Here is a 250,636-nt window from a genome sequence, read left to right on the forward strand (position 1 = left end):
ACACAGCTCTGCTGGAAATTATTGAAAGCCTGAGCTAGGGAGAACTCCTGCCCCTGGGGCATCTCTGAACAGTGCTGACCAAAGGTGTGGATTGACTTTGGTGATATAAATTTCAAAGGGCATAGCCTTTCTGAAAGTGTTAGTATAATACTTGCTCTTTTACTGTTTTCATGGATTAATTAACTCAGTTCCCATCTTTCAATTGGTGGACGGGGTTTAGGGTAACTGGGTTTTGTGGTATATATGTTTTATAAGGATTTCCACAGGAAAAAAATCCTATCTCTTTCATCTTCTAGCACCTCAGTTACCCATGGGGATCAGAGGCCTGTGCAGTCCTGTTCTTTTGGGGGTAATTCATAGTCAGGATTCTTTGTGGGCCTGGGAATTTGCTTTAGGGATGTAGCTGCTTCTATATGCAAACAGGAAGGCTAGAGTTATTGAAATTTGAAATTATTTCAATTTTGTGAACTCCCTACAAGGTAGAACTGTTTTAGGAGCTGGAGGGTAGGGTGAGGTGAGGGCATAACAGGTGCCTGAGACACAGTCCTGATGCTCAGGGTTTGTGTAACCTGGTGAGAGAGACAGATGCATCAACAACTAACCATAACACAAGGCAGAATGAATTAAGAGCCTCACTTGTGATAAAAGCAATGGACTGAGAAAGCCGGAGAAAAAGGAAATCACATCTGACTGATAGGTGGGAAAGACTAAGATCAAGAGGTAGAAAAGTGCAGAAAAGGGCATTGCAGGTGGTCAGAGTAACCTGGAGAAAGGCACACAAGCATTTAAGTGCCTGGATGGACAGGGATTGGCAAGTGGTGTGGGTAACTGGATTGGAGCATGGGCCAAGAGGAGGAAGCAGTGGGAGGAAAGGCTGGTCCAGATCTTGAACTCATCCTTCAGGACTTCATACTCCCCCACCAAAAAGAAAAAAACAAAAAACAAAACCTGTTGTCACCTAGTTCATTCTGACTCATAGTGACCCTATAGGACAGAGTAGAACTGCTGCATAGAGTTTCCAAGGAGTGGATGGAGGATTCGAACTGCTGACCTATTGGTTAGCAGCTATAGCACTTAACCACTGCATCACCAGGGTTCCTCATGACTTTATAGGGCTATTTAAAGACCTTCCTAGGCCTGTGGCATCACTGGAGCCCCTGGCACACTTGATAGCAATCATATTAAAATGCATCTATACCCCTCACTAAGTAAGATTGACATATAACTGTGTAAGAACTGAGTTCAGTTAGTTGAGCTGCAATTGACTAGTGAACTGCACGTCTAGGGTGGTCTTAGGAACAGTGCCAGTCCTGGAAGAATTTGAAACCAGTTTGGGATGAGATAAGTACAGAACTTGAGAGGAAACACTGAAAAACTTTTATAGCAATTTCACATTGCCCTGACAACCAAGCATGTGATTATTTTCATAGCCATTCATTCTTATTTTATTTTCCAAAAGTATTGGTCTACAATAAATTGGAAAAAAAAAAAAGTTGAGAAACACCAGACTAATTGACATAAAATTACATATTGAAGAAAATTCAGACTCATTAATTTTGACTTTGCAGGTTCATAGTTTGGACACAATAATTCTTTTTCAGGTGATAATGTGCCCCATGGCCTCCATTGCTTCCTGCAGAGTATTTAGGAAGAATCTAGCCTTTCAGATAATCTTTATAAAAATGTAGTATAGGAGATCTGTTCTCCTATGGTGGCACACAGCCACTCCAGCCCATCCTTCTTGCTGATTACAATTAAAAACTCTGGTCAAAATACAAAGAAAAATGTATCTGAGGAATCTGAAAAGTAAACAAAAGAAGATAGATTGCGTAGAGGAGTTAAAACTTGGAGAAGTGACCAGCTCAGGAATGAGTTTTCCATTTTTTTTTCTTGTTGCACTGCCCCAAGGGCAGGCCCCAGTAGCAGAGCAGTGCAGTGGCACAGTACAGCAATACAAACAGCTAAAACATGGAGTATTTTTAAACACCTTTTTTGGCCAGAAGAACCAGGCCAGAGAGTATTGGGGGATTCCAAAGAGGAGAGAGCCAGAGAGTTAGGATTCGATGGCAACTAACGATAACAATTTGGAACCTGCTCAGTCTCAACCTAAACTGGGACAGATGCAAACCAGCATGGCAGAGGCTTGGAGAACTGAACTGAACTGAGATTTGAAGGTGACACGGAACTTGCAATCTAACTGGGTTGACTGCCTTTGTAAATAGAGACATCAACATGCTCCAGAGGATATAACATGATACAGAGTCTCCATAATATGACATTCACAATACCCAGTATACAATTGGAAAATACTAGATGTATAAAAAAAGCAGGAAACAGTTACTAAGTCTCAAGGGAAGAGACAACAGATGCCAGCCCCAAGATGCCCCTGATGTTGGAACTGTCAGAGAGAGGCTTTAGAGTACCTATTGTAACTATGCCCCATGAGGTAAAGTAAAACACATTTTAAATGAGTAAAAAGACAGGAATTCTCAGTAGAGAAAATTTTAGAACTGAAATATTCAATGTCTGAATTGAAGAACTCACTGGATGGGCTCAACAGCAGAATGTTAGATTACAGAGGAAAGAGTCTGTGAACTTGAAGACAGATCATTAGAAATTATCCAGTCTGAACTACAGAGAGAAAAAAAAATGAAAATATGAATACCACCATAATATCTCATATCTATGTTATAATAAATTGTGCCTAAGCACTCTGACTTAGTGGAGATAATTTTTTGGTAAGTATAGAAATCCACTCTAAGCTAAAACAAAATGAAATTGTATGTGTGTGTCTGTGTGTGTGTAGCGAGAGTGTTGTTATTAGAAGACTCCAGTGTACCTCAAGGAATTCAAGGGCATGGAGTGCCATTGGATCTAATGAGAAATGGAATGAGACATAGACATTCATTAGGAGTTAAGGCAACTCCTCTCTTTGCTTTCTCCCACCCTCCTTCTCTCACTCTCCCTCTGTGGTGGTTACTGTGCTGCACTTACCAAATCCCCATTCAGGAAAAAAGGACTTATTTTCCCAGTTGTTGGGAGAGCTGCCAGAAGGTGGGTCTCAGCTGTCAGCCCTCTTTGGGGATTGCCTTGGCTAAAGAAACTGCCTCACCTAAAGCCATGCTTCCTTCCAGGGACAGCCTCCATCCAATAACTAATCAACATAGCGCTATAAGGGCCTCATCCTCTTGCTCCAAATTTGGGCAACTCAGAAGGGATATCTGAGCTTTAAAGCTCCCTGTAGGATTGCCTGAGGCTTTTGTTGGAGCTGCATCCAAGCTCAGCTTCTCCCTCTGCCCAGTCATGCTCCTTTCCTCTCCCTCGCTCATGTTGATTCCAAGAGTGAGGGACCCAATCAATTCCAACTCAAAGTGACCCTATAGGATAAGGTAGAACTGACTCATAGGGTTTCCAAGGTTGTAAATCTTTACAGAAGCAGACTGCCACCTCTTTCTCCTGAAGATAGGCTGGTGTTTTCAAACTGTTGGCCTTTCGGTTAGCAGCCAAGTGCTTTAACCACTGCACCACCAGGGCTCCATCCCAAGAGTACTCCCTAATAAATGTTTTGTATGCTAGTTTCTCAAAGGCTTTTTCTTAGGAAACCCAATGTGTACCAATCTTCCTTTCACTGTTCCCCCTTCCTCTCTCCCTTTTCTTTTTGTTCTTCCTCTTTCTTTCTCCTTCCTTTTTTCACCTCTTCTCTCTCTTCTTTCCTTTTTCCCTTTTTTTTTCTCTCTCCCTCAGACTACGTAGTTCCTCACCTCTGCTTCTTTCTGAGCTTCTCCTTCATTCTCTTCTCACTTGGCAGACCAGCTTCTTCTGGTTTCTTGGCACATGTGAGATCATGGCTGCTCCAAAATGGTGCCTTCAGTTCCTCAGTTACCATTACTGTGGCATATGCTGTTAGTATCTCGCCTGATGCCCTTCACTAGACTGATGTACTCATCCTGCAGCTGCTGTGGGTGTCCATTGTTAACAGGGCACATGTGTACGGTTCTCTGGAGCACTGCTCTTATCCATTGGTGCCTCCTCCCCGGAAATTCCTGAGAGGTTAAGCCCCACGCCCTTTGTCCAATAATTGTCAGATGAGAGGGTGTAATAGTCCAGCCTTCTTGTCTCAAGGCAGAATGAACCCTGTGGTAACATTCATGCTCCAGAGCTCCCCATGCAATCAGACTGAGGCTAGATTTCTCGTGAAACCACATTGTGGCATAGCATCTTCCCATGCCTGATACTCCTGTTCTCACTCCATAACAGGTTTATCCTCAGAGCACTCTTCCAAAAAATGCTTTGCACAGCTCTATTCCTAGTCTGGTGCCTATGGCTTATTGACCTAGCCATCGCTGTCCTGATTTCAAATACCCAGAAAACAGAGCTGGATTAACTTACACTGAGCGCAGCCCAGCTTCTAGGTTGAGCACCTGTTTACTCCAGGTACAATCGTCTGTGACCAGGAAGGGAGCAGAGTTATATATTGTAGAATAGATATGGGGTATGGGGAGAGGAGGCAAATTCTTAGAAAAGGCTGATCAGTCCCTGCAAAAGTGGGTCCTACCACCTGCCCTGCTCTTCAATCTTTCTTGAATTGATTCTCTCAGTCTGCCTCTTCACTTCTCACCTCTTACACCACCTACAACCCCAGCTTCATATTGGAGAATAAGGTTTTGACAGGCAGCACCATGTGATGGAGAGAGTGCTGGGTTAAGAGTCAGGAGGGTTGGATTATAGCCCTAACTCACCCAGCTCACTTCATATCTCTGGGTTTTAGGTTTTAAGGTAAATTGGAGAGCCAATTTAGTCAATGATTCTATGAAAACAAACAGCAGAATCTAAGACTTTAATCTCTGTATCCCAGCTCAGTGATCTCAGCACAGTGCCTGGCACAGTGTAAGAACACTGATAATATACTGAAAAAGGACATATCCTTTAAAAATGAAATGACAGTGAATTACATTAAGACAGTAAGATAGAACATGGCCCAAAAGTGTACAATATTCTGGGTATGGCGCCTACTAGCAATAAAAGCTATCACTTGGTGAGTGCTAATTTGTGTCAGTTCTGTGGTAAACACTTAACATGCTACTTCAAATACTGTTGCTGTGTAACAACCCCATAATTCAGTGGTTTAGAACAACCATTTTATTGCGCTCATAGATTCTGTGGGGCAGGAATTTGGACAAGGCACTTAAGAGATAGCTTGTCTCTGCTTCACAATGTCTGGGGCCTTGGATGGGAAGATTTGATGGCTGGCAGTGTCTTGACAAGTGGGGGCTGGAATCACCTGAAGCATCTTCACTCACATGTCTGCTGGTTGATGCTGGCTGTTGGCTGGGATCTCAGCTGGGGCTGTCGACCAAAGCTCCTGCATGTGGTTTCTCCATGTGGCCTGGTCTTCCTCACAGAATGGTGGTCTCAGGCTAGTAGGACTTCTTATATGGCAGCTCAGGGCTCCAAAAGTGAGTGTTCCAGCTTACAAGGCAGACAGTTCATAATTTTTTATGATTTAATCTTGAAAGTGCTACTCCATCATTTCCGCCACATTCCATTGGTTATAAGCAAGTCACAAACCCACCCAGATTTAAGGATAAGGGAATTAGACGCCACCTCTCCATAGGGTGGGAGCAAGGTTTTCATAGAGTAGATGGGATGGGAGATATTATTACGGCCATATTTGGAAAACACAATCCACCGCACAAACATTATCTCATTAAATCCTTCCATTGTCCTTGGAAGGAGATATTGTTGTCCCTCTTTAACAGATGAAGCTGAGCTCACAGAAGTTAGGTAACTTGCTTACGGATAAAGCCAGTCCATGGCAGAGGTGGACTACACAGTCTGTCCAAAGTAGGTGCTCTCCAAGAGTATATGATGATGCTTACTGGAAAAACAAACTAAAAAAAAGGGAAAAGATATTCCTCCTTATTGTGAAGGATGGCGAATGGGTAACTTTTCTTCTCCCCTATAACCCTGATGTCAGAGTTCATATCTTTCCTGTTCAGGTAAGGAACCTAGTTCCTGTGGACACTTCAGCAGCTTCACTGTCCAAGAGGGTTGCTCCCTGAAGACTGTATAAGTACCACAACCATTTTTGATGCTTCAAGTCTGCCAGGCATGTGCTGGGCAAGGGGGTTGCTGTCTGCCCAGCTGCACTCCAGTCATAACGCAAAGGAATCTAGGGAAAAATGAGCAGGAGGAAGCTCTGATCCCTTCTGTGAAGGCAGTACACAGAACCGATTTGTGCCAGGAGTATCTTCTCTGCTACTTGAAATAATATCTTCCTTTTAAGTCCAAATAAGGGCCACTTCTTCCAGGAAGTCATCTTTGCTACGGCCTCGATACTTGAAATCTGCAATGTTCAGATGACGCTTGGTACTCACTGCACGCTCTATAGGTTTTTGTGTTCTAATTCATCTATTAACCCTGTAAAACCCCAGAGGGCAAGGCCCATGCCCTACCCTTCTTCCTCTCCCCCAGGAACAAGGCCGTGTTCTTGATAGGTACTCAATAAATACTAACTGACTAGGTCAAAGAGCCTAATAAAACTTACAATTATAACAGAAGGATGCTTTTGCTTCCTGAAAAGCAGTTTTTGAGAGCCTACTATGTCACAGGCATTGTGCAAGATGGAAAAAACCTGCTGCCATCGAGTTTATTCCTACTCACAGCAACCCTATAGGACAGGGTAGAACTGCCCCGTCGGGTTCCCAAGGAGATGCTGGCGGATATGAACCGCTAACCTTTTGGTTAGCGCTGAGCACTTAACCACTTTGCCACCAGGGCTCCGTGCAAGGTGCTAAGGATACATGTAACCCAGGAGCAAAAAGTTAGAAAATACAGCATGAGGCTTCTGAGGCTCAGAGGTTCAGTCACTCTGCAGCATGTCATTAACAGGCCAAAACTGGCATCTAGAATCGTCTTTCATCGGATTAAGAGGCCCTCATATCAGGTACATTTGAGATGAGTGCTATAAGGTTTCAGTCTCTCCTACCTGTCAGATGATTCTAGAATCAGATATTTAGACAGTCCCTGAAGATGGTTTTTAAAAATGTAAAACTTCATTTTAACTTCTCCTGTAAATTTTCTGAGTAATGACTGTAGCTGGGGCTGTCAGAAGAGAAAAGAATGGCTCTTACTGTCCTTTATTTCACATTTGTCTTCTTGTAAGAGGTAAATCTCTCTATCTTTTTAATTCATTTCACCTCAAAGTGTTCATAAAAACCCTGACCTTTGGGAGCACTTTTTACTGTTCATAATCAGCTGATCCATCTCTACAGAAAAATCTGCCCATAAATTATGGGTAATCGATACAAGCATCTTGTCTTCAGTCATTATTCATACCATAAATTCTTGATCCAGATATAACCCTACTGTATAAAACTATATCCTCAAACATGTCATCAACAAGAATAAAACAACTCCTATAAATAATTACATTTGGGACATGAAAGAAAATGTAAACATTTTATTTGGCAGTTGTTTTTGAACACATGAATAAATAAATGGAAAAGTACATATTAATATTTCTTTTGGAGTAACAGATACCATTAAACACTTATTTACACATCTTCACTGCAAGAACAGTTACACAATTCAATTTTGTCATATAAAAGGTAACTTCCCATACCACTGGACTGAACGGTTAAGGATGGAGATACTGGTAGTGCTTGGTTCTAGCAGTCTCAACGTTTGAAAGGCATTCAGTTGCAAGTGTGATAAGAAAAGTCATCATGCATTGAGTTCATCCGGGTCATGTACTGTAGAAAGTTTCTGATGGCAGCCACAGAATTTGGTGCGTCATGCGCTTAAGTCAACTATGACATGTTTGTAAATCTGTGTATTTCCCTTAAAACTGGAAGCAAAAAGAAAATTACGCTTATTAATTGACACATGGGTGAATGATCTCGGTGCCTGAACATTTAATTCCTGGAATTTCACAAATTTGGCTTTGTCGGCATCCCAGTTATACACTTGAGTAAAGGAGTAGTCACTTCCGAGAATGGCATATTGGTAATTATTAATCTGCAGAGGCTGGAACACCATGGATCCTCGTGATGGCATCCTCTGAATATCCTGAAATGAGGCACCTCCCCATTTCATTACTTTAGAATCACCTATGAATCTTGTCAAGCAAATGTACACGTCACCTTTCACCGAGAAGTGCTTTACTGCGTATACATCCTCCATGTTAGGAATGTCAGTTTGGTTAGTGAATAACTGTGTTGCTTTGTTCCACTGATAAATGACAGGGCGCTGGGAGCTACTGGACAGAATTAAATGAGGCGTTCTGAGTGTTTGAGGTGTTCTGGCTATTTCTAAATATTCCACATCAGTGTCCCTATACCACGCATGTAAGGACTGATGGGAGTAGAATCCATTTCCGTTCCATTTGTAAATGGTAGTAAAGCCAGCTTTTGAACTGTCAGCAACAACAAAGTACCAGTTGTTCTCAATATTGAATGTTTCAATGTCATTGGGTTTTCTAATTTTCAGAATTTCAATATCCTGGATTTTTATGAATTTATTAGCAAAACCGTCTCGTTTATAGATGTGAGAGCCGCCAAACAGTTGGGCCACAATGACGTAGAGCTGAGTTTCAATGACTATAGGCTTGCACACCACAGTGGACGTGCCTGGAAAAAGATAAACGAGAGGTTAATTGTATGGCCATCCTCTTTGGAGCATGTAAACACACAGGCTGAGGCCATACAACTTCTACCCAAATCTGCCTGAAGTAAGAGATTTCTTTGGTTGATTGAGAGATTGGTTGATTAGGTAAGGTCAATCTCCAAGGCCTAATGACTGTGGGATCCTGAAGTTTTTTGTCTTTTTTGCCTCATGGGATGTTTTACCAACAACAGGTCACATCCAACCTGTATGAGTTGTTTAGGACCCTTGGCTACAACCTGGGTTTCCTTCTCTCACTTCTTGGAGAAAGAAAGCATTGCTTTCCCTGATACATCATGAATTAATTGAAGTAATTCTATGAAAAACTACCATTTATTGAGTACTTACTACGTGCTTTGCCAAATCATCTCATTAAATCTTCCCAACCATTCTGTGAAATGTATGTTATCATTCTCCCTTTTACAGTTGGGCAAAGCTCAGAGGGGCTAAGTCCTGCTAGAAAAATGCAGAGTTGGGATTCAAACCCAGGTATACTTGACTCTAGTGCCCCTATGCTTTTAACCCAAGCTAGGCTGAGGTTAGCTGTCTCAGGGTATCCAACTTGGGTTAGAATCTCATAGGCTTCTAAAATCAACCTATGAAGGCTTGAGCTGTGGTCTGAGCAGCCCACATTTTTACCTGGAATTGGTTTCCTCTAAGTGTCAATTGCCTTCTGCTCTAGAACAACCTGAATTTTCCCTGAGGAAAGAAGGGAGCTGCCACTTGTCATTTTTCTGAGGTCTTAGGTCAGTGGTGGCGGGAGAGAAGAGCAGGAAAAAGAATCTTTGAGAAAAGTGAAACGGGTACAGCGAGTAGCTATGGTCCCCAGAAGATATTTTGGGAAATCCCAGAAACCGATATGGGGTCTCTCTGCGACCTGGCTCTGTATCCTTTTGGTAAGGGTTTGACAGTTATCCATAGATTCTGATCTCTTTCCTAGAGGATTCCTGGCTCCATAAATCCAAAGAGAGGCAGGGCAAATCTAGGCCCCCGGCCCTTTCCGACTGTAGTTCTTGGGGCTCTGAGGCAATAAATTCTGCATCGACTCTTACTCATTGGCTCCATGCGTCTCCAAAATTATTTTATTTGTAACTCTTTTCAGTACTAAACTGACCATGTGACCTTAGGTAAATCATTTAACTCCTCTGGGATTCAATTTTCTCTTCTCCACAATGAGGAGTTTGGATTAGATCAGGGATGGCCAACAGACTTCAACACATGTATCACGACTGATTGATAGTGGCTACCTGGAGAAATGGGCTGAGAAGGATTCTGTGGCCTTGTCTGTGCTCCGCAAGAAAGAGCATCATGATAGATTAGCAATGTCTGTCTGGGGTGAGGGAGGGGATAGTGACAGCATGTGCCACATATTTGTCATCCTAGACTAGATGAGCTCTGAGGAGCCCTCTGAAAGTCTGCAAATGTATGATTCATTTCTTTTTCAAGTGCTCATGCAAAGCAATTGATGAACTGTATGCAGGTAAGAAGAACCTGATTTAGACTGCAGGAAACCCGGATAGAGTTCACTGGAAAACTGAGAGAGGCTAAGGGAGGAAGGGAAGCAACAACTTTCTCCTTGAGAAAGAAGGGAAACTCCAGGAGGGTCTCAGTGTGGAGGGAATTCGTTCCTCTGGGCAACCTCAGGATCAAGTAAGTAAGCCCCAGACAAATCTAATTATGACCCTCCAAGCCTTGTCTAAAGGGTGACCTTTTATGGGGAGGTTTGAGTGCTCTTAGGAACAGATGTAAATGTATTAGAAGATAAGGCTGATGTAAACATTTCAGAGTTACAGCCGTGTTGTATTTTATGACTTAAAACCAAATCAAACCAAACCCGTTGCCATGGAGTCAATTCTGACTCATAGCGACCCTACAGGACACAGTAGAACTGCCCCATAGGATTTCCAAGGAGGGGCTCATGGATTGGAACTGCTCACCTTTCAGTTTGCAGCCAAACGCTTGACCGCTGCACCACCAGGGTAGGACAGAAACTTAAGATATCACCTAAGTAAAAGTGTTCATAGAAAAAATTGGGTCCCATGGCCAAATGAAGTGTGAAGAATACTGGCAACAGGTTTCCTCACTGCAGGGCTTCTCAGAGCCTCTAATTCGTATGGGTGGCATAAGTGGTTTGCAATTAGCTGCTAACCGAAAGGTCAGCAGTTCAAACCCACCCAGCTCCTTTGTGGAAGAAAAGACCTGGAAATCTGCTTCCATAAAGATTACAGCCAAGAAAACTCTATGCAGTAGTTCTACTCTGTAACATAAGGTCACCATGAGTTGGGGAGCAGACTCAAAGGCAGCTAACAACAACCATCTCCAAGAGGGAGATATGGTTCACAGTGATTCACAGAGTTCGTGAAACACAAACCCTTTTTGTCACAAGGCAGTGTTAACATTTTTTTAAAAGTAATGTTTGTGCAACAAAATTTGAGACTTCTAATAAGGAAAAGGGGGCCCAGTGAGAGTAAGTGGCTTGCCCAGCTAGTTTGTGGCAGAACATGGATTAGAATCCATGACTCCTGGTCCAATACTTTTTCTCTGAAGAAAAACAATCCACCTTTTATTGAGTATCTCCTATGCCAGGTCCTATGCTAATTTCTTTGAATATATGATTGTATATATTCAAAGCAACTCTGTGAGGTGGATATTATTCCTATTTTACGAATTAGGAAATCAAGGCTTAGAGAACAATCCCAGGCCACTTAGTAAATGGTAGAGCTGAAATTCAAATCACTTTAAGCCTGATCCAAACATTTCCTCACGCCATTCATCTTTCCCTGATCTTGGCCCAAGCCTTTCTGTTCAAAACACAATTAAGCTTATTCTCCTACCTGTAATGTTGTCATAATTCCGGAAGGTCTTCTCTACATGATCCCATTCAAGGAAAATGCATTTTCCAGTAAAAGGCTGAGCAATGACTACATACTCATCGTTCAGATAAGAAAAAGTGTCTATGGACAGTGATTGATAAGGTAGGTCTTGAGACTTCGCAAATTCTGCAAAAATAAAGAAATGATGAGCAACTGTTTTAATGCCCCTTTTCTTGGCTAGATTTCAAATATCCATAAGAAATACATTTAGCTCAGAGAAACACATGAAAATGGCAATTATACTATGCTTTTAAACTCATGGAGTTTTAACAGTTCATAACATTTTTTAAATTAAACTGCTCAGTTGATTTTTAAGATGTAAACAATATCAGTTCCTGTGCACACAAGAAAGGAAGCCCATATTTTAGTTTTATGAGGTGGAATGATTTTGAATACGTTACCTGTAATGATGCAATCAAAATCCTTGGAGGAGAGACTATTGATTTTGCGCTTCTTGTATTCTGGGGGGCCTTCGCAGTAGATGTCCTCGACAGTTGCGTTGGTGTGGTCTAGCCATTCCACCAGCCACTTCAATTTACAGTCACAATTAAATGAATTCCCCCTTAGGTCCCTGAAAGACAAACTTCAGCTGCTTTTGCAGTATGAGGGCCCTACCTACACAGGCATGAATTCTCTTTTAACCTTTGACATGTGCAAAATGGCCGTACTTGGCTTTAGGCCTTGGAGTTTAGATCTTGCCCTATATTCTGCCTTGAACCTGACTGACCATTCACTTTGGGGCTAGAGAGTTACCTGTTACCCGAGTGTATCCTTTTTTTTTTTTTTAAAAATAATACTTTATTGTGTTTTTGGTGAAAATTTACACAACAAATGAGGTTCCCATTATATAATTTCTATACAAATTTTTCAGTGACATTAGTTTTTCACAATGTGTCAATGTTCTTTTAAATTGTCTTCTGGTTGTTCTGTTTCCAGTGCTCTAGTTTCCCAGCCCCCTTGTCTTCTCATCTTTGCTTTAGGGTAATTGTTGACCTTTTGGTCTTATATAGATAGTCTCATATAAAAAAAAATTCTTTTTTATAGATATCCTTTATTTTGTGTGCCAATCTGTTATTTCACTAAAATGTGACCTCAGGGGATAGTTTTGGTTCAAGGTTTAAAGAGTATCTCGGGTGATAGTCTGAGGAAGTCCTCTAGTCTCAACTGGTCCAGTAAGTCTGGATTTTTAAAGAATTTTAGTTCTGTCCTGTGTTTTTCTTCCATTCTATCAGGGTCCATCTATTGTGGCCCTGATCAGAACAGTCAGTAGTGGTAGCCGGCACCGTCTAGTTCTTCTGGTCTCAGTGTAGATAAGGCCATGGCTTGAGTAGGCTATTAGCCCTGTAGACTAGTTCCTTCTATGAGACTATGGTTTCCTTCTTTCTCTTTCGCTCCTGACGAGACCAATAATTGTATCTTAAATAGCTGCTTGCAAGCTTATAAGACCCCAGATGCTATTCACTTCACTAGGATGCAGAACATGAACTTTGTGAATTATATTATGCAGCTGACCGAGTTGTCCCATGAGGCTAAGGTCCTAAGCCTTCAAACTCAGAAAACCAATTTTGTAAGGTATTTGGTTATGTCTGAGAAGTATCTGTTACTGTGTCCTCTATGAATACATACACATCCACATACATATCTGTACATACACATATATATAGATACTTCTATCTATGTACACATATGTACACATTTGTACCTACCTGTACGCATATATACCTATACACATACGTATGTGACCATACACTTGTTTTTTGGTTATTGTTGGTATTGTTGCCAAATTATATATGTCATATTCTTTAGCACAAACATCCTTTTCTCTTGTGTACCCCTTAGCAATACCGTTTACTTTGGTCAAGCTGTGTTCATTACACCCACATTTGGTGCTACTTTTCCCATCACCAAAAATAACAAGTATCTGCAATCTAGAGAGTGATTCTCCTGCTCCATCCCTGGTAAGCACCAATGAACATTGGTCTCTGTATATCTATCTCTTCTTATATTTTTGTAAAAGTGGGATTATACAATATTAGTCCTTATGTGATTGACTTACTTTACTTAGCATTATTACAGTGAAATGAGTTCTTTTGTGTGGCCTTTTGCCTTGGTTCTTTGGAAAAACAGCTTGAAAGATGTTTCCCCTAACCCTTGAGGCATTATCTTTGCCCCATTTTTCTACCCCAGAAGGTTTGTTACTTTTGTCCAGGGTAATTGACATTTCTTGGGTAATTTGCATAAACGACTTTGTTTTGATACTTTTTGTCTGGTCCTGGGCTCCAGCCTGCCCTGTGATTGGTATGGACCTTGCAGGGATTGGTCAATAAAAAAAAATAAGGTCAATAGACTATGGAAATGAGGTGAGTTGTACCTCAGCTGTGCCTACTATGCAAATGAAGTGTCTGTGGCCTACTCAGAGGGTATTGATTTGTTTGTGGCCCTACTGGGAGGGGACATGTCTTGAAATTGACAAGGAGTTGTGTATATATGTATGTAGCCAGTTCCATAGAGGTTGAGCAGACAGAAGCAGGAAGAGAAGTAGCAAGAAGAAACAGAAGGAAGAAAGAAGAGAGAAGAAGCAGAGGGAGGAAGAAGGCAAAAAAATAAAAAGAGCTGTAACACAGGTCAAGGGCTTTAACACTGCAGACAGCAAGAGACCTGGAAAGGGCCCAGAGGCAGAGTTGGCAGTGACAGACAGCAGGACATAGAGGAGCCTGTCCTCAGGAGGCAAGAAGAACCTGTTCTAGGGGACTGAGAGGAGCCTGTCCACAGGCCGAGAGGAGCTAAGAGAGCTGTTCTGCACTGAAGAAGGGAGACTCAGCCTACATGCTTGCTGATCCTGATTCCTGAGTTGTACCCTGTTCCTTAAATAAGCCACTTAACTGTTAAGTATGGTCTGTGAGTTCTGTGTGGCCATTGCAGTGGATTAACAAACCCAGAAAATAAGTAGACAGTGCTGCGAGAGGGATGGCTGGTATCAGAACTGGTAAAAGGTTGGAGAGTGGAGTTATGTCTGACTTTCACCTCACAGGGATCAGCCTTGGGCTGATCTTGATTCTCATTATCCCGCATGAAGTTAGACAGATTCTAACAGTGTTGACATTACTTCTCCCACCATTTTACAATTATGTCCTCCAGATCCATCCATGTTATAATATGTTTCACAGACCCATCATTGTTCTTTATGGTTGCATAATATTCCATTGTATGTATGTACCACATTTTGCTTACCCATTCATCTGTTGTAGGGCACTTAGGCTGTTTCCATTTTATATATTTTTTGCTATTGTGTACAACGTTGCAATGAACATAGGTGTGCATATGTCTGTCCATATCTCTTTTATTAGAGCTTTAGGGAATATACCTAGGAGTGGGATTGCTGGATCATAACCCCAGTGTATCCTTGAGGGCTACTCAGTCAATGGAATCTCACTATCTTATTCCCTTTTGGATTCAAAGGTGGTTCAGTCTAGCACTGCACTGTCCAGGAGAAATATAATGTTAGCCACAAATATAATTTAAAATTTTCTATGTCCACATTTAAAAAGTAAAAAGAAACAAGTGAAATTAATTTTAATAATATGTCTTATTCAACCTAATTCATACAAACAAAATATTATCATTTCAACATGTATTCAATATAAAAATTCAGGTATTTTACATCCTTTTAGAAATACTAAGCCTTTGAAATCCAGTGTGTATTTTACACTTATAGTGTATCGCAATGTGGATGTTAAATTTTCATCAGAAATACTTGGTCTGTAATTAGATTTCATAAAATTTACAGTTAAAAAAAATGTATTCACACACTCGACTTGTTCCAAACGTACTTAAAAGCTTTCCAATAATTGAACTGAGGATCAGTGTTTAAATTTAAACTTTTAAAAACTAAATAAAATGTAAAAGTCAGTTTCTCAATTGCACTAGCCACATTTTAAGTGCTCAGTAACTATATGTGTCTAGGTGGCTTCTGTATTAGACAGAATAGGTCTAGTGGAGAGAATGTATCATATTTAATTAAATCGAGTGAGCTGTTTGCTTTTCTTCTTCCTCACAGACATAATTAATCCTGATCCTATTCTATGGGCTACAAATTCAATTTAACAGGAAATGACTTTGACACAGCAGAGTTAACCCAGACATACAATAACTTATGCCCGTAATAAATTATACAACACAGATAGTTTAAATTTCCATATATGACCCAAACTCACCAGGTTGTCTGTTTATTTGCATTGCTAAATGTCCAGGAATTCTAACTCTCCTTAAAATCTTCCTTGGTCACACAGAATTCCTAAGACAGATACTGCCTACTCTTCACACTGCAAGTAGATAATTTTTTAAATGCCGAAGCTTTTAAAAAACTCTTAGGGGACACATATATTGAAGAAAACAACAACAACAACAAAAGTCCACTAAAAGGCAAGTTGGTTTGGTGCTTATACTTCTAAGATAATTTTTCATCTGGGCATATCAGAATAGGCCCAAGAGGCCAAACCCATTATGGGATTTCCTGGGGAGACTGAGCCAATTTCAAGTGTTTTTTTCCTAGTGTGGAGTACAGGCTGATGCAGGGATGGGCCAGAGGGTCCCCAATGAGCCGCATCCCCAAGTCCGCCATGGAGTAGCATCTAACTTCCAGAACATTCCCAGAACTGACCTCATCTCCCAAGAATAATCTCAACCAGAATTACGAGTGCCAATCTTTCGTGATCTGTCCAGGACTCTCCTGGAAGTGTCCTGATCCAGACACTCACTTAAAAATATGCCATCATTTAGGAATTGGGGTGACAGATGGGGGAGGGGGTGAGGGAAATACTGCAAGGAACAAAGAAAGTTTTTCATTAACTTGGGGATATGAAGTTAAATACTAAGTTTAGAAGAAATTACTTGACAGTTTTTTTTGTTGTTGTTATTAAAGAATAGTTGTTTTGAGTTTATATAATATAGCAAAGTACCAGAATAATAAGAAATCTTTTGCTTTCATGTATATCCTTTCGTTTATTCCTGTATTCTACCTTATGACATTTAAATACCCTTCTGGTTTTCTGGAGGGCACTTAATGAAGGGAAATTGCTTTTCAGCATATATTACTTGCTTTGCTTACAGCAAAATATACAATTCCTTGCAATGATCTTTCATTCTGAAGCTTAAAAGTCAAAGTTTGAAAGCTCTTTTGTTTGAAAAAGGGTCAAAAATAATTAAGTTCATTCCCTTCCTGGGGCTTAAGCCAAATTCCTGGGGATTAAGCCTGAAGTTGTTCATTCTAATGAGAAAAAAAGGCAAACTTTTCTCCCTTCCCCCACTTCCTGCTCCATTTCTCTGTTGACTGACCAACCCATGGGTGTAACCTTTCATCTTTGCTATGTCAGTTTCCCAGACTCCTTTATGTTTTTCCTTTGTAACCCCATTTCCTGGACCTCATGAGAAAAAGAGGGAAAAGGTCTATCTAGGCCTCCCTTTTGCACCTTCGCAAGTCCTTTATTATTACTCTCTCCCACACAAACACAAGGCTTTGTCAAAGAGATGCCTGCATACTCTGTATTCGGAGTTTCCAACAGCAAATACTGTAGAAGACCCAAAAGTCAATCCAATTACCACAAGCCAATTTAAAACTCTAATAGTCAATACCAGGTCCTCTTGTTAGTGATAGCAAATTAAGTAATGAATCAGTGACTTTTTAATTCCTCTTACACATTTGTTAAGGAATCCAGGCCTTTGAAAATATCTTTTGGGAGTGTCTGGAGATTGTTGTTTGCAAGGCTCCTGGAAAAAAAAGAGAAAGAGTGATGTAAACTGTAGTCATAAAGTAAATAAATGCATTTAACGATAAACATTGGCTGTGAGTCTCTTTTGTTCTTTTTCTACACTAAATTACTTGCAGCACTTTTTTTTTTCTTCCTTCTAAGATACTACTGTTACTATTGCTATTGTATTGTATTTTCAATTCCTGGCCTCTTTACTTCAACACCCACTCAGTATTTATGGCACTTTATATACCATGGTAAATTAAAAACAAGCAAACAAAAACGACACCTGGCCATTGATTTTGTTTAGAACAGAATATGAGATTCACACTCATAGATGTCCAGACAAGGCTGACAGCATCCATCTCCAATGCCTCTCTCCTCACTCAAGCTGTACCTTCTAGTCCTTTGCTCCTCCCCTCTTGCTCCAGAGAGCAGCTAAGCTCCAATTATTCCACCTCAGACAACAGCTTTCTCACAAATAACCATCTATTCATTCTCCTGAGACATCTTCTTTCCACTTCCTTCAGTTCTTGCCCTACTGTTACGGATTTTTTTTTTTTTTTTTCTCTTGCTTTCCTGTTTTTCTTCCATGAATTGCTAAAATGATTCTAACCAAGATTAACAAGTACAAAATAGTCCTGATAGTACCCAAGAGAAGGAAATGTTGTGTATATTACAGGAAACGCAGACATAATGAAGTACGGATGCTGTGATGGGACGGCACCAGGGCTGGCACTCTTCTGTTGGAACCTGCACTGCATGTATAAATGCTACATACTTTCCTGTAAGGCTGATTTCACAAACGAAATAAAAAACAAAAGAGCCTATGCCGTTGGCCTCCCAAGCCCTTTAAAATTCTCTCAAATTCCCTTCGAAACACTCTCAAAAGTCTTCTCTCTACTCTACCTCCTTTAACTAAGTATGAGATTTTTCAAGTGCAAATTCAAGATTTTTAAGATCTGTTTTTAAATTTATTATCCTGTTTTTCTGAGTTTTAGAAATTACTACTAGACTGGCAAATTTTTTTCAATAAACCTTGGAAGGGAAGAATGAGAACTGGCTGAGAATGTTCTAGTCCCAATGATGTTCCATCTTGTGCTGAAGAGCAAGGCTTTGGAATCATTCTGAGTTGGATTTGAATCCTGGCTCCACTATTTACTCACTGGGAGACTTTGGTCATGTGTCTTTTCTGAGACTCAGCTTTTCATTCTTAAGTGGGGTGTAATAATACCTATCTTATTAGATTGTTGGAAGGTGATAATTTGGGACAGTGCCTGTCACCTGTACTGCACTCAATAAAAAGTAGCCGTGAGGAGGGGGAGGATGGGAAATGATGAAGGGCTTCTGTGTGTATGCTGTCCAAGAAACAACGTTCAGGAAACTGACCATACGAATGAGCTGTTATGACTATACAGTAGTTTTAATAAAATGCTGCTAAAGAAGAATATTTAAGGGAACGCATCCATAATTCAGCTTACTGACTGGTGTGTGAATGAAGAGATTTCTTGGCATCTTGCTCCAGTCCAGAGTCATTCCCATGATATGTCTCAATTTATCTTCTGGCACAAAGTGTCTTAAAGTTCTCATGCTAACTGCTCCTAGTGAACATCCCTCCTCCAGAAATCAGCAAATGACCCAGCTTTCTACATGAATGTAGAAATCAAATTATTTCAGAGGGCCATGTTGCTTGTCCCCAAGCTGTCTCTTATCTTCCTTCTCTAGAGTGTGATGGCATGAAAGAGTATGACCCTGAACCAGTGTGGGGGGATCTTCTTCCTCTTCAAAAGTCTGATAGCTAAGGTATCCTGGCAAGGATGGGGGTCAAATCTGTGGTGGATTTTAAAATTAAATATGAGTGCTTTCAGGAATAAGAACAGGGAGGATGTGGAGCCAGAAGGAGATGAGAGGGAGAGAGCCAAGGAGCCAGAGGCAGCCACCAGTTGTCAGGAAAAGGACTTTATATGTGGTATGAATTTAGGAAACCAGCCTGTCAGACTTGCTTTAGGGCTTCTTGAACTCAACAGCAGAGTGCAGTGCACATGACGGGCCAGAAATGGATATCTGGGCCTGAGCTTTGGCTGTTTCCTTTTCTATCAAGCGAATGATCACTTGGTCAGAATGATCTCCATGTTCTATTCCTGCTCTTCAATCACCTTTTTAAATTTTTACTGTGAGAGGCTTATGGCTTTGACTTTTTTTTTTTTTAATAATTTTTATTGTGCTTTAAGTGAAAGTTTACAAATCAAGTCAGTCTCTCACATATAAACTTACATACACCTTACTACATACTCCCAATTACTCTCCCCCTAATTTTTTTTTAATGAGACAGCCCGCTCCCTCCTTCCAGCCTCTCTTTTCATGACCATTTTGCCAGCTTCTAACCCGCTCTACCCTCCCATCTCCTCTCCAGACAGAAGATGCCAACATAGTCTTAAGTGTCCACCTGATGCAAGTAGCTCACTCCTTATCAGCATCTCTCTTATGGCTTTGTCTTTAATGAAAATCAAACGATGCTAGGAGAAGCAATACTTTAGGCCATATAGTTATGAGTCAATGAGTTTGAGAACAGGAGAGGACACCAGAATATCTGATTGGGGTGGAGTGGAGCTGATTGGGTGATGAGAAGTTTGAGCAAAACTTTCATCAATGTTAATTTTTTTTTCTGGGATGATACTGCTGTGAATACTAAAAACCAAATCTGTTGCTGTCGAATCAATTCCGTAGTAACTCTATAGGACAGAGTAGAACTGCCCTGTAGAGTTTCCAAGGAGAACCTAGTGGATTTGAACTGCTGACCTTTTGGTTAGCAGCAGTAGCACTTAACCACTACACCACCAGGGTTCCCGCTGTGAGTACTAGAAGGATGTTTTTCTTTCCATTGTATTCCCAGTGCCTAGGGTCGCTTTGAGTCACAATCCACTCAATAGCAACGGGTTTGATGTCTTTTTTTAGCATAGTGTCTGACACATAGCAACCCTCAGTAGATGCTTTTGAATGAATGAATGGAGCAAGCTAAGCAAGAGGGGTTAAGAAGTGCATGAGGAGGAGCGCCAATCTAAACAAAGAAAAAAGCCGAACAAGTACCTCTTAGGCCCCTTGTGCCAAGACACCGAGTTAGGGAGAAATTCAAAGCCCTGTGAATTACTGTGGCCAACCTACCACCACATCATGTGGGCCTCCTGCTCACAAAGGGCCGTCCTTCCCCTCAGCTTCCCAGTGCTCATACTTCCAAAGCAACATGGAGGCTCTTTAAAGTATGCCTTCAGCTAAGCCGCATTCGCTAAGTCCTAACTCAGAGTCTACCTAAGAAATTCTTTAAAACACCCAGCATATTCTTCATGCAACTCAACATTTGGTTGCTCTGCACTGGCTGAGTAGGGTCAAACCTTCTCAATAACAGATGACCATTCCTTTCTAGTAGAAATCATGGCCATTCCTTCCACTTTGGTGTTCTCATGGTTTGCCTGAGAAAACCTCTGATGTGACTATGGAAACCATGGGCAAGTCCTTTCTCTGAAGCAGACCAGATCGGCTCAGACAGCACGTTTGTTTCAGTTCCACTGGGCTCTGCCGCTAAGAAAGCATCGCCCACAGCCATCTGGGGTGCCCCCAGCCTCCCTGCAATGCAGACTCTCAGCTTGGTTTTGCGTCTCATTGAACATGCGGTGCTTTAAGTGCAATTACTTTAATCTCATATGAAATGTTTGAAGGGGATAAATACACTATGGAAATTGGAATCCTGATCCAGGGCCAACAGAGGTCAAGCAGCAGGTTTTAGCTTATTCCTATATAATGCGACTTACTACAAACTAGGCTCTGTTCTAAGCATTTTGCTTTTATTAACTCGATCAACCTCATAATAATCTTGGGAGCTAGGTACTGTTATCATCACCCCAATTTTACAGATGGGAAATCTGAGATACACCGAGGTTAAGTGAACTGCCGAAGGTTCCACAGCTGTTAAGAGGAAAAGCTAAGCTTTGAACCCAGGCAGCCTGGTATCAGAGATTACCTCTTAACCACTACATAACATGACTTCTTTGCATATATGTCATTGTGAGAGCTGAAATGAAGATATCCTGCACGACTGATGGGGGACATATGGGTGTTCTGAATGTGGGAACTCTTACGTACATCTTTTATACTCCCACAGTGTCTGGTACAGTGCTGACAACTCCACAAACACCTATAGATGGATGACAATTTTCCCAAATATTTTTGTACACATATGCAAACAATCCTGTCTCCACTAGGCCTTAGCCATAGTGACATGTATGTGATAATCAAAGAAATACTACTAAAAAGCTCATGGATATTGGCAGAAATCAATACATGATGTTTAGGGATTTTGTCATCATTGGCCATAAACTAATTTAATATCCTTATTTTTGTTCCCATATAAAAGTAATACATGCTCATCAGAAAAATTCACACCTCGATAAAATATATTAACTACTTGCAGGATTCCAAACCTTAAAGATGACCAATATGCATAACATAGGACAGTTTTTTTAAAAATAAAGTAATTGAGCGAGGGTCCCAGGACTTGACAGGCTTTGTAAGGACTTAAATATAAGGAACACTCTCTTTTCTGAGGGGTAATTTAGAAGGAAGGGATCTTCATTTATTTATTTTTTAATAATTTTTATTGAGCTTTAAGTGAACGTTTACAAATTAAGTCAGTCTGTCACATATAAGCTTATATACACCTTACTCCATACTCCCACTTACTCTCCCCCTAATGAGTCAGCCCTTCCAGTCTCTCCTTTCGTGACAATTTTGCCAGTTTCTAACCATCTCTACCCTCCTATCTCCCCTCCAGACAGGAGATGCCAACACAGTCTCGTGTGTCCACCTGATATAAATAGCTCACTCTTCGTCAGCATCTCTCTCCAACCCATTGTCCGGTCCCTTCCATGTCTGCTGAGTTGTCTTCGGGAATGGTTCCTGTCCTGGGCCAACAGAAGGTCTGGGGACCATGACCTCCGGGATTCCTCTAGTCTCAGTCAGACCATTAAGTATGGTCTTTTTATGAGAATTTGGGGTCTGCATCCCACTGACCTCCTGCTCCCTCAGGGGTTCTCTGTTGTGCTCCCTGTCAGGGCAGTCATCAGTTGTGGCCGGGCACCATCTAGTTTTTCTGGTCTCAGGATGATGTAAGTCTCTGGTTCATGTGGCCCTTTTTGTCTCTTGGGCTCTCAGTTGTCATGTGACCTTGGTGTTCTTCATTCTCCTTTGCTCCAGGTGGGTTGAGACCAATTGATGCATCTTAGATGGCCACTTGTTAGCATTTAAGACCCCAGATGCCACATTTCAAAGTGGGATGCAGAATGTTTTCATAATAGAATTATTTTGCCAATTGACTTAGAAGTCCCCTGAAACCATAGTCCCCAAACTCCCACTTTTGCTCTGCTGACCTTCGGAGCATTCAGTTTATCCTGGAAACTTCTTTGCTTTTGGTCCAGTCCAATTGAGCTGACCTTCCATGTATTGAGATTGTCCTTCCCTTCACCTAAAGTAGTCCTTATCTACTAACTAATCAGTAAATAACCCTCTCCCACCCTCCCTCTCTTCCCCCCCTCGTAACCACAAAAGTATGTGTTCTTCTCAGTTTATACTATTTCTCAAGATCTTATAATAGTGGTCTTACACAATATTTGTCCTTTTACCTCTGACTAATTTCGCTCAGCATAATGCCTTCCAGGTTCCTCCATGTTATGAAATGTTTCACAGATTCATCACTGTTCTTTATCAATGCGTAGTATTCCATTGTGTGAATATACCACAATTTATTTAACCATTCATCCGTTGATGGACACCTTGGTTGCTTCCAGCTTTTTGCTATTGTAAACAGAGCTGCAATAAACATGGGTGTGCATATATCTGTTCGTGTGAAGGCTCTTATTTCTCCAGGGTATATTCTGAGGAGTGGGATTTCTGGGTTGTATGGTAGTTCTATTTCTAACTTTTTAAGAAAACGCCAGATAGATTTCCAAAGTGGTTGTACCATTTTACATTCCCACCAGCAGTGTATAAGAGTTCCAATCTCTCCACAGCCTCTCCAACATTTATTATTTTGTGTTTTTTGGATTAATGCCAGCCTTGTTGGAGTGAGATGGAATCTCATCGTAGTTTTAATTTGCATTTCTCTGATGGCTAATGATCGAGAGCATTTTCTCATGTATCTGTTAGCTGCCTGAATATCTTCTTTAGTGAAGTGCGTGTTCATGTCCTTTGCCCACTACTTGATTGAGTTGTTTGTCTTTTTGTGGTTGAGTTTTAACAGAATCATACAGATTTTAGAGATCAGGCGTATAGATTTTAGAGATCAGGTGTATTTATTTTTTACTAAACTCTTTTTAATTGTACTTTAGAAGAAGGTTTACAGATCAAACTAGTTCCCCATTAAACAGTTAATACCCATATTGTTTTATGACATTGGTTAACAACCCCACAACATGTAAACATTCTCCCTTCTGGACCTTGGGTTCCGTATGACCAGCTTTCCTGTCCTCTTCTACTGTCTTGTTCTTGCCTCCGGGCTGGTGTACCCCTTTAGTCTTGTTTTATTTTATGGGCCTGTCTAATCTTTGGCTGAAGGATGAACTTCAGGAGTGACTTCAGTACTGAGTTAAAAGGGTGTCCAGGGACCATATTCTTGGGGTTTCTCCAGTCTCTGTCAGGCCAGTAAGTCAGGTCTTTTTTTGTGAATTAGAGTTTTGTTCTACATTATTCTCCAGCTCTGTCTGGGACCTTCTATTGTGATCTCTGTCAGAGCAGTCAGTGGTGGTAGCTAGGCACCATCTAGTTGTACTGGCCTCAGCCTGGTGGACACCATGGCAGTTGTGGCCAATTAGTCTTTTGGACTAATCTTTCCCTTGTGTCTTTAGCTTTCTTCATTCTCCCTTGTTACCGAAGGGGTGAGACCAGTGGAGTATCCTAGATGGCCGCTCATAAGCTTTTAAGACCCCAGATGTTACTCATCAAAGTAGAACGTAGAACATTCTCTTTATAAACTATGTTATGCCAATTGAGCTAGATGTTCCCTGAGACTATGGTCCCCACAGCCCTTAGCACAGCAATTTCGTCCCTTAGGGAGTTTGGATGTGTCTGTGGAGCTTCCATGACCTCGCTAGGGAAGGGATCTTTAGTAGATAAATCTCCTGAGGTAGATATATAAAAAGATGAGATAAGTTCATTGTTTCTTCAGGCACTAACTAAATTTATATAAGTGCTCAGCTGGCCCCTATAAGCAACTATAATGTTAGACCAATCTAGAAGGTTATGTCTAATCCCAACTATCTGCACTTGTGGACTAAGAGCGAGAGTTAGGCTCCTGTCTACAAGATCTTCCCTTTTTTCCTCTATATATATATATATATATATTTTATATTTGTTTCTCAAATCATGTTCCAACCAGCTCAGTAAAATCTTTCTGGTCTTGCTAGAGCTAATATGGTAGACAGGGCACTAGATTCTCATGAAACACCTGGTGGAAATTTCTGGCTTTACTGCTTACTAATTAAAAAAAATTAGGGAGCCCTTAAATTAAGGGTGCACCTCTGTGTTCCCATTTATTGATGAGGATAGTGCTACTGCCCTATTGTGAGACTATGATGAGGTCAAGAATATGAAAAAGCTTTGTAAACTGTTCCTGCAGTACACACAGGTTAGAGGGTGAGGCAACAATGCCTCACTGCTTGAATGTTTGCCCTTGATTGGGAAGAACTGGCCTGAGGTGGAGAAAAGTACACTTGGAAGGCAAAAATGTTAAAAAGGCAATTCATGACTCAAATAAATGTCAGATTTATTTATATGTGATAAATAATAGAAAATGGATTTGAGGTCCTAAGCTGGTAATCAGAGAAATATATGGGTTTCATAATCTTTCTACTTCACCCCTTCTTAAAAGGTAGAAAGAAAAAAGGAAGAAAGGAAGGAACTACACCTTAAAGAACAGCATAATTAGAAAGCAGAACATAAACTGGGGACAAAGACAGTAAGGAAATATTTGGTTCTCTAATTCCTGTTGGTAGACTGAGCTCCTCTAGTTTGGAACTGGATCTCATTCATCTTGGTAAACCCTACTCCTTGTAAAGTGTGTGGCACATCCTAGAGACTATTTAGGATGAATCATATGGCACTGCTATTTTTCTAGATCAAAAACAGTCTAATATTGGCAATGTCATGCAGTTTAGCTTAATAAGTACTAGATAAAGATGCAAGAGACGGAATACTACCCAACTCATTCTATGAAGCCACCATCTCCCTGATACCAAAACCAGGTAAAGACACCACAAAAAAAGAAAATTACAGACCTATATCCCTCATGAACATAGATGCAAAAATCCTCAACAAAATTCTAGCCAATAGAATACAACAGCGTATCAAAAAAATAATTCACCACGACCAAGTGGGATTTATACCAGTTATGCAAGGCTGGTTTAATATTAGAAAAACCATTAATGTAATCCACCATATAAATAAAACAAAAGACAAAAACCACATGATCTTATCAATTGATGCAGAAAAGGCATTTGACAAAGTCCAACACCCATTTATGATAAAAACTCTCACCAAAATAGGAATTGAAGGAAAATTCCTCAACATAATAAAGGGCATCTATGCAAAGCCAACAGCCAACATCACTCTAAATGGAGAGAGCCTGAAAGCATTTCCCTTGAGAACGGGAACCAGACAAGGATGCCCTTTATCACCGCTTTTATTCAACATTGTGCTAGAAGTCCTAGCCAGAGCAATTAGGCTAGACAAAGAAATAAAGGACATCCGGATTGGCAAAGAGGAAGTAAAATTATCTCTATTTGCAGATGACATGATCTTATACGCAGAAAACCCCAAGGAATCCTCCAGAAAACTACTGAAACTAATAGAAGAGTTTGGCAGAGTCTCAGGTTATAAGACAAACATACAAAAATCACTTGGATTCCTCTACATCAACAAAAAGAACATCAAAGAGGAAATAACCAAATCAATACCATTCACAGTAGCCCCCAAGAAGATAAGATACTTAGGAATAAATCTTACCAAGGATGTAAAAGACCTATACAAAGAAAACTACAAAGCTCTACTACAAGAAATTCAAAAGGACATACTTAAGTGGAAAAACATACCTTGCTCATGGATAGGAAGACTTAACATAGTAAAAATGTCTCTTCTACCAAAAGCCATCTATACATACAATGCACTTCTGATCCAAATTTCAATGTCATTTTTTAAGGTGATAGAGAAAGAAATCACCAACTTCATATGGAAGGGAATGAAGCCTCGGATAAGCAAAGCATTACTGAAAAAGAAGAAGAAAGTGGGAGGCCTCACTCTACCTGATTTCAGAACCTATTATACAGCCACAGTAGTCAAAACAGCCTGGTACTGGTACAACAACAGACACATAGACCAGTGGAACAGAATTGAGAACCCAGATATAAATCCATCCACATATGAGCAGCTGATATTTGACAAAGGCACAGTGTCACTTAATTGGGGAAAAGATAGTCTTTTTAACAAATGGTGCTGGCATAACTGGATATCCATTTGCAAAAGAATGAAGCAGGACCCATACCTCACACCATGCACAAAAACTAACTCCAAGTGGATCAAAGACCTAAACATAAAGACTAAAACGATAAAGATCATGGAAGAAAAAATAGGGACACCCTTAGGAGCCCTAATACAAGGCATAAACAGAATACAAAACATTACCAAAAATGACGAAGAGAAACCCGATAACTGGGAGCTCCTAAAAATCAAACACCTATGCTCATCTAAAGACTTCACCAAAAGAGTAAAAAGACCACCTACAGACTGGGAAAGAATTTTCAGCTATGACATCTCCGACCAGCGCCTGATCTCTAAAATCTATATGATTTTGTCAAAGCTCAACCACAAAAAGACAAACAACCCAATCAAGAAGTGGGCAAAGGATATGAACATGCACTTCACTAAAGAAGATATTTAGGCAGCTAACAGATACATGAGAAAATGCTCTCGATCATTAGCCATCAGAGAAATGCAAATTAAAACTACGATGAGATTCCATCTCACTCCAACAAAGCTGGCATTAATCCATAAAACACAAAATAATGAATGTTACAGAGGCTGCGGAGAGATTGGAACTCTTATACACTGCTGGTGGGAATGTAAAATGGTACAACCACTTTGGAAATCTATCTGGCGTTTTCTTAAAAAGTTAGAAATAGAACTACCATACAACCCAGAAATCCCACTCCTCGGAATATACCCTAGAGAAATAAGAGCCTTCACACAAACAGATATATGCACACCCATGTTTATTGCAGCTCTGTTTACAATAGCAAAAAGCTGGAAGCAACCAAGGTGTCCATCAACGGATGAATGGGTAAATAAATTGTGGTATATTCACACAATGGAATACTACGCATCGATAAAGAACAGTGACGAATCTGTGAAACATTTCATAACATGGAGGAACCTGGAAGGCATTATGCTGAGCAAAATTAGTCAGAGGTAAAAGGACAAATATTGTGTAAGACCACTATTATAAGATCTTGAGAAATAGCATAAACGGAGAAGAACACATACTTTTGTGGTTACAAAGCGGGGAGGGAGGGAGGGTGGGAGAGGGCTTTTTACTGATTAATTAGTAGATAAGAACTGCTTTAGGTGAAGGGAAGGACAATACTCAATACATGGAAGGTCAGCTCAACTGGACTGGACCAAAAGCAAAGAAGTTTCCAGGATAAAATGAATGCTTCAAAGGTCAGCGGAGCAAGGGCGGGGGTTTGGGGACCATGGTTTCAGGGGACTTCTAAGTCAATTGGCAAAATAATTCTATTATGAAAACATTCTGCATCCCACTTTGAAATGTGGCATCTGGGGTCTTAAATGCTAACAAGCGGCCATCTAAGATGCATCAATTGGTCTCAACCCACCTGGAGCAAAGGAGAATGAAGAACACCAAGGTCACATGACAACTGAGAGCCCAAGAGACAGAAAGGGCCACATGAACCAGAGATCTACATCATCCTGAGACCAGAAGAACTAGTTGGTGCCTGGCCACAACCGATGACTGCCCTGAGAGGGAGCACAACAGAGAACCCCTGAGGGAGCAGGAGATCAGTGGGATGCAGACCCCAAATTCTCATAAAAAGACCATACTTAATGGTCTGACTGAGACTAGAGGAATCCCGGCGGCCATGCTCCCCAGACCTTCTGTTGGCACAGGACAGGAACCATTCCCGAAGACAACTCATCAGACATGAAAGGGACCGGTCAGTGGGTGGGAGAGAGATGCTGATGAAGAGTGAGCTAATTATATCAGGTGGACACCTGAGAGTGTGCTGGCATCTCTTGTCTGGAGCGGGGATGGGAGGATAGAGAGAGAGGGAAACTGGCAAAATTGTCACGAAAGGAGAGACTGAAAGGACTGACCCATTAGGGGGAGAGCAAGTGGGAGTACGGAGTAAGATGTATGTAAACTTATACGTGACAGACTGATTGGATTTGTAAACGTTCGCTTGAAGCTTAATGAAAGTTAATTAAAAAAAAAAGTAATAGGAACATTTATACTTACAGGTGAATTAAAGACTTGAGTCCCCGGAAAGTATGTCTTGAAATTGACTTGATGTTGTTGTTTTCTATGAATCTGCAACAGTTTATAATATTTTTATCAGACAGCTGTAGGAACCAGCAAGCACAAGGTCATGAATCATTACGATTAAAAACAAAAAAGTCTTTTTACTTACAAATACTCTAAATGTGGAAGACCAATAAATGCATCATCACTGATCACATCAAAGGAGTTCGATGTGAATAACCTGCCCAGAAAAGTACACAATGAAAATGGTTAAACTGCCAGATTGTCAATCTTTGCTGCTTTTATCTCTCAGAGAAATGAGTGGGTTGTATACAGAAAAGTGTCTGGATGTCTGCCTTATACAGTGTTATTTATGTAGGTAATATTTGCAGCTTTTTTTTTTTTTCTTAAACCTCCAATTATCTCCTCCCCAAACGCTCGTCGAGGAGGTGCTTTGCATCCCACTCCTCACAGTCATGGCTATCACATGCCCTGGGTATCATTCCGAGGGACAGTTGGAGCATCCATGGTAGGGGAAGAGGCCAAGTCAAAATTTTGAATGTTTTCATGACAAAGACACTTCCAGAATCATTTCTACTTGCTGGAGAAACCTCTGGAGCGTTTTGAACCAAAACAATCGTGCTTTGGGGTTCCAAGCCCAGGAAACCTAGAAAATTTTAGCTCCATGTCTGGTTATGCTGTAATATCTTATAGCAGACAAGGCATTGGTACTGGCTAGTGAACACCAACTAACCCCCTTCTTCGAAAATAGAACTGGTTAGAGATGGAAAACAATGAGGCTTAGGAGGAGTCTTAGGCCCGTTTTATTGCTAAATAGTTGGAAAAACACTTGCTTTTGGACAAATTGATTCGCATTTTCAAAATCCACAGGGATTTGGTTTCGAAATTAGCGATGAAAAAGAACATGAACCAGCAGTCTCCACACCCTGTTGGACTCTTAGGAGAACTTGCCAGTTTTCTGAATGTGAGGCTTGAGAGGTGTTATTAAGCCAAATAATACAAAGCATTTTTTAAGAGTATTAATTTATAAAATTCATTTCTATAAATGTGCTGACTCAAGTTGAAAATATGGTTAAAATGGACTGATGACAAATTTACCATGGGTTCAAGTGATGTTCCGTTTACCTTTTAAGGCTCTCGTGGGTGAACATGGTGATTTTATGTGTAGCTATTTTCTAAAATCCTATAGTGGTCTTGGACCAGACTAGACATTTGACATAATTTGACAATTTGCATCTCATACATACTGTACGATTCCATTCCTATAAAGTTCAATATTCTGTTACTCAACCCCGTGAATTTTAATTTTGAAATCAAGGGATTAAATATAACTGCCACTAGTTTTTGTAGTTACCAACTAGCTCAGTGACTTCATCTCTCTGAGCCTGTTAAATTAGGGGATTAAAACTATATCTCACTTTCTGAAAATGAAGAAATTTAAAAAAATGTTTTTATTGAACTTTAGATGCAGGTTTACAGAACTAGTTTCTTATCAGTTAGGACACACATTGCTGTATGACATTGGTTAACAACCCCACAACATGTCAACACTTTCCTTTCTCAATCCTGGTTTCCCTATTACCAGCTTTCCTCTTCCCTCCTACCTTCTAGTCACTGCCCCAGGGCTGGTGCACGCCTTTAGTCTTGTTTTGTTCCATTGGCCTGTTCAATCTTTGCCTGAAGGGTAAACCTCAGGAGTGGCCGTATTACCGAGGTGAAAGGGTGTCCAGGGGCCATACTCTCAGTGTTTCTGCAGTCTCTGTCAGGCCAGCAAGTCTGGTCTTTCTTTTTGAGTTAGAGTTTTTTTTCTATATTTTTCTCCAGCACTGTCCATGACCCCCTACTGTGATCAGTCAGTGGTGGTAGCCGGGCACCATCTAGTTGTACTGGACTCGGTTTGGTAGAGGCCATGGTAGATGTGGTCCATTAGTCCTTTGGGCTAATCTTTCCCTTATGTCTTTAGTTTTCTTCATTCTTCCTTGCTCCTGAAGGGGTGGGAGCAGTGGAGTATACTAGATGGCCACTCAAAGGCTTTTAAGATCCCAGACGCTACTCACCAAAGCAGAATATAGAACATATTCTTTATAAACTCTGCTATGCCAGTTGAGCTAGATGTTCCCTGAGACCATGGTCCCAACAGCCCTCAGCCCGGCACTTCAGTCTCTTGGGGAGTTTGGATGTGTCTATGCAGCTACTATGACCTTGCCTCGTACAGGTTGTGCTGGCTTCCCCAGTATTGTGTACTGTCTTACCCTTTACCAAAGTTAGTGCTTATCTATTGTCCATTATGTGTCTTTCCATCCCTACCCCTCCCCTCCCTCATGACCATCAAATATTGTTTCTTTTTGTATGTAAACCTTTTCATGAGTTTTTACAGTTGTGGTCTCATACAATATTTGTCCTTTGGTGATTGACTTATTTCACTCAGCATAGTGTCCTCCAGATGCATCCATGTTATGAGATGCTTCACAGGTTCATCGTTGTTCTTTAGCATTGCATAATACTCCATTGTGTATATGTACCACAGCTTGTTTACCCATTCATCTATTGATGGGCATCTAGGTTGTTTCCATCTTTTTGCTATTGTGAACAATGCTGCTTTGAACATGGGCGTACATATATCTATTCGTGTGACAGCTTTTATTTCTCTAGGATATACTCCTAGGAGTAGGATTGCTGGATCATATGCTATTTCTAGCTTTCTAAGAAAGTGCCATATCATTTTCCAAAAAGGTTGTATCATTTTGTATTCCCATCAGCAGTGTGTAAGAGTTTCGATCTCCCCATAAAATCTCCAGCATTTGTTATTTTCTGTTTTATAGATTCATGCCAGTAATGCCAGGGTAAGATGGTATCTTATTGTGGTTTTGATTTGCATTTCTCTAATGGCTAGAGATCATGAGCATTTCCTCATGTGTCTGTTGGCTGCTTGAATGTCTTCTTTGGTGAAGTGTCTGTTCATTTCCTTGGCCCATTTTTTAATTGGATTATTTGTCTTTTTGTTGTAGAGGTGCTGGATTTTCTTGTAGATTTTAGAGATTAGATCTTTGTCTGATTTGTAATAGCCAAAAATTTTTTCCTAGTCTGTAGGTTCTCTTTTTACTCTTGTTGAAGTCTTTTGATGAGCATAAGTGTTGAATTTTCACAAGATCCCAGTTATCTAGCTTATCCTCTGGAGCTTGTATGTTGTTGGTTGTGATTTGTATCCTGTTGGGTTAATGCCCTGTATTAGGACCCCTAGAGTTGATCCCATTTTTTCTTCTAAGAACTTCATAGCTTTTGGCTTTATGTTTAGGTCTTTGATCCATTTTGAGTTAGTTTTTGTATATGGTGTGAGGTATGGGTCCTGTTTCATTTTTTTGCAGATGGACATCCAGTTTTGCCAGCACCTTTTGTTAAAAAGATGGTCTTTTCCCCATTTGATGGACTTTGGGCTCTTGTTGAAGATCAGGTGACTATAGGTGGATGGATTTACATCTGGGTTCTCAATTCTGTTCCATTGGTCAATGTAATTGTCATTGTACCAGTACCAGGCTGTTCTGACTACTGTAGCTGTATAGTAGGTTCTGAGGTCAGGTAGCGTGAGTTGTCCTACTTTATTCTTCTTCTTCAATAGTGCTTTACTTATCCTGGGCTTCTTCCCTTTCCATATAAAGTTAATGATAAGTTTTCCCATCTCTTTAAAGAATGTTGTTGTGTTGGAATGTGGATCAGTAGAAAATTTATGAAAATTTATTTGACATCTGAGATTGCTTCAAAATAATCAGGAGTAAGCAGCAGTGGACTAGAGATGAATTAGGCATGAGTTGATAATTTTTGAAGCTGAAAATTGAGTACATAGGAGTGTATTTTTCTATCATTTCTACTTTTATATATGCCTAAAATTTTCCAAAAATATGGGGGGAAAAAAAACCCACCAACAATGAACCAGCCAAACAAAATTAGGTGATCTTTTGCACTTCTTCAAAAGTTATCAATTCTGGGGTAGTGTTGGATTAATTCTCTTTTAAATCCTTTACCTCCATACACAACAGAGCATGGCACTAAAATTGTCTAGGTTTCCCAGGCTTTGAACTGTGAAGCAACCACTGTTTTACTCCAGAATGTTCCAGAGATTTTTCTAGAGCAATGGATTGTCCCTCTAATATCATGGCTTTACACTTAGGTAATTCATTAGGGCCTGAAAAGTTCGTAACTAGTGAATGGTGATGCATATTCAGGCCCCATAGGTATTCAGATTCAAAGGTTTATGATTTCAATCACAACTTTGGCGATTATGTTTTCTCACTTTAGGTTCAGGAGGACAACAAGATTGCTCAGCCTACGCCAGGTAAACTAACCCAAGAACTTTGTTAGGTTGGAGACTTTTGCTTCACTCTGTATAGAAGGTACAAGGGATGAAGAGAGAGACTGGAATAAGGCAGAAATGGGCACAGAGGAATAAAATAACTCCGAGGCTCACTGGTTTGCAACTGTGCCATAATTGGAACAGCAACTTCATAATCACACACTTCAACCCATCAGAAGAAATAGGTTCTCATCACTAGTCCCTCTTTTGTTGAATCAGATGAAAAATAGAGTGGGGAATGGATATTAGTGAGCAGAACTTGCCCATCCAAGACAGAAAAAAAACAGAGGATTTCTGCCAGAATTTTTGTCTGCTTGTTCATTACTTATCCCCTATACTTATAATAGGGTCTGTCCCTTAGTGAGCACTGAATAAATATTTGTTAAACAAAGAAGAATTTCCTTTGCATTAAATTCTGATAATTACTAGATTACTACACTGAATGTTCTTTACAACAGGGACTTACCCCTATTTGTTTTTGAGTCTACAGCATAGTTCATAGTTGAATAATATTTGTTGAACTAGATTTCAGGAATTAAAACCTCTGGCTATAACTGCAACTACATGTAAAAATATGGATGAATCTCTCGAAGCTAATGCTGAGGGAAAAAAAGCCAGAACACAGAAGAGTACATCCTATACGATTCCACTTACATAAAGTACAAAACCCAGCAAATTAACCTATGCTGCTAGAAGGCAGGATAATTATTGCACTCAGAGGTGGCAGTAACTGGAAGGAGACACAAGTAATAATGATAATGTCTGGTTTTGGGGGCATAATGATAATGTTTGGTTTTTTTGACTCAGATGCTGGTTACAAGGGTGTTCAGTTTGTAAAAATCATTGAGACAAGTTGTTATTGGGTGCCGTCGAGTAGATTTTGACTCATAGTGACTCCCATGTGACAGAGTAGAACTGCCCTATTGAGTTTTCTTGGCTGTAATCTGTCAGTTTGTTGTATTGTGGTGGCTTGCATGTTGCTGTGATACTAGAAACTTTGTACCGGTATTTCAAATATCAGCAGGGTCACCCAAGGTGGACAGGTTTCAGCTGAGCTTCCAGACTAAGACAGACTAAGAAGAAGGACCTGGCAGTCTAATTCTGAACAAAATTGGCCAGTGAAAACCTTATGAATAGCTCAGAACCTTGTCTAATAGAGTGCCAGAAAATGAGCTCCTCAGGTTGGAAGGCACTCCAAATACAAAAAGGGAAGAGCTGCCTTCTCAAAGTAGAGTCGACCTTAATGATGTGGACAGAGTCATGACCTTCATTGGCTGTTGTGGCACAACTCAAAATGAGAAGAAACAGCTGCAAACATCCATTAATAATTGGAATGTGGAATGTATAAAGTATGAATCTAGGAAAAATGAATCAAATGGAATGCATAAACATTGAAATCCTAGGTATTAGTGAGCTGAAATGGACTAGCATCAGCCATTTTGAACCAGAAAATCATATGGTTTACTATGCTGGGAATGACAACTTGAAGAGGGATAGCATTGCATTGATTGTCAAAAAGAACATTTCAAGATCTATCCTGAAGTACAACGCTGTCAGTGATAGAATGATATCCATACACCTAGAAGGAAGACCAGTTAATACAACTATTACTCAAATTTGCACACCAACCACTAAGGCCAAAGATGAAGAAATTGAAGATTTTACCAAGTTCTACGTTCTGAAATTGATTAAACATGTATTGATAATTATTGGTGATTGGAATGTGAAAGCTGGAAACAAAGAAGAAGGATTGGTAGTTGGAAAACACGGCCTTGGTGGTAGAAACAATGCTAGAGATCATATAATAGAATTTAGCAAGACCAACAACTTCTTCACTGCAAATACCTTTTTTCAGCAACTATGCACGGGGACCTCCGCAGATGGAATACACAGGATTCAAATCAACTACATCTGTGGAAGAAGATGATGGAAAAGCTCAACACCATGAGTTAGAGCAAGGCCAGGGGCCAACTGTGGGACAGACCATCAATTGTTCATATGCAAGTTCAAGTTGAAGTTGAAGAAAATTAGAACAAGTCCACGAGAGCCAAAGCACAACCTTGAGTATATCCCACCTGAATTTAGAGATCACCTCAAGAATGGTTTGACACAATGACCACTGATGACCGAAGACCAGGTGAGTTGTGAGATGACATCAAGGGCATCACACAGGAAGAAAGGTAGAGGTCATTAAAAAGGTGAGAAAGAAAAGACAAAAATGGATGTGAGAAGAGACTCTGAAAGTTGCTCTTGAAGGTAGAGTAGTTAAAGCAAATGGAGGAAATGATGAAGTAAAACAGCCAAGCAGAAGATTTCAAAGGGTGGCTTGAGAAGACAAAATAAAGTATTATAATGAAATATGCAAAGACCTGGAGATAGAAAACCAAAAGGGGGAACATGCTCAGCATTTCTCAAGCTGAAAGAACTGAAGAAAAAATTCAAGCCCCAAGTTGCAATATTGAAGGACATGGGAAGATGGAAGAAGAAAGAAGATGGAAGGAATACACAAAGTCACTGTACCAAAAAGAACTGGTTGACATTCAACCATTTCAGGAGGTAGCATATGATTAAGAACCAATGGTACTGAAGGAAGAGGTCCAAGCTACACTGAAGGCACTGGCAAAAAAACAAGGCTCCAGGAACTGATGGAATACCAATTGAGATGTTTCAACAAATGGATGCAACAAATGGAAGCATTCACTCATCTATGCCAGGAAATTTGGAAGACAGTTGCCTGGCCAATTGACTGGAACAGATCCATATTTGTACCCATTCCAAAGAAAACTGATGCAACAGAATACAGAAATTATGAAACAATATCATTAATATCACACATAAGTAAAATTTTGTTGAAGATTATTGAAAAGTAGTTGCAGCAGAACATCAACAGGGAACTGCCAGAAATTCAAGCTGGATTCAGAAGAGGCTGTGGAACTAGGGATATCATTGCTGATGTCAGTTGAATCATGGCTGAAAGCAGAGAATACCAGAAAGATGTTTACCTGTGTTTTATTTACTATGCAAAGGCATTGAACTGTGTGGATCATAACAAATTACGGATAACATTGAGAAGAAAAGGAATTCCAGAACACTTAATTGTGCTCATGAGGACCCTGTATTTAGACCAAGAGGCAGTCATTCAAACAGAACAAGGGGATACTGCCTGGTTTAAAGGCAATCCATATGCTGAGCAAATAATCTGAGAAGCTGGACTATATGAAGAAGAATGTGGCATTAGGATTGGAGAAACACTCATTAAAAACCTGTGATATGCACATGACATAACCTTGCTTGCTGAAAGTGAAGAGGGCTTGAAGCACTTAGTGATGAAGATCAAAGACCACAGCCTTCAGTATGGATTACACCTCAACATAAAGGAAACAAAAACCTTCACAACTGGACCAATAAGCAACATAATGATAAATGGAAAAAACATGGAGTTGTCAAGGATTTCATTTTACCTGGATCCACAGTCAATGCCCATGGAAGCAGTAGTCAAAAAATCAAAAGACACATTGCCTTGGGCAATCTGCTGCAAAAGATCTCTTTAAAGTGTTTAAAAGCAAAGATGTCACTTTAAGGACTAAGGTGTGCCTGACCCAAGCCACGGTGTTTTCATTTGCTTTATATGCACGCAAAAGCTAGACAGAGAATAAGGAAGACCAAAGAAGAATTGATGCCTTTGAATTATGGTGTTGGTGAAAAATATTGAACATGCCATGGACTACCAGAAGAACAAACGAATCTGTCTTGGACAAACTACAGCCAGAATGCTCCTTAGAAGCAAGGATAGCAAGACCTCATGTGACATTCTTTGGACATATTATCTGGAGAGACCAATCCCTGGAGAAGGACATTACATTTGGTAAAGTAAAGGGCCAGCAAAAAAGAGGAAGACCCTCAACGAGATGGATTGACACAGTGGCTGCAACAATGGGCTCAACAATAAGAACAATGATTGTGAGGATGGCGCAGGACCAGGTAGCATTTCATTCTGTTGTACATAGGGTCACTATGAGTTGGAACCGACTCGATGGCGCCTAACAGCATAATAACAACAATCTTTATAGAAACAGATCACGAGGTCTTTCTCCCTCAGAGTCACTGGGTGGATTCGAACTGCCAATATTTCAGTTAGCAGTTGAGCACTTAACTGTGTGCCACCAGGGCTCCTTCACTGAGATATACACTTACGATTTGCAGCTCCTTTGCTGAGATGTACACTTAAGATATGTGCACTTTTTCTTATATGTTTATTATACTACAATAATAAGGTTCTTATAAAAGCTTAAAAAATCCCTAAGATAATAATAATACCATAGTGCTTGAATTATAAATTTAATTGTTGTTTTCTATAGACAACTATTCTATCACATGATGCATAAAACTGTACTACGTTCTAAATATAGTTGAGTGGGCCATCCATTTCATTATCCTATGTGTACTTAAAAAATCTCCTAGAGAGCTTCAAAGATGCCAATAATCAAAGTAGCTCAAACAACCAGTCTATTTGAGCATATCGAAACAAAACAAGAAGCTAGGACACAGTAAGCAAACATAAAATAAATAAATATAATAACTTACTGATGGCTTGGAGACAATAGTCAATACCAAATCACATAAAGAGTCAGACCATGACGGCTTCAGCAAGCTATCAACACAAAGAATCAAGAAACCTCCTGGAGGAAGAAAGTCTTGGAATTACTGGAGGTAGAGTTTAAAAGATTGATATGCAGTGCTCTTCAAGAGATCAGGAAGAAGATCAGGAAAAACACAGAACAAGCAAAGGAACACACAGACAAAGCAATAGAGGAAGTTACAAAGGTTATACAAGAGCATAATGACAAATTTAACAGGCTGCAAGAATCCACAGAGAGACAGCAAATAGAAATCCAAAAGATTAAAAATAAAATTTCAGAATTAGACAATTCAATAGAAAATCATAGGAGCAAAATTGAGACAACAGAAGTCAGAATTGGTGGGATTGAAGATAAAGCACTTGATGCCAAATTATTTGAGGAAATATCAGATAAAAGAATTTTTTAAAAATGAAGAAGCCCTAAGCATTATGTGGAACTCAATCAAGAGGAATAACCTATGCGTGACTGGAGTAGCAGAACAGTGGGGGATAACAGAAAATGCAGAGAGAATTGTTGAAGCTTTTTTTGCAGAAAACGTCCCTAATGCAGCTATCTACAAAGGGGAGTCAATAAGACTAAACTCTGACTACTTAGCAGAAACCATGCAGGCAAGAAGGCAATAGGATGACATACATAAAGACTTGAGAGAAAAAATTGCCAGCCAAGATGTATACATCCAGCGAAACTGTCTCTCAAATATAATGGTGAAATTAGATACACAGAAGTTAAAGGAATTTTTTAAAAACTAACTCAAATTACAAGAAATACTACAGGGAGTTCTTCAGTTAGCAAATCAATAACATTAGCTAACAACCCAAGACTAGAACATAGGACAAAACAACCAGATACCAACCTAGATAGGGAAGTCACAAAAATAAATCAAAGCTAAAACGCTGAAAATAGGGAAACAGAGATGTCAACATGTAAATGACAATATTAAAACAAAAAAGAGGGGCTAAATAATGTAGTCATAGAACTTTCATATGGAGAGGAAGTCCAGGCAATATCAAGAAATAAAAGATTGGTTTAAACTTAGAAAAATGGAGGTAAATATTAAGGTAACCACAAAGGAAACTCACGATCCTACACATCAAAATAAAAAAAGAAAAACATAAAGACTCAGCAAATACAAAATCAACAACAATGAAAAAGATGAAAAGAAAATGCATAAAGAAAAATGGCTTAGCACAGAAAATTAAGTGGAACAAAGCAGCTGTCAACAACAACACACACACACACACACAATACATCAAAATGACATACCTATCAATAATTTATCAATAATTACACTGAATGTAAATGGACTATGGACACTGAAGTGTATCTGGCCCAATAACAAGCCATAATATTAAGATCAAACATATTTAGAGGAATCAATAAAAAACATAAGGATTGGAGTTTCATTCTCTTTATTTTAAACGATCTAGGAGACTTTTGTTTTTGTTTTTTGTGATTTAAGTGAAAGTTTATAGCTCAAGTTAATTTCTCATGCAAAATTTTATACACATATTGTTATGTGACCGTAGCTGCAATTCCCATAATGTAACAGCACACCCCCCCTTTCCACCCTGGGTTTCCCATGTCCATTCAGCCAGCTCCTAGCCCTTTCTGGCTTCTTATCTCACCTCCCGACAGGAGCTGCACATTTAGTCTTATGTATCTACTTGAACTAAGAAGCACACGAGTATTTTGTTTTATAGTCCAGTCGAATCTCTGTCTAAAGAGTTGGCTTCTGGAATTGTTGTAGTTCTGGGTTAACAGAGAGTCTGGGGCCATGTCTTCTGGGGTTCCTGTAGCTTCAGTCAGACCACTAAGTCTGATCTTTTGATGTGAATTTTGAGTTCTGCACCACTCTTTTCTCCTGCTCCATCAGGGACTCTCTGTTCCGTTCCCTGTCAGGGCGGTCATTGGTGGTAGCCAGGCACCATCTAGTTCTTCAGGTCTCAGGTTGATGAAGTCTCTGGTTTATGTGGCGCTTTTGTCTCTTGGGCTAATATTTTCCTTGTCTCTTTGGTGTTCTTCATTCTCCTTTGCTTCAGGTGGGTTGGGACCAATTGATGCATCTTAGATGTCTGTGGATTGACACAGTGGCTGTAACAATGAGCTCAAGCATAACAATGATTGTAAGGATGGCTCAGGACCAGGCAGTGTTTCATTCTGTTGTGCACTGAGTCACTATGAGTCAGAACCGACTCAACAGCACCTAACAACAACAACAACAACAACAACAGATGTCTGCTTGCTACCTTTTAAGACTTCAGATGCCACTCACCAAAGTGGGATGCAGAACATTTTCTTAATAAACGTTATGCCAATTGACCTAGATGTCCCCCAAAACCATGGTCCCCAGGCTCCCACCTCTGCTACTCTGTCCCTTGAAGTGTTTGGTTGTGTTCAGGAAACTTCTTAGTTTTCAGTTTAGTCCAGTTGCGCTGACTTCCCCTGTATTGTGTGTTGTCCTTCTCTTCACCTAAGATAATTCTTGTCTACTCTCTAGTTAGTGAATTCCACTCTCCCTCCCTCTCCATCTTGTAACCATCAAAGAATGTTTTCTTCCGTGTTTAGACCTTTTCTTGAGTCCTTATAATAGTGGTCTCATACAATATTTGTCCTTTTGCAACTGACTAATTTCAGTCCGCATAATGCCTGGAATCTGGAAGCAGATTCACCCACGTCATGAGATTTTTCCTGGATTCATCCTTGTTCTTTATTTTTGCGTAGTATTCCACTGTGTGTATGTACCAGAATCTATCCATTTGTCTGTTGATGGGCACCTAGGTAGTTTCTATCTTTTTGCTACCTTTATTCTTTTTTTTTTTTTTAAATACTTACTCAAATTCACCCAAGGTGTTTCGTTGAATAATTAAGTCCTCCCCAGCTTGTAAGCATTACTTCCTTCAATTTCTGATATTTTATTGGATTTTTCCAAGAACAAAATCTTAGATTTATTACTGCCACTGCTACCTAATTTATTATTTTTACTCTTTATAATTTATTTTCTCCCTATTTCCTTAAAGCAGCTTTTGCTCACCTAACTTATTGAGTTTAGTGCTCAATTCACATATTTTTATTCTTTTAGATTTAAAATGAAAGTATTTAGAAATATGAATTTATCTCTGTGTAAAGCATCTAATAAGTTTCTATAAGTAAGTCTTTTAAATTATTTTTTAGTGAATCTATAATTGCATATGTGATTTCAACAGGTATTTAGAATGTTGTCAACTGCCATCAAGTCAGCCCCCCCGACTGATGGTGACCCCATATATTACAGAGGAGAACTGCTCCATAAGATTTTCTTGGGTGTGATCTTTACAGAAGTAGTTTGCCAGGCGTTTCTTCCATGAAGCTGCTACGTAGGTGTGAACTGTCAACCTTTAGGTTAGCAGCCGATCACAAACTGCTTGCACCACCCAAGCTGCTGTATTTAGAATGTATTCTAGAAATTACCAGTTGACAACAGATTTTTTTAAATTTCAGAATTTTATTATTACTATTGCATTGGGATCAGAGGATGTGACCTCTAACATGACTGCTAACCCCATGCTCCAGTGCCTACTTCCAGCTGCCATATCTAACCCCTATATAGGGGTGGGTCACATCTCTTCATAAGCAACAAATCAGCACCAAGGCCATAAGATTGTTAAAGGTTCTCAGTTGGACTGAAAAGCTAAGACCACCAGAATTTAATTCAAAGAGGGCAGAAAAGTTGGAGACAGGATTAGCATAAAACTCAGAGTTCTGGCAGAGCCTGGGGTCAGCAAAGAGACATGAGGAAGAAGCAGAGGATCGAAGAATGAGGATCTGGCCGCACTAGAAGGGAGTCGAGGTGAAGGCTATCCGAAGTCCAGCCAAGAAGCCAGAGACAGGGCAGGCACAGAGTAGAAGGACTGGAAAGGCCCATGTGTTGATGCAAAGGCTGGTGGGCCACTGGAGCAGTTTCCAGCCCCGGCTACTTGGGTGCCAGGGAAGGAGCACACTGAAGAAGAAATCTTAAAAAAAGGAGACTTAATAAACAGCCTGGGTCTTAATTCCTTCATGGCCATAAATCTTCCATGTCTTGAGCATGTCTCTTCTCTCTATGTTGTAAAATGAGGGAGCTAGACTACATAGTAACTGAGGCCCCTTCCAGCTCTAACGTGTACATGAGTCCATACTTGGAGCAGACTTCATTCACGGAAGAGTAGGCATGGGCCCTGGATAAGGGAGGAGAATGGCGGGGAGGCTGGTATGCAGATGGCTGAATGTGGGGGTGGGGGTAGGGGGTGAGCCCCACCTGAGAAGATCTCCCCTTGTCTCAAACCAGACTGCTCATCTCGTCATATGCCAGGGCCCCCTGGCTTTAATGGCACTTGCTTCTTCAGACTCACCTGTGACTTCTTGATTGCCAGAGTTGTCATAGACCCATGAGTGACTTGAATCTTGTCTTGCAGCCCAGAAGCAGGTTCTCTTGATTATAGAGTGGAGATGATTTAGGGAGTCCTCCCATACAACCCCCACTTGGGAAAGACAACTCTGGATGGAGAAGAACGGTTTCTAACAGCAATTCTAATAGTCCTGGCTTTTCAGTCCAATTAGGAACCTCCTAAAAATCTTATGGCCTAGTAGAGAGATCTCTGACAGCAAGCACCTGGTTGTCACTTAGAGTCTGCATTGACTGGACACAGAATAGAGAATCTGGTTTCTAGGCTTGTAGCTGCCACTTATGTATGTGCTGTATTAAGTAGGTGAATCTGTTTCATCATCTGTTAAAATAGGAATTATAAAAACAAAAAGACTTCTTGGATGATCCTAAAAATCATATGAAATAATGTATATGACCATGTCTCCAGTGCTTCCACAAAGGGCATAGACATAAAATGTCACAGCTGGAAAAGCTCTTGGGATGTAGTAAAGGACCTTAATTTTACTGCTAAGGAAATTGAGGTCCAGTGAGGTTGTTACCTGGCCAAGGAAACTTTCATGGGTATTGCCTAGGTTAATTAGCAGCCGTGGGTAGTGTGTGCAAATACAAGTGTGCACATTTCCAGGCATATGTGTGTCTGTGTGTTTCTATATATATATGTAAATGGAAGAGCACAATACATACAAGTTACAGCTGTTGGAAGAATTGGGGCACAGTTGGAGGAGGTCGCCAACTTGATTAGTGCTGGCTTTGCTTAAATGATTCAGACCCTCTGGTTGTTGCTAATATTCTCCTTTATCCAAAAGAATAAGGCCAGTTGAATGATAATTAACAATAGGCTGATGATTCACTTTAGTTAAACGCACACATTCTAAGCATATGTGCCACAGGAATAATTTACATTTGAATATTTAAAAATACGCTCTTAAAATACGAAAGCCTTAAAACAGGCAGCATCACATAGAAGCAGATTATTTGACCGTTGTTTTTGAGTCTCATCACTGAAAAACATTTTCAGTATAATTCAGCTGATCCTTAAGTAAACCACCATCTCTTTGATCTGGATAGACTGAGAATAGCCTTAATTTGGCTCCCTATAAATCTGAGACTGGGGTAGGGGTAATTCAGGGAGATGTGTAGTACAATTCTTTCATTTTACAGTAGAGGAAGCTGGGGCCAGCACAGGTTAAGTGACTTGACCAAGGTCACATCTTTTGTCAGTGGCAGAACCAGGATTAGGATGTAGGTTTTAGGATTTTCAGAGTTTCCTTTGGGAATATTCTCAGCAGTGTGTGCACCAGCAAAGATTTGAGCATGGAACCACCTCTTTGATGCTAGTCCATTACCCCTCATCCCAAGACAGTCAAAACTTTTCCTTCTAGAAGCTGGCACAACTAGTCCACCAACTGACCTCTTTATGTTGTTTATAAATTAGGGTTGGTGTCTCCCTGGCCCTGCATCAACCAGGGAGAAGGGGCTTAATTTTTATCCAAAGCCCACGTTGTACCAGGCCTCATTTTTAGCAGCTTTCCGTCTATTAGCTTATTTTAATAACACTATGATGTGGGTTTTATTTTCTCTACATTAAAGACAAAGGAAACTGAGGTGAGAGAGGTAAAGTCATTTAAAGCTTATAAGTGCCTGGACTGGAAGTCCATGCTCAGGCATGGTCTTTCCACCAGGGCTAGTTCATGGCCACGGGAAAGGCCATGCTTCCTACCTTTAGTCACATCACATCTGCCCAGTCTCTGCTGCAAACCTAGAAGAGCCTCAGCCAGCATTGTCCAGAGTGTATTCCCTGGAACATAAGACCTTCAAGGAGTTGAAAGGTGTTACATGCATAAAGAAGGCAAATAAATTTGGGAAAAGTGGGTAAATGAAGTTAATGAGGTTTTTTAACTACTCAAGTCTTTTCTATCCTTAAACAAATTGAGACTCTTGAAAAGAAGAATTAAATATGCAGTTTCCCAAACTTCTTGGTAATGAAACCCTTTATGATTGAACTTCACATATAAATATTCCATGGCACTTACCCTGAGAAATGCTGATTCAGACATTTGGGAAATAGCTACAAGAGAATCCACTCCAAATAAAAACAATAAGAGTGCAAATTTAAGCTCAGGGGGCTTTTTCATGCTGAATGGGCTGCAAAGGATAATCTAAACCAGTTTCAGCCAGTTGCCATAAAGCCCGTTCCAAGTTCTGGTGACCCCATGTGTGTCAGAGTAGAACTGTGCTCTACAGGGCTTTCGATGGCTGAATTTTGGGAAGTAGATTGCCAGGCCTTTCTTTCAAGGAGCATCTGGGTAGACTTGAACCTCCTGCCTTTTATTTAGCAACAAAGCACGTTAATTATTTGCGTGACCCCGGAACTCCAAGTAATAATCTACTTTCCTCCAAAAGATGGAGCATTCACTGAGATGGAGCGAGCATCCATCCTCAGAGAAGGAGTGTGTTCCAAGCTGCTTGCCCAGTTGGTTGGCTGGTGGTGAAGCTTGACTCTCAGATAATCATTTACTGAACCCACACTAACAAGTCTGTCTCCAGTGGCTGCTTATTTGGGGCTGGATGGTTTAATATCTCCATCAAGATGGGCTGCTTCCTGCCTGCTTGAACTCTCCTACTAAGCCTTTTTAGAACAAGGTAAAGTATCAATAATTAATCTAATAAATAAAAAAAGAATATCAAAGGCACAGATTCCCCGAATATGTTCCACAGAACCAATATTCTATGGGTTATTAAGAAAAGTTAAGCAACATTAAATAATTTCAGATCCTTTTCTATGCCAAGGTGCATCGTGAATAACCAGCGGGGCTAGAACGTGCGGTGTTTCCCAAGTTTATCTGAGCACAGAAGCCTTTTCTTTCAGGTCAACCGTTCCACAGAACACGAGTTTAGAAAACACTGGTCTAAGGTGTAACCTTAAAGTAAATAAGGTTTTTTCTTTTTTTTTTTTAAAGCAAGGAGACCAGAGCTTCCACATACAAATGAGAGTTGGCTCCTAGGGCAACTGGATGCTCTTGCCAGCAATGCTCCCACTCTTTCAAAGGGCTTTTGAAACTCCTTCTCAGTAATTGTCTCAAGGAATCAGGACACATTCTCCTCAATATCCTCATTAATGGCAAAGCTTGACCCTTTGAGAGGGGGTTTGATTTTGGAAACAAAACTGTGCAAAGTCAAGCCTGAAGATTCACGTTCAGGAGGAAGTAGATATAAGTGGTTAAAAGTGAGGACTTGGGTTTAAACCCAGGCTCTGCAACTTATTAGGGATGTGACATTGAGGAGGTTACCTAACTCTTCTAGGACTCAGTGCTTCATCTGTAAAATGGAGATGATCATGCCTGTCTCACCGGGTTACTGTGAAGATGAAATGAAATGAGATATATAAAGTGCTTAGCATCATGGTAGGTAGTAAACAGATCGGTATCAGTCTAGGCAATACAAAGATGATGAATGTCCTTAACAAAACCTCGGCTGGTTTTACTGCATGGCTTGTAAGCTGGCAGTGAAGACGATTCTAAAAAGGAATCCAGAAATGTTTAGCTATAGAAGCACATTTGGGAAGAGTCTACAGCCTTCTACCAATAATTCTCTGCAAGCCAAGAGTTATTTGCACTTATACATTCTGGTCTGTTTATTTGTTTAAAAGGCTCCTTGCTTTCTTTTTTAAAGAAAATAATAATTAGATGCCATTTATTATTGAGTACTTACATATCAGACACTGAATTTTACATTAGCATTTTATTTACATTATTCTAACTAATCCTCACAAAAACAAACATTTTCCCAAGTCATCATAATTTTTTTTAATGCTCCTTGCTTTTTAATCACACTTTTCACAGGAAAACACTGGATGTCTTACCAACTAAATGGGTCCAGCAATTTCTCTCTAATCCTCGTCCCATGGGAGGGATACTGAAACATTGTTTTATCATCAGCTACCAAATAGAGAGGGCCTGGGTAGGGTCCTTTAGACCTGCTGGTTGGGAACTACATTATTATTTTAGTAATAGTTTTATAATAGCCAATTCTGTATTATGAGGCAATTTCAATTAATAATCCAAAATTGCTGATTTGTTAGAATTGATTTAAAAAAATTGCTCATTTATTTAACAAGATCTTTTTCTGTATCATATTAATTTAAAAATTTAATTGGAAAAGCAACCCTGTTTGCAAAATGGGATAGAATTTTTAAGCTAGAAAGAGACTGTTGATACAATTGAGTGTAAAAGTCTAGAAATGTCAGCCCGTGTTTTGTTTGGCCTTTATCTTGTTTTAACAATCTGCTTCCAGATTTCTGCCTTGAAAATTAGAAAATACCATCCATGTACTATATTCCCATCGCAATGATCAGTGGAAGCTGAGACATGGCTGTTAGACATGATTTTTCTGGTTTACTTCAGTCACCACCATTCCCTATTGTTTTATATCCAACTGCTTCTCTAATTTACCTTACCTCCCCACCCTCTATTGGCATTTGAGTTTCAGAACCATAATTTAATCTATCTTTGGTATTTTATGCATATAAAAGTTGAGGTGCAGGGACACTTTGTGACATATTGTCTGGACATTCTCCCCAGGGTTGCACAAACCATTAGTAGCAGAACTAGATCTCAAACCCACGTCACCTGACCTCTCGTTCAGGCCTTTTCCCATTCTAGCACAGAAACACTAATCTGAAGACTGGTCAATGTTAATTATTTAAAATAAAATCTGACATATTTTACAAAATGTGGTGCCAGTTATTTTTTTATGAGGAAGAGGTGAGAGGGTTATGATTTTTCCTTCTTTGTTTTTAGAAGCGTAAATAGTTGATGCTTCCCACGAGAAATATTTGAAGGAAAGATATTTTAGCAGGGGCTGATGGAGAACTATGTGCAGAACCACAGAATTTTAAAGCTGGGGTTGTAGGCAAACCCAACCTATACGCACAGACACTAATCTGATGTTAACGGTGCTTCACGTTAAAGTGCTTTTCAGATACTATAATAATAATAAAAAAAAAAAAGCTAATGTTTATTGAGAAACAGGAACTGTACCAAGCACTTTACATGAATTGTTTCATTTATTCCTCACGATAATCCTGTGCAGTAGGTACCGTGGTTATTCCCCATCTTGTGGATGGGACACCAAGGCTTGACTACACTTGCCCCAAATTACACAACGAAGCAGCAGAGTGAGGATTTGGACTTACGTTTATCTGACCACAAAGCCCAGGTTCTCTGCCACTCAATACACTGCCAACTCAGTGGCTGAGCCATCCTGATATAATAGCTGTCTTTGGATAGCCCCTGCAATCATTTTGTAACCCATGACAGCCACAGTATCAACAACCAGTGAGCACCGCCATCACTACCAATCAACTGAATATCATTTTGAACAAGACAAGAAAGCTTATCAAGATTACCTTACAATACATTCATTTACAGGCAAAATATGATTTACGTTTTTAGGAATCACCACCAGCTTGGAGCTGCCATATTCCCTTCAGGGCAGGGAGCGACAGCATCTCGCTTGTCTTTGGGTCCCTCATGGTGCCTAACACTGTGCCTGCTGCATGGCAGAACCCCAAAATGTATTGGCTGAAAGGGGAGGCTTTTGCTTTCATTTTGTAACTGCTTGCAACTATGCAATAAATAAGCACTTGTTTTAGCTAAACCAAAACCAAACCAAACCCATTGCCATTGAGTCGATTCCAGCTCATAGCAGCCCTATAGCAGATCTAAACAGGCAAAAAAAGAAATGATTATCTTCTAATTAATGAATTTTTTTCTTCTTAATAATGCTTAACTAACACTTCCCTTTGAATGTCCTGTCAGACTGGATAAAGGAGAATTTTACTCTTCATGGGAAAGCAACTAGCCAGCTTCCACAGGAAAACTAAGAACCTAGAAAGCCTAAATGTGATTGTTACATGTCAAAGACCTACATAAAATCAAGACAGGACAAAAGCGATTCAAGCAGGGGTCTAAGGAAAGGCTTTGGATGCTTTGCCTTTTAAGTTCTTTACACTGGAAATCCGTGTTGAAGGAAGTCTGAAGCCATATCTTCATGTGCAAATATATCTTCACACTTTTTGGTTCACACTTGATACTTCCTTCCCATATGTCCACATCCTTAGTCCATGTGAAGTCAGACGGGGATACTGAACACAAGGAAGAGTGTGAACATGAATAGGACTATGTACTGAGAGCCAAACAGGAGTCTTTAGGACAAAATTTCTGAAAATATGGATTGAATTTAAAAATACCTAGTAAACAAGCCTAGGTTTCCAATGCCTAGGCTCTTCTTAATGGTCCTCTATGAGCGATACGAGGCAGATACAGACACAGATAGCTCTAATAAGTGACAGACAACACTAGAGACATCAGTAAAGCCTACAGAGTCTGAGAAAACAGAGATCAGGGAATGAGGTATTTCCATCTGGTATGAATGGAGCTTGAGGGTCAATGTCAAGAGAGAGAACTCTGGACCAACAGGAAACAGTCAAAATCTATTAATATAAGCTGAGGTGTTTGAATTTTCTGTCTATAGGGAGCCATTAATGACTTCCAAGCTCAAGGGTGACATGATGTGTTTCAGGAAGGTAACACCAATGGAGATGGTAAGGATGGGACCTGAGCAGGGAAACCTGAACAGAAGCTCCTGGAGCAGCCTTTGAAAACAACGAACGCCTCAATTAGGGCAGTGGCCTGGGGTGAGGAGAAGGAAGCATACTCTCATACTGGTTGAGTGATGACTTGGCCAGTTGGAAGTGGGCAGTAAGGGAGAGGAGAGAGGTGATGCCTAGGTTTCTTGTTTGAATAATTGGGAGGAAGAAATATGCTTTTCAATGAAAACGTTTGTTGTACAGAGCTAGTTGTACAGTTACAACAATTAATTAATTAGCTAACTGATTAATTAAAATTAAGAATCAGATCTATGGGTCATTAGGCAAATTGTAGATAAAAAAAGCCTAGATGACTGACGTTTTTACTTTGGCCAGTTGTCAGATCGCACAAACCAAAGCATGCTAAACCCTAAAACCAGCTAATAATTCCTCTTAGCCAATAGGTCTGTTTTCAGTTGTCATTGAGGACTGCCAAACATTTCTTATGCTTGTAATATGAAGAAGAATAGAAAAAGGTAACACTCACTAAAAGGTAACATAGGCCATGGATATTTTTCCCTGGATAAGTAGTACAGGCCCAAATGATAAAGCCCTTAGTAAGGGTGGATTTAGTATTTCTCTTGTCCGTGCTATTTGTTTTTCCATTTGTTTTTCGTTTTTGGTTTATTATGGACTGTGCTCTTTTGTGTTGACTGTGGATTAATTAAAGAAAGAATACTACTCTTTTCCTTAGAAGGATCAATTCTGTCCATCCACACAAGGCAAAAATCGAATTGGCATAAACAGAAGTTTTTCTGGTCATATTGAATTCTTCTATATAACTTTTTAAATTTATTTTTAGCATGATGCTAAAACTAACCCTGGAATTCACTCCCTGCAAATAGAACTCTCTTAGGGGTTGGAGGGGTTTCATTCATGAACTGATGGCAATATGGATGCATTTTATCCCCTTAAATTAGAATTTTACTTCAGTTATGAGCCTGTATCACTGGGGATTTCAGTCTGGAGTTGAGAGGGAACAGGGCTGTAATATGTGAAAACACATTTCTCTAAGTTATGTTCACTAAAATACCACTCCCTATCCAATAAAAGCAAACTAGAATGAATAATTGTTTTCATTGGTTATGTTTCCACACTGGCCCTATGAATGAAACTGCATTTGCTTGGGAGAATTTTGTTTTTTGCTTAAAATCACAAGTGGGAATTTTAGTTTTTTTTAAAAATGTACGCTCTGATAAATGTTTATTAGACACATTTATTCTTTCTCTCCGTTCTACAGAGGGTGGGCTTTTGCTTTTCTTGTTCTCCAACACAAACTGCCAGCTGGCGCCCTAGCAGGGTCTTTTCCTCACACACCACATGGAACTTAGGGGGCCCTGTGCCTCTTTTCCTCGGTACCCCAGGCTGACATTTCAAAACATACTTCCCATCATGGCTTCTACACAGAGAATTACCAGAAGGTCTGAAAAACCACTGGAGACTGTAATTAAGAGATCAGATCGTTAGGGTGGATGATGGGAATGGGACAGTTCTTTTCCCTTTCTAATAACAGAGCAAAAATCCAACTGCCTTTGTCAACCAAGCAGAATTCATTCTAAGTTTATCTCGTCACAGGATATGACCGGCCAGTTTTTGGCAATCTATGGTCACAAATGCTGTTAGAATTCATTGCAAACTTCAAGCAATGGCTGGTATGGTCTGGATGACAAAAGTCATCCAAGGCCAAACCCAGGTCTGTTGGGCCTGCATGTTCCAATGGGGCTTGGTGGCCCACGTTTCCCTAGGCTATGAATCATGCGTTTCACCACTGTCATGATTCCAGGAGGAGTCTCTGGGTGGCACAAATGGTTAAACACTCGACTACTAACCAAAAGGTTGATGATGTGAACCCACCCAGAGGTGTCTGGAAAGCAGGGCCTGGCAATGTGCTTCCGAAAGGCGACAGCCTTGAAATCCCTATGAAGTGCAGTTCTACTCTGCACACATGCGGTTGCTATGAATCGGAATCGACTCAACAGCAACTGATTTTGTGAATGATCCTAGAGGACAAATGATTTTGTGAATGGTCCTAGGGGAGTTAACATTTGGAGCCTTATTTCCTCCTCAGTGAAAATGAGCTTAGTAGACCCTCTCCCGAGGACAGGGAGAAGCAGAGAACAATGGGCAGGAAGGATGAGGGCAACATCTTTAGGAAACAAGGTCCCGAAGGTTGAAGACAAACTTTGACCCCTTGACAATCTTGCATAAAGTTAGTTAGCCCTGGCACAAATCTACCATTTTGAGGTGAGCCAATGTGAGTTTATTGAGGGCGTACAGGGCAAGAATTACTTGTCCTTTTGTTATTTCTGAAATCTGAACTGCTTTTAGAAATAAGGGCTGGAATGTTCCATAGGAACTCAGAGCATGGGACACAGGGGCATGGCACACACTCGGTGTGGGCTATTTAAAAACCAGTCCTTTGGCTTCCCTCTGAGATGCTAAATGTGTGTAATCACATTACCCTGCAGCAGCCGGCAACTATTTCTATAACATTGTCTGGCATCTGTGCTTGCTGTGGTTGGGTCCAACCAAGAAAAACAAAGTGGAGATGTGTAACTGATTAACTGGGTCCATCCAGGCTTTCAGTGTCACCACTAATGTCCATCTAGTGTCGACAAAGGAATAGTTTGTGCCGATTGACACTTCTTTTTGAATTTTAAGGCCTGATTTATTTATCTAACCTGGGGGGAGAGTGGTGCTTTAGCACATCAAATGGGTGCTTTTTAAATCAGCCAGTTATTTATCTGACAAATGAACAGTATAAGCACAATTTATCACTTTTTCATACACAGCAAAATCTTATCCTATGGAAGGATCCCAGCATTAGAGGTTTGGCCCCTTTATGTACTAAAAAGTCTATCATTTCTGAATTTGCTTAATGAGCTAACACTTCCCCTAACCACTCCATGAGCCATTAATCAAATAGATAAATCCCTTAGGAATATTCTACTCAATTGTTAATCACTCAAAGACATTAGCCAGTGGAAGGACATCAGCCAACATTATTACATAATGTCAAAAAATACCTGATCAGGTTTGTGAATTCAATGAAATAGTTGAACCAGTTTTCGTATTTCATATAAACCAAACAATAAATTGTGTGATTTTTAGGTTTTTAGAGTTATCTAAATTTTTAAAACCCTACCATTTACGAAATGTGTAGTCATTTGGCATACCCTTGCCCTGACACACCATATGCCAAGTGTTTTATCTACTTAAATCTTATTCAGCTCTGATAACAACCCTCCAAAATATGTATTATTACCTCCATTTTACAGGTGAGAAGACTGAGGCTCAAAGAGATTTAGTCATTTGCACAAGATTACATTTCTGGTTTCTAGGGAGTGAGTAGTGGGGTGAGATTTAAATGTCGATGTCAAATCTATGATGTATGCATATGTATACAGAACCTCAGTCAAAATGGTCAATTAAAATAAGAAAACAAAACAAAAAACAAACAAAAATCTTGGGTCCTGGGCCATACAGTGAAGATACCCAAAATTCAATGGATTAACTAAATTGTCCATTTCCCACCTGGAGCCGTGTAGCTACAACCCAAGTGTGTTGCCTGACCCCAAGTACCCAGAGACCTCTTGGCCCCACGTGGTACTGCCCTAAGACCTAGAAGTCCAATTGCCAAACATTACACACCGGAACAAATTATACACGTTACATTATGCCTGTGGAGAGATCTGATTTCTTAGTCAAATATTATCTTTTTGAATATTTTCAGGCACAGACTTAAATATGTGGTTCCCTGGTGGCCAACTCAAAACATATAGCAAAGACTAATCCTTTGCACTATGCTATATTAATATTTTCTTTCCCTCCTTGTAAGGGGACTAGTTATAAATTAGATGTGATTAGAAAACAGTCTTTTGAGAATTAATATTTTAAGGAATTACCTAGAAAGAACCAGGTTTTTTTCCCCACATGGTAAATCATATAGAGTAGCAGCATGCCCCAGATTCCCAAGAGACAACATCTTGAGCACATATGTTATGCTGGGTTCTGTATTGACTAATTCAAAAACTCTAAGGCAAAAGAACCAAAGTTCCCAAGTCAAAAATGAAACTAAAATAGTAGAATGGAATTGGGATCATTGTTGCCACATTCCAACAACTTCAGAAATAGCCATTAAAGCATATAACATTACAGGTTAGCTCATTTACCGTGGCAAGAATCAACCTGTACCGTTGATTTCGAGTCGCAAACAAACCCATCCACCTTTGACTTTCCTGATATTCTTTTTCTTTTCAAAATACAATCACATTTGACCAAATTCAGATTGAGATCATTTACTAGAGGGCTTATTCAAATATATGCTATATTATAAATAGTCATGATATAAATATTTCTCACAAGAGCTGCAGCGATGGTGTGAATAAAAAACTCCCTTCTGAGATTTCAGTAAAACCAGATCTCACAAAGGATCTGAAAGAAAACAAAACAAAACAAACATACACACAAAGAGACATACACACACACAGAACAAACCTTATGTTAATCTGGTTTAGCGTAACAGTCACGATTTTGACACTATTTTATGAAGTACGATACTGTCGCTTTTAGATGAAGTAAGAGAGATGAATCTGCTACAGGTTTCTCAAAATAATGTTTGGGGGGGCAGAAATCTAAGCATGTGCAGTAGCAGCTAACAAAAATAAAAAATTTTAAATGCAGCAAAAGGTTAGCACTGTCAGATGGCCAAGCATGCAAGAGGAATCTCCATGCCCTTCTACCAATACATACAAAGCCCAAAATACACTGGCTTGAATTGTTAAATCGTAAATTAGATACCAAAATGCTTACGGGCCTTACAATGAGATAACATCAGGAGGAACGGTGCGTGGGATGGATCTGGCATTCTCACATAAAGCATTATCTTTGGTACAAGTACACACGGCAGGGCATTTTGGCTTCGTTGGTTTCTTCCCCTCAGTCAGCAAAAGCGCAGATAAGAGACATAGGAAATAAGCAATTCTTTTCAGGGGGACGCAGGCATTTCCCATCCTTTGGCTTCTCTCTGCTTCCATGCAGTCGACAAAATATCCCCAAACATGAACAGGGCTTCGGGAATTCAGATGGTGATCGTCTTGCTCTAGACCAGCTCACATAGGAGTCCACCCTTTTCCTTGGCCTCTGTATCTCTGCTTTTCAAAACAGGGACCTGCAGCTGATTCGTGAGCTGCTACTCGCTCCAGCAATGCACTGCTCCGGGGAAGAGACCTGTGAGGTGCTGCGATCTGGGAGCGATCCAACTGCTGGAGGAGAGAGCCGACTTGCATCACCAGGAAAACACTGAGCACAGACCAGCCTTCGAAGGCAAAGTGAAGTGATGTAACAGAAAATAAACAGCTTTCTGCTTTCACCGGGAGGCCCTTTAATTGTTACCAAAAATAGGACGGCATTATGTCTTATAAGTGGGTGGGTGGGTGGGTTGAAGCAGTCTTCTTGTATTGGAGCTCGGCAATCTCAGAAACCTCTGGGAATTGGCTTTTCATGTAGCAAACAACCGAGTAAGAAAAACTAGCTTGGGAGCCAGCCCTGGCTGGAAAAATGAAGTTAAATCAAACTGTCTGTAGCATTCGGCTCAAACCTTGCCTTTTCTTGCTGAGTCCACCTGACTGATGCCATTGGTGAAAGACAAATAAGAACATACGGAGAATGTGACTTTCAGGGAATGAATGTAAGTGAATACTTTTCTGACACTCGTCACCTCTGATGAATTATGGATTTTCATAATTCCTCCCCCCAACACACACAGACACACATGTGTAATCCATGCCCCTCTTCCATGATGAGGGAAGGAAACAGAAACCTTGATCGCCTCTGTACATAACCCACTGGCTTGTTTCTCTGCACTTCCACATACATCCCTTCCTCCCTGGTAGAGCTAGCAGCCTGGAAGGAACTCCCTGCCAGCAGGAGGCAGCCAACTTCCTCTGAGCGTGAAACGACCTGACTCAGCCCAGGAGGCTGTGATGGGGTGGGCAAAACACTGCATTAAGAACCCAGAGACCTGGCTTTGAGACCCAGTTCTGCCATAAACTTGCTGAGGATGTCCCTGGATCTATTTCCCGTCTGTAAAATGGGGATGCCACTACAGAAGTTCCATCATTATTATGAAAATTGTAACCAAAACCAGTTACCATTGAGATGATTCCAACTCATGGTGATCCCATGTGCACCAGAGTAGAACTGTGTGTGCTCCATAGGGTTTTCAATGACTGGCTTTTCGGGAGTAGATTGCCAGGCTTTTCTTCCAAGGTGCTCTGGGTGGACTCAAACCTCCAACCTTTCAGTTAGTAGCTAAGCATGTTAATCATTTGTACCACACAGTGACTCAAAGCAATCAGTTGCTATAGAGTTGGCTCGGCCTCGTGGTAGGCTACGTTAATGCCGTACTTGAGAAAGTGGATGCTCCCTGGACAAGGAAGTTCAGCTGAAGAAGAAAAAACAAGAGGCTCTGGCCTGGGGGAGAGGTATGTCCCAGAGGGTGGAAAGAGTCTTAAGATGAGAAAGAGGAGGACAATAGAGCCCTGGGCCTCTTACCATGCTGAAAGCGGCCGTCCTTCAAGCTGGTACCCATTGGTCAGGGGATATCAGTCCACAATCCGTTCTCCTCCAGTGTCTTAGAATGAAAGCATTAAAAGGACTGTTTGAGCAAATGTGTGATTGTTGACATAAATTCATCCTGCATTGGAGCTTGATGCATTTGACACACTCCCCTTTCCCTCTCATAGCCCACCCCCGTGCTTCCTCAATCGCTTGTTTAATTCTCCGTAAGCTCTGTGAGAAAGGGCAATGGCAGTCACGTTCATTCTCCTATTTGATTACCTCAGAAGACCGTAAGCACCATGAGAGCAGAGACCCTGTTTTGAGCCCAGTGCCCTGACAATGTCCCAAGTGAGCAACGACGAGTACAGTCCGTTCATCGGAATCAAATGCTCATGCGAATAAACGTCAGAGTGCAACTCGGAGTTATGGTAAAGCAGTTGGACTAGTCAAGGCGGCCAGGGAACCCTTCTGAAGAAGTAACGACTGAGCTGAGTCCAAGGTGAAAAAACAAACAAGCAAACACCAAACCCGTTGCTGTTGAGTTGATTCGAACTCAGCAATCCTATAGAACCCTACAGGACAGAGTAGAACCGCCTGATAGGGTTTCCAAGGCTGTGAATCTACAGAAGTAGACTGTCACGTCTTTCTCCTGCGGAGCGCCTGGTGGGTTCGAACTGCTGACCTTTCTGTTAGCAGCCGAGCGCTTTAACCACTGGATCACTCAAGGTAAGGAGGCATTAACCGGGCAAAAAGGGAGCTGGTGAGAATGTTCCTGGCAGAGGGAACAGCGTATGCAAAAGCCTGGTCCTGGTCTGGAGAGCAATGTGATGCCTCTTCAGAGGTTTAGGCAAACGAGTGATATAATCTGGGTAGCGTTTCAAAAGGACCATTAAATTCTTATCAGTAAATGATTTTTTAAAACTTTTATTGTGTTTTAGGTGAAGGTTTACAGTGCAAATTAGTTTCTCATTCAAAAATTTATACACAAATTGTCTTGTGACCTTGGTTGCAATCCCTGCATTGTGTCAGCACTCTCCCCCTTTCCCTTTCCACCCCAGGATCCCTGTGTCCATTCGTCCAGTTTTCCTGTCCCTTCGTGCCTTCTCATCTTTGCTTTTGGGCAGATGTTGCCCATTGGTCGCATATGCTTGACTGAACTAAGAAGCACGTTCCTCATGTGTGTTATTGTTTGTTTTATAAAAAAAATTATTGTTTGTTTTATAGGCAGGTCTAATCTTTGGTTGAAAGGCGGACTTCAGGAGTGGCTTCAGTTCTGACTTAGCGGGGTGTCCGGGAGTTGTTGAACAATTTTTTGAGAGTTTGTAAATATTATTATTATTTTTTTTAATGGACAGGAAAAAAGCCCAACTCAGTCTGAGAGGAGTAATGATTTTAAAATGGATTCTACTAATGCTTCATTGTCAAGGACTCCATGGAAGAGGGCCTGGGAAGATAAAATTCAACACCTAGGGGCAAGCCTAACTTTAAATAGTAGAAATGTCCTTTGGAAATTGGCTGCAAGTCATATTTTTTGTAAATTGAATCCTGCTTCAAATGCACAGTGGAAACTTGCTCCATAGAAGTACTCCCTGGTGAAAAATTTTACAGGGGCCCGTGTGTATGCAAATAGCTACCCTCTGAATTATCTGGCAAGTCAATGATGAGATTTCTAACTACAACATTAAAAAATGGGGTCATCAACGACCCTGACAGTCTTCAGGGACCTCAGAGATCTTGGATCCAATCTCCACGTATTAGAGTTGAGGAAACTGAGAAACTGACAGGGCACATGGCTGGCTGGTAGCAGAGCCACTATCCTGCATGCTCACCATGGGGGCGGCACTCTGGTAGTTACTTGGTTAAACTGATCAGTACAGAGAAACAACCAGGATAATTCAGTCCCTACATTTCACTTCCAAATGTATCAAATTATTAAGATTGCTTTATCAGCTCTTGCCTTTGTGGCATATAGACACAGTTAAAGAAAGGGTGGACAGTCTTTCATGCTTGGCTTGGTAAAGCTGGGAGGGCAAATGAATGAGGAAAAGAAATCATATCCATACTGCTCACTTTGCAGCTGTATTTATCTGGCAGTTCAATTTGTCTGTCCCAGTGGAAAAAGGACCACTGGGACAAAAAACTCTAAGGAGAAATTACAATGGGCATTCTGAAAAGACAGTAACTTTTTCTTTTTCTATGGCATTTAAAGCCCGGACTTGAATTCCTTATTCAATTAAAACACCCACTAAGATGGCAAATTTTTAACTGTAAGGCAGGAGGCAGGCAGTGTTTTTTTAGGAGGAGTAACTGCTTCTTGGCTACAGAGCTGGCTCTAAAGAGAGGACTAGGGAGAGAAGGGCAGGTTGCTGATGAAGTGTTGAGGGGTCTGCACAGGGGGGTCTCCTGCTGATGATACTTCCCTCCCCTGCTCTTCCTCTGGGGAGCTCCTGGGGTGCACAGAGTGGATGCAGGAAGGTGGAGGTGGAAGCTTAGGGATTTCCACCAACTTGGAGGTCTTTAGGTAAGGGTTGGCAACCCACCTATGGATTATGGTGGGGCCCCTGGGGAGAAGGGCCTAGAACAGATGAAAGCAGAGCTGGAAGAAGGCCCAGGGAAGCTGGGAGGCCCTGCTGAGGCAGGCTTCAGGTCCAGTCCAAGCTGTAGAGGAGTAGATGAGCAAGGTCCAGGACTGGCTTTGCACTTTGCCAGAGGTATGAGCATTGGCTCATTATTTAACCTTGTTAAACTACAGTTTTCTCTTCTGTAAAATGAGGATAATAATAGTACATATCACACAGAGTTGCTGCAAGAATTAAATCAGATAATGTACCTAAAGTGCTTAGCACAGAGTCCAATACAGGGGAAGGATTTAATACCTGGCCATTTTGTCATCATCGTCGCCATCATCATCATCGTCATCGTTGTCATCATCATCATCGTCATCATGGTTGCAACAGTGTTTAAATTCTGAACATGTCACTCCTGGTACGTGGGGAGCAAAACTCTCAGAAAAAAATGGGTTTAGCTTCCATCTATGCTCACTCTAGGAAGCAGGCACTTCTGGGCACAATGACAGACTGTGGCCTTGCCAAGAGTCTACTTTCATGAAGGAACCAAGGAGCCTCCTGGGAAAGAAAGAACTCACCATTAGGGTGAGAGTAGGGGCACTGAAGCTTGGTCCAAGGACGAGGTCCAAAACCGAAAAAACCAAACCCGTTGCCATGGAGTCAGATCCAATGCATAGTGGCTCCATGTGTTACAGGGTAAAACTGTTCCACAGGGCTTTCTCGACTGTAATCTTTACAGAAGCAGATAACTAGACCTTTCTCCTGTAGCATCACTGGGTGGGTTTGAACTGCCAACCTAGTGGAAAGTGTTTGTGCCACCTAGGGACCTTGGACAAGGTCCAGAACTGGAGAAAAGAAGGGGCTAGTGAATACAGGATGGAGATATTTCTCAGTCCACTGTCCTCGAGCATGTGTAAGTTAAAGGGTGTAAGAAGAGTCAGCTTTGGTACCCCTGTAACAAAGAGGGGTTCTCTCCACTTTGGTGGACACCATTGCATTGTGTGTGGGTGCTACGAGGACCACGCACAGCGGCTGCTGTAGAGATGTGAGGTGGACACTGGCCCCGTCACTGGATTTCTCACCAGGAGCAGTCAGCCTTTTGTGGCCCAGCAGCAGTGACAGCGCCACAGACATCAGAGGAACTGGCAGCCGGCCCCAGCAGGGAGCAGAAGCAGAAGAGAAGGAAAATGAGGGAGCTGGCGTTGTGTTTGGGGGCACGTGTGCTTCACTCCCTGGGCAAGCTCAGAAAAAACGGGAAGGGGGTCTTTGTGGAGGCTGATGGTTGTGGGAGAACCGAGGACAGCAGAGTGAGAGAGGCACAGCCTGTGCCGCGATTATGATCCAGTTTTCCCCTCAGGCTCCTGTGGCCTAGGAAACACACGTCGTGCAAGTAAACAAATCTTTATTAGGAGCCTTGAAAGACCAAACTCAGCCCTGCCTCCTTTACAAACACTCAGACAGGCAAACTGGTGTCACGGTAGGCAGCTTTCTCGCTAGAGCAGGGTTTTTGAAACTGCCAGTCAGATGCATCAGAGGGTCGGGAAATCAATTAAGTGGATTACAGGCAGAATTTTTCAAATGAAATAGTTTAGGAGGCAAAATGCTGAGTACTTTACCTGTAAGGGTAAATACTGCCTTATGATGCCTTTGTTTCTGTTCTCTCTTTCTTCCTGTTTATGTAGGCAGGATTGTGAAGTAAAATGTGTTTTTTACAATCGGTTTGTGATCAAAAAAGAAAAGAGAAAAAAAAAAAACTGCATTAGAGGATGCTAAAGACCCTCACTCACCCCAGGAGTCTGTGCAATGGCAGAAATACATTGATCTCTATTCCAATAAAACTCACCTCCTGATTGAGGGCAGCAATTAGAACTGTTGGAAAATCGGTTCTGTTATTTACTAGCTGTGTGATCTGGACAAGTTGCTTGGCTTCTCTGTGCCTCATTTTCCCTGTTGATAAAGTGGAAATAATCACGTTTGCAGACTTGATATTAGGCTAATGATAATGCATGTCACAAAGAAGGCATTTAACTACTGATAGCTCCTCCGGAATTAATGGACTGGGTGAGAAGGGGGTTATGGGAGAGGGTGGATGACAGTAGAGGGCAGCAATGAGCAGAGGAGCAGACCTTAAAGATTACTTACTGGCATAGTGGTTAAGTGCTATAGCTGCTAACCAAAAGGTCGGCAGTTCAAATCCGCCAGGTGCCATTTAGAACTCTTTGGTAGCAAGCTCATCAACTCTGCCAAGCTAAGCATAATAAAAGGACCTTGTTGCTATGGTGATAGTGACCCCCAGAACCTAAGGAAGAACTGATGAAGCAGCCTTCAGAAAGACCTGCGGGAACTTGGGGATCTAGGTGTCAAGAGCCAGTAGACAATGTCCTCAAGTGAATCCGCCCCAACCAGTTCTTGTCCCTATGTCCCTCTTCAAAGAAAAAAGTTTAATGGCCTGAGCTTGGGTCACATACCCTCCCATTTGTCATGGGCGTGCAGGTACCTTGACTGGCACTTCTGCCAAGAATGCACAATACCTATATGGTTCCCCATAGGAAACTTGGTTGCTTCTACCACAAGCAGAGAGGATGGTGGCTGGGCAAGCAAAGCCAAGGGATGCTCACTGTGGGAAGAATGCCAGGATCTTTAGCTAATATTTTCCCATTACCACAGCCTGTCACCCAAGCCCAACCTCAAAGCTTTTAAGAAAAATTATCACAGCACAATTTGGACAAACAGTTATGCATAATTCCTGGAAAGGCAGCTAAACTCTGGTGTCATGAGTGTGGAATCAGGGTTTTCAATTCTTATGGTCCAAGAATAGAACCTTGGCCAAAAGAGAAGTTGAGAAGGCAATAATAACGAAAGCTGTCGCTTACAGAATGCTTATTACGGGGCAGCTAGAGCCCTGGTGGTGCAATGGTTAAGGGCTTGGCTGCTAACAAAAAGGTCGGCAGTTCAAATCCACCAGGCTCTCCTTGGAAACCCTATTAAGAAAACCCAAACCCATTGCCATCCAGTTGATTCCGACTCATAGTGACCCTATAGGACAGAGTAGAACTCCCTGATAGAGTTTCCAAGGAGCGCCTGGTGGGTTCGAACTGCCGACCTCTTGGTTAACAGCCATAGCACTTAACCACTATGCCACCAGGGTGGAAACCCTATAGGGCAGTTCTACTCTGTCCTGTCGCGTCTCTATGAGTTGGAATTGACTCGACGGCAATTGATGGTTTTTTTTTTTTTGGTTGTTCTAAACACTTTATGTATATTAATTCATTTAATCCTCATAACAATCCAATGTGGTACGTGATGTTATTATTTCCACTATTTTACAGAAAAAGAAATTGAGGCCCAGGAGGTTAAGCAGCTTTCCCAGAGTCCTGCACCTAGTGAGCAGTAGTGCTGGGATCTCGCCCAGATGGTCTGACTCTAATGTCCACAGTGTTAACCACTCCAAGACACTGCCTTTCCAAAGGCTTGTGTGGAATGTGGGATACTGTGCAATGCTTTGGCTCTGCGCTGGGTGGGCATTGCTGTTGTACTACAGTTCCCAGCATGCAACTGGGTTGGCTATCATCTTAACCCCTTCCTCACCAAAAGTTCCTGGCTGTCTTGGATAAAAATTTTTTGAATTGCAAATGAAGCAAAATCTGACCTCTCTAAAGAATAATGATAAAATTGAGGCATGAATGCAGGTGATAAGTAGATCATGGAGAGGGTAAGAGTCTAGGTTAGATACCCCTATTTTTCAGTGTTCAAAGGAACATTGGAAATTATCTTAGGAAAGATTTTTTTTTAAACTTTGGAAAGTGCACTGTGAAAAATGTTAATAAATAAGGGTGCTTAAAACACCAGTTCTCAACCTTGGGTTCAGTTTGGAACCACATGGGGAATTTTAAAAAATACTTAAAATACTAGGGCCACACTCCTAGATACTCTGATTTAATTGGTCTGGGGTGTGACAAGACATCGAGATTTTTAAAGCTCCCCATGAAATTCTCATGTACAGCAAAATTTGAGAACACTTGTTTTAAAGGGTGAAAGAAAGGCCTGGTGATCTGCTTCTGTAAAGATTACGGCCAAGAAAACCCTTCAGAGCAATTCTACTCCATAACACACGGGGTCACCATGAGTTAGAATCAACTCCATGGCAATGGATTTGGGTTTTGGGTTTGTTTAAAGGAGGAAAAGATTAATTATATTCATGTGGGGTCATGAAAGTGAATGGAATTGTGAGTAGCTCAAGAGAGCTTTTAAGGAAAAAGTGGGGCAGGGGAGAGACAAAATAGAAGCTAAAGCTGTGGTTCTCAACCCTGGCTGCACGTGTTTAAAGAATACAGATGACTAGGCTTGACCCCAGACCGATTGAATTAGACTCTCTGGGGACATATTTCTAGCCCTGAAGCACACCGTGATTAAAAAAAAAAACTTACCCCAGAACAGTGGTCTCTAGCTGTGTTCTCAGACCAGCAGCATCAGTATCACCTTGGAACTTGTTAGAAATGCAAATTATTGGGCTCCATCCTAGACCTATTGAATCAGAAACTCTAGGGTGGGGCCCAGCATCTGCGTTTTAACAAGGCTTCCAGGTGACTCTGATGTCAGGTTCAAATTTGAGAACTTCTGCCCTAGCAGGTAGGCTCTATGGAGGCAGGAACCTCATCTGACAAGTTCACTAATATGCCTGGTAAAGTGTTAGGCACACAGTGTTAAGCGCTCGTACAACAGTTTGTTATATTAGTGGCCCCCAATGAAGCACGCTTCCTAGTACTCATGCCCTTGTGTTTCCTTCACTGGGATCTGGGCTGGCCCTGTGACTTTTTTTAACCAATGGAATGCGGTAGACATGATGCTGTGCCAGTTCCAGGCCAGAGCCTTAAGGAGACCCTACAGCTTTGGCTTTTGTATTTTTAAGAGCCCCGCACTACAATGTAAGAAGCAAGGTTACCTCTGAAGAGGCCATAGGAGAGAGAAAAGCCATGAGAGCACAGAGAGAGACCTGGCTATCCCAGCATCCAGGATGACCTGCCAGATGAATGCAGCTACAAGAGGGACCACTGGCAAGACCAGCAGAAGAAACTCCCAGCTGAGCCCAGACCAGATTGAAGAATTATGAGCAAATACAATGGTCGTTGTTTTAAGCCTATAAATTTTGGGACAGCCCATTAATGCAGCAACAGAAAAAAATGAAACAGTGCGTAATAAATACCTGTTGCATTAATGGGTGAATACGGACTTGGAACTGGGACATAGGCCTCTCTCTTTTGTCAAATGATGACAAACAGGAGTTAGAAAGCAGGGACACACTATCCAACTGATAAAGAGGGTGGTTAAGGGACTTTTGATTAGAAGCTGATAGTGCTATACCCAATGCCCAAACAGCAAATGTCCACATCTCCCAGCCAAGAACAGAAGAACTAAAAGTACTAATTCTTGCTATCATATATTGAATACTGATTATGAACCAGGCATATGGACAAGTCTTTTTTCTTATATTAGTGTTCATAATTCTCTTTAGAAATTTATAAAGTAAGTACTATTATTATCCCCATTTTACAGATAAGGAAGTAGAAGATCAAAGAGGTTAAATAACTTGTCCCAAGTCATACTGCTACTAAGTGGAACTCAACCCAATTTTTCCAATTCGCAATTTCAAGCTTTTAAGCATCTGGTTAAGCCAGCTGTTCAGAAAATCTAAATAATGACCCTTGTGGGAAGCTGAGTTTTGAAAGGTAGTGGCAGGGACGAGTTCCTCTATGTCATTGGTTGTAAATAAAATACTTTATTTTAGCACATGCACACATCTCCAATTTTAGAATAGAAGTCAATGGAAAAATAGATTTCTCATTACAGCTAAAGCTGGTGGGTTGCCTGTCTTCAGTGAAACAAAGGGAACTGGTACTTGATCTTAGGTTCAGCCATCTGTGATGAGGAGTAGTTAGAAATTTAGGCGTTCTGAGAAACTTAGACCAAACCTCTCAATCCCAGAAGTGACTTTCCTAAGGAGTCAGAGTTGCTTAAAAAAAAACAAGGCCAGATGCAAGCCACACTGGAACAGATAAAGGATTTTTGAAGTTCATCTCTCCAAAATCATGCAAATATCATTAATATCACACACAAGTAAAATTTTTCTGTAGATAATTTAAAAATGGCTGCAGCATCAACAGGGAACTATCAAAAACTCAAGCTGGGTTCAGAAGAGGATGAGGAACCAGGGATATCATTGCTGATGTCAGATGGATCCTGGCTGAAAGTAAAGAATACCAGAAAAATGTTTACCTGTGTTTTACTGACTATGCAAAGGCATTCAACTTTGTGGATCATAACAAATTATGGATAACATTGCGAAGAATGGTCATTCCAGAACACTTAATTGTGCTCATAAGGGCCCTGGTTGCACAGTGGTTGAGCGTTTGGCTGCTAACTAAGAAGCTGACAGTTCAAATTCACCAGCAGCTCCTTGGAAATACTATAGGACAGTTCTACCCTGTCCTATAGGGTTGGTATGAGTTGGAATTGATTCGACAACAACAGGTTTGTTTTGGGTTTTGATTTTTTAAATTGTGCTCATATGGAACCTGTACGTAGACCAAGAGGCAGTCAGTCATTCAAATAGAATGAGGGGATACTACGTGGTTTAAAATCAGGCAAGGAGTGCATCAGGGTTGTATCCTTTCACCATACTTATTCAATCTGTATGCTGGGAAAATAATCCTAGAAGCTAGACTATATGAAGAAGAACGGGGCATCAGGATTGGAGGAAGACTCATTAACAACCTGAGATATACGGATGACACAACCTTGCTTGCTGAAAATGAAGAGGACTTGACGCACTTACTGATGAAGATCAAAGACTACAGCCTTCAGTATGGATTACACCTTAGAATAAAGAAAACAAAAGTCCTCACAACTTAACCAATAAGCAACACCATGATAAACGGAGAAGAGATTGAAGTTGTCAGGATTTCATTTTACTTGGATCCACAATCAACACCCATGGAAGCAGCAGTCAAGAAATCAAACAACATATTTTACTGGGCAGGCAAATCTGCTGCAAAAGACCTCTTTAAAGTGTTAAAAAGCAAAGGTGTCACTTTGAGGACTAAGGAGTGCCTGCCCTAAGCCATGGTATTTTCAATCACCTCATATGCATGCGAGGGCTGGACAATGAATAAGGAAGACCAAAGAAGAACTGATGGCTTTGAATTATGGTGTTGGTGAAGAATATTGTATATACCATGGACTTCCAGAAGAATGAACAAATCTGCCTTGGAAGAAGTACAACCAGAATTCTCTTTAGAAGCAAGGATGACAAGACTTAGTCTCACATACTTTGGATATGTTATCAGAAGGGACCAGTCCCTGGAGAAGGACATCATGCTTGGTAAAGTAGAGGGTCAGCAAAAAAAAGGAAGACCCTCAACAAGATGGAATGACACAGTGGCTGCAACAATGAACTCAAACATAAAAACAGTTATTAGGATGGTGCAGGACCAGGCAGTGTTTCATTCTGTTGTGTATAGGGTTGCTATGAGTCAGAATTGGCTTGATGGCACCTAGCAACAACGACAAGAGCAACAACAGGCAGCTCCATTCTCCATTCTCATTCTCTCTCTGCTTATTTAGGAGGCACTCATAGAATCATGGAACCCTATAGATCAATGTTCACATTTCAGCATTACCACCTACTGGCCGTGGGACCTTGGTGAATCATTTAATCTTTCTAGGCCTCATTTCCCTGTGTAGAAAATGAGGTTAATAATGCTGACCTCACAGGCTTTTCACAATGACTGAATGAAATTGTGTCATTGAAAACACTTCAGCAACTCTAAAAAAAAAACAAGCAAGCCCACTGCCATTGAGTTGATTCCAACCCATGGTGACCCCATCCATGTGTTACAGAGTAGAACAGCTCCACAGGGTTTTCTTGGATGTAATGTTTATGGAAGCAAATTGCCAGGATTTTCTTTTGTGGCTAGGTTTGAACCTCCAAACTTTAGGTTAGCAGTCAAATGCTTAACCATTGTGCCACCAGAGCTCTTGTTTTCATCACCTCTAGTCTTCTACAAACATGAAGTGTTGTTATCATGTCCTTCTAATCATACTGAATTGAATTCTACCCTTCTACCCCAATTGGCTCTTGTCTCTGCTTCTTCCTTTCTGTTTATTTCCCTCCCACCCAGCACCCTATAGGAAGCCACTGACAGGACTTTAAGAGAACTGGGAACAGTGATAGAAGCCTGGGCACTGCCCCATCAGGAGTGGCGGTGATCCGCAGGAAGGGAATAGGAGGGCCAATGAACCCAGACGGGGTTTCAACCCTGGCCCTGTTTACTGTACTAAGATTCCAAGCCTATCACAGAGTAAAACCCAGGAGAATTTTGGGGTCTTGAAGGCAAGACCCAGACATTGTTTATCTATTTCTTTGATTGAATAAGCATTAACGAGGAAAAACAGCTAAAATGACCTTGTAAAAGAGCAGGGTTAGGTTAGAGCAGTAGACTGGTACTTTTCTTTACTCTCAAAAAAATATATATTTTGTTTTGCTTCATTTTTCTTACTGAAGTAATGCTGAATTGATACAATTTCATACCTATCTTCAAAACTAAGTAGAAACTGAATTAGCTATGGATTGGCAGCCGTTGCTTACGTCCCCAAAGGAAAAGTCCTTTCTGATTTATGCTGGTGGGGAGAATAGAACCTGCTCTGCTTCTTTCCCTGATTCAATTCCCAGAGGAGGAAAAGTGATATACTTAATGATGATAATAGTGATGATGATGACAACTAACACCTAGTGAGTGTTTATTATGTGCCAGGCACTGTTGTAGGTGCTTTAGAACCATTATCTCATTTAATCCTCATAACATACAGGGACTATTATTGACCATCAATTTATAGGTGAGAAAACCGGGACACAGGAGTTCATTAACTTGCCCAAGGTGGCTTAAAATCGAGGCATTCTGATGCCAGAGCCCACTCTCTTAATCACTCCACAGCACTGTTTCCTTGCATCAGAGTGATTTCCTGGAGCAAAAGTGATCTTGCCTCATTCATGCATGAGCAGGCAATAACCCCGTGAGTCTAGTCCCCCTGTGAGGTGATAGGTATTGGGCCCTGGTACTAGTCTGGGAGAGTAACCAGGGCTGACCCTTGAAAAGCTATGAGGTATGGAAAGATTGTCTCTGGGGCATGGAAAGAACAGAATGGGCCTATGTCTGGTTCTGCCATGGATAAGCTGTATGACCTTGGACATGGCTCTGAACCTCTACGCACTTGTTTTCAAAGGAGGGTATTGGGCTAGATCATCTCTAAGGATCCTGTCCATGTAAACTGCCCCTGCCACCAATACTACTGGGGAGTGATTGTTGGAAAAGAAAGGAAAGTGTCGAGCAGGTCCTTGCATATCCAAAAGTAAGTAGCAAATAGTTACTTGGGTGCCCTTAAGAGTACTGAAAACACGGGGCCTACTTGCCTCCTGCTTCATGTTTCTCCATATGCCTGAAGATGACGGATGGATAAACATTACTCGTGGTTATTACTGGATGCTCTAGAAAATATAGAAAGAAGGAAGGAAAAGAATTCGATGAGGAGGGTGTTACAGTAGACCCTGGGAAGGAAAGGGTAGGGAGGAGAGTGAGGACTTATGATTGTTCTGGTCTCAGAATTCCGGATTAGGTGCAGTGGGCATCAACTAAGGGTAGTTCCACCCTCCTAGGAGGTGTTTGGAAATATGAGGGGCATTTCTGTTGTCACCCTAACTGGACAGAGCTACTTGCATTTGTTGAACTGAAGATACTAACAACCTGCCACTCTTGGAACATCCACTCGCAATGAACAATTGTCCTGGCCAAAATGCTCTTAGAGCTCCCACTGAGAGGGAGTAAAAGGGGTTCTCATAGTTGGGGACATAGCAAACTTCTTTGTGCATTTTTCTGAATATTAATCAATAATCCATTAACTCAGAGAAGCTGAAAGCCTTTCATATGCAGTCCAAAATAAATTGACAGATATCCTCTAGCAAGAATTGTGGACAGCTGTGTGGCCTTGGGCAAGGCACTTCATTTCCCTAGACCTCAGTTTCTCCATCTTTACAGCACCAACATTCTGTAACTTCATAATTTATAACCTCAGAAAAGAAAAGAAAAAAATGCCTTGTAAAAATCGGCCTGGAAAGACCTTGTTTTTCTCATTTTGTGTATGGTAGATACATGTAATGCACAGGGTAAAGTTTAAACTGAAAGTATATAGAAGTAAATGCTTCCAAAGTCTTTGTGATAAAGTAGAATTTTGACAATTTAGCATTTTCTCTGAAAAATATATTTAAATTTTATCAGAGCCAAGCATCAAAAATCAAGGCCATGGTAGGCCAGCCTTCTTACTGGGTAGGAAGTAAAAAAAAAAAAAGGGAAGAAGAATGTTGGTGGGGAATAAAAGAAGGATAACTCTCTGTTGAGGAAAAAAAAAGGTGAAAACAATGTAGCCAGAAAGTATATCCACAGGCAGTAGTGAGAAAAGCAGTGGTTCCTGAGGCATTGCCCTGGAGTGGGGCTCAGTTATTGGAACATAAAGTTTGAAAATATGGCCCTTCTCTTCTTCTACTTTATGCCTGAGTCATTCCCAAGATAGTTTTTAGGAATATTTTTGTTTTTTAGAGAGACACTCCATTCTTTCAAGGAAACCATTTACTGCTTTTTTGTTTTTGTTTTGTTTATGTTTATGGAGTTAAAAGGAAAAACATACAAGTAGACTACTCATGCTTTGGAAACTTGAACTTTGTTGAATTTTAGCTTTTTTTCTTGCTTTTGTCTTATCCCTTTAGAAAGGTTCTGTTTTGTTTTATTTGGCTTTATACTCTCATTCTGGAAGAACTATGAGCTTTCCATTGCTGCCTGTGACTTGTGGCCTATATTCCACTCATTAGTTTGAGTAGGAATGATGACCCCCAGGAAGCTTGGAATTTGGCCCTGGGAAATGACAAGGGGATGACAGAAATGGCCATGACCATAGGATCAGTGCCCTGTGGGTCTAGGGCAGGGGTGGGCGTTAATAGTGAGAAAGCACCAGGCTTCTACACCAGCCCCACTGCTGGCCCTGCGTTTGGTACTGCCCTTTCTGCTCCCAGCTGTGGAGGGTATGATGTACTGATATGCCCATTTTTCAGATAAGGAAACTGAGGCTAGAGAGGTTAAATAAATAGGTTAAAAGCCTAGCCAGTGGTATAGCTAGAATTTGCACATTGAGTAAGGCAGTGAGGGAGGGCATGAAGAAGGAAATGAGAGAATGAACAAGTCCCCTCAGATAGTCTCCCCCAAATTGTCAGGACTGGTCCAGGCTGTTTTCCCACCAATTGCCAGTCATAGGCCACCTCCTACACCATCTTCTCTCCCATCTTGCAGGCCCCAGGAATTTCAGGCAGCTTGCTGCCTCATTTTCATCATTCTCTCTGATCCCTGAAATCCTGTTTTTTCCAACACTGGCTATGGCCTGGGACTCAGTCTCCATGTCTTTGCCAAAAGATGTCGCCTTGGAAGACAAGCCAACTGGGCCTCTTCATTTTAAGGGTCAAGAGGTTATGACAAATAGCAGATATAAGGAAGTTATCGAGAGGTTTACCTAAAGGTTGACATTTCAAACCCACCCAGTAGTGCCATGGAAGAAAGGCCTGGCAGTCTGCTTCCATAAAGATTATAGCCAAGAAAACCCTGTAGAGCTGTTCTACTCTGTAACACGAGGGGTCTCCATGAGTCATAATCTAGCCAACAGCAATGGGTTTTTTTTTTGTTTTTTTTTTTATAGAGCTCTTCCACAAAGGACCCTGGCTTTAGCACCTGGCTTCCTAGAGTCATATGACAACCTTGCTTCTTGGATAGTCTTGGGCAGTTATTTAACCTCCCTAACCACACCTATAAAATGCACCTATCTCTTCAAGTTGTGGTGAGCATTCAAGGAGGTGTGTATTCGAAAGCGATCAGCGCAGAGAAAGTGCAAAATGAACGTAAATGCCCTTCCTTTTTCTTCCTTACTGTTTGAATGCAGTGTACCAAGGCAACTCGGAATTTGAATTCCAGTACTTTTTACTTGCCTGAGCCCAACTTGACACTTGGTACCTTTACCAGGTAAAGAGAGAACAGTAGGTCCCTTCAGTGTCATATTTGAGTACCGTTTACAGGCCCAACCATGGGTTAATTAGTTACCCACACTGAGGAATAGAGCTTTGTTTGCCTTTCTGTTTACTATTGATCAAAGGCTCAGACTCTGAAGTTACATCTGAACTTGTAGACTTGTGTCCAGTAGAGACTCAAATGATTTCTGAAAGGTGGAAAATACAATCCTCAAGATTCGTGGTTCTATTCCTTGTAGGACATCAGCCAGTTTTGTATCTAATCCAGTCATCTCATTCCAACATTCTTTCTCCAATGCCTATATGATTCCAATTCCCCCAATTCTCCTTGGAACCAACTTTAGGAGTCCCTTGGTAGTACAAACGGTTAAAGTACTCAGCTTCTAACTGAAAGGTTAGCAGTCCCCGTTAACCCAGAGACACTTTGGAAGAAAGTTTTGGGGATCTACCTCCAAAAAATCAGCCATTGAAAACTCTATAGAGCACAGTTCTACTCTGACACACATGAGGTTACCATGAGTTGGAATCAGCTCGATGGCAACTGGTTAATTCTCCTTAGAACCAGCTTTGTCATCCCTCACTAATGAATAAATCTTGACACATGTTGTATATTTACGTAAGTGTCATGTTTTTGACTTATTGAAAATATACTTTGACAACTACAACCCCCCCAAAAAAACCAAAGCCACTGCCGTCGAGTCGATTCTGACTCATAGCAACCCTATAGGACAGAGTAGAACTGCCCCATAGGGTTTCCCAGGAGCGCCTAGGAGATTTGAACTGCCGACCTTTTGGTTAGCAGCCATAGCTCTTAACCACTGTGACACCAGGGTTTCTTTGACAAGGGCAAGGAACTCAAATATTTCTAGACTATAAAGATCCCACTTCAACGAGATATAGGCCTTCTTAGATAGGGATTTGCTTTTTTTAATTTCTAGAATTTCTCAGTGTCTATATTAGCAGCTTTAAAGCAGCTATGTTCAAGAAATACAATAACTATCAGCTACAGAAAAATGTTATTCCCTCCATAGGCCGAGCAAACCTGAAGCAAAATGTAAAGTTGATCTCTATCTTTTATTCCATTTCTCTCCCCTTTCTGCCTTGTGCCACATGGACAGGGCCCTTTCATCTGGGTCTGTTATTCTGTATCTTTTTAGTTGAGGGGAACTGATCTGATAGGATACAAGATGTCTCAGTTATCTAGTGCTGCTATAACAGAAATACCACACGTGGATGGCTTTAACAAAGAGAGGTTTATTTTCTCACAGTAAAGTAGGCAAAAAGTCCAAATTCAGGGTGTCAGCTTCAGGGGAAGACTTTCTCTCTTTGCCGGCTCTTGAGGAAGGCCTTTCTCATCAATCTTCCCCTAGAGTAGGAGCTTCTCTACAGGAACCTCAGGTCTAAGGACGCACTCTGCCCCCGGGCTTCTTTCTTGGTGGTATGAGGTCCCCAACTCTCTGCTTGCTTCCTTTTCCTTTTTATCTCTTGAGAGGTAAAAGTGGTACAGGCCACACCCCAGGGAAACTCCCTTTACATTTGATCAGGAATGTGACCTGGGTAAGTGTGGTGTTACAATCCCAGCCTAATCCTTTTAACATAAAATTACAACCACAAAATGGAGGACAACCACGCAATATTGGAAATCATGGCCCAGCCAAACAAGGGTATGAATGACTACAAGTGGTTCCTCCAAAGCTATATACATTTAAATAGGGATGATACTTTAACCTATTATTTGTTAGACTGTCTTTCTTGGGCTTTTGCATTTATTTCCCCGGACTCCTCCCCACTCCATCCCGCCTCCTCAATTACCCTCCAGCCAGAACAACTACACGCATATTAAGAGGCAGGTAAGATTTCATCTGAATGATCAATTCCTTAGAAATTATTTAACTCAAAGAAAGGAAGTGTTAATGATGGCAGAGACAATGGTGGTGTCATGGAAAGAACCTTGAAGCCAGGAGACGTGGGGTGAGCCCTTGTTCTGCCATTTACCAGCTCTTTGATCTTGGGCACATCACTTGATTTACAGGAGAATTGTGAGAGTTAAGAGATCATTTAAAGTGAAACATGACTGTGAGCATTGCTATTAACAACTTTTCAGGCATTGCTGGTTGGGGGCCACAGGGAGAGCCCTTGGAACGCCTCAGATGATGCTGATTAAGTGTCTACCTCATCACAGCGTTGTTGACTTTCACCTTAGTGTATGAGTGTTTGCTCCCCCATTACCTTAAATTCCTTTTGTCACCCATCTGCTTTTCTAGTTTCTAATTAAAATTTGGAAGTTTCATGAGAATAAAGCAGGAACTGTTTTTATGAAATGTTTTCTGCTGTTGAGCAGATTGTGCTGTTTATTCAAGTCAGCTCTCAAACTAACTCTCAGCCCTGTAGCCTTCATATGGAAAGGCAGGGAAAGCAAAAATGGAGCTGTGATGAGCAGTGCCAACTGGACAGCCTCATGCTCTGACTCATTGCAGAACCGTTATCATGTCAATAGAAACATCCCTTCCACCCCGCATATTTTCTCAAGGAAGTGCTATTAGAAGTGCATGGTCCAGAGAGAAAAGTCACATTGTTACCATAATTAGGCATAAAGACAAAGCAGAGCTAGACATCCAGAGTTGCCTAGGCACTGGATCAAAGGGGAGAAATAGCATTGGAAAAATGGGAAGGGAAAGATTTGCACACCTAAAGCAGAGCAGGTATCTCATAATAATAAATAGCTACTACTTACTGACCATTTACTATGTGCCTGACACTGTGCTTATAAAGAAATTATCTTGTTTGAGCCTCATAATTGCTGTATTAGTCAGGGTAGGCTATCCACTGCAACAAACAATCCCCAAATCTCAGTGGCTTAATACAGTAAAGACTGATTTTTTACTTATGTCACAGTACCAGCAGGAGGAAGAGGAGGGACTCAGGTTCCTTTCTGAGTAAACCCACACTTCCTAGGGCCTCAGAGCCCTCTAGTTGATCCTCTATAACCCTTTGACAGATGAGGGGAGGAGAGAGTATATATGGGGAGGATCGAATGGGAGGGACTGAACGTGGCACACATCACTACCATCCACATTCCATTGGCTGCAGCTCAGTCACATGGCCCTATCTAACTGCAAAGGAGGCTGGGTAATGTCCACTAGGTATATGACCAGGTGGAAAAAGAAAGAGGTTTTGGTGAACACACAGTCTCTGCCATCACCACTCATTACCACCCCCAGTTTAGAGGTAAAGAAACTGAGTTTTAGACAGGTAAAGTCACTTGTCTAACAGCAAATAACAAGTAAGTGGTAGAACCAGGATTTGAACCCAAATAGCTTGACTGCAGCACAGAAGGGCAGCTAGAGAAGAAACTCCTTCCTCTTGAGCACATTCTTTAAAACTAGGAATTTTTTGCAATTTGCAAGGTAACATGCTAACATTTTGAGCATTAAGGAGCCCTGGTGGCCCAAGGGTTAAGCACTTGGCTGCTAACTGAGAGGCTGGTGTTTTGAACTCACCTAGTGGCCCCGTGGGAAAAAGACCTGGTGATCTGCTCCTGTAAAGATTACAGCCTAAAAAAACCTATTAGGCAGTTCTACTCTGTCACATGGGGTCAGTATGAGTCGAATCGACTCGACAGCTCCTAAAATAATGACAACGTGTTACCTTGCAGTTTCACGACTATAATGGGAAGACAATAGAGGCGACAGAATGAGGACAAGGGAATCCAAGAGTGGCTTGGATTCCCGTATGCTTGCTTCCAGCAAAGATGCAGGTCTGGCCCTCTGGCTTGTTCTCTGGGTGTTAGATGTTAGAATTGAGCACATCTTGTGCAATTGCCAAGTTTATACCCTTAACAACTGCATCCCTTCTCAAAGATTTTATTGAGTTGTTTTTTTTTTAACAACGTCTGTTGTGGTATGCAGGGACACCTACAATATTTTAGACTGGGGGTGGAAAACTAAAACTACTTCTTCTACCTCAATGTCCCACAGAGCAGTGGTGGCCCTAGAATGTCACCTGAGGCCCAAGATGATATATTCATTTCTCCATTCTGTGTTCCGGCCACATAGAACTATGAATATCCCTGTAAACTCACCATGCTCTCTGGCTCTAAACCCACCCACTGCTGTCGAGTCTCTTGGCTCTAGGCCTTTGCAGTCATTGTTTCCTCTGCCCAGATGGTCTAGAATCACTAGTGTGGGCCCAGACATTGGGAATTTTTAATATTTCAGCTCCCTAAGTGGTTCTATTTTATGACCAGGGTAGAGAGCCACTGGTCTAAGCCAATCATGGCTAATCATATTCTCCTTTGCCAGATAAAAAAAATGAACATGCATATTCCTTACCAATGAAGCTAGATAAGGTTTTGGAGAGTCCACTCTCATGACTACTATTCTTTCTCTGATCATCCTGGACTAATTTGAATGTCCTTTCAAGGGCTCCTATAACACCTTTACCCTATTCCTATCATAGTAGTCAGTGTTATGCAATAGACGAGCCTGGGAGATGCTGCCCAAACAATCTGGAAGACTGTCTATTGACAATGTGCTGTTGTAGCTTCCTAGGGCCACCCTGGGACCACCAGGATACTGAGGTGTTGGAAGTAGGTTTGAGTTCCATCTTCAAGTCTAAAATGTGGCAGAAGGGGCACCTTTCCAAGGCATCTTGGTCATATTCTGGGGTAAGAATGACTACTTTAAATCTTAAAATCCCTGCACTCCACCCAGCCCCCTAATATTAGATCCAAAAAATGGCCCAGCCTTCCTACGACATCTTTCCCCCCGCATGAATTCTGTATCCAGCCAAATGAAAGGTTGCTTGTGACCCTGGGTCTTCTGCTGCTCTGTCTTTGGTGTTATTGTTTGCTTTCCTAGAGTGCCAATCTCCTCTTCTCCTTCCCATCCTCGAGGTTCTACTCAGATGTGACCTCCTTCAATTCAGGGTTTCTAGGAGCTCCAGGGAAAAAAGTAGTCAAGAAAATTGTTCTAGACCCTGTGAAGGGCTGAGGCTGGACTTGCTGACCCAACTACCCAGTTAGTATAGACATGCCTTAGGGACAGAGCAGCTCTGTGTATGTTGAGTGTGTATAAACTGTATCACAGGGATGCTGTAGCCAGGGAAGCTCAGGCCTGCTTGGTGCAAAAGTTGCATGGGTGTGCATAGTTCCAGAGTGACAGAGAGACCATCTCCCACCACTCTCTAAGAAACTCTCAGGACTGCCAATGGTGGCCTGCCTTGGTTAGTGAACCAATAACTAAAACCAATAGAGATAACCACACTTCACATTTTTTTTTTGCATCAGTGTAACACCTGTACAAACAGCAGAAATTAGGATCCTTGAGGAGACTGACCAAAATTTCTGGTTTCTTCTTTTGCAAAGCCATATTAAATAACAATAGATAAATGAACCGCTTCAGACTGTCTGCAGCTCTTAGTCTTATCACGGGACAAGAACCTTATTGAGAGTGGGATGGATTCTCCTGATCAACAAAACAAAACTTCAGAGTCATTATGGCTTGAATATTAAAACAAATGTGACATTATTTTGTACCAAAGGCAGATAAAGAAGGATATGCCTGTTACATAAGTGAAATAATAAAATACCTTTAATTTGATATTTCATTTTCTTCCTCATATCTTCGATGTGCTTATTTCATTCAATAAGTGTATTTTGAGGGCTTGCTATGTGCCAGGCACTGTTGTAAGTGCTGGACATGGCAGAGAACAAGGAGAGTGGTCCCTGCCCTCAAGGAGCTTCCTGTTTGGAGCTAGAAAAAGGTCTTGCTCTAGTCTCGGAATCTCTTCTTTGCCGGATATCTGGCTGTGTTAGAAGGAACTCAAAAGCAGCTTCAAACTGTTTCTCTTGGGAGAACAGAGTGGTATGGGAAGAGGGAACTTGGTACTTTGACATGTAAGAATTGAAGAATGAATTCTTTTGTTGCATGTCTGTTTTTTCCATGCAAGAAGCAGTCGGTTTCACTGATTATGTACTGTTGAGGGGGACCTTTCTGTTTTTCTCTCCTGGAAATGTGTAATTTAATGTGAAGCGTCTCTTGGTGGACTGCAAGTATAAAGACTCTCAGGATAATGTGCTCGGTTTTCCCATTGAAACGCAATTCACATTTATTCAGTGTCTTTTATACACGAGGTGGAGCAAGGTGCTTCACATACATTATCTCATTTTTAAGCCTCATGGTCACCTCTGATGTAGACGTCATTAGCCAGCTTTTATAGACAGGATAAAGGATAGTGGAAATTGTAGCTCAGGGCTCTGAAAAGTGCTAATTTATTTCCAAGGGATAAATATGCTTACTTTCTATTAGATGGCTTTTCATAAGCATTTTTAATATGAGTACCTGCCTCACATTTTCATAATTCATTCAGCTTCTCAAAGCATGGTCACCTTCTTCATATCTCATTTGCCTTATATTAGCATCATATCTCATATCTCATGCTAGCCCTGTGCTGATAATGGTCTAGAACTATTTGACGACGCCTCTTTGCGAATCTGAATCTCTGCAGACAAACTTGTTCTTGTTGCATAGCTAAGAACCAGAACTAAGCAAAGACATCTTGCTTCCAGAAATCCAATCTACATCTCCCTTTGCAGGGTCTTCCCAGGATGGTATGATCTGCTGCCTAATACAGGCAGGTTGCGTCACTACTCTCAGACCAGAGCTGATTACTTTGGTTACATCTGCCCCCAACATTTTCTTTAAAACTCTGATTTTAAAAGTGCAGGTGCCTTTACTACCCTTGTCTTGTCTGGATCTTCTGGCCACTCGGTTTGTCTGAGTTAGTAACGGCCAAGATAAAGGAAAGGAAAAAAAAAATGGAGGAAAAAACAGGTTTGTGTGCTTGTACAATGAGGTGCATTTATTCTCAAAAACCCAGAAACCAGCCTAAGTGAGGCAGGGGAAGGGTGACAGCAGATGAAGCAGAAAGCAGGTGCTTACTTAATTGCTGCAGCTGGTGCCAAGTGTTGGGCATAATTTTTCTTGTCATTTCCAATTATTGGCACGGTGTTCACTTAACTTTTCAGCTGAAGCACCTGAGGAGAGTCTAGGAACCTCTCTGCTCCTCTCGCTTTTACAGGAAAGCCAGCAGGCAGTTTTCTTACAAACATTGTAAATAAATGCAACCCTTTGGACTTTTTCTTTCTTTTTCTTTTGCCTCAAAACAACTCACTGACGATCGAAAAGGAATTTGGCTTAAATGCAATTTGGTGCTTCATTTGATTCTGCCAAAGCTGCTGTGGGTCAAATTTTAAAATTTGTTTCAAAAGATTTGATTCAACGCTTCAGACTCACCTGTGTGATTTTGATTTCAGAATTGTCTATCTGAGCCCACAGCTCCCTGAGATATTTTCTTGGAAAAAGTAGGTTGTTGAATTCTCCAATTGATGTGGCATATTCATTTTGCTATTTAACTTTTCTCTTTTGAGTGGCGAAGGTAAAAGTTGTAGAAATACTGGATGTAAATTATTGTATGCCTTTTCATTCTACAAATGTTGATAAAGAGTAAACCTTGTGCCAAAATCTTATGAAGAACAATTTGCCAAAGACGATCCCAAGAACCATAAGAAATGCAGAGATAAATCAGATACAGCTTTTCCTTTGTGCAGGTTTTGGTCCCTAAGGGACAAAGAAACAAGCATGAGGGATAATCTAATGCAGTACTGATGGAAGTAACTGTAATATGCTAAAGAAAAGCAAGTGAGGATCAATTACCTCTGATGGTAGACCCCTACCCAGCGAGGTACTTTTCTCTTCTAACATCAATAAAATAAAAATTCCTCATTTTCCCCCTTCTTACAGTAATCTGGCTTAAAGGATGCTATTCAATTTGACATTTAAGGTGATATTTAAGATTCTGATGAGTTTCCCGTACCTCTTCTTATTGACTTTAATCTGCGTATATATGAATGGGATTAGTACAGTTTTGAACTGAAAACTTTTTTTTTTTTTTTTTTTTTAGAATTTTGTTTCAGGTTGTATTTTGGGGGAGAAGAAGGGGAAGGTTGCATTTCAGTGAAGACATTAGGAGACCTGGGTTTGGGTTCTGGTTCTGGTTGTTTTTAATCTTTAGCCACTTGTGTTCATTGGTCGCTGCGGGCTTAGCCTGGATGACCCCCAAAGTTCCTTTCAATCTTAATAGTTTGAGTGAGATGCCTCGTTGTCCTGAATAAACCCAGTGGCTGTCCCATAAGAAGCAAACGAAACTGAAGACTTGAGCCCCAACTTGAGAGAGTATCAGAATTCCCAGGAGAAGTGGAGAAGAAGGTGTGGTATCTGGCTGAGACTGACGTGACCGCTCCAGCACACTCTTGGCCTCTCTGTGTTCTCAGCTTCCTTATTTAAACACCACATCTTTTGTAGAAAGCCTAAGTTCAGAGCCACTCACAGTTTGTAGTGGGTCTGATTTCCTTTATTTCCTAGTGGATATAGCAGAGCTCTGAAGAATGTAGGAAGCGCAGCCTAGCAAGAAAATTCCTAAAAGGTCTACAGGCAGATTAAAGTTTGTACCGAGTTGTATCTACAAATAAGCCTTGAAGGTAAATGAAGTGCGTCTGAGGAACTGACAGAAGGAAATGGGGAAGAGTGTGCAATGTGAGACCATGCCATTTCTCTCTCATGGGTTTTTTCTTTCTAATTTCACAGCTAGCAATCTGGTCCAGGCCCTAAGTAACCACATGCTTATAGGTTTTTCCACCATCTGTCTATCAGTTTGTCACACTATGGCAGCTTGAATGTTGCTATGATATTGGAACTATATCACCGGAATTTCAAATATCAGCAGTCACCCATGGTGGATATGTTTCAACAGAACTTACAGACTAACATAGACTAGGAAGAAAGGTCAGATGGTCTACTTCCAAAAATTAGCCAATGAAAACTCTATGGATCACAACAGAATATTGTCTGATATAGTGCTGGAAGATGAATCTCTAGGTTGGAAGGCAATCAAAATGCACAGGGGTTACAACAAGGGTCTTGAGCAGGACCAGACAATGTTGTGTTCTGTTGTACATGGTTCACCGCGAGTCAGAACCAACTCAATGGCAGCTAACAACAACATAGTTGTTGCTGGTCACCTAACATACTCCTCCCTTCAGACTCTTCCTGTCCTGTTCACACATCCATGTCCTTCCTTAAATACTCCACTTGCCGTGTTGCTTTCCTAGGCAGTAATTTATCGTGAGATCTCGTTACCTATCACGTCTAATCTCAACTCTTTAGCTCAAGGCTCAAGGTCCTTCATCTGGGAAGCACGGCATTAAAAACAGGAGACCAAGCTTTAGCCTTGGCTTTTGCAGCTTAAAAGCTGTACAACTTCGGACAAGCTGTTTAACTTCCCCTATTTTTGTTTTCCTTTTATCTATACAATGTTTCAAAACTGAGGTCTCCAACTTCAAATGATCTCCTGCAACCGCTTGCTCCACTACGGCCACCTGGTCTCACATTTCCCAGAAGTGCCCAGATTCAAATATGCTGGCCCACGTTCCCAGTAGCAGCTGTAAACTTGGTTTTAAAAATGTAGTCCCCATAGCTTTCCAAGACCACCCCCTGGTATTCTTCATAGAACTCCTCTGCTCCAACAAATCAGTGGCCTCAAGAGCTCTGAACAAACCTAAGTGTTTCCATCCAGTCTGCTCTGGCTCTGAGCCATTTCTAATGCCATTAAGTGGCTCCTTGTCCCCTACTCAACCCACAACCATCAATCCCCCAACTAAATCTCCTCTTTCCCAGAAGCCCTCACTTACTAACTAACTATACCTAACAATGGCCACTCCTTCCATGGCTGCCCTTAGTAGCCATATTCAAGGCCCCTTTGGTCCTCGGCAATTTATCTATTTTAAGAATTCCAGTCTTTCCCCATGAATACTTTTTTTTTTTTACATAGCTGTAATCATATGAATGTATTCTATTATTAAAAAAACCAAAAACCTGCTGCCATCGGGTCAATTCTGACATGTAGCAACCCTATAGGACAGAGTAGAACTGCCCCATATGGTTTCCAAAGAGCAGATGATTCGAACTGCCGACCTTTCGGTTAGCAGTAGAATACTTATCCACTGCTCCGCGAGACCTCCATGCTTTGAATAGTCTGGATTATTTTCCTAGTCAAGACTCAGCACTGTTGTTATTGTAAGACATAAATTTTCTTACTTTATTACTGCATCCTTGAATGTGTCTCTAGCTGACTCTGCCCTCTTAGAGCAGTTGTTCCAGACCTCTTCCTCTGCTCTTTCAGCCTTCACTGGCTCTTCCTGTCATTCTCACACTAGGACGGCCTTGCCTAGGACTCTACCTAGCTTTGTCTCAGTTTATCCCTGCCTCTACAACTATTCTCTAATTCAGGAGTTTTTAAACTTTAGGTTCATTGGAATCACTTGAAGAGCTTTTTAAAACACAGATTGCTGGGCCCCCTTACCGAGATTCTTATGGCTTCTGGAACAGGGACTAGGACTATGCTTGGTGAACTATTGCTCTGATTCTTTCCTTTGGTCTCTCAGGAAGTGGTTTATCTTCTCCTCTAGCTGGTATACCACCCAACCACCTATGCTCCGAGACGCCTTCCCATCTTCTCTGGGAACAAGCTCTTACTCCTAAATGGTTTCCTTTTAATGGCTTTAATATCTGCGCCATTACTCGGCTTACTTCATCTTTCAAGCATCCTCCCGTCGCTGCTATTTTGCTAACAACGCTACTTCTCTTACCAGCGTTACCCAGTTCTGACTACCAACCCAGATGCCTTTCCTCCTGCTGCAGATTGTGCTCCTCACCTTCTGCATCTACTTGTTATTCATGCATTTCATTTTTAATTCCCAGAAATACACAAGCTCTACTGAAACGACCTGGAAAGTTAAAAATTACCCTCTTCTTCTCAAATACAGGGACTTTTATTATTTAATGATTAAAAAAAAAAAAACCTGTTGCTGTTGAGAAGATTCTGACTCACAGCGACCCTATAGGACAGAGTAGAACTGCTCCATAGGGTTTCCAAGGAGCGGCTGGTGGATTTGAACTGCCAACTTTTTGGTTAGCAGCCTGAACCCTTAACCACTGTGCCACCAGGGCTCCATTATTTAATGATAGCAGCTACTATTTACTGACTACAGACTGTGTTCCAGGCATTATGCTAAGCACTTTATAGATAGATATCGTTGTTGTCTTTCAGTGCCGTCAATTCGATTTCAATTCACAGTGACCCCATGTGACAGAGTAGAACTGCCCCGCAGAGTTTTCTAAGTTGTAATTTTTCCAGAGTAGGTCACCAGGTCTTTCTCCCACGGAATTGCAGTGATAGAGATATCCTTATAACTTCACGTGAAGATGGTCCTTTTATCACCCCTTATGATAGTGTTATTTTACAGATGATAAAAACCTAATATCAGAAAGGTTGAATAATTTGCCTAACAGCCCAAGTGAAGGACACAGGATTGGACCCTGCTCTGATTTCAGAGCCCACGTGCTTATAACACTACTCCCGAGTAGGCATCAGAATCCCTGCGTGCCTATTAAAATTCCATTTCCTGGCTCTACTGCCAGAGATTCCAAATCAGGTGTGGCCAGGCTAGGAACATGAATCCTTAGTAATCTCCCTAGTGATCCTGATGTGGGTGATCCAGAACCACCACATTTTGAGAAACAGTCCCTCTGTGTTGACATAATTGGCCACTTCCTCTTTCTTTAAACTCTCCATCAGTTGCTATGATACAACATTTCCTCCCTCTGGTTCTTTGGGCTCTCTGATTTGTTCTTCTCCATCTCCTTCTTCCTCTCCTGCCCATATCAATGCCCCCGCCCTGAGATTTTGCCCCCCACTTTCTCCTCCCTCTGCTTTCTGTCCGTGATGAGCCCATCCAACTAGAGGCAGATGGTCCCACCTTGCCCTTCTGGTGCCAACTTCCTGGTGAGAGCCATGGTGCAGCCTGAAATAATTTTGGAACAGCAATGAGCTACTGCTCAGGCTCTGGACAAAATTGTGGGGCAGGTGACATTGATCCTGGTGCCCCTCTCATTTTACACCTCCTTGAAAGTCTGTCCTTCTGCCCATAAGATCCTGGTTCTCTGCAGCTTTCTAATCAAATCAGTTCAACAAAAGGGCTGATCATTTTACACAGTCATGCTAATGTGTTAATTCCTCCAGTCATTCGCATTTTTAAAGCCTTTTACCTCCTTTTGTGGGTTAAACTGTGGTTCATATGTTGAAGAGATTTCAGGTTTCATGTAGCAGGTGGAGAGATATAGAAGGAAACGGGGATGGAGGAGGAAGAAGGGTGAGCTGGTTTAGGAGGGGACCTTCTCCTTCTCTTGAAATTTCTTGAAGCTTAGACTCAAAAGGTGGTGACATTGCTGGCAGGGCAGGACTTGGCCTTGCCTCTTGTACACCCCAGGGCCCTGAGGAGGCATAAGCAATAACTGCAGCTGCTGCAGACCTGTCTCTAGTATTGCTGAGGGTAAGGACAGACTGTAGAGGCTACTAGCTGACTTTCTGCCACCACCCCCAAAACACACACACACACACAGGCATGCACACACTCATGCATGTGTGCTTACACTGAATGGCTAACACCACTTATCTTTCAAGTCTCAGCTTAAATGTTCAGAGTCAGTTCATCTGCTGCTTAATTACCACGTGGGAGGGCAGCATCCCATAGTGTAATACTTCTTTTAGTGGTATAGATTGTTGTGTGCCAGATCTTTTCTTTTTTCCACTGCAGAGCCACTGGTGAGTTTGAACTGCCGACCTTTCAGTTAGCAGCTGAGCGTTTAACTATTGCCCCACCAGGGCCCCTTGAAGTCTTAAAAAAAAAAAAAAAGAACTATTGCTGTCAAGTCCATTCCGATTCATAGCGACCCTATAGGGCAGAGTAGAACTGCCCCATAGGGTTTCCGAGGCTGTAAGACTGCCACATCTTTCTTTGATGGAGCAGTTGGTGGGTTTGAACCACTGACCTTTCAGTTAGCAGCAGAGCACTTTAACAACTGCCCCATCAGGGCTCCATATGTGTGTGTTTGTGTGTGTGTCCCTCCCTGGCCTGGTTGGCATAAACATTAAGCGTTTGACTGCTAGCCGAAAGGTTGGTGGTTCAAGCTCACCTAGAGGCATGTTAGAAGGCCTGCTTCCAAAAAGTCACAGTCTTGAAGACCCTATGGAGCAGCTCTACTTTGCATACTTAAGTCAAAATCAACTCTATGGCAACTACCAACATATGTGTGTGTGTGTGTAAATATTTTCAACAATATACTTTATTGTTAGAAATTATGTTAAATAATACAGAACACATAAAGATGTTGTGCTCTGGAACACGAATTTTATTCCTCCAGTCTGGATGATACCTGCCCTTCCCGGCAGCACAGATATTCCTGCTCAGGGTTGTCCCTGGCTGTGGCCGAGGCGGTGATCTCTTCCACGCACCCTTTCCTGTGTGTTGAAGGATTCTGATTCCTCCCTTGAAGGAGTCCCCACTGCTGACTTATCCCCAAGAGATGCATCCTAAGACATCCTCTTAACCTCTGCTTCCAAACCACCAGCACTGAAGCACAGGTCTAAGGTAAATGGATCATCCTCTGGCAAATTTGTGTCCTGAATTCACCTCACAGAAATGGTTTGTTCCACATAGTATTTTACTTTGTTCTTAAAACTTGACTTAGATGTCAATATTAAAAATCAGCATACTGAAGCTAATAATCTAGACTTCCAACTTCTCTTGAAAAACTGTTTGCCCTATGAATAGGCAAACCTTAAAACTGGGGCTGCTTGGCATGTTTGACATGGTTAATACCAGACCAAAATTGAAATCCTACTTTAAATTAAGCTGCAATTAAGTTTGAAGTCTGCCTCTGCCTTCTACAAAAGACAAGTTGGCTTCCTGTGAAAGTTTTGATTGCTTGTGACATAAAGAGTGTAGCCATCGGACCCTAGCTTTTGTAAATAATCTTGCTACTTAACTGCTCTCAGTAAATGCCTAGGCCCTAACTCACTCCCTCTTAGTTGAATGGACAATGTTTACATTTCAAGAGGCTTCAAGTTGGAGCTGATCTAAACTCCTTCCTAACCAAATGATCGACTTTTACATTTCAAGGACTCCAACTAGGATTGGCCCCACCTACAATCAATCACTAAACCCCCACATCAGGAATGCTTATGTGGCTGCTTAAAAATATTGCTTTAGGCAATCTGTATTGGGAAATAAAAGATTGACGTTAGGCTAGAAATCGATGTTAGGAAAGTTTGTAGCTTGACAATCCCTTGTAAATTTTCCTTCCTTTCCCTGTACCCTCCTTGGCGTGAAACCATTTGCCTTTGTTTTTGTGCCTGATAAACACCTCACTGCTGTCCCTGCAAGCTAGAGCACACAAAGCAGCCTTTTGTTTGCATGCCCTTGTATCTCTACATTTCATGAAATGATTTTGTCTTTTTCCTTCAGTAAAACTCTTGTTCTAATTTCTAGCAGAGCGTCAGTCTGGTGTTTTCACTAGGACACTTAGCAATTTAGCCTGCATTTCTACCTAGTGTACCTCTTATACTATTTTTAAAAATTCCTGATGGTGGAGTGTGTCACTGAAAAATGTTCTATTCAGGAATACAGCTATTACTTTGGGTACTCATACAGCCAGGGTGAGAAGGAGCGTGAAGTTTCCATCTCTCGTGCACAATTCCCCTGAACCTGTTCATTATTTATTTATTTTATCATGTGTGTAAGTATGTCCATTTCCTACCACCAGTTATCATTCTCAGTTCCAGGACAACTAGTCAAAGAGGTTTTACTTTCAGAGACTTTTAAATCAAGGCATCATTTAGCAAAATTGCTTGCCATTTATGGCTAATTGCCTGACCACATAATAATGATTACATGTATGTTGAAGTATGCCACAGACCTACTTCACTGGACATTTGACTTAACCATACCAGTAGCCTCCTTACATGGTCAACTCACTGTTCATAAATTTTGAAATCATGTAATATGGCTAACTCCTACTTGGCACTTGCTTACATCTTATAAAGAGAGAGGGGCTATTGTGGGTCTTTGGCAAATGTGGGCAGTCTGGAAGATGGTTCCCATCTTTGGATGGAAGGTCACAGCAATTTGGAGCAATTTGGAACTTAAACCTGTGGTTTAAGCATTTTTAACATAAACATTAAGTTTCTGCCTCTGAAGTTTTGGGGCCTCTCTTCTCTCAGGGTTAGAGGCCCCTCCTTGATGTTCCCATATTCCTCTGGGGCCTGTTCCTATCACTACCCACCCCATTGTATTGTAATTACCTGTTTCCATGTCTATGTCTCACCTAGAGTGTTAGCCTTGATGATGGGGATTACGTCTTCTCCATGATCATAGCCCCAGGCTTAACACAGCCCTTGAGGAATGATCCAGAAATACAGCACCCACTGACCTTTTTAATTATTATAGCGGGTCTCTCACTTTGTACAATCCTAAGCAAGGCACGGAATCTTTATACACACAGATATCATGTGACAAAAAAATAAGTGCATCAGCTTTCCGGTGTTCTGATTTCTGCCTCTCATCTCATCTGACCTGGTAAGTGTTCCCTATCTCTTAATCACAAGGCTCCTTAACAACTGCCTCAGAGAGGGGTTTTATAGACATCCTGTCTCTGTTCTCTTCTCCTGGGAGCAGGCCTAAAAATGACAATCAATTCATTTGGCTAATTGACATATTGTTCTCTCTCCACTTTGTTTCCCAATGGCCATTCCAATCCCAGTACGTATTCAGTGCAACCCCTGTGGCGGCCTCTGTCAGGCACTTACACAAGCAAGTAGCAGACCCTTTGGCCAACTTGCAAAAGAAAGCTATCAGGCCTGAGTTTTACTGAGGAGGTTATGGGGCTGCTTTCTGCCAGATCCTAGCTTATAAATGTACAGGAAGTACAGGCTGACCTTGCCAAGGTCCGGGCCCTTTCAGTCCTTTGGATGCTGATTAGTATTTCTCAGCACTTACCACAGAGCCTCTGTCTGCCTCCATCTCAGTGCCTACAGGAAATTTGTCTTTGAGTACGTTAAGTATTTACATGGCATGATTTCTGAGGATCCAGAAAATCCCACCTACCCAGTCCCCAGCCTATTCTTTTTTTTTTTATTATTGTGTTTTAAGTGAAAGTTTACAAATCAAGTCAGTCTCTCATAGAAAAATTTGCACACACTTTGTTATGTACTACTAGTTGCTCTTCCCCTAATAAAATAGCACACTCCTTCTTTCCACCCTGTATTCCCCATATCCATTCAGACAGCTTCTGTCCCCCTCTGACTTCTCATCTCCTCTCCTGACAGGAGCTGCCGACATAGTCTCATGTGTCAACTGGGGCCAAGAAGCTCACTCCTCACCAGTATCATTGTCTATCTTACAGTCTAGTCCAATCCCTGTCTGAAGGGTTGACTTTGGGAATGGCTCCGGTCTTGGGCTAACAGAAGGCCCAGGGACCATGACCTCCAGGGTCCTTCTAGTCTCGGTCAGACCATTAAGTCTGGTCTTTTTACAAGAATTCGAGGTATGCATCCCATTGCTCACCTGCTTCATCAGGGATTCTCTGTTGTGTTCCCTCTCAGGGCAGCCATTGGTTGTAGCTGGGCACCATCTAGTTCTTCTGGTCTCAGGTTGATGTAGTCTCTGATTTATGTGGCCCTTTCTGTCTCTTGGGCTCATAGTAACCTTATGTCTTTGGTATTCTTCATTCTGCCTTGCTCCAGGTGGGTTGAGACCAATTGATTCCTCTTAGATGGCCGCTTGCTAGTGTTGAAGACCCCAGATGCCACTCACCAAAGTGGGATGCAGAATGTTTTCTTAATAGATTTTATCATACCAATTGACCTAGATGTCCCCTGAAACCGTGGTCCCCAGACCACTGCCCCTGGTACTCTGGCCTTCAAAGCGGTAGGTTGTATTCAGGGAACATCTTTGCTCTTGGCTTAGTCCAGTTGTGCTGACCTCTCCTGCACTGTGTGTCGTCTTTCCCTTCACCTAAAATAGTTCTTGTCTACTATCTAATTAGTGAATACCCCTCTACCTCCCTCCCTCCCCACCCTAGTAACCATCAAAGAATATTATCTTCCGTGTTTAAACTATTTCTTGAGTTCTTATAATAGTGGTCTCATACAATATTTGTCCTTCTGCAGTTGACTAGTTTCATTCAGCATAACGCCTTCCAGATTCCTCCATGTTATGAGATGTTTCACAGATTCATCATTGTTCTTTATTGATGTATTCCATTGTGTGAATATACCATGATTTATTTATCCATTCATGCGTTGATGGGCACCTTGGTTGCTTCTATCTTTTTGCTATTGTAAACAGTGCTGCAATGAACATGAGTGTGCATATATCTGTTCGTGTAAAGGCTCTTATTTCTCTAGGATGTATTCCAAGGGGTAGGGATTGCTGGATCATATTCCTCAACCTATTCTGTCATGCCTGAAATTGCTTTAATGGCCAAAGCCTTCCATTTGCCAACTAGAGTCAGAGTCTTGAAAATTTCTAGGAGAAGTTAAATTTTTTAAATGTAAATTTTTATTTGAAGTATAACGTACCTACATAAAAGTACACAAATCATAGTTGTAAATGAACCACTCACGTAATAAGCATCAGGATCAAAAAACAGAACGTTAGCATTTTCTCAAAAGTTCTCCCCTCCCCCTCCTCAATGCTCTCTTCCAATCACTTGGTCTACCCTCACCAGCGAAACCATTGTCCTGACTTATAACAAGATAGATTATTTTTATTTGCTTTTATTATTTATATAAATGGGATCACGTCATATGTAGGAGTCCCTAGGTGGTACAAAGGGTTAATGTGCTCAGCTGCTAAGGAGAAGGCTAGAGGTTCAAGTCCACCCAGAGGCGTCTCAGAAAAAAGGCCTGGTGATCTACTTCCAAAATAGAAAACCCTATGGAATACAGTTCTAATCTGACACACATGGAGTCACTATCAACTAGATAGCAACTGATTATGTTATATGTATTCTTTTGTGTCTGGTTTCTTTTGCTTAGTGTTATGTTTGTGAGAGTCATGTATGCTATCGCATATAGCTGTAGTTTGTTCATTTTCATTGCTGTATAGTATTTCAGGGTGTGAATAACGCATGACTTATTTATCTGTTCTAATGCTGATGGACATTTGGGTTGCTTCCAGTTTTTGATTTGCAAATGGTGCTGTTATGAACATTCTAGTTCAGATCTTTTGGTGAACATATGTACACTTCTCTGTTGGTTATACATCAAGGAGTGAAATATATGAGACACAGGATATGTGTGTTCAGTGTTAGTAAGTACTGTCAAACTTAATAAATATTTGTGGTCTTTATTGTTGTTGAGCTATAATTGCTAAAATTGCTAACTTGAGGTTTCCTGATCAGGTAAATTTTCCATCTTGTATTAATTGTTTCTAGTTTAGATCGTGTGCTCTATCTGTAACATGTATTTTTTATTTATTCCCTTTCTGTTACTGTTGCTTCAAAGGGAAACATGCAAATCATTGGTTGAATGGGCTGGTAGCAACAGATCTGAAATTTTAGTAATTTTGAAGAAAAACAAACATCTAACTCTCTTATGAGTAGAAAAAAGAGTTTTATTGAGGAATAGAGCAATGGCATCAGGGAGCATGAAGTAAAAACACTAACTGTTCTCCAGCTGCTGTTGCTCTATTTCTCAGTATAACTGATTTTTTTCCCTAATCATAACAGAGATAAAAGTTTGTTTCTCCTTGACATTTCTGGTGTCAGAAGTGGGATAACTGCTGTCTTAGTCATCTCGTGCTGCCATGATAGAAATACCACAAGTGGATAGCTTTAACAAACAGAAATTTATTCTTTCACAGTCTAGTAGGCTAAAAGTCTGAATTCAGGGTGCCAGCTCCAGGGAAAAGCTTTCTTTCTCTGTCAGCTCTGGAGGAAGGTCCTTGTCATCAACCTTCCTCTGGTTTAGAAGCTTCTCAGCACAGGAACCTTGGGTCCAAAGGACACGCTCTGCTCCCGGCACTGTTTTCTTGGTGGTATGAGCTCCCCCTGTTTCTCTGCTCGCTTCTCTCTTTTGTATCTCAAAAGAGATTGGCTTAAGACCCAACTGAATCTTATAGATTGAGTTGTGCCTCATTAACATAATAGAGGTAAGATTTAAAACACATAGGAGAATAACATCAGATGACAAAATGGTGGACAATCACACAATATTGGAATCACGGGCTAGCCAGGTTGACACACATATTTGGGGGACATAATTTAATCCTTCACACCACCCTTCCCTGGAAAACTGTTATGCCTTCCACCCCCATTTGTTCAGATTAACCTAGATGTGCCTGAAGAGTCTTTGTCTGAGATGGTGCCTGAGGCATTGCCTGGGGCATCCCCTGGGGCAGATGCCTTACAAGACATTGCTGAATGTTCCCAGGACCTACCCCACCACCCATTTTTGCTTCTAGGCCTATGCTAAGTCCCAGAGAGCCTCAAAAGCTGAAGTACAAAGTGTGGCCCTGGAGGAGGTACTCTACACTCCAAAAGACTATGTGACTTTTCTAATATATACAAACAGAAACCTGAGGAATATGTATGAGAATGGCTACTAAGGATGTGGGATAATTGTGCAAGGAACATAAAGTTGGATCAGTGTGAGTTTATCGATACGGGCACACTAAGCATAGATCCTTCATTCAATGTTTTAGCTCAAGAGGTTAGAAAATGGTCTAATAGTTTATATGGTTGATTCACTGAAGGATAGATTAAGTGGTGGCCTACACTAAGTCGAGTTGCAGTACCAGACCTGTAGAAGAAGGTATCCAAAGGCTTAGGTAAAATGGCATATGAGAGTGGATTTATCAGGTCAGACCCACAGACTCACCCACAGAGTGCCCAGAGAACACACATTTTACTACAATGCTGAGGAACAAACCTGTGAAGGGGGCCACAGCATCTTAAAGATTGCTATTTATGTAAGTTAGATTTGACAGTGGGAACTGCGCTAACTAAATTAAGACGCCTAACTACAATGGGGCTGATTGGACCCCATGGTTGTAGAGGCCAAGTGACAGCACTCAACAAAGACAAGGTGGGTGTGGTTTCTGTAGTGGATGGCAGAGTCAAAGCAGTAATCAGAACATTCTGACTCATATGGGCTTATGGTGTTGGCTACTTAGTCATGGTGTCCCTAGGAGTGAAATAGATGGAAAATCTAATAAGTATTTACTTGATGATACAAGAGGAAGAGTTCTAGGTCAAGCGAACAACATTCTAACTTGAAGTGACAGAATAGTCACAGCCTCTCAATCAATTGCCAGACTTGAGCCAGTTTACATAACCCTTTGAATAAAGGTGAGGTCGGGTCCCCTTGGGGAAGGACCCCACTGCACTTCGAAAAATTTATACCGTTAATCTTTCTCCCAGCCTTCCCCAAAAGGGTCTGTGGATTTTACAAGAGTGACTGTTCATTATGGAAAAGGGAATAATCAGATTTTTGGTTACTGGACACTGGCTTTGAACTAATAGTAATTCTAGGAAATCCAAAACATCACTGTGGCCCACCAGTCAGAGGAGGGGTGTATGGCAGTCAGGTATGAATGAAGTCTTAGTTCAGGTCCATCTCACAGTGGGCCTAGCGGGTCCCCAAAACCATCCTGTAGTGATTTCTCCAGTTCCAGATGCATAATTGGAATAGACATACTCAGCAACTGGCAGAACTCACACATTAAATCCATGGCATGTGGAGTAAGGGTGATTATGGTAGGAAAAGCCAAATGAAAGCCATTAGATATGCCTCTACCTAGGAAAACAGTAAATCAAAAGCAATGTCATATTCCTGGAGGAATTGCAGAGATTATTGCCACCATTAAGGACTGGAAGGATGTAGAGGTGGCGATCCTATCACAATCCTGTTTAACTCACCTATTTGGCCAGTGCAAAAAACAGATGTATTTTGGAGAACGACGTAAACTTAACCAGGTGGTGACTCCAATTGCAACTGCTGTTCCAGATGTGGTTTCAGTGCCTCAGTAAATTAACACAACTCCTGGTATGTGGCATGCAGCTATTGATCTGGTGTGCCTTTTTCTCCATACTTGTTTTGAAGGACCACCAGAAGCAGTTTGTCTTCAGCTGGCAAGGCCAATGATACACCTTTGCTGTCCTACCACAGAGGTATATCAACTCTCTGGCTCTCCATCATAATTTAGTCTGCAGGGACTTTGATTGCCTTTCCCTTCTGCGAGATGTCACACTGATCCACAACATAGATGACATTATGCTGATTGGACCTAGTAAGGAAGAAGTGTCAATGACTCTAGACTTACTGCTAAGACGTTTTTATGCTAGAGCATCAGAAATTAACCCAAGAAAAATTCAGGCACCTTCCACCTCAGTGAAATTTCTAGGGGTCCAGTAATGTGGGCTATGTTCAGATATTCCTTCTAAAGTGATGGATAAGTTATTGCATCTGGCACCTCCGACAACTAAAAAGGAGGCAGAGTGCCTGGTGGGCCTCTTTGAATTTTGGAGGCAACATATCTGTGATGGTTAAGATTGTGTGTCAACTTGGCTGGGCCATGATTCTCAGTGGTTTGACAGTCATGTGATGTTGTGGTAACCCTCATGATGAGATTTGCTGTGAGTAGCCATTTCTTTTAGCCAATCAGCTGAAAGGGAGTTTCCTGGGGCATGTGGCCTACTTTGAACGTAAGTGGATATTCTGATAAGGCTCATGGCTTTTGCTTGCTCTTCATCTGACCTCTAGTTCTTTGGACTTGAGCTAGCAGCTTACCTGTGGTAAGTTTCTCAAATAATTAATACACACATTGTTTTATTGCCTGTTGATCTTGGGATTCATTGATCTTTATAGCCTATGAGCAACAGTCCTGCTCTCTGACCTTCCAATCTTGGGTTCTGACCTTCCAATCTTGGGTTTGCCAGCCCCTGTGGCTATGTGAATCAGGAGAAGCCTCCAGTCTGACCCACTGACTTGGGATGTTCCCGTCTCTACAACCCGTGAGCCATTTCCTTGATACAAATCTCTCTCTATGTATATTTATACACTTTACTGGTTTTCTTCTCTAGAGAGCCCAGCCTAAGACAACACCCCTCATTTTGGTGTTCTACACTGACCTAATTATCAAGTGACTCAAAAAGCTGCTAGTTTTGAGTAGGGCCCAGAATAAGAGAAGGCTCTGTAATAGGTTCAGGCTGCCATGCAAAAGGCTCTGCCCCTTGGGCTGTGTGATGCTGCTGTGTGGTGCTTGAAGTGTCAGTGGCAGATAGAGATGCTGTTTGGAGTCTTTGGCAGGCCCGTAATGGTGAATCACAGCACAGACCCTTAGGATTTTGGAGCAAATCTTACCATCCTCTGTAGATAACTACTCTCATTTTGAGAAACAGCTTTTGGCTTGTTACTGGCCCTAGTGGAGACTGAACGCCTAACAATGGGCAACAAAGTCACCAGGCAGCCTGAGCTGCCTGTCACTTATTGGGTGTTGTCTGACCCACAAAGTCATAAAGTCGGATATGCACCGCATCACTTCATCATTAAATGGAAGTGGTATATATGAGATCATGCCTGAACAGGACCTGAAGGCACAAGTAAGTTGCATGAGAAAGTGGCCCAAATCTCTATGGTCTCCACTCCTGCCACATTACGCTCTCTCTCCCAGTCTGCACCTAAAGCCTCATGAGGAGTTCCTTACGATCAGTTGACTGAGGAAGAGAAAACTCATGCCTGGTTTATAGATTGTTGTGCATGATATGTAGGCACCATTCAATATGTAGCAGCACTGCAGCCACTTTCTGGGACCTCCCTGAAGGACAGTGGTGAAGGGAAATCCTCCCATTGGGCAGAATTTCGAGCAGTGTACCTGATTGTTCACTTTGCTTGTAAGGAGAAATAACCAGATGTATGATTGTATACTGCTTCATGGGCTGTGGCCAATGGCGTGGCTGGAAGATCGGGGACTTGGAAGGAACAAAATTGGAAAATTAGTCACAAGGAGGTATGGGGAAGAGGTTATGTGGATAGACCTCTCTGAATGGGAAAAAGAAGTGAAGATATTTGTGTCTCATGTGAATGCTCACCAAAGGGTGATCTTAGCAGGGGATGATTTTATTTTATTGTATTGTATTTTAGATGAAGGCTTACAGAGCAAATTAGCTTCTCAATAAATAATTAATACACATATCATTTTGTGACATTGGTTGCCAACCTCACAATGTATCAACACTCTCTCCTTCCCAACCTTGGGTTACTCATTTCCATTTGTCTGGCTTTCCTGTACCCTCCTGCCTTCTTGTTCTTGGCCCTGGGCTGATGTACCCATTTAGTCTTGTATACATGGTTGTGCTACATGTATCATTGTTCATTTTATGGGCCTATCTCATCTTTGGCTGAAGGGTGAACCTCAGGAGTGACTTCCCTACTGAGTTAAAAAGGTGTCCAGCGGCTCTACTCTCAGGGTTTCTCCACTCTCCGTAAGACCAGTAAGTCTGCTCTTTTTTTGTGAGTTTGAATTTTGTTCTACATTTTTCTCCAGCTCTGCCTGGGACCCTCTCTTGTGATCTCTGTCAGAGCAGTCAGTGGTGGTAGCTGGGCATCATCTTGTTGTGCTGGTCTCAGTATGGCGGAGGCTGTGGTAGTTGTGTCTCATTAGTTCTTTGGACCAATCTTCCCCTCGTGTCTTTGGTTTTCTTCATCCTCCCTTGCTCTAGACAGGGTGGGACCAGTAGACCTATCTTAGATGGCCACCCACAAGCTCTTAAGACCCCAGACACTACTCACCAAAGTAGGATATAGAATATTTTCCTTATAAACTACGTTACGCCAGTTGAGCTAGGTGTCTCCCGAGACCATGGTCCCTAGCCCTCAGCCCAGTAACTCTATCCTTATGGGAGTTTGGATGTGTCTATGAAGCTTCTGTGACTTTGCCTTGGTCAAGTTGTGCTGGCTTTCCCAGTATCGTATACTGTCCTATCCTTCACCATTTATCTGTTGTCTAATTGTCTAGTTAGTGTTTTTCTCTCCCGACCCCTTCCCTCCCTCGTAACCATCAAAGATTGTTTCTTTCTGTGTGTAAACCTTTTCATGAGTTTTATATTAGTGGTCTCATATAATATTTGTCCTTTTGTTCCAAGCTCCCACAGCCTCTCCAACATTTGTTATTTTCTGTTTTTTGGATTCATGCCAGTAATGTCGGGGTGGTAAGGTTAGTTTTGATTTGCATTTCTGTAATGGTTAGTGATAGTGAGCATTTCTTCATATGTCTGTTAGCTGCCTGAATGTCTTCTTTGGTGAAGTGTCTTTTCATATCCTTTGCCCCTTTTTTAACTGGATTATTTGTCCTTTTGTTGTAGAGGTATTGAATTTTCATATAGATTTTAGAGATTAGAACTTTGTATGATATGTCATAGCCAAAATTTTTTTTCCCAGCCTGTAGGTTCTCTTTTTACTCTTTTGGTGAAGTCTTGGTGAGCATAAGTGTTTAATATCTAGACAATTTCAGCTGTTTAGCTTATTTTCTGGTGTTTATGTATTGTTAGTTATGGTTTGTATCCTATTTATGCCATGTATTAGATAGAGCCTCTAGCGTTGACCCTATCTTTTCTTCCAGATCTTTATAGTTTTTGGTTTTATATTTAGGTCTTTGATCCATTTTGAATTAGTTTTTGTGTATGGTGTGAGATATGCATTCTATTTCTTTTTTTTTACAGATAGGCATCCAGTTTTGCCAGCACCATTTGTTAAAGACTGTCTTTTACCCCATTTAATGGACTTTGGGCCTTTGTGGAAGATCAAGTGACCATAGGTGGATGAATTTACATCAGTGCTGTCAACAGGGGAGCATTTTAACAATCATGTGGATAGGATGACCCACCCTGTGAAAAATCTGTCATCCTTTTTCCCCAGCCACTCTCATCATTGCCCAATGGGAGATCATAAACAAAGTGGCCATGGTGGCAGGGATGGAGGTTACGCATGGGCTCAGCAACCTGGACTTCCACTCTTCAAGGCCAAATTAACTAAAGCCATTGCTAAGTGCACAATCTGCCAGCAGCAGAGACAACAGAGTCCCCAATATGACACCATTCCTTGAGGCTATCATCCAGCAACCTGGTGGCAGGTTGATTACACTGGACCACTTCCACCATGGAAAGGGCAACGTTTCATTCTTACTGCAAAAGACACTTACTCCTGATATGGATTTGCCTTCCCTGAACCCAGAGCTTCTGCCAGAACTGCCACCGTGGGTTCACAGAATGTCTTATCCACCATCATGGTATCCTAAAAGTATCACCTCAGATCAAGGGACTCACTTCACAGCAAATGAAGTGGAGCAATGGGCCTATTCTCATGGAATTCACTGGTCTTACCATCCTCCTCATCATCCTGAAGTAGCTGGCTTGATAGAACAATGGAATGGCCTTCTAAAGACACAATTATGGCACCAGCTAGGTGGCAATAATTTGCAGAGTTGGGGCAATGTTCTCCAGGAAGCTGTTTATGCTCGAAACCAGCGTCCAATATATGGTGCTGTTTCTTCCATAGTTAGAGTTCACAGGTTCAGAAATCAAGGGGTGGAAATGGGAGTGGTACCACTTGCTATTTCCCCTAGTCATCCACTCACAAAACTTTTGCTTACTGTCCCCACAACCCTATGCTCTGCAGGTCTAAAGGTCTTAGTTCCAAAGGGAGGAATGCTCCCATCTGGCAACACATCAGTGATTCCATTGAACTAGAAGTTAAGAATGGCACCTGGGCACTTTGGATTCCTCATGCCTCTGGATCAGCAGGCAAAGAAGGAAGTTACTCTATTGGCTGGTGTGACTGATCTTGATTACCAAGTGGAAATTGGATTGATATTACATAACGGAAGCAAAGAAGAGTATGTCTGGTATAAAGGAGATTTGTTAGGGTGTCTCTTAGTCCCACCATGCCCTGTGATTAAAGTCAATGGAAAACTACAGCAACCCAATTTCCACATGACTACTAATGACCCCCCCCCCCGCCACGTGTCTGTCAGTTTGTTGTACTGTGGGGGCTTGTGTGTTGCTGCGATGCTGGAAGCTATGCCACTGGTATTCAGATACCAGCAGGGTCACCCATGGAGGACAGGTTTCAGCTGAGCTTCCAGACTAAGACAGACTAGGAAGAAGGACCCGGCAGTCTACTTCTGAAAAGTATTAGCCGGTGAAAACCTTATGAATAGCAGCGGAACATTGTCTGATATAGTGCTGGAAGATGAGCCCCCTAGGTTGGAAGGCAATCGAAAGATAACTGGGGAAGAGCTGCCTCCTCAAAGTAGAGTCGACCTTAATGACGTGGATGGAGTAAAGCTTCCAGGACCTTCGTTTGCTGATGTGGCACGACTCAAAATGAGAAGAAACAGCTGCAAACATCCATTAATAATCAGAACCTGGAATGTACGAAATATTAATCTAGGAAAATTGGAAATCATCAAAAATGAAATGGACCACATAAACATCGATATCCTAGGTATTAGTGAGCTGAAATGGACTGGTACTGACCATTTTGAATTGGACAATCATATAGTCTATTATCCTGGGAATGACAACTTGAAGAGGAATGGTGTTGTATTCATCGTCAAAAAGAACGTTTCAAAATCTATCCTGAAGTACAACACTGTCAGTGATAGGATGATATCCATATACCTACAAGGAAGACCAGTTAATAAGACTACTATTCAAATTTACGCACCAATCACTAGGGCCAAAGATGAAGAAATAGAAGATTTTTATCAGCTGCTACAGTCTGAAATTGATCGAACATGCAATCAAGATGTATTGATAATTACTGGCGATTGGAATGCAAAAGTTGGAAAAGAAGCAGGATCTGTAGTTGGAAAATATGGTCTTGGTGATAGAAACAATGCTGGAGATTGAATGATAGAATTTTGCAAGACCAACGACTTCATTGCAAATACCTTCTTTCACCAACATAAACGGCGACTATACACATGGACCTCACCAGATGGAACACACAGAAATCAAATTGACTACATCTGTGGAAAAAGACGATGGAAAAGCTCAATATTATCAGTCAGAATACGGCCAGAGGTTGACTGTGGAACAGACCATCAATTGCTCATATGCAAGTCCAAGCTGAAACTGAAGATAATCAGAGCAAGTCCCCGAGAGCCAAAATATGACCTTGAGTATATCCCACCTGAATTTAGAGACCATCTGAAGAATAGATTTGATGCATTGAACACTAGTGACCGCAGACCAGACGAGTTGTGCAAGGACATCAAGGACATCATCCGTGAAGCAAGAGGCCACTGAAAAGACAGGAAAGAAAGAAAAGACCAAGATGGATGTCAGAGGAGACTCTGAAACTTGCTCTTGAGCATCGAGCAGCTAAAGCAAAAGGAAGAATTGATGAAGTAAAAGAACTGAACAGAAGATTTCAAACGGTCTCTCAAGAAGACAAAGTAAAGTATTATAATGACATGTGCAAAGAGCTGGAGATGGAAAACCAAAAGGGAAGAACACGCTCCGTGTTTCTCAAGCTGAAAGAACTGAAGAAAAAATTCAAGCCTCGAATTGCAATAGTGAAGGATTCCATGGGGAAAATATTAAATGATGCAGGAAGCATCAAAAGAGGATGGAAGGAATACACACAGTCATTATACCAAAAAGGATTAGTCGATATTCAACCATTTCAAGAGGTGGCATATGATCAGGAACCGATGGTACTGAAAGAAGAAGTCCAAGCTGCTCTGAAGGCATTGGCGAAAAACAAGGCTCCAGGAATTGATGGAATATCAATTGAGATGGTTCAACAAACAGATTTAGCACTTGAGGTGCTCACTCGTCTATACCAAGAAATATGGAAGACAGCTACCTGGTCAATTGACTGGAAGAGATCCATATTTATGTCTATTCCCAAGAAAGGTGATCCAACCGAATGTGGAAATTATACAACAATATTAATATCACATGCAAGCAAAATTTTGCTGAAGATCATTCAAAAACGGCTACAGCAGCATATCGACAGGGAACTGCCAGAAATTCAGGCTGGTTTCAGAAGAGGACGTGGAACCAGGGATATCATTGCTGATGTCAGATGGATCCTGGCTGAAAGCAGAGAATACCAGAAGGATGTTTACCTGTGTTTTATTGACTATGCAAAGGTATTCGACTGTGTGGATCATAACAAACCATGGCTAACACTGCGAAGAATGGGAATTCCAGAACACTTAATTGTGCTCATGAGGAACCTTTACATGGATCAAGAGGCAGTTGTTCGGAGAGAACAAGGGGATACTGACTGGTTTAAAGTCAGGAAAGCTGTGCGTCAGGGTTGTATTCTTTCACCATACCTATTCAATCTGTATGCTGAACAAATAATACGAGAAGCTGGACTATATGAAGAAGAACGGGGCATCAGGTTTGGAAGAAGACTCGTTAACAACCTGCGTTATGCAGATGACACAACCTTGCTTGCTGAAAGTGAAGAGGACTTGAAGTACTTACTAATGAAGATCAAAGACCACAGCCTTCAGTATGGATTACACCTCAACATAAAGAAAACAAAAATCCTCACAACTGGACCAATGAGCAACATCATGATAAAAGGAGAAAAGATTGAAGTTGTCAAGGATTTCATTTTACTTGGATCCACAATCAACAGTCATGGAAGCAGCAGTCAAGAAATCAAAAGACGCACTGCATTGGGCAAATCTGCTGCAAAGGAGCTCTTCAAAGTGTTGAAGAGCCAAGATGTTACCCTGAGGACTAAGGTGTGCCTGACCCAAGCCATGGTATTTTCAATTGCATCATATGCATGTGAAAGCTGAACAATGAATAAGGAAGACCGAAGAAGAGTTGACGCCTTTGAATTGTGGTGTTGGCGAAGAATATACCATGGACTGCCAAAAGAACGAACAAATCTGTCTTGGATGTAGTGCAGCCAGAGTGCTCCTTAGAGGCAAGGATGGCGAGACAGCGTCTTACATACTTTGGACATGTTGTCAGGAGGGATGAGTCCCTGGAGAAGGACATCATGCTTGGCAGAGTATGGGGTCAGCGGAAAAGAGGAAGACCCTCAACAAGGTGGATTGACACGGTGACTGTAACAATAAGCTCAAGCATAATAACGATTGTGAGGATGGCACAGGACCGGGCAGTGTTTCGTTCTGTTGTGCATAGGGTCGGTATGAGTCGGAACTGACTCGACGGCACCTAACAACAACACTAATGACCCAGACTCTTCAGGAATGAAGGTGTGGGTCACTCCACCAGGCAAAGAACCATGACCATCTGATGTGCTTGCTGAGGGTAAAGGGAACATGAAATGTTCTAAATACCATTTACGACAATGTGACCAGTTGCAGAAAAGAGAACTGTAATTGCTATGAGTATTTCTTCCTTGTTTTAGTATATGTGTTCATATATAAGTCTATGTATACACACACACATACATAGATACATATACGTACATGGAGCCTTGGTGGTTAAAAGTTCGGCTGCTAACCAAAATGTCAGCTGTTCAAATCTACCAGCCACTCCTTGGAAACCTTCTGGGCAGTTCGTTCTACCCTGTCCTGTAGGGTGGCTATGAGTTGGAATCAGCTTGATGGCAATGGGTTTTTTATATATATATATATATATACACACACACACAAACACACACATAAACCCTAGTGTTTAAGAGCTACGGCTGCTAACCAAAAGGTTCACAGTTCGAATCCACCAGGCAGTCCTTGGGGTAGTTCTACTCTGTCCTGTACAGTTGCTATGAGTCAAAACCGACTCGATGGCAATGGGTTTGGTTTTTTTTTTCCATTGGTCTATATATACACATATATACATATTGTCTTAATTATCTAGTGGTAATATAACAGAAATACCACAAGTGGATGGCTTTATCAAACTGAAGTTTATTCTCTCACAGTTGGAAGCTGGAACTCTGAATTCAGGGCACCATCTCCAGGGGAAGGATTTCTCTTTCCATCAGCTCTGGAGGAAGGTCTTTGTCATCAATCTTCCTCTAGTCAAGGAGCTTCTCAGTGCAGGAACCTTGGGTCCAAAGGACATGCTCTGCTCCCGGCACTGCTTTCTTGATGGTATGAGGTCCTCCTGTCTCTCCGCTCCCTTCTCCCTTTTATATCTTAAAAGAGATTGGCTTAAGACACAGCCTAATCCAGTAGATTGAGTCATGCCTCATTAACATAACTGCTGTTAATCCCATCTCATTAACGTCATAGAGGTAGGATTTACAACACATAGGAAAATCACATCAGATGACAAAATGGTGGACAATCACACAATACTAGGAATCATGGCCTGGCCAAGTTGACACATATTTTTTGTGAACACAATTCAATCCATGACATGTGTGTATATATATATACATATATAAAATATTTTTGTTTTCTTCCCTCCCTTATCCCATCACTTATAAAATATAAGATATAAACAGTGCTAGTACATTTTCAGTTGTACACATGTTAATTCTATCATGATAGGTACAAATACAACTTTATAATTGTCTTTATTTAGAGATTATGTATGGTTAAAGGAGATGTGTACAGGTGCCAAGTTGACAAGGGATGGACCGTGATGGTTAATGTTATGTGTCAACTTGGCTAGACCATGATTCTCAGTATTATGTAATTATCTTCCATTTTTGTGGTCTGATGTAATTATCCTCCATTTTGTAATCTCCCATAAGTAATATAATATAATCACCTCCATAATGTGATCTGATGTGATCAGCCAATTGGTTGTAAGGAGAGTTTCCTCAGAAGTGTGGCCTGCAACCAACACATATGGACATTCTGGCAAAACTCTCTTGCTTGCTCTGGATCCTGCATTTGGCTTATCATCATCTGACCTCCAATTCTTGGGACCTGAGCCATCTTCTTCAGCCTGTGGGCCAAGAGCCTACCTCTAACCTGCTGATTGTGAGTTCGTCAGTCCCTGCAACCATGTAAGTCAGGCGAAATCTCCAGCCTGATGCCTGACCCACAGATTTGAGACTTGCTAGCCTCTACAACCATGTGACCCATTTCCTTGCAATAAATCTCACCCTACATATTTATATGCTTCACTGGTTTTGCTTCTCTAGAGAATTCAGCCTAAGACATTTATCAAAAGAGGAATTGCTTGACAAAGTAATTCAATATTAGTACCGTGTTAAATCATGAGGCTTCCTATTGCTTTAAATTATTTTGAATGAACATTTTTATAGAAATATAATCTGGTTACACTTTGAAATAATTGAGTTTACAATAATCAAACTTACCTTAAAGCTTTTCAAAATCACATCCACTGTCCCGGTGGTGTGGTGGTTAAGCGCTATGGCTGCTAACCAAGAGGCTGGCAGTTCAAATCCGGCAGGCACTCCTTGGAAATTGTGGGGCAGTTCTACTCTGTTCTATAGGTTCGTTATGAGTCGGAATCGACTCGAGGGCACTGGGGTTTTTGGGTATTGGGTAAAAGCAGAATGCATCTGTACTTTCCTGTCAGGGATCGAAGGGAGCCTTGAAGAGACAAGGATATTGTTATCTACCATTTAGTGCAAATATATAAAATAATGAATGTGTCTTGTCAAGTTTTCTCTAAAATGGGCCCTCTGTAAAAGAGGCTTGCCAGTTCTGTTTGACAAATACGTGTTTAATTAGTGCTTGTGATTTTCTAGGCACAGTGTTAGGCCTGAGGAGGAAACAAAGATAAATAGTTGGCGATGGGAAAAGGAGACAAGATCTGAGCTCAGTAACTAGGCTGAAAGCAGAGGCGGGTGCCATAATGTAGAAAGGGCAAAACAAAGAGGACCTGATGGAGCTTAAAATAATTTAACTTTTCTTGCCTATGCGGGGTTTTTTTTTTTTAAGGATCTGTTTTGGATCTCTTCTTATGCATGCCAGTTCCCTGTTCGGCAGAGAATCTGCGACCCTGTGCAATTTTCCCTACTCCCTTTCATGGTTTTCTTCCTTTCCTCAAAAATTCTATTAGATCCTCTGCCACAAGGATTGCGTTTGGAATAGTATCTTTTGAGTGGGTGGTGAAACGATGGAAAGTTATTTTTGTTCTAATTATGAGAACTGTTTTATTGGGTGTGGGGGAAGGCAGTTCTGAGGCTGAGATGCACCGCGAGGATCCTCTGAGGAGGCGTTACTAAGGTTACTAGAAAGCGGACGGCAGTGACATTCAGGCGGAGTTTATTCTAAAGCAAAATATATTTTCAAATGAGGGGGGTGTGGGATGATCTGCAGGGCAGTGCCACATAGTAGTAGGTGCTGGACATCCGAGAACGGAGGGGAAGGAGGCCCCGGAAAATATTACCGGCTGCAGCTTCGCGAAGGCAGGAAGCCTTTGCCTCCTGCCCCGGCCCTTTTGTCCTGCCGCCCTTGTTTCCCGGGGCTGTTCTGGCTGTAACGCAAAGCCGGCGCGGCCTGGGACCGTGCCCATTAGGTGATGCACGCGTCCTAGCCGGGCCGGAAGCGGCGCCCTGTCGGACCCGTAGGGAGAGGTGTGGAGCGGGCGGTAGCGGCGGTAGCTGATGTCGCGAGGCAGCGCGGCACCTGCGACGGGGTTGGCTCTGCAGCGGCTCGTTCAGGCCGAGGGTCGTCGCTGCAGCCGCGGGGAGAGACGGAGGAAACGACGACTTGGGGGAGATCCTGGCAGAGCAGGGAGGAAGGGAAGGGATGCGTGAGGAGAACCTTGGGTTTCTGTGGCTACGGGAAGAAGTACCTCGAAACTTGCTAGTTGATTGTAATCTTTTTTTTTTTTTTTTTTAGTGACAGATTCTGGAGACAGCCAGCGTCTCCCTTCTCGATTTTTTCTCGGTCCTTGACAGTTGATTCCTAGACTGAAGTGAGTGTCAGGTTTTTAGTACAACCACTGAGATGAGATGGGTATGGGATTGGTGAAGCCCCCGGGGGGCGGTGAGGGAGAAGGAGGAAGATGATGGGGAGGAGGAACGTGATGATAATTCTAATTTACAGGGCAGGGTTTTTTTTTTTTTTTTTTTCTCTAAAACCTTTTATATGTGGTGACATTTAATCTTCAGTCCTATGAGGTGGCTACTCTTATTAGCCTCATTTTGTGCATAGGGAAACAGGCTCAGGGAGGTTAAGAAACATGTCCAAAAAAACAAATGAAAAGTGCATAGCCGGGATTTAAATTACGATATGTCTCTAAGTTCCACACTGGTTGTCCCCCATCAAGATGTGAACAAAGTGGGACAAAGAGTAAGAGTATATCTGTGGCTTGAGTAAAAAAAATTTTTTTTGTGTGTGTGATGATAAGACAGCTGGAGCAAGGAGTTGACTTGGTAAGGGGCATGAGAGCCAGGTGTGTCTGTAAGTCAGTAATACGTCAGCAAGGTTAGGAACTGTGGCCTTCTAACCATCACCTCCAGCCTTGGCTGGAGCCTTCTCTGTAGAATTCTTTGGGGCAGGGAAGGGATGTATACATCTCCTGTAGAAAGATCACATAGGGTTTAATGATTATTTGATGTAGCCACCTTATTTAGCAGATGAAGCCCAAGGAGGTGAAGTGACTTATTCAGGGTAGCCAGACATGTGTTCTGCTCTAGGTCCGGTGCCCTACAGTTTAGGGAGGGAGTTCTTCCCTCTTTTTCCTACTGTGTTTGCTATAAAAAACAAAAACCAAACACACTGGCATCGAGTCAATTCTGACTCATAGCGACCCTATAGAACAGAGTAGAACTGCTCTATAGAGTTTCCAAGGAGCACCTGGTGGATTCAAACTGCCAGCCTTCTGGTTAGCAGGTGTATTTCTTAACCACTATGCAACCAGCGTTTCCTATTTGCTATAGTGACTATTAAGGTTTTAAAAATTTGATATGTTATTTGGTCTAGTCTGGTTTCTTCCAGCCATGTGAATAAATATTTATGCATGGTGCGAAGCTGTCACAGGTAATGGGGAAACCCTCATTGCCAAATATGACTTTTTAATATTTTAATAATTTGAGCTCTGAATCTATTTGATATCAAATGGTCAGATAATTCATCCGTCTCTTATTAATGTATGTCCCAAATTTAGTTTAATGCTGAACCAGGAGATTCTTCTGATACAGTCCATGAATTAAAAAAAAAAAAAGTGGTAACTGAAGTCTTCCAACATTTCTAAGAATTTCAGAATGAACTAAAAAAAAATTAATCTGACTAGGCGAAAGGAGAAAGTACTTCACCTTGAGGAAACTTAAGCTTAAGAGAAAAAGTAGAGATCTTTACATGTGTTGAAAAAAGGTAAGGGCAGGAAATTTTTCCTCAGTTGATAGTGTACAGTTCACAATGCCCAAGTCTAATTGAATATAGCTAATAAAAATTGTATATTCCGTAGAGGCAGTTTGGAGTAGTTGAAATCGTAGATTTTAGAATCAAGTAGATCAGCTCAGCCACTTATTTGCTTTGTAAAGTAGTCATTTAATTTAGTTTGTTCCTTTTTTTTTTTTGGAGGGGGTCGGGGAAGAATGTGTGAAAGTCACATAACAAAATTAACCATTTTAAAGTGAAGTATTCAGCGGCTTATGGTACACTCACAATTTTGTGCAACCATTACCTCTGCCTAGTTGTCCTTGGTTTCTTAATCTCTAAAATGGAGATGATAGATCTCGATTTGCAGAATTAGAAGTATCGCTTGTAAAGTACCTAGCACAGTGTCTGAACCAGAGTTGGTGATAAATATATAGCAGCTGTTTTTACTGAGTCAAATAAAAGTGAACCATTGCAGAACCTTGTGTGCAGTCACACTGTAGCTTCTAAACCTGGTTTTCAATAGAAAGGTTAAAGGTAGCCTCCCTTGTTGACCTAGTGATAATTAAAGGTGAAAAATGATCAGCGTACATACGCATTTACTGAAGGGTAAGTCTTTTGTTTATCAAAGTGAAGGGAAGTTTTAGATGGCTGGGTAGCCCATGGGCAGCACTCTGCCCATCATGATCCTCTAAACCTATTGTGGCTTTTTAAGGTAACTTATTTTTGAATGAGTCTATTTTCTGAACTGTTGTCAACTTAGATTCTAAGCAGCTGATTTTCTACTCCTTTCCAGATGCATGGTCATGGAGGATATGACTCTGATTTTAGTGATGAGGAACAGTGTGGAGAATCCAGCAAAAGGAAAAAAAGGTAAGTAATTGTTTATTGATCTGTGTTTCAGATTCTTTCTAGATTGAGATGGGGTATAAATAAATAATATTGAATGTTTTTGGATTGTGTTTGTACATGATGATAACTGTGCTCTAGTGAATGAATTTTTTTTCACTGAACTGTAATGAATTGACTCAAAATTTGAGAACAGTTGTGTGAAAAAATAAGAAACTTTATGCTGTAAAGGAGTTTATTGAAAGGGAGCGGAAGGAACAAAATTAAAGCTGTCAGATCACTCTACTGCATATATCTCATTCAACCTCAAGGACTTTTTGTGAATGCCTTAGCTAAGAAGGGGCTTGATTGGTGGTCTCTTTGCCAGTACCTGACTTTAAAATAAGGTTAGTGTGGAGGATGAGATTAAATTGCAGCACAGATCTTGTGGTTATGTGAATGAGGAGATTAAGTGACCAAGGGAAAGAGCTCACAGAATGTTCTATTAAATTGGAAGGGACAAACAACAGAACAGAACAAAACAAGGTCAACAGATAAAGCCTGGGCCTTATGAGGAGGCTACAGCTTGGTGGTGTTGCTGTGTTTAGGAACATTGTTTTCAGTTGTCAGTGCTTAGAAATTTAGTTTTATTCATTAACTCAGTAGTGGTTAACTGTTTCATACTAACCAAACTTGCAGAAATTGATCTCTTATTTCACATTGAGAGCACTATATTAGATATACTAACTGGACTAATCATTTTCGTTGGGTACTCAGTCTTCATGCATAACCAAAAGAAAAGTCACAATTGTAATAAATTATAGTGCTTTACATTTTCCAAAAGGGAGCCCTGGTGGTACAGTGGTTAAAGCGCTCAGCTACTAACCATAAGGTTGGTGACTCGAACTCACGGGCTGCTTCTCGGGAGAAAGATGTGGCATTCTGCTTCCGTACTTACAGCCTTGGAAATCCTAAGGGGCAGTTCTCCTGTGTCCTGTCGGATCACCATGAATTGGATTTGACTCAACAACAATGGTTTTTTTTGTCTTTTTCTTTTGGTTTATATTTTCCATTAAAAAAATGTTACTTTGTAAGGACAAAATTTGAGCAAATCTACTTGGATAGTTTTCTCTGCACTGGGTTTATAGTTATCTAAATAACTAGGAGTGATCATCTACAATCTGTATCACCTGTCATCAGCCCTTCTTTTTTCAAATTATCAATTACCAAAAGCTTTTTCTCCCTACTTCAAAATCAGGGACATTGAGACACAAAGAGATTAAGTAATTTGCCCAAGATTACATAGATAGTAAAGGGCAAAGCAAGCATTTGAACCCAGGAACCCAGATGGTCCAGCACTGAAACCCATGCTTTTGTTAGTTTCATCTTCTTAATTTTATAGGTATTACATAAAATTAAGGTATTAATTAAGCTATTTAAAAAGATGTAAAATTCTTATTAAAGATCAATGAGTCTTATTTAAGCTAAGACTTGCATTCTTTAAAACATGTTCCAATTATGAAATTATAAAGAATCAGAAAACACTAATTCTTTGAAAAAAATAACTTTTTTAATAATTTTTCTTCTTAATAAACCAGGAAAGTTGAAGATGACTTACTGCTCAAAAAGCCTTTTCAGAAAGAAAAACATGGAAAAGTGGCACATAAACAAGTTGCAGCTGAACTGCTGGATAGGTATGATACCTTAATGTAGATTACATTCCATGGTTTAAGATGTTTTTGTAAACTTAGGGACTTGGGGACTTAATTTTATTAAATAGAATAAGCCTTAAAAATGCTTAAAATAACATTTCGTAACATGGAGGAACCTGGAAGGCATTATTCTGAGTGAAATTAGTCAGAGGCAAAAGGACAAATATTGTATAAGACCACTATTATAAGATCTTGAGAAATAGTATAAACTGAGAAGAACACGTACTTTTGTGGTTACGAGGGGGGAAGAGAGGGAGGGTGGGAGAGGGTTATTTACTGATTAGTTAGTAGATAAGGACTACTTTAGGTGAAGGGAAGGACAACACTCAATACACGGAAGGTCAGCTCAACTGGACTGGACCAAAAGTAAAGAAGTTTCTGGGATAAACTGAATGCTTCAAAGGTCAGCGGAGCAAGGGCAGGGGTTTGGGGACTATGGCTTAAGGGGACTTCTAAGTCAATTGGCATAATAATTCTATTATGAAAACATTCTGCATCCCACTTTGAGATGTGGCGTCTGGGGTCTTAAATGCTAACAAGCGGCCATCTAAGATGCATCAATTGGTCTCAACCCACCTGGATCAAAGGAGAAGGAAGAACACCAAGGTCACACAATAACTATGAGCCCAAGAGACAGAAAGGGCCACAACCAGAGACTTACATCATCCTGAGACCCGAAGAACTAGATGGTACCTGGCTACAACCGATGACTGCCCTGACAGGGAGCATAACAGAGAACCCCTGAGGGAGCAGGAGATCAGTGGGATGCAGACCCCAAATTCTCATAAAAAGATCAGACTTAATGGTCTGACTGAGACTAGAGGAATCCCAGCGGTCATGGTCCCCAAACCTTCTGTTGGCCCAGGACAGGAACCATTCCCGAAGACAACTCATCAGACATGGAAAGGACTGGACAATGGGTTGGAGAGAGATGCTGACAAAGAGTGAGCTACTTGTATCAGATGGACACTTGAGACTGTGTTGGCATCTCCTGTCTGGAGGGGAGATAGGAGGGTAGAGAGGGTTAGAAACTGGCAAAATTGTCACGAAAGGAGAGACTGGAAGGGCTGACTCATTAGGGGGAGAGTAAGTGGGAGTATGGAGTAAGGTGTATATAAGCTTATATGTGACAGACTGACTTGATTTGTAAACGTTCACTTAAAGCTCAATAAAAATCATGAAAAAAATGCTTAAAATAAAATATGTTTTAACAGGGAAGAAGCAAGAAGTAGAAGGTTTCATCTCATAGCTATGGACGCTGTATCCTTTTTATACTTCTAGAGTTTTAGAATGAGAAGACTTTTCAAATATACTTTTTTATTTTATAAAACCTTGCTAAGCCAAATAGACCTTTTAAATTTTATTTTTAAAGATAAGTCTTTATTGATGTAGAATTTTGCCGTTTATACTTTTGGGCGCAATTCTCTTATTAATATATAAGAAAGATTTAGAGATAAAAAAATAATAAAACATATTGCTAGTGTTCTGTCAATAGACTTACAAAGTTGTTGAGCCTGCAGACATTTTTTTCAACTTTTTTCTACACTTATCTGTAGTCCCATTTTTACTCTTACTCTCTTCATACCTGGTTCTTGGCTGTTTAAGGTCTTTGCAAAACTTGCATTTAAAATTAGATCTGTCTGTAGCCTGTTCCCAGGCCTGCTCTGGTTTTACCTCTCATGTATGACTCGAGGCTATCTTTAAGCTCTACGTGTTGTAGCCATGTCTCAGCTCAACTTTTAGATAGGACTCTTTTTTTAGATAAGACATGAGTTAGCTTATGATGCTGTTTTTACAGGCCATCCTTATTATTGTTGGAAATATTGGAGAATGATGAGAGGCCAAGTAAGACCTATACTATTTCAGTTAGATACACCCATACATGTACTCACCTGCTTCACTTTGCTATCATTCTTAATACTTTTCTTTAAGTAACAGCAGTACTCTTGTGCCATCAGTCTATTTATTTCTCATATCTTGTATCCAGCAGCTTAGCTTTCTCGTGGAGCTCATCTGCCACTTGTTCCTTTAGCATTTTGAAGTTCCTAAGTCTGTACATAATACATGGAGGATTAAGTGTTGGGGAAGTTGAAGATATCTAAGGTGTATGTGTGATTTTAAAATGTTTCTGTTTTTATCTACATTTAATACAGTGCTTTAAATATGTTTTTGTAGCTTTTCTTACTGAAAAGTTGGATTGGCTGTATGTGAACAGTCTTTAACTTAAATATGAATTAGTGATATACAGTAAATTCCAGTTTTATTAAGTTTAAAAATGTACAAAACTAAACAGTATATTCTTTAGGGATGCCTATGTATGAACTGTAAAGTGAACCAAAGGAGTGAGAAATATAAAAGTTTCGATGGTAATTATCCCTAGGATGGAGAGAGGGGCATGTAACTGGGAAGGGACATACATTTCTGAGTGGCAAGTATAAGGATGTTCATTTATTCTTTTTAAAACTATAAATATATATGATATGAATATTTTTCTGTTGGTATGATAGATTTTATATATTAACAATTTTAGTTAAAACAGAAATTTTTACTTAAAAAAAGCAAACATCACTACTGTTAAAAAAAAGAATTGTGTTCTAAATGTATACTTGTTTGGTGTGTTCCCAAGAAAACAAAAGTTAGGTACACAGGAGCCTATTAATGAGATATAAAGTTGACCTGTCTTAATCATATCCTTGGATCTAATTATTAGCAGCTGGGAGTTTCAGGTATATAAGGAACCTCATAAGGCAGGCATCAGGGTCGGACATTTGTGGAAGGAGATCTGATAATGCCCCAGCTTACAGGAATCAAAGATATAGGAGTAGGCATAAGGGACAGGCCCTCTGGGGTGGCAGTGGCTATGTCTACTTGTTTGTACAGGATTTTTGTAAGTTAATGTCACCTGCAGAAAATACTCAGAGTCTGGGAAAATTCAAGGTAGAAGGGAATTGAGAGAGAGAATCTAATCTAACCTTCATATTGTAGGTATGAAACTAAGACTGTAAGACAGGGCTTGGTAAACTGCAGCCTGTGGACCAAATCTGACCTGCCACCTATTTTTTCTTTTAATTACACTTTTTATTTTGAAATAATAGTGGATTCACATACTGTTGTAAGAAATAATATAGATAGGTCCCATATACCCTTCACCCAGTTTCCCCCAGTGGCAACACCTTATAAAACTCTACTGCAGTATCCCAACCGGAATATTAAATTGATAAAGTCAGGATATAGAATATTTGTATCACCACAAGTGGGCCTTCATGTTACTCTTTTATAGCCACACCTGTTTCGCTCCTGTACCTATCCTGTCCTTAAACCCTGGCAACCTCTAATTTGTTCTCCATTTCTATAATTTGTCATTACAAGAATGTTATATAAGCTAAACCGTACAGTATGTAGGCTTTTGGATTGGCTTTTTTTCTCTCAGCTTAATTCTCTGAAGAGTCATTGAGGTTTTTAGCATGTATCAATAACTGGTCACAACTGGACCAATAAGCAACATCATGATAAAAGGAGAAAAGATTAAGGTTGTCAAGGATTTCATTTTACTTGGATCCACAATCAACAGCCATGGAAGCAGCAGCCAAAAACCAAATGACACATTCCATTGGGTAAATCTACTGCTAAGGACCTCTTTAAAGTGTTGAAAAGCGAAGATGTCACCTTGAAGACTAAGGTGCACCTGGCCCAAGCCATGGTATTTTCAATCACATCATGTGCATGCGAAAGCTGGACAGTGAATAAGGAAGACCAAGGAAGAATTGATGCCTTTGAATTGTGGTGTTGGCGAAAAATATTGGATATACCATAGACTGCCAAAAGAACAAACAAATCTGTCTTGGAAGAAGTGCAACCAGAATGCTCCTTAGAAGCAGGGATGGTGAGACTGCGTCTTACATACTTTGGACATGTTGTCAGGAGGGATAGGTCTCTGGAGAAGGACATCGTGCTTGGCAAAGTACCGGGTCAGCGGAAAAGAGGAAGACCCTCAATGAGGTGGATTGACACAGTGGCTGCAACAGTGAGCTCAAGCATAACAATGATTGTGAGAATGGTGCAGGACCGGGCAGCATTTTGTTCTGTTGTGCATAGGGTCATTGTGAGTTGGAAGTGACTCAACGGGACGTAACAACAACAACATCAATAACTCATTCCTTTTTATTGCTGAGTAGTATTGCATGGTATAGATGTACCACAGTTTAACTGTTCACCTATTGAGGGACATCTGGGTTGTTTCCAGTTTGGGACTATTACAAATCAAGCTGCTGTAAACACTGATGTACAAGTTTTTATGTAAACATAAGTTTTCATTTCTCTGATACAAATGCGCACAAGTTGCATTGCTACATCATATGGTAGTTGCATGTTTAGTTTTTTAAGAAACTGAAGCTTTTTCAGAGTGGTTGTACCACTCTCCATTCCCACCAGCAATGTATGAGTAGTCATATTTCTCTATCCTTGCCAGCATTTGATGTTGGCCCCCTTTTTTATTTTAGCCCTTTTGATAGCTGTATAGTAATCTCTCATTGTGGTTTTAATTTGCATTTCCCTGATGATTAATGATGTGGAATATCTTTTCATGTCTTTATTTGCCATCTTTGTATCTTCTTTGGTGAAATGTCTGTTCATGTCTTTTGCCCACTGTCTGATTGGACTTTTTTATACTATTGAGTTTTGAGAGTTCTTTATATAATATTTTACATTCTAGTCCTTTGCCAGACTTGTATCTAGAATATTTTTCTCCTAGCCTGTAGCTTGTCTTTTCATCCTAAGCATATCTTTCACAGAGCAAAAGTTTTTAATTTTGATGAGGTCCAAATTATCAGTTTTTCCTTTTATGCGTTGTGCTTTTGGTGTCAGATCTAAGAACTCTTTGCCTAGAAAGCTCTATCCTAGATCCCAAAGATTCACTCCTATATTTTTTTTCTAAACATTTTAAGTTTCAAGTTTTTGCGTTAAAATCCGTGATCTATTTTGAGTTAATTTTTTATAAGGTGTCAGAGTTAGGTAGAGATTATTTTATTTATTTATTTATTTATTTATTTTGGCCTGTAGATATCCAGTTGCTCCACGGTTTGTTGATAAATCCTTTTTTTCTCCGTTGAATCGCTTCTCATCTTTGACAAAAATCACCATGTTTGTATGGGTCTGTTCCTGTGTTCCCTATTCTGTTCCATCGATCTATATGTCTGTCCATCTGCAATACTTTAGTTGTTGTTAGTTGCTGTCGAGTCAGCTCCAACTCATGGCAACCTTACGTATAACAAAATGAAGCATTGCCTGGTCCTGTGACATCTTCATGATCATTAGTATGTTTGAGTCCATCGTTGTGAGTTTTGTGGCAGTCCATCTTATGGAGGGTTTCCCTCGTTTCTGCTGACCCTCTACTTTACCAAACATGATGTCCTTACCTAGTGATTGGTCATTCCTAATGATGTGTCCAAGGTAAAGCAAGCCTAAGTCTCACCATCCTCTCAGCTAAGGAGCATTCTGGTTTTCTTCTAAGACTGATATGTTCATTCTTCTGGCGTCCACAGTATATTCAGTATTCTTTGCCCACACCACAATTCAAATGTGTTTTTTTTTTTTTAATATAAGCATGTGTAGAACACATTGGCATATTTTTTTTAAAAATCCAGCTGGACCCATACTATGCCTTTTTTTCCACTCAGTAATATAAACACAATACAACTCCTGAGTGTATAAAATCCTTAATTTTTTTCATTTCAGTATCAAAGGCATACAAAGTTTGTAAATGATTATATTTTGTACTATGGTGGCAAAAAGGAGGACTTCAGGCGTTTGGGGTAAGTATCAATGACATTTACAAGAATGGGAGGGGAGTATGGATGACTTTAATTAAAGGCCTGCAGCTATTGTGTTTTCTGATTTGGCTACTCTCCCCTGCTTTCTATTCTATTTTACTTATTATATCCTAAGATAGGGATGCTGTCCACAGCTTCTAGCTAAGTAGTCCTTCATGAAACCATTTCTTCAGCCACAGGCCCTCCTCAGGAGCCTCCTCACCTGTTGCGGTGGCAGTAACAGGATATAGGAGAAAGACTTAAGAGTTTGATTATGCAATAGATTTTTTAATAAGGAATTTTGAGCTATTGAACTTTTTAGAACTTAATGTTTGTGGTTGTTTTTTAAAAGGGCATTACAAGAAACCTCAATGTAGTGTTTTTCACACATGAAATTTTTTCCCAACTTTGAGGATTTGCTGTTAGCACCTCTTGGTTTTGTGTGGACATTTTTCTCTGACTTACCAATTTTTAAACTTGGAAAGGCCCTAACAAACCTTAGTACCATCTCATCTACCCAAAGATACCTCCTTTTATCAATTTAGCCTACATCCCTCAATAACCCCTTGCCCTACCCTCAAACTCTAAGAGCCTTCTCTTGAGAGATCATCCCAGTCTGCTCTCCTCCTACCTTACTTCATATTCCTAGGAAGCTGTAGTAAAATGAAGTTTGGAGAACGTTTTATATTTTCTAAAAAACAGAGTAGTATACTGACTTTTGGTTAGATCCGAAAACTTATTTTTATTCACATTTTCTTATTCATTTAGTGTTTATTCAGGTTTGTCATCCTAGCATTGGTAACTTAGCACCATTTGTATAATTGGAACCAGATGGCTTCCTTATCCATTTGTCTTGCTTCTGTAGCAGCACTCTATAAAGTACCTTTTGAAAATACTGGAATAGTTTTATATACATATACGTACCTACCTACAACAGTGTTTATCTTCATGTACTATATTTTCACTCAAGTTTTCAAAAGTTTCACAGAACTCTTTAACCTAAATTTGACTAATTGTATTTTTGTACCGAATTTAAATTCTTTTTCCAGGGAAAATGACAAAACAGACTTGGATATCATACGAGAAAATCATAGATTCCTATGGAATGAGGAGGATGAAATGGACATGACTTGGTAATTTTAACAATCAGAGGCATAATACATCAAATGTTGCAGTTCCGTCTCTGTGCTATTGAGTGTATTCTCTGTCACTCATCTAGGGCATTCAGCCCCTTCATAGAAGATTTCTGAATTCAGGACATAACCATGCCTAGGATTATTGAACCTGGTTTGATTGTTTTGGTCATTTTTGGCAGTTTTAACTGACTTCTCATTGCTTGGCTTTGTGTTTAAAAAATAATTTATCACATTTTTTGCAAGATTGTACATTAAAACTTGTGAGAACTGGAACTTGTATAAGGCAGAAACTTGTCAGTGAAGGAAAACTCAAATATTTTCCACCAAAATGAGCAATAGCAAAGTGATGACTGCACCCTGTTATAGGCGGAAGACTTGCGAGACCTGGAAAACAAGGCAGTCCTGTTGAGCTCTGGCTCTCACAGGTTTCACTGTATGTTGCCTTATGGTATGCTACTGTATGCCTCCTTTTAAATTTTTAAAATATTCTAAGGAAAAGTGATCCCTGAAAATGGTTTTTAAAAGTTCAAAAGTTGCAAAGGATAAAAAGCAGAGAGAAAATCTTTCTCTCATCTCTGACTGTGAGTCCTCCAGTTTCTCTCCTTAGGAAACTACTATTAATAGTTAATATCTAGATATTCTATGTACATGTAAGTAATAGGCCTCTTTTAAAACATTAATATTTATATTATATGTGTTATTTATTTGACATTGCTTCCAGGTAGCAAACTGGTTGGATTTCTTAATGCGTAGTATTTATAATTTTATGGATCTAGGGAGAAGAGGCTTGCAAAGAAATACTATGATAAATTATTCAAGGAATACTGCATAGGAGATCTCAGTAGATACAAGGAAAATAAGGTATGCCTTCAGAATATTTATAGAAGGAGGTTCTTACTCAAGAACAATATTAATTTTTATCATACTGTCATGTCCTACATTATTCTTTTCAAGATGCTAATTCTAGCCTAAGTTTTCTTGCACCTGTGGGGTGTCATTTGGACCATTAAACCTCTGCAACTAAGGAATTCAGAAAAGGTTTCCTTGGATAAGGATGCTTTTTTGTGAGCTGAGGCATGAAAAGTCTAAAATTAAACACAAGTGGTTGCTGGATCCTGTTTCATGCTGATTCTAGTCTAGCTCCTCTGTGATTATAATGAATAATATGACACGACAGAATGATGTTTTTTTTTATTTTCACAGATGTTTGAAATTGATAGTTTTTTTTTTTCCAAACTGATTAAAATTTATGAAGAGGCGAATACATCTTCTGTTACATAAATATGTCTACTCTAGAAAAGTTAACTTACCACTGGTAATTAGTAGTGGTAGATTTCCTTTCTCTCATTATATCTTACTTTAGTTAATTCAAGTTATTTTTTATTCCTAGCTCCAGTTTCAGACTTGTAGCTGTAGAAGGTGACCCAGGGACAGACTGTCTCATTTAGAAATAGGAGGAGAGGGAATGTTGCATAAACATGTATGTTATGGATAGTATGTATTTATATTAAGAAAGACAACCTATTTCAGAAGCTATGTTAGATTTAAAAAAGAGATATAAGGATTTCTTTTTTGTTTAAATAGTTAGACCTCACTAGAACCATGATTGGTTTAATAATTTTTTCAGTAGGGTCGAATATGTGTGTTTCTTTGCAATATTTTATGGATAATATGGTGTCCATTTTGTATCCAGTGTTTAAAAACCTACACACTTGGTGCATCTCAAAAGTTTTCTTGGTTTCTTATGAACTGGCTCTGCACTCAGGTTTGCAGCTCCAGTCTCTGTACTAGTTATTTACCATGTCTAGTCCAAAAGGGTTTTTAGGCATCAGAATTGGAGGAAGGTTCATTAACAACCTGCGTTATGCAGATGACACAGCCTTGCTTGCTGAAAGCCAAAGAGAACTTGAAGCACTTACTGATGAAGATCAAAGACTACAGCCTTCAGTATGGATTACACCTCAATGTAAAGAAGACAAAAATCCTCAACAACTGGACCAATAAGCAACACGTGATAAAGGAAGAAAATATTGAAGTTGTACAGTTGTCATTTTACTTGGATCCATAATCAACACCCATGGAAGCAGCATTCAGGAGATCAAACGGTATATCGCACTGGACAAATCCGCTGTGAAAAACCTCTTTAAAGTGTTAAAAAGCAATAGTGTCACTTTATGGACTAAGGTGCAGCTGACCCAAGCCATAGTGTTTTCAGTTGCCTCATATGCATGGAAAAGCTGGACAATGAATAAGCAAGACTGAAGAAGAATTGATGCCTTTAAATTATGGTATTGGTGAAGAATACTGAATATACTATGGACTGCCAGAAGAATGAACAAGTCAGTGATGTTAGGTTCTGTTACTATCTTAGAGAACTTTAAGTAACATTTTTTTTTGTCGGTATCGTGGAGCAGGGTATCCATTATTTATTAACTTAGATATCTTGTAGCCTGGCATCTGTAACTTTTAAGGTAGTGGTAGTTTGAAAGTGAAAAAAATATTTCCTTAACAGATGTATTGGTATTTGTTCAAAGTTCTTTTCAAGTACCTAGAATCCTATAAGAGGAGAAAAAGCTATCATGATGGGAATTAAGTTTCCTTTTTCCGTTGGTAAATGTCATTATGTCAATCACTGACTCCAAGTTTAGATTTACATATAGTTTTAAATGTAATGTTTGAATTTATTTTGGCACACAGTGTAATTTTTTTCTCATCAGTTTGGATTTAGATGGAGAGTAGAAAAAGAAGTCATTTCAGGAAAAGGTAATTTTTGAGGTTTTTTTTTTTTTTTTTTTTAACAGAATACAGGTTATTTTGTTATATTATTGAATTGAAATAATTGGGTAAGATGATTCCTAATTTATACAATGAATGATTATCGACCAAAGTAAGGTTAGAGAAGGTGTATTTATGATATATCAGCACAGCTCAGAATATAACGGTTTAATGATTTTTACTTTAATTTCTGCAACGATTTATATGAGATCACACTCTTCCCTGAAGATTTGATGAAACTTGCCTGTAAAACCACCTGGGTCTAGTGCTTTTTTGTTTTGATAATTTTTCACTTCTCTTTGAAAAGGGTTTACTGGCTTCAGGTTTGCTTCTATTGGATATTATTTAGGGATATAAATTCTTTTTTTGAATGTATGTAGAAAAATTTGATCTTGTTTTCTGCTGTCAAATTAAATAATTATTGGGTAGTTTCTTCATTTTTTTTTCTCTTGGATCATCAGTGTTAGTCCTTTTTTGTAGAGTGTTACATAATGGACGTGGTAGTGTGTTATTTTAGTGTCGAGTGATTCTAAAATTTAGAGTGTCAGGTTTGATTACTTACTGTATTTTCATGTCAAAGCGCTAGAATTTTAAAATGTGTTTTAGTTGACCATTTATGCTAGTACTTAAAGTAGATGCCATTATGTTATTAGTACTTAAAGATAGTAATTTTAATATTAATACTAAGTACTGAAAAGGATTCACCCAGGCTTAAGTGCATATACTTTGGAAGATGCATTTATTCTTTCAGTGTGTTAGTGAGTGCACTCTTTAGTACTCACATCTTCCAAGGTGAAGATTCCCTCACAGGGAGTCACTAAAGCTCTGTATCTAAATATAAATGAGCAATCTATCAAACAAGAATTGCTGTGACTGATTTTATTTTTAAATGGTTCAGCTTTTTGATTTGATACTCATATACACTTTTCAGCATTCTATAATTATTGTGGTGAGTAGTTTTTTGATGCTGACTTTATAAAGCTAAGAATTTGTGTATTTTGAGAGTAAAATTTAAAGACAAGACCAAATTACACATTTAAATACTGTCACCAACTATCATAGCTAATATTCCTTCCTTTTTTGCAGGTCAGTTTTTCTGTGGAAATAAATGTTGTGATGTAAAAGAAGGCTTAAAGAGTTGGGAAGTTAATTTTGGTTATATTGAGCATGGTGAAAAGAGAAATGCACTTGTTAAATTAAGTAAGTTGATGTTAGGTAAGATATGATTGATATCTCCAAACTTTAACTTATCCTTTAGAATTAAAAATGTACAGACTATTTAAAATTTAATTCAAAATTTTAATGTATCTTCCTGGAAGTTAGTCTTTTCTTCAGAGCTTCTCTAAGTCTCAAGAGTTCTTGAGCCTAAAATTTTTATGTTCTTAGCATTATGGTGACATTTAGGTGAAACAATCCTAATGCCAAGTGTAAACTGGTGATTTGTAGAGCGAAGATCTCTTCCCATTAACTTAAGAATGTCGTCAAATTACGTGGTTAAGATGCAAAGTATCAAAAAGGCCATGTAAAATTTCAATTAACCGATGACGTTGCCATATTATTGTGGTATGGATAATAAGTAAATGCACTCTTTTTTGACAGCGTCCATAAAAAAATTTTAGGAGGGCATAATTTTTCTTGTTGTCAGTCTTAAAAGCTTAGGGATATGCCCCAGAATACAGCAGTTTCCCTTAATATGCATATTTTAGAACCTGTCGTTCCCTTTTATTGTTTTCCTTTTCCTTTTTAGCTAGTCTTGACTTAGCTAGTCATCTGCTTCTCCCCTCTCATCATGTTAATGATGGATGGACTTCTCTGGATCCTAAGTATATATGCCCTCGGAGTTTTCTGCCTACTGTAGATAGAAGTCAAGAATTTCCTCTCATGAAACTCGATGCACACCAATACAGACTGGTTTCTGAGTTCCTCTTGGAAATGCTCATGAGGAAAATTCAGCCAATGTGAACTGAGATTAAGGCACAAGAAAAGGCCACAATTGTGGGACTATCAGAAAAGCTCTTTTCCGTTTGAAATCTTATAGAGTACTTCAGAGGAAATGACTCTACCCACATTAATGTTGTTAGATATCTACTACCTACTGAACACAATTTGTTTTTAGCATAAATTGACAGCATACCTTTCTAATCTAATGTTAGAATCTTTTCAGTTCCTCAAGCATCCTGATATTGTTTTTATTACATATGTAAATGCATTTTTGAGGTGAAGCAATCAGATTCTTTTCTTCAGATTATTTGCTTTATGTCTTATAGTAAAGGAATATAAGGAAAATGAGAATTTATTACATTAAGAGTAGCAGTGTAGTTACTCAAATTCTGCAATTCAGTGGTCTCTGTTTTTTTTTTTTAGGGTTATGCCAAGAATGTTCCTGTAAATTAAATTTTCACCACAGGTAATATTGTCTTTTAAAACATCGTTTTTAATGTGTAGTAGTAGTCTTGGTCACAGTCATTTACTTGCACTGAGTGTCTAAATGTAGCCTGAGCTGGTTGATGTTGAATTGTTTGGTTGTAGAGGATACCAGGTATTACTGTATGAGTGCATAAACCAGGGAACAGGAAGTTCACCATGCCCTTTGCTAGTCAAGCAGTTTTAAATGTGAAGGTCTGTGCAGGGTGGTAAATAGATGTTAGAATTTTTAGTTTGGAGCCGATGTTCAGACATGAAGATATTCTTAGAAACTGTGTTGTAAAGCAGATCTTCACAAAGTAGTTCTTCTGTCTCATTTAAACAGTGTTTCAATTGGAGTTTATCGTTCTCAAAAAGAATTAGACATATGAGTTGGAATCTACTAGTTGGCAATGGTTTGGGTTTTTTGTTTTTTCACATTCATGCCAAATGTTAAAATCAGGCTCCTAGTGAAGAGCTTGGATATATCTGCCCTATTGAGTGTGTGGAAACCCTGGTGGTGTAGTGGTTAAGAGTTCAGCAGCTAACCAAAAGATCCGCAGTTCGAATCTACCAGGCACTCCTTGGAAACCCTATGGGGCAGTTCTGCTCTGTCCTGTAGGGTTGCTATGAGTTGAAATCGACTCGACAGCAATGGATTTGGTGTGCTTTTTTTTTTTTTTTCAATTGAGTGTGTGAGGATACCATTGTCCTGCACTGTGCAGTGTAGGATAAGATCATGGAATTTGAAATTATACAGACCTGGGTGTTACTCTCAGCTGCTCTACTCACTAGACTTCTTGGGCAAGCTGCTTAACTTTGTAAGACTGAATTCGATCCTTTGTAAAAATGAGGATACTAACATTATTGTGAGGATTAAATGAAAGTGCATGTAAATAAAAATTAGTGGATTTTCCAACATTGAAAATGTTTAGATACATAGTCTTTGTGACCTGTCATGGTTGTATGGTTGTGGTGGTCAGGTTACATGTTCTGAGTAACAGTTGAAAGTCTTAATGATGAGATTCTGTGACTTTATAAAATGTCTTATATAAGCATATTAACTTCATAATCAGCTTTATTATGAATTTACTTTAGTAGTCTAGCTATTAAATATTAAATAATAAATTTTTATTCTTAAAATTAGCAGAATATTTTAGATGACTTAAATGACCTAAACCTTTATTTCTCCTCTCCTTCAGTGACACTGAAAGAAATCTGGTGTTTTTTATCTTGATTTTTTTAGCTTTAAATCAAAAGTGAAATGATTCTTATAAAAGAGGCAAAAAGTGGTTACCACCTTAAATAGTATTGTAGCATCTGTCACTAACCAAAAAAATTAAAAAACCTGTTGCCGTCGAGTCGATTCCAATTCCTAGCAACCCTACAGGACAGAGTAGAGCTGCCGTGTAGGGTTTCTAAGGAGCGGCTGGTGAATTCGAACTGCCAGGCTTTTGGTTAGCAGCCATAGTTCACCATAGCTCCTAACCACTGTGTCCCCTTAATTTGGAAGGTCTGATAAACAAGTCTCTTGAAAGTAATCTGCTTCTTTGTGTCTTTATCCTCCTTCCCAGTGCCAATTTCAGCATTATTGCCTTGTCCTATTTACTATTTCTTTTTTTAATCTATTAAAATTAATTCTATGTCTACCATGATACTGACCTTGTAAAGTCAGATGTGATAAAACTACAGAAGTAGGAGGATAAATGGTCTAAAGTAGACATAGCAGTTAACAAGCCCCTTCCACCCTCATTCCTTATACTTTTACTACATTTCTTTATTCTTAAGAATTTTCTCCTTACTGGTGGTTCAGAGCTGTCATAGCAGCTTCTTCACGTTTTGTGTGCTTTTTCAGAGTATAGGTCAATGTGAATTATGTGGAGGGAAATGAAATTTGTTTTTGTAATTCCTTTTAAATGACTATATGACAGAATATAAAAAGGGCATAAGTATAACTAGAATTTAGGTTGTATACAGAACTTATAAAAAATAAAAAATAATTCTTTGTCTCAGAATGTTCAGGCTTCATTATCCTACAGAACTATCTTAATTAATATGCTAGCCTGAAATATTTATAGACCTCTTTAAGGGTTTCTCACTACGTAAATTATAGTTTAAAACAAGTACTTTCACTGATTTTATTTTTTGCTCATTGGCTTTTATTTTTTGTAAAAGTTCAAAAAATTAATTTTTATTCTTTATTATTTACATAAAGGAAAAAAGAAGTCAAGTTAAAAAACAGAAAGGGTAAAACCAAAAAAGATTGTGAAGAGTCATCCCATAAAACATCCAGATTATCTCCTGATGAAGAACCCTCCAAAAACAAGGACAGAGGTAAATGAGAAGTTACAAAGTAGTCTCTACTCACATCTGTGAATGTTAAATGTAATCTGACACAGTCTCAAATGTAGAATGTAATTGGCACATGTATTTAAAATTTTGTTTTATTAGAGTAGTTGAAAGGAAGCTGGTTGGGAATTAAGATACGAATTTACAGTGGCTTACAGGAGCTGTATGGAGCCCCTGGATGGCACAAACGGTTAAGTGCTCCACTACTAGCCAAAAGGTTAATGGTTGGAACCCACCCAGAGAAGCCTTGGAACCAGACAGGCCTGGCAATCTCTTTCCGAAACGTCACAGCCATGAAAACCCTATGGAGCAGTTCTACTCTGCACACATGGGGTTGCCATGAGTTGGAATCTACTCTGTAGCAACTAACAATAGCAACAACTGGCGCTGTAAGACAAGGTTGGCTTTGATTAATTTTTGGCAGGAGGTATAACATAAACAGGATGCTGACTTCTGGCTTTGTCACTTACAGACTTGTGAACTTCCTGAGTTTTACTTTCCTCATGTATGTAGGGGCCTCCACACTCTTCAAGCTCATTCAGGAGAATCAAATAAGAATGTTATCTTAGTCATCTAGAGCTGCCATAACAGAAATACCACCAGTAGATGGCTTTAACAAAGAGAAGTTTACTTTCTCACAGTCCAGTAGGCTAGAAGTCCAAATTCAGGGCGCCGGCTCCAGGGAAAGGCTTTCTGTCTCTGTCTGCTCTGGAGGAAGGTCTTTGTGATGCATCAGTCTTGCCTTGGTCTGGGAGTATCTCAGTGCAGGAACCTCAGGTCCAAAGGATGCGCTCTGCTCCTGGCACTGCTTTCTTGATGGTATGAGGTCCCTCCTCTCTGCTAACTTCCCTTTCCTTTTTATCTCTTGAAAGATAAAAGGTGGTGCAGACCACACCCTGCGGAAACTCCCTTTACATTGGATCAGGGGTATGACCTGGGTAAGGGTGTTACAATCCCACCCTAACCCTCTTGAATGCAAAATTACGGTCACAAAATGGAGGACAACCACACAATACTGGGAATCATGGCCCAGCCAAATTGATAACACACATTTTTGGGGGAACATAATTCTATCCATGACAAATGTGAAAGGTGCTTTGAACACTGTAAAATAATACATAATCTGTGATGGAGTATGAATTTATAACACTGCGTTTTCAGTGTAGTGATCTATATGACTTTCATACTAGCTTATCAGCTTTCTGAAATAAGAGAGATTGATATATGTCTGTGTCCTCAGAACCTACCATGATTCTGTGCACATATCCTTAGTAAATAATTAGTCAATTCAAATCCATCAGTCAGCAAGTTGCTTCTTTCTCAGGAATCCTTATGCTCTCTAAGCCTCAGTTTCTTCATTTGTACCTACCTCAGGATTGTTGAAAGGTCGAAATAAGATAAGTGTGCGTAAGCATTTTGCATTGTACCTAGCACATATTTAGCTATGATGAAGGTTTCTTTTAGTTGCTTTTTTGGTCCATGATAAAGTAGAACCAAATTGGCTACAACTTATCGGGAGTAAACAGTAAACAGACTTAAAATAAATAGAGAATGTGAGATTGAGATTGAATTAGCTTCAGGCCAATGTTAATGTAATACTTGGACAAGAGAGGGCTTCCTTGCTCCAGCTATGAAGATAATTAGGTATGTTGTACCCTTTCATGCATTTTTCTTCTTGCATATCATGATACATTCCTTATGAAGTCAGTCCTTATATATTCCAGCATATGTAGTATCACCAAGTTGTAGCTTGGGAAATCAATGAATGATGAAGGTAAGATATTGTTTCTATTGTTTATTGAGAAAAGGTATTTGAAACAGCATGCCTTTTAGTTTCTATTTTAACCATTTCTCAACTCTAAAATAAATTTTAATTAATGTGAAAATCGCACTTGATTTTTAAAATTTTGTCAATCTTTTGGTGTTTAGTAAGATAATACATCAAATTTTTCATTAATTATTGCATTATGTTCATATAACATAGTAGTATTATGTGTTAATCATGCCACATTCCAAATTAAAGAACTAATGTCTTCCTTGTAAAATTGTATTCAGTACCTTCAAAACAGAGGAGTTAGTAGCTGGATATTCAGGTTCGGAGTGGTGCTGGGCTTTTCAGCCTATACATACGTATGCATGTGATTTCATTTATTCTCAGAGCACTTTTGAGAGCAGAGAGTCCAGGAGGTAATTCTTTTATTCAGCACCTATGGTACAGAACAAGAATGACAAAAGTTTTATCAAACTTCTAGGAAAACAGTGTGGAACTCTTATTTCTTATCTGGGATCCTCTAGAACTAGGTTGATCTTGGTGTGATTTCTCTCTTGCCAAAAACCGAACCAAACCAAACCCGTTGCTGCCGAGTCGATTCCAACTCACAGCGACCCTGTAGGACAGAGTAGAGCTGCCCCATAGGGTTTCCAAGGCTGTAAATCTTTTCAGAAGCAGACTGACACATCTTTCTCCTACGGAGCAGCTGGTGGGTTCGAACCACCAGCCTTTCAGTTAGTAGCTGAGTGCTTAACCACTGCACCACCAGGGCTCCTTCTCTCTTGCCAGGCCACCTTAATTTGGCTCATATTGAAGAGTAATTAGTAAGTGCTTAGTATCTCAGGAGCATTTGAACTGTTGACGATTTCTCCTCAAAATACCCTTCTTTATTGTTTTCCACCTATCTCTCTGGCCTTTACTCAGCCTCTTTTGGCTGCAATTGCCCCTCACTCTGACCCTTAGATGTTGGAGTTTCTCAGGGCTCTTACCTAGAACTTCTCTTCAGTTTACTGTCATTAAAAGAATGTCAAATAATATAATGGATAGAAGGATGGACAAGTGGATGACTCAATGGCTAAATGAATAGATAGGAAAAGTAAGACAGACAGATCAATCCGTTGAGTTTGAGGACGAGTTTGCTTTGGGATATAAGGGCAGAAGAAGATATTTAAGTAGATTGTCTTGGTAAAAAGTTCAAAATCTTTCTCCTTTCACCACCACCCCTTCCCCAAAGGCCACCTCATCCTTCTGGCTTCAGCTTAGATCAATTTCTTGGAAAGGCCCTCTGTGGTACCTTTTGTCCCACTCCAGACGAGGCTAGGTCTCTGTTACACATTTCAATAGCACTTTGTGCCTTCTCCTTTAGAAACATGTATATATCACCCTTGGAATAATTTATTTTCTGTGAGGCAAGGGGCTATGTGATTTGTATAATCCTCTTATCCCCAATTCCTAGTACAGTGCTTGCTCCACATAGCAGGCCTTCAGTTAATGTTAGATAAGTTAGTGAATCAGTGAATTCAACCACAGTTTCTCAGAGTTGAAAGGAATATCAGAGATCAACTCTGAAATCATGATTGAAAGGATTCACTGTAGGCCTCCCAGGGTAAACCTAACCTCATTTTTATCTACTGACTTGGATGTTTGGAAACAGTTCTCATGTTCCCCATATTAGGGGATGGCAGGGAAGAATAAATTTCTTCTGTTGCCACCTCAAGCTTAGCTATTTTTTTATTTGCTCTGTGATGACTAGGACATAATTAGGAATGAAAAAACAACTGCTGCAGTTGAGGCCTTGCCTGTCATTGAGGTCTATACTCCAGTTCTCAAGCCTTCTTAAAAAAAAAAAAAAAAAAACAACTAGTTGCTGTAGGGTTGATTCTGACGCATGGCCATCCTGCATGCGTCAGAGTAGAATTGTGCACCATAGGGTTTTCAGGGGCTGATTTTTTGGAAGTAGGCATTTCTTCTGAGGCACTTCTGGGTGGACCCAAACCTCCAACCTTTCGCTTAGCAGCCTAGCAGTCGAGTTGATAATGGTTTGCACAACCCAGGGACTCCCACACGCTCTTAGTCAGGTCTTAAAGGGGCTCTTCATGTGACAGCTTCGACTTATGAGACTTCCTATCCAGGGAGGTTGGAGGAATTGTCTTTTTTTTTTTTTTTTTCGCTTAAACAGCCTTCATAAATTTTTACTGTGAGGACTCATTGCAGGAGGCTCTGTACAGCTGTAATTTTTTTTTAATTACTTTACTAGATCTTCAGTACTTTTCTTTCTTTTTGCCTCACTAATAACCATTATAGAGCTGAGAATTTTTGTTTTATAACGTAACTGTATGTGTAGTTATCCAGTTACCAAGAACTAATTCTTATCTGTGTAATATGAACTTCGAGTATTGTGAATATAAGCAGTACTTATTTGTTGCCTACTTTCAGATGTTGAGTATCTCCAAAGACAAAAGAAAAAACAATATGAGAGTTTTTACAGGTGCTTATTATTTTTTAAGCTGTGTACTAGGTATTCAAGTCCATGCGAGAGAGAGTGTAAGATATGATTCCTGTCTAAAAGACCCTAACATTTTAATTGGAGGGGGGAGATAAGACCAAGAAACATGACATATCAGAAAAATCAGTGCTTGTCTATGAAACTATAAGCAAACAAGAACATTGGAGAAAAAGTACAGCTACAACTATTGCACAACATCAGGATGATTCTTAATAAAATAGTGCTGTTTCCTGTTTAGGACATTCATCCTCCAAGGAGTCAGGAGATTCTGTAAATAGTAAGTATTAAGTGTTTATTTAACAAAAATGTGTAGATTCAAGTTATTTGTAATTTGGCTTTCCCATGAATAGTATCTGGCTCTGATGTGCAAGATATTTATTCTGATACTTGTTTTAGCGTAAAAACCAGAAAAACTAAACCCATTGCCATCAAGTCGGTTCCGACTCATAGCGACCATATAGGACAGACTAGAACTGCCCCATAGGGTTTCCAAGGAGCACCAGGTGGATTCGAGCTGCCGACCTTTTGGCTAGCAGCCAAATTCTTAACCACGCCCGTCAGGGTTTCCATATAAAGTGGGAAATATAGAAAAAAGACTAAAAGTGTATGATTTATTCCCTAATTAAGAACACTTCAAAGTCTCTAATTTTAAGCATAGAGAGCAGAAAAAAATTTTTAGTAAATACAATGGAAATGCATTTCAATTTTACATTAGGGAATGTTAAGAAAGAGAGGGGTGAGGTTGGAATGGAAAAAGAATTGGGAGAGGATTAAGATTTAAGGCATGTTGCTTATATTATACCAGTCTAAGTGATCTCTGTCATTTAGTTGATTCTTACTGATCAGGAGATGTATATGGTTTGTATGTGAAAAGGAAAATATTGGCAAGTGGTTACTGGTGGTTAGTTTTTGAATAAGTTCTATAGTTTTTACCAGATTGGATAAGAACAGATTGGGTTTCATTGACTCTTTGCTGTATATTTTATTCCTTTTTTTCCTGTAACATATCAAAAAGTATTTACAGTGACTTACAAAAATATATACAATAAGTTTTTTTTTTTTTAGGTAAAGATAAAATCAGAATAATGAAAAATAAGATAGAATACCAAAGTAAAGCTAGAAGTAAAATTGTTACAGACAAATGTATACCATAAAGTCCTGCATAATTGCAAAGGTAGATCACAAGTTTGTCACTGTTTTTCCTAACAACCGAGGCAAAGAGTAAAATGATAAGTTGTACCAGTCAGATAATAAAAAGAATTTGGAGGATGACAGTTTTTTCCAGGCAGAGTTTTGAGAGTAGAATCTCCGATGGGTTCATAAAGGTTGGGGTGGGGGAGGAGGCACTCGTTTGCAATATAGCAAACAGGTATAACTAAATCTCAACAGAAATACAATATCGAATTTCTTAAAGACTTTGCAATAAGCTGAAGGCCTAACAGTAAAGTATAATTCAATAGCATTTCTAATACTTGGATTTATTTCATAGAAATTTAGAAATTTGAGACTTCTAGGCTTGTTTGGAAGATTATTACCGGTTGCCAACGAGTCAGTCCGACTCATAGCAGCCCTATAGGATGGAGTAGAACTGCCCCATGGAGTTTCCAATGAGTGCCTGGTAGATTTGAACTGCCAACCTTTTGGTTAGCAGCCATAGCTCTTAACCATTATGCCACCAGGGTTTCTGGAAGATTATAGGCTTAAGGATTAATTTTTTTCCCCTGATTTGAATGTACATTTATTGTGGGAAACTCAGGGAAAAAATTAACAATTATTCCAAAGCCCACAGCTCAAATATAAGCGTCATTAGTATTTTAGTATAATTCTTAATGAGAAATTTTAAGTGCTCAATAATCAGAAAGTTGCACTGAGAAAAATATAAGTATTTAGATACTCCTTAAAAAGTTAATGGAGAGGGAGGTGTCAGTGGGAGGTATTTCTGTAGTTTAGAAATACAGCAATTTTTTTTTTTTGCAGTGTTTCAGCAGAATTTATTATTTCATAAAAATACCCCTGTAGTTGGAAACTCTGGTTGCATAGTGGTTAAGTGCTACGGCTGCTAACCAAAGGGTCGGCAGTTCAAATCCGCCAGGCGCTCCTTGGAAACTCTGTTGGGCAGTTCTACTCTGTCCTATAGGGTTGCTGTGAGTCGGAATTGACTCGATGGCACTGGGTTTGGTTTTGGTTGGTTATCCCTGTAGTTAGTTTTAATAACAAAAATATTGTTTGTAAGCCAAGCTTATATGTATCAATATACGTACAAGGCTAAAACTCTATGCTAACTTACTTTTTTTTTTTTTTACTGCTCTTTAAGTGAAAGTTTACAAATCAAGTCAGTCTCTCATACAAAAACTTAAAGACACTTTGCTGTGTACTCCTAGTTGCTCTCCCCCTAATGAGAGGCAGCACACTCCTCCTATCCACCCTATATTCCCCATGTCCATTCAGCCAGCTTCTCTCCCCCTCGGCCTTATCATCTTGCCTTCAGACAGGAGCTGCCCACATAGTGTCATGTGTCTACTTGAGCCAAGAAGCTCACCCCTCACCAGTATCATTTTCTGTCTTATAGTCCAGCCTAATAACCTGTCTAAAGAATTGGCTTTGGGAATGGTTCCAGTCTTGGGCTAACCGAAGGTCTGGGGACCATGACCTCCAGGGTCCTTCTAGTCTCAGTCAGACCATTAAGTCTCGTCTTTTTACGAGAATTTGAGGTCTGCATCCCACTGTTCTCCTGCTCCATCAGGAATTCTCTGTTGTGTTCCCTGTCAGGGCAGTCATTGGTTGTAGCCAGGTACCATCTAGTTCTTCTGGTCTCAGGCTGATGTAGTCTCTGGTTTATGTGTCCCTTTCTGTCTCTTGGGCTCATAATTACCTTGTGTCTTTGGTGTTCTTCATTCTCCTTTGCTCCAGGTGGGTTGAGACCAATTGATGGATCTTAGATGGCTTCTTGCTAGCGTTTAAGACCCCAGATGCCACTCATCAAAGTGGGAAGAAATACAGCATATTCTTTATAATTTATTTCGCCCATGCTGATTTTGTTTTCAGCATATTTGAAGTGTCCTAAAGCACTGATACTTCCTTTCTCCCCATGTGAATCTTAATTTATCAGTAGCTCATTCTTCTAAATTAGGTAAAATGTAGTGATATTTCTAGAATGCTGGCATGAGACTGATGCACAAATGCTATCTGGGATGAAGTAGTAGATATAAAGATGTAAACAAAAGCATACAGACATTAAAATGGAAAAGTTAATTTTGGTTTTTGGCCATTTCCAATAATACATTGCAATGAAAAATGTGGGACTTAACATTTAGAGATAGGAAGGCCTATGTGGAAATAATGCTTGTATTTAACACAGAGGAAAAAAAATTCCCTCTTTCCAATTCCAGTTTTTTTCATTATTAAAAAATCCTTTGTGCACAGTTCTTAACTCACTCATTTATATGCATGCTTTCATTCTCTTTTCCTTCTTCTCCCACTGTCCTTCCCGTCAGCCCTCTGAAGTCTCCCCCACCTTCCAGACAGAGACCTAAGTCTCCTCTTGTACCTCTCCTCAGTAGGTCACACTTATAGTCGTAGGAGAGGGGAGAAGATTGTACCTAATCTGAAGAACCTCTAACTTAGTTTGGCTCTTGAAGAAACAAGTAATTCCCCTCAAAGTGACCTGCTATCTGTTTAGCAACCAGAATGCTGTTTATCATAACAAGTAAGAGGCATGTACACTGTTATGCTATCTCAAACCCAAATACCTTCTCAAGTGACCAGTGATTTGTCTTATGTGATGTTGGCAGTTTTCTGACCTCAAATTTTGCTCTTCCTACTCATTTCCATTTGGATAATGTCCAGTTGCCTTTTTAGCCCCATTGAACATGTGGATTATTAAAACAAAATCCATGAAGAAAAACTCCATTTCTATGGGGAAAAATAATTTTAACTTGCATTTGTTTATTGCCTACTGAAGCCACAATGACAAGTGCTTTAATTGTGTTTACCTCATTTTATCTTAATAATAGGCATATAATACCCCTATTTTGCAGACGATAAAACCAGGACCCAGAGAATTTAATTGAACTGCCTAAGGTTAAATAGTTAGTGACAGAACTGGGGTTAAACACGACCTGTACCTCCAAAATCTGTGCCTTTTAATTATCAAGGAATCAAATGTGAGTTCACTCTCTATACCCTAGTTTTGGCAGATACATTATACAAATTCACATGAAATGATTTGATCTGTCTGTGGCTCAGTTCTGTCTAATTTGGATATAAAGATGCCTGCTTCTTGGATTATTAGTTTAATCACAATGGTAGGTGATTCAAAGTGTGTTTTTAATATAATACATTTTTAAATGAGGTAACATACTTGTAAAGCATGTGCCTGACGTATAACCTGTAACTACTATTATTGTTATATCAGAGAAAAGGAAATTACCAGAAATTAAGTGGTGTAAAAGTAGATTCTATTTATTCCCTAGAATTGATCAGATCAAAAGTTAAGTCTGTAAAAGTCTGACTTGTCTATTTGTTATTATCATGATAATTGGAGACTTTTGCCATTTCTTCAGTAGGCCAAGTTAGGGAAAATTGTGTTCAAGTTTTAGACATCACACTTTGAAAGGAACATTGAAAACCTGAAACAAGTCAAGAAGAGAACAACCAAAGTGTTGAAAGCAGGGCTTCCAACAGGTTCAGTTCAGTTTGATACCCGGTTGAGAGTTTGCCTTTTCACCCCCAGATATACTGAATTGTAATCTACACTTTAACAAGATCCCCAGGTGGTTCTGTTGTATACATAAGGATCACTTGGGGATCCATAAGTATCACCTGGGGATCTTGTTAAACTGTAGATTCTGATTCAGTATATCCGTGGTGGAAAGGCACATTCTCAGCAGGGGGTCAAACTGACACCAGTTCGAAGCCCAGGTTGAAAGAACTAGAAATTGTCTCACAGGAAAGATGTTGGAAGAACTGTGCATGTTCAGCTTGGAGAAGAGGGAAGGAATGAGAGGGGAAGGGAGAGTAGACATGGAAACTGTAGATATTTTTGAAACTGCTATATAGTAAACTTATTTTTGGTGACTCTGGTTGGCAGAACTAGAGTCTGTGGATAAAAGAGACCAAATTTTGGCTTAATTTAAAGAAAAACTTGTCAATTAGAACAGTCTAAAAGGAGGGATGAGCTGTCCTAGGAAGTAGTAAGATGTTCAAGCATAGATTGGACCGCCACTTGTTATTGGGGGTGTTGCAGTAAGAGATTGGTTCATTAGACAAGGGTTGGGTTAAATAACTTCCCAGTTCCCATTACAGCTCAGAGTGTCAAAGACTTAAATTCTGATCCACAGTTGCCAATAATTACTGCTTACATTTGACACTGGTGCAGTAATATCACTTTGTGTTGCCCATTGTTCCAGCTGTCATTTCCTTAGCAACGCCCTGCCCACCTCTGGCAGGTTGTAGCAATTATCAGGAATAATTTTGTAGTTAACAGTCACCTTCAGGGAAGCAGGATTTTATAGATTCATAGAGTCGTAAGGGACCTGAAAGATTATTTAGTCTGTTCTGTGTGGACTTGGTTTTCCAAGGATATTTGGCCACATTTTCAGTGTGTGGTCTTTCAAAGAGGGTTATTTTATAATGTTATCCTAAACGTTTTTAGTAAAATTGGTTTGTCTCATCAGAAAACTGGTATAGAAAAGCTGGCATATGGGAAGTCCTCTTGGGAGGGAACAAGAAAACAGGTGGTTGTAAGGCCCTTTGAAATTAGCATCAGGGCCTTCCCATCTTTGCTGGCTTTTAGAGGACTTGTAGGGTTTGTTCTCTGACACCATTAACAAAGTAACACCATAGTAATAGCTTTATTAAGCCTCAGTGCTTCTCTACTTTCTTGACTTTACATTAGTTTCCATAATAATAAGAGTAGAGGACTTTTTGTATTCACATTTTGAATTTGGGACACTGGCAGTTCCAGTGCTGGCTGTTACTAGTAGGACTCTCGTTCCCAAGGCTTTATAATTTTATTGTCATTGTACGCAGATCATTAGAAATGCAGTCTTTTTTTTTTTTTTTTTTTTTTTGCCATTTTCGTTAGAATTTGTGCCAGAATAGATTATTCACTTAGGACCAAAGTTCAGACGTTCACGTTGATTCAAAGATCGAAGTCCAACAGATGAAAGACTAGAACCACTGCGACAAATCAACGGTGTTTTATTTTTGGGTTATGTTTATTAACTAAGGCACATCCTGTACTGAAGACCAGATTTGTGTTAGCTTCTTTTTAGCCTACTGGTCATTACTGGAGAGGAATTGTTTGCTAATGCAATTACTTTGTGGCAAATGATTTTATTGCCTCATAATACGTTTTTCAGTATTTTATAATTTTTGATTGACTAACATAGGATGATCCATGTGAAACATGTTTATTTTGTTATATTTTCAAAATGTAAGTATCTTTATTGTTTCTACTGATTTTAAAGGTAGTTAATGCTCATTGTTTAAAATAGAACAATTTGGAAATGTTTAAGATAGAAAATAAGTGTGTTCCAGGCCCGCAGGTAATATAATTACTGTTGAGTTCATTTGATTCTTACACATTTCTAATACCTATATAAATTTTTATGTGTGTGTTGTGTATTCCAAATTATGTTAAAGACATTTGCATGTGCATATATACACACACATTTTTAACATACACTTTTTGTATGTAGATATGGTATGGTTTTGTTTTGTTTTAAACAGCTGTATAGTATTTATTTAACCAATCTCTAATCCCTGATAGGAGCCCTGGTGGCTGAGTGTTTAAGAGCTTGGCTGTTAACCAAAAGGTCGGCAGTTTGAATTCACCAGCCGCCCCTTGGAAACCTTAATGGGCCAGTTCTACTCTGTCCTGGAGGGTCACTAATAGTAAGAATTGACTTGACGGCATTGGGTTTGGTTTAATTCCTCATAGATGGGAATTTAAATGGTTTCCTTTTGTTGTTGTTATTATGAAATAAGCATCTTTGTACATATATATGAAGTACTTATTTATTATGAGTAAATAAGTTCCTAAAAGCAGCATTGATGTGTCAAAAGCTTTGTGCATTTTAAACTGATGTATATTACCAGGTTTGTTTTTTTTGTTAAGAAAGAGTTTTACAGAATTTCCACTCCCAACAGTGTGTGAGAATGCTTTTTTCTGCATTGAAACAGCTTCTCCTAGTCAGTGTAATGTGCATGAACTTTAAAAAATATTTGACAAACTTCTTTCTATGTTTTAGCTTGTCTTACGTTCTAGTTTGATTTTCGAGGACTTAATCCTAATGTAACTGTTCTACAAAAATCTTAAACTGCATGCCTTTTGTATGGCAAATAAAAAAGGAGGAATACTAAATCAAAGAGAATTCCTTTACAAGAGATAATCCCGTACAAGAATTAATATTAGAATTGCTACTTTAACTCAGTGTAACTTGAGAAGTTTCCCATGAGACTTTAAGTCTTTGGCCTTTTTGTGGAGACACTTTGGTATCTCTTATTTAGTTACTTTTAAAAAGAATTTATTATGTCTGAGAGAGTGAATTAAATTTTCAGAGAACCATAAAAGTTGAAGCTAAACGGCAGTTATTTTCAAAGTTACTTTAATTGCAGTGATGGGTAGTTCAAAATATGTTTTAAATATAGTACTCACATTTTTAAAAATCTCTTTAAAATGAATAGGAAACTCTGATGAAGAAGAAGGTGCTTCAGAATCTGAACTTTGGAAGGGCCCACTCCCAGAGACAGATGAAAAATCACAGTAAGTCCTGATATTAATGAATAATGCATACCTTGTAAATCAGTGTAGGACGCTGTGACCACAGCCATTCTTGATAGCAGTTAATGAAAAACTTCAGCATTGTGAATGTCTGTTTAATGCCAGGGACCACCTGGCCTAGTAAGATTAGAGCTTATTTCTAGCCATTGTTTGTGGCTGTAAACAGCTAATTTATCTAGCTTCATCTTGGTGAATAAGTCTTTCAACAGCTTGCCTTAACAGATGACCCTCTGATCCTTGTTAAGATTCCTTCAGAAAAGGGCTGTTTACTAGCTTCCAAAGCAGCCTATTCCATGATATTCTGATTATCATAAACCGACACAGGGGAACCCACCTTGAAGATTTATACAGTTTACAAGTTTACTAAGGAGCCCTAGTGGCACAGTGGTTAAAGCAATAGACTGCTAACCAGAAGGTTGGTGGTTTGAAACCACCAAAGGCTCCACGGGAGAAAGATGTGGCAGTCTGCTTCGTAGAGATTTACAGCCTTGGGAACCCTATGGGGCCGCTATGAGTCAGAATCGGCTTGACGGCAGTGGGTTTGGGTTTAGAAGTTTACTTGCCAGTATCTACCTTTATCCTCCTAAAGGCAGAAAACTCATTGTTCTCTGCTGTGGAATTGGACAAGAAAATGCTGTCTGGGTATGGGCTGGAATATTATCTGCTCTTGTCATATACTGGGACATTTATCACTTGAACTTCGTTAAAAGAAGATAAAATAATAGCTGCCACATAGAGTTTATTGAAGGTTAAATGAAATAATATAAAGCACTTGGTACAATACCTATACTATAGGAAGTGTTCGATAAATCTTAGTCCCATTCTCTTAGGTCCTAGGCATATGGGTTCATAATAGAAAAAGACCTGTTGAATCAATTGTAAGTCATTAGTTTCAGCTGATTATAAAACAGCTTGCTAACTGTATGATACCGTCTCAGTTTAATAGAATTCAGGTGTGTTGGAAGGAGAATTTCAACAAGATTACTTTTTCTGTGCCTCTGAAGTAAGATTTTTCTGTGGCCTTAACCTTCTTGTTCAGCCAAATGAAGAATTCCCAAGTGTGTGGTCATTATAGATGAGATTATAAAAAAGCTATTGGTGTAAATAAAAAATTGCTGTTATAGTTAAAATTAAGTGCTTAACAGTGTGACTTCCTCTTGAAGGAAGTTTATAGTTAAAAATGACAGAGCAGGTTTTAAAAAAATCAACTTGCTTTTTTAGGCAATAAAGATATATGAGTGAGTCCTAAAAAGGCTTTCATAATCAAAAATTCTTTGTGACCTTATAAAGACTTGACATTGATCAAGTACTAAACATCTGAATCCACACAGAGATTCAACCAATTTCATATATTTAAGTTCTTACTATAATTTTTAAAGTTCTGCTTCACTTTGCTGTCATGGTAGTAAAAAGGGATAATAGGACAGGGAATATCAAATTGCAGATAATTCTTAAATCAGCTTTATTTAATTCTGTAATTAATTTTTTTTCTTTTAATTTGAACATAGTTGTGGTGGTTTTATTAATTCACAATCGTTTGAAACCAGAAGATGGCGTCCCATTGTGGACATCTGACCTAAAAGAACATTTTCTAAAAAGACTCGTAGGCTACCCAGCTTGATTGTCCAGCTTGATCCCCTGTTCCCAAAAAAAAGAAAAGGAATTGTTCATTCATTTAATGCATGCAACAACTCTATGAGGGAATTTAATTTATAAGCAAACTGAGTCCAGAGAAGTTAAATAACTTGCACACGGAGCTAATAAAGGGACAGTGTTAGCACTTAAACTCTCCGACTTGAAAGCCCATGCTCTTTTCATTGAACCACTCTGGCTTCTAGTATTGACATTTATTTATGTTGGTAGGTGCCGTTCAATTGATTTCTATTCATAGCAACCCCACGTGACATAGTAGAACTGCCTCACAGGGTTTTCTAGGCTGTGGTCTTTTATGGGAGCAAATCACTGGGTCTTTCTCCTGTGGAGCCACTGGATGGGTTTGAACCTCCAGCCTTTTGGTTAGCAGCTGAGTGTTTAACCATTACACCACCCAGGTTCAACATTTATTTAGTATCTTACAATTTTCATACTATTTTGATACATTATAATCCAACAACATCTCCCTTCAGAATTGTATTCTTTTAGATAAAATTTTTACGGCTCTAAATAACATCATATATTTGCTGTACTCAAAGTAGTAGAAAACTGCAGCCTACAGCATTTGCCCATTCTTTTCCAATAACACCTTTCCTAGGAGTAAGACTTGTATTTTCCCTTAAAAATAGTTTCTTTTTTCTCCATTTGTTGATCATATTATACTTTGAAATGAAAATGAACAGAGAAGGCATAATATCAACCAAAATAGTAAAGAGAAGCAATAACATCTCAAAAAGTGCTTCAAAGTAAAATCCTAACAAGTCTAGGGAGACACGTCAACATATAAAATATTTTAATTTTAATTCATGTGAGTGTGGTGCATGTGAGTGTAGTTCCGATTAATCTAGAAGCTCAGCATTATTTGATAGCTGAAGCATGGAAACATGTTGAGACATAGAGGAATCAGCCAATATATTGAATTAAAACATTTCATTCATTTTTGTTAATCTCATATAATGTGTCACCTAGTAATTTTTTTTTTACTCTTATTATTGATTTTAATCACTTCTGTATGTACTTTTTTCTTTAATAGGGAAGAAGAATTTGATGAGTATTTTCAAGATTTGTTTTTGTGAGACAAAAAAGAGAAGCCTTCATTCCTTAATGTTCAAACTCTTTACCAAGTTTTATCTACAAGTCCCAGGTTGAATGGTTTATCTTTGTAAATAACCATCCAGCTACTCTAAGGATGTCAGATGCTTGGGAAGCGCGTTAGTTCTGTCAGAGACAGATTATGGCATAGTGTCCTGGCCTCACATCCGTGAAGCAGCTTCAGAGCACCAAGTCACTTAAAAAACCAACACATAATTTTCAAAGTACCGTTTTCTTCAGTAACAGAATGTTGCCAAATATTGTTAAGAAATATAGGATGTATCTTTAAATTCTGTGGAAATATGTAGAAAAGTGAAAATTTTATGCGTTCTTTTCCCCCCTCACATTTCTTTTAACTTCATATGAATTCCTCCATTAAGAAAACATGTGACCTATTCTCAAAAGTGGAATATGAGGATTGCTGGTGAGGAGAACCCCCATGAGAATACAGGTTTTCCACTACCCGAATCTTAAATGTGGCTATTTGGTTGGAAAAAGTGGAAATAAAGTGGTATAGCTCTATTTAGCTTCTCCTGAACAGTGGCATCTCTGAAGAGAAACAAGAATTGGAGAGGAATTTTGAGATAGCAGCAATTTTTTCCTCGACTGTAAACCTACAAATCACCTATTTTTAGCCATCTTCTTTCCCTGCTCTAAAGCTCAGAGACAGACTCACAAAATGTTTTCTTCCAGTCCTTACAGGCAGTATGGTCTCTGCCATCATTAATCTTCTTGGTTTTTCTAGACAGTTAAATTGTATGATGAAAAAAGACAGGCCTGTTCATCATAAGAGCATTGTCTGTTTGATGAATCAGTGGGAATGGCTCATAATAACAGAATTATTGATTTGGCTAATTGTCTTTAAAAATAGGTTTATCTAGAACTTGATGGTTTATGATCATTTAACAGTAAACCTCTTTTAGAAATTTCTGGCTCTATACCATTTGTGGAAAGAGTGGATAGAAGCCATTGGTCCAGACTTCCCCCTTAGTTATCTAGACCCCAAATAAAACAGCATTAAGAAGAGCCAGCGTTGAAAAGAAATCAGAGGTGAGAATGGAGGGGTATACGACGAGCACTTTTCCCATCCCTTATATGTCTTTTCAGTGGCTTATCTACAACTGTTTCATCTGTACCTTTTAGAGGATGGAGCTAGTAGTCTGAACAGTGATTTCATTGTTTCTATATTTTGTAGATTTTTTTAAATTGATATTTATTTTCCTTTATCTCAATTAGTTTAAATTACTGGGATTATTGGGGTTCCACAAAAATTTTAGAGTACATTGAGTATGTCTTTAAACTCTTTACTTCCGTTTGATACATTGGCAACCCCTCTTTTAAGCAGTTTCTTTCTCCATTACCACCTCCTTCTGGCTGTCATTTTTTTTTTTGGCTTGGCTTTCTCTTGATGCCTTCTCACCTCTACAATTTAAGGGAGTTTGTTATAATTAAACTTTTGACTTTTCAGTCTGTGGGTAATTTACTCTAAAGTAAGTTAATACCACAGGAATCAAATGAGGTCCTAGTAGTCTAAAATAATGGATTTATTTGATTCCCCAACAGAGATTAATAAGATAATTTAATCAAATAATACTGTGTACATACAGTTTTTCTCAGATGCAGTTGTGCAAATATGAATATGCTTATATACAGGGATATATTATAAAATGTAACTTCTTAACTTGGTACCTCCAAGGTACCGTGGGTATATTTCAGGAAATACAAGCACTCTTAATATCTCTGTGTAAAATTCTGTGTGTATGTATTTTTTGAGGAAAATGCCCATAGCTTTCATCAAATTTTCAATAGGATTTATTCATTGTAAAAAAAAAAAAAAGGTAAAAACTCGTTTTTGTAAAGAGCAAGTAGATGGCTAAATAGAGGAGAAGACACGTGGCTTGGTGAATAAGAGTATGTAGAAAATGATCATAGCATTCCCAATTATTTTATTGAAGATACACTATTTTAAATCTCATTTTAAAAATGGAATGATTGCCATAAACCTGAAAAATAAGTAATTTAAAGTCTTATTTTAAAATGGTTAGTATCAGAGATTTTTCTTTTTCTAAATAGTTGTTCATTAATTCAAGAAATATTAGGTGTCCATTGTGTGAGGCACTGTGCTGGACATTGCTGTAAAGGAACTGTCTAGGAGAGTAACAAACTGTGGAACCATTTCTGAACTTCTACCAGAAGACAGTAAACCGTTGATTTACTGTTCAACTTTGAAAGCCCCCTCATTTCTTACTTTAAAGAAACTTTTTTTTTCCTCTCACAATCTATCGTGAGTAAAAGGGCACCTTAATTTTTGCAAAAAAACATGTTAGAAATGTGCAGCATCTTAAGGAGTACTGAGTTTCTGTCTGGGGTGATTTAAAAAAAAAAACTTTTGAAAATGGAGAGCGGGGATGGTTGTACAACATGAATGTAATGAATGTAATTTAAAAACGGTTAAAATGACTAATTTTTTGTTAAGTATATTAGACCACAATAAATTTTCTTTAAAAATTGTCTCCTAGATAGCTCTCAAAAATAAATAAAAAGAAATATCCAGTCACAAAACTGTGATGTTAGTAATACATCTAGTTAAAACATTTTTATGATAAAATACATATATCTTAGTGGTAATCGGAAAATAAAGTTCCTGCAAAATTAAATGCCTGTCTAGGAAGAATATGTAAAGACCCTTTTAAAGTAGATTCGTACATTCAGTATTATGAGTATGGTTTAAGATATCAAGTTAGTCCATTATACATAATCACAACATTTAATCCACTTATATACAATGACAGATAATGGGAGCCATATTTTTAAGGAGTCTTTGAAAAGGCCTCTATGACGATTAGTTTAAAGGTTAATTCTCCAGCATACCGATTTCAAACTTCGCTAAAGGTTAGTGCAGTCAGGGGTATTCAGTAAACTCTGGGGCACTGGAAGTTAAGCTTTTCTTATGACCTTGCTCTTAAGCAAAGTTCTTATTTTTTCGGACCTTCAGTGATGGCACGCCTCTGCCCTCAATTCAGTTTCTTGTGAATGAGGAAGGGAGGCTGCTTGAGCTGACTGATACTTCTTGGTCCAAAAGTGCGTAAGGCTAAAGGGGTAAGTTTTTTATGTGGTTTCAAAAGATCCTCGGAGAGGAATTTCTAATTATTTTAAGAAATGGAAATAAGGACGTGTACTAGGGTGACAGCTTTAACAGACAACAGTCATTTGGTTGTGTATATTGAGTGGTCTTTTCTCCTTAAAGCTATCTTGTTAGCCTATAGTCACTCCTCATTTATGCCTGTTTCTTACAATATTTATTCAAAATAACATTCATTCATATTTACGGAGTATCTACCATGGGCCAGGCACTATTCTAGGTGCCAGAATGGAGCTATGAATAAAAGACAAAAAAATCTCTTATGGAGCTTACATTCTAATGTGAGTGAAGCAATTTTATGATTCTAAGTACCTAACTTCTAAAAGTATAACAAATGGTGATTATTTCTTGGCTGCCTAAAATTGAACAGTATCTTGTACATAACAAAACCTTCAGGATCCATAGTGAACCAATTTGACTCATTACAATTCAGATTTCCTTTGACAAGAAAAGCTATGGCAAGATATATGGCATAATTGTTATTATTTGGTCTGTTTTCTAATTTAGACTATGCTTATAGTTTTTTTTATAGATAAGTAAAAGGAAGAAATCTTAAATTTCTCTGATATGTAGCCTTGCAGCATGTAGTGGAAGTAGTTGATTGTCCTTAGTTTCTCTCAACAATTCAGTATTTAGTTTTCTTAACCACTTAAAAAAAAGTTTCCTCTGTTGAAGTCCTTCGAACTGCCTTTGATAGTGAAGTTCTTGCATAATCAAATCATGCTTCTTAATAATGCATATTTATTAGCTGATTTAACTTGCATTCAGATTATCCAAGTAGTGCCTTATAAATTGACAATTTTTTCAATGAGAAAAATAGTTCTGAACATTAAAAAAATAGTTACACATAGAAAAATAATTGGTTTCAGACTTTGGTGGTGGTGGTTGAGTTGGGGGAACAGGACAAAGACATAGTTTTTATTAATGGCCAAAAGTGGTATGGTCTTTACCCTTCCATTATCAAGAGTAAAAAGTAGAGGAAATAGATAGTATTCATTTCAGATGAAATACCATCTGTCATACTTTTTTCTGTTTGTTTTCTATACTGTATTTACATTCTGTATTCCTTTACATTAAAACATGTTGATGAGAGATTTTTCAGAAAGGAGTTTGATGTATGTGTCCTTAGGTGCTGTTGAGTTGATTTCAACTCATAGCAACCCCATGTGACAGAGTAGGACTGCCCCATAGGATTTTCTTGGCTGTAATCTTTATGGAAGTAGATCGCCAGGTCTTCCTTCTACAGAGCTGATAGGTGGGCTCAAACCACCTACCTTTTTGTTAGCAGGCTAGCGCTTAACCGTTTGCGTCACACAGTTATTAATAAGAGCATATTTTATAAGGAAAATGACTAGTTTCAGAATTGCGTATTTTTAATTAAAAACAAATTGGCACCAGAAATGCACCCATTTTTGTCTTATTTTGCACTTTTGTTGAACTTTATTTTATCCTCAGAGTTGTCAGGCTAGCAATATATTTTCTCTTCTTAGTAGCCAGGGGTAGGGTAACTTTTCTGAAGATCCTCTTTGTTACTTGATGATTTACTGAATGAAATTTGCTGAAGCTCTTTTGACTGTTGTCTATTTTTCTTTGAAAGTAGAAACAGTATTTGAAAATCAGACCAGTTGGATAATATTACAACATTAGACATGTTTTGGACTTTCTGTCATCACCACCACCTCCTGAATCTTCTGCAGCTAGTGAAAAGGAGAAAAGCAATGTTATTGGAAGTCAATGGATATATACCATTTTTATGTTAACACTCTCATGATATTAGTGTCAACACGATAGCCTACTTATCAATTTTAGCTTATATCAAGTACTAAGGGTTGAACCACTTAAAAACTTGAATTCTGTGTATGAATATTTCCATTTAAAAGATACTCTAATGAATAATTAGTTAACATCCAGTTTTTCAAGGAAAACACTGAACCACACAATCTGGAAGTTTCCACAGTTCTTATTTATCTGTACACTTAAAAATGAATAATGAAGACTTTGAAAATGAAGGACTTGAATTAGTTAAAATTATGAGTGGACTTGGGCTATATTTTTAAAGAATTAAAATTAAATTCTTTAAAAATGATGTTAAACATGAAGCATATTTTACATATTGATTCGAAAAGTATTGGCACATGAAAGTCTTTAAATGGACCCACAGTTTTGGGAGGTTTTTTTTTGGTCTTCTTGGTTTTATTATACACAATTGATCTTTTCAGTTATATTTAAACTAACACACTGATATTAGATTTAAACTTACCTTTGAAGGCTGTGGAAGACCGTGTTGGTTATTATTTTGAACCCAATTCTACCTCTATTAAAATATGTCACACAAATTTTTGGAAGATTTGTATATGTTTAACTGAACTAAATTGAAGCCCTGGTAGCACAGTGGTTGATAGCTCGCCCGTTAACCAAAAGGTCGGCAGTTTGAATCCACCAGTTGCCCCTATGGGGTGGTTCTATGCTGTACTATAGGGTCACTGTGAGTCGGAATCTACTCAAAAGCAGTGGGTTTTTTTTTTTTTTTTTTTTTTAATTAGAAAGGAGTCTTGGTGACACAGTAGTTAAGTGCTTGGGTGCTAACCAAAAGGTCAATAATAAGAATTCCTTATAAAACCTTTTGAGTTGTGAGCTTTGAGACAAAATAATGAAGTCATTCCACTTTCAAGATGATGTTTGGGTCATTTGATGATTCTAAGTTTTAACAGAGGCTTTCTGGAGACAGTGTTAAACCCGATAGAGTGACTTTGTAGTGGTGGTTTTTTGCAGTCGAGTCGGTTTCGACTCATAGCAACCCATGTAACAAAGTAGAACTACCCCCATAGGGTTTTCTTGGCTGTAATCTACGGGAGCATATCGCCAGGTCTTTTTGCCACTGGGTTTGAACTGCTAACCTTTTGGTTAAGAGCCAAGCACTTGACCATTTGCACCACCAGGTCTCCTTAGAGTGACTTTAGGAGTAGAAATTTCAGGCCAGGAAAAATAGCACTGTGTAAAGATGTTTGGGATATTTGTCAAAGCTTGTCAGAGTTACTGTACATATAGGGCTTCGCTATGAGTCAGAATCGACTCGACGGTACTGGGTTGGGTATAGAGCTTCCTTAAGTGTGGAAGTAATTGGATACCTTGAAAAACCTGATATAGAGAAGAATATTAAGTTCAGAGAGGTGAAGCAATTTGCCCACAGTTTCACAGCTAATGCGTAATATTGGGACAGAAACTTTCCTCACTCAACCCTGATCTCACTGATTCTGTGGCTTTTCATACTAATCCTAAAAACCCAGTGTTCTGTGGAGATGCCTCAGGGGCCACCTTATAGAGTGGATGAAGAAGCCCCCCAACCTCTGCTTCAACTGAAACAGCACAGTGCTATCTGGAATTACATAAGATTGGGGGAAAAAGTGGAAAACCACTAGTCAACTTCTGTGCACGGTAAAGCTCATTTCCTGTTTGCAGTTACTTCTCATATCTCTGTCATGCAAAGTTAAGCTCGGCCTGACTTTGGGCTGCTTTACAAGGAGCATAAACAGATTCCATCTAACCTTTTTCTGTTGTGTTTCTTTCTTCCTGCTTTTTCACCTCCTCTTCAATTACCTTCATTTTTTCATCATACTCATCGGCTAGAGTTTTCCATTCTATTCTGTTACACTGAAGACCATTCAGCATAGGTGTGATTTCTTTGTGAAACCGTGAGAATTCCTAGAAAGAATTTTAGGTCCAGAAACCACTTAAACCATACACTTGATTTTAAGTACTTTTCATAGCAAAGGAGGATTGCTGTAAGAAATTGTTAACATGCTCTTAGCTGTGAGGATGAGCTTAGCTCAGTGGCTTTGAAACTTGAGAAAGACATCCCCTGTCTTTCCTGCCTTCGTAAGTCTGTTCAATATGCTCACATCTGCGTTCTCTCACCTCTTATTCCACCACTGAATGAGCAATTAGGATAAAACCTCAAACTACTTTGGAGAAACAAGGACATCCCTGATGTTTCTCCATGGGGGTGACTTTTCGATTTTGTTACATTTGGAAGAAAAATTCTCCTCCAAGTGATTACATATTTCAAGAAAATAATTTTGTTTTCTTACCTTATATACAAAAGTACAAACAAAATCAATAAATCCAACTTGCAGTTTAGGTAGTTCATCTTTTTTGTTTCTGTCCATCATAGGCTAAAAAGAGAATAAATCTATTTAATACAGTTTTCTATGATTCAATAAACAAAATAGATTGAGGGGCACTGATAATTGTGCATGAGTAGTGCATTTTTGTGTCAGGGTCTTTACAATAGGTTGTTGCTGTAGCACTGTTCTCTCCAGATCTCCTTGTTCCCAAAATTCATTTGCAACCAGAAGAGCTACCTGCAAATAAGAGAAGCTTGGTTCATTAAAGTCCACTTATTAATAGAGAATTTGCATTTTATTAGTATGAGTGATGCTTAAGGATATAGCGTTATAGTTGATACTTGAGGTGTATTTGTACCGTATACTCCTAACCTTTAAAAAGATCATCTACAGATTGTATCGAAATGGGAAAGGGAAACTTTTCCTCCTCCTTCAATGTCCTGGACTCATTCTGGTAGTGCCTGTCTCCTCATTGCTATTGCCACCACCTCTCAACAGTAAAGAGGGAGATGGGAGGATGCTGGATTCCATTAAACATATCATGCTCTGATGCTTCCCAAGTCCTCCTCTTGTCCTGCTTATCTTTTAGGATCCAGAACATACATGGGTACACACAGACACACACACATTAGTGTGCTGCTTGATTACAGTGTGAGGAGACTCAGAGTTAATTTATATTGTAAAAAAAAATCTGTCAAGTTCATTGAACACCTGTTGGCTGCCTTTTATTGGCATATGCCGTGCTTGCCAAGAGGAATAAGACATGACTTTTGTCTTCAAGAAAGAAAGCATTCTTTAAGATGCTCACAATCTAGTGAAGACAACCATGTGAATAATGAAGGAAGTACTATAGCAGCGATACTATGAAGTGTTACAGAACAAGGAGGGAGGAAAGGCAAGCATCATAACGGAGGGAAGCTGTGTTTATGCTGTGTCATTAAGAATGAATAGTAGTTTGCAGGGAAGTGGGGGGAAAGCATGTACAGTGACCAAATTCAATGTGCAGAACTTATGGGAGTAGGAGCTTAGAGTGTGAGGCACTGACATGGGAGAGAGTGCAGGGAAATGAGCCTGGGAAAGTGAGGTAAGGACAGGTAGCGACAGGCCAGCCACATAACCTTGCTGGGAAACTTGAACTTGATTGTCTAGGCTAGTGGATTTATTCCTGGAGCCCTAGAGTCTCTCCAAAGTGTACCAAGGGTCCAGGCGGGTGGAGGCCAAAAGAGAGTAAAGCTAAAATAGCTTTTTTTTTTTCTCTTTTATCAAGTGGCTTTTGAGGGTTTTTTTGGGGGGGGGGGTGAACTTTTTTTTTAAAAAGTTGAAAACTGGCAACGTGGAGTTTTTAGGAGACTTTTAAGCAGTGGAGTGGCTCAGCTCTATAAGCAACCCCAGCAAGCAGGTCAGAGGATGGTGCGGGGAGTTGATGATGAGGTTGCCACCAGAGCCTCATCATTCTGATAAAAGAGGATGAAAAGTCTAAACTGAGGCAGTAGCAAGGGTGAGAGAAACAGTTTTGAAATGAGGGCAATGCCCTCAAGTAAGACCCCCGGATTCTGGCTTAGGTGATTGCACAGATGAAGAATCTAGGAGGAAGAGCAGGCATGTCAGGGTGGACGGAGTGCAAGTGCTTGGTTTTGGGCTTGATGGGTTCCAATTACGACATCATTACAAGACAATCCACGTTTACAGTTGGACCTGGCTGATTCTGGCCTCTCTTGCCTAGAGTTTTTCCTAGAAATTATTAAGGGAAAGGAGACATATCTTTCATCCAGTTAGTGGGAAAACAATACTGGATGAACTAATGCCTCCCCACTCCCACTCTCCAAGCTTGGGGAAGAACTTCAGTGGAAGACCACCTTAAACATGAACTCACAGACAATGCCTTCTAATAATTAGCAGCCCATTTAAGAAGAGATTGATTGTAAGAGCAAAACCAGCCCTGACGGAAGAAAGCACTTAGGATTCAACCTCGTCTAGGCTGACTTACCTCCTCTACTAAAAAACTCAGACTGTCCCTGAGTAATTTTATGTAAACGTTTTACAACCCGTCCAATCATAAGGCATTCCTTCTAGAAAACATTTTCTGTCCAAGGTTCCCTCTGCTTTGGTCTAGGGCCTGATCAAATTACCTATTGTCTTACTGATGTTTGTGAGCTCTTGAAAGTTTTTTGCCTTTCGTCATTAACAGAAACCCAACAGGGAACATTTATTTCTGTCATAACTTCTCAAGTTATTTTTTCTTTCTTTAAAATTATAAACCAATTATTTGAGAGGACATTTCTGGTGTAATGAAAGATAATTGCTTATAAAATATGTATAGTCATGTAACTAGTAGCAATGATAAGATTCCAAGGGTTGCCAGATGGACTTTTACATGGGATCTAGGCAGTACCTGAGAGTGGGACAGAAATAAAACAAATGGACTCACCTGGCTTTGTACCTCCCAGGGCTTGGTTATGGCAGACAAGTCACATGCAGTCATCATCATTGCCCTTTGGAAGAGAAGAAAGTGAAATTTGTTAAAAGAGAAATAAATACAAGTAAGCTATTTTTCCAAAAGAAGAATAAAATTCTGACTACCCACATGATAATCTCTTTTTTGGTTGGATCAGTGGTTACGTATTTGATAGCCTCTCCTTCAGTTTCCATTTTTTCACAGGCATCAACAATTTTTTGAAACATGGTTCTCTTCCTAAAAAAGATAACAACTGTGCAGCCCATTTTCACATATGAGAGCAGAGAAAAGGCATTTTTAAATACATGCCCTTCAGATGCTTGCATTAAGATGTCCACATAGTGGAGTCTAAGGGGTCAGGAGATAAAAGAACAGGGAATGGCTGTGTAACCTTGGCACAGAAACAGTTTAAGGGAAAAAAAAGTATATACCATAAGGGGGGGGGGACTGGTAAATGTGAATACATTAAAACTAAAAGTTACATATGACCAAAGAGATCATGCCATAAAGGATAAAGGCCACAGACTATAATGAGATGTCACAAGACATAGGAACAACAAAAGATTAGAACCCAAATAATGTGAAAAGATGCTCAGTCTCACTGGTAATCAAGAAAATACAAACTTACACAAGAATAGGAAACCATCTCACATTCATTACATTAGTAAAAAAAAATAAGAATTTAAATATGCCCAGAGCCAGAGGATTCCAGATACGGGATAACAGGAACTCTTGTTCAGTGCTGGTGGGAGTGTAAATTGGCACAAATGCTCGGGAGTGCAGTTTTGCAATGTGGCACAAAATTGAAGATACACAAACCCTACAGCAATCCCATTTCTAGGTATGTACCTTAGAGAAACTCATATGTACCAGGATATACAATGTAGCATTGTGAGCACGATCTAAATGTCCATGAATTGAGAAATAGATGAATTATACAGTTGAATATACAGTTAAATGAACTAGATCTCTACTTATCACAGAGGGTATCTTTAAAATAGAATGAGTGGAAAAATCAAGTTGCAGAAAAAGGTATATACAGTATGATATCATTTATGGAAACATTAAAAACAATACCATACACGGTATAATATAGTATGGTATTGGAAAGGATGAGTTCGTATCAACATCAGGATGGTGATAAATCTGTGAGGGAGAAGGGAGGGGATTGTTATAGTCGGGTGGGGACAAGATACTCTAATTATATCACTAAGGGTTTATTGTTTCTCCTTAAAAAAAGAGAGAGATCTGAGGCAAATATGGCAAAATGCTAGCATTTGTTGAATCTGGGTTATGGATTTTGAATATCCATTGTACTATTCTTAGTATGTTTGAAATATTTAATAATTAGATTTTTAATTAAGAAGGATCAGAGAGGCACAGTTTGGCAAAGACCTTCCAAGTCATTAAATGTTTGGATCCTGTAACTAGCTCACCTTGTTCTAATCCATGTTTGCCAAGTTACTTTATAATTCCCTTATGAGAAAATGTTGGCCAGAAGCTTGGATTATCTGGTCTCCTTGGTAATTGTATTTTATTACTGTAAATAGGCTAGCACTCTGTTATATATAACCCAGAGTTTTGTGAGTTTGGTTAGTGGGCATCAGAATCACTGAGATTGTTCATTTCCCAGACTCTGACAGGATCAAATTCCTGAGCCTATAACACTATAACAGATTCTGGGCCAAGATTTGTCACCAAGACAAAAAGCCACCTTGTGAGGTTTCTTGGCATCACTCCTCTGGCAAAACACAAAACTTGCTGCAATGTTCTTCAACTCAAACTTCTTCAGGTAACAAACTTATTATTAGGGACTTAAAATGTTTCCAGATGTCTGGTAAATTCACTGCCAAGCATTTTGAGGACATTCTACTGACAATCTAAAAGGAAAATGAACAAATGTGTGTATGTGAGAGAGAGAATAGCTTTTAGCTTTAATGCAGAAAAACCACTTATGGAAGGTAGAGCCTCACAGAGTATAAGGGAGTTCTGTGGTAGAGAGCAATGTACTTACTTGAAATACAAAGCCAGGTCAGTTGCTATTATTGCAACTTCAAACAAATGAATGACTGTTTCAAACTGGCGTTTATTTAGGTTCTGGAAGATGTTTAAAGTCTGTAAGATGAAAATTCACAATGAAGTGCAATCGTTAACTTGCCTTTGATTCAACAAGCAACCAACCGAAGTGTGTTTAACAAAGTAAGCAAAGATTATTCTATTACGGAAAGAAGAAAAATGAGGTCTTGCAACACTTTTTTTGCTTTCAACTTTTATCTCATGGATTTCTCTACTTTAAGTAAGGTAATTGAAACTATAAAAATAGCCACTGTTAGCGAATGTTCATATAATCAATGTTTAAGTTTTGAGAGTAAAAAGTTTTCTTTCAGAACCATTTAAAAATTAATAATAGATTAAAATTTTGTTTGTATTAGTTGTAGAGCTTTAATAAGGAATTTCTGGTAGATATATGCTTGTTAGAAATGTTGAATTACCCATTAGGTAATTCAGAGAACCACAGAAACCCTTGGTCCTTCAAAAACTGCAAATTACATTAACACTTGTGTGCAGGTATGGAAAAAAAAAAAGAAATCTTCCCATGTTATTCTTAAAATGCTATCTTACAATTATATTTTACAAAGACTTAACGATCTTTCTTCAAAGAGCTTCCTACTAATAATTTCTTCACATATCAGTCAATTTCATTTCTCAGTTTTCTAGAAAATGAGAGTGTAATGCCAGAGGTGGTTTTTAAAAGGTCTGACACTTTAGATAGACCATTTTAGGCATAAAAACCACATGGGCAGATAATGTAGTGGTTTTACCAAATGAAGTTGACAATTATGAAATATAGACAAATTCCACTGGAAAGAAAGAGGAAACAGCCTGTTAACATATGTAGATTAAAAGAAAAAAAGAGACAGAAAGAAACTCATTGCTGTTGAGTCAATTCTGACTCATAGCAATTCTATAGGACAGGTTGGAACTGCCCCTTAGGGTTTCCAAGGCTGTAATCTTTATGGAAGCCAACTGCCACCTCTTTCTCCTGTGGATCGGCTGGTGGGTTTGAATCATCACCTTTTAGTTAGCAGCCTAGCGCTTAGCCACTGTGCCACCAGGGTTTCTTATGTAGAAATACCAAAAACCAAAACCAAACCCACTGCCATCGAGTCGATTCCAACTCATAGCGATCCTATAGGACAGAGTAGAAATAGAGGTAGCATAATTAGAAAAGAAAGTGGGACTAAGCATCAACTAATAGCAAATGCTTACACAGTGCTTACTGTTTACCAGACACTGTTCCAAGTGCTTTATGAATACTCTTAATTCTCACAACAAACCACAGCACAGAGTTTAAATAACTTGCCCCAGGCTACAGTTTGGCCGGTTTGTGATAGCACCGGTATCTAAAGCAAGGCAACCAATCTGCAGAGTTCATGCTCTCAGAGAGGATTACCCAATAAGTAAGGTATGCACAGGTTAGTTGTGCTTACTAATCCAACTTCACACTAGGTAGTTGTATAACCCTAGACAGTCACTTAACATCTGTATTTGTTCTATCAAATGGGGATAAAAACAGCTGCCCTGCCCTGGTGGCGCAGTGGTTAAGCGCTAGGCTGCTAACTGAAAGGTAGGCGGTTTGAACCCACCAGCTGCTCCACAGGAGAAAGATGTGGCACTCTGCTTCCATAAAGATTTGCAGTCATGGAAACCCTATGAGGCAGTTCCACTCTGTCCTATAAGGTCGCTATGAGTTGGAATCGACTCCACAGCAAATAGTTTTTTTTTTTTTGGCTTTGCCTAACTGTCTAGCACTTAGTCTACCCTCAATAAATATTGGTAGAATATTGAGTCAAATGCGATTATAACTAAGAACACATTGATGAAAATTAAATTGCTACAAAATTTAATGATTTTTGTATCATTATTGCTATGTAAAATTTTGAGGCTAGCTTCAGGTTAAAATAGAATTGCAAACCCACAGCCAAATGCAGCTCTCAATCATTCCAGGAGATTGAAATATTAGAAAGCAAAAGTTGGACAAGAACTCAAGTTTTAGACACTATGATATATATTATGAAAATTCACTCAAGCAGCCTTTTCATAACAACTTCCAGGACAAGAAAAATGGTATTTTACAAAGTAAGTAATAGAAAGGAAAGTTGTGATTTGCTTTGTTAAAATAATGAGTTCATAATACCTATTATATTTAGCCTTTTAAATTGATACAGTGAAGTAGTGGTTACCTTACACTTCCAATTAAAATAAAAAGAAAGCTTGTCTGGATCAGAACCAGTTTCTTCCTTGGAACAGTGCATTAGCCATATCAGTCCATAATGGCTGAACCAAATCTTCTGTATGTCAATTATTTTAAACCTGGTCTGGGTTGGCCAGAGAGGGGAAGAGTAAGTGGGGCATTTGTAGTTTTAATCTCACTTAACCTGCCCCTGATTTGGGTACAATGGTGGCTTCCCTTTGGAGTGGGGTGACCCAGTTTCATATTTATGGCAGTGAGTAATGGCCTTTGTTTTCTGATGCACATTGTTATGTTTCAAAAGTAATGTGTATTATATGATTCAGATACATACTTTGCAGAGCCAATAACACCTAAAGTCAACCTTGATTGCTGTACTAGGAAAAAAGGTGGGATGAGAGAGATGTATGGAAATGCCTTAAACTTTTAGACAAATTAACATTTATGGCATGTGAAGTCTTTTTAAAAAGGAAAACAACCTGTTTAATTCAAATAAATAATACCTTAGGACAGTCTCTTTGTTTCTACCAAGTGTCACGTTGTACAGAGTATATAATCTACAACTGTCAACCAAATCTATTTATTCCATGGCAATTATTTTAAAACATGTTACTTATATTTATAAACTTGGATATGTGTTGCTTTTTGATATATATACACATGTGTGTGAGAGAAAAAGGGAGAAATAAAAATAAATGTGATGAATACTGCTGTAAAAAAAAAAATTTAAATCATGCTTTTTCCGATCTAAAATAATAAAACAGCTGTATTAAAGTCAACAGATTATCCAAAGGTCTTTCACTTTACAAAGCAAATCAACCCTGGACTTAAAAAAAAAAAAAAAAAAAATGACAATGAAATACTTTTAAAATTCGTATAATTAAGAAAAAATGGTTTACATTCAACTTTTTTTCCTTTGTATATAGCACAATGAACCTGTTTTCTTTCCTTCCTTTTAGACACTTTAACCTAAAAGCATGTAGCAACCAAAACCAAGCCTGTTACCATCAAGTCGGTTCCAACTCATGGTGACCCCATGGGCTTTTTAATAAATGATATTGAGTCAGTTGGATTTCCATATGGAAAAAAAGTGTCTTGACCGTTACCTCACACCATATATAAAGGTCAGTTATAAAGGGATTGTAGATCTAAATGACAAAGGTAAAGTAAGACCACTTTTAGAGAAAAATATCTGCATGACCTTGAATAGGCAAGATTTTTTAACAGGACACAATAAGAGCTAATCTTTTTTTTTTTTTCCTTGTAAAACTAAGAGCTAATTTTTAAAAACTGATCAAATGGGTTATATTAAAATAACAAATTTCTGTCTTCCAAAAGCTACCATTAAGAGAGTAAAAAGGCAACCCACAGAGAGGGGGAAGATATTTGCAATACACACATGCAAAAAAGACACATGAACCAGAATATATAATGAACTCCTACAAATTAATTTGAAAATATAGGCTGGCAACCCAAATAACAGAATATCAAAGGACCAGTAAACATATGAAACTGTGCTCAAATTTATTAATCAATGCTATTTCATCTGATGCAAAACAAATTCAATACAAATTAAAATCTCAATACAATGCCACCCAATCCCCACCTGATGGCTAAATGAGAAAGATGGAAAGGACCAAGAGTTGGAGAGGATACAGAGCACCCAAAACCATCATACTCTGTTGATAGGAACGTACATTGGTACAACCACTTTGGAAAACGGTTTGGTAGTATCCGCTAAGGTTGAACATAGGCACACCCTATGACCAAGCAATTCCATTCTTAGATATACACCAAACAGAAATGCAAGCATGTGTCCTGCAAAAGACATGTACTAGATAGTCATAGCAGGACTATTCATATTAGTCCCAAACTGGATATGATCCAAATGTCTTTCAGTAGATGGCTGAATAAATATAGTATATTCACACACACACAAAAATGCAGGAAAATAGCAAAGGAAGAAAGGAACACATGTAAAAGACAGATACAAAATATATAAAGAATTACCCAAGGAAACATATGAAAAATCCACACCAATAATTCTCCATAGTCTCAAAAATATAAGTATTTAAAGAGGAGACTGTAACGGTAGTAGAATAAAAAGTGAACTAGCAAAGGCTCATTAGTAGGATGAAAAGTAGTGGCTCTGAAAATAAAAGCATTATAATTTAATGCCAAGGGACATTAGAGAAATGTCCTCAAATTTCTGAGACAAAGGAAGTGTTATCTAAGGTCTTTACATCCTACCGAACTGATCTTTAAAAATCAAACTTCAAATATAAATATACTTATGTTCTTAGCTTAGCCCTCTTGAAAAAACTACCAGATGACAAAAGTATTAAAAAAAAAAAAAAAAGCCGACTGCTGACAAGTCAATACCACCTCAAAGTAACCTTATAGGACAGAGCAGAACTGGCCCATATGGTTTCCAAAGAGCGCCTGATGGATTTGAACTGCCAGCCTTTTGGTTAGCAGCTGTAGCTCTTAACCACTACGCCACCAGGGTTTCTGAAAATGAAGTCAAAATAAAATACCCAGGCATGGAGGAACCATGGCAAAAGTACTGATGGTAAATATTGACCCCATTTAAATGTGGAATGAAGAATAAACTATTTTGGAAATTATTGAAATTCTAGAGCACAGTATAAATGCTATAAATTTTGATAGTTGTAGAAAATACTAATGATGATAATACCTTACTAGACAGAGGTGGAGATGTGGGAAGAAGCTAAGTGTTATAATTGCTTTCATATTTCATAAAAAAATAGCAGGGAGTTAATAGATATTTTAAAGTTATCATATAGTTTTAAAAGTGTCAAAGATTTAAATGCTCAGATACAGCTTTTCATAATTTTCCAGTCTTAAATTAATTTCAGAGGGTTTTTAAAAACTAATATCTCTTGTAGTAAGGAAATATCTGAAATCTGCAGTTCCTTCCATTTCAAAAGTGTTTCTTCTGTAAAATTCAAGTAAAATTAAATTTAATACTTTTTAAAATAAATGGAATGCTACTCAGCAATAAAAAGGAATGAATTACTAACATATACAACAACAGTGACACAGATGACATGGACAAATGTCAAAGTTATTCTGTTTGAAGGAAGCTAGGACAAAAGAGTAGATATTATATGATTGCATTTATATAAAATTCTAGAAAATTTAAACTAGTTGGAGTCTACCCAGAAGCACCTCGGAAGAAAGGCCTGGTGATCTACTGCTGAAAACTCAGCCACTGAAAACCCTACGGGGCACAGCTCCGCGCGTGGGGGCACCAGGAATTAGAAGCAACTCAAGGGCACTAGTCGGCTGGAGTAACGAACGGCAGGTCAGTGTCTGCTGGGGCTGGAGCGGGGAGGCGGATGTGAAGGGGTGTGAGGAATCTTTCAGGGTGATGAAAGTGTTCTGTATCTTGATTGTGGAGGGAGTTTCACCGGTGTAAACAACTGTAAAAACTCATAGAATTGTACACTTACACCTTAATTATGTTGATTAAAAAACCAAACTCTGACCACAGGAAAAATGAATAGCTTGGATGCTATGATCTTATTTTTCTAAATTTGTTTCTGTCTATGCTGCCTGCATATATTCACAAGGTGGCTGCAATGAAGCTCATTAATGTTAATGAAGTGTCTATTTCTGGGTGGTAGGATTCAAAGAGACTTTTTATATTTGTCTTTGAAATTTTCCCTATTGCTTGAATTTTCATAGTGGGCATGTACCACCCTTACAGGTATAAGTCATTAATTTTAAAGATATATAAGTATGTAATGTTGCATTTGTTTTCCTGAGCCTTGTGCTGAAAACATGGTGTAAAGACAGGTGCCACAGAACAAGAGTGAACCTACTTCCCAGCCCTGTTCCATCTGGGCCCCTGCTTGTTCAGGTGGTCTCACCTGATCACAAGAAGAGTCTATTTTTGTTCTCCTCTGACTATTAACATGGCACTAAAAATACAAATTCTGTGTAGCACACCAAAATGGGTAGAAATGGCTCTAATTTATTCTGATTGGGGCTTTTAGGTGATGTGAGGCCAGAGCAAGTCCCAGCCATTCCAATCTTCAATGTGGGGACCTTGACACCTATGAGAGAATATTGCCAACACATTCCTGACTCTTGATGGCCACACACAAAACACTTAATTTCTTCTTCGTTCCTTCTTTGTACAAAACAAGACAACCTGAGGAGGTTGATAGGAAAAAGCATAAATACAATTGTCATACACTTCGTGAAAGGTATTTTGAATAACAACAGCGTTCTGGTATTTATCCAGAGCAATTTATTTTTGTCATTTCTATAGAACAGTAGAGTCTAAAAATGTATGCTCCTGCAAATTCAGCTAACTAGGCTTCCACCCATTCAGTCAGGTTTGAGCGTTAATTTCTAGTTGGCTTAGAAGCAAGTGATTCTAATCCTCAAAGCAGTGAATCCAATTCTACTGGGAGAGATGGACATTTTAGTTCAAAGCTTTATAACGTGAAAAACAAAATGAGTAATGCCCACAAAATGCCAGCATTCCTCCATAAACCCTAAGGATTTCCCTTATTTAAAAAAAAAAACAAAGTTTGTAAGCATGGACATTATTACCTTCTAACATGAAAAAAAAAAAAAAAAGAGAGCTCCATTGTCTCCCAAAGATGTAAAAAGAACATCTAATGACTAAAAATTTCAATTTTTTGTGTGTGTGTGCAGTTGGACTGCACATAAACAAGCTGCGTGTGGCTGCATTGCCTAGCGACTCTATTGACAAGGCTTTAAAAGTCTGCAGTTAACAGATTGAATAGTATTGCAGAAAGGTTCTCACAAAGATGGTATGAATTACTGAGATGCAATATTCCTCTTTAGAAAGAATAATAAGTCTTTTTAAATACCATCAAAGCCAGTTCAGGCTGCTGAGTAAATAACATTAAATAATAATAATAATAAGATGGAAAACAATAACTATAACCTGCCAAATCTCAGAAGAAAAACATAAAAGATACTAGGACCCGTCCCTATGTTAGGTATTTAAATATCCGGCTGTAGCATTTTTAAATATGTTTTGCTTTAGTAAATAAATGCATAATTAAATCATATACTGTATTTGACACCACTTGACTATGGTATCACATAATCTCTGGGAGGCACAGAAAATTCTTGCTCAAAATTACCCCAACCAGCAACACAAAGACTTTAACAAATTGGGTAATAACAATTTACTCTTACCTTCCTGAATTACTTTCTATTTGACTCGTTTTTCTGTTTCTCATAGAATAGAATCATCGTCATTTTTATGGTTGAATTCTGCTCCAGGTTCTTGATTTGCACATCAGAATTACTAGAATTCTGATTGAAAATGCAGATTTCTGGACTGCAGCTCCAGAGAGCCCAGAGTCTGTGTGTTTAAAAGTCTTCCTGTCCCACCCTGTTAAAGCAATGATTCTGACGCCATTGGTCCTAGTACCCATGTCTGAGAACACTGGTCTGGAGTTACATGGGCAGTGGTTCCCCGAGAGCATGGCAGAATTAGAAATGCCACAGCTGGCTCAGGATGGAAGGTTACTATAAACATGTTACTGTCAAATCAGTTCTGACTCAGAGTGACCCTACAGGACAGAGTAGAACTGCCCCACTGGGTTGCCAAGGCTGTAAATCTTTATGGAAGCAGACTGCCATGTTTTTCTCCTGCAGAGCAGCTGGTGGGTTCAAACCACCCACCTTTCAGTTAGCAGCCAATCGCTCAACTGCAGTCCACCAGGGTTCCTTAAGGTCATTATAGAAACTGATTTAAAAAAACCACTGTCCAGAGGGCCTATTTACCCTAATGAGTGTGTGTAATTCTAAACAAGTTCTCTATCCACAACAGAACAGCGTTCTCCTCAATCTGATAATGATTCATCTTAACCACTTTTGGTTTGGAACTTTCTCAAGAGGCTTTTTTTTTTTTTTTTTCTTTTAAGTATAATTAGATTACATCCACAGTTTTCCACGTGTCTACATTCTCGTAAAATACAATTGATAGAGGGGAGAAGAAAGACTACCCCAAGTGGAATGTTAATCCAAAAAAAAAAAAAAACCCCAGTGCCGTAGTGCATGTTATATGGAAATCACAGTGAATTCAAGACCAAGCTCAAAGCCACATCCTGTCCAAAGCCATCCCTGATCCCATCCTTTCTCTCCCATCTCCCCTGCCCCAGTCTGTATCTTTGCCTTCTGAAACACTGAGAGTATTGCTCAGTGCCTCTCAGATGGCAGATATACTGTCTTATATCCTGATTCATGTCTTCTTCCTGTACTAAACTTGACTTTCTCAAGGTATGGACCACACCTGGCAGTGAATGCTTCAGACTGGCAGGGCTCAGTAAACGCTGATTGAATGAGTAAGTAAATCAGTGGCTGGGTGCACTGATACATACTTTTGGGTGCACACAGCCCTGTCACATCCACCATAAGCTTTTTCTTTGTTTCCTTACAGACCTATGGAAATTCGATGATTGTCCTAAGGTTATATAGGTTTGAGTTTTGAACCCAAATCCTTATATTTTAATTCCATGGCTTGTCTCATCTGTATCATCAGGTCTAACTTGATTATCAAAACTTGCAAAATAGCAGTTTCTGTCAGTTGACTTTGATAAGGGCATATATTGTCAATGCCATAATTCAAGTTTGTCCAATTCCAGGTATTTTTGTGGGTTAGGGCTTTGATCCAGAGCTCATGAGAGTCTCCCGTACCTCATCCTGCAGTAGAGTCTTACTGTACTCCAGGTGGTGCCTCTCCAAAATGGAAGATCCATGAAGCTTTGCCAATGGAGTTGCAGATCTAGGAAGAAAAGGCTATGCCAGCATTATAAGTACTTACGGAGTCCCTGGGTGGAGCAAACGGCTAAGCACTAGACTACTATCTGAAAGGTTGGTGGTTCGAAACTATCCAGAGGCACCTCGGAAGACAGACCTGTCCACCTGCTTCCGAAAGGTCACAGGCTTGAAAATCCTATACAGCAGTTCTACTCTGCACGTGTAGGGTCGCCATGTGTCAGAACTGACTCAACGGCCACTAAAAACATAGCTGCTTATTACACATAAGTCCATACAATATAGAATCTTTACTGTGGGCAGGAATATTTTTTCATCATCTCACATCTGCAAAGTGGTCAAAAACATCATCTTGTAAAGGGTTTTTTAGATTGAGAAGATGAGAAAATGCTCTTTTTAAAGAAACCAGTCCTTAAAAAAATCTTATTTGCTGAATGCATAAATGAGTGAATTATTTAAAGCAGGAAATCTAGCTCATCCCCTGTATCTAAAATCTTTCAAATCCCTGGAGCTTACTGTGGTGGAGTATGATTTATAGAAGGTGTAGCAAACCTGTTGAAGCTGTAGGTTATTTACATAGGAAGTGTTCATTAAGAATTTCCAGGCACCGAAATGAAAATCACCATAAAGTAACATTTCTTTCCTCTTCCAAGACAGTGACATAAACTTAAGCTTCCCATACGCTAATGACTAAATCACAACTTTATGTAAGTGGTAACTTCGGTTTTTGGCGTCCTATCTTTCGCTGGAAACTCTATAGGGCAGTTCTACTCTGTCCTATAGCGTCGCTATGAGTTGGAATCGACTCGACGGCAGCGGGTTTGGTTTGGTTTTGCAGTCTTTCTTCAAGCCTTCCTGATGGAGCTGGGGGAAGCGATATTGAAAATTGAAAGGTGAAAGGAAGAACAGGTGGGAAGGGGTTGAGGCCAACGGTCTATACAGATTTATGTGAAGACTCTGTCATGGAAATATGGAATAATAATTTTAAGGGAGAAGGAAATCAGAAACTTGGGTGGCAGCTTTAGTAGAGAAGCCTCATTTTAGTTCAGAGACAACAGAAATTTAGGGAGGGAGGAGTCATTGACAGGTCATTGACAGGGCTGGTAAACCAAATACTCTAGTTAGGGAATGATTAGACTATGTCTGGTCAATATTATAATGGATTCTAATTTTAGCTAATATTTGAATACCTACTCTGTGCTTCCTACATAGGACCAAGAGGAAGATGACAGTGATGTTTACATGGAGGGCCAGATGAAGAAGGGTTTGGCAGAAGCAAAAGGACCAGGGAAGTGAAAGGTAGTAAGTTCAGGAAGAAATGTTTTCTAGCTTGAGCTGGGTAGTGTTACCCAGGTGTACGAGTGTAAAAATCCATTAAACACAAGATAATGTACTCTCTGCACTTCAATATATGAATCCAATACTTTTGATTAAAAAAAAAACAAAAACTTGAAAAGACAAAAGAGTGATGGTGTATACAAATAAGGTAGGGGCACATTTGCAAATGGAAACAGAAAGGAAACGGAGGTCCAAGCACCCAGGGAGGAAGACAGGAGTTACGAAGGAAGAGAACATGGTTCTGAGATTACTAAACATGGCAAAGAGGAATTGGTTGAGCTAAAGAACAGATAAAAGAGTTTTCTTCTCCCTCTAGGCTCCTTCAAACATCCACCAGTCTGTGTCAGCATGGTGGTGTGTGCTCACTTACTTCATCTGAAACAAATTATTGGTGCCTCTGTGGTCAATGTCATGGCAAAAAGCAGCAGCAAGCATGGCAAAGGCTTCAAGATCCGTATAGTATTTCTTTAGTCTTCCTGTCTAAAAAATATATATAAATTTACTTGGATTAATACACCTTTACACCAAGTACAGAATTGGGCAACATTTTGTTCTGTTATATCTAAGGTCGCTGAGTTGGAGCCAACTCGATGTCAACTAACAACAACACACCAAATGCCATGAAGCCTGCAACAGAGAAGGGAACCCACCATGCTTTTAGAGCAAGCTGGCTTTATTTCTTGTAAGTATCTCAGCTCATCTGGGCAATTACAGAACTCAGCAGATGACTGTATTTCCCCACTGAGGGAAGTACATGAATGTCAGAGTGATAAGGGACACCAAGTGCCCAGGGACACTCATGTTCTCTGGGATCATCTACACAGGGGCTTGCAGTATATGGGATTGTGCCTGTGATTTCCAAATTACTCATCTAAAATGAAGGATTATATCCATTTTGCACTATGCTCAAGTGGGAATTTTGCAGGTTTACAATTATTTCCAATGCTGAGTCAGAATCAACTCAACAGTAACGGGCCTGGTTTGGTTTTGGTACCTATTATTGAATTTCCTGGGTGATGCAAGAAGTTAAGCACTCAGCTGCTAACGAAAAGGTTGATAGCTTGAGTCTACCCAGAGGTGCCTCGAAAGAAAGTCCTAGAGATCTACTTCTGAAAAATCAGCCATTGAAAACCCTATGAAGCACAGTTTTACCCCGACACACATGAGTTGGAATTAGCTCCATGGCAACTGGTTTAACTGGCACCTACCATCAGCAAAGTAAACATGGTCTGCCCCACATTGAATCCATGCCGCCAGTTGTGGTAAGTGACAGAGCGGTACCCTTTTCTCACAGTGTACATCCACCTGGTAAGAACCTGTTGTCAAAAAAAGACACCACCATGCAGACTTTGGAATAGAATTCTAAAGGTTAGAAGATTTGTGACAATCTTATCTAAAAAGATGTGTCTGTTATGTTTACCGGGTTTCAGCTGATATGTTTACAAAGTTAATAATCATTGAAAATCCCAACTGAAGTTACTTTTTGAACCACAGAAAATACTTGTGAAGTTCAGCTTCAGAATCACACAGTACTTTAATTAGTTAAGTACCATCTGACCTCTACAGGCACTTTGAATTTCTCCACCACATTTATTTCAAAGAATAGTCGTAGTCCACACTTAATCAATTCGTGCTCGGTTATGGGCAAGTCGCTAAAGCAGAATTCATACAGCTCTGCTTGCTTCGGGTCTGGCAAGTCCTCTTTCTGTGGAAACAAGGATGGACTGTTTCAGATTACATTCATCTTTTTTCCTTTTTGTGCACATACCCAAAATCTGGTATAAAACAAAATTACAATAAAAGAATTCCACGCACACTTTGCTGAATCCTTACGTGCCAGGCACTGGGTTATGTGGTTTACATATGTCATCTGCACAACAAACCTGCAAAATTATCCCCATCTTACAGATGGTGAAACTGAGATTCTGCTATATTAAGAAACTTTCTAAATGATGGGATTCAATTCCAAATTCAACTCCACTGGCTATTTTCTATGATGCAAGATAAACTGTTTACAGTTATCAGCAGCCTTACACACTCTTCAATACTCAGCTTCTCATTTTTCTTATTCAAGAAATATCAGTGAACCATCTTTTCTGAGTGCATACCATATCCTTAACACTGTACTGAAGAGGATACAAAAATAGAGGAAGATAGTTCACTTCCCTCACAGCCTATTATGGTACCTACTGTGTGCTCTACACATTCTGGATGAAGCAATGAATAAAAGAGACATAGTCACTCTCCCCTGAAACATACATTCTCATGGGGAGAAACAGATAATAACATTCCTTAAAAATCTACCACCTGCTGCCGTGGAGTCCATTTCGACTAAAACTCGGCGTAGAGGATGAGAGATTGGTGTGGCTGCCCCTTGCCACAGAGCCTCTCCGTAGTGGGTTGTCTGTGCCCCACAGATCTCAGAGTGTTAGGTAAAGATAAAATGTGGAAATGCTTTTTGGTGCCATAATGTAAATGTAATGTACATGTTAACAGGAAGAAGTTCTCAGAGTTGTGACTCCCAGGCTACACTTGCAGTCACAGGTGAGCCAATGAAATAATACTGTAAAACAGCTAAGGAGCCCTGGCACACAGTGGTTAAGCTCTCATCTGCTAACCAAAAGGCCCCACTGAAGAAAGACCTGGCAATCAGCTTCTGTAAAGATTCCAGCCAAGAAAACCCTATGGAGCAGTTCTACTGTGTCACATGGAGTCACTATGAGTCGGAAATAGCTTGATGTCACCTAACAACAACAAAACACAGTTTAGAGTCAACTGTTTTAAGTCTGTGATCCTGAGAGGTTGATAAAAATAAAGACGAAGTGCAATTAATAACTTTTGTGTGTGGTCTTGTGACTCCCACCCTGGTGATTGGGCGGGGCTGTGCAAGTAAGATCATTGTGGCCAACCGATGGGATTGGTCAGTTTTGCCTTAAAAGAGAGCCAATTTCAGAGCAGAGAGAAGAGCCCACCACCACCCAAAGAAGGAGAGACCTGCAGCATAGATGCATGCGGAGACTCACAGGAGTTGGCGCAGGAGGCTTCCCAGCCCATGAAGCGAAGAAGCTGAGTGCCTTTGGGCAGAGACTGAGGGCCAGGGAGAAGCCTATGCCTGGCCCACGACTTTGGGACTTGCCAGCCTCCACAACCGCATGCACCATTTCCTTTCATGGGTCCTGAGTTCTGTGAGATGTTCAGCAAATAGGGAACCCAAAGACGGGATAGAGAGTACTGAGGCCAGAGGGAGTAGCTGACGTTAGAAACGATGGAGTGGTACAGCAGCCTGGAAGAGTTAGACATTTGGGACACCTTTGAAACCCTGCTGGCGTAGTGGTTAAGTGCTACGGCTGCTAACCAAAGGGTCGACAGTTCGAATCCGCCAGGTGCTCCTTGGAAACTCTACCGGGCAGTTCTACTCTGTCCTGTAGGGTCGCTATGAGTCGCAATCGACTCGACAGCACTGGATTTGGTTTTTGGTTTAACCTCTGCCTCATAGGAACCAGCTTTGTGCTGATCCTTATAAAAGAAATGATTCATTCAGAAGGTTTTTCATTGGTCCAATAAGTAGGAACTCTGGCTTCCCCAGGCTGACCTCTTGCCACAGGAGTCACACGGCAGAGATAACGGCGGAGGAGGAGGAAGCTTTCACCTGCTGCCAATTCACTTGGCTATAAAGTGGCCCCACTCCGGGCTGCCTGCTTCTAGGCTGGCTCCTCCAGCTGATCTACGTCCAAAGTGACATTGGACCACATCACTTTCTAGCTCCTGTCGTGCAGGCCCAGCATGGTCCTGTCCCACCTCCATGTCAGCCTCAAAGGCTACTTCTGTCCTCTGCCCACTGATGCTCCAGCTGCGATCGGTGTCCCTAAGACAATGTGCTATCTTGTGTCTCCATTCCTCGCTCTGTTACAGAGCCTCTGTACTGTTCTTAAATTTTGCCCCAGGGTGTCCTCTCTGTAGGAAGATAATATCACCCGAAGCCCCTACAAGTTATTATCCACAACGTCCAGTTTTCAATGAAAAAATGACAAAGCGTGCTTTGAAACAGGATCAAATGGCTAAAACCCAAGAGTAAAAATAGACAGTAGGCCTAAACTTAGGGATAATTCAGGTATAGAAACAGAAACTTTAAAGTAACTATGATCAATAATTTTTTTTTAATTTTTATTGTGCTTTAAGTGAAAGTTTACAAATCAAGTCAGTCTCTCACACAAAAACTTATTTACACCTTCCTACATACTCCCGATTGCTCTCCCCCTAATGATCAATATTTTAAAAAATAGAGAAAAAGACAAAAAAAAAGATAAAATGATGGAAATTTTCAACAGAAATTTGGATTCTGTAAAAAATAATTAAATGGACATTCTAGAACTGAGGAAGACAATCTCTAAAATTAAGAATTTATTGGTTGGGTTTAACAATAGATCGAACACAAAAAGGGACAACATTAATGAAGGAGAGGTTAATTTCAAGCAGAAATAATACGGGTGACCTTATTAGCAGCAATAGAAAAGGGCCAAATTCCTCTAGACTCCAGAAGAAAAGCTAGAGGTGACAGACGATAATTGTGCCTACCAAAACCAAACGCACTGTCGAGTTGGTTCCTATAGAGACTCTGTAGGACAGAGTACAACTGCCCCCCATAGGGTTTACAAGGTTGTTAATCTTTACAGAAGCAGACTGCCACATCTTTCTCCCAAGGAGCAACTGGTGGCTTCAAACTGCCACCCCCTTTTGGTTAGCAGGCTAACACTGTAATCACTGCACCAACAGGGTTCCTTAATTGTGCCTAGAAGGGTCAATGTACTACAATTCTGTCGTGTCCTCTGGGATGGCCATGTTGCAATTCAAACTACCGAAATAAAGTAGACCATGATATCACTATAGAATATGCCTGAAGTTACTCGTTTAAAAAACAAAACGAAACAAAACTGTGGCTGTCAAGTCAATTCCAACTCATAGCAACTCTGTAGGACAGAGTAGAACTGCCCCATAGGGTTTCCAAGGAGCAACAGTAGATTTGAACTGCCCACCTTTTGGTTAGCAGCCAAACGCTTAACCACTGAGCCACTAGGGCTCCTCATACACCAGTCTAATTTAGTTGTAATTCTAATTTATCTGTGTGGCTTGAACTGTAAGAGACCAAGAGGTCGAAAAGCAGGGAACTAGTAGGTCAGTCTTTGGGAGAAATTTTCTTTCTTTTTAGGCTTAAAGTTCTCAGGGAAGAGGAAACCCAACATTTATTTAAAAACTGAGACCGCCTGTTCTAATACATTTTGTTAAAAAGGCGTTAAGCATAGACGGAAAGTACTTACTAAAATGGTGACAAGTTGCTTTTCTTCACAGTCTTCAATTACATCTATATTTAACTTCTCTTTAAATTTCTAAAAAGTGAAAGCAATTGAGGTGTGAAATTCCTATGAAGTTAGAAGACTTTTATTTCATTCCTCTACTATTAAAAGCAATTAAAATATACTTAAAATATGCTATAACAAGTCCTGTGACAAAGATGTATTCTGGCTACAAAGACCTATAGCCCCCGATTATTTAAAGTTTTATACAAGAAATAATGTCATATAATTGATTTCTCTATCTCTCCAAAATGTAACAGTAGCTGTCTTAAAAAAAAAAAAAAAGAGGGGTGGATTATTTGTATATAAGTGTTAGGAATTGAATTGTGTCCCCCCAAAAAGATATGTTGAAATCCTAACACTTGTACCCGTGAACGTGACCTTGGAAATGAGGCCTTTCTTTGAAAATGTTTTCAGTTAAGGTTATACCCGAGTAGGGTGGGTCCTAGTCCTTTCTGGGTGGTGTTTTATAAAGGTAGCAACACACAAGAAGAGACACACACACACCACGTAAAGATTCATCTAAAAGGCAAGGAATGCCGAGGAACGCCCAGGACCAGGGCTACCAGAAACTGAGAGACAAGGAAGGATCGTCCCGTAGAGCAGACTGGGAGCCTGGCCCTGCTGATGCCCTGAATTTGGACTCCTAACCTACAGAACTGTGAGACAATAAATTTCTGTTCTTTAAAGCCACCCACTTCATGGTATTTTGTTACAACAGCCCTGAGAAATTAAGACAGGAAGGAAGAAAAGAAAGAAGGAAGGGAGGGAGGGAGGAAGGAATGAAAGGGGAAAGAAAGAGAAAAATGAGCAGCTTACGTTTGTTTTTCTATTACCTTATAGCAATTCCCCTTCATCTCCTCATCACCATCTCAAACTCTCAAATCAACCTTCTCTTAACTCCCAAACCACCCAGCAAAACCAACTGAAAACAAAACCAACAGCAAAACCACACCTATACACTCTAAAACTAGGAAAATAAAAGGAATGGAGGTATTGGGTGTATATTTTCCCTTCAGTTTATGGTGATTAAAATCCTGTTATCAAATATCCACTCACTCCCCCTTCATCCATCATGTTGGTCTTGCCCATGTGACTTGCTTTGACCAACAAGAATGTTAATGAATGTGATGTGATCAAAGACTTGAAATGTGCTGGCACAGCTGGGTTTGCTCTCTTGCACTTCTCCATCACCCCAAGAAGAATATCAATCAGGCAGCTGCTGGTCCAAGAAGAATGAGAGACATGTAGAGCAAATCTAGGTCCAACTTACAATTTTAAGCCAGGCCAACCAAGAGCAATCAAAGCTTGGTCAACCCACAAAAGAATGAGTAAGAGATGCTTATTGTTGTACACTGCTGAGATGTTATGGTTGTTGTTACGCAGCATTGTTATGGTAGTAGCTTACTGATACATTTCCCTTCCTGGGATTTTTTTTTTTTTTTCACTTGCTAACATGCTTGAATCTAGATGTCACTCTTCTGGCGTCTATGGATTCAGGAGCTATTACAACAAAGCAGTCTGGAAGTCCAGAATAGGTGTATGCGGGGCCATCCAGGTCCTCCCCCAACTCCACCTTCTCTGTGGAGAGGAACCGTAGCCCAGGACTAAACCTATTCTCATTTGTTAGACCCGGGGGTAAATAGATGAGCTGCAGAGGCACTGATTAGATACCACCTACTGTCTACAGGGCTGAATTTCTCACTTACCAATATAGACTTAATTTCATCAGGAGTGGCTTTGGTGTGGTTCATGAGCATTTCCTGAGCAATGTCTTTTTTGTTTTCTAGTTTATTCATTTTCTCATAGGTGTCAGTATTTAAAAGGGACCATCCAAGAAATTGTGTGAGAGTCTGAAATGGATAAGAGGTGATTCAGAGTCTTTAAAATTAACTGAAAATTGATTTGGAGGCCAATATCTACACGCATTTCTACCAGTCTCCCTTCCACTGTCAATAACCCAGTAAACCAAAAGCCTGTTGCCGTCCAACTCATAGCGACCCTGTAGGAGAGACTAGAACTGCCCCATAGGGTTTCCAAGGCTATGGAAGCAGACTGCCACATCTTTCTTCTGTGGAGTAGCTGGTGGGTTCAAACCACTGACCTCTGGGTTGGCAGCCAAGCGTTTAACTACTATGTCACCAGGTCTCCTTTAACAACCCAGTACCATATTTTAATCTAAGAAAAAGCATATTAATACTTAATCACAGACAATAAAATTCACTAAGCCCTTGCTTTTCAAAGTGTAGTCTTCAGATTAGAGGCACCTGTACCGTGCAGGAGCTTGCTAAAAATGCAGAATCTTGCCCTCCCCTCTTCCAGTTCCAGACCTATTGAATCAGAACCTACATTTTAACAAGATCTCCAGGTGATTCCTATGCACATTAAAGTGTGAGAAACTTTGAGCTAGGCCATTCCAAAAGCATCTTCCCTGCCTGTTGACCAACCCCCCGCCCCGCAAAAAAAAAGCCCAAACCCATTGCTGTCAAGTCGGACTCACAGTGACCCTATAGGACAGGGTAGAACTGCTCCATAGAGTTTCCAGGGAGCACCTGGTAGATTCAAACTGCCAACCTTTTGGTTAGTGGCCGTAGCTCTTAACCACTATGCCACCAGGGTTTCTACCTGTTAACCATGACCAGAAATCTTGCCCTTAGACCTTAATTACTTCAAGACTTGGGCCCTTGTTTGCATGTAAATTATCTCAAAAAAAAAAAGTGGAGTAAATTGTTAATCAGCCATTTCCACCTTGGTGTGAGTACAGAATCCAGAACAGATTTAGGAAGGGAACAATCACAACAGATTTGGGAAATTGAAGGCACAAGAACGGCAGCATGGGGCAGGAGTGAAAAGGGGGAGAATTGGGAAAACTAACTACCTGATTAGTAATTTTGCCTATTCAAATACATTGAGAGTTACATAATTATGGCTTCTGAAAATCATACACCAGTTGCCTTCCAACTGCCTCCAGCTCATGGCAACCCCATGTGTGTCAGAGTAGAACTATGCTCCACAGGGTTTTCAATGACTCATTTTTTGGAAGTAGATCGCCAGGCCTTTCTTCCAAGGTGCCTCTGGGTGGATTTGAACCTCCAACCTTTGGTTAACAGCCAAGCACTTTAACTGTTTGCGCCCCCCAGGGATTTCTCTGAAAAGCACACTAAGACTTTAAAGTTTGGTTTCCTTTCCTAAGTAGTTTTATTAGAACAATTTGGGATACAGGATTTGGGTCAGCATTTGTTCATCACTGATACACCATGGATACTTTATTAGAGGAGAGGAATTACCAACATTTGGGAGAATAAAGCAGGGCCTGAAAATGAGACAGAGGCAAAGTGTGAGAGGAAGAATGAGAGGAAACAGAAGAAGGAAGAAAGAAGAGTTGAAAAGAGATTGAAATCTCTCCTAATTTCCTTCCTAGTATCATAAAGAATTTTGGTTAAGACAAAATTTTCCACTTTGATGGAGAATTTTGCACTTTATGGAAGTCAGAAAACGGAGATGACACAATAACAATATATTGATTGCAACCATGTATGACTCATTTCTTAATTGCTCCTCCAAACTATTATTCCAGAATAACAACGTAACTATGCATCCTCTGTTGTTTCATGAATTTCATTTACCTCCATTATTTTATTACTGCACTTACCTCAGTAATGTGTTCATCATACTCGTCAAAAGGTTTTCCATCCTTTCTGTTGTAAAATGTAGCTACTCCCACAATGTCTTCTTTCTTGTTGACAATAGGCAGGGACAGGACGTTTTTAATGACCCAACCAGTTTCATCTACAGGTCCTTTCTACAAGTAATAATAATGTCACTTAGTTTTTTGTTTTTTTTTTTAACTTATATTTTGAAGCACTTACAGATTCACAGGATATTGTGGAAAAAAAAAATTGTACAGAGAGGTCCCGTGTAGCTCTCATTCAATTTTCTCCAGTGGTAACATTTTGTGTAACTATAGTACAATAATGCAATAACTAGGCAGGTGGGCTAAGATAAAAAAAAAAAAAAAAGAAAATAACAAATGTTGGTGAGGATGTGGGGGTGGGAATGCAAAATGGTACAATTGTTGTGGAAAACAGTGTGGAAGTTCCCCAAAAAACAAAAAATAGAACGATCCAGTGGCATCTTCAGGGAGCTGCAGGGGTGCAGACTGCACCAGGTGACACTGTCAGAGGAGGTGACACCAAAATGACTGTCTATAAAATTTGTGTGCAGTGTTTTCACCGTGCAGCCTGGGAGGAGGCAGCCAGGCCAATTGAACTGGCCAAGAGAGGGGGTGCCTCTAACTGCCACTGCCCCTCCACCTCCACTTAGCGGTGTCCCTGTGCCCACGAGGTTCAGAGTCATGCTCTGAAGTGGCTCCTGGGCTCTTCAGGCAGATGTTGGGCACCGGCCTGCACTCCTGGGCTCACTCTGGCCCATGCCTGCTTCATTCCAGCTTCCCCGGCTGTGCTTTGAGCCCAAGGTCCCCCTCCCCAGGCACTCTGGCTCCTGCCTGGGCCACAGGGTACTTGGCACCAGGGTGCCCCTCAATTCGCATCCATTACCTACCTGCAGTGATGGTCCCTGGTGGCACCAGGGGAGGAGGTCCATGGGGAGAGAGGTGACACCATGAGTTACCACACTGAGTGACACCAACCCTAGTGATGCCACTGCCATATGATCCAGCAATTCCACTCCTAGGTATATACCCGAAAGACTTGAGAGCAGGGACTCAGAGACTTGTGCACCAGTGCCCACTGCAACACTACTCACAATAACCAAAAGTGGAAACAACCTAAATGCCTGTCAACAGATGAATGGATAAACAAAATGTGGTACATACAGTGGAATACTATTCAGCCAGCAGAAGAAACAAAGTCTTAAGACATGCTACAAAATGGATGGAGCTTAAAGACCTTATACTGAATGAAATGAGTCAGCAACAGGACAAATATTGTATGATCTCACTTATGTAAAAAGGCAAGAAAAGGCAGATGTTTAGAGACTAAAGTTTATTAGTGGTTACTTTTTTTTTTTTTTTAGAAAAGGGGACAGGGATTAACAGTGATGGAAAAATCGCATTGATTAAGGGTAGGATTGCACAGCTGATCATTGTAACTCCTGTCAATAAGCTGTACGCCTGTAAGAAGCTGAACTGGCAAAAGTTATGAGATGGATATATTTATAAAAATGACAAACAAACAAAAAAAAACAGTAGCTGCTGAGACCGCTTATGTACAACCAAAAACCTCACGGGATTTGGTTCCTTGGTTTGGAGGGTTAGGAGCATGGTTTTATGTAACATCCCAATTAAGTGGCCTAATAACGTGTTTAGTGCTTCTGTTCTACCTCCTAGTTTGTTGTGTAGTGCCTGGGGTCTTCAAATCTTGCAAGCGGCCATCTAAGACACGACAATTGGTCTTTATTCCTCTGGAGCAATAGTGGAAGAAGAAGAGCCAGAAATAGGAGGATGTGGAATGTATAGCTAGTCGCCTCCATGAAAAACTGCTTCCTTTGTCATGAGATCAGAACTCCACGGCGCCCAGCTACCATTAGTGAACGTTTTGATCAAAGATTCTATGGAAGAATCCTGAGTAAAAGGGGGGAATGCAATATAGAATTTCAAATTCCCATGGACTGCAGACTTTCTAGAGACAAGGGGGCTGGAAAAATCCCTGAAGCTATTGCCCTGAAATTATCTTTTAAACATAAATTAAAAATATCCCCAAAAGTCTTCTTAAAACCAAATAATAGTTTGGCTTAACTAGTAAAAAATGTCTGCCTTGAGCATTATGCTCTTATTTACTTATTGCGAGTTAGGTGAAAGTTTACATACAAGCTCAAGTTAATTTCTCATACAAAAATTTATACACATATTGTTATGTGACCCTAGCTATAATCCCTATAATGTGACAGCATAGTCCCCCTTTCCACCCTGGTTTCCTGTGTCCATTCAACCGGTTCCTATCCCTTTCTGCCTTCTCATCCCACCTCCAGACAGGAGTTGTCCATTTAGTCTTATGTATCTTCCTGAACTAAGAAGCACATTCTTCACAAGTATTATTTTATGTTTTATAGTCCAGTCTAATCTATGTCTGAAGAGTTGCCTTCAGGAATGGTTTTAGTTCTGGGTTAACGGCAAGTCTGGGGGCCATGTCTTCTGGGGTTCCTCTAGTCTCAGTCAGACCATCAAGTCTGGTCTTTTTACATGAATTTGAGTTCTGCACCACACATTTCTCGTGCTCCATCAGGGACTCTCTGTTTCATTCCCTGTCAGGGCAGTCACTGGTGGTAGCTGGGCACCATCTAGTTCTTTTGGGTCTCAGGCTAATGGAGTCTCTGGTTTATGTGGCCCTTTTGTCTCTTGTACTGATATTTTCCTTGTGCCTTTGGTCCTCTTGATTTTCATTTGCTCCAGGTAAGCTGGGACCAATTGATGCATCTTAGATGGCTGCTCAGAAGCTTTCAAGACCCCAGACACCACTCATCAAAGTGGGATGCAGAACATTTTCTTAATAAACTTTGTTATGCCAATTGACCTAGATGTCCCCCAAAACCATGGTCCTCAGACGCCTGCCCCTGCTACTCTGTCCCTTGAAGTGTTTGGTTGTGTTCAGTAAATGTCTTACTTTTGGTTTAGTCCAGTTGTGCTGACTTCCCCTGTATTGTGTGTTGTCCTTCCCTTTACCTAAGGTAATTTTTGTCTGCTTTCTAGTTAGTGAATACCCTTCTCTTTCCCTCCCCACCCTCGTACCCATCAAAGAATGTTTTCTTCTGTGGTTAAACCTTTTCTTGAGTTCTTATAATAGTGGTCTCATACAATATTTGTCCTCTTGTGACTGACTAATTTCACTCAGCGTAATGCCTTCCAGATTCATCCATGTTGCGAGATGTCTTGCGGATTCATCATTGTTCTTTGTCATTGTGTATTATTCCATTGTGTGTATATACCATAATTTTTTAAATCATTTGTCCATTAATGAGTTGTTTCCATCTTTTCACTATTGTGAACAGTGCTGAAATGAACACGGGTGTGCATATATCTATTTGTGTGATGGCTCTTACTTCTCTAGGATATGTTCCAAGGAGTGGGATTGTAGGATCATCCCGTAGTTCAATTTCTAGCTTTTTAGGGAAGCGCCAAATCGATTTCCAAAGTGGTTGTACCATTTTATGTTCCCACCAGCAATGTGTAAGTGTTGGAGTCTCTCCACAACCTCTCCAACATTTATTATTCTGTGTTTTTTGGGTTAATGCTAGCCTCGTTGGGGTGAAATGGTATCTCATTGTAGTTTTGACTTGCGTTTCTCTAATGGCTTATGATCTTAAGCATTGCCTCATGTATCTGTTAGCTGCCTGAATATCTTCTTTGGTGAAAAGTCTGTTCATATCCTTTGCCCATGTTTTAATTTGGTTATTTGCCTTTTTGTTGTTGAGGTTTTGTAGTATCTGGTAGATTTTAGATATTAGACCCTGATCAGATATGTCATAGCCAAATTTTTTTTTCCCAGTCTGTAGGTTGTCTTTTTACTCTTTTGGTGAAGTCTTTTGATGAGCATAAGTGTTTGATTTTTAGACGTTCCCAGTTATCTAGTTTCTTTTCTGGTGTTTGTACATTGATAGCTATGGTTTGTATTCTGTTTATGCCATGTATTAGGGCTCCTAGTATTGTCCCTATTTTTTCTTCCATGATCTTTATCATTTTAGTTTTATATTTAGGTCTTTGATACATTTCGAGTTAGTTTTTGTACATGGTATGAGGTAGGGATCTTGTTTCATTTTTTTGCAGATGAATACCCAGTTATGCCAGCACCGTTTGTTAAAGAGACAGTCTTTTCCCCATTTGACAGACTTTGAGGCTTTGTCAATATCAGCTGCTCACAGGTGGATTAATTTACATCTGGGTTCTCAATTCTGTTCCATTGGTCTATGTATCTGGTGTTGTACCAGTACCAGGCTGTTTTGACTACTGTGGTGGTATAAAACCAAAACCAAACCCACTGCTGTCGAGTCGATTCTGACTTATAGTGACCCTATAAGGCAGAGTAGAACTGCCCCATAGAGTTTCTAAGGAGCACCTTGTGGATTTGAACTGCGACCTTTTGGTTAACAGTTGTAGCTTTTAACCACTATGCCACCGGGTTTCCGTGGTCGTGGTGGTGGTGGTATAATAGGTTCTAAAATCAGGTAGCGTGAGGCCTCTCACTTTGTTCTTCTTCTTCAGTAATGTTTCACTTTTTGGGGGCTTCTTCCCTTTCCATATGCAGTTGGTGATTTGTTTCTCCATCTCATTAAAAAATGTCATTGGAATTTGGATCGTGATTGCATTGGGTCTGTAAATTGCTTTGGGTAGAAATTGACATTTTCACAATGTTGAGTCCTCCTATCCATGAGCAAGCCTTGTTTTTCCACTTATGTAGGTTTCTTTTGGTTTGTTGCAATAGTGTCTTGTAGTTTATGTAGGTTTTTTACATCTCTGGTTGATTTATTCCTAAGTCCTTTATCTTCTTGGGAACTATTGTAAATGGTATTGATTTGGTGATTTCCACTTCAAAGTTCTTTTGTTGGTTTAGAGGAATTCAACTGATTTTTGGATGTTTATCTTGTATCCTGATACTTTGCTGAAACCTTCTATTAGTTGCAGTAGTTTTCTCGTGAATTCTTTGGGGCATTATGCTCTTTTAAGAACTATCTGCATGGGATCAAAGTGACAACAGCAAATTGAAAAATTAGATAGGAACCTTAGGGGGCAGTGAATTTGTTTAATGAGGAAGGAACAACTCAGAAAAGGAGGGTTAGAATGGTTGCACATGGGCAATGAAAAAGGAAGACAGAAGAATTGATGCATTCGAATTATGGTGTTGGCAAAGAATACCAAATAGACCATGGACTGCCAGAAGAATGAACAAATCCGTCTTAGGAGAAATACAACCAGAATGCTCCTTAGAAGCAAGGATGGTGAGACTTCGGCTTGCTTACTTTGGACACATCATCAGGAAAGACCAATCACTAGATAAAGACATCATGTTTGGCAAAGTAGTGGGTCAGCAAAAACAAGGGTAATCCCTAACGAGATGGACTGACATAATAGCCAAAACAGTAGAATCAAACATACCAATAATCAGGAAGATTTTGCAGGACCTGGCTGTTTTGTTTTGTTATACATAAGATCGTGTTAATCGGAGCCAACTTGATGGCTACTAACAACAGCATATGCACTTACATGTGCAGTCCTATACAAATTTATTGTGTGTAGATTTTGTGCAACCACCACTAGAATAAAGATACAGAACTATCACACAAGGCTCCTTTGTGCTATCTCTGTGTAACCACCACCACCACCCCTACTTGGGTTGCTTTTAATTTAGAGAAAGGCTAATCTTTGGTTGTTAAGATGCACAAGTCTCACTTTGTGTCAAAAGATCATGGCTAGGACTACACAGCCATAGTAAGTATTCTAATGCAGCCAGTCAGGTGTGCTTGAACCAAAGTCTAAGTTTGACAGCCCTAACTTCTTCTCTTTGTTCCCTTAGCCCTGAGGGTAAGAAGCACTTCTGCAGTTCTTAGCTCTGTGTTAGCTCAGTGTCCCCTATACAGTTTTGCTGTCCTCCAGCACCTGCTTAACTATTTTCTGATATTAAATTTTTTCTGTTGAAATATCTAGTGTGGTTTCTGTTTTCCTAACTTTTCCATCAAGAAGGTCTATGTGGTATGGTGCATACAACTCAGCAAGCATATGTCAGACCCCTGATGTTCCAGGAAGTAGGCTAGTTGCTGGAGGTGTGAAGATGAATACAGCATAGGCCTTCACCTCAAGATGCTTACAGTCTACTGGGGGATGCAGGCACAGAAGTTTAGGAGTGTTCCTCAGAGCGTGACCCAAGGACCATCTGCAACAGATTTTTTTTTGTTTGTTTTATAATCTGTGGGCATTTGGCAGGACCCTACGTCTTCAGTAAGTTCCCCAGGTGATTGTAATGCCCTCCGAAGTTTGAGAACCATGCGGTGGCATCTGCACAGTATGTAGTCAAGATAAAATTAGCCAAGCATTCAACATGCCACAGTATTCGCTCTTCCACCTCTCCATGGATTATTTAGTCATCCTTAGAGGCTCAGGTTATCTTACCTCCTCCATGAAGCCTTCTCTAACTTTCCCTACTCACATGGAATTTTTTTTTCTTTTTTCAGAATTCCAGCAGCACTATAGCCCAGACCACACAATTTAGATTTAGATATTTTCTAAATGCTTCAGAATTGTTTATTTTGTCTCTGAGGGTATTTTCTAAATGACGAGCAGGAAGTGTTCAATTCCACATAACTACTGGGACAGGGCTGGGCATATAATAGTTGCTCAATAAACAACTGTTTATTAATTGAAGATCTAGTCCTTAGGCTTAGAATGAAAAGTAGAAAAACCACACCTCAATTTGCTTGGTAAAGTAGGGGGTCAGCAAAAGAGAGGAAGCCCCTCTATGAGATAGATTGACACAGTGGCTGTCATGATGGGCTCAAGCATAGCAATGATTGTGAGGATGGTGCAGGATCAGGCCATGTTTCATTCTATTGTACATAGGGTCACTATGAGTTGGGACCAATTGGTCAGCACCTAACAACAACAACAACATGGTTAGAGTCTCTGGGTGGTTCAGACAATTAAATGATAACAAAGAGAACACAACAACATGGTTAGAGTCTCTGGGTGGTTCAGACAATTAAATGATAACAAAGAGAACAAGTTAGGGCTGTAAAAATCTAGACTCTTGGTTCAAGCACACCTGATTGGATGTATTAGAATACTTATTACGGTTAGTAGTCATGCTCGGCACTAACCCAACGGTTGAAGGTTCACGTTCATCCAGAGGCACTTCAGAAGACCTGGTGATCGACTTCTGAAATATCAACCACTGAGAATTCTATGGATCACAGTTCTACTCTGATACACAATGGAGACCCCTTGGCAAGTGGTTTTGGTTAATGGTCAAACTTAGGAAAAGACGAAATGCGCAGTGGTCATCCTTGGAAATATCATAAAATATGTATATACTTAATACCATCGTATAGACTAGGGACAGAAGCAATAGCAGAAACTAGATTATAGTATATTTGTGCAAAGTAACTTTACAACCACAAGCACCCACATATAGTTTAACAAGCTTCCAAAATACGCTTTCCTGACTACTCAGTTTTCCAGGTAATATTCACTTCCTACGCATTCATGTGTTTTGCCATTAGTTAGAGCTTGTTGACAGGTAACTGAGAGAAGGACCTAAGAGTTAAAAATTAGTAGAACAGAAACTTAAAACTGAGAAAATTCTATATATTTATCTTTTCCTGTGAATTGGGATCAAATTGATGGTAAAAGAAGAATCAAACCCTTGGGTTCATTTTAAATGATGCTTTGGTGGACGGAATAATGGCCCCCAAAGAAGTCCTAATCCTAATCCCTGGAACCTGTGAACATGTTACTTTATAGGGCAAAGGAGAATTGAAGTAGCAGATGGGATTAAGTTGTTAATTAGTTAACCTTAAATAGAGAGAATAGCCTGGATTTCCCAGGGGAGTTCAGTGTAATTACAAGGGGAAAAGAGTTGGAGTAAGAATCAGAGAAGGAGAAAATAAAGACAGAGAAGTAAGATCAGAGTAATGCAATTGCTGGCTTTGACGATGGAAGTGGTCATGAGCCAAGGAATGTGGGAGGCCTCTAGAAGCTGGTAAGGCAAGAAAACGGATTCTCTGCTAGAGCCTCCTTTCTGAAAACCTTGATTTTAGTCCAGAAAGACCCATTTTGGTAGATCTGAGAGAAACCTTCTGACCTCCAGAACTGTAAGATAATACATCTCTGTTGTTTTAAGCCACTAAGTTTGAGGTAATTTTTTACTGCTGCAATAGGAAATTAATACAAACACCATGTGCCCAAGGAACATAGTTTGAGAACCACTTTATTTGCAGGTTTGCTCACTTTGACAGTAGCTCACTTTGGCTCGTTGGCTTTTCCAACAAACTTCTCAGGTGCAAAAGGGAATAATGAGCCTAAGGGTGGGGCATGAGCAAGTAGAGACAAGGAAGGCAGCGCGCAGAAAGAAGGTGGTGGATTGGAGAGGACAGCTGCACCATCCTGAGTCTGCTCTGTGGAATGATGGACAGGGTAATGCCTGTGGGGGAAAGTGGGGAGGGATCCTGAGGAGGCCGATAAACCACAATACTGGTTGATGAGAAAGGGAGGGATAGAAGGCTGGTGGAAGCATCTTAGACTACAGTGCAGCTCTGAAAGAGTTTGCAGGTCCGTTGGGATTTCTGGAGCCAAAGTTGCCTGTCAGGGGAGCCCAGGAGTCTCCCAGAAATGGACCTGCCTTAGTGTCCCTGCTGTGCCCAGTCATGGGCTAGGAGGAGCCCAAGAAAGAGGCGCCTCAGTGCCAATACGGCAGTACGTCTCAGAGTGCAGCAGCTGTTGGACAAGTGTGCTTTTCATAGATGGAGATCTGAGAACATTTTCATGGGCTCCACACTGATGTCTTTTGGAAAACTGAGGAATTCCTGTGAATTGGAGGTTTACCCCACAATGGGGACTCCTTGAGGTCCCCAGCTTCTACCAGGGTCTTCAGAGCACTGTGGGAGCCACAGTGTGGCCCCAGAGAAAGCAGGGCCCCTCAAACCTCAAAGATCAGCCCTGGTTTCTCCTGGGCTAGCTCCACTCCCACTTCCTGTTTAGACAACGACTGCTTCAGATTCAGAACCTTTGGGAAGTCAATGTCCCCTTCTTCCTGCCTGTGCATTCTTCCCTGGCACCCAACTGGCATAAATATAGGGGTCCAGGCTGGGTACAGTTGTAGTCACAAGTAGGCTTTGGCTACAAGAGGAAGGAGCAAGGACAACTGCAATCATATGGTGTTCGCTTGTTTTCCATGTCAGTGAACACAGGGATGAGCAGGTAGATCCAAGGAAAACCTTCCATGTAACTAAGCAAGCATGTACAGGTTTTCTCAAGGCCTTGTTTGGCTCTGCTGCCAAGGACACACCACTCAAACCCTGAGAACACCAGCTTTTTCATCCAGGCATAGATGGGGCTCTGTGTGCGTGTGTGTCTGTGTGAGAGACGGAAAGACAGACATGAGCGGTCCTGACTGGGAAGGGCAGCCTCAGATCTGACTGCCAGCTGGCAGTGTGATTCCTGACTGGGATTAGGGCTTCAACTGGAAGTTTGCTAAACACAGGGCACAGAACAAGTACCAGAAGGCAGAAAAGAAGAGGGTTCAGAGCCCTAATACCACTTTTTTTCCAACAGTCTGATGAGGGAGGAGGTGTGAGATGACAGACACACCCTTGGGCTGGGCTGGGTGAACTTGGGAAGGGGAGGCATGAGCCACCAAGTCCTGTAGCCAGGTCCAAGGAGAAAGACACGGAGGTGAAAAGGAGGGGGGCAGGTAGGGAAGCGAACTGAGGGGTGCTGCTTCCCGGGCTAGAATGATGGTGAGGAGAGGGTGGATTCTCCAGGAAGTGCTTCTGGAGCGTTGGAGAAGGAAGAATAAACCAAGAGAGGAGAAAGAAAACCAGGAGAGGCCTTGAAAAGCCCAGTAAGATTTTTTTTTTTTCCTGAGAACAGTTGCAGTAAGCTGTAGGGAACAGCAGCTGAGGAAGCCACCAAAAGGGCTGACTTCAGGACATACAATGTGTCCAGCAAATCATTCATCCAAAGAACACCCACTGTTTTTGCCACTAGATGACCAGGAATGGGAGACAGTGGAGAAATGGCCGCCCTCATGCCAGGGTGACAAACACTGTGTCTCCTCTTTTCTCTCCTCTCCTTTTCCTGTTTCTACCTCTTCTCCCTTCACTGAAGAATCTGCTACATGGTGGCCACTGGTCTAGCCAGTGTGAGTGGGCATAAGCCCCATGTGTGCCTCCTGGCCACACCTGAGCATGAGGCCAGCTCAGGATGGAAGGGAGAGCCCCCACAGTGCTGCCCCTCAGAGAGGTGAGGCCCGGAAGGGGAGCACTTACCTGAAATGTGAAGTATTCATCCGCCGGGGCATTCAGCATGTTACATATCTGCAAAGCAAGAGAAGACAAAAGTCCTTCTGAAACACCTTGTGGTAGAGCCAATAAACCCACAACGCAGAATAAGGAAGAACTAGAGATAGGTTTTCTTAACATAGTTCTTGACTGTTCACAGGTTTGCTAACAACTCATTGAAGTTGGCTTCTCTTCTGCTAATTGGGTCATTGCGTGACATTTAGCAGAATCTCTACTAGTTCCTACTCTCTCAGCCTGTAAAGGTTCCCCTTTAAAATTCAAAGCAATTAGCTGTTCAGGCCAAGAGAGGAGCAGGCTGAGCAGAAAGACAAAGCTGCTAGGGGCAGGTGGGAATGTTTTGTTTTGTTTTGTCTGGAATGTAGATTAGAAGATGTTAGCTAGGGAGCCGGAGGGAAACAGCAACGGTCTTTCAGTTACACCAAAGTACAGGTTCATTGTGAAACATCACTTTAAGTACTAGACTTCAGAGATTATTGCTCACATCCATAAGGACCAGAAATGATTTCATTTTTTATCATTTTGAAATACCTGGGCTTCTGGTCATATCCATAAATGGGTCTTAATAAAAGACTGTGTCTTCTTCCCATCAAAATTAAATAAGATACTTAAAATCATAGGATTTTTAAAGCAGGAAAGGACTTCAGAAATTAAGTTCAAGATTTTCCTTTTAAAGAAAAGGAGATAGGAGCCCAAAAAGGCTAGATGACTTGTCCAAATTCACAGGATAAAACTAGAACTTGGGTTTCCAGGGAGGGTGCTGATAAAATAAGCTTTCCTCAGGAAAGGGGGGGAAAAGTCCTGTACTGCAGCATTTGCCAACTTCTATGGTGTAAATAATCCCACTATGGGTGATTTCAAGCTGTCAACCATTTAACAACTTGCTCACAACATTTCTGAATATTTCTCTTGTGAGCAGTTAGGAACGGGCTCCCACACGCCACTTCTCCAAACCCTGCCAGCCCTTCAGCCCAAGTGCTTTCTGGGTGATTAAACCACATTAACTGTTCTTGAACTATTCTTACAAAGCAAACACGGCAATCTTTCAAAGCTTTTATTGGCATATAAAAGACCAAAATCCATCACCATCAAGTCAATTCTGACTCATAGTGACCCTACAGGACAGAATAGAACTGCCCCACAGAGTTTCCAAGAAGCACTTCGTAGAGTCGAACTGCTGACCTTTTGGTTAGCAGCCATAACTCTTAACCACTATGCCACCAGCGTTTCTTTTATTACAGTCTAAGAATTTAAGGATTCTCCTGTGTCATCCCATTAATTTCATGATCTAATTTGAACGGATTACGTAAACTGATTGGCTGAGCATCCTTGAAGAGGCAAAAAACAGCTTATTCCTCTTTTCTGACCTTGCCATCGGCAGGCTTCTAGAGAACGTTTACAGATCAGTCAAGGCCTTAGAAGCCCAAGTTTTTATCACAATATTCAGAATCAATCTCTCTCTCTCTCTCCCTGAGTTTGCATGTCATTTTGATTCCAGCTTAGTTGATCCTGTATTTAATGCCTCCAATTCTAGAAATGTAACTAGTTTTTTGTTTTTAATGACAAAGTTTTCAACTGCAAGAAATCACTAAACTGAGGTCTGTCATCTCCCCATTAAGAGCTGGGATTTAATGGTTAATGAGAACTCCTGTTCCCATGTTCCCTAAGTCCAGTGAGCCTAATGGATCTCACCGATGAGGACTCCTGGGCACCGTCGCACTAAAGCCTGACTTTACTCTCTATAAAAAAGAGTTCATGAGAAAATTGTTATCAAAGGAGAAGTTTCAAAAGCTAAAAGGCAAAGTTTTCAGTTTAGGAAAGCATCATATATATACAAACAATTTTGATTAAAACTGCAGATGTTTTTATTATCCAGAAAACAGAAATTTAAATTTTTTTCAAGTCGTCATTTCTTAAATAATTAGGCCAACCTCCTCATTTTACAGATGAGAACATTAAAACCCAGAGAGGTCAAGGGATTTCCCCAAGGTCAATTGCAGAATGAAGACAAGCAACCCAGGACTCCTGAGTCAGAGTCTCTTGATCTTCTCACTATAACCTGCTGCCGTATTACAGCAGGTCCCCAGGAGTGGTATTGCTCTGCCTGGGTCTGCCAAAATGTTTTGATATAATCCTCTAGACCAGTGGTTCTCAACCAGTGTGATTTTACCTTCCAGGGGATGTTTAGCAAAATCTGAGACATTTTGGTTGTCACAACTGGGGGCAGGGGTGAGAGTGGTCCTACTGGCATCCGATGAGTAGAGGCCCAGATTCTGCTAAATATCCTACAATGCACAAGACAGCTCCCCAGAACACAGAATTATGTTGTTGTTGTGTGCCATTGAGTCAATTCTGACTCATAGCAGCCCTATAAAAAAAATTTTTTTTTTTTTTATAGGACAGAGTAAAACTGCCCCATAGGGTTTCCTAGGCTATAATCTTTATGAAACCAGATCTCCAGATCTTTTCTCCTGCAGAACAACTGGTAAGTTCAAACCACCGACCTTCTGGTTAGAGCTGAGTGTTTAACCACTGTACCACTAGGGCTCCTAACCCAGAATTATCTAGTCCCAAATATTAATGGTGCCAAGGTTAGGTCCTGCCTCCCGCAAGTACATAATACAGGATGTTACTTTTGAGAATGAAGGAAAGGAATATTTATAACTCACCAGGACAACAGGTATAACGCAAGGTTGTCCCAGGTAAACTGGGATATATGTTCACCCTAGTTATAGAGCCCCAGGAAACAGCCCAAGATCTGTTCTCTTAAAAATCACTTTGGGAATGCTAATTGCCCAATGAGCAATTTGGTGACAAAAAATTTAAACCAGATTTATAGCAGTTTGCCACCAGTCTTGGGCTGCCAGCATGGATAAGGGCAGGGGTGGGGCCAAGGAAAGGATCCTAGATGTACCATGCAGCATTTGCAGAGAATCTGTGGCGGAATCAAAACCTAGAAAAAAATCCTCAGTGGCTTTGGGAATTGGTCACTTTGACATATCTCTACCATGGGGAACGTGACAGTGAAGTCTGGAGCTGCTGTGGCTGACTGGTCCTGTAACCACAAAGCCTGGGCTAAGGCCTCCTGCTTGAAACCCCAAGTACAGCATCCTACATATAAATACTACCCTATAGTCATAAAAAAAAAAAAAAAAATTTTTTTTTTTTTTTTATAGCCATGTACAGAATTTTCCTTTCTGGGTCACCATTCTGAACCCAGTAATTTGTATTCAAAGCACTGATAAATTTGTAACAGTAAAAGAAAACAGTAGACAACTTATATCTTATTTAACTTTTTCTTATGTCCCTTGGGTAACACTGTTAGTACTGGATTCACATGCGCATTTACTAAATAATGGAGATAAATGAAGACTGCAAAAACCAAATGAAAACACTAAAGAAAAACACAAATATGCCTAACGATGCTGTAAAGTATATTTAAGTAGTTTGGATATGAAGCGGAAGAAAGATGTCAACATAAAGAAATGTTGAAACCATAAAACATTCTTACAGAGAGGGATCTTGGTGCCAAAAACCTACATAGATGGTGAAGCCTAGCCAGGAAGAGAAATTGGCCATGAGAAAGAAGAAAAGTATGGTTGAGGCTGAGTGGAAAGCTACGGTTGCCTGGATCTCTGTCCCAAGACACCCATGGGGCATACCACAGCCCTCTTGGTTTTCTTCCCACTCTTGACCTCTCTCAGCCAGGTTTGGCCCACTGTTCACCCCATTCAAGAGACAAGGTAGAAAAATCTTCACTTCCTTTACCAACTCAGTACATTTTACATTGCAGTCAGGGGTAAAATTCTCCCTTTATATATTTTCCTCTTTGGTGAGTAATTTTCCATGCTCCAAAAGCCTTAACCAAAGTAACTGTACTTGGGATAGAATTAAATTCGGCATAAATCATAGTCAATGACTTCAGGGACATCGGAAATGTGTGTGGCTGCAGACTAAGAAGTTGGGGGATGGATGAATCTTTCTCATGTTGACTAACTATTTTCATTTAGAGTTTAGAAATCTCCAGTTAACCCACATTCAACACGCTAAGATCCTTTTCTCCTATGTCCTGAGCCAGAGGAAGTGGCCATCTCACCCTTATCTGGTGGATTCTTGCTTTCACAGTATATATTTTTAATCTCTTAACTAATAAGATTTTCATGCAATATTATTTAAAATGTGAATGTGTTTAATAACTTACAAGTCCATTTTCAGCAACGTATGTAGGCAACCCACTAACAAAAGTCCAGTGGTCTGCAGGAGGTGTCCTTTAGGAAGAGTAGAAGAAAAAATCATTGCCATACAAACAAATGCACTGTGTACAAAGACAAAAATGGCAACCCATGCAGCTACTTTATTTTAATACTCACGGAATCACTTTGATTTCTTCTTTTCCATGTAAAATGTAATCAATGACTTTATAAAAGATGATTTCCTAAGAGGGGAAAAAAGGATGATGAGAATAATCTTATTTCCCTAGGGAAACATTTTTCACTGAGGAACTTAGACTTTATACCATAATTTCATAACCCTTTCAAGTACACAGTATTTTATTTCCCAACCATATATTTTTCAGCATAACATAAATTACCAAGCTTATAATTACCCTGGAAATATTGGCTACTTATCCACATGCACAGGTCTGTTTAACTAAATTTAGATTTTAAAAGTTGAATTCAACCCAATAGTTTTGAAGGGAACCTTTACCTTTCAAATCACCAGCTAGTCTGTGTGCTTGTTTTTGTTTTTAATTGATCCCTTTCTGTTGTCCAGAAACACCTGATATTGATACCTTCACTTGAACAAATGGTGTGATTTCTCAACCTTGGTTAATGCTTCCACTTCCAATGAGAGCTTAAACCTCCTTCCAGCACTGGCTAATATAAGCAGATCCCTCAGAAACAGGTTCTGGCCAATACACTGTCAAAGCTGGAAGGGACTTGAGAACTAGACCATCCATTTCATTTGGCAGACAAAGAACCTGAGGCCTGGACACATTCCATCCCATAACCTTACCTTTCCTGTGTGCTGGGAGACAGTGGTGAGTAAAACAAGCATGGTTCCTGAGGGAAAGTAAATCTAACCCAACTGCACCCTGGAGATTTCAATTCTGAAGAAGGGTCTCAGTATCAGTGTGTTTAAAAAGCTGCACAGAAAGCTCTGAGGTACGCCTTTCTAGTGGAAACCACTGATCTACCAAGCCCTGGCTCTACAGGAAATGAAACAGACAAATTAAGGTAAGGGCCACCCAGCTGGCTTGGGGCACAGCTGGGTCTTGAACCTCGAACTCCTTGTCATTTTTCTTCCTGCTTCTCCAGGATCCCACAGAAAGGTACAGAACTAGAGCCCAGGCCTTCCCAGGCCAGTACTCATTTCTCTATGAATCATTGCCTCGTAGTTTTAGCACCTGAATACCATGCAGATATCATCAAGGAAGATGTTTGCACTTACTCTGCCATCTGGTGTCTTTGGACCTTTATAGGGCTCCACTTCTCCAAGCTTGACTGGCCATTCATCAAAGAATTCCTGGAGGAAATTATATTTAACATTATATTATATTTAATTATACTACATAATTATGCTACATTTATACCATATTATATTTCATTATAACATTTTTATTTAATATTATGTATTATTGAATATATTGGACTTGCAATTCCACGAGAGCCAAAATATGACCTTGAGTATATCCAACCTGAATTTAGAGACCATCTGAAGAATAGATTTGATGCATTGAACACCAATGACCGCAGACCAGATGAGTTGTGGAATGACATCAAGGACATCATCCATGAAGAAAGCAAGAGGTCACTGAAAAGACAGAAAAGAAAGAAAAGACCAAGATGGATGTCAGAGGAGACTCTGAAACTTGCTCTTGAGCATCGAGCAGCTAAAGCAAAAGGAAGAATTGATGAAGTAAAAGAACTGAACAGAAGATTTCAAAGGGCCTCTCGAGAAGGCAAAGTAAAGTATTATAATGACATGTGCAAAGAGCTGGAGATGGAAAACCAAAAGGGAAGAACACGCTCTGTGTTTCTCAAGCTGAAAGAACTGAAGAAAAAATTCAAGCCTCGAATTGCAATAGTGAAGGATTCCATGGGGAAAATATTAAATGATGCAGGAAGCATCAAAAGAAGATGGAAGGAATACACAGAGTCATTATACCAAAAAGGATTAGTCGATATTCAACCATTTCAAGAGGTGGCATATGATCAGGAACCGAAGGTACTGAAGGAAGAAGTCCAAGCTGCTCTGAAGGCATTGGAGAAAAACAAGGCTCCAGGAATTGATGGAATATCAATTGAGATGGTTCAACAAACAGATTTAGCACTGGAGGTGCTCACTCGTCTATGCCAAGAAATATGGAAGACAGCTTCCTGGTCAATTGACTGGAAGAGATCCATATTTATGTCTATTCCCAAGAAAGGTGATCCAACCAAATGTGGAAATTATAGAACAATATCATTAAAATCACATGCAAGCAAAATTTTGCTGAAGATCATTCAAAAACAGCTGCAGCAGTGTATCGACAGGGAACTGCCAGAAATTCAGGCTGGTTTCAGAAGAGGACGTGGAACCAGGGATATCATTGCTGATGTCAGATGGATCCTGGCTGAAAGCAGAGAATACCAGAAGGATGTTTACCTGTGTTTTATTGACTATGCAAAGGCATTCAACTGTGTGGATCATAACAAATTATGGATAACACTGCAAAGAATGGGAATTCCAGAACACTTAATTGTGCTCATGAGGAACCTTTACATAGATCGAGAGGCAGTTGTTCGGACAGAACAAGGGGACACTGATTGGTTTAAAGTCAGGAAAGGTGTGCATCAGGGTTGTATTCTTTCACCATACCTATTTAATCTGTATGCTGAACAAATAATCCAAGAAGCTGGACTATATGAAGAACGGGGCATCAAGATTGGAGGAAGACTCATTAACAACCTGCGTTATGCAGATGACACAACCTTGCTTGCTGAAAGTGAAGAGGACTTGAAGCACTTACTGATGAAGATCAAAGACCACAGCCTTCGGTATGGATTACACCTCAACATAAAGAAAACAAAAATCCTCACTACTGGACCAATGAGCAACATCATGATAAACGGAGAAAAGATTGAAGTTGTCAAGGATTTCATTTTACTTGGATCCACAATCAACAGCCATGGAAGCAGCAGTCAAGAAATCAAAAGACGCATTGCATTGGGCAAATCTGCTGCAAAGGACCTCTTCAAAATGTTGAAGAGCAAAGATGTCATCCTGAAGACTAAGGTGTGCCTGACCCAAGCCATGGTATTTTCAATCACATCATATGCATGTGAAAGCTGTACAGTGAATAAGGAAGACCGAAGAAGAGCTGACGCCTTTGAATTGTGGTGCTGGCGACGAATATTGAATATACCATGGACTGCCAGAAGAACTAACAAATGTATCTTGGATGTGCGGCCAGGATGCTCCTTAGAGACAAGGATGGCGAGACTGCATCTTACATACTTTGGACATGTTGTCAGGAAGGATCAATCCCTGGAGAAGGACATCATGCTTGGCAGAGTATGGGGTCAGCGGAAAAGAGGAAGACCCTCAAAGAGGTGGATTGACACAGTGGCTGCAACACTGAGCTCAAGCATAACAATGATTGTAAGGATGGCGCAGGACCGGGCAGTGTTTCGTTCTGTTGTGCGTAGGGTCGCTACGAGTCAGAACCGACTCGACAGCACCTAACAACAACATTATTCAATACATCATTATTTAATATAATATTAATAAATTACATATAATTATATACAAATATAAAATTTTATGTTACGTAAATTAATCATATTAATAAAACAAATTTTTAATTAATTTCATATTAATAGTATATAAATTTATAATTTCATATTAATATAATTTCATATTTCATATAACTTCATATTAATAGTATATAAAAATAAGTATTTAATTTATACTGTTTAATATTAAATAAAATATAATTTTATCTATAGTTAGTATTTTATTATAACATCACTATATTATTAGTATATTTCCTGGAAGAGATTATATTTAACATTATATTATATTTAATTATATTTATATTCCATTCTATTTAAATATATTTAATTTTATTTATATTCTGTTCTATTACAATACTATCTTGTATGAATTTTATGTGTTTTCATGTTTTGTGTTGAAGTATGTAATTAGGCATTTTGGAGCTGGAAAGGAGCTATAATTCCCAGAGATACTGCTTATTAACTTCTGATTGTGAACAATTCATTTAAATTTTTTTCATCTGTAAAGTTATTAGGGATAATACTAGAATTTCTACAATAGAGTCATTGCGAAGAGTAAGTAAATAATACATGCAAAACACCTATCCTGACACACAGTTAAAAGTACTCAATATATAGCAGCTCTTTTACAAAAAATTAAGCTAAATCCAGGTGCGTTAAGAGGCAAGGCCAAGGTCACACAGACTGGCCAGTGTTGTTGGTTGCCTTACCCAACATTCACTCTCCCCATCTTCCTTGCTAACAGAGCCTACTATGTATATTATATTATACTGTTATGTTATATTACATTATATTTTTAATTATATTTATGTAAAAACCTTAGACGATTTTTATATGCAATATCTCTAATCCTTACAACTGATGAGAGAGATGTCACCTTTTTATGGATGAGGAAGCCAAGAATCAGCGAAGTGAAAATACTTGCTGGGTACATACAGCTACAAAGTAGCAAAGTCAAGATCCAGGTCTAGATCTTTTTTTGGTCCAAAATGTATGCTTTTGCCTCTGTGCCATGCCTCTTGGTACTGGGTCATGTGACCTATCATGAGGGATTATTTAAATCGCTTTTCCAGTTTTTAATGTATCACACTTCATGTGACAAGTATTTTATAGGCGATTTTAGGTGAGACAAAAATGTATGGAACAACAAGGACCTTCTCTTTGGTCATGTCTAGTAGTCCGATGGAGTATCGTTCACAGTTGAGATATGTTCTAACTGTGTAGAGGGCTTTGTGAAACTGTCTCTCAACATCTGTGAGCTCTTCAAATACTTTGTTGGCTGACCACATAAGGATCTGAAAGTAGGCATTAAAAAGAAAACAGTTAGAACAAAATAAATAATGAAGAGAGAGAACAATACATTGAAGTGATAGAGCATTAGCCAGAAGAAGACATGAGGTACATCAAATAAAGTGAATACACATTCTAATACTAGTCTCAATGCAATTCCATCCAACAAAATACTCAGATTATCTAGGTGGAATAATTTAGACAGACCATTGCAAGCCTGTTTATGAAGGGGGAGAAGAAGATGTGATTGGCCCCCATGTTAAAATGCTGTGGCTCCAAACGGGAAGTTCAGGACATGGATGTAGAGACAGCCCCTGGGCAAGGATCCAGTATTGGTGAGCCACTGGCTCCTGTTGGCCCTCGAAGGGAGAATGCTACATGCCCCCTTCCATGCATCTTGGGCTAAACCTATTGTCATTGAGTCTATTCCAGCTCATAGCACAGAACAGAACTGCCCCGTAGGGTTTCCAAGGCTGTAATCTTTATGGAAGCAGACTGCCACATCTTTCTTCTTCAGAGTGGCTGGTGGGCTTGAACCACCAAATTTTCAGTGAGCAGCCAAGTACTTTCGCCACTGTGACACCAGGTCTTCTACCCTGGGCTAGTCAGAGATAAATTTACCTTGAGAGTTAGAATGTGAAAGGACATTGGAAGTCCCCCATACCAACTCCCCCTCCCCTCACTGTACTGATGAGGAAGCTGAGGTCCAGAGGGTGGTCCAGAATTGGGTATCGTTGGCTACCAACCCTGTGTTTTTTATCCTTCTGCCCCATGGAGGCGAAGAACTTCAGAGGAGCCATTTGCTCCTCAAGTTAATAGCTTTACTATGTACCAGGAACTGTTAAGTGTTTTATATGAACTAATTCATTTAATCACCATTTAATAGTCACAACAACCATGTGAGATAGGTACTATTATCATCACTCTCATAGATGAAGAAACCAAAGTCACCCAGGATACAGACTGAAGAAAGCCAAGCCAATTGCACATACAGATAGAGTAACTGGGCACATATGTAGCAGAATTTCAGGGGCTTATCTACCCCCCTCATGCATAGCATTGTTTGTAATTTATTCCTGAGACCAATCGTTTCATTCCACAATAAGAGATTGAGCATAAAGTGAAAATTAGCCTGACATCAACCAGATCCTTTTGTGAAAGTGGAATTGAATCTGGGAGGAGAGGAGACCATTAGAGGACCCCCAGGACGAAAGTTGGGGGATCTACTCCATGTGGCTCAAACCCCCATGAGGGCAGAGGAAGGGCCTGGATGTGTTGCCTCTGGATCCCTTTGCCAGAACAGGTCAGCATAGGGTAATTGATGTCATCTTCCCTTTACCTGGCTTCTTCGGGATTCAACACTGTACAGGTAATTGGTGTGATGCAGCTTTAGGACGATAGAAACAAAATTGAGGTATTTGGAAAAGACCTACAGATGGCAGAGAAAAGCAAATTATGATTGCGACATCATTCCTTCGATTATACAAAGAAAGAAAATCCCTGCATCTCCGACTGGAAGCCCAGGGTTGGCATTACCTCTTCGTCCTGTTTGGAAAATTCAGATGCGTTTGCTTTGTTAAGTGCCATAACCACAGCAAGCACCTCCTTGCCCATCACGATCGGGGTTGCCAGCAGGTTTCTAGTGGTATATCCGGTTTGCTTGTCCATGAAGTCTGAAAAATGGCTATTCTGAAAGAAATATTCACTCTTTTGCCAAAGCAGCACAGAACCGAGGGATGACAGACCCAGGAGTGGTGACAGATCATTCTCCAGAGTCTCCACACCCTTGGGACAGATTAGCCCAGCACAGGGGTCCCGAACTAAGGTCCCACTCCACTCCGCCATTCCATGACCAAGAAGATATGTGATGCTAAGGGAGCCAAATGCATTCTCTGCCCCCTAGATCTCCTCCATACCGTTCCCAAGGCAGAAACACACAGCCCAGCTATTAGGAGGCAGCATCGCATAATGGCTAAGAAAGTTCTGGAATCAGACTTCCTGGGCTGAAACTGGGCCCCAATTTTACTAGCTGTGTGAGCCTCAGGATATTACTTACTCTCTTTTCTAATCTGAAATGGGGATAATCATAGTATTCTTGTTGTGAAGATGGGTAGAGCATTTTAAAAAATGTCTGGCGCACAGTGGGTATTCAATAAATACTGGGAAGAGAAAACTGGGACACTTTTGGGGACCCCCTGAATGAGAAGTAGTTCTCGCTCTCTTTTTTCTTTTATGGTGTTTAAAGTATATATAACAAAACATTTGCCATCTCAGCCATTTTTAAATGTATGATTCAGTGAGTAGTTCTCTTTTACAAGTGCCATTCTGTTTCCAAGTTCTAGGTTTTCTAGTCAATTCTAATCACTGAAGAACGTGTATGCCTTTATCTGGATGTAGGCCTCCTCCCAAGGGCCAGTACTTTGCCCCATGCCATCAAAGGTCACATTTCTTTCCTGATGACTTTTTCTGTTACTCCTTCTCTGCTTCCTGTAGCACCCCTACCGTCAGGCCTGGATGTCTCCAGAATTCCTTAGGTTCTTTCTCTTAATCCGTTGCTTGCCCAGGCCAGCTCGCATTCTGTTTTCCTCTTAACCTATTATCCCTTACACGTCATAGTCACCTTCATTTACACAGCAATCCTAGGCATTAAAGGGATAATCAAAATACCAGAAACATACACCATGGGATGAAGCCAGTCAGCATTTCTTTGCAAACTCATTTCACTCTGCAGCTTCAAAACTTGATGCTGACTTTATTCCAGATTCTAAACACAAGGAAATGTTCTTAAGATAAATTGGATGTTTTGAGAAAATGAATTATCAGTTTCAAAATTTAAAGCTTGATTTTTCTTTGCATCTGAAAGCCCTGTCAAATTACAGGGTAGAGGAGTTGACAGGAACACAGATAGATGGAGCGTCCTAGTTTTCCGTTTTGAATCTTCCCTAGCACAAACAATCCTTCCTGAAGTTTCTTTGAGTCAATCCTGTGTTTCTGGGACTCCCAAACTCCTCCCCTCCCGCCCCCTCCCCATGGTCCTTCTTCAAAGGAACCCCTGAACACAGCTGGAAAAATGTTTAGAGCAGCAAGACGCCTGGATGCTTCATCCTGCCTCAGATTTGCTAAATCCTGATTAAACACTACTAACCCTTTTTTTTTTTTAACCCTTGACATCAGGAGGCAAAAAGAGAGGAGAGAAGGGAGAGAGAGGAGGGAAGAAAGGAAGCTATCAGGGCCCAGTCAATTATTGAACATTTAGGCTTTCTGTTAAACCACAACCAGAATCAGAACCACCCATATGGTTAAATAACAGCTTTCCCAATGGAAAAAGAATTAACTTAAATATCTCTGTTTCCTGTTATTAAAAGTTCCCCTGACTGTAACCATTAAGAAAAATGAGTTCTTGAAACATCTTGCAACATGAATGAACCTGGAAGACATTATGCTGAGCAAAATAAGTCGATCACGAAAGGACAAATATTGTCTGATCTCACTTTTATGAAATGACAAGAATAGGTATATATACAGAAATCAATATTCATTAATGGTTAGCAAGGGTAGGGGAGGGAGGGGAATCATTCTCTAGATAGTAGTTACTTTTTATTTATGGTGATGGGAAAAGTAGCACTGAATATGGGTGAAGAATGTGCAGCTTGACTAATGTAATTGATGCCACTTAGTTGTACACAAGAAAAAGGATGTATTGGTAAAAGCTATGTTACAGACAATTTTGCAACAACAACCAAGAAAAATGTAGGTAGATAGATGATAGATAGATAGCTAGATAGACAGAGAAACAGACTGGATGGATGGATGGATGGATGGATGGATGGATGGATGGATGGATGGATGGATGGATGGATGGATGGATGGATGGGTGGGTGGGTGGGTGGGTGCGTGGGTGCGTGGGTGCATGGGTGCATGGGTGCATGGGTGGATGGATAGATGATAGATAATAAAACAAACAGGGGCTACAGATGCTGATACTTCTTAGACATAACCAATCACCTCACAGGATTAGTTTTCTTGGTTTGAAGATTTAAGGTCACAGTCTCGTGGGACAGTTCAGTCAATTGACATAATATAGTTCATAAAGTTTATGATCTACATCTTAGTTTGCTGAGTAGTATCTGGGGTCTTCAAAGCTTGTATGCAGTCATCTAAGATACAACTCTTGGTCTCTATTTGTCCGGAGCAAAAGAGAAAGAACAAAACCCAAGAATCAGAGAAGACTACAGGACCAACTGTCTCCATGAACCATGGCCTCCTCTACCTTGAGACCAGAAGAACTAGAGGGTGGGTGCTCAGCTACCACTACCAAACATTCTGATCAGGGACAGAATAGATGGATCCTGATAGAGAGGGAGAAAAATGCAGAACAGAACTTCAAATTCTCAAAGAATTTACACTTACTGGACCTATTGAGACTAGAGGATTCCCTAAGATACTCTTTAAACCTGTGAACTGAAACTATCTCCTGAAGTTACCCTTTAACTACTAAATAGCAGGTTAGCTCAAAAAGTAAAGAAATGTCACCCTTGAGTACTGAGCTCTTTTAAAAAAAATTACCTATATGAGACCAAATGGACAGCAGTTACTCTAAAGCATAGACAGATGAGAAGGTTCAGGAGCTGTGACAGTAGGGCAATGGGAACAGAGCAACTAGAACAGAGATAATGAGAATGTTGATGCAATGTGAAGAAAGTAACCAGTGTCCCTGAACATTATGTGTAGAGATTGTTGAATGGGAACCTGTTTTGCTGTGTATACTTTCACCAAGAACACAATAACATATTTTTAAAGGAAGTTCTCCTGCTTTTAACCTGTTTTAAAAACAGATAATAACCACTGGTCCTTTTTCTGCTGCCCATTCCCAGCCCCCAAGCCTCCTTCAGCATGACAATAATAATATCACCATAGCTATCATTTCATGCATCTACTTTGGGCCGGGTCCTTTATGTACATTTTATCTGTGCATATGGTTCTCTCCATTTCTCAGGGGCAGAAACTGAATCCATCACACAGCTATTAAGTCTCAGACCTGGATCTGCACCCAGGTCTGCCTGAGGCCAAAGCCCTCGCCCTCTATCATGTGTCTTCCTTGTTTCCATCTTCATGGAGCCCCAAGGTCAGGAGTATCAGTCTCTCCATCTTTGTCTAGATGCAGGAAGTCTTACCCTCGCCTGTGCCCCAGTGCTAGCATGTGTGGTCCGTGGTGTGGTAGAAAGAGGGCGAACTCAAAAGACCCAGGTTAGAGTCCCAGACCTGCCACTTCCTGCCATAACTGACCTTGGGCAGATTCCTTCACATTAAAAAAAAAAAAAAAAAACGGTTGCCGTCAAGTCGATTCCAACTCATAGCAACACTGTAAGACAGAGTAGAACTGCCCCATAGAGATTCCAAGGAGCACCTGGTGGATTTGAACTGCCAACCTTTTTGGTTAGCAGCTGTAGCACTTAACCACTATACCACCAGGGTTTCCTCCTTCACATAGGGGGTGGAAATCATGATGTGGTCTCAGTGCACTCTTCTTCCCTGCTTTCTCAGAATCAAGCAGGATTGAGAAACCAGCTACCAACAAGTCAGTTCTGACCCATGACAACCCCATGTGTGTCAGAGTAGAACTGCTCCATAGGGTTTTCAATGGCTGAGCTTTTGGAAGTAGATTGCCAGATCTTTCCTCTGAGGCTTCTCTGTGCGGACTCCAAGCTTTCGGTTAGCAGCCAAATACATGAAGCACCCAGAAGCTCCAAGAAAGTGCTTTATAAATTGTGAAGCACAATGAAAAGATGAATTAATCAGAAATTTCATTTAAACATGGGTTTCTGCCTTCATTGAAGATTGACAGCAGCGGCTAACGAGTGCCACCATTGCAAGAAAAGTGGGGTGGGATGGAAAGAGGGGGTGGGTGGGAGCCATGGGGACTTGAGTCTATTCCAGGCCTCCTCATTCGACGAACCGTACCACACACTCTGGGGGAGAAACACAGTCCCTCAGTGTCCTCCTCGGTGTCTGTCTGTCAAAGGAAAGAGTGGGCCTAATAATTTCTAAACTGTTGCCATCTCTAGTATTTCAGTTTATTTGAAATTCACTTCCTCCTGCTACGTCTGCTCACCCTCTAGACCAGTAGTTTCCAATGTTGTTGGCTACATATTAGAATCGCTTGGAGCCATTTTGACAAGCTGATGCCTGAGTCCCAATCTCTGAAATTCTGATCTAATCAGTCCATTGAGAATGTCAGACATCAGTATTTTTTTTTTTTTTTAACTCCCCCGTTTGACTCAAATGTGTAGCCAGGATTGAAACTCACCACTGTAAGAGTCCCTGGGTGGTGCAAATGGTTAACGCACACGCCTACTAACCAAAAGGTTGGCTGTTTGAGTACAGCCTGAGGCACCTTGGAAAAAGGCCTGGCAATCTACTTCCAAAAAATCAGCCACTGAAAACCCTAGGGAGCACAGTTCTACTCTGACACACAAGGGGTGTCATGAGTTGGGGTCACCATGAGCCAGTGTCAACTCAAAGACAACTGGTCTAACAGAAATGGAGAATAAATGAGGTCCCTCATCTCCCCTCAGAGCTCAGGAGGGTGACTTTCTTCGCCAAAACACACTTACCCCCTCTGTCCCACCCACAGCTGCCAGGAGCCCTCAGGGAGAGGAGAGGAAGAGGGAAAGATGTGACGCTCCAGCGAAGTGTCCTGTCTACCCAGAGTTGGGATGCCTTGGATGGGAACAGACCAAGGCCCCCAGATCTTTTAAGAAGTTCCATTATAGTATTTCCTCCTCAACACGGAGAACTGGGCTCATTAACAATGCATTACAGCAGAAATTCATTTTACCATCTCTTCTTTAAAAAAATTTGGGAAAAAAATTTCAAAAATCACTATAAGTGTGATGGTTGCAGTAATTGTGGAGAGGGGCCTACATGGAGACTGTCATGAAGCATATTTGCAAGAAAGGCCTCAGATTGTGTGGACATAGCATTCTAAGGACGCATCAGTTTAGTCACCTGATGTAGCTACAGTCTTCCTCAAAAGCAAACTAAAACCAGATTAAACTCACTGAACGGAGGGTTGTAAAGGACTGAGGGCCCAAGGTGCCCAACAGCAACCCTTGTACCTGAGGGGTGTCCTGTGGTTGTTTGCCGAATGTTGCTAATGTTTGCCAACATCTGTCCCTTCTGGATCTATGCAGCCCTCCTCCCGTAATCAGCTTCAGGAGGCCTGTGGGGATTATCCTCCGGCCTCTCTGGCTGCCCTTGTTTGACTGCTGGGATCCTCCCTTTCTCCCCTGTTTAACTCCATACTATCATGATCCACTTCTCCCCTTTTATTCATTAAAGAAAAAAAAAGCCAGTTGCCATCCAGTTGGCTCTGACTCATGGTGACCCCATGTGTGCCAGAGTAGAACAGCACTTCATAGGATTTTCAATGGCTGATTTTTCAGAAGTAAAACTGCCAGGCATTTTTTTGAGGCACCTCTGGGTAGACTCAAACTTCCAAACTTTAGGTTAGCAGTGAAGCACTTCAGCCGTTTGCACTACCCAGGGACTCCTTTTCTGTATAGTAAATCACAAGCACGGACACGATGTGTAGGAAAAAGGGTGGAGGGAGAAGCTCCTGGCTGGTACCTGTGGTTATCGCTAAGTGGAAGGATTATGGGTGATTTGCATTTTCTCCTTTTTTGTTTGTTTGTATTTTATCATCTTTCTAAAATGGACATCTATTTCAGTGGCAAGAAGAGAAAGTGAAACTTTCTATTTTTAAGAGGGCATAAACATGCCTTGCATTTGTGCCATATGCTGTTGGTCTTCAAGGGGGTCCACATGATAGGAATTCATTCTTGATAGCTGAGTTATTGGATGGGGGTGGGGGTGGGGGTGGTGAACTGGCACTTAATCATCACCTAAATTCACGTTTTTAATGATCCAGATTTGAACATCTAACCTTTCAAATGGTATCATTTTTCTTTTTGCACATTGGGTCTACAGATGAATCCATTTGCGAGGCAATCCATTCCAAAGAACTGTCTTCAGAGGGTTGGGAATGAGAGGCGTAGGGAGCTGTTCATAAACCTTGGATTCTTGGCATCTTAGTTGATCTCTCCGGTGGGGGGTGGGGGAAGGCTTGCTTTGCTGGTGTTCAGAAGGGAAGTCCCTCAGAGCCACTAGACTAGGAGGTGTAAGAGAGCAGGGGTGGAATACACCAGGCCCCATAAAAAGCAAAACATTACATGGGACATGCTTATACTAAAAACAAAAAAATCCATCATTTATCTGAAATTTAAACTTATCTGGGCATCTTGTTTTTTTATTTACTAAATCTGACATTCCTGGGCCTGGACACTCTTCTTCCTCATTGCCCCCAGGTTATGGTCAAACCAATGTCACAAGATGGCCCCTGAACCACAGCTGTCTTTCTCATGGGCTCCTCCTCAACCCCACCAAGACCTCTGCTCTGCCCCACTGTTACAAGACCACCTACCTTTTTCACATCTGGGACATTAAGGGCTTTCTTCGTGTGAGCAACCCAGCCCACAATCCCAATGTCCAATGGAAACACAATTTCTCTGTCAGGGACCACCAGGTTGTCCTCAAACTTGGAGGCTGAGGTGATGTTCAGTAGCCTGGAGGCCACCTCCGGCGTGCCGTTGCGGGCCCGGCATATGAACATGCTGCAGCGGTCAGCCCACAGTAGCTGGGCCAGCCTCTGCAGAGCCTTGTGCACCATCAGCTCCATGCTCCCTGCCTCCTCCTGCATTGTCCGCAGCAACTCCAAGCACACGGCCGACTCTTCCACCTGTGTTAGTTCAGCAAAGGAGGCGCTGTCCTTGATGGACAACGGGCTGTTCTGAAATATCTCTCCCAGCACCTCCACCCGAAGCTTCTTGTCAAAGTACTCCTTGGCAAAGCGAGGGTTCTCCTCAAGGTATTTCTCTACGACACCTTGACTGATCTCACCCATGGTGTTGTTTGCTTTGCTGCTGTTGTTCAGCCTTCAGAGTACTACCTGAGGCAGAGTGCCAAGGAGGAAATACATCCGGGTCAAAATGACTGAGGAAATCCTGAGTGGTACCTCATAGAAACCCTAAGGGTCAGACAGAATGGTCGCTCAGGAGATTTGAAACTGCCTGAAGCTCTTAGAGATGTGACAGAAGGTCCTGGCTTAGGGTGGGATTCAAGAAGCAGAGGATTAAAGAGTTGTTCAGGACACTAAATCCCTAAGCATTATTAGCTCATAAGTTCTCAGAGAATCCTCAGAGCATCTTAGATCAGCCAGGCAAAGGGCAAGTCGAGGTGTCTATTGCAGGAAAATAACTGAACATTGCTGCTGTCCACAGCAATGAAGAATCATGGACAAATCCATTAATTATACTACATTAGCATCAATTGACAACTGGAGTTGTTCTGTCATGATAGCCACATGTAATGAAACTACTTACAACTCAGAAGTGTTTTAAAGGAACAAACCTTGGACTTGCTACTAGAGAGATGAACATGACCAAACATCTGCCAGTGACTCAAGCCTAATCAAGCCACAACTTAAGCAATAATCCTTGTCAAGATAAGTGATGGCAAAAAGGCAACCTATATAGCTGCTGACTGGGTTTTCCTGCTAAGCATATTAGCTTGGATTTTGTTTTCAATAGTAATAGTCAGACTTCATGTGTTTTTGCTTGAAGGCACAGCCTGTTTGAATCTAATAGATAATAACTGCCTTCTCTGTTGCTAGAATCTATAGTGTCTCAGGGGCTTCTGGACTGGAAACAGCACTTACTGCTACTTCTTTTTGTTTAATGTTCAGTCAGTTAAGCTTTTACACCTATGAAGCACATTTTTTATGTAACAAATAAATCAAACTACACATTTCATAAACCAATTTTCTTGAATACTTAAATCCTGGTTTCCATAGTCAAGGTCTTTTAGGCATTTCAATGAAGTTACGAGCCCAATATCATAACTTCTCTTAGATTAAAAACACAAACGAATATTATGGTGACTGTAAACATCACTGTATTACTACACCCACATTTAAGTCTAGTTCAAAATATCAACCCTATGGTATTTTCAATTTCAAAGGCATGTGTTATGGATAGAATTGTGTCCCCTCAAAATGTGTGTCAACTTGGCTAGGACACGATTCCCAGTACTGTGTGATTGTCCACCATTTTGTCATCTGATGTGATTTTCCTAAATGTTGTAAATCCTACCACTATGTTAATGAGGCAGGATTAGAGGCAGGTAGGACTCAATCTACAAGATTAAGTTGTATCTTGAGTCAATCTCTTTTGAAATATAAAAGAGAGACAGGGAAGTCAGTACCACCAAGCAAGAAGAGCCAGAGAGCGTGTCCTTTGAACCTGGGGTCCTTGTGCTGAGAAGCTCCTTGAGTAGGGGATGATTGATGACAACGACTCTCCCCCAGAGACGACAGAGAGAGAGAAAGCCTTCCCCTGGAGCTGGCACCCTGAATTCGGACTTTTAGCCTACTAGACAGTGAGAGAATAAATTTCTCTTTGTTAAAGCCATCCACTTGTGGAATTTCTGCTACAGCAGAACTAGATAACTAAGACACCATCGTATTTTCAATTACCTCATAAATGCATGTGAAAGCTGGACAATGAGTATGGAAGACCGCAGATGAACTGATGCCTTTGAATTACAGTGTTAGTGAAAAATATTGAATATACATAGAGTGCCAGAAGAACAAACAAATTTGTCTCGGAAAAAGTACAGCCAGAATTCTCCTCAGAAGCAAGAATGGCGAGACTTCATCTCACATACTTTGGGCCTGTTATCAGGAAGGACCAGTCCCTGGAGAAGGGCACCATGCTTGGTAAAGTAGAGCGACAGTGAAAAAGAGGAAGACCCTCAAGGAGATGGATTCGCACAGTGGCTGCAACAATGGGCTCAAGCATAACAATGATTGTGTGGATGGCACAGGACCAGGCAGTGTTTCCTCGGATCACTATGAATGGGAACCAACTCAATGGCATCTAACAACAGCAGCAGTGGGTTTCATTTAATTCCCTAACTTAATGCTTTACCTTGCTAGGGTGACAATAATCTTATCAGAGACAAAAGTAAAAGAGGTTATAGGTTCCAGGTCATAGATTGAGAGATTCTTGGTCGAATCACGGTTTTCCCAGGGGAACAGAACTCAAACTGGTGTTGGCTGAGCTGTGTCCTTTCTCAGGGTCCCAGTTGACTTGGTACCTCAAAGGGCCTCTTTAGGCCCATACCTTTTCTTGTGCTTTCCTGTGTCATGCACGCCCAAGTTCAGTCTCGGGAGGATCTTCCTCAGATTACTATTTACTTCATAACAACTTATTAACATCTGATTATAATCAAGGGAAAATAGTGCTTATCTCCCAGGAGAAAGAAGTTGAGTTGGCTAAGTCATCTCTCTTGTTGGACCACTTTGCTTTTCCATCACCATCTTGTGACAGTTTTGGACATTCTTTCTACTTTATCATTTTGTGTGTTCATAGTGCAGATCCTAATTCTTCCAAAAGTAGGTAGTATATTTACAATTCCCTGATTCCATCCTGCCATTTTTAAACACACAGAGAAAAACACACATCTATATTATATAAGGTTGCTATAGCTATATACTTAGCAGAAAAAAAAAATCCATATGTTAATACTTTCCTACTTATAAAAATGAAAATGAATTAAAAAGCAAAGCATATTCCGTTAGTCAGCATTCTTTTGTTTTTATAGCTACTTGTTGTACATTCATTCTTTTGCTAATTTTTTTTGACAGATGTAGAGTGATTGTCCATTATAGGAAAGGCACTATACTAGTTACTGTGATGCAGACTTGTCCTTCTCTAATTCTCCTCTTCTTCCAGTTATATGGTAGGATTATACTTCTCTGCCTACACCCTCCTTGGGTAGAACTATGTGACTAGCTCTGGCCAATGGTTTGTAGGCAGTTGGTCAATCCCGTGTTATTTTCAACTAAATTGATGAAATTGACTGGTGGCTTTGAAACATTTCATGGAAAAGATTAGTTTGACTCTTCCTACCTAAAAACATTGGCTAACTAATGTTTTCATTTTCAACCATTTTGGCATCTTGCAAACACAGTCTGAAGATAAATATCGCCCAGTTTCCTTGTTTCTCATTTTTCTTGGTCTTTCTGTTGGGATGTGGATGCAAATGTCAGTTTGTACAAAATGAAGCTGGTTGGACACACTTAATATTTATGAAGATAAAGACACAAATTCCTTGTATTAGCTCTTCTTTCAATTATGGTAAAATTTTTTCGGTATTTTCTAGGAGTCATCAAATGGTTTGCTGCTGTATTAGCTGAAGTAACACTAACTTCTGTTACATGCAATCCTGCAAATCTCAGTAGCTTCAGCCAATGAAATTTTATTTCTCACTCACATATAATCAGTTACTGGTGGGGACCTCGGGTGTTGGAGGTTCTGCCATCTTTCGACACATGGCTGCCGAAGTTGCTGTGGATATGGACACCCAGGGAGCAGATGGGGGAAGAGAAAGAGCATAGAGGATTTGACAGGTAGCTTTTATGAGCCTTGTCTGGAAGTAACAAATGGCACTTTTGTCCATGTTCCATTGGCCAGAACTTCAGCACTTGGCCTTATAAAGCCACAAACAAGGCCTGGCAGTCTCTGTCAGGGCAGCCTCTTCCCAACAAATGTTCTACACTATGGAAGGAAGTGCACATTTTTTGCTGGAAGGATAGCTAGCCACCATTGGTACGACTGCTACATCCTGAGAAATCCTTTCTTAGAAAGGATGAACTCTGACTAGGTCTTTTTAAATGCATGTTTTATGAAGATACATAAAATAGTTAACTTCAGTAAAAAATTAAATTAACATCTATTGATTGAGCACCTACTATGAGCAAGTCTCTTGGTAAATCCTGTGGAAAAGGTGGGGGGGGGGTGTAAATACCAAGATGAATGAAACATGATCAGTCTCTCCATGAAGTACGGAAAGGAAAGGAACTTTTGTGTACATTACATGCAATCTATAAGATGTAATTTAAAGCATAATTCCACTTACAGAAAAAAAGAAAATTTTTGTAAAGAAACTGTTTTGTTTTCTGATTGAACATTGTTACTATAGAAAGTTTGGAAAATACAGAAAAGTACAAAGTAAAATACTCATGATCTCACCACACAGAGGCAATCATGGTGGGTCTTTTTCCTTCCCATGTTATATACATGTGCATATTTCAAAAATTATTTTGCGAGGATAAATTTCCAAGTATTCTACACACCAAAGTTAAAAACATCAGTTGACCTGTATTCATGTACTTGTAATCATGAAGAAATCTGAGAGAGAATGCCAAAATAAACTGTTTTTCTTTGCTGGTATCTGGAACACCAAAGTTCATGATTCATCATTAAGAGAGCGAGGAGTGGTTAAGCCAACTTTAAACACCTAACAAAGAAATGAAAACATGTTGCTGCAACAACAATCATCATAAAAACAGACTGAAATATTTATTCAACATATGGTGTGTGCAAGGACCACCAGAATGTGTTCTAGGATAAGTGGCTGGAAAAGCTAGGGGCATTAGGGAATTTTTCTGGCAGTAATAACTGTCCAAAGGCAATTGAGCTGAGCCAGGACCTTTGAATCACTGGAGGTGTCTAAGCAGAAGCTGGAAGATTTCTCATCTGGAAAGTCCAGGAGGGGATCCAAGTATGGCCAAGGTGGACAGATATATACCACACATACGGCCACACACATGGTCACTGTGGATCGAGCTTTCATAGCAGATGTATTGAAGCTATTTGGGATTATATGTCCTGTGTAAAATTGGCCCAAACAGCAGATCTCCAAGTTGGCTTTCCTAACTCTGGGGCAATAAGGAGTTAAACGCACCTTCCATGGTGCTCCAGAGACAGATAAGATTCAAAAGGGGAGGAGAAGGAGAGGGGGAGGTGGAAGTGGAGGCAGAAAACTAATTGGGCAGATATCCAAAAATTATAGGAAAGTGAATGAAGCCACAGGTGTCTTTTCAGGGAGGCTCAGAAATAGCCCCAATGCCCTATAAAGGGCTGGGTTTGAGGACCAACCAACTCTTTATTCCTGTCTGGCAAGCACCCTTCTCTTCCCCACCCCCCTTTTTTTCAGGTTTGGCTGCATGGGTTATTGTTCAAATTCACCTCTGTTCTTTCCAATTTGGAGTCCTTAGGTCTTGACTGCTAACCAAAAGGTTGGAAGTTCAAGTCCGCCCAGAGGTGTCCCAAATGAAAGGCCTGGTGATCTACTTCTGAAAAACCAGCCACTGAAAACCCTGTGGAGCACAGTTTTACTCTAACACACCATGGGACTGCCATGAGTTGATGGCAACTGGCTTGATTTCTTTCCCATTTGAGCCATGGAAACATAAGATATTGTACGGAAGGAACCTTAAGAAAAGATATTTCTTTGCCATGTAACTAATTCTCATTCAGTCAAAAGCTGCAACTTCTGACTGCTTTGTTCAGGCTCTTTAAACTCTTTAAGTGGAAAGAGAAAAATACATGTGAGCCAGTAAATTGTGGCATCACCTACGCAAAATACCTCAACTATTCAATGTTTGACTTAATTGCCCATTGATGTTTTAGAATTATGTTAGCCTCCCTCCTTTGTCCAGTCTTCAGCCAACTCACCTCATTGTTTGAAAACAAAAACAAAATTCCAATAGGGCTTTGAAATAAAATTGCAGCATAAACAATTGGGAGGTGTGTTTCAAAGTGGTTTGAGGGACGTGCCACAGAGTAAGTAGCTGACCCCCAAGTCTGGCTGCTAGAATATTTCCTGTCCTGATCAGGTTGTGTTTCTGGAGAATATTTAACAGGGAGGGTTTTAACGCTTCTAAAGATGTTGAAACTAAAGAACAAATATTGACCCAGAGAGCACCACAGCTCTCCTGAAAGAGGGGAAAATATATCCTTTATATAATGAAAAACCGCTTGGCAGAAATATTCCAAAAACCGTGCATAATTCGCCCTCAGAGGGTGGAGGAGCCAATTTGGCACCTCCAGGGCCTCGGGCATTAACGCCCCAGGCAGTACTGTAGATCCCCTCTAGCTCTGTGCGCCCAAGGTCTTCCCGCCAGGCCAATTCGAGCCTCCAGCTACAGCAACTGGGCCCCGGAGCCAAGCCATGCCGCAGCTGGCGGTCGCTGGCGCAACTGCTGGGTAACTCAGCCAGGGTTTGGCCCTGCGACTCGTCGCCGCCGGTGAGTTACAGCCCCGGCGAGGCCACCCCTCGCGGCAGCTCCCCCAAGCACTGGAGGTGAGACTTCCCAAGAGGCCCTCCTTGCTCGAGGGGCGGCGGTGAGTCAGAGCGCGTTATGCAAGGGCTGGCAGTCGGACTACGGCCCCCTCCCCGGCGCCTCCCCCATCGGTCTTTCACCCCGCGCATTACGAAAGAGCTCACCCCCCCTCCGGGAGCTATAAAGCTGCCAGGCAGCGTGGGCGGCGCGCTTGCCTCTCCTCGCTCCACGCGCGCCGGGACTTGGCGGCCAGGTTAGCGCGCGTCGCCGGGTGGTGAGCACCGTCCAGGGGCGGCGGCAGGGAGGGATGGGGAAAGCGGCGCTCCGGTGGTCCGGCTGCCAGGCGCTCACAGCCGCGCGTTTCCCTCAGGGCGGTCTGCTGGGCAGGATGGAGTGGATGTGGGCGCTCGTGCTGCTGGCAGCGCTGGGCAGCGGCCGGGCGGAGCGCGACTGCCGCGTGAGCAGCTTCAGAGTAAAGGAGAATTTCGACAAGACGCGCGTAGGTATCTGTCCCGTTGGCCCCGGACGCTCCCCTTCCCCCGGTCCCCTTGGCTGTGCATCCCCTGGACACCAAATCCTTGCTCTCGTCTCTTGGGCAGTTCTCCGGCACCTGGTACGCGATGGCTAAGAAGGACCCCGAGGGCCTCTTTTTACAGGACAACATCATCGCCGAGTTCTCCGTGGATGAGAGCGGGCAGATGAGCGCCACGGCCAAGGGCCGAGTACGCCTTTTGAAGTCAGTGGCCTCTGGGAGGCTGCACACTTTGCGCTCCCAGTCCCCTCGTCCCTGAGTGCCAAACCCGGGCTGGGGAGGGAAAGGAGGGCTGGGTGTTGAGGGGAGGGGGATGAGGGGAACCTGCGGCTGAGTCAGGGCCGCCTTGGCTTTTCAGCAACTGGGACGTGTGCGCAGACATGGTGGGCACGTTTACAGACACTGAGGACCCTGCCAAGTTCAAGATGAAGTACTGGGGCGTAGCATCCTTTCTCCAAAAAGGAAGTAAGTAGTCACCTCAGTGAGACCATCTTGGGGGATGGGACGCATGCCTGGCTAGATCCCTGAGTTTCTTCTCCAGGGGCATCCTTGGGAAGAATTGCCTACCAGGAGGTATGTAAGTAACAGGAACCCTTAGCAATGCCTCTGGTTAGGAGGATGGGATCGGCAGTAGCTAGGACAACGTGGGAGCCCCGGTGGCTCAGCGGTTAAGAGCGTGGCTGCTAACCAAAGCTTTGGCCGTTAGATACACCAGCTGCTCTTTGGAAACTTAAGAGGCAGTTCTGCTCTGTCCTATAGAGCCGCTATGAGTCAGAATCAACTGGATGGCAACGGGTTTGGGTTTTTTTTTGGGGGGGGGGGGGTTAAGACAGTGTGAGCTCAAGAAACCCAGCCCAAGTTCGAAAAGACCTTTGGGCTTCTTAGGTGGCCTCCTTTAAGATGCCATTTTTCCACTCCCGCCACTGTGCCAGGATGCTCTCCCACTCTCCCCAAACCAGCCCACTTCACTACTCAACCTGGTTTTGTGGTTTGTGTATTTCTTTGGGCGGAAGGTTGGAGACTCCCATCCAAGGCTGTAGGGGCATTGTACACAGGGTTGGCTCACTCCCAGGCTGCTGGTGCTGAAATTCTGAGCTAAGCAGTGTTCCACGTGGCAGTGACCTTTCCCCCTTCCCTCAAACACCAAAACTCAGATGGAGGGAGAGGTGGCTCTGAGGACACTCAGAAGAGAATCCTAAAATTTAGCCATGAGAACACTTCTACCTGCTGTTCCAGTCTTTTTTCCCATTTCTCCAAAGCTTCATATCTGGAGTTGCCTTGGTGGCTAGAAAATAATGCAGCCCAGAGGAGACATATCATGGAATCTTAGAGAAGGAGAGCTAATCCTGTGAAGGAGGTTCTGTATACAGATGAATAAACTGAGGCCAAGAGAAGGCAGTGATTTGCCCAAGGTCATGCCACAAGTTTGTGAGAGCCAGTATCAAGTCAGGAGACCCAGCTTGCAGGCCAGGATTAGGTTGCCCTGAACAGCAGAGAATGGACTCTTGACACAAGCCAACGTTTTGCAAAGTATTGCTTGAACTGTCCTGTGAAATAGGACCCAGAGGCCATTCCGGGTGACTTTCTTAGTTTGGTGACCCAGGGCAAAAGTGTCCTTTGTGCAACCCATTGCTGTACATGTGGCACGCACTCAACAGCTTCCCCTACAGTTGTTTGTGAGATGAGATTGTGTATTTATCCAATTGCATCTTCAGTACTGACTTATGTTGTAACAGTAGAGTTGCTAATTACTACAAGTGAAAAACATGCTTTAATCCTTAGAATTATTTCCAATTATTCAGCCAAAAGTCTTGTATTTAGAGAAGAATAAGCTTTTTTTTTTTTTTTTTATAATGAAGTAAAACAACAACAGGGAGCAAGATGACTAATTTTTGAAAGAGTAAATACACAGCGCTCTTAAACATTTTGAGATGGCTCCTTAAAGGACTAGGCCTTCGGCAGTGCCTTTCGGGCCAAGGTGGAGGAGAACCCAGTGAGGAGGTAGGGTTTTGCCTCTTTCTTCCTCCCTCCCCCACCAAACTCGATTAGCTCTGCTTTTACCTCTTTTGTGTTGGGTGTCCAGCTAGAATTTCACTGGGGGGGGGGAAGTAGTGAAAGCAATTGCTACAGATACTAAGTGAGCTGACTATGATATGGCCGGTTTAAGCTACCTTTTAGAAAATAAATTGTGCAGTGTAGTGGTTAAACATGCAAAGTTAAAGTTCCACTGCCTGTGTTGGAATATTAACTACTAGCTGTGGGACCTTTGGATGTTCCTTACCCTCTCTGTGCCTCAGTTTCCTTGTCTGCAAAGTGGAGGTGATTATAGCACCAACCTCATGGAGTTGTGTTATGAGGATACAATGCATTCACGTGCAGAAAGCACTTAAAACAGTGCCTGAAACATAAGTTTTCTGTAAGTGTTTGGTATTTTCGTTATGTTACTTCCCCTTTCATGAAATAATAGCTTTATATTCTGAGTTGGGGATGAAAGAACCCACAGAGATCATCTGGTTCAGTTCTCTCATTTTACAAGTGAAGAAACTGAGGCCCACATTAGAGAAGTGACTAGTTTATGGGCACACAGCTAATTAATGACACTTAGAGATAGCTCTGGAGTCCCTGGTTGGTGCAAATGGTTAACGTGCTTGGCTGCTGACTGAAAGATTGGAGGTTCCGGTTTACCCAGAGATCCACCAGAAGAAAGGCTTAGTGACCTACTTCTGGAAAATCAGTCATTGAAAACCCTAGGGAGCACAGCTCTACTCTGACAGACAGGGGGTCGCCACGGATCAGAATCGACTCAACCGGTTTAGTTTCTTGACTTTTAGTGACAGCTCTTAGCCCAGGGGATATAAAGGGTCATGAACTGTCCCTCTGTTATCCAAGTATCCCACAAACTCTGTGTCTTGGTGAGTCTACCTTTCTGGGTTTAAATGCTTGGTTTTTAGGACTTCTGTAAAGGCCACTTTCAGCCTTTGAGCTGATTTCTTTCTCCCTTGACATCAGTCTTACACTAAACACTGACCTGGTCAGGAAGAGCTGCAGGCCACTCTGAGAGTAGCCTGTATTTTCTTGGTCTCTCCTCTTCTACACAGACTGCATCTCACCAATGACCATGTTTAAAATACACTTACGTAGGGAAGATAATTCAGGACCAAATGCCCATATTACATTTATTTTTGCTAATTTTGTAACATAATATTTTATTGAGTTTTTGGTGACAGTTTACACAGCAAGTTAGGTTCCCATTTGACAATTTCTGCACAAACTGTTTAGTGACATTAGTTGGGATTTATCACAGTGTGTCAACAGTCTCTTTATTTGTGTTCTGTTTGTTTCCTCTCCAATACTCTAGTTTCCCTACCCCCTTCTCGTTGTGGATTTGGAGTAATTGTTGACATTTTGATCTCATACTGATGGTTTTTAAGTAAAGTCCCAATCTTACAGGTAGTATTTTTTGTGTGCCACTCTGCTATTTTGCTGAAAGGTGATTTCAAGGGATAGCCTTGCTTCTAGGTTTAAAGAGCATCTCAGAGCGATAGTCTCAGGGAGTCTTCTGATCTTTACTGTTCCAGTTTGTCTGGCTTATTTTCATTTTTTTTTTTTTTTTAAGAATTTGAGTTCTGCTCCACGTTTTCTCCCATTCTATCAGGTACCATCTATTGTGACCCCAGTCAGAACAATCTGTGGTAGTAGTCCGACACCATCTAGTTCTTCTGGTCTCAGAGTAGATGAGGTTGTGGCTTGTTTCTTCTCTAAGTTTTTGGTTACCTTCTTAACTGTTTTGCTCCTGGCAACTAGAGGCACATAGTTGTGTCTTAGATGGCCACTCACAAGCTTTTAAGACCCCAGGTGCTACTCGCTTCACTAGGATGCAGATCATGATTTTTGTCAACTATATTATGCCAGTTGACTGAGCTGTACCATGAGGCTATGGTCCTAATCTCTCAAACCCAGAAAACCAGTCTTGGAGGGTGTTTGGTTATGTCTGAGGAGTATCCGTATTGTGTATTCAATGAATACATATGCCTGCACCCACATGTTTGTATTTACCGTTCCTATAGATACTTTGGAGCCCTGGTGGCATAGCAATTAAGCATTCGGCTGCTAACCAAAAGGTTGGCAGTTCAAATCCACCAGCCACTCCTATGGGCAGTTCTACTCTGACATACAGGGTGGCTATGAGTTGGAGTCAACTCGACGGCAATGGGTTTTTGGTTTAGATACTTCTGTTTGTTCTCACCTGTGTACACACCTGTACCTACCCATACACCGGTATGCCTATACCAGTCTGTATGTGCTCACATACTCGTTTTACTCTGGCTGTGCTGTGTTCACTATATCCACATTCAGTGCCACTTTTCCCATCACCGAAAATAACAAGTCTCTGTGTTCTAAAGTATACTTTCCCCTCCTCACCGCCTCTCTCTCATAACCACCAATGAACGTTAGTCTGTCTGTATGTATCTATTCTTCTTATGAAAGAGGACTCATACAATATTTGTCCTTATATGCTTGACTTATTTCACTTAGGATTATGCCCTCCAGGTCCATGTACATTGTAATATGTTTTGTGGACTCATCATTGTTTTTTATGGTTGTGTGGTAGTATTCGGTTGTATGTATGTACCACAATTTGCTTATCCATTCATCCATTGATGGGCGTTTTGGTTATTTCCATTTATTTGCTATTGTGAATAAAACAGCAATGAACATAGATGTGCATATGCCTGTTTGTGTCATTATTTTTAGGTCTCTAGGGTATGTATATACCCTAAAAAAAAAAAAAAAAATTTTTTTAGGGTATATACATACCTAGGAGTGGGATTGCTGGATCATAGAGTAGGTCTATTTCTGTTTTTTTGAGAAAGCACCATACTGTTTTCTAAAGTGTTTGTACCATTTTATAGTCCCTCTAGCAATGGATAATGGTTCCAATCTCCCCACATCCTTGCCAACATTTATTTTTATTAGTGCCGTTTTAGCTGGGGTAAGATGGTGTCTTACTGTAGTTTTGATTTGCCTCTCTCTAATGGCTAATGATCATGAACATCTTTTCATATGCTTGCTGTTTGCTTGGATGTGCTCTTTGACGCAGGCTCTGTTCATGTCCTTTGCCCATTTTGTGATCGGGTTGTTTGTCTTTTTGTTGTTGAGTTGTTGCAGTTTTCTATAGATTTTAGAGATTAGACCCTTAATGGATAAGTTGTTTCCAAAGATTTTTTCCCAGTCTGTATTTTGTCTATTTACTCTTTTGATAAAGTCTTTTGATGAGCATAAGTTTTTTATTTTTATGAGGTCCCTCTATTTTGTCTTCTTCTATCCTGCATTTGTTGTTATGTTTATTATCTTATTTTTACAAAAGATTTGGTCTCATAGTTTTTTCCCTATTTTCCTCCAGGAATTTTATGATTTTAGGTTTAACATTTAGGTCTTTGATCTATTTTGAGTCAGTTTTTGTGTATGGCCTGAGGTATGGGTCCTGTTTCATTCTTCTGCAGGTAGATATCCAGTTTTGCCAGCACCATTTATTAAAAAGACTGTTTCTGTCCCACTGAATGGACTTTGACCCCTTGTTGAAAATCACTTGTCCTTAGATGACTGGGTTTAATTCTGAGTTCTCAATTCTGTTCTGCTGTTCTAAGTGTCTATCGTTGATCCAATACCAGTGATTACAGATTACGGTTGCTGTTTAGTATGTTTTGATATTGGGGACTGTAAGGCCTCCTGCTTTGTTCTTTTTCTTCAGTATTGCTTTGGCTATTTGCCGGTTTCTTTCCTTTCCATATGAAATTGGTCATTAGTTTTTCCATTTCAGTAAAAAGCTTTGTTAGGATTTGTATCAGGATTGCATAGTATCTGTAGATTGTTTTAGGTAAAATTAACATTTTCACCATATTAAGTCTTCCAATCCATGAACACAGGGTGTCTTTCCGTTTTTGTAGGTCTCTTCTAGTCTCTTGGAGAATTGTTTTATAATTTTCATTGTTTAGCTCTTTTATGTCCCTGGTTAGGTTAATTCCTAGGTGTTTTATCTATTTGGGAGCGATTGTAAATAGTATTGTTTTCTTGATTTCTTTTTAGGTGTGGTCTTTGTTAGTGTAGAGGAACTCGACTGATTTTTGTGTGTTGATCTTGTGCCCTGCAACGTTGCAAAATTCTTCTATCAGTTCCAGCAATTTTCTTGCAGAATCTTTAGGGTTTCTATGTAAAGGATCACATCATCTTCAAACAGAGATTGTTTTACTTCTTCCTTTCTGATTTGGATACCTTTTATTTCTCGTTCTTGTCTTATTGCTCTGGCCAGGACTTCAAGTACAATGTTGAATAAGAGTGGCAATAATAGGCCACTTGTCTTGTGCCCGTTCTCAAAGGGAAGGCGCTCAGCCTTTCTCCATTGAATATAACTTTGGCTGTTGCTTTTGCATATATGCCCTTAATTAGGTTGAGAAATTTTCCCTCTATTCCTATTTTGCTGAGAGTTTTTATCAGGAAACGGTGTTGAATTTTATCAAATATCCTTTTTGCATCAGTTCATATGATCATATGTTTCTTTTCCTTTGTTTTATGTATATGGTGGATTTACATTGATTGATTTTTAATGTTGAACCTCCCTTGTAATACTGGTATGAATCCCACCTGATCATGGTGTATAATTTTTTTGATATGTGGCTGAAGTCTTTTGGCTAGAATTTTGTTGAAAGTTTTTGCATCTATGGTCTGCAATTTTCTTTTTTTGTGATACATGCCGGTTTCTGTAGTGTTCCTTTCTTTTCTGTGTTTTTTGAAGAGATTGAGTAGGATTGGTGTCACCTCTTCTCTGCATGTTTAGTAGAATTCTCCAGTGTAGCCATCTGGTCCTGGGCTTTTTTTTATTGGCAGTTTTTTGATGACATCTTCAATCTCTTCTTTTGTAATAAGTCTGTTTAAATTTTCTAACTCTGTGTTAGTTTGGGTAGGTAATGTGTTTCTATGAATTTGTCCATTTCATCCAGATTTTCAAATTTGTTAGAGTACAGTTTTTCATAGTAATCTGTTATGATCTTCTTTATCTCTTTTGGATTGGTTGTAATGTCACCAATTTCATTTCTTAATTTGGTTATTTGCCTCTTCTAGTTTTTTCTTTTGTCGGTCTATCCAGTGGTTTGTCTATTTTATTGATCCTTTCGAAGAATCAACTTCTGGTTTTGTTGATTCATTCTGTCGTTTTTCTATTTTGTTTATTTCTACCCTGATCTTTATTATTTCTTTTTTTCTGGTAGCTTTTGGCTTCTTTTGCTCTTCCTTTTCTGTTTTTCCAAGTTTTCATTTTAAGTTAATGATTTTGGATCTTTCTTCTTTTTTAACATAGGCATTTATTACTATGAATTTCCCTCTGGTATTGCTTTTGCTGTGTCCCAGAGGTTTTGATATGTTGCGTTTTCATTTTCATTTGATTCTAGGAATTCTTTAATTTCACTTTTGATTTCTTCCATGACTCAATGGTTTTTTAGTAGTGTACTATTTGGTTTCCATGTTTTTTCCCCCCTTATTTTTCCTGTCATTGATTTTAGCTTCATATCACTATGGCCAGAGAAGATGCTTTGCATTATTTCGGTATTTTTAAATTTGTTAAGACTTGTTTTGTGTCCTAGTATGTGGTCTATTCTGGAAAATGATCCATATGTGCTGGAGAAGAATGTGTATTGTTCTGATGCTGGGTGGAGTGTTCTATATGTGCCCATTAGGTCCAATGAGCTTATGGTTTCATTTACATTCTCAGTGTTCTTAGTGATCATCTTTTTTAGATGTTCTGTCTATAATTGAAAGTTCCTTAATATTATTGTATTGAAGTCCCTTAATATTATTGTGGAGTTGTCTACTTCTTCTTTCATATTAGTCAGTATTTGTTTAATGTATTTTGGAGCACTGCTGTTAGATGCATATGTATTTCTAGTTGTTATGTCTTCTTGCTGGATTGACCCTTTTATTATTATATAATGTCCTTCTTTATTTCTTGTAATAGATTTTGATTTAAAGTCTATTTTATTTTATCTGATATCAGGATGGCCACCCCTGATCTTTTTTGTTTACTGATTACACAGAATATTTTTCTCCATCCTTTTATTTTCAGTCTGTTTGTGTCCTTTTGTCTAAGGTGTGTTTCTTGTAGATAGTAAAAGGCTGGGTGATTTTTTTTTTTTAATCTTTTCTACTACTCTCTGCCTTTTGCATGGGGTGTTTAGACCATTTATATTTAATGTTATCACTGAAAATGAAATGTCTACTTCACTCATTTGCTATTTGTTTTTTGAGTGATTCATATCTTCTTTATTTTTATTCTGATTTTTCTGTTTTTGTTTGTATTTGGCTGCTTTCTTGTGATGAGCTTTTTTGCTTTCTCCCTTCTTTTGTTCTCAATGTTTTTACTTGGTGATTTCTTAGTGGCTACCACATATATTAAAAAAAAAAAAAAAAAATTTTTTTTTTACATATATTACATTACACAAATTACAATTGCAACAACATTTAATATTTGAACAACAGTTAACATACAACCTTAACATAATAAATCCATTTCTGATATGCTCCTCCCTCCCCCATTTCTGGTGGTGTGTCTCCGTTAATAGCAACATACAATCTTTATTCAATAAGTTTATTTTGTGCTTATGTCTTACAAACTTGATGTTGTATTGTTTACTGCATTTAATTATTGAGTTTACGCCCTGAAAATACCATATACTCGATCCTTATGATTGCCTGTGTTGTTGCATTTTTTGGAGATCTTTCTCTTATTACTTATTTATTTTTTCCCGTGTATGGATATAAGTAGTTATTTAATATTCTTGCTTTTCCATTCGGAGTACCCCATTGAATAATACTTGCACAACTGATCTGGTGGTGGCAAATCCCCAAAGTTTCTGTCTGTTTAGGAATGTCTTGATTTCCCCCTCATTTTTGAGTGACAGCTTTGCTGGGTAACGTATTCTTGGTTGACAGTTGTTTTCATTCAGTATTTTATGTGTGTCATTGCACTGTCCTCTGGGGAACTTCTGGGGAGAAATCCACATTTGATTCTTATGAAAAACCCTTGGTATGTTACATTAAATTTTTCTCTTGCTGCTTTCAGAATTCTCTCCTTGTCTTTGGTTTTCAAGAATTTTATTAGTATATGGTGGAGAGTTGATCTTTTTGTGTTTCCTCTAATCGGGGTTTGTGTAGCTTCCTGTATTTGCAGATGTGGTTTTCATTTCCGGTCTGGGAAATACTCTCTTGGAAAATTGTTTTCATGCCTTTATTGTTGTCACAGTGCTCTGGGATTTCAGTAATTCTAATGTTAAATTTCTTAATTGAAACCTTATTTCCATTTGGGATTGTTCGTTTGCTATTCTTTGTTCTTTTCTCTTGCTTCTCTTGAGACTTGATAAATTCAGTTATTTTGTATTCTAGTTCATTTATTCTATCTTCTTTCTGTTCACCTCTTGTTGAGTGTTTCTCTTCCTTTTTTAGTTCAGTTGCTTTATTCTTCAGTTCCAGTATTTCTTGGGTTGTTTTTTTTTTATGTTTTCAATTTCCTTGTTGAGTCTGTCATCTCTCATTTTGTTCCTCCATTTGTTTCCTGATCTCTGTTAGTTTGTTTTCTGTGTGCTCTTTAAACATTGAGCAACACAGCCTGAAAATTATCAATTCTTTCCATTAGTCTGGGCTCCATAGAAGTTTCCACTTCTTAATGTTTTCCTTTTGATTTGTCTCTCTTCTCTTGTGATTTTGTGTGTTCTACTGTTTTTTGTTGAACTTGAGTTTTTTTTTTTTTTTACTTAAAATTTTGTATTCTGGTTTTTGTGGAAAAATTTTCTGATTGGGCACCCTGGTGGTGCAGTGGCCAAGTGCCTGATTAGCAACTGAATGGCTGGGGCCTGCACCCACCAGCTGCTCTGTGGGAGGAAGACACAGCAGCTTACCTCCACAAAGACTCACAGCCCCAGGAACCCCACAGGGCATCTCCACTCCACCCCACAGGGTCACTACGAGTCAGAATTAACCTAGCAGCAGTGGACCTGTTATCTTCTCCTGAGAACCACTAGGGAGCACTCTTATCCTTAGTTTTTTGTTTTTTTTTTTCCCCCAGTGTTGATTCAGTTCTGGATGGCTTGATCTCTGGAATTAAATATGCATGCATGGGGTGGGAATGTTTTAGCTGGTTGCAGACACTAATGTAAGTGGTGGGGTGTGACATTCCTGTGGCAAAGATGGAGGTTCTCTTTGTCTTTCCCTCATGAGCACCCCTGCACAGGCTCTCCCGTGGTGTACTCTGTGGACAGGGAGCTAGCCATTTCTCTCTGTGTTGCCCATCTGTCCAAGGTATTCCCTTCAGCCTGCTTCCCTTGCAGTTCCTCCCAGTCCTAGTACTCATCTGTCTTAGGCCTCGGTGAGATTTAACAGCACTCTCTCACAGCGCCACAATCTTCCTTTGTCCCCTCTCAATTGTGCGTCCTTCAAACTCCCACGGCCAGTCTGCACCACTCTAAAAAATCAGGCTACAGCTTCCTCAGATTAGCTCCCTTTCTGTGTTTCCTCCTTGCTATGTTGCCCAGCCCCATCCCAAAATGGCTGCAATGAGTGGGTGCTCCAGATGTTAGCGGGTGGGTTCTTCCAGCTTCTATGCCATCCTCTCCTCCTCTCCCCCACTTCTGAACTCACCCCGATACTCCAGCATCTCAGCTGCTGTCCAGAGTTCTGAGATCTCATTCTGGGCTTGTTGTTACAGGAGTAAAAGGGAGCGTCCACTTACATTGCCGTCTTGCTCTGACCTCCTACATTTATTTTTAAATTAAAAAATTAAATGTAAGTAATCTCTGCAATTGAATGTTAAATTTCAGTGTTAACAGACTCTGATGTGGCTTGCTGCCCCAGTCCTGGGCAGTCTCTGTACCAGCCTCCTTCTCCCCTAACTCGGCCAACAGCAAGCAGGACATCTCAAGAGGTTAAGGACTCTGCCTTCAGATGATCGTGGTTGAATACAAGCTTCACCACTGGCCAGCCTCTCTGAGCTTTGATTTCTTTAGCTGTGAAATGGGGGTAAAGAATAGTCTTTATTTCATGAGATGGTTGGAAGGACTTAATTAAGGTATTGCATGTGGAATGCTTAGCCGGATGCATAATGAGCGCTCAGTAGATATTAGCTATGATCATTATTTGGGGCCTTCCCAGAAGTACAGGGACAAAGGTGTTCCCTTTGTCCATCTCCTAGTTACAGTCTGTCACTGTCCTGGGATATGGGCCCTCATCAAGTTGAATAACAACTTGGCCTGATTGTCTAAATCAGTACTTCTCAAAGTCAGGGCCCCTGGACCACCTACATCTGGGTCCTCTGTGGAGCTTTTTAAGAATGCAGATATCTGGGCCCAAACCTAGACTTTTTGAATTAGAAACTCCTGGGGGTGGGGCTCTGTAATCTGCATTTTTAATATGTTCCTTGAATGAGTCTTCTGCACAATGAAGTTTGAGAATCACTGGTCTATATATGTAATTCAACCCAAAGACCTTTTTTTTTTTTTGGCTTTCTTTGGTTTCAAGGCTTCAGACTCCACTCACTTTACCGGAGCCTGTTGGCTTATTTTGGAGATTAGTCAGAAATAGACTCAAGTCCACTGTGCAGTTGGTTCAGCTGGACCATTAGCATGAGAACCACAGGCAGCTTCTCACCTGGTCTCCTTTTGACTTGGTCTCCCTCATTTAGACGACTGGGGGACACAGGTCTGGGAGCTGAAGTGGCATGTTCCAGGCCCACAGCAGTAAGCCACAGATCTTCAGTTGAACCACGTCACCAGAGACAGCTCCCTCTACCCCAGTGTTTTCTTTGGTGTTTGGACTGTCAATCAAAACCCCTAAGCCAATCTGCATGGGTGCAGTGCAGATACATCCACAGTGTGCCCCACTTCCTTGGAGTGGTAGAGGGGAGTCAGGGCACCCAGCCATATGGCCCAGCCTTGAGCTCTCTCCCTAGCTCTACTCCCTGCACTTAGCCACTGTCCAGGAATGTTTGGGGGTATCTGGTTCTGCAGAGGGACCCTGTCTAGATGCTAGGGTGAAGGAGGTTGGAACACCAAGCTCATTTTTTATAGCATTGCTCAGGCAGTTCATTTATTGCACATAATCTTAGAAAGAAGAGAGTCTGATAAAAGTTGTTACAACTTAAATTCTTCATTTTTGAACTATTTAGCCAAAAAGAGCTTGGAGATAAACCAAACCAACTTGGTCCCTCTTTTAAAGTCAAGAACAGTAGTCAATTTTACTAAAGCCAAGTATTGAAAGTTACTTATTTCCTATGTCAGAATTTACATTCTGGCAACAATTTAAGGGAAAAAATATTAAATGGCAGATTTGCCAAGCTTATAGCTGCCTGGATCATGAATTGGAGTAACATTTCAAAGGAGAGGTTTTTGTGTCTAAGGGCTAGGTTCCTGGGGTGCCTGTGCCTGGCACAGTGATCCCCAAAACCAGGCAAGAAGAGACTTCATTCTGGGATGAGGGGGCCTCTGCCCAGATGCTCATGAGCCTGCGAGGGAGCTGGCAGTTAGGGCCAGGCCCAGCCGGCAGTCCCACGGCTTCTATTCCTGGGTGGTCTGCTGAATGACTGTGTGGTCACCAATGAGCAGTCATATGTCTGCCCCTCACCTCCCAACATTCTCACCCTGGGAAAGCCTGGGGTACGGGGTGCCGGGGGGGTGGGTAGCTCATTCCTCCTCCTGCCAGGTCCGGAGTTTGCTGAAGAAGGGGCTCCACCACTTCTTCCCACGGAGGCCTCACTTGGTTGTACTCTGACAACCCCTCCTGCATGGCCTGGGTTTGGGCTTCTCAGAGAAGCACACCAGACTGACCTAGAGTGAGCATTAGAGATCACCCATACACCCCTAATGCTGAGGATCCAGGCACCTCTGCTTCCTCCAACTATATAGGACAGACAGCATCACTTGCTTGCATGACATGGGCATGAGATGAGACACAATTGCTTTTTGTTTCTTGTTGCTTGCCCTTTCCATCCCGCTCGACTTACTGCCTGGAGACAGTGTGGTGTAGAGATTAAGCCTGTGGGCTCTGGAGTCAGACACCCAGCATTTGAATCCCAGTTCTACCCTGCTCTTTGTGAGCCTAGGTGAATTATATAGTTTCCCTGTACCTCCGTTTTCTTTTTTTCCCACTGTATACATTTTTAATGTTCAGCAATTTCTCCATGTACAGTTCAGTGACATTGGTTACATTCTTTGCATCATGCTACCTCTCTGGATATCCTTTTCTGAATTGTTTCACGTTTTGAATGTTCGTGAGTAGTCCCTTTCATTACTTTTTTGTGCATGTGCATATTACTGACTGGACACTGAACTGTCAGTTTTACATCTCACCCTTTTGTGTCTCCGTTTTCTCATCTGTAAAATAGGGGACAACAGTGTGCACATTTGATGTAAGGAATAAATGAGAAAATAGGGCAAGTGTCTACACAGTGACAGGCACATAATTAAGTGCTCACAAAGTCCTAACCATGGTTATATGTCAACAGGAACATTACATTAAATAGAGACATGGCATTTTTACCCAAATCAGGGTATTTGGATAAACCATAGCATTATTGTTTCTCTATGATAAATCTCTCACATACATTCTTATTAATGTTATCTTGCCTTTGTTATTTTTACTGCCTTCATTTAGATTTATTCCTCATGGCTTACAGCCTAGCCTTGAGGAATAAATAGAATCTAAATTCTCCATGGGCTCAGGAGAGTAATGAAGCGTACAAGCTCTAGGACGGAATATCTGATGTCAAATGACAGGCATCTTTTTGCCAAAAAAGCACAAAATACTCGCTTTTACCAGCATGGAGAAGTGAGTAGAGTTACTGAGCAGGAATTCAGATGGACCTGGAAGAGCATCTAAGTGGCAGCCTCCAGTGGGTTGAGAGACCAGGGGGTGGAGTGATGAGTGGGATGATTGGGCCCTAAATGATACAGATCACTGCGAAAGATAAACCCTGATGTCAAGGATATCATAAGTTGGTGGCCATGACATTAGCCACAAAAGACATAGATGTTACTGGCGGGTAGATGGCCAAGATGACAGGAGAAAGGTCTGTTCTGTGGTTTTAATGGGCCCACATTCTTGTTCTTTGGAAAGATGTGATCACATTTATCACCAGGATGGAAGATACCATTGAAGTGAATGAGATCCTCCCCACTCCCATCCCAGGACTTTTTTTGATAAAAGAAAACCAGATCCTTTTGTATTTTCCCAGTTTTACAAAAGCTGTCAGAATTCTCTGTAGCTTCCAGCTTCCCAGTGAAATGAAACCAGTTTCAGGAAGCTTCTCATGCCTGGTAGCAAGTTTACCTGGACGTCCAAGCTCTCTGACTGGAGAGACTTTAGCACTATGACTTTCTGGCTTATAGACGATGACCACTGGATCATCGACACAGACTACGACACGTACGCTGTGCAGTACTCCTGCCGCCTCTTGAACCTTGATGGCACCTGTGCTGACAGCTACTCCTTCATCTTTGCCCGCGATCCCTATGGGTTGCCCCCGGAAGTGCAGAAACTCGTGAGGCAGAGGCAGGAGGAGCTGTGCCTGGCCAGGCAGTACAGGATGATTGTTCATAATGGTGAGTGCGCACGGGAGTGGGGTGCTGGACCCGGCTTTCCCAAGGGGCCAGTCAGCAGTGAGGTTGGGCCTGCATGCCAGTGAAATCCATTTCATCTGCACCCAACAGAACACAAAGAATCTTTGGATCCCCTTGCCTGAGTTCATCTTGACCTGTCATGACCAAATCTTTCACTGGCCTCATCATAGGGTGGATGTGGAAAAAATGGATAAAGGCCTTTTTCCAAAACTCTGACACTTTTATTTAAGTAAAGCTGCAGGGGACACTTTTCCTTTTATTCTATTCTTTTTAGTATACCCAGTTTGTGGTCACACAATTTTGCCTGTGGCTACACTGCTCCAAACAACCATTTTTACTGAACCAATATTGTTTGGGGAGTCCCTGGATAGTGTAAACGATTACCAGGCTCTGCCATTTACAGAAAAGTTGAAGGTTTGCGTTTACACAGAGGTACCTTGGAAGAAAGGCCTGGCAATCTACTTCTGAAAAAATCAGCCGTTGAAAACCCTGTGGAGTGCAGTTCTACTCTGACACACATGGGGTCACCATGAATCGCAATCAACTCAATGGCAACTGGTAACTGGTACTGTTGTTTGGGGATCCAGTGGCCCCAGTAAAGAGTTCGGCAGCAAATGTGGCCATTGATGTAAAAACTAAAGCAGAAAAACTGATTTCAAACAGAGACATCAACAAAGCAAGTTAAAAAAGAATGATTTCAACTTTCTTTTCCTCTGTAAAACCAATTAACTAGTTTCTTTTTCTTTTCTCGTTAAATTGACTTGCTGGTTTTCCTGACTTACCTTTTTTAAGGTCCCCTGGAAACATCATAGGATCTTTTTATAGATATTACCCTTGTCTTTTCTTGATTTAAAAACCAGAATTATTGTGGAGGAAGGTATGCGGTCTATTTTGAATTGACAGTCACTCATTCCTATAGGAAACTGGGTTTCAAAATCTGCCTAGAGTAATGCTAAAGTGTAGAAAAAAAGAGAACATTGAAATTTTCTGTTGGTCATCTAACCAGCTGACCCACAGTACACAAAACAGATATTTGTAACATGAACCTCACCAAAAAATTAATTTAAATCAGAATTTGAAGCTCCATGCTGGGGACAGATGAGTGTAGGGCAGATAAGTGCATTCTCTTGTTTAACTGTCAGAAACATCTATGGAGTAGATATTATCTACATCCTATAGGGTCACTGTGAGTTGGAATTGACTTGACAGCAACGAGTTTGGTTTTTTTGGTTAGGGGAGAAAATGGAGACCAAGAAAGACTAAGAAATTTGCCCAAGATCTTCAGTAGGTAGCTGAATTGGATACAAACCCAGGTCTTTGTAATTCTCAACCGCTTTGTGGCACCACCTGGTGACCTATGATACAGGACATGATGAACACCCTATAAAAGCGTCAACAGTGTAACTGATGTCAGGCCAGCCTGGCCCCTCACTTCCTGAAAGAGGATGTACCCTCCCTTGAGATGCAGTGAGGCAAAATTACGACAAATAAAAGGAAGCACAGGTTCACACAGCAGATCATCTTCTCTCAGCTCCAACTGCCACCATCCGAAATTCAAAGCATTTCAGTAATGACTTTGAGGCCACACCTAATTTCTTCAGGTGGGATCCCCTATGACCTTACAAGAAGCATTTCAGTGAAGCTGAGTTCTCAGAACGTCATGATATTCATTATCCACATTAAGCCCTAGGCCCATCTTTCTGTTATTAATGCCTTTCTCCCCCTACATTTCAGGTTACTGTGATGGCAAATCAGAAGGACACGTTTTGTAGCCACATCGTGGATGTAATGTTCAATTTGAAAACTTCCCATCGACTCTCATTCAGCCTTCAACTCTATTTATCTTAGGAACTTAGTTTGCCCCTCTCTCTCCTCACCTTCCCTCAGTAAATATAAAACCTTCAGGACACATAAAAATATATGTGGGAACGAGTGCATCTGTTTGAAGCCAAATGTGTGTCTTTACTGGAGTTTTTTAGGAGTAATTTGAGGCCTAGGATTCCAGACTTTGATTTATTAAAATATAGTCAAATGTTTCCTATGACTTGAGTTTTTATTCATGTTCCTGTCTGTGTCAAGGTAAGAAGTCCTGGCAAATGGTCAGGCTTTATATATACAAGAAGGGCATTCTTTCCTCCCGGCTCTTCATGACCTTTGGCCTGTTCTAGTGTCTAATCTCCATTATCAATGACTGTGGCTTCTCCCAACTTCCTGAAAAAGAGATTTCCCCCATTAACCACCAGCCTGATGAAGGCACTGAGGCCGAAAGAAGAAGTGAGTGCAGGCCAGGCCAGTGGACTCCAGGCGTCAGTTTGCAAATTACGCCTAATCTGCTGTATAAACTTTTACCAAAAACAGGTAATTTAACAAAAATAATAAATAAATAAAACAAATATATCGCTGGTTCAGATATGTTTTAGCTGTGAGGTTTGGAGATTGGTTACACAGCGTCTCTGAGCCTCACTCTTCTGAAATATGGGATGCAGTGAGGATTCAATTAGGCAGGGTCTGTTAAAGCACAGGGGAGCTGTGCAAATGCTGGCCATTCCAGGCTGACTTTCTATGAAATGTGTCAGGATATGTGTGGAGACACAACTCCGCCCGGGGTGCTGGCACATCAAGGGGCCTTGGGTGGCTCCTGGGTCCCTGTGATGGCTAATGTTATATGCCAACTTGGGCAGGCTATTATTCTCAGAGGTTTGGCATGTGCCTTCCACAATGCAGTCACCTTACATTTTGTGATCTGATGGAGCAGCCAGCCAATCACTCAAAATGGAAGTTTCTTTGGGGGTATGGTCTGCCTCCAGTATATAGTCCCATTCCTCACTTAAGAACATGGTTCAGTTCCAAACACGAGGTTGTTGAGTGAAATCATTGTTTTGGGAGAGTCAGGGGCTGCACCTTGTCTTCAATGCCAGTGCCCCCCGCTCCATTACTCACCGACCACCAGGTGCTTCCAGTGCATCTCAGGATGCGTGTGGCGTGGCAAGCCCCAATTCCCCACCACTGCAGAGATTGGAGGTGGTGGTGGTTGGTTGGGTGTTGTCTGCTGCCCACTGCCCACCCTAGGCAAGAACCCCGCTAGTCCTCCATCTGCCCAGCCCTGCTCGGCCCTTTCCCTCTCCCCCTACCCCCACTGATCTCTCCAGCACCTTCGGGCTCTCACCTGGCCTCCCCCTGCCCACCTGTGACCCTATGTTGTCCAGCTGTCACCCCGCGCCCTCTATGCCCAGACCAAGACGTCGTGGACAAACGGGAGAAATTGCCCCACAGCTGGCCAACCACCATCCTCATATGGCCTGGTCATCACCAAGGGCTCTGGTATATTATCCAGGGTGGCTCACAGAGGGCACCTGGGCCCAGCCACAGCCCCATTTGGTGCCCAGACCATAAGAGATGCCTCCTGAGAATTTTTTCAAAGTTGTTGTAAATGCAAAATGTCGAATAACAAGATAGCCAGTAAGTGTGGTGTAGTTGTAAATGGATGTTCTGGCAGAGCTTGCTCTATCTTTCTTGACCCTGCTTCTTCTCATTGCCTGACTTCCTGTTCTTGGGACGTAAGCCAGCAGAGGTCTCTGGCCTGCCTCCTGACCTGCAGATTTTGGATTCGCCAACCTCTGCAACCCCCTGAGCCGGCAGAGGCCTCCAGCCTGCCACCTGCGCTATAGATTTTGGAATCATCAGCCCCTACAACCATGTGAGCCAGCAGAAGCCTTCAGCCTGCCACCTGACCCACAGATTTGGAACTTGCCAGCCCCCACAATTTCATGTACCATTTCCTCGCACCTGTGTGAGCCTTTCCTTGAAGTAAATTTCTCTCTATATGTATTTATACATGCTTCATTGGTTTTGCTCCTCTAAAGAACTCAGACTAAGACAGTGCCTCATTCTCCCCTGGAAGAGGGAGGGAGCAGGTGCCCACATATGGGAAAGCTCTGCCTTCAAGAGAGCCTGGCTCATCAGCTTCAGTTTAACAACCTCAGAAGCCCATAAGACACCCACACATCACAAAATTGCTTCAATTCACAAGATCTGTCAACTAAAGATGAATGAAAGATCCCTATCCCCTTGTTCTCAAGCCTGTGATTCCCATAGATCTTATGTCAGAAGTAGGCTGCTCCACAAACTACACAAGCAATGGCAACTACAGGCACTGACTGACTTGTCAACAAGATGTGTTGAGCACCTACTATATGCCAGGCCATGTGCTACTTCACGTTCCAGCAATTGGCCCAGCCTCCAAGAGTTGATGTATCTCTGGGTTCAGCCTTTGGCTCTGGTTTCTTCTCTCTCTCCATTCTGTCCCAGAGATATTCGACAAAACCATAGGTCTGTACATACCATCTGACTCCCAACATCGTACCTCTAGGCACAAGCTCTATAACCCTGCATTCAACTGCCTTCTCTCTATTTGGATGTCTCACTGGGACATCATACTTCTATGCCCCAAATGAAACTCAGCTCTCCCACTCTCGTTCCCCCACCACCCCAGTCTTCCCCATTTTGTTGCCCACCACACCATCCACCAAATGTTTAGTTAATAGCCTAGGGGTCACTCTTGAGTCCTCTCCTTTTGTCACATTCTTAATCCGACCATCAATAAATCATATTTGTGCCATCTTCTCACAGTATATCCTGAGCCAATCACTTCTCACAATCCCCCACTGATACCACCCACCTCCAAGCTCCCCATCATCTTTTTCTGCCTCAGCAGCTGCCTAACTGGTATCCATTTTCACTCTTGCCCCTCAAAGTCCGTTCTCTGCAGGGCAGACAGTAATATTCAAAAGTGTACATCAGGCCGTAACAATCTCCAATAGCAAACTTCTAGTGGCGCCCATTCTATAAAATAAACTCCCTATGGTGGCCTCTAAGACTCTCTGTATAACTCTCTGGAACTTCTGTAGCCCTCTAACTCCCCTAGCCTCAATTGATGGGCTCTAGGGAGGCACTCTTCTGTCCCATCTTTGAAGACAGTGTCTCATGGAGAATAGGTCCAGTCAATAGTTTGCTTTGCTTTGGCTGTACCATTCTTCTCTGTTCCACAAACACGCCGACCTCTTTACACCAGTGTCTCCTCTGCCTGCGAAGCCCCTTCTTCAGATTCATATGGTTGACTGACTCTTTCTTATCATTCACATTTCAGGTCCAATGTCACTCCTCAGAAAGATCTCCCTACACCCCCTCTCCTCATCCGAATTACCATCACTACCATAGCATTCTCTCCTATATTCTTCCTGGCACTAATTCATTTTCTGATACTATATTACTTATTGACTTAATATTCAGTGTTCCTCCTCCCACTAGAAAGTAAACACCCTGAGGGCGGGGTTGGTTCATCACTGTCTGGCTCATCACTGTATTTCCAGCAGGGGCTTGATAAACATCTGATGAATGAATCAATGAAAGGATTCACTCACATTCTCACTCTTACACATTTTGGAGGCACCCAACCTTCTCTCTGATTTCATGAAAACTTTCCCCCGAAGGGGTCCATGGCACTTTTTAAAAACAGTAATAAGAAATCACCTTTAATTTTTCCTTGGAAATTTCTCAAACATTCTTGATATCCATGAATAACCCTGAGGTCTTACAAGTCCAGGGGGACTAGACTGGCTGTGACCCTTCAAATGAGAAATATGGGGCCTGGATCAGTTCCAAGTCTCACTTCAGAAACCAGGAAGGCTTTATTATATGTAGGAGAAGGGATTGCTGAACAGTTATAAATAAAAAATTCATTTAAGTTAATTATATTACAAACACGCTGAAAAAGCTCATATTTAAAAGGAACCCATAGCATATCCTTTTGTAAAGGAAAAATAATGTTGAATAATTATCTCTTAACGTGTCATTGTTGTGTATTTGCACGGGTTTAAAGCAGAGTACACTTGTATGATGGTCCTGGAAATTCACTCCCTTTGCAAATATACTAGGGCTCACCCCATAGTGAGAAGCTTGGCCTACAGAAAAAAATTTAACTAGCTAGAAATAATAGATAAATCATTTCTTCTTACAGACGTGTCTGTAAAAATGTCTTCCTTTTTCAGGAACAAGAAGCAGCAAATCATTTTCCTCCATTCATTCCTAAACAGTGCCATGTTGTAGAGAATGGGGTTTAGAGCTGAATTGGCAAAGGTGAAGGCAACCACCCAGAAGAAGAGGGATGGCCAAATGACCAGGTCTTGCTTGAAGTTCTGGATCAAGATGAGGAGGATGGTAATGATGATGGGGCTCCACATGATGAAGAAGGAGACCATGAGCAGCAAGAGCGTCCGGAAGAGCCGAAAGTCCTGCTGGGACACACGGATCTGGTGGCTCTCTGAGTATGCCAGGCTCACCGTGAGCCTCTTCCTGGATGCCTTCGTGATCTGCAGGAAGGCAAAACAGAACAGAGCCAGAGTTTACGGGAGAATGTCAAAGGTTTTTCATTTAGGAGGAACAAAGGGTCCAGGAGTTGGTATCTGCAATCCTGGCTGCACTGGGGCTATCTGGCTTTGGAACTTTGTGGGGAGTAAACTCCTTCTCAGAGGCCTGGCACAGTCCCCACACTCAGGGGGCACTGGAAAAATGTGGCCCCTGGCTGGCCTTCTGAGAGGCACGGCAGAAAATAATCCACATTCTGAATAGAACTGATGAGGGGAGGTGCAAAAGCCTGAACTGGGTGGTCTAGAAAAGGAGGACATGGGAACAGATGCACATCTTTCCTGTTACTCCTTTTTAAAAATCAATTGTATGAAAGCAATATGTGCTCAAGATACAAATTCAAACAAGATGATATTGAAGGGAATCAAATGAAAACATATAAGGCATCTGACCTGCTGTATCCTCCATTTCCACACGCTAGAGGTAACCCAGGTAGATGGTTTCCTGTATGCCCTTCTGGAAATGCTCTACATCCACACACGTACCTGGCTACAGGATCATAGATGTTTGTACTTTTGCATTGTACAAATGGATGATTACATCATGCACCCTGCTTTGAAGCTTGCTTCTTTTTTACTTAACAGAATATCTTGGTCTGAGCATCCTAACCACCACCACTGCCATCAAGTCGATTCCGACTCACAGCTACCCTACAGGCCAGGGTAGAACTGCCCCATAGAGTTTTCACGGAGCACCTGGCAGATTTGAACTGTTGACATCTTGGTTAGCGGCCATAGCATTTAACCACTAGGCCACCAGGGTTTCTCTTTTGCCTAATTTTGATTGTCCGCTAGGCACAGCCAGAGGGGAGAAGGCCCGGCTGTCACCTTTCACTCCTTCAGGTCCCTTGGTGCCAAGATGGTGGTAGTGGGAAGGTACATGGACCACTGATGGTGGGAGGGCTGATGATGGGAGGTGGGGTGGCAGGTAACTTGCACAATGAGACAACTGAGGCTGTCTGGTGCACAGCTATCCTGGGATGTAATGGGGAATGGTGCCTATCAGCCTAACATGTTTTGTGCCAGCCTGTCTTGACCACATTAGTTAAAAAACAACAACAACAACAACAAAAACTCCCACTTCCTTAGTCTGGCCATGTGTCTTTCTACATTTTCTGGCCACTGAACGGGTGCTTACAGAGTCTGGAGACTGAAAGCTGAGGAATCTCGTTGTGAGCTCAGGCTTGCCTTCCTGGACCATTTTCCTAAGATTCCTGAATCTCAAGAGGGAAAGTAATTAGCAGGTAATTAACACCATTCACAATTTGCCCAAGTGTAACTCCAAGATGAGGCTGGCTTAAAATATTCCCCTTAGAATATTTCTAACTAATTGAAGGACAGGAGTCCCTGGGTGATGCAAATGATTAGCACTCTCGTCCACTAACCAAAAGGTTGGAGGTTCAAGTCCAACCAGAGGCATCTTGGACAATGTAATTCCAAAGAATCAGCCATGGAAAACCCTATGGAGCACAGTTCTACTCTGACACACATGGGGTCACCATGAGTCAGAAATGACTCAATGGCAATGGGTTTGATTGAAAACCCACTGCCGTCGAGTTGATTCCAACTCATCGCGACCCTATAAGACAGCGTAGAACTGCCCCACGGGGTTTCCAAGGAGAGGCTGGTGGATTCTAACTGCCAACCTTTTGATTAGCAGCTAAGTTCTTAACCACCGTGCCACCAGGGCTCTGGTTTAATTGAAAGACACCCATTTAACTGTCTTATCATTAATGTGATTGCTTGCTTGTTTCTGTGCAGTAGTTTAAGTCCAGCTCTTGTTGACGGAGACCAGGCAACAGATGCTGAGTGAACAAGGTCCCTTCCCCATGCCCACTCCCAACAATAACAAGAACAAAAACATTCGTTTGGACAGCCAAGCTTCATTAGCACTCCCTGTATGCTGGGCACTGTGCTACACCTTTGTTTTATAAACGTTCGCATTTCATTCACAACTACTCTTTGAGACCGTACTATTATTATCTTCACTTCACCCAAACCAAAAACAAACCTGTTGCTGTCGAGTTGATTCCAACTCATAGCAACCTTATAGGACAGAGTAGAACTGCCCCATAGAGTTTCCAAGGAGGGTCTGGTGGATTTGAACTGCTGACATTTTGGTTAGCAGCTGTAGCTCTTAGCCACTATGCCAGTAGGGTTTCCATTTCCACTTCACAAGGAGGAAATTGGGTCTCAGGAATGTGAAGTAATTTATTCAAGGTTACTCCATTAATAATAAATTGTCAGAGTTCCCATCTGTAGAAACAGAGCTCGGCTGTGCTCAAGATTAATCATCTCCAGAGTAACATAAAAAACCAAAGCCAAACCCATTGCTGTCAGGTCAATATCGACTCATAGTGACCTTATAGGATAAGGTAGAACTGCCCCATAGGGTTTTCAAGGAGCAGCTGGTGGATTCGAACTGCCTACCTTTTGGTTCACAGCTGAGCGTTTAACCACTGCACTACCAGGGTAACATAAAAGGCTCAGAATGTGTTACCAGTCTAGTCAGCCCTCCCCTCTACTGCCTGCTCTGCAGACTGAGAGTTGCTCAGGAGACATAACCCGCCATCTTGGGCTCATATGCTGGTGGTGATATGGTACATCAAGTCTGGAAGTTGCTATGTAGAATGAAATTTAGAGCTTACGTTCAGGTGAAAATGTATGGATTGAATTATATCTCCCGAAAAGTTACGTTGAAGTCTTAACCCCTGGTACCTGTAAATATGACCTTGTTTGGAAATAGGATATTTGAAGATGATTCAGTTAACATGAGGTCATACTGGAGTAGGGTGGGTCCTAATCCAGTCTGAGTGGTCCTTATAAGAGAGAAGAGACACAGACAGACACACAGGCGGAAGAACGTCATGTGGCCACAGAGGCAGACAAGGAGTTATACTGCAGCTGCAAGCACAGGAATACATGGGGTTACCAGAAGCCAGGAAATAAAAGAACAGCTCTTCCCCTAGAGCCTTTGGAGATAACATGGGCCTGCCAACACCTGTGAATTTGGACATCTAGCTTCCGGAAGGGTGATACAACATTCCTGTTATTTTCAGTCACCCACTTTGTGGTATTTTGTAATGGCAGCCCTAGGAAATTAGGACAGCTGGTTAATCTGAGCAGACAACCTTGGCCAATAGATCTGGGCAGCAGATGGGTGGGCTGCAGGGGAAGTGGCACTGCCCTTCAGTAGGGGTGATACTCTAGGTCAAAGTGCATTCTGATGGGCATCTGTATGCCAATTCCAACAACAGCCTCATCCCTCAAGCTGCCTACATTGCCCTGCCAAGACAGGTGCCCATGTATCCAGAGTTCATGGTATACAGTGCTTCATAGATATCTGTTGAATGAATGATACTGACAGAAGCTCACATCTATTGAGCATCTACTGTGTGCCAGGCCCTGTACATGGCAAATGTGTTATCTCTTTAAATTCTCCCAACAATCCTCTGAGGTATGTACTTTCATGATCTCCATTTTACAGATGAGGAAACTGAGGTTCAAAGAGGTTAAGTAACTTTCCCAACATTACCCTGCTAGGAAGTTGCAGAACTGGGCTTCAAGCACTGGCAATCTGACTCCAGCCCATGCTCTTTATCTTGAGCTGGTCCCTTCCCACCTCTCCTGTCTGTGTCAGTGGAAATCCTCTGCCCTGCCTTTAACTCCAAGTCTAATGCCATGAGCTCCAAGAAGCCTTCCTGGTTCTTCTCCCCGTCAGCACCCTGCATTGCTTTGTTCCTGGTGATTACGGGGCACTTGCCACACAGACTTTGTGGTAGGTGATGTGTTGGTCTCACCCCTGGCTCTAGCAGACTGCAGGCTCCTCGGGTCCTGGGACCATGAATGAGGCATCCCTGTGACCGCCATGCCCCAGGGCTCTGGCAGGTGCCTGACAATGACTGTGAGTGAACAGACTAAGCAGGCTGACTCATGGGCCAAGTGCGTAAGTGTTTGGGTCTTGTTTTAGCACTGACAGATGCTACTGCTTCCTTCCCTCCACAGCTCCCACAGCTTGTGCGGGGTGAGGACGGAATAGGGCCTTTATAATCAAATGTGGTTCCGCCCTTGCTCTGTGACCTGGATGGCAAGACTAGTCAACAATAACAAATTAAAAACAACAACAACAAGAAAACCAAACCAACTGCTGTAGAGTCAACTCTGATTCACTGTGGCCCATGTATGTCAGAGTAGAATTGTGCTCCATAAGGTTTTCAATGGCTAATTTGGGGGGATTAGATTGCCTTTCTTCCAAGGAACTCCTTGTGGACTCAAACCCCCAACCTTTTGGTTAGCAGCCAAGTATGTTAACCATTTGCACCACCCAGGGACTCTAGCTAACACTTACCCAAGGTTTAAAATGTCTCAGGCATTACACTTAGCGTGTTTTCACATTAAATTAAATGCTTGATTAACTTTTGAGGATTACATTTAATCCTCCAAGCAAGCCTACAAAGTAGGTCCTGGCGTTACCCCCATTTTTAGAGTAAGAGGCAGAAGCTCTGAGAGGTGAAGCGATTTGCTTAAGGAATCTGCCCCACAGGGAGCAGCTGACATTCTTCACCTCCTGCCAGGAGGAGAACTGACCACCTGCCTCAAAGTCACTGCACCATTTGCTAAAATGCAAATGCTTGGGCCCCACTTCCAGATATTTTGATTCTGTGGTTCTGAGTGGAACCCAGAACCTGCATTTTAAATAAACTGCCCACTAACATATGAGAACTACTAATCTAAGACAACAGGCTTGGTGTGGGCTCCCCATCGCCCCATTTCCCCACCCTCCACCCCTCACCCCTGTCCTTTGAAGGAGAGTCTCTTTTTAAACTGTCTGGTTGAGACTTGCTACCTTCACACCCATGTGAATTTATGAAGACTGAATTGTAAAGATTTTACACCCCTTTGCCACACCTCAGTTGCTCTCACCAGCTCTAGGGGTGGTGATGATCTCCACTGCTGACAGGCGGATGCAGGTAGGGTGCTCACATTAACACAGCTCTGACCTAGTCTCTTCCTGGGAGCCACAAGGGGTAGACCCTGGGGGTTGCCTTGGTCAATCAGCAGCTTCCCCATTAGAAACATCATACAATAGACCTCTATCTTTCTAAAGGGTCCACCTCCCTTTCCATCACTGGCCAGCAGGCCTCCAAGCTGGGGGAATGAGGGCCAGGTATGGAGAAAGGGCTTCATCTTCACTGTTCAGCACCTTCACGTTCAGTTTTAACAAATTTTGTTTCTCAGCTAAGCTCTGAGATAGGCTGAAGGTTATCCTACCTCAAGCTATGGACTCACTCATTCAACAAATATTTACTGAGCACCTCTACTGTGTGCTAAGCACTCTTATAAGTGCTGGCTATACATCAATAAACAAGATGGTGGGGGAAAGAAGCCCTGCCCACATTGCACTTCCATTTTAGAGTGTCTGTAGGGGTAAGGGAAGGGAACAAAAAACATATGCACTGTTACACAAGGTAGAAGCATCATATATTGCCATGGCAATAGTTGCTGGGTAATAAGGCAAATCAAGTCCAAAGAGCTGGCATTGACAGCTTGATAGAAGACACTGGGGAGTGGCTGGGAGGCTATTTCCCTGGGAAACTGTTGATTGGAAAAAGCTGCTGAAGATGTATGGCTTGTCTGAGTCATGAGGAAAGAGGAAGCAGGGATAGCAGAAGGGCGAATAAGGCCACTGCCCTGAGTACCCTTGAAGTGTGATCAGCAGGGGAAGAGCCCAGGTAAAGCCTCAGAAGAGCTTTAAAAACTCAGCTGCTTTTAATCTTTGTCCAGGTCAGAATCAGTAACCAGGAGAGGACTTTAGAGCAGGGCTTCCCATAAGGAGTTTCACAGAGCACTAATTTGAAGTGGGGCCTTGGAAGAAAGGCCTGGCGATCTACTTCTGAAAAATCAGCCACTGAAAACCCTATGGAGCACAGTTCTACTCTGACTTTTGAGGTTTCCACGAGCCAGAGTTGACTTAATGGGAATGGTTAACTGGTTGTCGTCAGATTTAGCCAGGTTGCCTACTCTATTCCTGTCCTGGAGATCCCCAGTGTACATTAGTGTAACAAAGGCTCTGAGAAGTTCTGCACCTAAGAAACCCACTCACTCTGTTAACAGAGCGTTTCCCAAACTATGTGATCATGGAACACTTTTTAATACCTTCTAACATCGCATGGAGTTATAGGGAGCACTCTAGGGTAGACTGTTTTGGAGGAATAAAAGATTAGGGTGATTTGGAAGAGGCACGCCTCAAACCCACAGATGGGCCTGGGTTAGAGGCAGCAGTGACAGCTGAGCCTTGAGGACTGGTGGGAAAGGGGTGGGTTTTTCAGTTACGTGCCAAGCAGCTTCCAGTGTTCTCTAATTGTGTTTTGTCTCTATGAAGACAGACCTGGGGTTTGTGATAGGGAGAATGGAAGGCTGACTGTGGGTTTATATGCAAATTGGAGAATGATGAACTGCTGTTTAGAGGCAGGTGGATAAGAGGACACCTCCCTAAACTCATCAGGTCTGTTGAGGGTTTCTTTTTTTTATTATTTTTAGTTTTTTCCAGTGGGACCTGGCCTGAGAAAACATAGGGGGTGAATGGGAATTTTTTCCATAGAATAATTCAGTCTGCCATCACCAGGCAACTGAGGGGTATGAGGCAGGAAAGAAAAAGGGACAAACCAGAACCTTCTTGCCTTTAGAAGACTCAGGAGCGGAATCACCAAGGAGGAGGCACTAAATGCTGCCCTCCCCTTCCAGCCTGTGCTGCTCCAGGACCGATTCCTTGTTTTTGCTGTGCTCCAAATCTGGGGCCCTCGTAATTATCCTCTCAAAAATCTCCTTGGTACCTTTCCCTGGAATGCTCTGAGAGAAGAGGCAGACTTGCCTCACAAAAAACAATAGGTGTAATTTATCCAGCACCTGTTCAGCTCAACCTCATCTACCCTGAGACCAGAAGAACTAGATGGTGCCCAACTACTACTACTAATGACTGTCTGATCAAGGCCACAATAGATGAATCCTGATAGAAGGGGAGAAAAATGTGGAAAAGAGCTCAAATTCTTAAAAAGTCCAGACTTACTAGACTAGTTGAGACTCCCCGAGACTATTGCCCTGAGATACTCCATAAAACTTGAACTAAAACTACCCCCTGAGGTCCCTTTTAGCTAAATAACAGTTTGGCTTATACAATAAAGAGTATTACCCATGAGTACTGTGTACCTTTAAAAAGTCATCTATATGAGACCAAATGGTCAACCATTACTTTAAAGCAAAAATGAATGGTCTAATGGGACAGAGAGACCAGATTACTGGAAACAAAACATCCAGAATGGAATCGAGAATGTTGACACATTGTGAAAAATGTAACCAATGTCACTGAACAATTAGTATTGCAATTGTCAAATGGAAACCTAACTTGCTTTTACTGAAAACACAATAAAATGTTATTTAGAAAAAGTTTAAATGAGTTTCTGGCACATTGTAAATTCTACATAAATATTTATAAAATAAATTTTTAAATTTTTAAATTCATTCTATATTTCTCTTCCTTCTCACTAGCTTTTCTTTTTTAATTTAATGATAATAGCTAACACACGCCTTTTTCATAGGCAGAGCGAAGCTGCAAACACTTTACAGACCTTAACTCTAGGCCTGAATCTGCCACATGCAAGTCCCAGGCTGATGGTCACTTTGAGGGTCACTAGTATCTGGTGGGGAAGAGTTTAGGGAAGAGCCGGAGAGGCCATCTCCCACAGGGCCCAAGGGTTAGCAAACCTGAGCGGGGCTTGGGCTGGCTTTGGGTTCTGAGCATCTAAGAAGCCTGCAGATCCTGAGTTACAAAGAAAGGGCCATAAAAGTGGCCAGACAGCAAGCAGGACATCAGGGCACCACTTAGATACGCCCGTTTGCCAGATGACACATAATATGCTATAAAACCAAGATTCAACAACTGTAAAACTCCAAAAAGGACTTAAAGGCTGCACGTTAGGCCTTCTAAAATGAGCTTACATCTACGTACATGCTGTCTGCCTGGGCCAGCTCCTTATGGGTAAATGGGCTGCCTCAAGAAGTGAGAAACAGGCTGTGCATTATTTTAGGTCCCTATACGCACTTGTGAAAATAGAGATCATTTCCTGTTTCAGTAGGGATTTTAAATGCCCATTGCTTGGGAGTGGAGGGTAACCAGAGGGAAATAGCAAGTGACTGCTTCTGGGCTACTGGTAACGTTCTGTTTCTTGATCTGGTAGGTGCTTTTACAGGTATACACACGTATACCTGCTTTTATAGGTATCCGGAAGCTTCACATGTATGCTGGGTGTGCTTTTTCTCTCTGTATATTCTACTTCAATAAAAAATGATAAAGTATACATTCTCCATCACTGAAGTACTGTTTGTGATGGGGAAACAATGGATACAACCCAAAGGTCCATAAAATAAATTATGTCACATCTGTAGGCTAGAAGACCATGTAGGCATTAAAAGTAATGAGACAGAAAAAAAAGCAATGAGACAGAGATCTAGGAATTGATATGGAAAGATATTATGACATAGTGTTAAGTAAGAAAGGAAGTTATAGAGCAGATAGTATTATCTGTCCTATGGGCTCACTATGAGTCAGAATCAACTTGATGGCAATGGGTTTGGTTTTTGGTTTTATATACGTATATATACATATATGTAAAACTTACCTAAATATATATATGTAAATTTATAAGACAAATAACTTGAAAAAACATTCCTTGAATTGTTAACAATTGGGGGTACAGCAAATTTTCAGTTTTTGTGTTACACATTTCTATATGTCTGTGGCATAGTGGTTAAGAGCTACAGCTGCTAACCAATATGTCAGCAGTTCGAATCCATGAGGCGCTCCTTGCAAACCCTATGGGGCAGTTAGTTCTACTCTGCCCTATAGGGTCACTATGCATTGGAATCGACTCAACAGCAATGGGTTTGGGTTTTGGTTTTGGTTTTGATCTTAATTTTTTTATAATTAGTTTGTATTATTTTAGTGATCAGAAAATGAAAGTAATAATCACATAGATATAACTTATTTTTTTTAAATACCAAACTCACTTTGCTCAATGTTGCAGAATAGGTGGATCTGGTCAGTGAACCAGGATTGGACCAGAGTGAACTCTTCTAACCCTGAAATTCTAAGATTCTACCTGAAATACCCCAAGCCCAAGTGAAGTTCAGCTGCAGCACTTGAAACATACGTACCTGCAAAATTTTGGAGTAACTGATCACAATGACCAGCCCGGGCACCAAGAAGTTCAAAGTTGCAAAAGACACATCCCAAGAGATTTCTCCTGCAATGTTGGGCCAAACCAGAGTGCAAATTGGAATTTCCTAGTTACGAAAAGAAAGAGGACATCATTTAAAAGTGGGCTGCTTCCTTGGCCTCAATCCTAGCCGGCAGTTACCCGACACTGTCACACCCATAGAGCCCTGGTGGTGCACTGGTTAAGAGCTCAGGCTGCTAACTAGGCAGTTCTATTCTGTCGTACAGGGTTGGTATGAGTCAGAATTGACTCTACGGCAATGGGTTTGTTTGTTTTCCAATCACACCCTCATGTTACACTATTACACAAAGGTGGTATAAACTGTACATCCCAGAGTCCTTTCTACTGCCCACTGCAATCCCACTTACAAGCCACATGCTTCTGACCCTCAGCATAACCACTGACGACAGACAGGGTGATAATTATCGTTTCCATTCTCCAGGGGAGGCAATTAAGCCTCAAGGTCTCAGGGTCACAGGCTGGTAAGAGCTAGAGTCAGTCAGGTGTGGGTCTTGAGACCCCAAGTCCAGTGCTCTTCCCAATCCCCTGGGCACAGCTGCAAAAAGCCCTGGAGCCTTCTCTTCCAAGCCCTCCATTTTACACAGAACGAATTGTAGGCTTAGAAACCTCTTCCTAAAGCACTAAAGGGTGGTCCTTTTAAACCATACAGTATTTTCCCCAAAAGAGCTAAATGGTTATAAGGGACATCTGCGGACCTACCCAGAAAACTCTTTCTCAGGCAAGGCAAACAAGGCTGAATGCTTCTATTGCATTTGCACCTTGAAAGGGAGGATGAAAATGCTGCCTCTTTTTCCTGCTTTGTTAGATGGCTTACAAATGGACTGGACGTTCCAAAACCTTGTCTCCCCACCCCACTGTCTGCACCTGATGGGAACCAGTTTATTAAATCTTTCTACATTTCCGTGATTGGAGAAAAACTTGTGTCTCTCAGGAATCTTCTGAATATTGGCAGTGAAGTAACCTCTGCTCTTTAGATAATGCACGCAGCCCTTACTTATACTCAGCGCTCTGCCCACCACAGGCTCCTCATTCCTGCATATTGGTGGGCAATATGTCCCAGCAGATATGCTGAAGAGGTAATTGGAAGAAATGCTGAACATGACTTGGTCTCTAATTCCCATACTTTTGATGGAAAAATGTAATAGAGGGAGCAGAAAAATAGATGACCCCAGAACCATTTCTTGAAACCCCCGAGTCCCCAGATCCTTCCAAAAGCCTTTGCCAAAGCATCTGCCAAAATCTCTCCAGGTCCAGGTGGCTACTTCACAAGATTTTGCAGCAAGATGGGGAATGATAGGGCAAGGTATTCTCCCTACATTAGGGGCAAAAATGCAGGTCTCTAAACAATATGCCCGTATGGTCCCAGCATTGTTGAAGATAGTGTTTTGTGTGAATGAGTAAATATACAGGGTCTATGCATGCACGCGCACACACACGCATATGCACATTTGCATAGAAACAAGACTTCAAGGATCCACCCCAGAAAGTAAAGTGTCTGTTTCCAAGCAGGTCTCTCAAGTTTTTTATTCTTTTGGTTTATCTGGATTTTCTAAATCTTCCATGATGTGCCCATATTATTTTTATAATTTAAAAAAGGCAGTAAAAGTTAACTTTTAAGAGAAGTGATGTTTGAACATGAAACAGATCACCATGACAGTTTAGCAAACCTAACCAGCCATTCTGCCACAAAGACAATGAACCTGCCCTAGGAAGTCTCCCAAATTCCGTGACTCTAATGAAGATGTTCTTTCACCTTATCATGAAGTGATGAGGAAGTAGGATAAGAACTCTGAGCGGTGCCCCATCCATGAACTAAGAGAAGGTGCAACTGCCCCATGCGGCCTAAATGACTGATTTATATGCTCTTTAGAAAACTTTATATGGTATAGTTGATTAAATGCAGTGTCTGCTCTCATAAAAAAAAAAAAAAAAAAACAGGCACCACGCCCACAGTCAGGAATCTAACCTGGTGTTATAACTTTGTTTCAGTGGGGAAATCTACTTGACTGAAGTCATTTTGAACCTAATATTTACCCTCAGGTTGTGACTATCAGGAGGAGTCCAGCAGTGTATCAAACCTGGGGATGTGAGTGCTTGTTATATTATTCTCTGTACTTTTTCTGCATATTTGAAATGTTTCCTGATTTTAAAAAGGCAACTTAAATCCCAAAAGGGCCAGGCCTGTCTTGTCCACTGAGCTCCAGAAGTGGGGTTGGTAGAGTCAACAGCTGTCTTCTTTAATTCACTTACTCAATCATTCATTCACTTAATAAATTGTGGCTAAACCAACCACAGAAACACTGGTGGCATAGTAGTTAAGAGCTACAGCTGCTAACCAAGAGGTCAGCAGTTCAAATTCACCAGGCGCTCCTTGGAAACCCTATGGGGCAGTTCTACTCTGTCCTATAGGGTCGCTATGAGTCAGAATTAACTCGATGGCAGCGGATTTGGTTTAAACCAACCCTGTCCCTGAGGTCAAAGAGCCTACAGTGCAGGTAGAGGAAGAGAAACTTCAATACAGTGCTGCCATCAAGTCAATTCCGACTCAGAGTGACCCTGTAGGACGGAGTAGAACAGCCCCATAGGGTTTCCTAGGCTGTAATCTTGTACTGAAGCGGATCACCAGGTCGCTTTTCCCTTGGAGCAGCTGGTGAGTTTGAAACAACAACCTTTCTGTTAGCAGCCAAGCCCTTAACCATTGCTCCACCAGGGCTCCCAATACAGGGCAGCCAGCCAGAAGTGGCGGAGAAAGCAACAGGAAGTCACTCAGGAAAGTGGCATCTGAGAGGGTGATTTCAGTTGTGCCTGGAAGGATGGCAGTGAGGCTTTAGCAAAGGCAATAAGGGGGCCTGTACTCAAGCATTGGGATTAGAAGGGATGAAGGCTGGAGGCCACATGCAACGATGACTTAATTTGACTTGCACCCTTCAAATGTCTTCAGTCACATCCCAATCTCCATTTCTTGGCCATCTCATCCATTTCCATGGCTTCTTTTGGCAGATGATGCTCCCATGTACTCTTCCCAGCCCTCTCCTGAACCCCAGACTCACTCCAGCGCCATGAGGGGAGCTTCGTAGGTCTGCTTCATAGGTCGCCACTCCAAAGGGTTCTGCCCCCCACAGTCACTGAATCAGGTGAGCTCCTGGCCAAGCCTGTCAGCTACCTAAGTCCTGGCCTTTCTCCCTCAGTTCTCACCCAGAACGAACTCTAAGCGCCTCCATATCTCTACTATGGTGGCCCACCCCCCTCCCAGACCAGGCCATCTCTGGAAGTATAAGTCCAAACTCCCTAAAGGGCCTTACCTGACCCTTCTCCAACTAACCCCTACCAACCTTTCTAGCACCATCTCTTGCCAATGATGCCTCTCATGCTCTGCACGAGCCTGGCTGAGAATTGGCCACTGCTCAGCATAGCAGTGCAGGGTTCCCTTGGCCCCCACGTGGGCTATTTCCTTTGTTTGCAACATAGCTGCCTCAGTCCCCATACGTCCTGATCTGGTTAACTTCCCCTCATCTTCTCACCTCAGCTGAGACAGCACTACCTTCAGGTAGCCTTCCTGATGACTTCCAGTGCCCACAATGGCCCTTTCCACAGCTTTCTGCAATCTGTACAGTGATCACCTGGTTTCCTGTCTGAAGCCCCCCCTAAGTTTTGAGTTACTCAAGGCACCCAGCACCTACCTAGAACTATGCCTGGCATACACTAGGTGCTGTGTAAAAGAAAAAAAAAATTGTCAAATGAAGAGATTTTCTAAGAAGATGCCACTGGTGAATGGGGACACTTGTCTACGGGCACTGCTCAAATGCTGACTCTTCCCTACAGTGGCTGACTTATTTGCAAACAGCCACCTGATTCCAGCTCTTTACCTGTCAGCTTCTCTAATGAATCTACTGGTGTATCTCCAAACCAAAAAACCAAAGCCATTGCCATTGGGTCAACTACAACTCACAGTGACAACACAGGACAGCGTTGAACTGCCCCATAGAGTTTCCGAGGAGCACCTGGTGGATTCGAACTGCCAGCCTTTTGGTTAGCAACCGTAGCTCTTAGCCACTACACCACCAGGGTTTCTCAGAGTATCTCCAGGGGTCCCTTTGTAAATCATTCCCCTTGCCCCACCTCCTCAAACAAAATGGAAGACTTCAAGGTGATTTTACGGAAGTAGGAATTCTAGCTGCATGTCTTCTTCCCTGTCAGCTTTCCATAGTCCCTGGGTGGTGCAAGTGGTTAACAGACTTGGCTGCTAACCAAAAATCGGAGTCTACCTAGAAGTGCCTCAGAAGAAAGGCCTGGCAATCTACTTCTAAAAAAATCAGTCTTCGAAAACCCCAGGGAGCAAAGTTCTGCTCTGACACACATGGGGTCACCATGAGTCAGAATCAACTCAATGGCAACTGGTATCAACTTCCCAAAAGCAAGGAAAAAAAAAAACCCAAGAAATGTACTTGCTTTCTTACATTTGAAAAGTATCTCCTAATACTAACAAAAGCAAGTAAACTGCGTTTGTCTCCTCAGGTGACGGACAATCAATGGGGACACAATAACATCATTGGTGAGTGTTACATCAAGGGCAGGGCACAGCAGGGAGCCAGGTGCTCCTCAGGAAGTTTGAACTCATGGAAGTTGACCCAGGAAGGAACCAGACAGACCCGGACCAAATTCCAGTTCAATTCTTTGCCCAAGGTGTGACTTTAGGCATTTCCTCCTCCAGGAAATAAACATAGGACGCCTACTCATGAGGTTATTGTAAGGACTGAATGGAGTCAGGGTCTGAGACCACCTGGGTGCTCAATAAACACATTTGGACAGAATTGTGGTCATGTGATTGTTTCCAGCCCAATGCCTGGCCCCGGTGTGCCTGAGTGTGGGGAAAGAGATGGGGTCCTCAGTAAACGTTCATGAAATGAATGGGCAGCAGCACCTTCTGGCCAGGTACACAGTCTTCTTCCCCAGTCGCCAAAGAGGGTCACTGCCCGCCAAAGCCACGGCACCCTCAGGCAGGAATCCCATTGGAACAGGCTGCTCTGACCTGGCTGAGATGTCCGTGTTGCTAGGATGTGTTCGTTCCCTTAAAATGGCAGTCTATTATTTTACAGCAATCAGAGGAATTACGCTGTTTGAAGAATGTTTAAAATGTTTACAACCAATGATAAGGAAACTAGTAATATTAGCAATTCTGGAGCACTTAACTGTGTATGCCTGGCATTGGCCCATTTATTGCACGTTCATCCTCATGATAATTCTATAAGGGTAATACTGTTATCACACCCGTTTTGCAAATGAGAAAAGTGAGGCAGAGAGCGGTGGGGCAACTTGCTGTCTGTCCCACGGCTCCTAAACGACAGACATGGGGTTCATACTCAGAACATTTGATTCCAAAGCCCATATTTCAAATACCAAAGTGTCTAGCAAAATCATTTTCATCTCCTCCCCTCCCCTTCAGTGATGTTTTAAAGGAGGCACCCTGGACTGCTGGGCACCCACAGCCCAAATGAACAAAGGTAGTCATGATCCTGTTTTTTTTCTGGGTGGGGCAGGAAGGGGGCTTAGATAAGCAGAAAACTGTTAAAGACACTGTCACCCTGGCTAGCCCTCATTGCAGGCAGGGAGCCAGTTTGTGCATGGGGTGGGGGGCATTAGTTTTCTTAGCATGTGGTTTAGGTAGGAAAATGGCCCCAGTTCAAAATCTCCATATTTAGTGTCCAGTTGTAAGGGGGCTGGCAACATTTACAGTCGGGGCGGGGAGGTATAAAGACAGAGAAAACAAGCCTTTCCTAATTTTAAATGTGAGACTCAGTTCAGTCTAGACCAGACCTTTCTCTGTCCCTTTTTAAAATTGCCACACTCCTTTTCGTTGTTGTTGTTGGTGTCTCATTCTTTTTCATTTACTTCTTCAACCTCTGAGCCTCAGTTTGCTCACCTATAAAAGTGGGGTGTTTCTTTCATGCTCCAGCACTACCCCCTGAGGCATTGGGGAGTTTTTCTGTTTGTTGGCTTATTAGGCAGGGGAGAGGGGATGCAACTAAGGGAAACGACAAGGAGGATGGAGAGCCAGAAAGGACTGTCCCATTTTCATTACAAGCTCCTCCTCCCTGCTCTCAGAATTTCTGTGAATGAGGCTCCCGCACTAACTCACCTGGCCCCTAATCTTCCAAAGCCCTGCACAGGCCCCTGTCTCTCTCAGTGGCTCTGCCCACATCCCTCATCCAAAGGCCATTAAAAATGAGGAGGTGTTTCTTCATTAATTCAAGAGGCCTGTGTGCTGAGGGGCACTGAGGGGAAGCCTCCACAACACAGACTTCCATGGAAACACCTTGTCAGCAGAACTCTGGGCACTCCACAAGGGCTGCAGAGGGACCCAACCACAAATGTCCTGCCAGGCGTAAAATGCCGTGCGGCCAAGACACAGACAGTCCCCCATCTGTGCAAAAGAAGGCCTTCTTCTTCAAACAATCACCTAGGTCCATATCAATAAACCATTTTTAATCTGGGCTTTTAGCTGGGAGGTGACAAGAGCCTCATTTCTCAGCATTATTTGCCAGTTAAGTTGGATAGAAGGAGCCCCGATGGCGCAGTGGTTAAGCACTCAGCAGTTAACCAGAGGATTGGTGATTCAAACCAACCAACGGCTTTGTGGGAGAAAGACCTGGCAACCAACTCCCCTAAAGATTACAGCCAAGAAAACCCTGCTGGGCAGTTCTACTCACATGGGCTGCCATGAGTCGAAATCAACTCCACAGCGCCTACCAACAGGTAGGACCGTACCTAAAACAATTTTAAAAAGGAAGGGCACAAAATACACGTCTGGAAACAAGGTATCCTTAAGAGTCCTTCTATTGGATCTTTAATTCCCAGGATGCCATTTTTTTTTTTTAATGTAAGAAAAAATAGGGGGGAAATCCCTCAAGTGAAAAACACAGAAATACTGTAACTCAATGTGAAAATAACTTAAAAAAAAAAAAAAAACCCTGATGGTAGAAATGTAAACAAACAAAACTGATGTCAGAAACCAGCCCCCAGTTACTCTGGTCCAATTGGGGCGATGGCCTGTGCTTCCACTTATTTCAGAACCATCTGCTTGCTTCTTGAGTGCCAGGTGTACCTGGGCTGAGGAGGACAAGACCTCCCACTAAGTGAGGGTCCTTGGCCCACCCATGCAAATCTCCACCAGCAGGTTCACCTATCCCTGCTCTCCTTGGCCCCCACCTGATGGGATGAGGCCACGCACTCCATGTTCTTTGAGCAAGTGCCACAGGCTGGATACAGTTCTCGCCTGTGCAACATTTACAGTCGTTAAAAAAACGTGTTCAACACAAGAAACAAACTACTAGGAAATAGGCTTTTAGGTATCACTTATGTTTTTTAAAAAAAATACTGCTGACGCAGGATGCAGACTCTACCCACCACCCCCAAAAAAGGCCTGCTTGAAAGATTAATCTGGGAAAGACCCCTGAGAAGCCCACCTCTGTGTCCATACTCTGGAGAGTCACACACTTAGGGGGTGTCCTCTGGTGGGACTGTGTTCCATCTCCACAGCTCTGATGGAGCCTCTCACCCAGGCCTGGTGACATGGCATATTCCTCACCCTAGACCAGCCCTGCATAGGCCTTTCTTAGGAGCTGCTGTTTGTGCTGGGTTTCTCAGGGGACCCACATTTCCTCCTGGGGCTGGGGACCAGAAACTCCGTGCCCACGGTAGAAAAAGGCAGGGGGCCAAGAACGCAGCCTCGGGCAGATGCACTGGCAGGCTCAGACTGGAGCAGCGACTGGCTCTTCCCGCTGGGCGCACAGACTGCCTTAAGTCCCTTCCTTACCACTCCCCATGAGGCCGCCGAGAACCTAGTACACAGGGTGGACAATAGATCCGCCAGACACTGGCCTCCACCCTGGCCCAGAGCCGGCCCGATCTTCTGGGCGAATCTCGGCGTGCCAACCCTGTAGCCGCGAAATGAGGGGGCAAGGAGACCAAGACTCTGGGGGACCCCTCTAGGGTCAGACCTGCGCTAGGGATTCTGCATCAATGTCCTTCACTGTTCGCAGAACCCTTTTAAGATCGTGGACCCCTCTATGATCTGAGCGACAACTGTGGGCCTGCTGCCCAGAATAAAGTTCACCGGCCCAGCCTTACGCAAGGCTGGGATCTGTGTGACATTTCAGGCGCTCGGGCACCCCAAAGCCATTATCCAAGGAGGCCAGTACAAGAAAAACCTGTGGTCTAGTCCAATTTCTCCGTCTTGCCATTGGGAAAACTGAGGCCCCGAGAGGAGACCTCGCAAGCCTCCAAGAGGCAGAGCTGGGTCTGGGTTCCTGAGTCTCCAGTGCCCTTTCTCCAGTCCTGTCCTCACGCACCTGCCCCGCGCTCTTTCAAAGTTCCGCGGTGAAACTGCTGGGCAGGATCCCAACTACTCCTCCCACTAAGGGTGAGGGACCCTGGCCAAGTTAATATTCCTCTGTGCCTCAGTCTCCTCATCTGCGTAGGTGGGCTTGGAAATAATACTACTGTAACACTCAGTGGTAAAACAGAAGCCAATGTAATGTGATGAGCACTGGGTCCTAGACCCTCGAACTTCCGTCGGCTTGTCTGGTCAGACTACCCGTTATTTCATTAAACTCTCAATAAAGAGTCCTTGCACTTCATAGGAATTTTTGGGACGCCACTGTCAGCGTATTGGAAGGCGTTTAGGGGACCCATGTCTCAGGGTTGTGTGAGATTTAAGTGGTAAAACCTGACAGTGCCGAGCCAGTACGACAAACGGCCTGTTACGATTTTTGTTGTCATTATCCCAGCTCGTGGTTTCCGCCAATCCCCGCCCCCTAGGTCGCCCCGCGCTCACCTGGTCCGCTCCGGGGAACCGCTGCGGGACAACATTGAAGAAGACGCAGAGGGGCAGAGCGGCGAGCGCCGAGTAGCCCCAGATGAGAGCGAGCAGCGCGGCCCGCGTCCGCCACCCCGGGCCCCGCAAGCCTCGCTGTAGACGCACGATGCACACCATGCGCTCCAGGCTGACAGCGGCCAGCGTGAGGATGGTAACGCTGCCGCTCAGGCTCATCACGTAGAAGAGCAGATGGCAGGCGATGGGGCCCAGCAGCCAGGCCTCAGTCCAGCGCACGGCCAGCACCGGGGGGATGGCGCTGGCGAAGAGCAGGTCCGCGCAGAAGAGGTTGAGCACAAGGCGGGAGGTGGTGCCGCGACGGCGTCGGCGCGCCACCAGCACCAGGGCGCACACGTTGCCCAGCAGCGACACCGCAAAGATGAGCACCAGCACGACCGTCTCCACGGCGCTCAGCACCAGCCGGTGGTGTCTCTTGACGTCGGAGAAAAAGGGAAAGCGGGTGCCGTTGGCTGGCTCCAGGGTGCGCAGGGATCCCGCGCCCGCCGCCTGTGCATAGTCAGCGGACATGCCGGGCGTCCGGCCGCCGGCAGCCGTCTGCGAGCGTGCTCATCTGGGAGAGTCTGAGCGCCAAGGCGGGGAAAGAGGGAGGGAGGCGGTTGCGACATCTGCCTTCTGGCCACCTCGCGGCCTGAGGAGCGCCAGAGCGCGCGGGAACGAGGAAGTGGCCAGCGGTGTCGTCTGGAAACACCCTGGCTGGGTGGGGAGGTGGAAGCCTCAGGCCCTCGAGCCCGGCCTTGGAAGAGCCGGAGGGGTCAGGAAACCCCACGGAGTGAGTCCCCGGGACCCCCGCGAGGTCTCCTCAGCCCCCTTCAGGGTCTTGGGGCACCAAGTGTGCAAAGCCCTTAAAACACCAGTTTAGTCGAAATTTATTTAGGAATATCAGATCTGGACTTTGAAGATAATTTAAGCCTGTGCTGTTCAGACTTCACGGAACAGTGCCCATGGGTCTGGGGGTAGATCCCAAAACAACTAGCAATGAGCCCAGATTTTTTTTTTTTAATCTTTTGTTTTATCATTAATAACAGTGCGATGTTAGCGGTATTACTTACTGTCTCTGTGCACCGGTTTTTTCATCTATAACATGGAAATAATAACCATACTTCATGGGGTTATTGTGCAGATCACATAAAAATTTAGTACAAGACTGGGCAAACAGCGGAGTTTCCCCAAATCTTGCATAAACTTGACACCCCAGAAAGAGGGCTCTTCCAAGGCTTTCAAGTGCACACACAGGCTGTGACTGTGTCTCAGGCACCCCAGTTTGAAAAGCACTGAGCCAATTCAGTCCTGTTGCAGATGGGGAAACTGAGGCCCAGCAAGAAGTGACTTGTCTAAGGTGGTCCCTAGTTGATAATGGAAAGCAGGCCACCTGCCCCTGCCACACACCCTTTTACAGAACTATCACTTCTCGATTCCTGTAAATTAGGAAGTTAGAGACTGGGAAGTGTGCCTGTGGCCTGAGGCCCACTGACCACTGGCAGACAAGCCACCCTCCCACCGCCCCCACACTTTCACCCATTTCCTCTTTGCCACACTATGGGGCTTCTCCCAGTTGCCCATTCTGTCTGGTCGTTGTCTCTGTGTGTTTATCAAGGGTTGGGTGTGCCAGTCTGAGGTGCTGTCCGAGGAGGGGGTGCACTTGTGTGTCTGCTTACCACTATGTCATGTGAGTTGGAGGTGACGATGTGGCCTCTGACCTGAGGGGTAGGTTGCGTGGCACCGGGAGATAGGTATGCAGGGAGGTTGGCTAGGCTCAAACTGCAAAACAGAACCAGTATGCGTTCCTGACAGAGATGAAAAAGAGCAAGAGATTGAAATAAAGGGAAGTCGCCACAGAGATTTTAGCAAATGGGATCAGGGGATATCAGTTTTTACATGAGGGAAAGGAGAGTTCTGTTGGGGGGTGGTGTTAAGGAAAGGGAGAGAGAGATTCCATTATCACAGGTTGGTATGACATGGGCACAGGAAGAGGTTTCCCCAGAGGGGACAGGGCAGGAGGGGTCTCTGGGCTGGAAGACCTCCTTTATCATTATCCCCCAGGGTTCTCCCGATGGCAAAATGATGAGCGCCAAAAAAAACAAAAACAAAAAAACCCAAACCCATTGCTGTCAAGTCGATTCTGACTCATAGTGACCCTATAGGACATAGTAGAACTGTCCCATAGAGTTTCCAAGGAGCACCTGGTAGATTCGAACTGCAGACCTTTTTATTAGCAGCCAGAGCACTTAACCACTACTCCACCAGGGTTTCCATATGGTGAGCGCATGGATTCCAAAATTTTCAGTTCACATCACCTCAGGGTGCCACTTCATGACCAAAAGAAATACCTAACAGTTTGATTTATTAAGGAGCTGAGTCCAAACAACTTAGTAGGACTTTAGTCCTAACAACTTAGTAAAAAATTTAGTAGCCATCTGGAAAAACAACGCACTTAAGTTGAAAAAGTATATTTTTGTTTCATTCATACATAACCACAGTTACCTCCTAATGGGATGCAGGTACCCATTGAGCTCTACACAGCCTTTAGAAACTGGGAATTAGATTGAACACTGCTATCCTCATTTCCTCTTCTAAGCTGCTTTCCTTGCAGTTGTTGCTTTTGATCACAGCATCCTGTGAAAAGCCAGCTTTGTGACGATATAATGTCATGGGTCTAATGTTCAGTCAGTGATTTACCTTACGTTAGTAGTTCATGCAGAGTCTGAAAGATACAGAGTGTCGCTGTGTTTCCCTGGAGCATCTGAGGCACGTGGACCCAGTGGTTAAGAACTCAGGCTTAGAAGCCAGCCGGCAGGACTCAGAATCCTGGCTCTACAGCTTGCTGTGTGACCTTGGGCAAGTAGTATAGCTTCTTGTTGTTTCAGCCTTCCCACATATGAAAAGGGGATAATAATAGTACTGACCCCGTAGAGCTGTGGGGGATTAAGTGAAGTTGATATATATGAAGCACTTAGAACAGTGGCCATCAAGCAGACCCTGCAGGTCAGGCTCTGTGCGCAGCCCTAGGCATGGACTGGCCATACACCCTGGTTGCTGCGACCCTCTTCATGAAATTATTATGACAACCCCTTTCACTATCCAAATTGCCTTGGTTCGGAGGATAAATCACCTGGTCGCCCTACCTTTACATTTATTAACTCATTTTGTTCTCATATGAGTTGCAGTCATTGGGGTTTGAATCTGGGCTATCTGATTTCAGAATCCATGCCTTTAACCACTAGATGAGTGGTTCCTGAACAAGGGAGATTTTGTCCCCCACGCTGGGGGCATTGGGCAATGTCTGCAGACATTTTCGGTTGTCAGACTGGGAAGGGGGGATTGCTACTGCATCTAATGGGTAGAGACCAGGGATGCTGCTAAACATCCTACAATGCACAAGACAATTCCCTCACAACAAAGAATTATCTGGCACCAAATGTCAATAGAGCAGAGCTTGAGAAGCTAGGCACTAGAGTACATGACCTCTTGAGACCTTTACCTCTTACTAAAGCTAGACATACAATCATTCTCCTCATGGGGTTTTACCGCATCCTCTATAATCCCTTTAGTAAACCCACTGGGGAAGGTTCAGCTTTGTGCTCTGGCCCCAGATGTTCACAGCTGTGAAACTCCTTTTGTCCATGGGGCTGCCCATGGCGTCATCCCAGTGGGCTGACCTCACATGAGCCTTAGGGACAAGATGACAGGAAACCCCGGGCCAGGCCCTTATTGCGTGAATTGTATTTATTGCTCGTAGTTATTAATTACTATTATTATCACACTCTTTGCTCCTTTCACTCTTAGATAAAACAGTAGAAACAGAGACAAGGATCCACCAAGTGTAAATATAGACAACCTGGTTTCTGAACTAAAAGGAAGGTCAGCCTCGTGGGATGCAACCTGCACTGGTTTATTTTGTTTTCAACGAAAGAGGAGGGGAGTGCACAAGGAACATTTTCTGTGTATAGTTTTCCTATGGAAAAAATTTACAAAGCTTGTATAAAAATGCATACTGACCCATGACTTCTTCTCCAAACCTTTCTGTGAAAGTTCTTCTGTCTGTCTATCCATCTATCTAGCAGTTCTGAGAAAGAAGTCCTTGCAGGAATCAGAGTATCTCCTTGCAAAATCAAGATCTATTGTAGAGCAATATGCAAAAGGCACTTATCATTGTATAAAGATTTTGAATCTCCCTCTGCTTCTGGTTCTCTGCTTCCTCCCATCTTGTCAAGGGTGGTCTCCATCAGATCCAATTACCTGGAGATTTCACAGCTGAGTAACCACCTCAGCCGGGCCAGGGTGGGAGAAAGAAGAGGGTCACCTTGCACCTTGAGAAGGGCTCCTCATGCCCCTTCTTCAAGGAAGGGCAAGAGTTCCCAGGTGCACAAAGCATTCAACAGCATTCCAGGCCAAGGGGGACAGCATATCAAGAATGAGAAAGCACCAGAGAGCATGACATGCCTGGGAAAAGGCAAAAGCTTTCATGTGTCTCATGCCTATAATCATCTCTACTGTCCACATCATATCTACCAGCAAAAAGAAAGAAATTCATGGAGAAACTGGAAAAGAAAAAAATTAAAACTAGCAGGACAAGTGATCAGAATGCTACTTGTGAATTGTTTACTACTAGGGGCCCAGAGTGGAGTCCCTGGGTGATAAAAATAATTAACCAAAAGGTTACAGCCTACACAACCCCAAGACCAGAAGAGCTAGATGGTGCCCAGCTACCACTACCTACCACTCTGACCGGGATCACAATAACGGTCCCGGACAGAGCAGAAGAAAAATGTAGAACTAAAAAATCAAATTCTTAAAAAAGATCAGACTTACTGGCCTGATAGAGACTGGAAGAATTCCAGAGACTACGGCTTTAAGACACCCCTCTGATACGGAACTATAGCCATTCCCGGGAACTACCTTCCAGCCAAACAATAAAAAAAAAAAGGCCTATAAAATAAGCAATAACACCCGAAAAGAACTTATATGAGACCAAAAGGTAACACTTGCTCAAAAGTAAAGGTGAGAAGGCAGGAAGGGGTAGGAAAACCGGATGAAAGGAAATGGGGAACCCAGGGGGGAAATGGGGACAGTGTTTATGCAGTGTGGGGATTAATGTCATGGAGCACTGTGTACAGTTTGTTGAATGAGAAAGTAATGTGCTCTGTAAACTTCACCTAAAACACAATATAATATTAAAAAAAAAAAAAAACCCCTATGGAGTGCAATTCTGCTCTGACACTCATGGGGTCATCATGAGTCAGAATCAACTTGATGGCAACTGGTTAGGGGCCAAGGGTAGGGATCACACTTCATTGGCTTTAAATGATATCTGGTGGCCGGGCACAGCGAGTATGCACATGCTTTATATAAATTTTTAAAAAGTGGCCCTTCTGGGCAAACCACTTAGAAAAAAGCCTCAGAGGGACGGCCTTTGCAAGACCCAAGCTGCACACTGATTCACTGTGGTCCTGCCTAGTGGTTTGAAGGCTGCGGCAGCAAGTGACCCTTTTCACTGGCTGTTCCTGTCCACTTTTTGGTGGTTTCTGCTCAAGCCCCCAAAATCCACCCCCATACCCTGTCACATCAGGGCCATGGACAGGGAGACAGCCATTGTGTGTGTGTGTCTCACCAAGCCAACCTCATTCTCCTGGGGAATTCCACCAGGCTCACTGTTGTGGTTATCTTGCCTGAGAAGATGAAGAAATAAAGGAGAGCAAGGGTCAGCCTTGTAGCAACTGTGAGGACTGAGAAGTACAAAGAGGGACTGACTGCCTCGCACTGGACGGCCGGGCCTGGCCACTCTCCATTGAAGTCCTAGCGTGAGGAAACATGGTTTCCCCGAGGCAGATAAGGGGATTGGGACCAATCCTAAAGAAGCGTCTGTATGCTTGAGAAAATTTTGGAAGTCAGTAAGTCCAGGAGAAATCAGCCCCCATTTTGGGCGAAAAGGAACAGTGAGGAACAGGTAGACTGGCAGGGTGGGTAGGGGAGAATAATTACTAATAGCAGTAGTAATAATAGCAAGTAAACACTATTATAATAATAACAGTAATAATAGCAAACAAACAATTGTTACAAAGACTAAATGAGTTAGTACATGTGAATGCTTAAAACAAGCGCTGTTTTAAGCATTTATTTGCATTAACTCATTTAATCTTTATAACAATCCTGTGAGGCAGCACCGTGGCTATAAAATACGGCTGCCAATTTTTTGACACTCCTCCCTTCAAAAGGGGAGGTCTAATTCTCTTCCCTTTGAATATGGGCTGGACTTGCTGACTTTCTTCTAATGAAAAGAAAGTAGCAGAAGAGATGTTGTGTGACTTCAAAGCCTAGGTTATTAAAAGGATACAGCTTCTGTTTGGCTCTCTGTGTTGTATCTCCTGCTCTGGGAAGAGGCAACCACCATGTTGAGAGGACACTGAAGCAAGCCACTCAGGGGAAAACTGAGGCCTCCTGGCAACAGCTACAGGTCCAGTGCTTCCTCTGAAAATCTCTCTGTGGAGATCATCTAACTTGTAATATCTGACAAGTACCAACTTGTCAGTCATGTGAGTGAGCGAACTTGGAAGCACCTCTTCCAGTCCCAGTCAGGACTTTAGATGACTGAAGCCCTGATTGACATCTGACTAATCCTCGTGAGAAACCTCAGGATGGACTTGTCCAGCTAAGCTACTCCTGAATACCTGACTCACAGAAGCTGAAAGATAATAAATATTTATTGTTGTTTTTAGCCACTAAGCTTTGGAGTAATTTGTTTCACAGCAGTAGATAAACCACGGCCAAACCAAATCAGTTGTCGTTGAGTCTATTCTGACGCATGGTGACCCCATATGTTGCAGAGTAGAACCGTGCACTATGGGGTTTTCAGAGCTGTGACCTTTTGGAAGCAGATCATTAGGACTTTCTTCTGTGCTGCTGCTGAGTGGGTTCGAACCACCAACCTTTCAGTTAGTAGTAGAGCACTTAGTCGTTTGCACCACCCAGGAACTCTCACAGCAGTAAATAACTCACGCAAGTTGGTACTTTTATTATCCCCATTTTACAGATGTGGAAACTGATGCACAGAGAAATTATGAAATTTGCTTGTGGGTATAGTAAGTATGATTTGAAACCAGGCAGTCTGGCTCCAAGGTCCATGCTCTTAACCACCATGAACCCGTCAAGACTCAGAATCACAAGAAAACGGAATGCTGTCGTACATGAGTAGGGCTCAGGGAACTCAGCAGTGGTTCCTATAGTTTGACTGCCCTTGGGTCCTGCCCCTTTTATCAGGTGGGTCTACAGTCTTCCTGCCAAAACTGTGAGTTACCAGAAGAAGCGCTTCCAGTGAATTTCTTTTCTGCTTAAGCTAGTAGAATTATTTCCTGTTGCTAGTCACCCAGAAACCAAATCAATGAAAACCCTAGCACCCCTCTTCCTCATTCTTTTAAAGGCTGTCTTTATTTTAATCAGTCCAGGAGCGGGGTGGAAGCCTTGGGTGATGCAAACAGTTAACACACTTGGCTACTAACCAAAAGGCTGGAAGTTTGAGTCCACATAGAGGTGCCTTGGAAGAAAGACTGGCAATCGGCTTCTGAAAAATCAGCTGTTGAAAGCATTATGGAGCAGAGTTCTGCTCCGGCACACATGGAGTCACCATGAGTTGAAGTCCACTTGACACAACCAGTTTTTGGAATGGGCTGTAAACATAGGGTGGGGAAGGGGCCAGATTACCCCAACACAGGAGCTCAAATTCATAAAAGGGACCTTGGTGACCTCCATGTTCTATTCCTCCAAGGAGAAGTGCAAATCCCAAATATGAAATTTTAATCTCAGTAAAGGAAGTGGTACAGGGATGGTCCATTTGTGTTTAAGTGGCAGTTTTTCTCTGTGACTGCTTCTCGGCCAGGAGCCACACTGCCCAGCTTAGTAAGGAAAGGGTTCCCTTCAACACACACCAACTGATTAAGTACTGCATGCCAGACATGGCGCTCAGCCCTAGAAATGCCAAGGCGGGAGGTGAGTGACACCAGCACAAGCCCAGAAGAGCCTTAGCAGTTGAATAAGTGGCCTCACTGAAATTCAGCTTGTCCCAAGGAGACCATTGGTCAAGGTCTTGCACAGTGTTGCACGATTCCTCTTGCATCACTTTTTTTTTTTTTTTGGCTTCTTTACTCTTTCTATGTTTCTGATTACAAAAGAGGAACAATTGGAAAATGCAAGAAATAACTCAGAGAAAGCAAATATATCTATCATTCTTCCACACAGAGATAACCCTGTGCGATGTTGTTGCATAGCCTGTCAGTGTTTTCCCTGTGCAACTGGGGCTGTCTGTGTGCACAGGGTATTTTACAAAATGGAGGTCTTGACGCACACGCTATTTTGCAATACGTATTTTAAAAAAATGTTCCCCAGCACATAATTTTCTATTCTGTCCTTCAGTTCCCTTAATGCACGTGTCTTTTCCAGGATGTATTTAGTGTCTTAGGCTGGGTTCTCTAGAGAAGCAAAATCAGTGAAGCATGTGTATATATATATACAGAGAGAGAGAGAGAGATTTATCCCAAGGAAACAGCTCGTATGTTTGTAGAGGCTGGCAAGTCCCAAGTCTGTGGGTCAGGCTGGGGGCTTTTCCTGACTCATGTAGCTGCAGATCAACAGGTCAGACAGCAGGCTGCTGGCTCAGGGCTGTGAAGGCTGACAAATCCAAGATTGGCAGGCAATATGGCAGGCTGCTGGCTCAAGTCCCAAGAAATGGAGGTCAGATGATGACAAGCTGGATGCAGGATCCAGAGCAAGCGAGAGAGCTTTACCAGAACATAGATATATATTGTATGCAGGCCACACTTCTGAGGAAACTCCCCTTACAACTGATTGGCTTATCACATCAGATCATATCACGG

The 250,636-nt window shown here is 41.1% G+C and overlaps 5 protein-coding genes and 2 long non-coding RNA genes across 14 annotated transcripts; 4 read left to right on the plus strand and 3 right to left on the minus strand.

Annotated features, from left to right (window-relative positions):
- Nucleotides 1-7,766: 7,766 nt before the first annotated feature.
- On the minus strand, nt 7,767-53,955 carry LGI1 (leucine rich glioma inactivated 1). 4 transcript variants are annotated; one of them, XM_003409227.4, is made up of 8 exons: nt 53,741-53,955; nt 53,282-53,353; nt 29,029-29,100; nt 28,857-28,928; nt 17,232-17,303; nt 11,939-12,108; nt 11,499-11,663; nt 7,767-8,630 (listed from the first exon to the last, which is right to left on the minus strand). In XM_003409227.4, exons 1-8 carry the CDS (start codon nt 53,953-53,955, stop codon nt 7,795-7,797), a joined length of 1,674 nt encoding a protein of 557 aa, XP_003409275.1. In that variant the 3' UTR covers nt 7,767-7,794. The 4 variants fall into 4 exon arrangements, with proteins under 4 accessions (XP_003409275.1, XP_010587408.1, XP_010587409.1 ...); XM_023546915.2 differs by having other exon boundaries at nt 7,812-7,849; XM_010589106.2 differs by lacking the exon at nt 53,282-53,353.
- Nucleotides 53,956-102,564: 48,609 nt separating this feature from the next.
- Nucleotides 102,565-136,480, plus strand: LOC100653736 (protein FRA10AC1). 3 transcript variants are annotated; one of them, XM_023546917.2, is made up of 15 exons: nt 102,565-102,622; nt 102,891-102,966; nt 105,169-105,245; nt 106,799-106,894; nt 108,127-108,172; nt 112,646-112,722; nt 113,769-113,852; nt 114,632-114,716; nt 116,573-116,618; nt 117,717-117,845; nt 118,995-119,037; nt 121,249-121,367; nt 125,898-125,936; nt 133,349-133,427; nt 136,132-136,480. In XM_023546917.2, the coding sequence occupies exons 3-15, from the start codon at nt 105,169-105,171 to the stop codon at nt 136,172-136,174; spliced, it is 963 nt and encodes a 320-aa protein (XP_023402685.1). In that variant the 5' UTR covers nt 102,565-102,622; nt 102,891-102,966; the 3' UTR covers nt 136,175-136,480. The 3 variants fall into 3 exon arrangements, with proteins under 3 accessions (XP_023402685.1, XP_023402686.1, XP_003409276.1); XM_003409228.4 differs by having other exon boundaries at nt 102,566-102,622; nt 117,717-117,830; XM_023546918.2 differs by lacking the exon at nt 125,898-125,936.
- Nucleotides 136,481-140,425: 3,945 nt separating this feature from the next.
- PDE6C (phosphodiesterase 6C) lies at nt 140,426-196,000 on the minus strand. Of its 2 annotated transcripts, XM_003409229.4 has the most exons (22): nt 195,214-196,000; nt 188,268-188,420; nt 188,071-188,160; nt 186,596-186,736; nt 183,115-183,189; nt 182,034-182,098; nt 181,865-181,931; nt 177,634-177,681; nt 167,297-167,446; nt 165,354-165,497; nt 163,609-163,677; nt 159,852-159,998; nt 159,502-159,609; nt 158,664-158,773; nt 156,875-156,962; nt 147,926-148,026; nt 146,041-146,148; nt 145,885-145,948; nt 143,619-143,693; nt 143,421-143,504; nt 142,878-143,034; nt 140,426-141,029 (listed from the first exon to the last, which is right to left on the minus strand). In XM_003409229.4, the coding sequence occupies exons 1-22, from the start codon at nt 195,691-195,693 to the stop codon at nt 140,968-140,970; spliced, it is 2,586 nt and encodes an 861-aa protein (XP_003409277.2). In that variant the 5' UTR covers nt 195,694-196,000; the 3' UTR covers nt 140,426-140,967. The 2 variants fall into 2 exon arrangements, with proteins under 2 accessions (XP_003409277.2, XP_023402684.2); XM_023546916.2 differs by lacking the exons at nt 140,426-141,029; nt 188,071-188,160; nt 188,268-188,420 and having other exon boundaries at nt 141,992-143,034.
- Nucleotides 141,856-154,759, plus strand: LOC135227916 (uncharacterized). Of its 2 annotated transcripts, XR_010318094.1 has the most exons (4): nt 141,856-145,996; nt 148,006-148,212; nt 151,123-151,287; nt 153,321-154,759. It is a non-coding gene; the product is annotated as an uncharacterized LOC135227916 (long non-coding RNA). The 2 variants fall into 2 exon arrangements; XR_010318093.1 differs by lacking the exon at nt 141,856-145,996 and having other exon boundaries at nt 147,071-148,212.
- Nucleotides 156,221-161,285, plus strand: LOC135227915 (uncharacterized). The gene is made up of 3 exons (XR_010318092.1): nt 156,221-158,254; nt 158,610-158,975; nt 160,790-161,285. It is a non-coding gene; the product is annotated as an uncharacterized LOC135227915 (long non-coding RNA).
- Nucleotides 196,001-202,366: 6,366 nt separating the features above from the next.
- RBP4 (retinol binding protein 4) lies at nt 202,367-219,483 on the plus strand. Its single transcript, XM_003409230.4, has 5 exons — nt 202,367-202,477; nt 202,578-202,714; nt 202,869-202,975; nt 216,934-217,146; nt 218,899-219,483. The coding sequence occupies exons 1-5, from the start codon at nt 202,367-202,369 to the stop codon at nt 218,934-218,936; spliced, it is 606 nt and encodes a 201-aa protein (XP_003409278.1). The 3' UTR covers nt 218,937-219,483.
- On the minus strand, nt 215,202-242,388 carry FFAR4 (free fatty acid receptor 4). Its single transcript, XM_003409004.3, has 3 exons — nt 241,713-242,388; nt 232,797-232,925; nt 215,202-223,532 (listed from the first exon to the last, which is right to left on the minus strand). The coding sequence occupies exons 1-3, from the start codon at nt 242,277-242,279 to the stop codon at nt 223,143-223,145; spliced, it is 1,086 nt and encodes a 361-aa protein (XP_003409052.2). The 5' UTR covers nt 242,280-242,388; the 3' UTR covers nt 215,202-223,142.
- Nucleotides 242,389-250,636: the final 8,248 nt, after the last annotated feature.

This window comes from Loxodonta africana, chromosome 16 (genome assembly GCF_030014295.1).
Source record: "Loxodonta africana isolate mLoxAfr1 chromosome 16, mLoxAfr1.hap2, whole genome shotgun sequence".
In the NCBI taxonomy this organism is placed as follows: Eukaryota; Metazoa; Chordata; class Mammalia; order Proboscidea; family Elephantidae; genus Loxodonta; species Loxodonta africana.

What these genes read in the sequence shown, in the direction of transcription:
- LGI1 (XM_003409227.4), bottom strand. Translation starts at nt 53,955, where the DNA reads ATGGAAGCAGAGAGAAGCCAAAGGATGGGAAATGCCTGCGTCCCCCTG. An exon ending in CCTCCTGATGTTATCTCATT is followed by an intron (nt 53,354 to 53,740) that starts GTAAGGCCCGTA and finishes GTTTTCTTTCAG; the next exon opens with ATCCTTTGTGAGATCTGGTT. An exon ending in ACACCATCGCTGCAGCTCTT is followed by an intron (nt 29,101 to 53,281) that starts GTGAGAAATATT and finishes TTTTCTGGGCAG; the next exon opens with GTTATTCACATCGAACTCCT.
- LOC100653736 (XM_023546917.2), top strand. Translation starts at nt 105,169, where the DNA reads ATGCATGGTCATGGAGGATATGACTCTGATTTTAGTGATGAGGAACAG. An exon ending in GCAGCTGAACTGCTGGATAG is followed by an intron (nt 106,895 to 108,126) that starts GTATGATACCTT and finishes ATGTTTTAACAG; the next exon opens with GGAAGAAGCAAGAAGTAGAA. An exon ending in AAATTAAATTTTCACCACAG is followed by an intron (nt 119,038 to 121,248) that starts GTAATATTGTCT and finishes ATTTACATAAAG; the next exon opens with GAAAAAAGAAGTCAAGTTAA.
- PDE6C (XM_003409229.4), bottom strand. Translation starts at nt 195,693, where the DNA reads ATGGGTGAGATCAGTCAAGGTGTCGTAGAGAAATACCTTGAGGAGAAC. An exon ending in TAGACATGACCAAAGAGAAG is followed by an intron (nt 183,190 to 186,595) that starts GTCCTTGTTGTT and finishes AATTTCCTCCAG; the next exon opens with GAATTCTTTGATGAATGGCC. An exon ending in AAGAAACACAACAGAAAAAG is followed by an intron (nt 141,030 to 142,877) that starts GTTAGATGGAAT and finishes CCTTTTCACTAG; the next exon opens with CTGCAGAAGATTCAGGAGGT.
- RBP4 (XM_003409230.4), top strand. Translation starts at nt 202,367, where the DNA reads ATGGAGTGGATGTGGGCGCTCGTGCTGCTGGCAGCGCTGGGCAGCGGC. An exon ending in AGAATTTCGACAAGACGCGC is followed by an intron (nt 202,478 to 202,577) that starts GTAGGTATCTGT and finishes TCTCTTGGGCAG; the next exon opens with TTCTCCGGCACCTGGTACGC. An exon ending in GGCCGAGTACGCCTTTTGAA is followed by an intron (nt 202,715 to 202,868) that starts GTCAGTGGCCTC and finishes TTGGCTTTTCAG; the next exon opens with CAACTGGGACGTGTGCGCAG.
- FFAR4 (XM_003409004.3), bottom strand. Translation starts at nt 242,279, where the DNA reads ATGTCCGCTGACTATGCACAGGCGGCGGGCGCGGGATCCCTGCGCACC. An exon ending in GGTTCCCCGGAGCGGACCAG is followed by an intron (nt 232,926 to 241,712) that starts GTGAGCGCGGGG and finishes TTTCGTAACTAG; the next exon opens with GAAATTCCAATTTGCACTCT. An exon ending in GTTACTCCAAAATTTTGCAG is followed by an intron (nt 223,533 to 232,796) that starts GTACGTATGTTT and finishes GCCTTCCTGCAG; the next exon opens with ATCACGAAGGCATCCAGGAA.